This window comes from Trachypithecus francoisi, unplaced genomic scaffold (genome assembly GCF_009764315.1).
Source record: "Trachypithecus francoisi isolate TF-2019V2 unplaced genomic scaffold, Tfra_2.0 Lachesis_group3, whole genome shotgun sequence".
Taxonomy (NCBI): domain Eukaryota; kingdom Metazoa; phylum Chordata; class Mammalia; order Primates; family Cercopithecidae; genus Trachypithecus; species Trachypithecus francoisi.
The window spans coordinates 131,293,974-131,582,331 of record NW_022681468.1 but is presented as its reverse complement, the minus strand read 5'-3'; the positions used below and the strand labels follow the sequence as shown (position 1 = coordinate 131,582,331).

The 288,358-nt window shown below is 43.6% G+C and overlaps 1 protein-coding gene and 1 long non-coding RNA gene across 4 annotated transcripts; one reads left to right on the top strand and one right to left on the bottom strand.

Annotated features, from left to right (window-relative positions):
* The first annotated feature begins 125,878 nt into the window (after positions 1-125,878).
* LIPC (lipase C, hepatic type) lies at positions 125,879-288,110 on the top strand. 3 transcript variants are annotated; one of them, XM_033189969.1, is made up of 11 exons: positions 125,879-126,156; positions 138,637-138,893; positions 147,011-147,138; positions 257,177-257,361; positions 260,915-261,097; positions 261,664-261,781; positions 264,846-265,079; positions 267,432-267,674; positions 280,167-280,284; positions 282,822-283,040; positions 287,952-288,110. In XM_033189969.1, exons 3-11 carry the CDS (start codon positions 147,051-147,053, stop codon positions 288,061-288,063), a joined length of 1,500 nt encoding a protein of 499 aa, XP_033045860.1. In that variant the 5' UTR covers positions 125,879-126,156; positions 138,637-138,893; positions 147,011-147,050; the 3' UTR covers positions 288,064-288,110. The 3 variants fall into 3 exon arrangements, with proteins under 3 accessions (XP_033045860.1, XP_033045859.1, XP_033045861.1); XM_033189968.1 differs by lacking the exon at positions 138,637-138,893; XM_033189970.1 differs by lacking the exons at positions 125,879-126,156; positions 138,637-138,893 and adding an exon at positions 146,835-146,853.
* LOC117070591 lies at positions 192,969-194,285 on the bottom strand. The gene is made up of 2 exons (XR_004431974.1): positions 194,169-194,285; positions 192,969-193,496 (listed from the first exon to the last, which is right to left on the bottom strand). It is a non-coding gene; the product is annotated as an uncharacterized LOC117070591 (long non-coding RNA).
* Positions 288,111-288,358: the final 248 nt, after the last annotated feature.

The following is a 288,358-nucleotide window of genomic DNA, read 5'->3' as shown; positions in this document are numbered from 1 at the left end:
GATTCAACTTCTTCCTGGTTTAGTCTTGGGAGAGTGTAAGTGTCCAGGAAATTATCCATTTCTTCTAGATTTTCTAGTTGATTTGCGTAGAGGTGTTTATAGTATTCTCTGATGGTAGTTTGTATTTCTGTGGGGTCGGTGGTGATATCCCCTTTATCATTTTTTATTGCGTCTATTTGATTCCTCTCTCTTTTCTTCTTTATTAGTCTTGCTAGCGGTCTGTCAATTTTGTTGATCTTTTCAAAAAACCAACTCCTGGATTCATTGATTTTTTGGAGGGTTTTTTGTGTCTCTATCTCCTTCAGTTCTGCTCTGATCTTAGTTATTTCTTGCCTTCTGCTAGCTTTTGAATGTGTTTGCTCTTGCCTCTCTAGTTCTTTTAATTGTGATGTTAGAGTGTCAATTTTAGATCTCTCCTGCTTTCTCTTGTGGGCATTTAGTGCTATAAATTTCCCTCTACACACTGCTTTAAATGTGTCCCAGAGATTCTGGTATGTTGTATCTTTGTTCTCATTGGTTTCAAAGAACATCTTTATTTCTGCTTTCATTTCGTTATGTACCCAGTAGTCATTCAGGAGCAGGTTGTTCAGTTTCCATGTAGTTGAGCGGTTTGGATTGAGTTTCTTAGTCCTGAGTTCTAGTTTGATTGCACTGTGGTCTGAGAGACAGTTTGTTATAATTTCTGTTCTTGTACATTTGCTGAGGAGTGCTTTACTTCCAATTATGTGGTCAATTTTGGAATAAGTGCGATGTGGTGCTGAGAAGAATGTATATTCTGTTGATTTGGGGTGGAGTTCTATAGATGTCTATTAGGTCCGCTTGGTGCAGAGATGAGTTCAATTCCTGGATATCCTTGTTAACTTTCTGTCTCGTTGATCTGTCTAATGTTGACAGTGGAGTGTTGAAGTCTCCCATTATTATTGTATGGGAGTCTAAGTCTCTTTGTAGGTCTCTAAGGACTTGCTTTATGAATCTGGGTGCTCCTGTATTGGGTGCATATATATTTAGGAGAGTTAGCTCTTCCTGTTGAATTGATCCCTTTACCATGATGTAATGGCCTTCTTTGTCTCTTTTGATCTTTGATGGTTTAAAGTCTGTTTTATCAGAGACTAGGATTGCAACCCCTGCTTTTTTTTGTTCTCCATTTGCTTGGTAGATCTTCCTCCATCCCTTTATTTTGAGCCTATGTATGTCTCTGCATGTGAGATGGGTCTCCTGAATACAGCAGACTGATGGGTCTTGACTCTTGATCCAGTTTGCCAGTCTGTGTCTTTTAATTGGAGCATTTAGTCCATTGACATTTAAGGTTAATATTGTTATGTGTGAACTTGATCCTGTCATTATGATATTAACTGGTTATTTTGCTCGTTAGTTGATGCAGTTTCTTCCTAGCCTCGATGGTCTTTACATTTTGGCATGTTTTTGCAATGGCTGGTACCGGTGTTCCTTTCCATGTTTAGGGCTTCCTTCAGGGTCTCTTGTAAGGCAGGCCTGGTGGTGACAAAATCTCTAAGCATTTGCTTATCTGTAAAGGATTTTATTTCTCCTTCACTGATGAAGCTTAGTTTGGCTGGATATGAAATTCTGGGTTGAAAATTCTTTTCTTTAAGAACGTTGAATATTGGCCCCCACTCTCTTCTGGCTTGTAGAGTTTCTGCCGAGAGGTCTGCTGTTATTCTGATGGGCTTCCCTTTGTGGGTAACCCGACCTTTCTCTCTGGCTGCCCTTAAGATTTTTTCCTTCATTTCAACTTTGGTGAATCTGGCAATTATGTGTCTTGGAGTTGCTCTTCTGGAGGAGTATCTTTGTGGCGTTCTCTGTATTTCCTGAATTTGAATGTTGGCCTGCCCTACTAGGTTGGGGAAGTTCTCCTGGATGATATCCTGAAGAGTGTTTTCCAACTTGGTTCCATTTTCCCCCTCACTTTCAGGCACCCCAATCAGACGTAGATTTGGTCTTTTTACATAATCCCATACTTCTTGCAGGCTTTGTTCATTTCTTTTTCTTCTTTTTTCTTTTGGTTTCTCTTCTCGCTTCATTTCATTCATTTGATCCTCAATCGCTGATACTCTTTCTTCCAGTTGATCGAGTCGGTTACTGAAGCTTGTGCATTTGTCACGTATTTCTCGTGTCATGGTTTTCATCTCTGTCATTTCGTTTATGATCTTCTCTGCATTAATTAATCTAGCTGTCAATTCTTCCACTTTTTTTTCAAGATTTTTAGTTTCTTTGCGCTGGGTACGTAATTCCTCCTTTAGCTCTGAGAGGTTTGATGGACTGAAGCCTTCTTCTCTCATCTCGTCAAAGTCATTCTCTGACCAGCTTTGATCCGTTGCTGGCGATGGGCTGCGCTCCTTTGCAGGGGGAGATGCGCTCTTATTTTTTGAATTTCCAGCTTTTCTGCCCTGCTTCTTCCCCATCTTTGTGGTTTTATCTGTCTCTGGACTTTGATGATGGTGACGTACTGATGGGGTTTTGGTATAGGTGTCCTTCCTGTTTGATAGTTTTCCGTCTGACAGTCAGAAGGACTGTCTGTTGGTCTGTTGGAGATTGCTTGAGGTCCACTCCAGACCCTGTTTGCCTGGGTATCAGCAGCAGAGGTTGCCGAAGATAGAATATTGCTGAACAGCGAGTGTACCTGTCTGATTCTTTCTTTGGAAGTTTCCTCTCAGGGGTGACGCCACCCTGTGAGGTGTGGGGTGTCAGACTGCCCCTAGTGGGGGATGTCTCCCAGCTAGGCTACTCAGGGGTCAGAGACCCACCTGAGCAGGCAGTCTGTCCGTTCTCGGATCTCAACCTCCGCGTTAGGAGATCCACGGCTCTCCCCAAAGCTGTCAGACAGAGTCGTTCGCGTCTGCACCGCCCCCGCTCTTTCCCCTAATGGGCTGCAGCTGTGCGCTGTCCGCAGAGGTAGAGTCTACAGAGACAGGCAGGCTTCCTTGAGCTGCTGTGAGCTCCACCCAGTTCGAGTTTCCCAGCGGCTTTGTTTACCTACTTAAGCCTCAGCAATGGCGGGCGCCCCTCCCCCAGCCTCGCTGCTGCCTTGCGGATAGATCGCCGCAGACGGCTGTGTTAGCAGTGAGGGAGGCTCCGTGGGCGTGGGACCCTCCCGGCCAGGTGTGGGATATATTCTCCTGCTGTGCCTGTTTCCTTAAAGCGCAGTATTGGGGTGGAGTTACCTGATTTTCCAGGTGTTGTGTCTCAGTTCCCCTGGCTAGGAAAAGGGATTCCTTTCCCCCTTGCGCTTCCAGGTGAGGCGATGCCTCGCCCTGCTTCAGCTCACGCTGGTCAGGCTGCAGCAGCTGATCAGCACCGATTGTCCGGCACTCCCTAGCGAGAAGACCCCAGTACCTCAGTTGAAAACGCAGAAATCACCGGTCTTCTGTGTCGCTCGCGCTGGGAGTTGGAGACTGGAGCTGCTCCTATTCGGCCATCTTGCTCTGCCCCAACTAAGTACATGATATCAAGGATAAGGAAATATAAAAAGCTTCCATAATGTTGAGGTGGGGGGCAGAGTAACTACCTACAAGACAAGAAACGTGCTGACACCAGACTTCTCATAAGCAACACAGGATATCAGTAGAAACAGGTGGGAAAATAATTTCTTGAAGATGGAACTGTATACCCAAACAAGCTGTCAATCAAATGTTATTGGCCTAAATTAAGACATATTTGGATAAACAAGCCCTCAAAAAACCACTTCTGACTTTCTTAACAAATTACTTTGGGATCTACTCCATCAAAAATGGATGAGAACAACCCAAAAAGAGAAGACCGGGATCCGAGAAACAGTTGGTTCAACCTAGGAAATATGTACAGAAAAATCCCAGAAGAACAGCTATACAGGAGAGAGCAACATGTCCATCTCAGGTAGGAGAACTTGAGAACTCAGGTAGGAAAAAGATGGGGACTCTGTAATTGTTGGTAGGCTTGAAAGGCTTGGTAAACTTGAGGTTGTGATCAAGCCACATTCTCCCCTGACCTTTTTTTTTGTCAGAAAGGAAAGAAAGAAGGAAGAAGAGAAAGAAGGAAAAAAGATATGATAGATGTCAGGAAGACCAAATCCTGAACGAGAAAGTAGTAATCCAAATACATGGCAAAGTAAAATGTGACATGATTTTAAGCAACTGATAGAAAGAAAAGAAAAACCATTTGACCATGAAGTTATTGTGCCTCCTCTCTTTCAAGTTACCCACAGGTCCTGACATCAGACCTGTAAAGAGAAACATGGAATTCTAGCATATTTTCCCTCCCTGTAGAGGGCAATGATTAATTGATTAGAATAATATAAATACCTTTTTTATGGGTTACAACTTTTTAAATCACTTTTTGAAACAAAAAGTGATTTAACTATGAAACATAAGAAAGAGAACAGGTAGGAGATTGCAAGGCCGTGTGACCTAAATTCCCTTCCATTGTAACAAAAAGTCCATGGAATGTTCTAAAGCTGATGAAATTAGGAAACAGGGATACAAGCATATTATTCTGGAATATGAAATAAGCCGTGGAAGAATGAAAAAGAGAAACTTCCAATGGAAGTTTCCTTAGGGGAATGGAACTAGGGCTTGGAAGAGTTAGGCCAACAGAGTCATGCTTTTCATTATAAGCTCGCTAACACTAGTTCACTTTTTTAAAGTGAATCAGTTGTGTCCATAGTATCTTTAGGTATGTGTGTGTGAGAGAGAGTGCGCGTATGTACGTGTGTTTTCCTTATAGAAAGAACCATATCTCATCTAGCATTGTTTTCCTAGGTCTATCCTAGTAATTGGTACAATAACAATAAAATAACAACAATAATAAAGTGCTTCACATACATTACTATCACTCTTTCCACAACTTTGCAAGGCCAACATTATCTTCATTTTTCTGATGAGGAAATGAATGTAAAAGGAGTTTAAAAACAGAAATTGTCCAAGGATATACAACTGATTAAGAAAGGATTTCAACCTAGGTCTGACTGTTTCTAAGAACTTGGGCTTAAAAATAAAAAAACTAAACCAGCATTTCAATAAATGATTGTGAAGCCATGAATGCATACAAAACTGAAAATGAATGTCAGATATTGTTCCATGCCTCAAAAAATACCATTCTATCTTGCTATAAATATCACCATCTAGATCCAAAATGCTTTTTAGACTCTTAAACTTACTATGCCTGAAATAACTTGAAGAGGGTATTGTGAAGTACTAAATAAGGTCGAGTGGGAACCAGAGGGAAAATTTAGATTCTCAGAAGTGGAGAGATCTTGTCCAGTAATGGAACAAATTGAAACAATCCACGCTGAAGGAACACTGGCTAGTAAATATATATTGAATCAATCTCAACATTTTCAGCTTTCTGGACTAAAATATTATTTTCATGCAGATTTAAATGGCACAGGCATTAGGGCTTAATGCAAAATTAGTTTGCCTAAGTGGCTGTGTCTTTGAGTCCAAAGAAGGTTGTACAGATGCAAGAGTGTGTCCTGTCTCAATAACACGGCATGGGTGCTCAGGCTTTACCCTATCAATAAAAATGGTGGTGCACCCCGCTTTCTGTATGTGTTTGTAAATCATATCCTCATCTATTGGATCAAGATATGCATTTCAGCACATGCACGAAAATAGAAAGGATGAAATAAATACACTATAAAAACAGAAGTTCTACTTTTCCCTTTTACCCTTCAATGGGTCTTATGCAACCCCAGCTGTACCCCACTTTGAGAACACTGGTCTGTGGAGTGACTTATCACACACTGAGCAAGAAGCCGTGGAAAACAAGTTGTGTTTAAAAGAAAAAACTATTATAATCAGAGCCAACACCTATTAACACTTTGCCTTTTGCCAAGCACTATTCTAAGCAGTTCAAACATTAACTCATTTAATCCTTACAACAACCCTATGGGCAGTTTTACTATTGACCCCTCATTTTACAAAACACAAGATTGAGGCACTGAAAGATTAAATAACTCATCTGAGGTTACACAGCTGGTAAGTGTTGGATCCAGAATGCCTTTATTTTTTAAAATAAACATTTGTTTCGGAATAATTTTTTTATTTATGGAAAAGCTGCAAAGATGGTACAGAGAGTTCCCATATATCCATCACACAGCTCCCACATTTGTTAATATCTTACATAACCATGGTACATTTGGCAAAATGAAGAAACCAACATTAACCAAAATGCCAGACTTTGAGTTTCATCAGCTTTTCTACTAATACCCTCTTCCTGTTCCAGAGTCCCAGGGTATCACAGTACATTTAATTGTGTTGTTGCCTCAGTTTCTTCTGGTCTGTGACAGTTTCTCAGGCTTGCCTTGTTTTTTGTGACCTTAACATTTGTGAGAATGACTAGTCAGATATTTTGTAGGAATGTTCCTCAATATGAGTTTGCGTGATGTTTTGCTCATGATTGGACTACAGTTATGAGATTTTGGAAGGAAGACTACGGACGTGAAGTGCCCTTCTCATCACGTCATATCAGGGGCACATGATATCAGCATGATGTGACCATTGACGGCGATCCTTCATCACTCAATTAAGGTGATGTTAGCCGGGTTTCTCCACTATGTTACTATGTTTCACATCTATAATCTTTGGAAACAAATTTCTAAGTCTATCCATTCTGGAAAAGGGGCAGAGAATTCACTTCACTTTCTGAAGTGAGGGGTATCCACATATATTACTAGAATTCTTCTGTAAAGAAAATGTGTCTCTACTCCACCATTTTATTAAATCAGTTATTTATAGCAATAAGGACCCACATATATTTATTCTTACATGGTGTTACAGTCCAACACCATGTTATTTATTGTTGCTCAAATTATCCAACTTTGGCCATTGGGTGCTTTCAGGTTGACTCCTGTGTCCCTTTGGTACACTGCCATCAGTGTGGTTGGGATTTTCTTGTTTCTTTCCAATATTTTCTCATTTTCTGGTACCACAAGACACTCCAGGCTCATTTTGTATACCTCCTGTTTACAGTCTTAGATTGAGCCATTTCTCCGTGTAGCCCTGGTTCCTTTTGTTGAAGGACAGCATTGGAAACCAAGACCTGGATGCTACATGGGCTCAATGCTACTGCAGTTTCATTGCTTTGGGGCCCTCTCCATGAACAGAGCAAGGAAATATACATATGTATACTAACCCATGTATACATACATCTCTCTACCTGGTTCTGTGCCTGTATATATTAAGCTAAACATGACTGCATATTGACAGTCCTTAATCCAGGAGCACAGGGTTCATTTTAGCCTTTCTGGGCTGCTTATCTGTAACTTCCCTCTCTGACAGTGAGAAACCTAGTTCCCATCATCTACCATCCATTTACTTATTTTTCAACCCCACCTACAGATAAAGAGTTTCAGAATCATTAATCTGTAAGAAATAAACTTACCAAGCAAAAAGTACAATATTTTTGTCTATTTCCTTTAGCCTTTAGCCTCACAGTTTCTAGCTAAAATAACTTTTTCCAAAGTCACTTAGGTCAGCTCCTCTTTTCCCCCCAACCCTTCTCAATGCTGTTATATCATACACTGTGCACCAGTCGAGATTCTGCCAGAGAAACAGAACCACAGAACCAGTAGGATATGGAGATATACACACACACATGGTTTCTTGGCTTATAGGTGGCCATCTTATTCCTGTGTCTTCATATCATCTTCCTTCTATGCAGGTTTGTGTCCAAATTTTCTCCCTTTTATAAAAAAAGGTTATAGCCTATTGGATCAGGGCCCCCACCCTAATTACCTCTTCTTAACTTGATCATCTGTGAAACTCCAATTTCCAAATAAAGTCACATTCACAGATACTGGGAGTGAGGGCTTCAACATCTTTTGGGGGTATGCAGTTCAACTCCTTATAATAGACAAACATGAAGTTCACAGGACCCAAAGTCACCTAAGTCAGGAAGTACAGGCTGGAAAGTCTTAGGCAGGAGCTGAAGCTGCTGTCCCCAGGCAGAATTTCTTCTTTAGAAAAGACTCAGTTCTGCTCTTAAGGCTTTTCATCTGATTGAATTATGACCCCTCCCTCAAATTATCTAATATAACCTTTCTTATTTAAAGTCAACTGATTAGGGACTTGAATCACATCTACCAAATACCTTCACAGCAACATCTAGATAAGTTTTAATTGAATAACAGGAGACTGTAGCCCAGCCAAGCTGACACATAAAACTGACCATCTCACATTGTAATACATTTAGATTCATTTTCCTTAGTCTGCATTCCACAGGATGCCTTCTGAGGTCAGAGAATATACAAAGGAAGTCCAGAAGCTTCTGTGACTATGAGCATCAACAGTGAAATCTTAGGCATCTACTTAATGCCAGACTTGTTCCACATGCTTTATCTCAATCTTCGGAGGAGCTCTGTGAGTTAGGTTATCAGCCATATCCAGTGAAGGAGAGGAAGAGAGACCTGCAGTGGCAGAAGCAGGACTGAAACTGAGGCAGGTCTGTCTGGCGCCAAACCTTTGGGGTTCAAAACCTTAACCACAGTGCTGCAGAACTGTCTCTCTGATCCCCAGTGGGTCTTTTTAAACATACACAAGAAAAACTCCAGGGGAATGTTTAAGCATCTTAAGGTCATGTGATTTGCATCACCAAAAATAATTTCACATATTAAATGTAGTGCATCAGATATTTTTACATGAGGATAAATTTCATGCATAACATGCAACTGACTATCTGAATCTTTTTTTTTTTTTTTTTTTTTTTGAGACGGAGTCTCACTTTGTCTTCCAGGTTGGAGTGCAGTGGCACGATCTCGGCTCACTGCAACCTCCACCTCCCTGGTTCAAGCAATTCCCCTGCCTCAGCCTCCCAAGTAGCGGGGGTTACAGGTGCACAACACCACGCCCGGCTACTTTTTTTGTATCTTTAGTAGAGGCAGGGTTTCACCATGTTGGCCAGACTGGTCTCAAACTCCTGACCTTAGGCAATTCCCCCACCTCAACCTCCCAAAATGCTGGGATTACAGGGCTGGGCCATTGCGCCCAGACCTGAACCATTTTTAAGTTTACAGTTTTCCTTTTGTCTTTTGAGGTTAAACAGGCATAGGTCTTCTACAAAAAACAAATGTCCCTCTAAAGTTGGTTAGTTTATTATTAAGGCTGTGATGAAACCTTCCCTGGCTAATAGCAAGAGGGAGAACCTGGAATAAGAAGAATGCATTAGGCTTTGCAAGGTGGAGGGCAACGGGCTTTGCAGGGCATGTGCTATAGGAGGACCAGCTTCCCCCAGGCATTACACCTGCAATGTGGGCATGTTGGTGGCAGCTCTTGGCCAGGTGGCAGAGATCAAGTATCCACCAGGGCCCTAACAAACCTCTACAATGTTCTGTCAAGACACAATGTGAAGTACCGTACAATGTTCTCTTCATACCTTCTTGATCTTTGAATTATTGTCAAGTTCTCAAGCGAGGATCTTGATAATCGACAAAAGAAAAGCAGAAACAGCCCTTAGGTGAGTACGGATCACCAGGACAGCAGTTAAGGAAAGCAATCCCCACCAACCTCCTCCCTGCTGGCAACAAAGGATCACAGTTCTGAAGCTTAGTGATTAACTAGCCTGGTGATCCCAACAGTGTCCAAATCCTAGGTGGGGTTACCTTTTACACTTCTCAATATCCTACATATGTTTGAACAGAAAGGGACCATTTTTTACAAAGGGTTACATGACAATTTCCTTAAAATAGCTACAAAAACAGGGAGCGGAGTCTTAGGGCAGTGGAAGGAGCCTCCAAATGCACACCTTCTCACCTGCTGCTGTCCCCTGCTGGCCTGAAACAGTCACCTGCTCACCTGCTGTTTTCACCTGTTCACCTGAAACTCTCACCTGCTCACCTGACACTCTCACCTGTTCACCTGAAACTCTCACCTGCTCAGCTGCAGCTCTCACCTGCTCACTTGCTGCTCTCATCTGTTCATCTGCAGCTCTGCTCCACAGGTCAGACACTAATATCAATCAGCAAGTGAAATTGTCAGGATGGAACAAGCAATTTCACAATGCTGGAAATCTGTTCATCCTACTCCAAGTCACCCACACTACCTAACCTCCACAAATAAGACCTCATTCTTTGCCCTCCATGGTATCCACGGTTACTGCTCAAAGACCACTGGGAATAATAGTGACCCAACTCTATCTCAGATACCCTTGGGCATCTTCAGGAAATCCTCTTTTGCTTTCCAGCCAGAATCTCAGATCTGTTTAAGAAGAGCAGAATGAAATTATCCCTTCTCTGCTGAAGGAGGTAGCCTGGAGTCAAGGGTGTTACAATGTGAGGCTAATTACTGTAGCCTTTTAATATTCTCTTCTCTGAGGCCCTCCCGGGAAGGATAAAATAAAACACTGCATAATAATAGGTGAAATGAACGGTGGACTGGGAACCTTCACTTGCTGTGTGACCTTGGACAAAGTAGTTGACCCAGACTTGCAATCTCATTAACACAAAGGGAAAGAGAGAGAAAAAGGCCCCTTTCTTTTTTTTTTTTTTTTTTTTACCAGAGCATAGGGCATCAGGGAGGAGCCAGCATGGGTCAGAGAGGACCCTCCTACTAAAGAGACCTGGGGAGGCGGTACAGCCTTATTGGAGACACAATGCTTGGCTGTATAGCTTTGGATTCTCCGTTATGGAACCCTTTACCTTTTCCCGAGAATTTTTGTTCAGTTGAAAGTCTCAGTTTTATTTTCCCTACAGACATTTCATTTTCATTGCAAGCCATATCATACATACAGAAGTGTAAAGAAAGCTTATGTACAGTTTAGCAACTAAAAATAAAATGAACACCAGTGTATTTACCTTTCAGGACAGAAAAAAAAAAATCTTAAAATTCCTTGGAATTCTTACATGCCTCATCTGGTCACTGTTCCCTCCTTCTTCCAAGGCCTAACTGCTAGCCTGATTTTTGTGTTAACTGTTCTCTCTTGACTTTTCTTATCACCTGCGAATATATCTCTAAAAATATATTGATAAATTGTTTGATATTTAGATCAATATAATCATGATGTTATGAATTCATCTATTACCTGCTTCTTGTGATTAATTTTATGGTTTTAAGATATCTTCATGTTTTTTAGGGCAGCTATGTATAGTTCACTCATTGCCACTGCTGTATCATATTCCTTCATACACTGATTTGAATACATCACAATGTATTTATTCATTCTATCACTAATGGGCATTGGGTTGTTTCCAGTTTGGAGCCATTAATAGTGATGCAGTCATGAATTTCTCTCGCATGTACCTCCTGGAACATGTCTGTAAGATTGTCTCCAGCTAGGGGTAGAATTGCTGTGTCATAGAGTATGTGAATGTTCAACTTTGCTAGGAATTCTAAGTAGTACTACTCTTTTTCATAGTGGCTTACCAATTTATACGAGCAGTTAATAAGAGTTCCCACGGCTTTAAACCCTCCAAAGCACTCTAAATTGTCAACTCTGTTGTGGTTTTTACCAATTTGGTGATAGAAGATGGTTTCTCATTGTAGTTTTCATTGGTAATTCCCTGGTTAATGCTAAGATTGAGCATCTTTTTATATGACTCTGATTCATATGCATGTTCCTTTTCTGTAAAATGCCTATTCATGTCTTTTGCTCACTATTCTACAGAGTCATTTTTTTTTTTTTTTTGCTTCATAAGAATTATTTTATAATCAGGAAGTCCTTTGTGATAATATGTTGCAAATATCTTCTCTCCATTTGTATCATCTTTCTGCTCATTAATCCTTTTTGTATCTCAGATATTTCCTCCTGGACCATTCCCTCCTGCCTGAAGTATATTGTGCACAATTTTCTTTAGTGGGAAACTTCTGGTTTCATTTGTTGAAATAGTGTTTCATTTGTTTGTTTTATTTGAAATATCTTGATTTTGCCCTCATTTTTAAAAATTGTTTGGCTAGGTATAGAATTTTTGTTAGGAATCCTTTTTCAGTGGAGACATTATTCCACTTCCCTCTGGCTTCCATTATTGTGGGTGGGAAGTCATCAGTAATATTAATTGCCATTCTTTTGTAAAGGGTACATCTTTTCTCTCCAGCTGCTTTTAGGGTCATTTCTTTTTATTTATTCTGTACTGAGTAGATATATCTAAGTATGACATATCTAGGTATATTTTTATTTTATTTATCCTCCTTCAGATTTGTTGAACATTAGTGTCTTTCAAGAGTTCCGGAAAATTCTCAGCCATTACCACTGAGAATAAAATCCCTTCCCCACATGTAGCTAAAGCATCTCATTTTTCTTCTCTCTTTTTCCACTTTTTCTCATATTTTTAACTAACTTTTCAAATTTATAACCATAATAATTTCATTGCATCCATCTTCACTATTTCTTTCTAACTGTATCTAATTTTCAGGTTACTCCACCCATTGATGTTTTAATTTCAATTATTATATTTTCATTTTTAGAAATTATGTTTCGCTCTTTTACAAACCTGCTTCCTCCCTACTCAAATTTTCAAGATCCCTGTTTACATCTTCAAACATATTTTGCAGTTATTTTACTTTTGCTACTCAATAAATCCAGTATTTGAAGCTCTTGCTGACTGATCTATTTTTACCTCCTGGGTGTTTTTTTTCCTACTGATTCTCTCATTCATATGTGTTTTGTAATGGTTGGCTTTAAGCTTCTCGTTTTCCTTGGGCATTTATCTGTGGAAATTCTGAAAGACAGCAAGATTCCTCCAGAATATATTCATATTTATTCAGTTGGTCATGTGAGGTAGTACCAAACTGAGGAACACTTTAAATTTTTAGAGTTAAATATTTAGGAGTAAATGTGTGGTATGAATTTGAACTGCAAATACAAAGTAGTCTATTTGTGCCAGCGAAATTATTATCTGACCTGAGACAGACTTTTCTTGGACCTCTTTCTTTTTTCACCAAAAACTTGTATTCCTTTGGGATCCCAGCTTTATTTAAGATTCTACTATGAGATACTCTACTCTGGTTAAGCTCTGGAGTTCAACTCTGTCTCCTATCCCCATACAATCTCCAAAACAGAAGCCCAAGGCTCTGGCACTGGGTGGAAATTTCCAGGCTAAAAACAAGACTTGGTATTCATTTACTTCCCAGGGTTCTTTGTTTCAGTTTGTTTGGCACTCAGAGGACTTCTTATTTCTATATAAGCTCACAAAGCATTTTTAAATTTTTTAAAAATTTACTTTATTCAGCATTTGAGTTGTTTCGGAAGGGAAAATGTTCTGGCTATCTAATTCACTGTATCACTGAAAACAGAAATAGTCAAGCTGGTTTATTTTTAGCCAAAGCTAATTTCCAGATTGCTCTGCACCTGTGAACCTGAACCAATTTGCATGAATGTGCCTTCCTGTTCTAGCTAAAAAGAATTTCCAAAGAGGAAAATTAAGATAGTTCTGCTAGAGAAAAACCAGTAGCATGCCAGTCTACCTGTCCTAGTGACTCCAGAATGATGATTCTAACCTACGTTTGAAACTGTCATGGCAAATGCATGATAATAATAGCTAATGCTCCCAGGCAAGGCTTATTGTCATTTACCAAATACTAAGAGCATTATACATATTACCTCAATTTTCACAATAACCCTCTGACATAGGCATTATTATTAGCTCCATTTTACAGATGAGGAAACTGAAGGGAAAAATGGTTGAATAATTTTCCCAAAGAATGTGTTGGAAGTGGGAGGCAGGTGCTGCCCTGAACAGCTTACTCTCTTTCTCTCAGTTCATGTTGGAACACTTTGTCTGGTTTCACCTTCCCAGAAAAATGGATGTTGGGAAACAAACAGTTGTCATCTCACTAGTCACGTCTGAATGTCCTTGGGCAATTCACCTCCCTGAAATCAAGCCCCAGTTTCCTCCTGTATAAAATGTGAATTTGTTTTAGTGTTAAGATTTAAGACTCGAGTTTGTAATTGGTCATTGAATAAATCCAATCTCTTTTGATTTAGGACTCTGTAGTAGCAGGTCGGGGCTGGGAGGAGTTGCCACTCTGGCTTGAATTAGGCATGAGGACTATTTGTGGATTTTATATATCCATCATTCCATATGCATGAATATGTGGAAGCAAGAGTCACCACAGAATGCTGTCACCTAAGTGATCCTGAATGGCCTCCAACACAGAGGATGCTCACTGAAAACTTCAAGATCTCTCCTCCCCAGCAAGAAGTACAGTTTAATTGAGGAAGAGTTTTGAAGGGACAGAGTCCTGAAGAAGGGGAAGCCCAGATTGAGAATGCTGCCCACTTCCACATGCATGCACATGCGCACGCGCACACACACACATCCACTTTTTCCAAGGGTGCTAAAGTCATCCAGGCAGAAATAAGCTGCTTGTAAGAAATTTGGCTTTGGTGGGTCTGTGCATAAGAAATTCCAGCACAGATGTTTGTCAGGCACAGACACTCTGGGCCAACACAGCAGCAGCTCTCCCTCCCTGGTTGGTTCTGGCTCCTGGTTTGCATCATCAACTTAGTCCTTCCATTCAGTGTCTCTGGCCAGAGCCTTCCTAACTGCACTGGATCCCTCCCAATAAGCAATCACATAATCCCCGCCAGGGCTCAGACCAGACCTCCTGCTTGGTGCTCACAGCCACGGGCTCTGAAGGACTTTGTGGGTCTGCACTGTTTGCTCGTGGTATTCCCCAGCCCTCACAGGTCAGGGGCAGAAGTTGCTCCACAAGCAGTTAGAAACGTACCAGAAGAATGTGGTGAGTTTTCCAAGAGCTGCTGAGCAGCTGTGGGCCCTGATTCACAGCTCAGTTTCACCCACTTTAGGACTCCCTGGGAGGCGACTTCCCCCTAGTTCACCTCTACTTCTCTCTGGATCACTGATTAAGCCTGGCTCTGCCTTCTTCATATCCTGGGCCTCTAGAGGTGACCTCTGTGAAGCCCAGGCAGGGCCAAAGACAGGCCATCAGCTCTGAAGGAGAGGAGTGAGGTCTGTTTCCCTCACCCAGTGGTTTTTAAACCACAGAAGTTGCTTAGAAAGGCCTCTGGGAACTCTCTGGGGGAAGAGTGCAGGCGATGGAGGTCACAAGGACCTGGTTCTATATCTGTATTAGTGTGTTTTCACACTGCTATAAAGATACTACCCTATACTACCCAAGACTGGGTAATTTGTAAAGGAAAGAGGCTTAATTGACTCACAGGTCTGCATGGCTGGGGAGAGCTCAGGAAACTTACAATCATGGCAGAAGGCAAGAGAGAAGCAAAGGCATGTCCTACATGGCAACAGGCAAGAGATCGCAAACTGGTAAAGAGGGAAGAGTCCCTTATAAAGCCATCAGAACTCATGAGAACTCACTCACTTTCACAAGAATAGCATGGCAGAAACCACCCCCATGATCCAATCACCTCCCACCAGGGCCCATTCTCGACATGTGGGGACTATAGGGATTATAATTTTAGATGAGATTTGGGTGGGGACACAGGGCCAACCCATATCAGTGTCAAATCAGCTAATGTGCTGAGTGCATTTCCCAACACCTAACAAGGGTCCATACACCTCAGCTGTTACACACTGTTAGCAGCAGGGAGGACCTTCCAGACACCAAGAGAAGAACTTTACATACATTCTCCATGAACTCCTACTAAGGTTTCTGCAGGATAGGTATTACACTATCACAGTTTTATAGATGAAACTTGGATACATTAAGTGGCTTGTCCAGTGCCACACAGCAGCAGTGTGTGGCAGAATCTGGTTTTATATACGAATGACTCTGACTCTAAAATGTGGACTCTTCCCCTGGTCCAGGCTGCCTTATTTTCCCTTAGAAAAATTTGCAAGCTTCTCAATGCATGTGTTTCTTAAAATGACTAATGAAATAAAAAATTTTTTAAAGGTAAACAAAAGCTGTGAGGACAAAACCCAAAATGCCAGTCATTATAATCAGTGCGGGTATTGTAATTGAGCATAAAACTCTGATCTGGCCTCCTGAAAGGCCAAAGAGGGATATAAAATAAAATCAGTAAAATTTGTCTTCCTGAGCCCCATCCTCTGGTGGCTCTTCCTCCTACACCCCAGTATCTACCTCTATCCTTCTACCAGAAGTATTCTGGTGTCTGCTGCTTGATTGCCACCCAGGGTAGCATCCCGTGCCATGGCCCTGTCTCTCCTCCTTCAGCTTGCCAGCCTGCCATTGGTAATCATTTTTTCCTGCATTCTGTGCAGGCATACAAATCAAAGAACAAGCCATACGCAAAAGAGAACTGGTCTGGGCAGTACAGGCAATTACAGACCAAGGCAGAGTACAATGAAGGACTGTTTGAGGGTTAGACAGGAGGGGCAGAAAGCTTATTCCCAGTGGAGGAAGCCTCTTCCATAGGTGGTGAGCATAAGGGAGAATTCAGAACTGGAGTGTCTCTGGACATCTTACATATTGTATCACATAGTCTCCTGCCTACTTCACCCTGGTTTTGGCTGCTCATTCTCTTCACAAGTCAGTGCAAGGTCAAACAAATTTTACCAAACAATCCTGGAAGAACAGGATTATCTCCCTGAACATTGCATCTCCTTCCTACTCTGCTGGTGTGTAGGGCAAATGCAACTAATTAAATCCAGTACTCAAGGCAGAGTATGTCAACCTGTGGTTCCCAGTTCCTGAGGGCTAAGAAAGCATATGTGGGCCAAGCATTTACTGTAGACCGAATATACCTCCTATTATTATGAACCACCATTTCACACATGTATGAGATACTATTGAGGCCAAGAAGTTTCAGCTCAAAGAGAATGCTGAACACAGCAGGCCCCATGACAGATAATCCATTCCTTGCTTATATACCTGCAACATACTCTTCTTTCTTCACAGCTTTCAGTACATCCTATTCATTGTAATGAGTATTACATAGCTATACACTACTCACTTGCTCCCAGCAAGAAGGCAACCAAAGACGTGTATTCTGCAGGTACTATGTGCAATGGCTAAGTCATGTGGACCTTTGAAAAGTGGATTTTCTGCAGCAAGACCATGATCTTCTGATAATACTCACTCCTCCAATGTTCTTTCTGCAACCCTTTCTAAAGATTGGTCCTCTCTATTCTGCAAACTTGGGGCAAATGGTGAATGTAGACACAACCCACACACCTGATAAATATGGTGTGAGGTGAACAGAGAAGTTTTAAGCTGGCAATAATGAAAATAATAACATCTATTTTGTTTTTTTAAAAAATGAAAGAAGGAATGGAGTAGTGTTATTCAATTGTCAGATACTTTAGCAGAGAGGGGAAAATTCACCTGGAAAAGAGGGAGGGACAGTCCCCTTATTTCTACAACTGATCCTAAGGCTGTAGCTACCATTTATAACTCTTCTTCACCTCTTCCATGTTCCTTTTGTTTTTTGCCCAAGAAAGTAACTCTAATTTTTGCTATCAGAACGTCTTTTGGCTGCAAATAATAGAAAACCCAAGAGTGATTGGATCCAACTGCAAATACTAGAAAAGCTATCAGTGGCGTAAATAGAGATTTGTTTTTCTCATATAGCAGGAAGTAGAAAGCAATTTCTGGTGTTGGTTTAGCAGTAATGCAGGTCACACCTCTGTTCTGCTCTCAGCTTTGCCTTCTGATCACAAGCTAGCCATCATAGGTGTCCAAGCCATGTTCAAGGCAAGAAGACTGAAGAGACATTGACACCAGCTGCATCCAGACTTTTTATCAGTAAAAGCAAAGCTTTCCTAGGAGCTTCCAGCAACCTTCTCCTTCCATCCATGTTCCTGCCAAAACTGAGTCACACCACCACTTCCGGCTATATTTAAGGCTGTGAAATCAAACATCCAGCAAAAAGAGAGGGAATGTCATACTGGCTTAAACCTAATCTGATTCTTTAACCGGCTCACGTTGAATAACCTTCCCCTAAACAAAATGAGCAAGAAAGAGGTGAGGAAGTAACTGGCTAGATGGCACACTTGCCTATATTGTACAGTCACAGTTTTCTACTAACATTTATAGTCCCTTCCATCATATTTTATAATAAGACCTTCCCTGGATAATCAACAACAAATTCCTTTGCTAATACCCTGTCGACTCAGCATTGGTCAAATTGCTTATGGCAGTTTCTTGTTCTGAAGGATTTTTATCATGTTCATTAGTGAAAGTATCTCTCTACTGGGTAATGAGACTTCCAGACCAGCAGAGTTCAGCTGCAGTGGTGAGACTGCATCATCAGGCATAAACATGAGGGTCATGCTTACGGTCACGCCATGGTGAGACTGCAGCCAACATCAGGCATAAACACAAAGGTGATGCTTACAGTCATGCCATGGTGAGACTGCAACATCAGGCATAAACATAAGGGTCATCCCCACCTCCACCCAGATATTCCTGGGTCTTTTCTCCTCATTATGGGAGGAGACAGCACCATATAAGAGAACCTAAAACTATTAATGTATTTACCATTGTTTTTGTTCTCATTATATCTTTGCTCAACCAATCATCCCAAAACAGGAGTTATGTAAGTGTCTGTGAAATAATGTTGACTTCAAAAAGGGTTCCTCACACTCCAAGGAGGTTGGATCCTTGCTGGTCCAGTGGGAGGAGCTCCAGGAGTTCGGAGACTTTTGTGCTAAACCTGGTTCTGCAGCTAGGTAACCAGCTATGTGACCATGGAGAAACCATATCCTCTCTCTGGATCTCAGTTATGTGCCCTGTAAGATCGGCATGTTGGGCCAGATAATTGCGAAGGCTCCTTCCAGCTTGCAACATTTTCTGCTGATTTATTAGGATCGTGCAACTCTAAAATCCTCCGGTCCTATTACTTTCAGGGTTTAAACTTCTTGTTCTTCTTAGTTTGTCTTCATTTCAGACACTAAAAATGGACGTCTCATTTCCACTAAAGAGAATGAGCTTTCACATTAGATTAATTATCTAGAATGTTGTAGTAGTATGTAAAAAGACTCCCAGTGGTCGTCATGCTATATTATTTACAACGTCTATTTTCAAACGCTTAAAAAAGGAAGGAAAAGGAACTCAGTTCAAAAAGTCTTAAATCCCCCCAAAGTAAAATAAAACAAATTGAAATTATCTGGATATTATTGATATCTTTCACCTTCTAAGCTAATTGGCCATGCATCAAAAGTTTCATAAAGTTCTAACAGAATTCATTAATGCCAAAGTTCACTTATTCACACGTGATGCAAAAATGATGGTGTACCATGGTGAAATAAATCTTCATTTAACAAATAAATGTCAAGAATGTTTGAAGATTTTTTAAAATTACATGTTTGGTTTTTCATGCCTCTCTTTCTTGCCCACAAATGATTACAGGATGAGCTACAGAAAACACTGAGCTGGGAATTACTTACTAAAACTGTCAGCTGCACTAACTGTGTGATCTTAACCAAGTCCTTCTACATTCCTTGGCTTTCAAATGGAGAGGACAGTAATGAACACTCATGGCTTTGGTGAGAATAAAATCACACCAGAAGTAACAGGATAATCTATGCCAACATTTTAATAAATTATAAAATACAATTAAAATTCAAAACTTATGGACTAAAATGGAAGTGATAAAAAAGAATCATTTGTGAAATATGTGATTTGTGATTAATAATTTTGCTGGAAGTTCAAAAAATCCTGTACATCTGATATATTTACCAAAATCCAAAGCAGCTGAATACCTACTGATACACATACACTCACAAAAGTACTCTCCTTTAATAGGATTTTTAAAATTTGTTTTCATTTCTTTGGAAAAATTAATTATTTATATCACTTTATTGTTTTGCAGGAATACATATGCCAAAACTTATCAAATTGCACACTTAAAATGTGCCTAGTTTATTCTATGTCAGTTATCCTGAAATAGAGCTGTAAAAAATATTAATTCTAAGTGGTTACTTGATATTGAGGATTATATCCTGGTTAACTCACTCTTCCAGCTTTCTTCTCTTGCATGTCCCTTTGTGAAAGTGGCAGAACGTTTATCCAAATGGTGATATTTCAGAATGGCAGAGTTCAGGATATGCTACCTCGAAATATGGCACCTTGGCATACTGAATATTATAAGCTAAAGGAATTTGAGAAACAGCATATGCAGAAAGGATCCTCTGACCTTCCCCTGAAGCAGATCATTAGACACTCATGTGAGAGGTGACCTCCTTATACACAGAAGAAAGGAACATCCTTACCTCTGAAGACAAAGGGACCCAGGAACCTGAACGACTGGGCCTTGCTAAGTTTCTCCCAGTTTATCACACTTAGTTCATGCTCCCCTTTGTCCTGCCATGTTTCTCCACAACTCTCTGCTCTTCATCAAACGTGGGATAAAAACACGCAGGTTTAATCACTTTCTTGGGTCTTCATTTCCTTATGAAGGCTCTCACATCACGTGACACTTATATTAAATACGTTTGTATGCTTTTCTCTTATTAATCTGTCTTTTAGCACAGAAGCCCCTGCCAATGAACATAAGATGGATAGAAGGAAAAGACATGTTTCCTCCCCTACAAGAACAAGAGGCAAAGGAACATAAAGAATTCCAATGAGAAAAAAACAAGGAAAATAATTAGTGAGCACCTACTGTACGTCAGACACTGCACATATTCATTTGATTTTCCCAAAAAGCTGATGAGCTGGGTATTTGCTGTCCACTTGTTACTGAGAAGGAAGCTGGCACTCAAAAGACAAAATGACTGAATGTTATAGAGCAGAGTTCTCAATCTGTATGCACAGTGGAGTCACCTAGGGAGCTTCAACAATACTGGGTCCCACCCCAGAGATTGTTAGTCTGGGCTTTGGCATTCGAAAAAGATCCTCCAGGGATTCTGTTGTGGAAAGGGTTAAGGAACCACCATCCAAAAGTAGTTGGTGGAGATGTTAATTGCCCCAGTTCTTCCTTATTCTCTGAGTGGACAGTCTGCTGAGACACATCCACAAGGCCACACCACTTGTGTAGATTTTGAACAAGCTTCATATTAGTTGGCGTACAGCTGTTGATTCAAGTCCCTGCTGTCTCCAACTTCACTTCCTTTCTCCAGTTCCCCAGTCTCTCCTCAAAACCCCTCAACCCAGCAACTAAAGAGTTGGAAGACTCTGACTGGCACTACATGCTAAAAAGGTTGTTAAATACCTTGAAGAAAATCATCTCTAGCAGTTTCAATGCTCATTCCCTTTTCATAATACTTTAGTGCACATGGACAGAGTCTGAAAGATGATTTTGGGCAAAGAGCTTCCTGAGCATAAGTCACACGAAGCTGAAAATCCCTACCCCACCTGTCCATCATGCTGATACTAACTGGTAATGCCAACAGCAAATTGAGACCTCTGCTCAGTTTTTGCAAGAGACCACTTGGGACTGTGAGATCAAAACGTGTTTTGTTCTCAAATATACCAAGTCCACAGTCAGGTGAACGCCATGAGTTGTCCAAAAAAAAAAAAAGAGAGACACTAAGAAAATAAAGGGAAAAGAAAGACCCAGGAAATGATCTCACATTTCCCAGCCAACTCCTTCTTCCTGTAATACAAAGAACAGGCCCAACAAGTATGAGGTTTGAGCAAAGCATTTCTGTCCTCTCCGGGGCAAAGAGGAAAGGACTATAGCTTTCCATCATTAGCCAGACTAAACCACATTAAATAGAACAATCAAGCAACATGCAGGGACCAACTAGAAGCATGTGGCCTCTGTAAATCTGGTCAGAGATGGTAAATACAGGAAACTGAGACAATATGCTACACTATTACGTCATTCTCTTTCGTAATTAACGGTAGATAAATGTAAGCAGTGATACAAATCTTTATCTTACCCAAAGCATCTTATCCCTCTGAGTCCCCAGCTTTATTGTCTGCAGAAGTGAGTCCTTTTTAACTCATTCAACAGACATCAGTTGAGCAACTACTATTTGCCAAAAACTCTGCTAGGAGCTAGTGTGGAATGCAAGCCTAAGTAAGACATGATGTTGGTTCCTGGGAGCCCAGGAGACAGACATGCAAACAAATAATTATAATGCACTCTGGGAAAAGCTGTAACAGACTCTATGCAAAGTGCATGGGAGCTCAGAGCAAGGAGTAATTAGTTTGGCTGCTGAGTTAGGAGAGACCTCAAGGAGAGGCAGTATCTGAAATAACACCACAGATGGATGGGTCCAGATAATCCCTGTGGTTTATTTCAACTCTGTCTTCAGACTCTGTTAAAAAAAAGAAAGAGAGAGAGAGAAAGAGTACAATAGAGACACACGCTGGGAGTAGTTCTGAATAGACATGCATGTTCCTTAAAGGGTCAGATCCTCTCTTTATGCATCACTGAGCACCCAAGAGAGTGGCCTGTTGATATTTGCTAGATCTTGAAAGGTATCAGACTAAGGTATGATTTGGAGATTATGTCATGACATTAAAGAATCAGCCTTCAGTGAGAAAACAGTAGATCCCTTCACTATGAATCATGCATTTCTCAGAAGCCTCTGATTCACTGAAATTTCCCGTGGAAAATTCCCAAATGCACGAATGAACTCTTCCAAATGGCACAGTTTTTGATAATGTCAGCCTCAGCATTCCAGTAAGGAAAACTGCGTGTCCCAGTAAGACTTTCAATGGGAACATCTTTCCCATCGAAGATGTGGTTGGGTTTCATTTTTTCACCTTTTCTCCCACTGTTTCTTTTTATGGGTTGGTTCAGAGTGATAATTTATTGTTCTAAAAAAGAGTAAACCTATGATATTTCTAAATAGAGACGTTGGAAAAAACGTGCCAACTCTGGGAATATATGTGGAGTTAATTAAAAGTTTTCCCTAAAGAATGGCCCCCTTTCAAGGCCTGCTGTCTGGGAGCCGAATGGAGGGGAGGGCAGGGCAGGAGAGAGGAAAAGGCATCCAAAAGCAAACTCAAGAGTAGACTCTGGTAGAGGAGACAAGAAATTAATTCATCAATTCTGACCCCTCCCCTTCCCACCCAATCATCATGGCAGGTAGGAACTTCTCCCATACATTTATTGGTGCGTTTGTCTAACTATGTTCTTACTGAGCATCTATACCACCCGGAACTGGAAGAGAGGAATCAGATACAAAGGCGAACGACAAGGCTCTCAAAGGAGCTTACGATATACACACAGGTATGGACAGTCCCCAACTTGTGATGGTTCTGCTTACAATTTTTCAGCTTTACTATGGCAAGAGGCATTCAGTAGAAATCACTCTTCAAGTACCATACAACCATCCTGTTTGTGACTTTTGGTATAGTATTCAATACATTACTTGAGATTTTCAACATTTTGTTATAAAATAGGCTTTGTGTTAGATGATTTTGCCCAACTGTAGTCTAATGTCAGTGTTCTGAGCCCATTTAAGGTGCGCTAGGCTAAGCTTGATGTTCAGTAAGTTCCGTATATTAAATGCATTTTTCTGATGATATTTTCAACTTACAATGGGTTTATCAGGATGAAACCCCATTATAAGTCAAGGAGCCTCTGTACATGGATTATTTTTAATCATAAACAAAGCACAGGAGGCAGTGCTGACTGTGGAAAGTAGTCTTGGCCTCTTGGTCTCTCGACTGAAAGCTGCCACTAGGTGTGCAAGGACCACAATAAATTCTACGCCTGGATATAGACATGTTTGGGAATCCTCCCACTTCTGGGGCAAGCAGAGTCCATTGCAGAGCAGGGTGTTTGGGAGATTCCTCTCTGACCAGCTCCTGGAGCCTGCCCTCCTCCTCTGGGACGTGTGCGTCCATGGCTTCAAAGCAGCGCTTGTTGTGGGAGGGGCATGAAGGCATGTGCTCCATTATGCTGAGGACAGTGAGTCTGAGGGAAGATGAAGTGCTGGCTGAAGAGCTCGGCATGGTAAAAGCACTCAACATAAGGTCAGGACACCTGAGATTTTGTCCCAGCTCTGTCACTCACAGGGTTATCACCCTGTCACCAAAAGTAGACAACTCACTCAGTCTCTTGCCTCCGTTTCCTTACCTGTAATGCTGGGGGTGGATGATATCATCTCTGTTTCCTCCTCAGGCTCCCTCAGAACCTGGGTGAACTGTCCTCCATCTTGGCCCCCGCCTGAGGCTCTCAGTCAGCATGACCAGTGTGTCTTCCCAGGAGGCCACCCCCAGAGAAGGTAATAAATGCCATGGCTGGGAGAAAAGAGCTGTCCTGTTCCTAAAAGGGATGTCTCCATTGTGAATCAGTAAGCTGGGAGTCTTCCTTACCACCTTTATCCGTCTTTTTGAGCCCTGCCAGTTCCGGGTCATGACAAGGCTGAGGGACTATCGCTGGGGTAAGACCACCCCAGGCCCTCTACAGGTGTCACCTGACAAGACCTTATTCAGTTCCCTTCCTTCTCTTTGTTACCGAACACACTTGTCCAGCACTTACTGAGACTCTCTTGACCCAGGAGCTTACAGTCTAGTTGGGGACAAAGATGTTGCTATGGTTGAACTGTATTTTCCCCAAATTTTTATGTGAAGTCTAACCCCCAGTACCTCAGCATGTGACCTTGTCTGGAAATAGGGTCACTGCAGATGGAATCAGTTAAGATGAGGTTGTGATCCAATATGACTGGTGTCCTATACAAAGGGGTAATTTCAATGCCAACACACACTCAGGGACTCTATGTGAAGAGACAGAGAAGACAGCCACCCGCGCGCCAGGCAGAGAGGCCTGGCGTGGATCCTTCCCTCAGAGCCCTTAGAAGGAAGCAGCCCTGCTGGCACCTTGTTCTCAGACTTCTAGCCTCCAGAACTGTGAGACAGTAGACGCCTATTGTGAAAACCACCCACTTTATAGCACTTCGTTTCAGCAGCCCTAGGGAACCAGCAAAGATGTGTACCTGGCAACTGCCAAGCTCAAGGCAAGGCCAAGCTTGACAGAGGATTCAGCTGGTAAAGAAACAGCTAAGCCTATTCAGACTCCATTGACCATTTGTGCAGAGTGAGAGGAGGAGGAGCCAAAGGTACAAGGTCCCTGTGGCCCTTGGGCAGGGTGACACCAGAGTAAAAGGGGCCACGTGTCTGAAGCACCAATGACGGGATGCCTATTGTAGAGGAGCCAAAGCCCTCTGCAGCTAAGTAGCCTTATGGCCTGCAGCAGCGTCTTAAGGGTGAGACAGAAGGCCTCATACCTCATCAGAACCCGAGGGGATGAGCAGCCGTCTCAGGACGGCCCCTTTGGTATATGTAAGGAAACGAGTGAGAAATGCCCTTGTAGCAGCTCTTTGCAACTGTCTCGTGCTCTTGTGTTCGAGAAGAGCCACAGGCAGGCATTCTGCCAAGACTCAGATCTGCTGTGGGTCCAGTCTCCGCGCATGCAGATATGGGCAGGGTTTCCAGGGTGCCACAGCACAGCCGCTTCCCCCAACAACCGCACTTGCAAGAAGACCGTGTGTGCCGGGATTAGGAGCCCAGCCTTCCAGCGCACAGACGCTCGGCACAGTGGGACGGTGGGGCAGAGGGCTTGAAGGAGGCAGCTTCAAAGGAGTGATCATAGATTAGTTGTGGGCTGTCCAAGAATGAGCTTCCTGTTTTTAGGCAATAACCCTTTTAAAAATTCTTGGCCGGGCGCAGTGGCTCACGCGTGTAATCCCAGAACTTTGGGAAGCCAAGGTGGGCCGATCACCTGAAGTCCAGGAGTTCAAGGCCAGCCTGGCCAACATAGTGAAACTCTGTCTCTACTAAAAATATGAAAATTAGCTGGGCGTGGCTGCGGGCGCCTGTAGTCCCAGCTACTTGGGAGGCTAAGACAGGAGAGTCACTTGAACCCAGGAGGTGGAGGTTGCAGTGAGCCGAGATCACGCCACTGCATACCAGCCAGGGCGACAGAGCAAAACTCCATCTGAAAAAGAAAGGAAGGTCGGGTGCGGTGGCTCACGCCTGTCATCCCAGCACTTTGGGAGGCCGAGGCAGGCGGATCATGAGGTCAGGAGATTGAGACTATCCTGGCTAACACGGTGAAACCCCAACTCTACTTAAAAACACACACACAAAAAAATTAGCCAGGTGTGGTGGCGAGCGCCTGTAGTCCCAGCTACTCGGGAGGCTGAGGCAGGAGAATGGCAAAAAATAATATAAAAAATTAGCTGGGCGTGGTGGTGGGCACCTGTAGTCCCAGCTACTCGGGAGGCTGACGCAGGAGAATGGTGTGAACGCAGGAGGTGGAGGTTGCAGTGAGCTGAGATCACGCCACTGTATTCCAGCCTGGGCAACAGAGAGAGAATCCGTCTCAAAAAAAAAAAAGAAAGAAAAAAAGAAAAAAAAATTATTGGTGTTGGGCAGGTACAACATGAAAAATTTGGAAATAATGCTGAGCTAAAGAAGTCATACACACAAAGCATACATACTTAATGAGTCCATTGCTATGAGGTTCTAGAACAAGCACACTCATCTAAGGAAAAAAAATGAAAATAGAGGTTTCCCCTTGCAGGGAGGGTGGGGATTGGAACAGGTCACAGGGAACTTTCGGGCAGATGGAGATGTTCTGTATCATGATAGGGACATAAGATACATGGGTGTATTCATTTGTCAAAATTGTACAGTTAAGGTGTGCACATTTTGATATGTACATTTTACTTTAAAAATGTATAAAGAAGATAATAACCACCACCTAAAGTTACACCAACCAAAGATAACCTACCAACACTTTTTAATTACCAGATAGCCATCTTTTCTTGCAACGTTTATGAAGTTGAGATCATATTGAATATATAATCTTGCTTTTTTAAATTAACTTTATATAGAAGTTTTTCCCATATCATTAAACATCTTAACATCATTTTTAAGTAGCTTCCTGGTTTTCCATTGTTTGGGTAATCTGTAAATCATATACCATCTCTTCGGTACTGGGCATGCAGGCTGCTTTGGCAATAAGAAATAACACTCTGATTAACATCTGTGCTCACATGTCTTTGTCTACATTTCTGATTATTCCTCTAGAAGATTCCTGGAAGAGGAATTACTGGGTAAAGTGTATGAATATTTTAAGGCTTTCCGGAATGTACTCCCATCAACAGCGTGGGCTCTGCTTTTCTCCCTGCACCCTCACCAGCCTTGAGTAGTGTCCTAGTCTTAATTTTGCATGATGCAGTAGGGGAAATAGTATTTTATTGTCATTATTTGCCTTTCTGTGATCACTGATAAAGCTGATCATTTACCCACATGTTGTGAGCCATTTTTATTCCCTTATTCGTGAACTGTCTATTCATGTCCCTACCCACTTTCCTATGTTGATATTTTCGTGTTTTTCTTGTCAAAGTAGAAACTCTTTAAAGACTGAGACTACTAACTCCTTCTCTACCACATTTGTGATTCCCATTCCCAGCTGGCTTTTACTTTTGTGGTTTTTTAAAAAACTTGCATTTACCATTCATCCATCTAGTTGGAATTGTTTCCTTTGCTTTTGTTGTTAATGCTCCCATGACTTGTAGCTCAGGGTGGGATATTATAGGTGCGATCAGCCATGTGAGCCTGGAATCTGGAAAGAGATGATAAGGTCAAGAGAGAGGGGCTGAGGGCACAGGCTTCCACTGGGAAGGAGGAAGGAGACCTGGTGAGATGTGTGAGGCGGGGACTGAATCAGCGGAACTCTTCCTACAGGTGGGGAACAGGCACTGTGTGGTGGATGGGTGGGTAAGGCACAGAGTCTCTCGAGCTCAGCTATTCATTGCATCACCATTGACCACTTGAAATGTACCTAGCCTCAGCTGAGATGTGCTGTGGGTAGGAAGCACATCCAGATCTCAAAGATTTAATATGGAAAAAAATATCTAATACTTTTTATATCTAATACTTTTAATAGTATAAATAATATCTAATACTTTTTATATTGATTGCATGCTGAGATGACATGTTGGCTATATTGAGTTAAATGGAATATATTTCTAAAGTTAATTTCACCTGTTTTATTTTCCTTTTATTTATTTATTTTTACAGAACAGCATGAACATAACTCTTTTACTTTTTTAACATGGCTACTCGAAAATTTTAAATTCCATGTGTGACTCACATTTTTTTTCTTTTAGCAACTGTGCAATAAAGTCAGAGGGCAGCCTTCCAGGGCAGCCCCTGCTGTTGACCAGCTGAGGACCCTGATGGTGGGTTGTCTACACTCTGGCAGACACTGCGCTAGGTGCTTGGGTCTGCATGTCTTCATGAGATAACTCGCGATAACCCTGTGAGTCAGGTCACATGACACCCATTTTAGAGATGAGGGAACTAAGGGTAAGATCTTAAATCATGTGAACAAAACCACATTGCCAGTGAGTAGCAGGACCAGGACTTCTGATTTGGGTCTTGTGCTGTTTCTAGCCCATGATGGGGAAGTCACTTAATCTCTCTGAACCTCAGTTTCTGCATCTTTGAAATGTGGGTGTCACAGGTTGGGTCCTCTAGGAAGCAGACACTGGGATAGAGATTAGCATGTGGGAAGTGTATTAGGGCATGCCCTACAGAGCAGCACTGCGGGGGCAAGACAAGGAAGCAGGTCTGGGCAGAGGGAGAAGCTGGACTGCCAGGCAGGCAACAAGGACTCCAGCTGACCTCACGGGGAGCTCTGGAGCTAGGATGACCCTTCAGAGTGGCCCAGATTGGGGTGAGAAGGCCAGGCCTTATGGACCCACATCAACCAGTCATTGGATGTTGCTTCCCTGGGGGAGAGGCATGACCTGGAGTGAGATGTCTCACTTCAGCCAAGAAAGGAAAATGCACTGAGAGATGTCAGGAAACAATCTTCCCAGTAGCTGGGGATAAAATCAAGCAGTCTTGAAGGAGAATGTAGGCAGCAGGGCACAACATCCATGACAGTGGCTAACAATAATAAATAACTGTATTACAGGGATCAAATGAGGATATATATTAAGGAAATACATAATGCAGAATATATATCATACATAGTACATCCTTTTATATATATGAGGCTCTCTATATATCTTCTCGATACAAGGATCGAATGAAGATATAAAATGAGGAAGTCACTTACCAAAATATTACTATCATTATCTTGTGTATAACAGTGAGCTACCAGTTGTTTGTAAGAAAGGTGACATTATGAGGAGATTAATGTTCCAAGAAAGAACAAGCTGGCACTGGTATGAGATGGTTTCTAAATTATACATAGAAAGTAAAGAGACCTCATCGTTGGCAGGTGTGGTTCGGAGGTGATAAAAACCTGGGCCTAAGTCATGGCCTAGGAAATGAATGAGGAGAGAGGATGTAGAAGCTGTTTTAAGGATAGAATTAACAAAAATCGATGACTAGTTATATAGAGGAAACTAGTTTGAAGCCTGAGGTTTCAAATTTGGGTGGCAGGAAGTTAGAGGTGCCATGATGAAGGCAGGAAACGTGCAAGAAGGAAAAGGCTTTCAAAAGGGTAACAAATTATATTGTTGTGAACAGCTTTAAAAAGTCTCACTGTTGACTCTGAGAATGTGAGTGGAAGCAGTTGACAAAAGGAAGCACGTCCTCCAGAGGAAAAGTACTCTCTTACCAAATTTACCGCTAAAAAGCACCACTTAAAACAGCCAGAAAATACTCTTCTAAGAGTAATTTTACTCAATTACAATTAGCCCTTCAATAACACAGGTTTGAACTGCATGGCTCCACTTAGACAAAGATTTTCTTCTGCCTCTGCCAACCCTGAGACAGCAAGACCAAACTCCCCTCGTTGTCTTCCTCCTCAGCCTAGTCAGTGTGAAAACTACAAAGATGGAGAACTTTATGGTGATTCATTACTATTAATGAATAGTAAATATTCATTTACTATTCATTTAATATTCTTGCAATACTATTCATTTAATATTTATTTACATTAATTTATATGAATAGTAAATATATTTTCTCTTATGATTTTAATTTCCAACGTTCATTTTAAGTTCAGGGGTATATGTGCGGGATGTGTGGGTCTGCTACAGAGGTAAACATGTGCCACGATGGTTTGCTGCACAGGTCACCCATCATCCAGGTATTAAACCCAGCTGGTGGTTTTGATTTGCATTTCTCTAATAATCAGTGATGTTGAGCATTTTTTCATGTATTTCTTGGCCACAAGTATGCCTTTTTTGAGAAGTGTCTGTTCATGTTCTTTGCACACTTTTAATGGGGTTGTTTCTTTCTTGTAAATTTGTTTAAATTCCTTAAAGATGCTAGATAATAGAACTTTGTCAGATGCATAGATTGCAAAAATTTTCTCCCACTCTGTAAGTTGTCTGCTTACTCTCTTGATAGTTTCTTTTGCTGTGGAGAAGCTCTTTAATTAGATCCCATTTGTCAATTTTTGCTTTGTTGCAATTGCTTTTGGCATCTTCATCATGAAAACTTTGCCCATGCCTATGTCCTGAATGGTGTTGCCAAGATTTTCGTCTAGGGTTTTTATAGTTTGAGGTTTTACATTTAAGTATTTAATCCATCTTGAGTTGATTTTTGTATATGGTGTAAGGATGGGGTCCAATGTTAATTTTCTGTATATGGCTAGCCAATTCTCCCAGCACCATTTATTAAATAGGGAATCCTTTCCCCATTGCTTGCTTTTGTCAGGTTTGTTGAAGCTCAAATAGTTGTAGGTGTGCAGTCTTATTTCTAGGTTCTCTGTTCTACTCCATTGGTCTTTGTATCTGTTCTTGTACCAGTACCATGCTGTTTTGGTTACTGTATCCCTAAAGTATAGTTTGAAGTCAGATAACATGATGCCTTCAGCTTTATTCTTTTTGCTTAGGATTGCCTTGTCTATTCAGGCTTTTCCATATGGATTTTATAATAGTTTTTTCTAATTCTGTGAAGAATGTCAATGGTAGTTTAATGGTAAAAGCACTGAATCTATAAATTGCCTTGGGCAGTATGGCCATTTTCGTGAGGTTGATTCTTCCCATCCATAAGCATGGGATGTTTTTCCATTTGTATCATCTCAGATTTCTTTGAGCAGTTTGTAGTTCTCTTTGAAGAGATCCTTCACTTCCCTCATTAGCTATATTCCTAGGTATTTTATTCTTTTTGTGGCAGTTGTGAATGGGACTTTATTCATGATTTGGCTCTCAGCTGGTTTGTTGTTGAATGTATAAGAATGCTAGCAATTTTTTCACATTGATTTTGTATCCTGAGACTTTGCTGAAGTTGGTTACCAGCTTAAGAATTGGACTGAGACAATAGGGCTTTCTAGGTATAGGATCATGTCATATGCAAACAAAGATAGTTTGACTTCCTTTCTTCCTAGTTGAATACCCTTTATTTCTTTCTGTTGCCTGATTACCCTGGCCAGAACTTCCAATACTATGTTGAATAGAAGTGGTAAGAGGACAACTGTGTCTTGTGCCAGTTTTCAGGGGGAATGCTTCCAGATTTTGCCCATTCAGTATGATATTGGCTGTGGGTTTATCAGAAATGGCTCTTAATATTTTGAGATATGTTCCTTCAATACCTAGTTTATTGAGAGTTTTTAACATGAAGGGGTGTTGAATTTTATCAAAGGCCTTTACTCTGTTTATTGAGATAATCATGTGGTTTTGTCTTTGTTTTTTTATGTGATGAATCACATTTATTGATTTGCATATGTTGAACCAGCATTGCATCCAGAAATGAAGCCTACTTGATCATGGTGGATAAGCTTTTTGATGTGCTGCTGGATTTGGTTTGCCAGTATTTTGTTGAGGATTTTTACATTGATGTTCATAAAGGATATTGGACTGAAGTTTTCTTTTTCTTTTTCTTTTTTTTTTTTTTTTTTGGTGTATCTCTGCCAGGTTTTTGTATCAGGATGATGCTGGCCTCATAGAATGAGTTAGGAAGGCAGTCCTCTTTTCAATTTTTCAGAATAGTTTTGGTAGGAATGGTACTAACTCTTCCTTATACCTCTAGTAGAGTTCAGCTATAAATCCATCTGGTTGCAGGTTGTTCTTGGTTTGTAGGCCATTACTGTCTTAATGTCAGAACTCATTGTTGATCTATTCAGGGATTCAATTTCTTCCTGGTTCGGTCTTGGGAGGGTGTATGTGTCCAGGAATTTATCCATTTCTTCTAGATTTTCTAGTTTATGTGTACAGAGGTGTTTACAGTATTCTCTGTTTGCTTGTATGATTTTCTTAACAACATTGTCTTTTCTCTAGCTTACTATAAGTTTACAAGATATAATATATATTACCTACAAAATATGTGTTAATTGACTATGTTATCAGCAAAGTTTCTGGTCAACAGTAGGCTATTTGTAGTTAAGTTTTTGGAGAGTCAAAAGTTTTACGTGGATTTTTGACTGTACGGGGGGGCAGTACCCTCATCTTCACATTGTTCAAGGGTCAACTGTAATTTATATCTTACCTTTTTTCAGAAAGAATTTAGGTTGACTCACAAACACAGGTAAAATATACCAAAAGAACATAAATCAATAGTAGGCAAGAAAGACGATACAAAGGGAAAATGAGATGGAAACATAAACAGAGCCAGAAATGAGGCCTTTACAAAAAATGCATGTCAAGAAGTTCTGTGCCCTTGCTAAGGGTTAACTCTAAACTTTTCGGCACCCAAAAATGAAAAGATGTTTTAAAAAAGTGTTAAGTCAGAGAAAGGCCATGGGAAGGAGTTGGGATAAGTGTGGAAGGAGCCAGAGAACACAGAGAAAGGAGGTATAGATTCGTGATAGGGTTTTACTAACGCCAAATCACCTTCAGATGAGGGTGCTACGATATTGTGATCTCAGCATATGAGAAATGAAAACTTTACCACGCGTAGAGAGGGATGTATTAAGTTGGCTAAAAGTGTTAAGATTAATAATAGCTGACATTTATACAGAGTCTGCAGGACAGATTGCACAATGAAATGCACTTCTGCAAACAGCACGAAGCTCTCCAGGCACCAAGATGCCAAGACTGCCAGGGTGGGAGGCCAGAAAATCACTGTGGCCTACACATATGGGCTCAAGATGGACAGGAAGCTATTGATTCAAATGCAGATTGGTTGTACAATGAGACTAAGCTCCCTGTCTTCACTGCAGAGAACATCATGTGTATTTTCAGACTGGCACAATATGTAATTTAGACCAACCTCCCAGCAAAGATAATTTAAAGAAGGACAACACAATCACCTTTAATGTGGAGGACAAAACAATTGTCCACATTGAAAATCAACAATGGAATCTACAAATGCTACTAGACCTAATAAGTGAGGTTTGCAAGATTGTAGGATAAAAGATCAATGTGCAAAACTAATTGTATCTCTATATGCAAGCTATAATCAAAACTTAGAATTTAAAAACTATCATTTACAACAGCATCAAAAATCAAAATACTTAGAGATAAATTTGAAACATTATGTGAAATACCTATATACCAGAAGATATAAAATATTGCTGAGAGAAATTAAAGAACTAAGTAAATGGAGAGATATATCATGTTCATGGGTCAAAAGGCATCATATTTTTAAGATGTCAATTCTCCTCAAAACGATGTAGATCCAAAGCAGTCCCAGTCAAAATCCCACGTGGCTTTTTTGAAGAAATTACAAGCTGATTCTCAAGAATCTAGAATAAAACAAATCTGAAAAAGAACATAGTTAAAGGAGCAACCTGACTTCAAAGAAAATTTTAGGGTGTGATGGATATATTCATTATCTTCATGGTTTCAGGGGCATGTACATATATCAAAACTTACCAAGGTGTACACTTTAAATATGTGCAGTTTATTGCATGACAATTACACCTGAATCAAGCTGTGTTTTAAAAATGTTAAGATAGTGAAAGAAAAAAAAAAAGAGGGAGAAAACATTGCCTGGGTATCAGACCTTCCCGGAGTCTGCAGGCTCTGTTTTTAAAGAACCATAGATAATAAGGCTGAATTCAGGTATTAAAGCTACCTTGGTTAAAGCTAGGTCTTGGCTCTCTGTAGATCGCTTTCTAAAATCTTTCAAAACCAACAGAACAGAGCACCCTTGGGCAAAGACAGAAAGAAATTCAGTGTCCTCTGCCTCGTATATCTAAGAGCTGTGGTATTATTTCAAAGAATCAGTGTTAAGTAGATTCTATACACTTACTGCAGATCCCTCCTTTTTGCCATTCTCATTCCTCTGTTCGTTTGATGCATGTTAGTTGAGTGTCTAGTGCCTGTGAGGCCTTATAATAGTCCAAATGGGGACATAGGCAAGAACAATACAGGCATAATCAAGGTTGCATTTTAACTTATGTGGGTCCTAAGCCCTTTTGCCTGTTTAGGTTCCTTCCTTTATTTAAAAAAACAAATAAATGTATATTTTACAACTGTGTTGGCATAAAGACAAATATAATCCAAGCTGGATTTATTCTCTATTATTATTATATTCTTTTTGTAACTGATTTTTTTAACAATTAAAATAAAACATTTTTGTGAACCCCGAAAAGAATGATGGCCCAAGGCACTGTGCCTACTCTGCTAATGAGTAAGCTGGCCCCAGGCAGCGTTCCTGCCTCACAGAGTCTGCTGTCTAGTAGAAGAGGCAATCCTTGATCAGATACTCATGATCATGGTAATAACCAATAAATTACAGATGCTCTAGGCAAAGGACCAAACAAACAGAAGAGGAAAAGAGCTTAAAAGGCCAGTGGTTGCAGCCCAACAATCAAAAGGGTGCTCCATGAGACTAGAGATATAAACTAAAGTTGAATTACGAAGGATTGGGGTCTTTTATCTTAGGACTGGTACGAAGCCACCAAAGTCCATCAACGGACACAATCATCAGAGTGAAAAGGCAAACCACACGATAGGAAAAATTATTTGCAAATTATGTATCTGATAAGGAGTTAATATCTAAAATAGCTAAGGAACTCCTACAACTCAACAACAATAATGATTTTAAAATTGACAAAGAACCTAGATGGACATTTCTCCAAAAATATACAAGTATCCAATAAACAAATGTAAAGATGTTCAACATTACCAATCACGAGGGAAACAGAAATCAAAATCACAATGAGATACCACTTTACAGCACAATCACCTTTAATGTGGAGGACAAAACGATTGTCTATGTTGAAAACCAACAGTGGAATCTACAAATGCTGCAACCCATAAGGATGGCTACTATCAAAACAAACAGAAAATAACAAATGTTGGCAAGGGTGTGGAGAAACTGGAATTTTTGTGCACTGTTGGTGAGAATGTCGAACAGTACAACTGATATATAAAACAATATGGTGGTTCTCCAGAAGAGTAAAAATAGAATTGCCACATAATCCTGCAATTCCATTTCTGGGTATATATGAAATAGAATTGAAAGGGGGGTTCTCAAAGAGTTACTTGTATACCATGTTTATAGTAGCATTGTTCACAACAGCCAAAAGGTAGAAGCAACCCAAGTATTCATCTACAGATGAGTGGATAAAATGTATTTTATGCATACAGTGGAATATTATGCAGCCTTTAAAAGGAAGGAAATTCTGACACATGCTACAACATGGATGACCTTGAGGACATAATGGTAAGTGAACTAACACGGTCATAAAAGACAAATACTGTATGATTCTACTTATATGAGATACTCAGAGCAGTCAAATTCATAGAGAGAGAAAGTAGAATGGTGGTTGCCAGGAGCTGGAGGGAGAGAGAATGGGGAGTTTTTGTTAAATGAGTAAAGAGTTTCAGTTTTGCAAGATGAGAAAGGTCTGGAGATTGGTTGCACAAAAATGTGAATATACTTACTACTACTAAACTGTGTACTTAAAAATGGTTGGGATAGTAAATTTTATGTTATATAAAATAAACATGGCCATTAAAGTTGAGCCATGAGGATGGTATAACACAATAAGGATTTTTTTTTTTAAGATTGCTCTGACTTTTGTGAAAAGAATGAATGAGAGCATGCAAGAGTGAATCAGGTGAAGTCTCCTGGGAAGATGTTGCAGACCTCCAAGTGGGAGGAGAAGAAGACTTGACTAGACTTGAGTAGACATCAAGTGTCTTTAAAAGGCAGAGGAGATGGAAAGAAATGAGCAATATTTAGGAGTTAGGATTCACTGAACTTGGCAATTGATGAAGTCTAGAAGTTGAGGGAAGGAAAGACATCAATGGTAACTCACCGATTTTGACATGAACAACTGAGTGGCTGGGGTACCATTTACTGATCCAGGGAACTCTAAAGAAGGAGCTTTTGGGAGGAAGAGAGGATAAAATTCCATTTGGTACATACTGAATTTGAAGCACCTGAGAGATCCAAAGGTGAAAGCTGGGTTGGCAACTGAAAATATAGATCTCAGCAGGTGTGTCTAATCTTATGACTTCCCTGGGGGCCACACAGGAAGAAGGGGAATTGTCTTGGGCCACACATAAAATACACTCACACTAACCATAGCTGACCAGCTAAAAAAAAAAAAATCACACAAAAAAATCTCATAATGTTTTAAGTAAGTTTATAAATTTGTGTTGGGCCACATTCAAAGCCGTCCTGGGCCACATGTGACCTGTGGGCCACAGGTTAGACAAGTCTGGTCTAGAGCTAATAAGAATCTTTCAAACTGGAGTTACATCAAAGTTCAGATGTTTTTAGGTAACAGATGTGAATACAAAGATGGGAGGATTGTTTTGGGAGGAGTAGAGAACCCAGAACTGAGCCCTGAGGAATTGCTGGAGAGTTGAGGTCAAAAACAGAAAGAGCTGGCACTACTATCCCACTTTATAAATGAGGAGTTTTTTTTGCTATTGAGTTCCTTGTATGTTCTGAATATGAATCCCTGGTTGGATGAATAGTTTGCAATTATTTCTTCCCATCCTACACGTTGTCTCTTTACTCTGTCGATTGCTTCCTGTGGTGTGCAGATGCTTTTTAGTTTAATATAATCCCATTTGTCTATTTTTGCTTTTTTCAGTTCTTATTTTTTATATAAGCCATGTGAAAGTTATTTTCAAAACAATCGTAGGTGAGTATTTCTAATTTTTTAATCTTTTTCAGCTTTTATCTTAGATTCAGAGGCTACATGTGCAGGTTTGTTACCTAGGTATATGGCATGATGCTGAGGTTTGGGATACAAATGATCTTGCCACCCAGGTACTGCACATAGTAGCCAACAGTTAGTTATTCAACCCTTGCCCCTCTTCCTCCCTTCCACCTCTAGTGGTCCCCAGTGTCTATTGTTGCCATTTTTATGTCCATGAGTACCCAATGTTTAGCTCCCACGTACAAGTGAGGACATACTGTATTTGGCTTTCTGTTCCTGTATTAAATTGCTTAGGATAATGGCTTCCAGTTGCATCCATGTTTCTGCAAAGGACATAATTTCATTTTTTATGACTGCATAATACTCCAAACCATATTTATTTTCTTTACCCAATCCACTGTTGATGGGCACCTGAGCTAATTTCATGATGTTGCAACTGTAAATAGTGGTGCAATAAGCGTGCGAGTACATGTGTCTTTTTGGTAGAATAATTTGTTTTCTTTTGGATATATACCCAGTAAGGGGATTGCTGGGTCAAACTGTAGTTTTGTTTTAAGTTCGAGAAATCTCCAAACTGCTTTCCACAGTGGCTGAACTAATTTACATTCCCACCAACAGTGTATAGGAGTTCCCTTTTCTCCACAGCTTTGCTAACATCTGGAGTTTTTTGACTTTTTAATAATAACCATTCTGACTGGTGTGAGATGGTATCTCATTGTGGTTTTGATTTGCATTTCTCTGATAATTAGTGATGTGAAGCATTTTTTATATGCTTTTTGGCCACTTGTATGCCTTCTTTTGAGAAGTGTTTGTTTACATCTTTGGCTCATTTTTAATAGGGTTGTTTTTTGCTTGTTCACTTGTTTAAGTTCCTTTTCGATTCTAGATATTAGACCTTTGTCAGATGCATAGTTTGTGAGGACTTTCTCCCATTCTGTAGGTTGTCTGTTTACTCTGTTAGTTTCTTTTGCTGTGCAGAAGCTCTTTAGTTTAATTACTTTCCATTTGTCAGTTTTTGGTTTTGTTGCAATTGCTTTTGAGGACTTAGTCATATATTCTTTCCCAAGACCCATGTCCAAAATATTTCGTAGGTTTTCTTCTAGGATTCTTATAGCTTAAAGTCTTACACTTAAATCTTTAATCCATCTTGAATTAAATTTTATATATCATGAAAAGTAGGGGTCCAGTTTTCATTCTCTGTATACGGCTAGCCAGTTATTCCAGCACCATTTGTAGAACAGGGAGTCATCCCTATTGCTTATTTTTTGTCAACTTTGTTGAAGTTTAGATGGCTACAGGTGTATGGTTTTATTTCTGGGTTCTCTATTCTGCTCCATTAGTCTGTGTCTTTTTTTGTACTGGTATCACGCTGTTTTGGTTACTGTAGCCTTAGACTATAGTTTGAACCTCTGGCTTTATTCTTTTTGCTTAGGATTGCTTTAGATATTCAGGCTCTTTTTAGTCCAATTCTCTGAAAAGTGACATTGATAGTTTGATAGGAATAGCATTGAATCTGTAGATAGCTTTGGGCAGTATGATCATTTTCATGATATTGATTCTTCCAATTCATGAACATAGAATGTTTTTCCATTTGTTTATGTCACCTGTGATTTCTTTCAGCAGTGTTTTGTAGTTCTTGAAGAGATGTTTCTACCTAGGAACACATTTGTAGAAAAAAAATAAGATGCCTAAGGAATACATCTGTATTCCAGGGTATACAGATGTATCCCTTAGGCATCTTATTTTTTGTGGTTATTGTAAATGGGACTATGTTCTTGGTGTGCCTCTCAGCCTGAATACTATTGGTATATAGAATATTATTGGTGTATATTAGCTACTAATTTTTATACATTGATTTTGTATTCTTAAACTTTGCTAAAGTTGTTTATTATTAGTTCCAGGAGCCTTTTGGTGAAGTCTTCAAGGTTTTCAAGGTATAGAATCATATTGTCCATGAAAAGAGGTAGTTTGACTTCTTCCTTTCCTATTTGGATGCCTTTTATTTCTTTCTCTTTCCTGATTGCTCTAGCTAGCACTTCCAGTACTATGTTGAATAGGAGTGGTAAGAGTGAGCATACTTGTCTTGTTCCAGTTCTCAAGGGAAATGCTTCCAGTTTTTGCCTGTTCGGTATGATGTTGGCTGTGGGTTTGTCATGGATGGCTCTTATTATTTGGAGGTATGTTCCTTCAGTGCCTAGTCTCTCGAGGGTTTTAATCATGAGAGATATTGTATTTTACCAAAAGCTTTTTCCACATCTATTGAGATGATCATATGGTTTTGGTTTTTAATTCTGCTTATGTGGTGAATCACAGTTATTAATTTGCCTATGTTGAACCAACCTTGCATCCCAGGAATGAAGCCTACTTGATCATGGTGAATTAACTTTTTGATGTGATACTGGATATGGTTTGCTAGCATTTTGTTGAGGATATTTGTGTCTATGTTCATCAGGGATATTGGCCTGTTGTTTTCTTTTTTTGTTGTGTCTTTGCTCAGTCTTAGTATCAGGGTGATGCTGGCTTTGTAGAATGAGTTAGAGAGAATTCCCTCCCCTCAATTTTTTTGAAATGATTTCAGTAGAATTGTTACCAGCTCTTTTTTGTAGGTCTGGTGGAATTTGGCTATGACTCTATCTGATCCAGGCTTATTTTAGCTTGTAGGTTTTTTATTACTCATTCAATTTTGGAAATTGATGTTGATCTGTTCAGGGTTTCAATTTCTTTCTGATTCAATCTTGGGACATTGTGTATTTCCATGAATTTATCCATTTCTTCTAGATTTGTGTCATACAGATGTTCATAATAATCTCTGAGAATCTTTTGTATTTCTGTGGGATTAGTTATAATGTCACTTTTTTGTATCTGATTGTGCTTATTTGGATATCTCTTTTTTTTTCTTTGTTAATCTAGCTAGTGGTCTATTAATCCTGTTTATCATTTCAAAAAACTAACTTTTGGTTTCATTGATACTTTGTATGGATTTTGGAGTCTTAATTCCATTCAGTTCTGCTCTGATTTTAGTTATTTCTTTTCTTCTACTAGCTTTGGGGTTGGTTGGTTCTTGTTTTTCTAGTTGCTGTAGATGTGATGTTAGATTGTTAATTTGAGATCTAACTCTTTGAGGTAGGCATTTAGCACTATAAACTTTCCTCTTAACATTACTTTTGCTGCATTCCAGTGATTTTGGTATGCTGTGTCTCCGTTTTCATTTGCTTCAGATAATTTTTTTATTTCTGCCTTGATTTCATTGTTTACCCCAAAAGTCATTCAGGAGCAAGTTGTTTAATTTCCATGTAGTTATGTAATTTTGAGAGACCTTCTTGATGTTTATTTCTGTTTTTATTCCACCGTGGCCCAAGAGTATGACTGGTATGATTTTGGCTTTTTAAAATTTATTGAGACTTGCTTTATGGCTGAGTGTGTGGTCAATCTTGGAGTATATTCCTTGGACAGATTAAAAGAATGTATATTATGTGTTTAATAGGTGGAGATGTCTATTAGGTCCAAGTGGTCTGATGTCAAGTTTAAGTCCAGAGATTTTTTTGTCAGTTTTCTGCCTCAATGATCTGTCTAATGCTGCCAATGGGGTGCTGAAGTCCCCCACTGTTGTTGTGTACCTGTCTAAGTCTTTTCATAGGTCTAGAAGTGCTTGTTTCATGATTCTAGGTGCTCCTATGCTGTGTGCATATATATATTTAGGATAGTTAAGTCTTCTAATCAAATGAACCTTTATCATTATGTAATATCTTTCTTTGTCCTTTTTTACTGTTGTTGGCTTAAAGTTGATTGTATCTGATATAAGAATAGTGACCCTTGCATTGTTTGTTTGTTTTCCATTTGTGTGGCAGAACTTTCTTCAACCCTTTACTTCTAGCTTCTGGGTATCATTATGTGTGAGAGGGGACTCTTGAAAACACCTGATGGATGGGTCTTGCTTTTTTATCCAACTTGCTACTCTGTGCCTTTTAAATGAAGAATTTAGACCATTTACATTCAAGGTTAACATTGATATGTGAGGTTTTGGTGCTATTATGATATTGTTAGCTATTTGCTTTGTGGTTTCTATTGTTTTTGCTTTTATAGGGTCTGTAGGATATGTACTTAAGTGTATTTTTGTGGTAGCAGGTATTGTTCTTTTGTTTCTATGTTTAGAACTTCCTTAAGGATCTCTTGTAATACTGGTCTAGTGGTAATGAATTCTCTCAATGCTGGTTTGTCTGGTAAAGATTTTATTTCTTCATTTGTTAAGCTTAGTTTGATGGGATATGAAATCCCTGGTGGAAATTTCTTTAAGAATGCTAAAAATAGTACCCCAGTCTCTCCTAGTTTATAAGGTTTCTGCTGAGAAGTCCAATGTTAGCCTAATGGAATTCCCTTAGTACATCTGACTTTTTTTCTAGCTGCTTTTAAGGCTTCTGTCTTTAGCACTGACCTTGGAGATTCCTGTGACTATATGTCTTGGTGATATTCATTTGGTTTAGTATCTCATGGGTATTCTTTGGATTTCTCATATCTGGATGTCTACCTTGCTAGCAAGATTAAGAAGTTTTCTTGAATTATTCCCTCAAATACATTTTCCAAATTGTTTGATTTTTCTCCTCTCTCAGGAATGCCAATAATTTACAGGTTTGGTTGCTTTACATAATCCCATATTTCTCAAAGATTTTGCTCATTTTTTAAATTCTTTGTTTCTTTTTTTTCTTTTTAGATTGGGTTAATTCAAAAGACTGGTCTTCAAGCTCTGAAGTTCTTTCTTTATTGGTTTTGTTATTGTTGTTGTCAGTGGTGGTATACAGAAACCTTTGGGTTTAATATAATCCCCTTTGTCTATTTTTACTTTTTTTTTGAGACAAGGTCCCACTCTGTCACCCAGGCCAGAGCACAGTGGTGTGATCATAGCACACTGCAGCCTCAAATTCCTGGGCTCAAGTGATCCTCCCACCTCAGCCTCCCAAGTAGCTGAGAATATTGGCACATGCCTCTAGGCCCAGCTAATTTTTTTGTTTTTGTAGAGATAGAGTGTCACTATGCTGTCCAGTCTTATTTTTGCTTTTGTTTCCTATACTTTCTAAGTCTTACTCATAAAATCTTTGCCCAAAACAATGTCAATAAGGTTTCCTCCTATGTTTTATCCTAGTAGTTTTATAGTTTCAGATCTTACATTTAAGTTTTTAATTCATTTTTTATTTAATTATTGCATATGATGAGAAATAAGGGTCTAGTTTGATTCTTCTCCATATGTATAAGCAGTTTTCCCAGCACCACTTATTGAAGAGGCTATGCTTTCCTCAATATATGTTCTTGGCACCTTTTTCAAAAATTGGTTGACTGTAAATATGTGGATTTATTTCTGGATTATCTATTCTGTTCCATTGGTCTATAGTCTGCTTTTATACCAGTACCATGCTGTTTTGGTTATTATAGCTTTGTAGTATAGTTTGAGGTCAAGTAATGTGATGTCTCCAACTTTGTTCTTTTTGCTCAGGATTGCTTTAGCTATTTAGGGCCTTTTGTGGTTTCATTCAAATTTTATGATTACTTTTTCTATTATTTGAAGAATGTCACTGGTATTTTGATAATGATTACATTAAATCTGTAGATTGCTTTGGGGAGTGTGTTCATTTTCAAAATATTAATTCTTCCAATTATAAATATTGGATATATTTCCATTTTTCTACATCCTTTCCATTCTTTCATCAGTGTTTTATAATTTCCATTGTAGAGATCTTTCCTTTGTTAAATGTATTTTTAGGTGTTTTATTTATTTACTTATTTGTAACTGTTTTAAATGGGATTGCTTTTTTAGCCAGTTTATTACTGGTGTATAGAGATGCTATTTTTTTTTTTTTTTTTTTGTATAATGATTTTTTATCCTGCAACTTTACTGAATTTATCTATCAGTTCTAAGAGTCTTTTGGTGGAGTATCTAGATTTTTCTATATATAAGATCCTGTCATCTAAGGATCTGAATACACATTTATCAAAAGAAGACATATATATGATTAAAAAGTATATGAAAAAATGCTCAGTATCACTAATTATCAGAGAAATACAAATCAAAATCACAATGAGACATCATCTCACCCCAGTTAGAATGGCTACTATGAAAAAGACAAAAAATAACAAATGTTGGTGACATTGCAGAGAAAAGGGAAGTCTTGCACACTATTGGTGGGAATGTAAATTAGTGCAACAATTATGGAAACCAGTACAAAAGTGCCTCAAAAAACTAAAAACAGAAATGCTGTATGATTCGGGAATCCTACTGCTGGATTTTTACCCAAAGAAAAGAAAATCTGTATATCAAAGAGATATCTGCACCTTCTTTTTTATTTGCAGCACTATTCACAGTGGCCAGTATATGGAATCAGCTTGTGTTCATCAACAGATAAATAGGTAAGTAAAACATATTACATATATATTATATTATATTATGTATTATATGTAATATGTTTTTATGTTTATATGTTTTATATATAATTATATATAAATTATATAGAATTATTATATATAAATATTATATAGAATTATATATATATATATATATAGAATTATTATATATATTATATAGAATTATATATAATATTATATAGAATTATATATATATTATATAGAATTATTATATATAAATATTATATAGAATTATATATAAATTATATAGAATTATTATATAAATATTATATAGATTATTATATATAAATATTATATAGAATATTATATATAAATATATATAGAATTATTATATAAATATTATATAGAATTATTATATATTATATAGAATTATATATAAATATTATATAGAATTATATATAATATTATATAGAATTATTATATATTATATAGAATTATATATAAATATTATATAGAATTATTATATATAAATATTATATAGAATTATATATATAAATATTACATAGAATTATTATATAAATATTATATAGAATTATTATATATAAATATTATATATAATATACACACACACACACACACAAAATGGGATATTATTCAGCCATAAAGAAGGATGAAATCTCGTCATTCACAGGAACATGGATAAGCTGGGAGGACATTATGTTAGGAAAAATAAGTCAGGCACAGAAGGATAAATATTACATGTTCTCACTCATATATGGGAGCCAAAAACATTGAGCTCATGAAAGTAGAAAGTAGAACTGTAGTTCTCCGAGGGTAGGAAGAGTAGGAGGAAGGGGAGAATAGGGAAAGTTTGGTTAATGGACACAAAATTACAGATAGAAGAATAAGTTCTGGTGTTCTATAGCATTGTAGGGTGACTGTACTTAATAAAAATCTATGGTACATTTTCAAATAGCTAGAAGAGAGAATTTTGAATGTTCCTAACACAAAGAAATGATAAATCTTTGAGGTGATGGATATGCTAATTACTCTGATTTGATCATTACACATCGTATATATGTGTGAAATATTCCTGTGTCCCCAATAAATATGTACAATTATTAGATGTCAATTTTATGTTTAATTAACTAATTCATTAATTAACTTTAAAAAGGAGGAAATGGAAGCTCTGAGAGAGTAAGCAACTTGCCCAAGATCACACAAGTTGGGAAGGGGCAGGACCTAAAATCTACCTTCAACTACTATCCTCCTTTTGCCAAAAAAAAAACCCAAAAAGACAGGAGAGGCCCCAGGGAACTGCAGCCTGAGCCTGCCCCTGAATGCGCATCCTGGCTCCTGGCCCACAGCTGCCTTCTCAGGCAAGTTTCCCTCTCTGACTGTGACCCAGTTTCTTAATCTGCAAAACAGAGAAAATGTGACATCCCCTTCCTAGTGCACAAGGTTGTGATGAGGACCAGATCAATCACAGACATAGACATCTGTCAGCTATAAAATATTGTCTGATGGGGCTATAGTCTATGCACTTGTGTCTGAATGAGAAGAAGATACTCCCTGTGGTTGGCCCGTGATGATATCAAAGGCAAAGGTCACAATCTTCCAGTCAATCTAGCCCAACAACCCAGTTAATCAATTCCACCTCAGACGTACTTCCTTGTGTTTACCTTTCTCTGGGAACATCAGTCCAGCCTAGTTCCCAACCTCTGCCAGACCTGTTCTCCCCCAGCTGAGGCCACCAGATCAGTGCCTGCAGGCCAGCTCCCTCTCTGCTGGGCTAGCCCTAACCGAATGCCCAGTGTGGGAAATTGAATCCTTATCCCGTTCCACCACTATGGAACTAGAAACTGCCTTGTTCTTGGCAGAACTCTGCCTCATTGCAGGGACTGGGATCTGGCCAGAGGCAGGAGCCTGAAACCTGATGCTGCTCCCCAGCTTGGATTTCTGAAAATCATCCAGCCCCGAGAATTTCTGGCCACCGAATCCTGTCCACTGCCCTATCTGTAGCCTCAGGCTGACCACCTGCTTAGACAGTCCCCTTTTCTTAAAAGCACAAACCTGCCTGCTCCTGTGTGCTACTCCCCAGGCTACCCATCCTCCAGCAGCCTCAGCTGGGCTCCCCCACCCTCTGTGTAACACCTGGATATCCACCAGTGCCTACCCCCTCCACAGCCTTTTTTTTTTTTTCTACATCCTTCTTCCATATGTACACATTTCCCAAGATTTCACACTGATGCAAATTCTCTTTTCTGGATATTCTGTCCTTTGGCAATCTCACCCACTTCTGGGGTTTCAAGTAGAAGCCTAGGAGGAAGAGGCCCACGGATATCAGGGTCATTTTCAAGTTAAAATCATCAGAGCCCAAGACTAATGGGCAGGAGAGGGAGGAGGGAAGGTGGGAATTGAGAAAAAGGTTGAGCCTGGAGGAAGCTGGCCCCTCCCCACAGCTGCTGAGGGACAGGCCCAGGCTCAGTCATCTCTGAATCCTCCCAGCCCTGGGTGCACTGCCAGGTATAGATGGGTACAGAGTCTTTGCTGGATTAATGAGTGAATAAATGAATGGCTGAATAAACAGGTTGCTGCCTCCCTCTCTGGATCCTAGCGCGTTTTCTGAAGCTGTCCTCCCTCCTGATATGGGGCATACACGAGGCCAGGAGAAGGGGCTAGTTAAAGCCAACCGAGTCCAGGGAGAAATCCCTGGATTTCCTGCAAGATTTGCACAGGAACGTGTTGCAAGGTGTTTCCTCCAAGAATTCACTGAGTCCCTTCAGGAGACCAAGAGAGAACAGAATGGGCCCCCAGACTTTGAAACTGCACCCCGTTCCTACTGTCTTCCTAGGAGACCTTGGGTCCCTTTTGATTTTCTATTCAGCAACACTATCGCCTAGGTTTACGGACAGGACTGTGTTGAGCAAGAGTTGACCTTTACTGTCTTAATTTAATCCTCCCAAAGACCTTCTGAGATAGGTACTATTATTTTCTCCATTTTACAGATAAGGAAATTGATGTTTAAGTATGATCCCACAGCTAATAAACGTGACAGAACTGGGTTTTTTTCTTCCTACTGAAATGGTATTATTTCATCAGAATTTGCCCACATGCTCAGCACTGCTGGAATGTGTTATTTTCAAATCCAACAATGAACTACAGAATGGTAAAAGTGGAAGAGGCTTTGAGACAAATTAGTCTAGCCCAGAGTAGGGAAGGAAAAGAGAGGGAGGCTCAGCCTGCTGGCTGCAAACCCTCCCCTCCCCGTTTATTCTGCTCCTAAAATAAAACAGAACAAAAGACAGGAAAGTCACTAGATTAGAGAATTCAGCATCTCCCTCCTAATTCCCTGTGATGTTACAATTCTAAGATCCATTTCCTGGAGCAAGAAGCCCAGATCCCTCAGCTGGCTGATGTGGTTTTGAAAGTGGAAGAGGGCAGGAAGTGTTGTGGTCACTCCCACCCAGCTGTGGGCCTCTTCCCTCAGCCCTCCTCGCCAGATGCTGCAAGCTCAGACTGCAAATCCAGGAGCCTGAAACCTTCCTGGGATTGGCTCGCTGTGAAGATAACCCTGTCCTTCAACAAACCCTCGCTTCCTATTTGCATTCCTAATTGGCATCTTCTATTGCTTTTCCTGGTGACTTCATTTTTCACTCTTGGCTAAAAATGGTCTCTGATGATTTATTCTATCCTGGGTGTTGACAAGCTGAAGAAGTTGTGTGGGGCCTGCCGCCAGGAACCTCGGGTGATGAAGCGTGACTCACCACTCTGGGGTCAGTGGGGGGATGGAAGGCAGGGGAGTCAGCTGACAATATCTGCTGCTTCGTCACCAGGCCTTCTGCCCTCTTCCATGAGGCACCTACATTCTAGGAAATGTGAGACGCCCCAGAGCCCTATAAAGGAGACAGGACAGGCAGCCCACAGGTCTGTCACATCCCAAGGCTGATTCTCTGTTTTGTTTCCCACCCCCGGTGCCAAATGCTAAGCTGCGTTTCAGAAAGAGCTCTAAAAGGGAACAAGTATCCAGCCTTCCTTGAATCCCCCAATCATATTTTCACATACACACAAAGGAGCCTCACAGATCATTTAACTCAACCTTCTCATTTTCTGGAAAAGAATTTGAGGCCCAGAGAGGTCAAGCAACATGACCAGGGTCATAAAGTGAATTAGAGGTGGAGCTGGGAATAGAACCTGGGTCTTCTGTCTCCCAGTCCTCTGCTCAGTCTACTCACCACATTATCAGGAGAATTAGACTTGTGCTCCTGAGTGAATGGGGCCACCTCTCTCCACCATGAATGGGGGCAAGAAGGGCCACCTTTAAGGAGAGATGACTGCTGGAATTTCAGCTCTGCCCTTGGATCTTCTCTCAGATGGGTTCTGTGTTTGGCAGACTGTGTCTCCTCTACCTGCGGGGATCCCTGGAGTCCTGGGGGATTGGGGTTAAGATTTCTCTCTCCCAGAAAACATAGATCACTCTGAAGGCAGTTACAAACTGAAGATGATCCACAGATTATTTCTTGGCTAAGACGAGAGCGAGTTGTCTTAAATAAACAAGTATGAGAGTTTACTGCGTTCCATCTGGGTGCTCGATGACCCCACGTCCCTTTTTCTCTCTGTTGACTTTCTAAGCAAACAATTTGTTAGCTCAGAGGAGACTCAAATTCATAGCATCAGTAAATGAGAAAGGACTACAAAGTTCCCCTAGTCTGAACCCCCTATATTCAACCAGAAACCACCTCTACAACATTTCTAGATGGACACGACCCTCAACTTGAATGCTGAGAAGGACGAACAACGCTTCCTCCCTGAGTGATAGCCCCTTTTTTGCTGGATAGACCTAAGCAATGGGCATCAGCCATTCTGTGGTGCCAGTTTTGCCCTTTAGGTGAAAACAAAGCAAATATTTTCTCTTCTTTGCACCACAACTTGTGTCTTTGCTCACGACTTATAGGACAATCTAAAACAGACAGAACCATTCTTGACCCTCAAAGTCTGAGTGTTCCATTGATGGGCTAGACAGGGCTCTTACTCAGTTTTGTGTTACCACATGATTACCACGAGTGTTTACAAAACCCTTGCCCACCTCCCCTAGAGAAACTGAGTAAGGAAAAATGATGAGTGCCAAACCTGTCCATTTGCTTCTTGCCAGCAATTCCGGTGAAAGGTCTGACTAAGGAAGTGGCAGGACCCATCTGAGGTATTCTATAATTAGCATCTTTCTTGCTCTCCCGCTTACCATTAAGGTAGACCAGGATATTCATGAAAAATTTCTCATGTGCTATTTCATTCCTTTTGAAAACCACATGTGAATTTCATTCAGCTAAAAAAGTCAATTCCTTACTAGAGACCAGGTAGCATTCTAAAGGATATAATAGTGAATGAAACAGATGAAGTCCTACCCTCATGAAGCTTATGTTTTAGTAAGGAAGGCAACCATCACTAATAGGTAAACGTTATAACATCGAGAACTGATATGCACTATGACGGAAAACAAAGCAAGGTGAGGACAAAAGGTGATGGAGCTGCTATCGGCGAAGGCAGGCCTAGAAGGAGACACTGATTGAACAGAGACTGGAGTGGAGTAAAGGATTCCTCCTTGGAAATGTCTGCAGCAAGTGCTGTAAGAGGAAATAACTGCAAGAAAGCCCTGATCGATGTGCAAACGGGATCAACTAGAATGAGTTTCAGGCAACTTTTCATAGGTAGATATGATTTTCAAGCCAGATTTTGCTGATAGCTGAGAAAATTCAACATGACATTATCTGCCTTTGAAATTCTTTGGCATTCCAGAAATCAGGTGGGACCATTAGGATATGAACAAAGTGGTCAAACAATCTTACCTTTGTGAAACACTCTCTCACGTCTTATCCTTTTTAATAATCACAACAACCTCACGAGGTGGATATCATTATCCATAACAATGTTACAGGTGAGGAAACTAAGGCTGAAGTAAGTAAAGCATCTAGAGAGTGGCAGAGCCGAGACTAATAGAATCTAGTGGTGTGACTCTGGTCAGTACATTGGTTTACATAAGTACACAGTTTCTTCACCAAATCACTTAGTGTGGAGAAAAACACAAGGACATGTGGACTTGTAAATTTAACCTCAAATCTGAAACCATATCTAATATTGGAGATCAGTATTTCTCTGGTGGTGTGGCAGTGCACCATTTAGCTCTCTTGCAAGAGGAACTGCCAAAGGGGGCAGAGTTGACTGCCAGCCCCAGTTAGCATCCTTGGGGCCTGCCTCCCTACTGGTATCAAGCCACAAGTGGCTGAGCATTGCGGTGGGAACAAGTGCTAGCCCCTTCCTGCTGGACAGACGCTGCCTCCAACAAGCAGCCTTTGCATTCAGGGACTCCTGTAGACCTGGTCAAGATCCTCTGAGAAATGTGCTACAGTCTGAGGAGCTTTGCCCAGTTCTTCCTTCCCTCTTTCCTTTCACAGGTGGCGGGTTGGCATACATGGTCTGAAAGCTGTCTGCCACCTCCTGTTTCCACCCCCTTTTTATCCTTCACAGTCTTTTCTCCCAACACTTCTCTAGCAAAACCAATCTTGTCTTGGCATCTGCTTCTCAGAGGACCCAAACTGGCATAATTGCTAATCTAAGTGGTTTTGTTTTTATAAAAGGGTTAGACTATTAGTTCCTTTTATCTTTGTCTTTCTGGACTTGAAATCCCAAAAGAAAAAGAAAAAAAAAAAATGCTGCTTCTCAGTTATCAGTGTCAGACTTTTGGCTTCATTAATTGTTGATTTTAGCAAACACATAAAGGAAATTTCTGAGATTTTGCTAGTGTGAATCGGGGTGAAGTCTTGGCCTGGGTTCCGGTTTTTATTTTAGCAGTTGCGGATCTGCTTTCATGGGTCCTTATGTAAAGCAAACTCCTTAACTGTTTCGTTACCTGGCTATGAATTCTAAGCTTAGAGCTAATCCGAGGTGTCAATGCATATTCAGAAGTATCTAAGTAGTCATAGAAGATTGCTGGGAAGAACTGCTAAAGCCAGTTGCAGGGATCTGGACCACCACTGCCCAGCAGAAACATAATGTGAGCCACAGAACTAAATGCAGGCACACCTCACTCTATTGTGCATTGCCTTATTGTGCTTTGCAGACACTGGTTTTTTTTTTTTACAAAGTAAAGATTTATGGCAGTCCTGCTCAAGTCCATTGGTACCATTTTGCCAACACCATGTCCTCACTTTGTGCCTCTATGTCACATTTGAGTAATTCTCACAATATTTCAAACTTCTTTATTATTATTATATCTGTTTTGGTGATCCATGATCACAATACATTACTATTGTAATTGTTTTGGGGTGCTACGAACTGCAACCATAGAATACAGTGAACTTCATCAATACATGTTGTGTGCGTTTTGACTGCTCCACTGACCAGCCATTCCCTGTCTTTCTCCATCTCCTCAGGCCTCCCTATATCCTAAGGCACAACAATATTGAAATTAGGCCATTTAATAACCCTACAGTAGCCTCTAAGCATTCAATTGAAAGGAAGAGTCGTACATACATCTCTCACTTTAAGTCAAAAGCTAAAAACAATTAAGCTTCGTGAGGAAGGCATATCGAAAGCAGAGAAAGACTGAAAACTAGGCCTCTTACACCAGTCAATTATGAATACAAAGGAAAAGTTATTGAAAGAAATTTAAAGTCCTACTCCAATAAACACATGAATGATAAAAAAGCCTTACTGCTGAGGTAGAGAAAGTTTTAGTGGTCTGGATAGAAGATCAAACCAACCACAACATTCCTGTAAGTCAAAGCCTAATCCAGAGCAAGGCCCTCAGCATCAAGACAAGACCCTCCAGCAGCAAGAAGATCACAGCTCGCTGAAGGCTCAGATGATCATTAGCATTTTTCAGCAATAAAGTATTTTTAAGTTAAAATATATATATTGTTGTTATTTTAGACATAATGCTATTACACACTTAACACACTAGAGTATAGTGTGAACATAACTTTTATGTGCACAAGGAAACCAAAAATCCACATCACTCACTTTATTGCAATATTTGCTTTATCGCAATGGCCTGGAACTGAACTCACAATATCTCTGAGGTGTGCCTGAGTAGCCACATGTGAAAATGGAAGAAGGCGGCCAGGCATAGTGGTTCACTCCTGTAACCCCAACACTTTCGGAGCCTGAGGAAGGAAGACTGCTTGAGCCCAGGTGTTTGAGATCAGCCTAGACAATATAGCGAGATCTTGTCTCTAATTTAAAAAATAAAATAAAATAAATTAAAATTTAAAAAATGGAAAACAAAACAGATAAACTTCATTTTAATAATCTAATTATTACAACTGTAATAATTAATTTTCATGATGATTTAACCCAGTACTTCAAAAATATTATCATTTCAACATGTAACCATATTTAAGCATTATTGGTGACATATCTTACTTTTTTTTTTTTTTACACTAAGTCTATAGACAAGCTATGTTTCTTTCAATACTCAATAGTCACATGTGGCTAGTGGCTATCATGTTCAACAGTGCAGATCTAGGTACTCCTGGGTTTGAGAAATAATATTTGCATATGGAGCAGCTGACAAGCTATTTCCTGGTGTTCCCATGAACTGGTTACAGCGCTACACCTACCCACACTGGAAAATTTGTCAAATCATTACCCGAGGGGGTTTTTATTCAGGACTTTTTTCCCCATTTGCTAGGAAATATAAAATATTCATTTTGAAATAAAATATTCCTTGGAGTTTTTAGGCACATTTCAGATATTAGCTCCCATCACTATTTTAAATAAGTCTCTATAGCTAGATAATCAAGTGTACAAAACTATAAGGCTATTTTCTTTTCGCAAACACATCTGATTCTAGAGCTCTGGCAGTTCTCTGTTACGTGACTCTGATTTCCTCTGTCCCCTTCTCCAAAGTGGCAAGTGCCCACCCTCTCCTGGCCATGTACACCCTCAGCAGAAACCACCACTCTTGGCCTTGACTACTGTAAGAAAGTACTATGAAATTCTGATTCTTTTAACTGGAATTATACATTTAAAACCTACTTCACATGAGGCAAGTATTGGGTAAGTATTTGCCTATGCATTTTCTCACTTAATTTTCAGCCTTACGTTATTATCTCTATTTTATAGTTTAAAGAAATTGAGTTTCTGAAAGCTAAGTAACTTGGCCAGTGTCACATTGCTAATCACTCTACATTCCTTTAAAAGTTGGCATTGGGAGACCGATAGTCTGAACCAATTTACAATGTTGATGGCATTGTAAATTGATTCAATCTTTTCTGAGATTAACGTGGCAATGTTTAACAGCAATAAAATGGTCCATGCCCTTTTATACAATTATTTTGGAATTTATTCTGAGAAAATAATATACACACGTCCTCCTGTATACTTTAAGCCATTGCCAGATTACTTTTAATACACTCACACATCAACTTGTGCAAAGATGTTTATGACAGAGAATTATCCATGATTGCCAAAAAAATTAAATACCCCAAACTTTTTCACTCATTTAACAAATATTTATTGAATACCTGCTATGTGCTAAGCAAGGATTCAGCAGTAGACAAAAAAATTAAAGAACAAAGATGATCACTGCTTTTATGAAGAAGTTTCATGTACAATTAAGAGTGCAACGGAAGAGTGAATAATGAAAGCCACATACATAATGTTGAATTGTCTAGTAGTCTAGTAGCTACATTAAAAAGGTAAGAAGAAGAAAGAAAAATTACTTTAAATAATATATTTTATTTAACCCAATATATTCAAACTATTATTTCAACATAAAATCAAACATAAGAAATCAATTAATAATATAGCTTACATTCTTTCTTTCATATTAAGCCTTAAAAATCTGGTGGCTATTTTACATTTAAAGGACATCGCAACTTGAACACCAAATTTTCATCAGAAATACTAAATTTGTATTTAGATTTTATAAAATATACTGTTAAAAAATAGATTCACATAACCCAAGTGTTCTAAACATATTTAAAAATTTCCAAATAAGTCAATCAAATATCAAAAATACTTTTTTTCTTTTTATTTTTTTGAGACAGAGTCTTACTCTCTCGCCCAGGCTGGAGTGCAGTAGCATGATGTCTGCTGGCTGCAACCTCCACCTCACTGGTTCAAGTGATTCTCCTGCCTCAGCCTCCTGAGTAGCTGAAATTACAGGCATGCACTACTCCCTGCTAATTTTTTTTGTATTTTTAGTAGAGAAGAGGTTTCACCATGTTGGCCAAGCTGGTCTCGAACTCCTGATCTCAGTTGATCCATCTGCCTTGACCTCCCAAAGTGCTGGGATTACAGATGTCAGCCACCATGCCTGGACCCAATTTTCTTTTAATATTTGCATCTACATTGGCCAAAATAGCTCATCTTTTTCTAGAAGAAAAAGTGTATCCATTTTAAATAAACTTTTGTCCAAGTTAGGTAAATTCACTAAGTCTTAGGTCAGCTCGGTCTCACTGGCATGAATTCAAAGGAATAATATATAAATAAATGGTAAAACAATTCTAAATTTATCAATATGAACAAAATGTCTTTCTAGTTTTTCCTGTTTTTGTAATCAATTTGCATAGTACTCCGGACCCCCCAGAGGACATGAAAATCTATGGCTGCTCAAGTCCCTGATATAAAATGAAGTAGTATTTGCATACAACCTACGCACCATCCTCCTGTATACTTTAAGCAAGTTCTACATCACTTTTAATACCTAAGGCAATGAAAATGCTTGCAAATGGTTGTTTTACATTGTATTGTTTTTAAATTTGTATTACTTTTTATTGTTGTATTATGATTTTTATTCTTTCCCAAATATTTTCTATTTATTGTCCATTGAATCTGCAGATGACACTGTAAGCTGGTTCAACCTGAGAATATAGGCCAACTGTACTTCCTTTTTTGGTTTTTAAACTTTGTTTTATGTGGCAAGAACACTTACCATGAGATCTACTGTCTTATGTTTGTTTTTTGTAGAGGGAGACAGAGTCTGGCTTTGTCATCCAGGCTGGAGTATGGTGATATAATCACAGCTCACTGCAGTCTTGAACTCTTGGAACTAAGTGTTCTTCCCGCCTCAGCTTCCTGAGTAGCTAGAGCTATGGATATGCACCATTACACCTGGCTAGTTTGTTGTGTGGTTTTGGTATTTTGGTAGGGTTTGTTTTTGGTTTTTCTTTTTTTTGTTTTTGTTTTTGTTTTGTTGTAGAGACAAAGTCTTACTATGTTGCCCAGGTTGGTCTCAAGCAATCCTCCTATATCAGCCTCCCAAAGTTCGAGATTATAAGCATGAGGCACGCGCCTAGCCCCTGTACTTCCAGTTACAATTTAAATCTTCTACAATTGATTTATGATAGAAAAAAGATGTAAAATTGCTACCATTGGTTTGAATTATGAAAGTCTTCAATTTCAATGTAAATTTTTGTGCCTGTCTAATTAGGTCACAAATAAGCTTTTCCTTTACTTGAAACTTCAAATTTAGCTTGTTCATATGCAGTGTAACACTGATGACAAAACATAAATCACATTGCCATTTTGTGTCTTTGATTGTTGACTATTTGGCAAGTATTCCTTTTGTTTCGAGAAAATCTTGAATTGGACCTAACAGTACAGCAAATCTTTGTAAAACCCTTCCACGACTCAATCAACCAGTATTGGCAAAGAACATAGGATCATTAAATTCATCATCTTCTATTTCTTTCAGTGGTTCCACAAACTGGTGATGATTCATAGCTTTTGCACATATACTGAACAATCTTAGCAATTGCATCCATAAAGCTTTCATAGTCTCCTTCAGAAAACTGAGCACATGTAGTTTTGGTAATATGTATTACATCATGGAATTAAGAATGAAGGGAAACATCCATCTCTTATTCCAAAATTCTAATAAATCTAAATTTTTAAACTGATGTAACCAGATCACAGTTAATTATAATAAAAACTAATTTTTTCATATCTAGATGAATTTCCTTGATAGATATGAGAGATTCACACAAGGACAGAAAACCAAACACTGCATGTTCTCACTCATAGGTGGGAATGGAACAATGAGAACTCTTGGACACAGGGTGGGGAACATCACACACCGGGGCCTGTTGGGGGGTCAGGGGCTGGGGGAGGGATAGCATTAGGAGAAATACCTAATGTAAATGATGAATTAATAGGTGCAGTGAACCACATGGCACATGTATACATAGGTAACAAACCTGCACGTTGTACACATGTACCCTAGAACTTAAAGTATAATAATAATTTTTTAAAAAAAGAAGGAAGTAAATATTAGAAAGGCAAAGCAAAAAAAAAAAAAGAGAGAGAGAGAGAAAGAGATTCAAAGATATTCATGCCTGAGTTCAACTTTTTAGGGCACCACAAATTGACATTTCTTTGTAAATTTGGAAGTCGTTTGAGAAAAAAAACTTGTCTAAGTGCTAACTGGACAGTGTCTTTTACATCACTGAGGTCATCTAAATCTAAAGAAAAGTACTTGCAGTTTTTCAAATTTGAATGAATTTATCTTTGATATTATTAAACGGTCTTATATTCTACTAACAACTGTTTGGTGGCTTGATTGAAGATCTTTGACTTTTTATAAAATGGTATTTTTAGTCTTTTCCTTTATCATTTCCAACAAATTTTCATAACTGAGATAATTTATTTTACTCTTTGTCCACCTAAAAATGATACTGCTTTTTGTTCAAGAATCCAAGTCATTTTAAAGATAACCAAAGTCACACACTCAGATAATGCCGAACTTTTTTTTTTTGGACATTTACTTCTTATTTCAAGTTCACTGATTCTTTTTTGGCTGTTCAGAGGAAAGTTCTTAGTAAATTCACTATGCATTTGCTACAAATTTCTCTTAATATTACTCTTTATTATTTTTAAATGTTTTATACAATAATAGCTTTTTTTTTTTTTTTTGCTCTGCCATAGCAAACTGAAACTGCCCTGAAATCCAAAATTTGCTCCAATCTTTTTTTCACTGTTCCAGTCAATACTAGCTTTTGCATCTCCACTAGATTCTGTGACAGTAGTATGTCTTCATTTTAAATTTAAATTTTTATCTATACTTAACTAGAAAACCAACTTAATGATATTACAATTAAATGCAATAATGTTAGCAAGTTTAACAAAAGTTATTACTAATTACAATTTACACTGTAACTCACGTTGCCTGCATGAAATATTCAAAAAACACAAGTTAAATCAGATACAAAGAAAGAAATCATTCAAACTGAATTAATTGCCCGACACCCACTAGATCAATGAGGTGTTTGTGTTGACTACAAGTTCTTAGGCAATGTAATGAAATGTCCTACCAAAATAATAAAGTTGTATTTAACAGAAAAATATTTGATACTGCTTCACCTTTTAACTTAGATTAATTTAAATAAAATTAATAATTCTGTTCCTCAGTCACCCCAGCCGCATATCAAATACCCGGTAGCTACTGTGACTAGTATTAGATGGCCCAGCTCTGGTGGGAGGCAGGGAGAAGTGTCCAAGCCAGTAGGCGAGGCCTTGCGTTTCCTTGAGGTTCCGGGAGATCGTAGGGGAGAAAAAGCATTTTGAACGAGGCTTTGGCAGCCCCCTTCACTTCAGTCATGGTTGGCTCCACTTTTATGTTTTACTTGTTGGACGCCCCTGTAAGATTTAGTTGGAAGAAAGTGTTTCACTGTTTTTCTTTAAGAATTTGAAAGCAAACATGGGTTCTCTATTTCCTCGCTCCTCTGACAGGGAGAACCTCAGCATGGTTTGGAAAGGCAGGTCTCAGGCCCTGCTCTAGGTGATTCATGTGTGCATTAAAGTTTAGAAAATATTGGACTACACGGTTTTTCTCAGCCCCGTGATCTCCTTTCCCTATGATTCTTAAACATACACACAGTGTGGTTTACCGAGGAATTAGCCCATGATGATACCATAGTCAAACTCTGGCATTTTAGAAGCAATCACGAATCAGGGACTACAGCCCTTAGTACTTCCTTCAGCAGCTGGGAACCATGCAGAGCTCCAGGCCCCTGAATTACAGCCCCAGAACTTCCCTCATACTCCTGAAGTTGCTGTGCCTGATGGAGCCCCAGAAGCACTGTTCTTATGGTAGACTCTTCATCGACTTTACAGAGGGAGTGTGGTGAATGTTTAAAAGAATGAACCCTGGAGCCAAATGGAGCACCTTGAAATCCCAGCTCTACCATTCTAACTCTGTGGCCTTGTTAATGCTTTGTTTGTCTCATCTATAAAATGAGAATAAGAATAAAATGTGCATAAAGGGCTGATAAAATAATAGGGGTAAAGCATTTAGAATAGTGCTTGGTGCGTAGTAAACACTATGTACACCATATAAACATCAATCAGCCTCTGCCTATTTTTCACAATTTTTAATACAAGGAAAATGAAATTATTTACAGCATTTTCCTTAAATAATTTCCTATCTCTGGGCAAAGGAAAGATTTACCTGCTATAAATGGCCCATCAGAAGTGTTTTAAACGCTTGTTGAATAAATGAGTGTGTGCATACACAAATAGTGGATTGGAATGGGATGATGATTTGATGTCCACACAAGCTTAGAATTCCAGCACTGTCTTCCAATCTTGAGTCCTTCCTGTGAACCTAACTTTGTTTTATCTGGTTTTTTTCCTCCTGGCTGTTAACCCCTGAGCTTTCCAAGAATCATTTGAGTGGAACTTCAATGAATGTTTTCCATAATTGAAAAGATTCCAAGCCTAGAGTCAGCAAAGCTCCCAGCACATGCAGGAACAAAGCTAGGGTTTTTTTATTTATAAAAGGTCAGAACATTGGAATGCAAAGTGAGGCAAAAGTACAGCATAAAAAATGTTGAGAAGAAAAAGCTGGAGAGACTCGCTGGAACTTTAATGTCACCTTATTAAAATAACATTCATTATTCCTTCTCATTATTCTTTCCTAAGTGGCTATAGTGTAATTCAGCTTTTGATTTCCTCTGATGGGTTCATGATGGCCAAAATGAGAGGAATCCCTCTTCCGTGTAATGTGTCCAGGTCTCTGAAAGCGTGGAGCTTGGATTCCAGTTTGAAGAATCCAACGTCAGGTGTGATGTGGGGTAGGTGGGAGGGAAGATTAGGGAGGATTCTCTTTCATGTACACACCTATTCTAAACCATCTCCTGGGGAAGATTCCTCAAAGAAAGAAATTGGAGGTCCCTGGCTCCTCTCTCCAAATTTCCTGAGAAAATTGCAAAGTAGATTGTCTCTGGAAAATAAGGTAAGAACATGAGAAAGAAGGCTTGTTGCTGAGAACAAAAAAAACTGAAGAGGAGAATGGGGTTAGGCTGGAATGCTTTAATTCTATCTGCTGGCAGCATGAATGCTTCCTGGAGCTAGAACTGAGAATAAGCACCAGGTAACTGGAATGGCCATGGTCAAAGAGCTTGGCTTACCAAGAGTCTCAAAGCTCCCACAAGGATGAAACAGGGGACATGCTAACCCTGAAGCTAGGAAGATTTCCTAATCACTCTTTTTTTATTGTGTCCTACTAGGCTGTAAGCAATTCAAGGGCAGGGACACATGTCTTTGTCATCTGTATATCCTTTGTCATCTGTATATCCTCTGGTACTGAACACATAGGACATACTCTGAATGCTTTTGAGTAAATGTGAGAAACAAACACACCCATCCAAACCCAAAGAATAGACTCAGAGACCCGGAGAACAGCAGAAGCAAGACTTTTTAATGATGGTCTTGCAAGATCCGGTGTCTGGTGGGCAGACACACCTAGCACACTTACAACAAGCAATTTATGCCCTAGTATGCAGGTCCCTCCCCGAGTTCCTCATCGACTGAGTACTATGGAGGTCACAATCTTCCCAGACATCATCTATTGATTGTTGAGTAAGAGGCTTTAGGTGTTTTCTTTAGGGCTATCTTGCTGCATTTTGTCTTAGCCCACAATGCGCTGGAATCTTAGTTAGCTCAGGGGCTTTTCAAGTATTTGAGTTATGACCTAGGTAGCTGGACAGGCTGATAAGAACAGGCAAAGTGAGCTATTTTGCAGGTTAGTAAACTCTCATTTTAGTCTGAACTTCTTTGGTTCAGGTTAGGGCAACTAAGCAAGTGGGGCCCGACAAGTAGGCATTGGCTATCCAAGCAGAGGCCTAGTATATCCTGTTTCTTCTGTAGTTTGCTGACCTAAGCTGACTCAAGTCACTTTGTCTTGGAAATGGACCACTGGAAGGAAATGGACATTATTTCCTTCCATAAATAAATGACTTAATGTAGATACTCAAGTAGGGTTACAGGCAGTTAGGCATGAGTGGGGCAGGAGCAAGCTCTACCCCTGTCCATTAGAAATGTCAGGTGATGGTTTGGCAATGATCACATTACCTCTCTAATAGTGATAAACTGGCAGCCAGCTGGGGAGACGACATTTTCTGATGATCCATACCTCTTAACATTAAAGTGCTCATTAAAGACAGACCCCAGGGAGAAGAAACTTCCTGGACATTCACGTTAGAGACAAAAATGGCCAAGTATGATCTTCCGGCTACACTCCACCCGAGAAAAGAAGAAAGCCTCAGATGAACATGCATAAAACTTCCTAAAACACTGGGTGTGCTCACTTCCCAAGGGTAAGGAGGGCTCTGCACATGCGGAATGCCCACCCTAAGGAAAGAATCGTGGGAAAGAGGCGAGCCTATACAAGTCCTAGGATCACAGCTAAAAGGGGCACTTAAGCTTCTTTTTCCGTCTTTGAGCTTCAAGTGCTCACTTGGATCTCTTCCAAGTGTTCTTTCCTTTCTTTCCTGTAGTAAAGCCTTTTTAATAAAATTCCACTCCTACTCGAGAACTTGTCTTGGTCTCTTTTGCTGCTTTATGCCCCTCAGTTGAATTCTTTCTTCTGAGGAAGCAAGAATTGAAGTTGCTGCAGACGTGTAAGGATTCCCTGCTGGTAACTCAGGGTAACTCAGACCTCTTCCACCGCTAACAGTAGGGCATCAAGCACTATGAAGGACTGGAACCCTCAGATCAAGTCCTGGGTCTCAAGAGCCAAAGCTGAGCATTGGTGAGGATGGGCTGATCCTCAGAGTGGGATTTATGGGAGGAAAACCTGGAAGCTGTGCTCTCTGCAAAGAGTTAATGAGTTGAACAACACAGAGGAAAGCAGGGAGAATTAGGGGTCTGTATCAGTCGGGATTCTCCAGAGAGACAGAGCCAACAGGCATATATATAAATATGGAGAGAGAGAGAGAAAGAGAGAGAGAGAGGTAAGAAGGAAGGTATTGGGGAATTAGCTCATGCAATTATGGAGGCTGACTATAATACGGAGGACTGAGATGGTATAACCATCAATCTGAGGCCTACGAACCCAGGGAATGCTGGTGTAAGTCCCAGAGTCCAAAGGCCAGAGAACCTGGAGCTCTGATGTCCAAGGGCAGGAGAGCGGAAGATTTCCTAACCCCAGCTCCGAGAAAAAGTGAGAGAGACAATTTGCCTTTCCTCTGCCTTTTTGATCTCTCTGGACCCTCAGCAAATAGGATGGTGCCCACCCATGTTGAGTGGGGCTGAATCTCCCTTAGTCAGTGCACTGACACAAATGCCAGTCTCTTCCAGAAACACCCTCACAGACATGCCCCAAAATAATGCTTTGCCAGCTATCTGGGTATCACTTAACCCAGTCAAGCTGATGCCTTAAATTAACCATCAAAGAGGTCCCAAGCTGCAGATAACCACAGGCCATTGTGTGAGGAGGGAGCCTTTCCTGCAGTGTGTGCAGGCAAGTAGAGGGCAGGGAGGAGCTACAAGGTGTGTGGGCTGGACCCCAAGGGCCTGCAGAGTGGCTGGGGCTGCCTGTGTTTCCCAGGAATTCAGTGCTACGGCAGGGGAGGGCTAGGCTCCTTGCAGGTATCCTGTTGAGATGGCACCCAAAGCAATTGAGTAATCAGGATCCCTCATGCCCATGGGGAACGTTTCCAGGGTTGCATTCTTAAAATTCCTACATCTGCATTGCAAGGTTCAATCCAGGCCTTCTATACTCTCCAGATTAAATTTTGTGCCTCAACTTCTCACTCTTTGGTATTTCACATTGTCTGCTGCTACCTACTCAATACCCACTGTGTTGCCGCCTTCCCCCATTCTCTGAGCTATTTCTACAGTGGAAAAATGAAACCAGAGAAGAGTCAGTAAACACTTTGCACCTGACCCTCCCTCCCTGCCACGACCACTGCTTTGTCCTATGCTGAGAAGCTCTCTGTCTCTGGCCTTCATCTGTTGATAGCAGAAAACAGGGATAATGCAAAGTATTCCTGAGAAAAAGAACTAGAACGACTGCTGTTTCCTATGTTATACTCTCTATAATAAACTTTGTGCTCAAAAGTGGTGAACATGGCCAAGAGAAGACCAGAATTCTTGAAGCAATGACAGGTGCAGCCTCTACAGGGGACCTCCATAGTGCTGGCGAGAATATTCAGCACGGACAGGGATTCAGTCCCTATTGAATCCATGGCAATCAAGCTCTGTGTTATATATTCCTTCAATCAAGCCAGGGCCTTACGTCTTTTGAGACTCTAAACACAAGTGAGATGGGGGACACAAGGATGAGGCAAGAAGAGGCTGGCTGGGTTGTTTGCAAAAAAGATCAAATTTGCTATATGATACAGGATAAAGTAGCAGGTGCTAAACAGGAAGTAACTGAGATCATTGAAGGGGAATACAATGCCAGACATTTTCTTTTTTTCAAATTTTTTTCAATTTGATTCTGTGTAAAATATAACCATAGTCAACAATATCTTTCCAATGTTGACAAACTGTGATTTGGGAAGGGAAGAGAACTTTCTCATCAAAGGTGAGGAGAAGCCAAAGCCACAGAAGAGCGGCTCCAGCCCCTGGCTGCCCCAGGCTCAGGCGTCCAGCCATGGAAATTCACTCATGGCTAAATGCTGCAGATTTCCTGGAAACTCCAGAGCCCAATTTGGGTTGATGAATCCCTTTGTTTTGATGGAGGGAAAAATGTGTTTTCATTTTTCCCTTTAAAATTTTTCTTTTTTTTTTTTTTTTTTTTTTTTTTTTTTAGATAGACTCTCACTCTGTTGCCCAGGCTGGAGTGCAATGGCACAATCTTGGCTCACTGCAACCTCCGCCTCCTGGGTTCAAGTGATTCTCCTGCCTCAGCCTCATGAGTGACTGGGACTACAGGCACACACCAACATGCTTGGCTAATTTTTGTATTTCTGTAGAGACGGGGTTTCATCATGTTGGCCAGGCTGGTCTTGATCTCCTGACCTCATGATCCACCCACTTTGGCCTCCCAAAGTGCTGGGATTATAGCAGTGAGCCACGTGCCCAGCCTTAAATTTTTCCTTTTTTTTTTTTTTTTTTTTTTTTTTTGAGACAGGGTCTCACTCTGTCTCCCAGGCTGGAGTGCAATGGCGCAATCTCAGCTCACTGCAACCTCCACCTCCCGGGTTCAAGCTATTATCCTGCCTCAGCCTCCCAAGTAGTTGGGATTACAGGCGCCCACCACCATACCAGGCTTTTTTTTTTTTCAGTAGAGATGGGGCTTCACCATGTTGGTCAACCTGGTATTGAACTCCTGACCTCAGGTGGTCCACCTGCCTCAGCCTCCCAAAGTTCTGGGATTACAGGCATTGAGCCACCACGCCCAGTCTTAAATTTTTCTTATCAATTTTTAATCAGTAAAGTAACTCATGCTTGTGGCAACTGAAACAAATGTTGATATTTATCTTTCCTTAAATGTATATAGTTTTATTTTCTTTAAAACAGGGTTATCTACACATATGACTTTAAATCCTACTTTTTCCATTTAACTCCTCCAAGTCAATGCACATAGATCAAACTCTTTTTAAGTAGCTACATCCCAGTGTGTAGTGTGAACTTGATACTTTATTCCATTCTTTCCAATTTAATGAATACTCCAATTATTTTCTGGGGTGTTGTGGTTTATTTGATTTATGTCTTGGCTACCACACACATTACTGGATTAAGCATCTTTATAGATACATTCTTACACAAGGGACCTTTCTTTTCTGAAGAAAACGTGCAAAAATGGAATTGCTTGGAAATGGAGATGTGTTCTTTTTAAAATAGCTATTACCAAATTACTTTCTGAAATTAGAAATCCACCCCGCCAAAAGCAAAATATGAACATGTCAGTCTTCCCACACCTTCATCAGTACTCCCCTTTTATTATGACTTTGGCTGTTTTCTAAAGAATTTGCACCCAGGGAAAAATAAGAAAGTGGGTTACCTCTCTACCTCAGCCTGCAGTGCATCAGCTTCACCAGCTTCTTTACACACAAATGTCACCCAAGGTCCACCATCTTTCCAGAAGTTCGAAAAGCCATTCACGGTGTAATCCCAGCACTTTGGAATTTCGAGGTGGGAGGATTGCTTGGGCCCAGGAGTTCAAGACCAGCCTGGACAACATGGCAAAAACTCATCTTTACAAAAAATACAAAAATTAGCCAGATGTGGCAGCACACACCTGTAGTCCCAGCTACTTGGGGGGCTGAGGTGGGAGGATCACTTGAGCCCAGGAGGTTGAGGCTACAGTGAGCTGTGACTGCATCCCTGCACTCCAGCCTGGATAACAGAGCAAGATCCTGCCTCCAAAAAAAGAAAAAAAAAAAAAAGAAAAGCCATTCAAGTGCATATTTTGTAGTGGACCCTATGATGCAGCCCCAGATCCTTTTTTCAGGAATGAAAGACCTTGTCCCCCAGCTTCTGAAAGTAACATGGAGACCAGCCCCAGCAGTCAGCCCCAGCAGTCAGCCATGGGAAGATGTCTCAGCTGCATGAAAAGTCCCCTCCTCAAGGTCAAGTCATATCCCTGCTTGATACAAGGGTATAAATGCCAGGTTCTCTGGTTTCAACTCAGGACAGTTCTGCAGGGTCACCCCATCTTTAGACCTGCCCACAGGGTGCATGCTATAGCTTGCCTGAGACTACCATGGTTGGACAGTCCCTAATAAACTTCCCACATGCTAGTCTCTGTCTCAGAGTCTGCTTCTCACACAACCCAGAAATGAGATGACATTTTAAAAGAAAGGAAGTCCCGCACAGTACTCATTCAGAGTATCCAACTTAGAGAATTCATGACATAAAGTTATTTTGATTTTGGTGGGCTGATTCTCCCATTTGATGCCTCTGACAAATGAAGACCCCACATAGGTACACCTCTGTATTTACTAGATTATGCCTTCCCAGAATAGTCGTGTTCATCATTATTGTAAAAGAAACTTGACAGTCATAGGTAATTCACCAGAACTCTTTTTCATTTTTGCCAATCATTAGGTGAAAAATTGGTTTTCACAGTGTTCTTTTAATTGGCATTTCCCCAACGGCTATGGGATGAGAATGTTTTTAAGTGTTTATTTTATTACCTGTTCATGTACTTTTGCCCATTTTTCCTTTTGCTTCACCTGTAACTTTTCTTATTAATTGGTAACAGATGTTTGGATAATATGTTGCTTTCTTTACTTTTTAAATGGTGACTTTCATCCCTTTTAACACATTATGTGTTAGTTTTCCAAGAATTACTTTAGTTTTAGTTTTAAAAATCCATATATACAGAAGCATATAAAGAAGAAAGTAATAACAAAATTTTTCCACTTTGAAGTTCTTAATTTTTCCTTGCAATTCTTCCATCCTCAGTTTTCATAATTCAGATAATCTTTTATCAAGCTTTACATATGGTTTTGAATTCTTGGTTTTTCACATAATATCCTATCGTAAGTATTTCCCTGGGCCATTAAAAGCCTTAATAAACATATTTTAAATGTTATCAAATGAAAAACTATTATTTAATTTAATCCCTTCAGAAGTGTCAAACATGTGGGTCATTTCCAGTTTCTACCTATTATAAATAATATTATTATGAGCTTCATGTGCATAAATATGTTTACATTCCTAGTTGTTTCCTTACATTCTCAAGAATTAAACTGAGTTAAACATATTAAGGAAGTAAAGGAATAAAGAATGATTACTCCACAGGCAAAGCAGTGGCACAGACCGCTGTCACTCATTTTTATGGTTATTTCTCGACTTTACACAAAACAAGGGGTGGATTATTCATGAGTTTTTCTGGGAAAGGGGTGGGCAATTCCTGGAACTAAGGGTTCCTCCCTATTTTAGACCGTATAGGGTAACTTTCCGACATTGCCATGGCATTTGTAAATGGTCATGGTGCTGGTGGGAGTGTCTTTCAGCATGCTAATACATTATAATTAGCATATAATGAGCTGTGAGGATGACCAGAGGTCACTCTCATCACCATCTTGGTGTTGGTGGGTTTTGGCTGGCTTCTTTACTGTAAACTGTTTCATCAATAAGGTCTTTAAGACCTTTATCTTGTGCTAACCTCCTATCTCATCCTGTGACTTAGAATGCCCAGCCTCCTGGGAATGCAGCTTTTATCCACCCTCTATATGAGATGGAGTCACTCTGGTTCCAAAGCCTCTGACATTTCCCCCTTCCCTTTTATAAGAAAACCCTTAATCCTAAGGGTTGTAGAGGGACAAAGATCCATCTTCCATAATTTCTTCAGGTTGAATAAGCGGCGATCATATTCCTGCCTAACTATTAGGGTCTACCTTGTATTCAGGGTAGAGAAGAGCTCAGTCAGAAAGCATTGGTATGCCAAGGGCCACTCATAACTTGAGTTCTGACAAAAGGTGATATCCAAAGTTGGCCAGTCATTGCTTCAGTCTATTTCCTTTGGGTTGGGGGTCTCGGTATCATTCTTTCATGGTTCGCCAGAAAGATGTTATCAGAAAGGGGTCGCAGAATCAGACCCCAAGAGAGGTTCGTGGATCTCACACAAGAAAAAATGTGAGGCGAATCCATAGAGTAAAGTGAAAGCAAGTTTATTAAGAAAGAAGGAATAAAGAATGGCTACTCCATAGACAGAGCAGCCAAAACATAGAAACATTTAAAGGCTTTTATTATATATCTCAGCTCATTTTGAGGACTCATTTGTAAACCAATGTTTTACGTCTGAAAAGAAAGAGTGCAGTGAAAGCATCACACTCAAGCTTGTCCAAGCTTTGGTGGTTGTGGTAGTAGTGGCTTGGGTTATTCAATATAAACATATATTACATTTACTGTCTACAAGAGACTATTTTAGGCATGAGAGGGATGTGAATAAGGGTGACAGGATCCTGGCCTCAAAGAGCAAAGGATCTGGGAGAAAGATGAACAATCATTGATCCGATATGACACACACAAAAAATTGAAACAAATCCTCAACAAAATTTTAAGTCAGTGTGTGGAGGGGGAACTGTGGTAAAACAAGGCAATTGGAAAGATAACATTTTACTATTGTGGTCTCAAAAACATCCTAAAGGGCACCGGGGCCTTTTTTTTTTTTTTAAAATAATCAATACTAGCAGTACTGTACATTTATACCAAGTCTAGGATTTGGAAAGTGGTTTGAGGATTTTCCATCATTTCCTAGGTTTATGGGTTTTGCAGCTTTGCTTTTATGAACTCCTGTTGGCCACCACTTGGTTTCCTTGTCACCAAGTCACCGGCACACAGCCTCCATATTTTTCTGGTAGTTTCATTTTACAGCAGCCCATTCTGCACCAGGGGCTTGAGGACTGCACTGTGTCTTCAAGGCGGGGGCTGCTTACATTCGTTGCTGGTTTAGGCTGTTTGCTACTTGCCCCCGGAGGAGGCTCTAGGATGGAGAGAGACCTGCCTTGCTGGCTTCCAGCAGCACATGCTTTCTCCCCTACTCAAAAGCTGAAGGGACCTTCAACACCACAATCAAACTTGAACAACTTAAAGAGAGTGCTGTGTGACGGCCCTAGAGTCAGAAGTTCTGAATTTGACCTTTGGTTTCCCCACTTAGCAGCCGTCTGACCTGGACAACCTGCTTACACCTCTCACCTTTCTTTCCTCAACTATTACACAGAGCCAAGAAGGATCGCGAAAAGACAAAAATACAATGGATAGGAAAACACTTAAAAAGAGGAAATTGTCTTTGAAATATCAACATTTATTATGTTTTAAGAAATCTAAATGAAAGAGTTTGTAGTCCCTCCTCTCTGAACAAATTTTGATGTCCACAGTGGAGGCAGTGGGGGACAATGATGTATTCTTTGTCAATTTAAAAATGTGTGGTTTAAAGTGACGTGACAGAAGAACCATTTTTCGAGCTTCATTCTGTCCCTGGAGAGGCAGACTTTGGCTAGCTAAAAACACATTTGAGTGTGTGGCTAAGGTTTTAAAAGTGAAGAGGAAATAGGCCAGGGCACAGTGGCTCATGTGTGCAATCCCAGCACTTTGGGAAGCCAAGTGGGCAGATCACCTGAAGTCAGGAGTTCGAGACCAGTATGGCTAACACGGCGAAATCCCGTCTCTACTAAAAATACAAAAAATTAGCCAGGCATGGTGGCATGCGCCTGTAGTCCCAGCTACTTGGGAGGCTGAGACCAAAGAATCACCTGAACCCAAGAATCATGCCATTGCACTCCAGCCTGGGCAACAGAGTGAGACTCCATCTCAATCAATCAATCAATCAATAAGTTAAGGGGAAACTTGGAAGGAAGGCTAAATGGGAAAGTTTCTTTAGGGTTTACAATTTGATACCAGGCTCCTCTCCTTAACCATGCAGACTTCCAAGCCATCGGCAATTACCATCCACTCCTTGTTCTATAAAAGGGGCTTTCAGGGAGCAGATGTTGACATGGTTGGCGGGGCATTAGATACTCAGCCAGGCCTCTGGACAAATGCAAAGGATGTGCCAGCAGAGATTCTCAAACAAGAGCTTCTACTTTGTGAGCCTGAGAAGAAACCCGCAGACTTGTTGTTTTATCCCACTTCCATTGGATAGAAAAAACACATATAAAACATACACTTCCTAGACACCAAGTGAAGGAAATATTACCCCCAAGTGATTTAGTTAGGCACACCTGGAAGCCAACTCAAAGAGACTACACTTTCATCCAGAGAAGCTCAGGGAAGAGAGAAAAGGGACTAGAACATGCTCCCCAATCCATCTCTCCACCCTGTCACCACCCAGTCATGTCATCTATTCCACCACAGCCCCCGAGAGCAAGACTGAGACCTCCATCCCCACCCCTCCCTCTCCATCCTCAGACCCATGCCCTGGGCCAGGCTAAGGAGGTGCTGCAAGGATCAGCCTCCCTGGATGTTCACCCCACTCCACTCCCCATCTGCCTTCAAGGATCCTCTCCTAAGCTTAGCAACCTCTGGAGACCCCTACCTGTTCAAGAGTGAAGCCCAAGACTCCACATCTGATGTCTTCCAAGCATTCCCACCCGCCACTAGGTAGTGCCCAGCCCCCAGCTTTTCTCTCCCCAGGGGCTTCCTCTCACAGCTTTTTCCTACAGATCCTCTTTCTACCTGCAGCCCTGAGATCCCCACGCCTGCCTGCACTTGAAAGACGGTCCAGGCAATTCCCAGGACGCCCTATATATAACTCAGCTCCTGCTCTGTGGATTCACAGCACTGGTCAGAAGCATGCAGAGCCCTGCCTGCTCCCCGCCCAAAAGAAGTGGTATTTGTAGAGGGACTGCAGAGTGAAAAAGGTCAGCACAAGCTGCAGTGGCAAATCCATTGAGTAAAAACACTTAAGCAGGAAATAATAACGATGAGAGTTCATGCTTTCAAAGGAGCCTTCCTATTTGCATGTGCTTTCACATCCATAATCCCTCTGACTCAACATCATTCAGTGGGAAAAGGAAGCAGGTGTTCGCTCCATTTTACAGATAAGAAATGTAAAGCTGGAGGAAGTTAAGCACCTGTGGCAGAACTCAAAACTTGGAGGTTGTTAGTGCTCAAGGCCTCTTCAGCTTCTGGCAATGAAGAACAAGCACTGGCTTGAGCTCACCCACTGGCCTCCGTCCAGGTTCCAGGCCACCCTGCCCAGTACAGCCAGCCAACAACGACAGCCGAGACAGCAGAAGACTCACCCCTCAGCAAACTGGAGTGTGTTGTAAAACAGAATGTCCCAGAGAACAATGTGGAGGTTGGCATCCTGATTAGAGACTCGTATGGAGTAAGGCCTAGCTACCACTAACAAACCATAAAGGCCGAGCCGCAAGAGTTATGACCGTCCATCCTCCAGGAAAGCAATAAAACCACACTCCACATCCTCTGGACTGGGCACAAATGGACGGCCGGTGTTGATTATATGACAAAATAAATCAGCCACATACCTTCCCTGCAGCATTTCCCTCCGCCTCCCCCACACCCTAAGAGGCGGGTTTTGCCATGTGTAGTTGGCTCTTCTTTCTTCCATCAAGTGGGAAGAACCTGGTCTGGAAGGTGGTTCCTGCCAAGAACAGAGCCAGCACATGGACCTGCGGATGGGGGTTCTGAGCAGCTGTCCATGGTGAGGGGCTTGCACCAGATAAAAATGCTAGGGCTGCCCTCTTTGGCAGAAGGAAGGGAGCTAGAGTCCGATCATGGTGGTCCACACCTGTAATCCCAGCACTTGGGGAGGCCAAGGCAGGCAGACCACTTAAGGCCAGGATTTCGAGACCAGCCTGGCCAACGTGATAAAACCTCATCTCTACTACAAATACAGAAATTAGCCAGGTGTGGTGGCACACACCAGTAATCCCAGCTACTTGGGATGCTGAGGCAGGAGAATTACTTGAACCCGGGAGGTGGAGGTTGCAATGAGCAGAGATTGGGCCACTGCACTCCAGCCTGGGTGACAGAGCAAGACTGTCTCATAGAAAAAAAATAATAATAAAAGGAAGGAGGGGAGCTAGGGAGGACCACTCCTCCAGCTCTTCGCCTTAGGTGCAGCACCCCTCTCCCGCAGGCTGCACCCTCTCCGGCAGATAGAAGTGGAGGTCAGGGGCTCTGACGCTGCCCCAACCTCACAGGAGCAAGAAAGGGATTTCCTCTGCATCCCATATGAGCCAGAATGTGGGGGCCCACTTTTCAGGGCCATCTTACTGTTTTCTCCTATTTCTAGCTCCAAAGCTTTGCTGTCTTCTTAAGAACTCACTTCTCCTCCTAGGAAGAAAAGGGTGGGCAACTCTTACGGAGTATTCATCAAAGGAAAAGGGCCGTGAGATAGGAAGGAGACTCTGATATTACAGTATTCCTGCAAACACTGACTCATCTGCTCCTGAGGTAGCCCTAAGGAGCAAATGGAAAAACTAGGATTAGGATTAGGATTAGGATGACGATTGCTATGGGCATTTGCAGTGGAACTGGTATTGGCATTGGTATTTGGACTCATATTAGTATTTGCATCCACATTGGTACTGGTATGAGTCTTAGTATTTTATGAGGACAAATGGTGGGAGTCACTAACAGCTAGAAAGTCCAGTGCTGCCCCTCCTTGTCCTCTATTCTCAATACAGACCAGAGGTTGTCTCTGGCAGTAAGCACGAGCATAAAGGCTCTTGAGTTCTGTTTAACCTGGGGCCAGCATGGGATGGCAGTGCACCCTCCTGGGGCTCCAAGAGGAGAATGGTACAAGTCAGGTCTTAAGCACAGCTCCCAAAACTTGCATCAGCTCAGGGTTACAGCAAGACAGTGGGAAATAAAGCCAGATATGAGGACAGGAGGCCAGAGTCAATTCTGAATGACATCATTTCCTACAAAAATGGATCACCATTCAGGTCCTGGAAGCCCTCTCAAGTCCCGGGATCCAGGGCCAGGAACCTTTCTGTTGCCCCTACCATACCAGCACTCATCTGCATGCACACATACACACAACCACACACACTCCGCAATGAGCCTCACTGACGTCACTCTATGGCTTTGAGAACATTCGCAGAGCAAAGGAGGGTTCCATGGTGTAATGGTTAGCACTCTGAACTCTGAGAACATTCGCAGAGCAGAAAGTCAAGCTTAATTTAGCCAGGGTGGAGCTTGAGGCTTGTTCCACAGGCGTCTGTCCCAGGCTGGCTGGTGATACCTCATTCACGGAGACTCTACATCACCTCAGCACTGCTTTGTGACAAGAAACCAAAGCCTTCAGGCTTCCCAAAGCATCAACAGGCCTGCTCTTCATGGGGCCCTTTAACCTGTGGTCGGCCCCAAAGTCCAGAGGTCTTTTGTGGGTAACAAGGTCCAACGTGCCTTAGTCATCTTCAGTATCAGATGTCCTTCCAGGAAGGGCCGGCACCTCCCATTCAATCTTACTCTCACCTCACATCATGCATGGGAGGCCTTAGTATGAGACTTCACATCTCTGGGACTTTCCACCACAGGAGGCCAATACAAAGCCAAGGGTTTCCTTCTTACATGTTATTTCATGACATAAAAGCAATCACCCACCTAGGGAGCTAGCCTCTGAAAAATCTGCATGTTCCCCTACATTAGCATCCCTTTAATCTGTAAGGATGCAGAGGGAGGCATACTGCACTAGACTGTGGTGGCAGCTTCATCCTTTCCAGTTCATTGCCTCATTCCTGCTTTGAGGGAATAGATTCTCACACATACCTGGAAACCAGGTAAGCATCTGGACCAGTGAAATATATGACTTCTGGAAGCCCGTTAGCAATCAAGCTCTGGCATTAGAGCTAAACCTTTGATATCACAAACAAAGCTGCTTGTGCTTATATTTCACAGCACTGGAAAGAGTTCTAGAATTTTCCAATTGAGTTATATCTGAAAGCATCATTTTACCGGTGAGAAAATGTAGAGATTCATTTCTCAAAGTATAATCCTCTGGCCAGTGGCATCAGTACCACCTGTGGGCAGATTCTTTAGGTTCCTCCACCCCAGGTTAGCTGAAGCTGGATTCGCAGTGGAAAGGCCTAGGAATTTGCATTTTAAACACACTCCACCCCCACCTAGGCAATTTGTGTACCTGACAATAGTCTAGAAGTATAGCTGGCTCATACAGTTCTGAGATCATAACAATAATAATAACCACCATAATATTGAGGAGACATCAATCTGGATAGTCCCAGAGGCCCTTTTCCTCTCCACTTCAAAGCTTAGCAAGGAGCTGGAACAGCAGGTCTGTGCTAACCAAGGAAGACTCTCTGTTCCTAGTCACAGAGCCTCAGAGCCACTTCCTCAACCAGGGAGCTCCACTGATCCATAGACGTCTCCTGCCCTTTAGTCCCCATCACAGGCAATGAACATTGTGCTACTGGAGCTCTTTAAATGGTGCATAGTCCTGCAAGGTCCAGCCCAAACATGCCTCTCATTTTATTCCTTCAACAAACACATATTGAAGGAGCTCTGTGCCAGGCATTGTGGTAGGTACCAGCAATATGATGAAAAAATGGAATGGCATCCAAAAGTGGGGCTCAGTGTAGAAGAGCCTGAGAATTGCTCCTCTAGCCCATGGGTCAGATATTAGGTTGGAAAAGTCTTCAAAATTGGGAACCTCCCAGACAGGAGGTGAAAAAGGAAAGAGCTCCTTTCAGGGTAGCCCTGAAAGGAATATCAGGGAACACAGCCTTAAAAGGCTCCTAAAACTGTGTCTCATGACCCTCTGTATGGCCTCAGTCTCAGGAAATTGCATGGGAGAACGGTGGCCAATTTGGAAGTGCAATCATGTTCACATTCCTGCTGTCTTGCCAGTCACACAGAAGCCATTTAAGACACAGAATTTCTTCTTGCAGCACATCTTCCCTAAAGTGTGAGTCAGCCTCACCCACATCTATACAGCTGCATCAAGCCTCCTGGTAACACACACACACACACACACACACACACACACATACACACACACACCTCCAAGTAATCTGGAGCCCGCTGCTGCTGCTGTGACCAGGGGCTTCTGCACAGACCTCCATTCCTCCTCCTCCCCAAGTCTCATGCCCATCCTCATGCTCCCATTCGGGGAGTTAGATTTCTGCCTAACATGACTGCTCTGTCCCTGTACCTCTCTCGGGGCCAGAGATCTATCCCCAAGCTACTAGTTGAGGTCTGCTCCAAGGGGACTCTAGCACCAGCTGTGTGCCTGGTTCCCTTTGCTGTCCTGGCTAATGATGAAAGCAAGGGCTTGAGACTCAGACAGGCCTGAGCTATAACCCCAAGTCCACCACTTACTAGCTGTGTTACCTTGGGCAATTTTCCTAATCTCTAAACCTCAGTTTCCACTCTGTGACATAAGAAAAATGAGATCTACCGTGCAGGTTACATGGTGGATTACAGATGACCTTCATAACACTAAGTATCACAGTTACACAGCAGGTGCTGAATACATGATGGCTATTGGTCTGTGTCCTCTGGGTCAAATAACCTCTCTACATCTCCCCAAAGGACCCAAGCATTGAGCTAAATACTCGTTAAGCCCCTACTCTGTGCCAGGCACTTTTCCAGGCACTGGAAATATGCCACAAACAACACATACTTCCTGTCTTCATGAAACTTAGATCCATAATGGAAGAGATAAAGTGCTTGTACTCATTTGCTAGGACTGCCATGACCAAACACCATAAATTAGGTGGCCATAATGACAGAAATTTATTGTCCCACAGTTACGGAAACTAGAAATCTGAGAACAATATGCCAGCAGGGTTGGTTTCCTCTGAGGGCTGTGAGGGAGAACCTGTTCCCTGCCTCTCCCCTGGTTTCTGTAATGACTGGCATTCTTTGCCTTATAGATGCACCGTCCCGTCTCTGCCTCCATCTTCACGTGGTGTTTTCTCTGCGTACAGGTCTGTTTCTGTGCCCAAATTTCCCCTTGTGGAAGGACACCAGTCATATTGGATTAGGGTCCATCCTAATAATCTCATTTTAACTTGATTACTTCCATGAAGATTCTATTTCCTCATAAAGTAACATTCTGAGTTACTGGTGTTTCTATTTCAACATCTCCTTCCAGGAGGAAAAAATTCAATCAATAATGGTGCCCCTTTCTGTCCATTTAGTCTCATTTGATTTGTGAGTTGAGTTGATTCCACACAGGAATCCTTCTAATCCACCTTAATCTCCTAGAGAACCATCTCTGTCTCTGTCATCTGCTCTCAAGAAAGTAAAAGACCCCAACATGGACCTTTCCCTGTCTCAAAAGAGGGACCACATGAACTCCCACCGGGGCTCAGGTCATAGCCCAAGCTCCTCTTCCAGGGTATCCAGCTCAAGCCACCTGCCCACCACACATGGGGCCTGATGCATGTACCCTTGTCCCAGGCTCTAGATAAAGGGTTTCACTCCCCGCACCCCATATTTCTTCTTACTCAGTCATCTTACATAAATGGAAAAAGCATCTCTTTGTGAAACTGACTATCTCCTGCAGCTTAAGTTGGAAGAATGTTTACATATTTGGCCCCAGGGAATCATAAACATCTTGCAGTGTATGTTAACAGTTACTACATGACACCATTCATTTTTTAGGATCTAAAATTACAAAGTGTTCCCACCAGGATTCTCCTCCAGTGGTTAAAAGACTGATGGGCTCAGTTTTCCTCATCAGGCTTCAGAGAAATAATGTGATTGGTTCTGGCTTGTCCCCTTCAAAAAAACACAACATCTCATAATGGGAAAAAGCAGAGGAACCAGCCACCAGGAGCAAGTCTTGTTGCAAAATGTCCAGAAACGCCCAAATAGAGGAAGAGTCAGTTAGCAAAACTGATCAATGGTTGCCAGGGGTAGCAAGAAAGAAGAGATGAATCCACCACGCACACAGAGGCATTTGGGGCAGTGAAGCTACCCTGTATGATCACTGTAGTGGTGGGTAAGTGTTATTATACATTTGGCAAAACCCACGGAATGTACAACATCAAGAATGAACCCTAACGTAAACTATAGTCTTTGAGTGATACAGATGTGTCAATGTAGATTCATCAGTTCTGACAAATGTACACTCTAGTATGGTTCAATAGTAAGGGAGGCTGTGCATGTGTCGGGGCTGGCAATACATGGAAAGTATCCTCTCAATTTTGTTGTAAACCTAAACTGCTCTAAAATATAAAGTGTATTTTTAAAAAGTCAATTACTATAAAAGAATGGCCATCATGAGATTTGATTTAAAACAATGGTTTCTAAATACCAGTGAGTAAACCTGAGATGGATTTAAAATACAGATACCTGAAGCCTACCTACTGTCTCAGTCTGTTTGTGCTTCTCTAACAAAACACCTCAGACGGTGTAGTACTTTAGAAATAATAGAAATTTCTTTTACAGTTCTGGAGGCTAGGCCAGCAGGTTTGGTGTCTGGAGAGGGCCCCAACTCTGCTTCCAGGATAGCACCTTGTTGCTGCATCTTCCAGTGGGGAGGGACACTGTCCTCAGATGGGAGAAGATGGAAGGGAAAGAAGATGCTCCCTTCAACCTCCAGCTCTTTTATAAAGGCACTAATTCCACTCGTGAAGGCAGAGTCCTCATGACTTAATCACCTCCTGAAGGCCACACTTCTTAATACTGTTGCACTGGGGACTAAGTTACCACAAAAATTTTGGAAAAGACACCATCATTTAAACCACAGCACCTGATGAAAATCAGAATCTTACAGTAAAAGGAGAGAATCTATATTTTAAAAGAATTCAGGGAGACAGGCTGGCAACATGGCCGAATAGGAAGAGCTCCAATCTGCAGCTCCCAGCGAGATCAATGCGGAAGGCGGGTGATTTCGGCATTTCTAACAGAGGTACCCGGCTCATCTCACTGAGACTGGTTAGACAGTGGGTGAGGCCCACAGAGAGTGAGCCAAAGCAGGGTGGGGCGTCACCTCACCCAGGAGGCACAAGGGCTTGGGAAACTCCCTCCCCTACCCAAGGGAAGCCATGAGGGACAGTGCCATGAGAAATGGTGTATTCCGGCCCAGATACTACGCTTTTCCCATGGTCTTCACAACCCACAGACCAGGAGATTCCCTCAGGTGCCTACATCACCAGGGCTGTGGGTTTCAAGCACAAAACTGGGTGGCTGTTTGGGCAGGCACCAACCTCACTGCAGGAGATTTTCTTTTTCATGCCCCAGTGGTGCCTGGAATTCCAGCAAGACAGAACTATTCACTCCCCTAGAAAGGGGGCTGAAGCCAGGGAACCTAGTGGTCTAGCTCAGTGGATCCCACCCCCCACAGAGCTCAGCAAGCCAAGATCCACTGGCTTGAAATTCTCGCTGCCAGAACAGCAGTCTGAAGTCGACATGGGACACTGGAGCTTGGTGGGGGGAGGGGCATCCAACATTACTGAGGCTTGAGTAGGTGGTTTTCCCCTCACAGTGTAAACAAGGCCGACAGGAAGTTTGAACTTGGCGGAGCCCACTGCAGCTCGGCAAAGCCGCTGTAGCCAGACTGCCTCTCTAGATTCCTCCTCTCTGGCAGGGCATCTCTGAAAGAAAGGCAGCAGCCCTAGTCAGGGCCTTATAGATAAAACTCCCATCTCCCTGGGACAAAGCACCTGGGGGAAGGGGAGGCTGTGGGCACAGCTTCAGCAGACTTAAACATCCCTACCTGATGGCTCTGAAGAGAGCAGCGGATCTCCTAGCACAGTGTTCAAGCTCTGCTAAGGGAGAAGCTGTATCCTCAAGTGGGTCCCTGACCCCTGTGTCTCCTGATGGGGAGACAGGTCCCAGCAAGGGTCGACAGATACCTAATACAGGAGAGCTCTGGGTGGCATCTAGCAGGTGCCCCTCTGAGATGAAGCTTCCAGAGGAAGGAACAGAAACCAATATTTGCTGTTCTGCAGCCTCCGCTGGTGATACCCAGGCAAACACGATCTGGAGTGGACCTCCAGCAAACTCCAGCAGACCAGCAGCAGAAGGACCTGACTGTTAGAAGGAAAACTAACAAACAGAAAGGAATAGTGTAAACATCAACAAAAAGGACATCCACAAAGAAACCCCTTCTGAAGGTTACCAACATCAAAGACCAAATGTAGATACATCCAACAAGATGAGGAAAAACCAGCACAGAAAGGCTGAAAATTCCAAAAACCAGACACCTCTTCTCCTCCAACACATCACAACTTCTTGCCAACAAGAGAACAAAACTGGACAGAGAATGAGTTTGAGAAATTGACAGAAGTAGGGTTCAGAAAGTGGATAGTAACAAACTCCTCCAAGCTAAAGGAGCATGTTCTAACCCAATGCAAGGAAGCCAAGAACCTTGAAGAAAGGTTAGAGGAATTGCTAACTAGAATAACCACTTTAGAGAAGAACATAAATGACCTGATGGAACTGAAAAACACAACACAAGAACTTCGTGAAGCATACACAAGTGTCAACAGCTGAATTGATCAAGTAGAAGAAAGGATATCAGAAATTAAAGATCAACTTAATGAAATAAAGCATGAAGACAAGAGTAGAGAAAAAAGAATGAAAACGAACAAACAAAGCCTCCAAGAAATATGGGACTATGTGAAAAGACTCAACCCATGCTTGATTGGTGTACCTGAAAGTGACAGAGAGAATGGAACCAAGTTGGAAAACACTCTTCAGGATTTTATCCAGAACTTCCCCAACCTAGCAAGACAGGCCAACATTCAAACTCAGGAAATACAAAGAACACCACAGACATACTCCTTGGGAAGAGCAACCACAATACACATAATTGTCAGATTCACCAAGGTTGAAACAAAGGAAAAAACGTTAAGGGCAGTCACAGAAAAAGGTCGGGTTACCCACAAAGGGAAGCCCATAAAACTAACAGCAGATCTCTCTGCAGAAACGCTGCAAACCAGAAGAGAGTAGGGGCCAATATTCAACATCCTTAAAGAATTTTCAACCCAGAATTTCTTTTTTTTTTTTATTATTATTATTTTTTTTTATTATACTTTAAGTTCTAGGGTACATGTGCATGACGTTTATATCATGTATAACTCCCCAAAGCAATCCCTCCCTCCTCCCCCCTCCCCATGATAGGCCCCAGTGTGTGATGTTCCCCTTCCCGAGTCCAAGTGATCTCAGAATTTCATATTCAGTGAAACTAAGCCTCATAAGCAAAGGAGAAATAAAATCCTTTACAGACAAGCAAATGCTGAGAGATTTTGTCACCACCAGGCCTGCCTAATAAGAGCTCCTGAAGGAAACACTAAATATGGAAAGGAAAAACTGGTACCAACCACTACAAAAATATACCAAATTGTAAAGATCATTGACACTATGAAGAAACTGCATCAATCGATGGCCAAAATAACCAGCTAGTGTCATAACGACAGGATCAAATTCACACATAACAATATTAACCTTAAATGTAAATGGGCTAAATGTCCCAGTTAAAAGACACAGACTGGCAAAGTGGATAAAGAGTCAAGACCCATCGGTGTACTGTATTCAGGGAACCCATCTCACATGCAAAGACACACATAGGATCAAAATAAAGGGATGGAGGAAGATTACCAAGCAAATGGAAAGCAAAAAAAACACAGGGGTTGCAATCCTAGTCTCAGATAAAACAAACTTTAAACCAACGAAGATAAAAAAAGACAAAGAAGGACATTACATAATGGTAAAGGGATCAATGCAACAAGAAAAGCTAACTATCCTAAATGTATATGCAACCAATACAGGAGCACCCAGCTTCATAAAGCAAGCTGTTAGAGACCTACAAAGAGACTCAGACTCCCACACAATAACAGTCGGAGACTTTAATACCCCACTGTCAATATTACACAGATCAACAAGACAGAAAATTAACAAGGATATTAGGACTTGAACTCAGCTCTCTGGACCAAGCAGACCTAATAGACATATACGGAACTCTCCACCAAAAATCAACAGAATATACATTCTTCTCAGCACCACATCACTTATCCTAAAATTGACCACATAATTGGAAGTAAAACACTCCTCAGCAAATGCAAAAGAATGGATATCATAACAAACAGTCTCTCAGACCACAGTGCAATTAAATTAGAACTCAGGATTAAGAAACTCACTTAAAACCATACAACTACATGGAAACTGAACAACCTTCTCCTGAATGACTACCAGGGAAACAACAAAATTAAGGCAGAAGTAAATAAGTTCTTTGAAACCAATGAGAACAAAGGCACAACGTACCAGAATCTCTGGGACACAGCTACAGTGTTTAGAGGGAAATTTATAACACTAAATGCCCACAGGGAGAAAGCAGGAAAGATCTAACATTGACACCCTAACATCACAATTAAAAGAACTAGAGAAGCAAGAGCAAATAAATTCAAAAGCTAGCAGAAAACAAGAAATAACTATGATTAGAGCAGAACTGAAGGAGATAGAGACACGAAAAACCCTTCAAAATAATCAAACAATCCAGGAGCCAGTTTTTTGAAAAAATCAACAAAACAGAGTGCTAGTCAGACTAATGAAGAAGAAAAAAGAGAAGAATCAAATAGACACAATAAAAAATGTTAAAGGGGTTATCACCACTGATCCCACAGAAATACGAACTACCATCAGAGAATACTATAAGCACCTCTACAGAAATAAGCTAGAAAATCTAGAAGAAATGGATAAATTCCTGGACACATACACTCTCCCAAGACCAAACCAAGAAGAAGTCAAATCCCTGAATAGACCAATAACAAGTTCTGAAATTGAGGCAGTAATTAATAGCCTTCCAACCAACAAAAAAGGACAGGACCAGATGGGTTCACAGCTGAATTCTACTAGAGGTACAAAGAGGAGCTGGTACCATTCCTTCTGAAACTATTCCAAACAACAGAAAAAACGGGACTCCTCCCTAACTCATTTTATAAGGCCAGCCTTATCCTGATACCAAAACCTGGCAAAGACACAACAAAAAAAGAGAATTTCAGGCCAATATCCCTGATGAATGTCAGTGCAAAAATCCTGGCAAACCAAATACAGCAGCACATCAAAGAGCTTATCCACACATGATCAAGTCAACTTCATCCCTGGGATGCAAGGCTGGTTCAACATATACAAATCAACAAATGTAATCCAATCACCATAAACAGAAGCAATGACAAAAACAACATGATTATCTCAATAGATGCAGAAAAGGCCTTCGATAAAATTCAACACCCCTTTGTCCCAAAAACTCTCAATTGACTAGGTATTGATGGAACATATCTTAAAATAATAAGAGCTATTTATGACAAACCCACAGCCAATATCATACTGAATGGGCAAAAGTTGGAAGCATTCCCTTTGAAAACCGGCACAAGATAAGGATGCCCTCTCTCACTACTCCTATTCAACACAGTATTGGAAGTTCTGGCCAGGGCAATCAGGCAAGAGAAAGAAATAAAGGTATTCAAATAGGAAAAGAGGAAGTCAAATTGTCTCTGTTCGCAGATGACATGATTGTATATTTAGAAAACCCCATCATCTCAGCCCAAAATCTCCTTAAGCTGATAAGCGACTTCAGCAAAGTCTCAGGATACAAAATCAACGTCCAAAAATCACAAGCATTCCTACACACCAATAATAGACAGAGAGCCAAATCATGAGTGAACTCCCATTCACAATTGCTGTGAAGAGAATAAAATACCTAGGAATACAACTTACAAGGGATGTGAAGGACCTCTTCAAGAAGAACTACAAACCACTGCTCAACGAAATATGAGACGATACAAACAAATTGAGAAATATTCTATGCTCATATCACAATATTGATAGGAATAATCAATATCGTGTAAATGGCCATACTGCCTAAAGTAATTTATAGATTCAATGCTGTCCCCATCAAGCTACCAATGACTTTCTTTACAGAATTAGAAAAAAAACTACTTTAAATTTCATATGGAACCAAAAATGAGCCCATATAGCCAAGACAATCCTAAGCAAAAAGAACAAAGTTGGAGGCATCACACTATCTGACTTCAAACTATGCTACAAGGCTACAGTAACCAAAACAGCATGGTACTGGTACCAAAACAGACACATAGAACAATGGAACAGAGCAGAGGCCTCAGAAATAATGCCACACATCTACAACCATCTGATCTTTGACAAACCTGAGAAAAACAAGAAATGGGGAAAGAATTCCCTATTTAATAAATGGTGTTGCGAAAAATGGCTAGCCATAAGTAGAAAACTGAAACTGGACCCCTTCCTTACACCTTATACAAAAATTAACTCAAGATGGATTAAAGACTTAAACATAAGATCTAAAACCATAAAAACTCTAGAAGAAAACTCAGGTAATACAATTTAGGACACAGGTATGGGCAAAGACTTCAAAGCACAAAAAGCAATGGCAACAAAAGCCTAAATTGACAAATGGGATCTAATTAAACTAAAGAGCTTCTGCACAGCAAAAGAAACTATCATTAGAGTGAACAGGCAACCTAAAGAATGGGAGAAAGTTTTTGCAATCTATCCATCTGACATAGGGCTACCATCCAGAATCTACACAGAACTCAAACAAATGTAAAAGAAAATGACAACCCCATAAAAAAGTGGGCAAAGGATATGAACAGAAACTTCTCAAAAGACATTTATGTAGCCAACAAACATGAAAAAAAGCTCATCATCATGCCTGGTCATTAGAGAAGTGCAAATCAAAACCACAATGAGATATCACCTCATACCAGTTAGAATGGTAATCATTAAAAAGTCAGAAAACAACAGATGCTGGAGAGGATGTGGAGAAATAGGAACACTTTTACACTTTTGTTGGGGGCGTAAATTAGTTCAACCATTGTGGAAGACAGTGTGGCAATTCCTCGAGGATCTAGAACCAGAAATACCATTTGATCCAGCGATCCCATTACTGGGTATATACCCAAAGGATTATAAATCATTCTACTCTAAAGACACATGCACATGTATGTCTACTGCAGCACTATTCACAATAGCAAAGACTTGGAACCAACCCAAATGACCATCAATGATGGAATGATAAAGAAAATGTGGTACATATACACCATGGAATACTGTGCAGCCTTAAAAAAGGAGGAGTTCATGTCCTTTGCAGGGACATGGATGAAGCTGGAAACCATCATTCTCAGCAAACTAACACAGGAACAGAAAATCTAACACCACATGTTCTCACTCATGAGTGGGAGTTGAACAATGAGAACACATGGACACAGAGAGGGGAACATCACACACTGGGGCCTGTTGGAGGGCTAGGGGAGGGATAACATTAGGAGAAATACCTAATGTAGATGACAGGTTGACGGGTGCAACAAACCACCATGGTACATGTATACTTATGTAACAAACCTGCACATTGTGCACATGTATCCCAGAACTTAAAGTATTTTTTAAAAAAGAAAAAAAGAATGCTAAGGATACAGTGAAGTACAACAGGTTTGGAAAGACGCTGTGAGAGTCTCAAGGCAAATTCTCCCATATCCCACGTGTCTCTGAAGTCCCTGTGTCCCCAGCCCCCAAGCCCACTTCTCTCCAGGCCTCTTTCCAGCTCACTTGTACCTTCACGGTGCCCTTCCTACAGATCTACCTGCCACCTTTCTCTCCCTCTGTCTCTCTCTCTCTCTCTCTCTCTCGTGTGTGTGTGTGTGTGTGTGTGTGTGTGTGTGTGTGTGTATCTCTTAGCACTGATCTGGAGTTGTTACTAGCAGCTGTCTTATACCGCTGTAAACTGGTATTTTTCTATTTGTATCCCCTCCCACCCCAAATGTCTGGGACCATGCTTGATATCCTACAGATACTTGTAGATGGCTTGGTTGATAGAGACACAGGGTTGTACAGAGGAAATAACAGGAATACAGAAGACCTGGGTTCAAGTTTCAGCTTCACACTTAGAGACTAGATTTGCTGCATAATCCAGAGATTATTCCTTGACAACTATGATTCTAGACCTCTTTATTCGTAACTAGGGGTTTACTATTCTTCCTGGGATGCAGGTAGGTTAGATAGAGTAGAGGAACAGTCTTAAACCTCTGATGTTCCCTGTATCTGCAGGTGAAGATGTACCCTGGTTAGAATGAAGTTCAACCACAGTGATACTGTTCCATAGAACAGTGTAGTCATCCACAGATCCCAGAGCAAAGGGGAAGGAAGGGACGGGAAAGCAAGAGGCAGAGCTTATCACATCAGCAGTAGTCCAACCACAGGGCCTTAAATCAAAACCTGGTCACCCTCAGGTGGGGAATCTTGGTCACGCCAAGGTATTGCCATTGTAAATCAAAAAGCGGCTGGAGCTGATCTCAATCAATTTGAAGTTTATTTTGCCAACGTTGAGGATGCACTCAGGAAAAAGAAACACAAGTAGGATCTGTAACCTGTATTTTTTCCAAAGAGGATTTTGGGAATTTCAATGTTTAAATGCAAAAGAGCAAGCAAGAGGGGAGGAGAGGGAAAAAAAGGGAGGGTAAGGAATGGGGCAAGTGGTTACATTCTTGTAAGGCTTTGATTAGCACTCAGTGAAAAGAAGGGAATGGGAGAAACAGTCAATTATACATTCACCTCACGCTCAGTAAATCTCCATTTTATGTAAGATAAAGTAAGCATGTGAAATTACAGCTATCCATTTAGGAATAAAAGGAAGGCAGTTTTTTGCGTGACTCCAAAAAAGTTCCCAACCTTAACTTTCCCTTTGACATAGTGAGTTTGGGATCACAAGATTTTATTTTTCTTTCACATTCCCCTCCTGTTCTCCAAAATCTTTTGGAGAAAGCATTGCAGAAGAAAATGAGTCTCTGGTCACAGGTTCAGTCATATCCCTCAGCACTAGAATGGTTTACTCCTAGAAGATGAGGTCTCATATGGCTAAGACGGCTTATTCCTAAGAGGACGTGAAGTCTCCTGTCCCACAGAGATAAACAGGAGGAAGAAAGAAAGAGAAAAGTGCAGGGAAAAGAGGAGGACAAAAAGGCTAGATTATAGAAACAAAGGGAAAGCAATCCTGAAAACACAATTCAGGCTATATTGCCAAGAAGGCCAAGAAGTTCATACATCTGTAGGCAGCCAGGAAGGTGATATAAATAAATGCACACACACACATATATAGGTTATACGTACATGTATGTGTATAGAGAAAGTGTGTGTGTACATGTGTATGTATATACATGTGTGTGCATGTGTGTGCATATACATATGTATATATACACACACACATATAGCTATTATTTCTCCCAAAGTCTAAGTTGCCTAACTTCGGTGTGTAGGGCTTTAAGAAAAGCACAGTCATAATTTCTAGTGATTCCAAGGAGTTAGAAAAACGGGAGAAAAAAAAAATTTGAAAATGTTAGTTTGAAGACTTATAGTCAGGAAAGACTTCAAGGTACAGTCCAGATAAATTGTAGGCAAATAATAAAAATTGAGAAACAACAGACAAGGCTAGAATCTAATAACAAGTTTACTATAGTTTCTTTTGAAACATTATTTTTCTCTCTCTAGTCCCCCATTTTTACCAAAGATAAATTAGAGTAGGACCAGTTTATTTGCAAAATAAGTTTTAGTCTTATTATACTTAGCCTGATTATTTGCATGAAGTGCAGCAAGAATAATTATTGGTCAATAGGCTTTTTTTGCATTGGCTTTGCTGGAGCTTTTTCATAAAGAATCTCAGATTAGATTTTTAAAGGCCTCTCAAGCCCAGCTGAGAATTTATCTGTACCTGTATGAATTGGGTGAATTCCTCTCTTCTCAAGACTCCAAAATAACTTGAGTTTCCTGGGCCTGTCAGAAAGTGAGGCAGGGAGAATCACTTGAACCCAGGAGGCGGAGGTTATAGTGAACCAAGATCACGCCACTGCACTCCAGCCTGGGTGAGAGAGCGAGACTCTGTCTCAAAATAAAAGAAAAAAAAGAAAGTGACATTCTTTACTTATCACAGGTCAGGAACCCTGTGAAGTAACGACATAGACAAAATATGAGGCCAGTAGTTCCAAGGGGCTTTTATCAGCTCCATAAAGTCAATTTTAATTCCTCAAAGCAGTCTGTTCATATCTGAAAATATGCCATTCCATTCAAAGTCTTGGTAAAATAACCAGTGTCTCCAATTTTATCTTATTACAAAGAAAAGACTCTTATTGAACATATGCAAATAAATATATTGCCAAAAATTAAGAATACTCACAAATAGTTTCCAAATTCTAGAGAAATCAGGTAGAGAAAAAGAAACATGTTTCAATTTTGCTCACAAGAGTATACTTTACTCAATTGTTAAAAACTAAATGGCTCACAAGAAAAAAAAAGCTTTCTTGACTCTGAGAAACAAAACAAAAAGAATCAACAATGTTTCAGACAAAGAAAAAAGGTCATAAAAATTATTTCAGTCCTCTGTTAGTCTAGTCACATGCAGTTAACTCGTTCCATTTGATATTCAGGTTAGTAAACCTCATGACCACATTAGTTCTTCAAGGAGAGTTCTGGAAACTTTTTGTTTTCCTCTAGTTCAATGGCACAATCGCCAAGGTTATCAGAAACCTGCATTTAAGAGCACCCAACAGAATCCTTTCTGTGGACTCCCCTAAAGAAGCACGTTTTGGGCAACAGTTGATTATTACCACTTTTTGAGAAGGATCAAAGTAAAACAATTGTGGATGATAAAAGTCTTAGGATGGCCATGATCAAAGACACAATTGACAAGGAAATCAGGAAATGTCTATGGCATACAATAATTTAGCATAATAATCATAATTACTATTGATGTCATATACTAAGACATATCAGAATTATAGAAATCTCATAAAATTTCAGAATACATATTAACAATACCTTTACATAAACAAAATCCAAAGAAAGTTAAATACCATATAATATTTGTCAATGATTCCTGTATGATTTACTATATAAGTGAGCTGATATATCTCTTTTGGACTTCAGGGGACCCACTATCTAAAAAGAAGTTAATGAAGTCAAAACACTAAATTTAGAACTTGAAATTTTGATTTTGGAAGATTTGTCAAATATCAAAGGTTTAAAACATTTGACATGCAAATTTGGATCACAGGTCACTGTAAAATAAGTCATTCATGTAGCCAAAATGATAATCCAAAAGATTTTTAAAGCAAAATCTTTTTACTTTTTGGCAGAGAAGAGACTCAGTTTCCTCAACAATAAGATCCAATAAAGGCAGCTGACTGAATCTGACTCTTTTCTCTCCTCTTTTTTTTTTCAGTTTACTCAAAAGGTAAATAAAAATCTTTTACTATCTCTTAAAATTACATGAAAATCTTGTTCAAAAGAGAAAAACAGATTTTACCTTTGCATAGTGTATTATTAATGCTAAAGCTATTTTTTAAATGAAATCTTATAAACAAATCCATCCAATCTCAGTGTGACTATAAGATTTCGATAAAACTTTTATAACATTTTATCATCTGTTTCTATTTTCTTTTTTTCAACTTTCTATGTCCATTCAGTTTTATCCATCATTTGTTTATTCCTCCAATTTAAAAAAAATTTAAAAACCTCTGGTCTAGACAAAATTACTTTCCCTTTAACAAAAATTACATGTTCGTGTCTTTTTATAATACTTTTACTAAAAGCACATCCTACTTTTCTTCTATATTTTGCATACAGAATTATGTCTAGTGCTTTAAAAATATATATTGATTTCAGGCCGGGCACAGTGGCTCACGCCTGTAATCCCAGGACTTGGGGAGACTGAGGCGGGTGGATCACGAGGTCAAGATCGAGACCATCCTGGCTAACACGGTGAAACCCCGGCTCTACTAAAAATACAAAAAATTAGCTGGGCGCGGTGGTGGGTGCCTGTAGTCCCAGCTACTCAGGAGGCTGAGGCAGGAGAATGGTGTGAACCTGGGAGGTGGAGCTTACAGTGAGCCAAGATCACACCACTGCACTCCAGCCTGGGCGACACAGCAAAACTCCATCTTAAAATATATATAGATAGATAGATAGATTTCAATGTTAACTATTAGTAACTTATTTTTAGTGAAAAGCCTAGAAAGCAATTTTAATCATGTATCATTTGTAGGGCCCAGTATAAAGGATACTGCCTGAAGCTAGGCTTCATCATGGCCCCTCAAGTTTCAAATCTAAAGACCCTAAGTTTGTGGACAAATCCAGAGACGCTAAGGATCTGTGACTTGTGCTTTTTTCAAAAAGGGTTTGGGGAACTTCAATATTCGAAGCGGAAAGGGCAAAAAGGAGGGTAAAAGGGAAATAAAAAAGGAGGGAAGGTGGGCAGTGAGGCAAGTGGTTACATTCTCCTGAGGCTTTAATTAGTGCTCAGTGAATCTACATTTTACATGTGAAAAGAGGGGAGTGGGGGAAAAGCCAATTATGCATTCATCTCACACTCAAGTAAATCTGCATTCTACATAAGATAATGTAAGCATGTAAAATTATAGCTATCTGTTTGGAAACAAAAGGAAGGTAGTTTTTTGTGTAATTGGACTCAGTTCCCAAGCTTAACTTTCCCTTTGGCATAGTGAGTTTGGGGTTCCAAGATTTTATTTTTCTTTCACATCATCACCAAACCTATGACCCCATTGGCCCTTCTGTCCAGCAGAATGTTGGCTGGGTCAGCCGTGACATACTTCAGTAGCCAGGACCTAAATTTACTGCACATCTGCTTGAGCCAATAGACTGCAAGAAAAGAAGCCTGCCACCAGCCCTCACAGTCCAGTGGATGTTGGGATCTTCTGTGATTCTAGGCCCACATCATGCATAGTAGGAAGGTATCAACTGCTTCCAGGAGAGGGGGTTGCTGGCTGAGCTGGCTCAGGGGAAATCATTGGCTAAAAGATACTTGGAAATTAACTAACCCTACCCAAATTGCTGAAGGGGGTGATAGTCTTTTCTTAGAACCAAGACTGTCTAAAGGAAGCTCACCCTACAGTGCCCATACTAAGACCTTGTAAGGATTCCCAGGAGGATACCCTTATTCTACCAGGACAGAACAGGTGAATACACTGGGACTTTGCAAAACACTCATTCCCCGCAGCCCCTCTCTGGACATGAGTGGTATTAATTGCTACTGCTGCTTGCTGTCCTTATTATTTTGCTCCCTAAGCTAACCTTTGTGTGGACCACTGGAGAGAAGCTAACACCAGAGTTTACAGAGTGATGGCTGCCTATTTGCTGTGACTTTATTCAATTGTCCAGCAAACACCAATGTCTTAGGCTGTGGCAGCCTCCATGTCTGGAAGGCTCCCTGACTCTTAACCTATCAAGTGAATTTGTGAATTTCACAATTCCAAGAGATCCTTTGTTATTGTCAGGGCCAAGGGAAACTTTTTCCTTCGCCTTCTGAAGATCCACTGAAAACCACTGACATGAGGCAAATTAATAGTAGAAAAAGAACAGAAATTTATTTGATCAGAGTTTTACATGACACGGGGCCCTTCAGAATGAAGACCCAAAGATGGAGGTGAAATTGTTATTATGCTTAGGTTCAACAAAGTATGGACAGTGTAGAAAAATGATTGGACCAAAAGGCTATGATCTAATGCTAACAGAATGAGTGGGGAAACCCAGCGAGACCTCTCTGTCTGGATTCTTCTTAACCCCTCTGAGCATGCACTCCTTCCTTCTGGGTATGGATAGAAGCCTCTCTGGAATGAGTGTCTTATCACCTACAGCCAAAAAAGCTAGGTCAGATAATTTCTTTGTACCCAGTTTTTACACAGAAAGGTGGGGAGAGAGAGTTATAGTAATATTTTTAGTTTTCCTGGCTGCCTTTGGGGAACAGGGGTTCTGGTTTCTATGACCCGCCTTGGGAAAGAGACTAGTTTCCATGAGTAGCCTTTGGGGGAAATGGGACTGAGAGGCAAGAAGACAGGAGATCATGGAAAAACTTTTGCTTCTGAGAATTTCATTTTTGGATATTGTTTTCTGAGCCCCAACATTACAATGTCAATATTCTAACTCTGGAAGATAAGGAACTGGAGGTCTCTACTAATCACTTACACCCCAGTTAATTTATCTGCTCTTTTTCAGAGTCAGCTTTTCTTTGGGGGCGAGGAAAGGGAACAAAAAGAAAACTGTTCCTAACTTTTCAAGGAATAATTCAAGCATGTCCTTGACAGAGGTTAGCTTTCTCCTGGAATGAAAATAGCACCTTAAATTTTCATAGCTTGCTTTTATTGTCAAAGCACAATTTTTTGTGTTGTCTTCAGAAAATTCTTATAAGTTAACCATGGATAGCAATGATCACACCCTTACTCAACAATCTAAAAAACAAAAACTATGAAGGGTCACGTTTAAGAAAATCTGACGTTTTACTGTGATTTTCAGCTGAAAAGTATAGGAGAATTTTAAGTTTATAAATAGTTGTGGTATTGTTAAGGGAACTTGATTTACTATAATTACATGTTTAGTGGATACAAGAGTAATTTATAATTTAAATGTTTAAGAGGGTTTTGCTTATTAATATTGTAAGTTTACCCTGCCAGGCATGTGAATGTTTAAAAAGCAAACATATTAATTTATAAATGTTGGTGAAGATGTTTAAGGGAATGTAATTAGGTAAGTTTGTAGATGGGACTAATTTTAATCTGTGCCTGTGAGTTAATTGAAAGTCAAGGAACAAGTGAAAGTGTTTGTTTTTTTTATTTTTTTATTTTACAAGAATCATGAGATGTATTAATTTTAAAAATCTGAACGTTGACTTTAAATACATAAAGAAAGCTAGCCATTCGCATTGAACCTAGGTGTCTAACTAGTCGTCTTTCATATTTCCAAAGGGAAGCTCCTCATCTCGCCATGGTCTCCCCATCTCAGTGCGTGTCGACTCCATTCTTCCAGTTCCACAGGACAAAAACAAACTTAGTCACTCTTGACTCCTCTCTTTCACTCACACCAATTCAAGAGAAAATCCTAATTACTTTTCTAAAACTTTCAAAGTCCAACCATGCCTTAGGCCTCCCCGACTGCCTCCCTGGCCAAAGCCATCATCCTCTCTCTCCTGGATTATTGCAGTCACCTCCCAACTGGTCTCCTGCTGCCATCCTCAGCCTTCTCTAATCTACGCTCCACTCAGCAGCCAAGGAGGTCCTGTGAACACACAGTAAGATTCACGTGGTTCCTCCGCTCAAAACTCTCAGAGTAAAAGCCGGAGTCCATGTGGTGGCCTGCAGGCTGTGCAAACAGGCTCCCCCTGTCCCGTGCTCTTCTCACTCAGCCAGCTCTAGCCTCAGTTGCCTCCCTGTTATTCCTCCAATGGACATGCCTCCACGCTGGGCCTTTGCTCCAGCTGTTTTTCTTCCCTAGATGTCCCCGTGGCTCCCTCTGTGGTCGGCAGAGTAATGGCCCCCCAAAGATATTTTTGTCCTAATCACTGGAACCAGTAAATACGTTAGGTTATGTGTCAAAGGGGAAGTAAATTAGCAGAACTTAATTCCTAATGGAATTGAGGTTATGCGATGAGCTGAATTGTGTCCCTTCTCTCAAAATTCATATGCTGGAGTCGTAACCCCCAGTACCTTGGAATGTGACTGGATTTGGAGATAGGGTCTTTTAAGAGGTAAAATGGGGTCATTAGGGTAGGGCATCATCCAATATGACTGGGGTCCTTACAGGAAGAGAAGAGGAGAACACAAGCACACATATACAGAAAACCTTGTAAAGACAGGAAGAAGGAAGCCATCTACAAGCCATGGAGAGAGACCGCCAAAGAAACCAGCCCTGCCAACCCATTGTCCTTAGACTTTAAACCTCCAGAATTATAAGCAAATGTCTGTTGTTTAAGCTCTCTAGTCTATAGTACTCTGTTACAGCAGCCCCAACAAACTGATACAGTCATAATTAGCTAAACTTGAGATGAGATTATCCTTATAGGGAAAGAAAAATAATTTCCCTCTACCTTTTCTGAGTTTTTATTGGCATGAACCCTTGTAACAAAAGACAGATTAAGAAGAGACAAACAGAAGTTTATTAACAGGTATACTTTATATATACAAGAAAGATACCCAGAGAAAAGTGAGTAAATCTCCAAGAAGTGGCTTTTAGTTCAGGTCAAATATCATCTTCAGTAGAAAGAAAGACAGAAAGGGTGGGAGGAGGCCTGCTTTGGGGAGGTCAGGAAAAGTACTGCAATAACAACAAGGTTTTTCCTGTGGATTAACTCAGTGCCTTCTCCACAGAGAAAAGTCTAGTGATTTGGAGCATTTCTTCTCTTCCTGGTACAGAGAAGGCACCTTACAAATGGGAATTTCCTTTAGAAAATACATTTCTCTTACAAAAGGGTAACTTCTACTCTTTGTTTTTAGAGTTACTCTGGTGTCTAGAGTTACTCTGGTATCTACAGTTTCTTAAAATAATTAGCTCTAAATAATCCTTATGCTAAAGAGGTATATTTTGGAGTAGCATATTCTGGCCTCCTACATTCATATTTTGGAGTGGCATAGTTTTGGTCTTCCACATCCTGGAAGATCTAAGGGGGCCCAATGAAATCACAAGCGTCCTTATAAATGGAAGAAGGAGGCAAAGGAACAAGAACCAAAAAAATGACAGTGTGAGAAAGAGTTGGCCTGATAATGCTGGCTTTGAATATGGACGAAGAGGCCACAAGCCAAGGAATGTAGCCTAGAGACGCTGGAAAAGGCATGAAAATGAATTCTCTCCTACAGCCTCAGAAAGAAACACAGCCCTGCCAACACCTTAATTTTAGCCCCAGGAGCCCAATTTGGGAATTCTCACTTCCAGGATTCTAAGAGAATAAATTTGTGTTGTTTTAAGCCATTAAGTTTGTGGTCATTTGTCACAGCAACAATAGGAAGCTAATATACTTTTCTACAGGTCATTTTTCTAATACAGTTCTCAATGTAGCCCTTTAGGACTACCTTATTTAAAATTGAACCCCTCCCCCACTCCCCTTTCCTGCTTTATTTTTCTCTAACATACAATACAGTTAGACTTATTTATCATGCTTATTGTCTCTATCCCCTGCTTAAAACATACACACATGGCTGGCAGGGTGGCTCATGCCTGTAATCCCAGCACTTTGGGAGGCCGAGGCGGGCAGATCAAGATCACTTGAGGTCAGGAGTTTGAGACCAGACTGGCCAACATGGCGAAACCCTGTCTCTACTAAAAATACAAAAATTAGCTGAGTGTGGTGGCGGGCACCTGTAATCCCAGCTACTCAGGAGGCTGAGGCAGGAAACTCACTTGAACCCGGGAGGCAGAGATTGCAGTAAGCTGAGATCACACCACTGCACCCCAGCCTGGACAACAGAGCAAGGCTCTATCTCAAAAAATAATAATAATAATTTAAAAATAAAAATAAAACATACACACACAAGGGCAGAAATCATTGCTTCTTTGGAATAGCCCCAGCACATAGTAGGTACTCCATAAAAATTCAGTGAATTAATAATTTAACTTGAATGGAGTGTTAAGACTAATCCTTTATCTACATAACAGCCTCCGTCTACCAAAACAGCAATTTTGTGGTGGTTATGTCTTTATATTTTTCTCATATGATTTTAGAATCAAACAGAGCCTGCTCCACCCAGAATGAAAGTCAAGGAGGAAAGTACATTGGAAATGCGGAATAATTAAAACAATTGTATTAGGCAGGGCTCTCCAGTGAAATAGAACCAATAGGAGAGATAGATAGATAGATAGATAGATATAGGGAGATATAGTCATGCATCGCTTAACTACAGCACTGTGTTCTGAAAAATGAGACACATAGGCAGTTTTGTCATTGTGGGAATGTAACCAAGTGCTCCCATTCGTCTAAGAAAAAAGAGAATGATTTTTTTATTTTCTTTACTCTTTTCTCCTTTTACCCTGTTCTTCGCTTCCTACTTGGACCTCCCCATCACCAGACATTCCCTACAGGTCAAGCTCATCTAACGATATGCTTAGAGGCTCCAAAGTGGAACTCTCTCCCACCAGAAGATTGCCTCGAGAGGCAACAGTCGATTTACCAGCCTAAGTATGCTCACTTCAAAATTCTCTCCCACCTGGAGAGTTCCAGGAACTTTTAAAACCCAGTTCTGCCCATGAAGGCACCAGCTCAATGGCCCAGTAGATAAGGCACTGAAGCGAGTTATGTGGACTTCCATCCAATTACTTCCTTCCCTGCATACTATTCATGCCAAGCCCCCTTTTAAAATAATTTCTTTTAAAATAATTCCTACTTTCTGCACAGGCTACCGTTAAGGCAAGAAGCCTGTGCTTCTTCCCATAAGCTAGCTTTGAAATATATCACTTTTTTTTTTTAGAACTAGTAAACAAATTTATTAACATTACAGGATAGAAAATAAAGATGCAAAAATCAATGGTGATTTTATACACCAACAACAATCTCATTTATATTAGCAACAAAAAGAAACCACTTAGTAATTAACTTAACCAAAGAGATGAAAGATTTGTACACTGAAAATTATAAAAGATTGATAGAGAAAATTTAAAAGACACAAATAAATGAAAAGACATATCATGTTCATAGATTGGAAGAATTTTAACTTTTAGTTTAAGTTCAGGGGTACATGCGCAGGTTTGTTATATAGGTAAATTGTGTCATGGGAGTTTTTTGTACAGATTATTTTATCACCCCAGTATTAAGCCCAGCATTCATTAGTTATTCTTTCTGATCTTCTCCCTCCTCCTACCCCCACTCTCCAATAAGCACCAATGTGTGTTGTTCCGCTTTGTGCCCATGTGTTCTCATCATTTAGCTTCCACTTATAAGTGAGAACATGCAGTATTTGATTTTTTTTTTTCCTGCATTAGTTTGTGAAGGATAATGGCCTCTAGTTCTATCCATGTCCCTGCAAAGGGCATGTTCTCATTCATTTTTATGGCTGTATAGTATTCCCTGGTGTATATGCACCACATTTTCTTTAGCCAATCTACCACTGATGGGCATTTAGGCTTATTCCATGTCTTTGCTATTGTGAATAGTGCTGCAATGAACATAAATGTGCGTATGTCTTTATAATAGAACATAAAGCAGTTTCTTTAGACCAGACCTCACTCTTGTCCATTGGACTGTGTAAGTGGTGTGTGACTGGATCTGCATTTCAGCTACAGGAACAACATAAAGTGTACTTACACAAATTTACATGATATAGTCAAATATACAACTAGGCTACATGACAGAGCCTATCAGTCCTAGGCCAAAAACTCTGTACTGCATGTTACTGTGCTGAATACTGAAAGCAACTGTGACACAATGGTAAGTATTTGTGTATCTAAACACATCTAAACATAGAAAAGCTAAAGTATTATAATCTTGTGGGGCCCACCATTGTATGTGCGATCTATCATTGACCTAAATGGCATCATGCAGAGCATGACCGTATACATATATAAAATAAGGAATTGCTTCACAAGATTTTGGGGGCTGAGAAGTCCCAAGATCTGCAGTCAGGCAGCTGGACACTCGGGAGAGTCAAAGTGTAGTTCTGGTTCGAGTCTGAAGGCCTGAGAATCAAGAGAGTAGATGGTGTAAGTTCCAGTCCAAAAGCCAGCGGGCTTGAGACCCAAAAAGAGCCAATGTTTTAGTCTGAGCCAAAAGGCAGAAAAGACCGGTGTCCCAGCTCAAGCAGTCAGGCAGGAGGAACTTCTCTTACTTGGCCTTTTTTTTCTATTCGGGTCTTCAACTGATTGGATGAGGCCCAGCCTCATCAGGGAGAGCAATCTGTTTTACTCAGTCTATCTATCAATTTAAATGTTAGTCCCATCAAAAAACAGCCTCTCAGACATACCAGAATAACGTTTAGCCAAAAATCTAGACACCCAGGGCCCCGTCAGGTTGACACATAAAGTTAGCCATCACGACAACCAATTTGCAACAATAACATTGGACAAAATGGTTTAGGACATCTAACAAGTGAAATAGAGGAGTCGCTCTGCCCCAACCAAGCCTGAGCCTTGGCTCCACCCCAGCTGGCTCCTATGCTTGGAGAATAGGAAATCTTTGGAAATATTAGTCAGTTCCCTAGAACATGCAGGAATCCTTGTCCTAGAATCAGCCATTTCTCCGTAAATACTCCATAAGTTCTCACCTGGATTCCAGACTATATCCACACAGACCATGTATGGGTGAATTCAATAAATTCTTTACAAAATAAGTGTCTGATGATTGGGTGCCATGGCTCATGCCTGCAACCCCAGCACTTTGGGAGGCCAAGGCGGGCAGATCACTTGAGGTCAGGAGTTTGAGACCAGCCTGGCCAACATGGTGAAACCCTGTCTCTCCTAAAAAATACAAAAATTAGCTGAGGATAATGGTGTGTGCCTGTAGTCCCAGCTACTCAGGAGGTGGAGGCAGGAGAATCGCTTGAACCTGAGAGGTGGAGGTTACAGTGAGCCGAGACCGAGCCACTGCATTCCAGCCTGGGTGACAAAGTGAGACTCTGTCTCAAAAGGAAAGAAAAAAAAAAAGTGTCTGATGATTGGGATTACTTATTTCATTTTTAAAACAAATATTCTGGGCTGATCCGTCTTTGACCCAAACTTTCCAGGAACATCAGCTTTTTACTTGTAGCAAAACTATTTACTTTTTTTTGTAGACTAAATTATTCCCTTAACATAGGTAACGCAGGCCTGGTCTTGACCCTAGGGAATTTGAACATTTTCCTGAATTATTTCTGTGTTCTTATTGATATAATCATTGCAACTTCCTTCTTTTCTTTCTTCTTCAGGAATTTATTGAGCACCTATTATGTGCTAGTCTCAGCGATTAAAAACACAGTATTTCTGCCCTCAAGCAGCTCAGTCAAATGAAAGGAAGGGATGTAAATAAACAATAATAAAATGTTATAAGTGCTGTCACAGAGATGCACAGGTTCAGAATAGTATACTCCTGACGAGGCATGGGCTCAGGATCTGAACTAATCAGATTCAAATGCTGCCTCCATCACCATCTAGACACACAACCTCACATATGTTTAGGCAGCTTGTCTCATTTCCTCAACTGTAATGGAAATAAGGAAAGTGCAGACTTCGTAAGGCTCTTGTGAGGATCGATGAGACAATGCTTGCAAGGTGTCTAGACAGCTCTCAGCCTATGGAGAGAGCTCAGTAAGTATTCAGGGATCTCTGTTATTATGCAATGGAAAGACAAAGAAGGAAATGACTAAAAGCGGCTAACTCCACCCAGAGGGGTCTGGGAAGGCTTCTCAAGGAGGTGACAAAAGATGAATCCTCTTCCAGGAAGGAAGGAGGGCAGGGGCACTCCAGGGAGGAGCGGATAACCGAAAATCCTGAGGGCGATGGGGAGCCCAGGAAAGTTTGGGAACAAGAAAGTGACACAAATAGATGTGTGTTTTAGAAGAATTTCTTGGCAAAAATAGCAATAGCAAAAGATGGGTCTGTCTTATTCAGCTCAGAATAAGAAACTTGCAGGGTTTCTTTCCCAAGGCTGGCCGGGATCTCACTGAACAGCCATCAGCCCCTTAGCTGGTGAAGCTGTAGGATTATACCCTAAGTGGAGGGACCTCTGGAGCTGATGGTCAGATTCACAAGGTCTCTGAAATAGAGTCTTGGAGCAAGAGGGAAAACAAAGCCTGCCCCAGACTCGGGGGAAGCTAAAGGAAGGGTCTGGGAAAACAAAGACAGCATCTGCATGTCCAAGATCTCAGGCCCCTGGGTCTTTCTCTGGATACTTGGTCATGGTTGGTGAGCATTTGTCAGACGTGAATGAAACTCAGTGCCGAGCCCAAAAGAAGAGAGCAACTAGTAAATTGTAAAAAAAAAAAAAGACATCCTCCATCCCTACCCCTTGGTACTTGCTCTTAATTCCCCAGCAAACAGGATGGAAGGCCAAATAATCAGGGTATTTGGAGCTAGGGGCTTTATTCACCATTGTTTCTTCCTAGCCCATCTCATTCCCCTCCCTCTAAGACTCCAGGAGAACTTCCCTGGTAGCTTACAAAGATCCATCACTCAATAGCAACATGCACAACAGGGCTGGTTGGGGGTTTTGTGTTTTTGCCTTGTACGTCTGTGTAACAACAATACACGAACTATTAAACATTAAACCTTTAGATCTATATGTCCCTGTTGTCACGGCTGCTGCTGTTTGTAAGTGCCAAATATACAAATCTCCAAACATCTGAACACTGTGCCTCCAAGTATAACTACTCTTCAGAATTTAAATGAGGTTTCCATCTAGAATTTTCTTTTGTTCTTGTGATGCTGAGTCTGAGAGTTCTGAAACCAACTGAAATAAAGGTATTGAGTTTTCTGCAAAGACTGTGGCTGTCCAGCCACTGTACAGAATCTGGATATGGCCGAAGTGGTTGCTCCCATCTGCCTCAGCTGGCGTCTACCACCCAGGAAAGAGGGGACCCTGGCTGCCCTGGGGAATCAACTGCTCCAATATTTCCTGATGCAAATCTCAGCAACTGATTTTTACTCAAATGTACCCTGCTCAGGCCTTGCCTTCTGGATTAGCTCCTGAGTCTCCTCCTTCCTATGAATAGTTTTTAAGACAAACAAAAATCCCTAGAGATGGACACAATTCAAAGGGCAGACAGGAACATCTGATTTCCCCCGTCCCAAGCTGAGGTCTGGTATCCAGTTAGTCCACCTCATCATTGTTTCTCCCTGCCATTTGGTGTTACTATTGAACATTGTCCTCAGAACTTGGAGAGGAGCCTGCACTCCTACGGAGCTAAGATCAGCCACTGAGGCTGCTTAGGCTTCCAGGTCACAGCTCCCAATGCTTAGAGATTCCAGCCCCATGCCATGCCTATGTGCCAAGGAACTAGTTACCCTATCCCTCTGTGTCAGAGACTCACACTGATCTCCTCGCCTTCCCTTTCTGCCTTTCCATCCTCAAAGAATCACACTTCTTTTCAATCCCTGAAACTCAAAGGGTCTCATCACAAAGGGCCTCTTTCTTCAAACAATGGAACCACCAGCCAAACTCTTATGGATGGGTTCTAGCAATAGCAAAAGATGGGTCTGTCTTATTCAGCTCAGGCTATGATAGAGTTTGGATGTTTGTCCCCTCCAAATCTCATGTTGAAATGTGATCCCCAACGTTGGAGGTGGGGCCTGCTGGGAGATGTTTGGGTCACAGGGGTGGATCCCTCACAAATGGCTTGGTACCCTCCCAGTGGTAATGAGTTCCTGTGTGATCTGGTTGTTAAAAAAGAGACTAGCCCTCCCTCTCTCTTGTTTTCTTTCTCATCATGTGACACACCTGTTCCCCCTCTACTTTCTGCCATGAGTAAAAGTTTCCTGAGGCCTCACCAGAAGCTGAGCAGATGCTGCCATGCTTGTACAGCCTGCAGAACCATGAGCCAAATGAGCCTCTTTTCTTTATAAATTGCCCAGTCTCAGGTATTCCTTTATAGCAATGCAAAACGGACTAGCACAGGCTGCTATAACAAAGTATCATAAACCAGGTGGTTTACACAACAGATATTTATTTCTCATAGTTCCAGAGGCTGGGAAGTCTGAGATCAAGGTTCCAGTAGATTCAATTACAGGGCTCTTTTCCTGGCTTGCAGATGGCCACCTTCTCACTGTATCCTCACATGATAGAAAGAGAACTCTGCTCTCCCTTCCTCTTCTTATAAGGGCATTAATCTCATCATGGGGCCTCAACCCTGATGATCTTATCTACACCTAGTCACATCCAAAGGTCCCATCTCCTAATACCATCACATTAGTGTTAGGATTTTGACATATGAATTTAGGGAGACACAGACATTCAGTCCATAACCAAGTCTGAAACCTAATTGTCTCTTTCCCCTTGAGGAAGGAGCCTCTTTGCAGCTAAAGGAGACTGGTTTTCCTCCAAAGCTGACATGTAACTTGCAGAAACTTCCCTCTGTAGAACAAATAAATGGGAACACATACGTATCACAAGTTAAATCTTCAGCCAGGTGAATTGCTGCACATGTTGATAAGCTATGGAGTGATAAGGCCCATGGACCTTGCTTTTCCCATTATATACACAGAAGATTCTCTCCATTCAATGTGGAGCATATGTTGCGAAGATTTCCATGAGGAGCGGAATGCATGCAAATTCTACTCATGTTTTCATAGAAGTGGAATCTCAGTGTTGAAAGGGATTTTGATATCACTAACTCCTACTCAAGGCTTTAATCCCCTCTTTATATCTGCCAGTGATTATTCAGCTTATTTTTAAATGCCCAGTGACAGAAAACCCATCCACTGCTTTCTAAGTTCTCACTTGCTTATTTGCTTACTCACTTGTGAAAACACACACATATACACACACAGGCATTTTTGGAAAATTGTTAAGTACAGTGTAAGAGAGAAAGCTGTGTTGAATGGACCTAAAATCCCAGCTCTGTCACTATCCAGATTTTAAGGAAATGTTCTAACATTTTTGAGCCCTAATGTCATCACCTGATAAAAAGAGAAAGAAGAAGAATACATACTTCCTGGATTGTTTTGTGAATGTATTAGATAATGAAGTGCCCAGCATAGGTGTAGTTTCTCTCCCATTCCTTCATCACCCTTCCCTTTTAGCCTTTTGTTCATTTCCTGCTTTGTGGATATCTTGACTGATGATTTGGGTTAATATCAAAATACTTTAGCCAATAGGCTATGGATGAAAACATCACAAAAAGCCATAAAAAAGTCATTATGTTGACAAGGGAGACCCTTGCTTGGCAAGTAGATTCATAAATCCAAGACAATAATTAATGTCCTCACTTCATTTCGAATTCTTCAAGGACATGGATCTTGTCTTATATCCCCCATGGAATCTACCATAGGTCTTTGTGCATAGTAGAAACTCAGTAAATGCTTCAAAATTGAAATATGCTTTCTGTTATAAATTTAATTTCAGGAATGTATATAGATCATGGCAAAAATACAAATAGTATTTTGATGTCTGTTACTTTTGGGTTATCAGTTCCTACATGAGGGTATAGAGGTTTCTGCACTTAAGCTATCAAAAAGAAAGTTTACAATCTCCAAGACTGCTATAACCTTGAGGGCTATTGCATTTGCAACTAGGCAGTAAGTACAAATCAAACCTCTCTAAATGTGTGATTGAATTACATTTCTCCCTTTAGGAGACTAGAGTATTTGAATTTTTTTTTTTTTTTTCTTTCACCAGTAGAGAGAAAGTTTCACCATGTTGGCCAAGCTGGTCTCAAACTCCTGACCTCAAGTGATCTGCCCACCTTGGCCTTCCAAAGTGCTGATGTAAGCTACCATGCCTGGCCAGAGACTAGACTATTTGAAAAGTTAATTCTCAGTTCCCTGTATCCCTAATGCCTGGCACAGTGACTGGCAGACTGGCAACATTTCATGGGTGGATACACCGATAGATTGATCTATGGGTTCCAGAGTTTCCACTTCATTTGAGTGTCATTTGCTAAAAAGTATAAAGAAAGTAGAATTTACGACTGAACTTAAAGATCTAGTATATGCATTACTTACTTTAATGTAATTTAAAATGTTCACATTATCACTTACATTTTAATATTGAATTCTGTTTCACTGGATTATTATATAAGGTAATATCAAAACATAAATGACTCCAAAATTATCAAAATAAGTCACTCTCTGTGAATGAACTTGGTACAAATCGACATAGAATAATGAGCTTAACCTTGTAGAAATAACTCTTCCTGAGAGCTAGTTTGTAAATAGGTTGCTGTTAAAAATGTAGAAATCAGCTAAATCCAATCAAGATAATTAAAATGTGACTTTAGAGAGTTATTAGAAAGAAAAAAATGCTAGTAGAAAGAGATGGCCAGCAAGCAGCAAGTAGGAAGCAGTCTTCTTCTCCAGCACATTGTAATTATCTTCTTAATATCTCTGCAACTCCCACTCCCATCCCCATTAAACTATAAGCTCTGAGAGAGCAGGGAGCTTTCTTTTTTTCACTTTGGCATCCCCAGATCCTAGCATACCACTTGACATACCACGCATGTTGGGGTTTCTGGAAGAGCCTAGATGTTCTCCTCTTATCCCTTCTAGATTCTAAACTAGTTGGGAATCAAAACATCAGCTTTCTTAATAATACAGTGGAAAGCAAAAACAGTTTTTACTATTTCCTTCCTCAGTGAGATCTTGAAGTAGGGAGAATTTGGTCTCTAGGACAGATCCCACTCAGCTAGCTTGCTTTGCATGGAGGGGACGGTGAAGCTGGGAGTATAGAACAAATATTGTCACCTGCAGGGAATCAAGGCCTCTTGCTGTCAACAATTGTGAAGGGTCTGAGATTGTAGCCTACTTGCAAGCTAACAAGGAGCTTGTAACTGTTTTGTGGGTGCTAGCAGAAGACATAAGACTCCTGAGTCAGAGACAAATGACTGTCTTACAGCAAACGCAGTAGCCAAAGTATTAGTTTGATGGTCACACTGGTTTCCCATTTTCTCTCACTATGTACCATAGGGACAATATACGTGGTCCTGGATGAACCCTGAAGATGTAGAGAGTTGTGTTACAAGAGAGAAAGTCTCTACTTGGGTGGTTCACTGCTTTTATAGCAGATGGAGGCAAAGCCTGCTCTGTGTCCAGAGAGAGATGTTACCTTCTCTCTCAAGGTTGCTACTGAAAATGCAAACTTGGGAAAGAACACTCACAGTCTTCCATTCATGGCATACACAGAAGAACATGTAGAGATGCTCAGGGCCAATAGTAGATAGCCTCTTCCAACACCAGTCAGATCTGGACCCCTTTCCCATGGAAAAGGAAGGACAGGTTGAAGAGAATGGGGAGGAGTTACTCCAACACCTCTCTCCTGGAAAATAGAGCAGCAATCCCCTTATAGGGGAACTTCCCAGCTTTTTACTCACTTAACCCTTTGGGTTTAACAAGCAGGTCAACTAGGCAATGGCTGCTTCTCTTTGGGAAGAGAACAGAAGTTTATCAGGGTAATCCTGCTCCCACATTTACTAGGATATATCAAGATCCACTATTGCACCTTGTATGGTCCTCTAGAGATGAGTTGTGGGCAGTTCTAATTTTGCCCACTGTGATGGTTAGTTTTATGCACCAACTTGGCTAGGCTATTATGTCCAGCTATTTGATGAAGCACTAATGTCAGTGTTGCTATGAAGGTATTTTGTAGATATGGTTAACATCTACAATCCGTTGACTTTAAGTGAAGGAGATTACCCTTGATAATATAGTTGGGTATATAGTTGGGAGATTACCCTCATCCAGTCGGTTGAAAGGTATTAACAGTAAAACACTTTCCCTGAGGAAGAAAACATTCTCCCTCAAGACTACAACATTCACTGCTGCCTGAGACTTTCCAGCCAGCCAGCTTACCTTACAAGTTTCAGACTTACCAACCTCCACAACTATAGGAGGGAATTCCTTGAAATACAACCTACTGCTCTATTTCTCTACAGAATCCAGAAAGATAAATCTATGTACCAGAAATAGACCAGAACAAGATGTTAAATAAATCAGCCGATAGCTGTACTGCGTCCTTGCTCACCACACAGCCTTGTAATGGCTTATTCAGGGTCTCAAGTCTCTGGATACCTGAGAAAAAACAGACATCAGTAGTCCAGCTGCTGGGAGGTTACAAATCGTCATCTTTGCTGTGCTATTCATATTTTCTAAACCAAAATACGAGAGCACATGGTCAAACAGATATGAGTGTACTTTTAGGGAAAATTAGAGAGAATATTTGAAGACTGTTTGTTCCAAAAAGTCTGGGACATACCATCATTTTGTTTATATAGCATATGGTCTTACTTCACCCTATTTCTCCCCACCAGCCAGATACTCTAAATATACCTCACAATGTTCAATTTCTGGACACTGCAAGATCAAGGATCTCCCAATTACTCAACAAATCTCCACTGAGTACCTCAGAAAGGCCAGGCACCATCTTGGCATTTTGGATTAAAGGAAGAAGATGCCATTTCTGCTCACTGAAGGTGCACAGCCTGATGGGGGTGGGCAGAGGGCAAGTGGAAGGACAGTCACAGAACAGGAATACCCATATCCCGACAAAGCCCAGTCCCTGGTACCCCCCACCTCGGAGGCCACATGAGAGGGGCCTTCCTTCTGTGCCATTTCATCCCTTCCTAAAATCAACAAAGGCTCTCTGTAGTGTTCAGAGTAACTAAACTCATTTCTCTGCAGGATCACCTCAGCTGCCCACATCCATGACTCTCAGTTCACCCAGTGAGAAATCACAGGAACAAGGCTCACCCCAGTGACAGCATCCTTGGTCAGCCTGGCCCTTTGCCCTGCTCAGACAGGCCTCAAAGTCACCAGAGCTTGTCCCAGCCCCTGGGTCCAGGGCTCCCTTCCTTACATGCTGCTGTTTTTTATTTGTTGTTGTTTTGTTTTTTGAGACTGATTCTCACTCTGTCACCCAGGCTGGAATGCAGTGGCGCTATCTCGGCTCACTGCAAGCTCCGCCTCCAGGGTTCAAGTGATTCTCCTGCCTCAGCTTCCCGAGTAGCTGGGACTACAGGCACCCACCATCACGCCTGGCTACTTTTTTGTATTTTTAGTAAAGACAGGGTTTCACCACGTTAGCCAGGATGGTCTCGATCTCCCGACCTTGGAACCGCCCGCCTCGGCCTCCCAAAGTGCTGGACATGCTCTTCTGAGAAAGACTGAAGCTGACAAACAGGACCTGCTGCATTCCTCTCTCCTGGATTTGCCTCCCACACTGGCCTATTCGCTCTGGAATGCAGGAAGCTGCTTTCCCAGACCCTCGGCCCAGGCCTGATCTGGCTGAAGTATTCAGTGCCCTTGTGTTGAGGGAAGGAGGAAAGAAGGCAGAGAAACAGTGAAAGCGGCTTTACAATGAGAAACCCCAGTGGCAAAGTCAAAAGAGCATGAGGAGGAATCCTGGGATTGAATGCTGTAAGCTCTTAATTTAGTGTGACTTTGGGCAAGTGACTAAAATTTCTGATCCTCAGTTTCCTCATTGTTAACAATGGGCTCATAATAGTTCCTACTTCCTAGGGATAAAGTGAGATGATGTCTGTACTGCACTCAGTGGAGTATCTAGCAAACAATAACACTCTGTGTATGTTAATTTTATCATTAGAATCATTATATCATCACTCTTGACCTGCAATTCCTTGCCCACAAAATAAGGAGTTCAGCTGTGTAACTCCCAACTCCCTTCCAGTTTAACAGCTCTGTAACTTGGTAAGGCAGAAATAAACTTTTAATTTACATCAGCCCCACTTTACAAATGACAATGGACACTAGGAGAGTGGAGGTGCCGAAGCCCAACTTTGAGTTCTGAAAGCTCCAGCATCCAGTTTTGGATGACACTGTTGCTAAATCCAGTTGAAAGACTTCCATCCCTAAATTGACTTGTGTCCTGCCTCTTGTTGCAGCGCTAAGCTAATATTAAATCTTTCATTCAGCACACATTCGATTGCTATTGATTGTCACATTGTGTCTCAGATTAGCTTTATTGCATTATATATTCAGCCACGTACAGCTCGCTGAAACTAGCATCCAGAGTCACCTCTCAGCTCTCCGCAGGCTTTAGAATGTTTTGGGGATTGTGAATTTCTTACAGAATGGTATAAAATTTTCATTGAACAACTGGCAACTTTCATTGGACCATTCACACTGAACAACTAAGGAAAAGAACCTCAAAAGCGCTGTCTGGGCCGGGCGCGGTGGCTCAAGCCTGTAATCCCAGTACTTTGGGAGGCCGAGATGGGCGGATCACGAGGTCAGGAGATCGAGACCATCCTGGCTAACATGGTGAAACCCCATCTCTACTAAAAATACAAAAAAAAAACTAGCCGGGCGAGGTGGCGGGCGCCTGTAGTCCCAGCTACTCGGGAGGCTGAGGCAGGAGAATGGCGTGAACCCGGGAGGCGGAGCTTGCAGTGAGCAGAGATTGCGCCACTGCACTCCAGTCTGGGTGACAGAGCGAAACTCCGCCTCAAAAAAAAAAAAAAAAAAAAAAAAGCGCTGTCTGCCAGGAATACAAATCACTACTGATCAATTTCAATGACTTCCAGTGCATGAATCATTTTAGTAATAAAACTGTTTTGGAAAAGACTGAAGCGTTGTGTCTCTTAATCTTACACACCCAGAATCTGCTATTAAATATGTCCCGGGCAACAGTGCATTATGGATTCACTTGAAGAACCATTTAATTCCTCAAAATGATCAGGACTCAAGTAGAATTTATAAATGGAATTAAACAGAAGATTTGTTGCTCACTAGAGTTAGTCAGTAGAGCTGAGATATATGGGTGATTTTTCTCCCATTAACGAACCTCTCAATATGCAAAAAGTAATAACTTCTTAAGAATTGCACTGATCCAGGACAAACCGGATAGAACTACAATTCTTCTTCCTTCAATATTCCACATGCTTCTCCTTCTCCAATGAAAGCGATCTTCTTTTTCTAATAGGGTTTGCTTCCATTTCTCTCTACCCCTCCCCTCAAAAAAGAAAATTACAAGTTTAGCTAAAAATTAGATTGCAGTATATTTCACAAATTAGTACTTAACTGACCACATATTGATTCATGACTGTTAATGTTGACTCCTAAGTGCACTATGAGACCCTTAGCAGAAGAAACACCATCAGGAGTTTTCCCTGTGTTCTCCCACACATTCAGAATAGTGTTTCTCAATCAGGGCAACTTTGCCCTTGGGGGACATGTGGCAATGTCCAGACACATTTTGATGGTCGTGACTGGGTCATGGTAGATGTTACTAGAATCAACTGGGAAGCGGTCAGGATGCTGTTAAATATCTTACAATGCTTGGGACAGCCCCTGCAACATAGGATTATCCTACCCAAATTGTCAGTAGTGCTGAGGTGGAGAAATTCTGATCTGGAATCATTCTGGGCACATAATAAATGCTCAAAATGTTTGTTGATGGAATACAACTGGCTCGTGTTCACAGGAAGACAACTGACAGCTCAGAGGGGTGTGGGGTAGTTAGGAGGTTCATGGAGGAGTTGGGCTTAGTAGACACTTGTTTTTTTTGTTTGTTTGTTTTTTTTTTGAGACAGAGTCTCGCTCTGTTGCCCAGGCTGGAGGGCAGTGGCTCGATCTCCATTCACTGCAAGCTCCACCTCCCGAGTTCACGCCATTCTCCTGCCTCAGCCTCCCAAGTAGCTGGGACTACAGGCGCCCGCCATCTCGCCCGGCTAGTTTTTTGTATTTTTTAAGTAGAGACGGGGTTTCACCGTGTTCGCCAGGATGGTCTCGATCTCCTGACCTCGTGATCCGCCCGTCTCGGCCTCCCAAAGTGCTGGGATTACAGGCTTGAGCCACCGCGCCCGGCAGTAGACACTTGTAAGTATGGGCAGAACTCAGGTGGGCAGGGAGGAGGAGAACAGCAGACATTTCAGAAAGGGAAAAGCTACAGAAGTGTGGCACTCACGAGAGGTCCGAGAAGACTGATCTCATTGGTAAAACCTAAAGAAACACTTCAGACCAAGGAGATCTTAGTAGAACAGAACTCAGTATCAAATTTGACTGAATAATGTAGTTTGGTTTCAAAAACAACCGACTATATGTTTTGGGGAAGGGGAGTAGGAAAAAATTGTATTTAGCACCATTTATATTTATAAAAATAGCACCACTGATTTATATTAGCACCATTATACAGATAAAGGAAATGAGACATGGAGACATTAACCATAAACTTTAACCATAAACTTGGGAATACTTTCACTTAATACTTTCGCTTAAATCTGCTTACTTATACCTTTTGACATGAGCTGGGTGTTATTATAGACAATACCGCCAATGCATGGTATCCCATGGTGTTTACAGCATGGGCTCTGGTTGAGAAACACTGTTCTGGGTGTGTGGGAGAACTCAGGGAAAGCTTCTGACGGTGTTTCTACCACTAAGCATCTCAGAGTCTACTATGCGCTCACACTGAGTCCACCACTCTGTATTCATGACCTTGGACAAGGGGCTGGACTTGTGAATATTAAATTGGCTCGTAAGGGTAAAGCAGACAGGACAGAACGAGGCACACAGAATATGCTCAGTCATGTTGGCTGTTTTTATTATCGTCATCCTTTTTAGTGAAGGTTCCTTAACCCTAGCCTACAAGTTTCTGCTGGATTCATCACCCAAATAAATAGCATCAACTCATCTGGGGGTGGAAAAATGAAAGGGGAATTAGTATAGGGGCCCCAGGGAAAACTTTCCCTTTGCCCTCTGAAGGTTTCCTGAGAAATCAACTCACAAAAGGCAGACTCACTGAATGGCATATAAAATTTATTTGATCACAGTTTTATACGACATGGGAGCCTTCAGAATGAAGACCCAAAGATACAGGGGGAAATGTCTGTTTTTATGCTTGGGTTCAACAAAGTAAGGACAGTGTGTAGAAATATGATCGGATAAAAAGGCTATGATATAATGCTAATAGACTGAGTGGGGAAACCTAGCAAGGCCCGTCTGGATTCTTCTTAGCCTCTCTGAGCACGCATGCTTCCTTCTGGGTTTGGGGCATGGCCTTCTCTGGAATTGGGGTCTTATGACCTACAGTCAAACAAGGTAGCTCAGATCATTTCTTTGTGGCCAGCTTTTATGCAGAAAGATGGGGAGAGGGGAAGCGGGGGTTAGAGTAGTATTTTTAGGTCATAGGGCTGCCTTTGGGGAAAGGGGGTTCTGGTTGATAGGACCTGCCTTGGGGAAGAAGCTAGTTCCTGTATCTGGCCGCCTTGGTGGAGAATGAGACTAAGAGACAGGAGCGCAGAAGAAGATCAAAGGAAAACTTTTGCTTCTGAGCTCTCCGTGGTGGAGAATGAGACTAAGAGACAGGAGAGCAGAAGAAGATCAAAGGAAAACTTTTGCTTCTGAGCTCTCCATTGTGGGGTATCACCAACATTAGCAAGCCCCTTTCAGGACTTTCCCAACTCTTTCAATAGCCTCTTTTCACAGATCTCTCAAAACTCAAGGATTTCAATGTCACTGTTCAAGCAGAAAACACTTTCCCCTGCAGCCTCCTTGTTAAATCTGTAGTTTGGACAAGGAAGCAATAAAGCAAGCATGTGGAGGCTGCTGCTCTGAGTAGCCAGCTGAGAAATGATTCCCACTAGGGTGGGTGTGGGGGTGTGTGTGTGTGTTGTAGGGAGAGAGAAAAAACGCAACGTACATAGCAGGATGACCCACAGATTCTGAGAACACAGTGACAGGCTGCAAAAGGCAGGGACTTTTACACTTTTGAGCAATCAGCATCTTTATGTGCAATTTATTTCCAGTTTTAAAAAAATGAGGTGGGTGGTTCCTCCATCACAGTTACCTCCCTGACTTGTAATGGCTCATTAAACAGGAAAGGATCCAGAGGATCCTTAATGGTGAATGGGGCTGGAGGCTCTGCCACTGAAAAGGACTGGGTAGACTGAACCTAGAAAGGAGAAGCTAATAGGGCCCAGAGTGGCTGCCTTCAAATATCTGCAGGGCTGACAGTGTGGACAGGAGTTAAATATGTTATGTGTAGGAGCAAGTTGCAGAGAGCAGGTTTCAGTGCAACATACCAAATGTTTTTCTGCTGCTTAGAATCGTCTAAAAATATAATCCACTGTCAAGGAGTAGTGAGTTTCCCATCGTTAGAGTTATGCAAGCAGAGGCTTCATGACCATTTTGCAGGGATGTAGTCATTATTTCAAACATTAAAGCCATTTCCAATTATATAGTTCCCAGATTTAAAACATATATTGCCTATTTGCATATGAGGGGTAGATTCTGCTTCTTTTCTTTGCCTTCCCCAGGCTTGACTCCTTACCAGTGATAGAAAGAGTTTCCATCTCCAAGGCCAGCTCCTGCTGATTGTTACTGGATGACCGGACCACTATGTGGAGGTTTACGAGGCCGTGTAATGTGATCAATGAGTAATGCTAAGGACAAAAGGAGACAGCAAAGGAGGCCCACTTTTCATTTCTATTGTATATGCAGCAGCTATATATAGTTAAGGATAAGATTTCTAAAACATTTTAAATCTAATTTCCCTTCTCAATAAGCAAAATTCTTTCCTTTCCACCATTATGGTTAGGGCATGAGACTTATTGCCTCAGGGAAGGGGCAGCTGGATCTCCCTAGAACAAAGAGACTATGGGGTAAGAGAGAAGAAAGATACAATATAGGGCAATTCCAGCAAACAAAAGGGAAAGTAGCAGCCCTTCTTCAGAGGAAGCAAAGAGGTCTGGAGGGGGCGAACTGTGAAGAAGGAGCTTCCTGAGCCTCCCTGCCCTGCCTCCCAGCCTCACTCAGGGCAGGGAGTAAGGACAGATGGAAACCTGGGGTAGGATGAAGCGAAAGACAAACACCAAGGCGGATCCATGACGCTTCCTGTTTGGAATTCCAGAGGGAAGACATCTCGTGCTGCCCTGCGCCAACAACACAAAGCAGCCACAGCAGGTCAGAATGACAGGGTGGCGTGTGTGGGAGGAGAGGGCCACAGTCGGGGTCCTGAACATCTCTGTTCACAGGTGGTGTGGAAGTGTCTGGAGTTCTCAAATGCACTAGCGAGGGATACAGAGTTGAGAGCAAGGGGCCAGCCTTGAGTGGCCATTGTGAGTCGTCAAGTGACACAGTTGATTGCCAGAGGTTCTATAAGGCCATTGAGGTCCGAGATGGACATCACATCAACAAGGAAGCCACTAAGCCTGGAAGATGCTAAGAGAGCACACCCAGGGGACCCCACCATGAATGTGTCAGTAGCAGGTACACAACGACAGAGGCCGTGGCCGGAAAGAGTCCCACTGGAGCTCAGAGGAAGCTGGCACACACAGCACTCTCACCAGAAACCTCTCCCTGAAGCAGAAAGGATGCAGAAGCTTCTCTTGTTTGAAGGCACTGAGGAATATCGGAGGGAGGGAGACCCTCTGAAAGCACCCGCAGGGAGCCTGAACTTCAAACTGACTAATTGCTACAAAGGCCATTTTAACCCAGAAAAGACTGAGTTACTTTTATTTTATTTTATTTATTTTTTTTTTTTTTTGAGGCAGAGTCTCGCTCTGTCGCCCAGACTGGAGTGCAGTGGCGCAATCTCGGCCACTGCAAGCTCCGCCTCCCGGGTTCACGCCATTCTCCTGCCTCAGCCTCCCGAGTAGCTGGGACTACAGGCGCCCGCCACCTCGCCCGGCTAGTTTTTGTATTTTTAGTAGAGACGGGGTTTCACCACGTTAGCCAGGATGGTCTCGATCTCCTGACCTCGTGATCCACCCGTCTCGGCCTCCCAAAGTGCTGGGATTACAGGCGTGAGCCACCGCGCCCGGCCAAGACTGAGTTACTTTTAATTCACAAGTATAAGTCATAGTGTGTGGCATGATGGAAATGGAACTGGCCTTTCCAAATCTGAGTGTGGGCATTGCGGCATCTCCATCGTCTCTCTCACACATACATGCTGTAAGTTCATGTGCAGTCAATCATGAGTGCCTGTCAAGGTGTAGCTAGAGCAGAAAGATCTGGAAGACTTCTTGAAAGCAGAAGGAAAGAAGGAAGATGATTAGGTGGGCAAGAGCACTGGTGGTGTGGTAGGAAAGAATGAGAGCAATCCACCTGAAGGGTAACAATAACTAACACTCTGGAATGTTTCTCACATAGCAGGCACTTTGCACCCTCATTACTCCAAGTGTGGCCTGGAGACCAGCAGACATCACTCAGAGCTTATTAGAAATCCAGAATATCAGGTTACTCCTTAGACCTACTGAGTAAGAACCTGCATTTTAATGTGATCCCAGGTGAATTGTGTGCTCGTAAGAGTTTGAGAGGTGCTACATTACATGATTTAACATAATCAGTTTAACTCGACAATTCCATCCATTCAAGACAATTCTCTCATTTTGCAGATGAGGAAGCTGAGATCCAGCCAAGTTCACATATCTAGTAAGTGATAGAACCGAGATACCAACCCAAGCATCCTGACTCCAGAGCCCTCTTCCCTGTACCAAAGGCTTAGGTCACTCCACTCATTTGTTTCTGGTCAAACGTGTGTTGACAATTGTGTGGATGCACACCTAGGATGTTTTGGAATGATCTGTGAAAATATGGCAGTGACAAGATTTCCTTTTCCAATATGTTTTCCAAAGTAAAACACCAGACATTCATGATTCAACCCACGTCTGGGATTCTGCATGATCAAGTACCCCCAGTATTTTAAGCTTTTGGATAATTCATGGCTATCATGTCTAAATTGTTCTGCTTGTTCTAAATTTGCCCTGCATGTGTACCTTTCAAGATAAGTTCTTTCAGCTGATAAACTCCCGTTTTTAAATGCAAATGTGTTTTGAAATGTATCTGCTCCATCATTTTTCCCTCAAAATCATACTACAGCTGAGTTACTCAAAAGGAATTCTAGTGAAGCACAGAACATTTTCAAGCATAAGCCTGTGGTGCTTTTCATCTAAAAAGGTGACTAACAGCTTGCATAAGCTTATAACCAGACTTAAAGCTTAAAATCCCTGTGGAGTTTGCAAAGGGCATTGCGAAAGCCAGCCAAACCTGGGAGACATAAATGTCTTTGCATGCTGACTTATCTACCAGTCACGAAACCAGTCTGGTTTAAAATTGCTGTTATTCATTTCAGCTCCATAACCTTTATTTTCATGACAGTGAGTTGAAAAAGCACTCTTACCCCTGTTAAGAAAACTAAGAAATGACTTCTATCTAACAAATGTTAATTAGGGCACACAAGGTGGTGGAAAGAGTCATGAAGTGAGATGAAACCCGTGCACCAATATCTGGCATCGGGTGGGTAATTATAAACATACATTTGAAAAAAAATGAATGACATGGAGTCCCAGGTCCAGAATTAACCAGTTTTGTGGCCTTGGGGAAAGGCACTCTCCTCTCTAAGTTCATTTTCCTTGGACTCAGTGATTTCCTAAGATTCCTTCTCACTTCGCAGTCTCAAATTTAAAATCAGATCTTAATTATGTACTAAGTAAATATAGCATACTTAATTTGAAGGATGGCATACTGATAAAGATAGTTAAGAAGATGACAAGGCAGCATGGAAATTAGTCATTACATAATACGGAACACAAAATGGTTGTTTATGATCTCTAAAACTATGTAAGACGCTGCCTGCACTTGAACAAAAGCTGAAAGGAAAGAGCGGGCAAAGAAAACAGTGAGATCACAGGTGGGTCACCTTTCCTTATATTTTGATTGCCACTATTTGCTTTTTGTTTTATGTTTAAAAGCGATACTTTTAGGGAAGCATTTCTTCATGTTTTATGGAGGAACTGTTTGCCTGGCAGTTTGCTGTCATTTATTTTCTCAGCTTCCAAAATAGTGTTAGCCAGGTTGATCTCATTGCTATTAATGGACTGTGTCACCTTCCAGAGCTCAATCTTGCTTCCAAAGTTGTCACAGCAAGGCAGCCCCCATCCTCTCAGTCCAAACCTGCAACCACAGCCACAGGCTCTACCCTTGCTTTTCCCTACACTGCTGATGGGGAGAGGACAAATACTGAACAGAAAGGTCAAACTGGAGCACCTCAGGTGGGAAGGGACCCCAGAGTCTGTGCCATCCTTCCTCTGAGGTAGCCCATGTCCTATCTACCTGGTTCATGAAGAAGCCCAGCTCTGCCTACTTTGATCCACCCCGAGGGCCTCCACAGCCATTCTGGGCAATGTGTCTCTGCTCCCTACCGTGGCAGCATTGGATTGAACCAGTGCCGAGCCCCTGACCCAGGATGGCCAGTCGGAGCCTCTTTCCTGGACATTTGAAATTGGGACTAAGAAAGAGCCTCTCTCAAGACGGTAAAATTGAAAACATGTCAGCACGTCAGCTTGGGTGCTATGGGATAGGCTATTGCCATGTGGACTGGAAAAGCAGAGAAAGTTCTCATGAGGGGCAGCATGCCAGTAAGGAGAAAAAGTATCTGGATAGCTTTTTGCACCCCGTTCCAGCCTCTTCCTGAGGGACTGTGGCAGCCTGTCCTTGGGTTCTGTGAAACAGACTGAATCGCTATAATAAAGTATTTTTTTCAGCTTAAGCTAAGGCAAGTCGGTTTATTTTACTTGCCATCAAAAGCGTTCTAATACAGCTTCCCTCCCTCCCTCAGTTCACTGAGGGACCCTCCATCCCGCATGCCACTGGAGGCCCTGTGTGACCCTGATGCCCTGCCTGGTCTCCCACTCCACATTTCAGCCACGCTGGACTCCATGTGGCTGTGCCACAGACCTCCTTGCCTCATGTCTCTGGGCTCTGCTAGCTGCTTTGCTTGAAATGCTCAGCAGCCCACTAATCTCCCTCTCCAGCCTCCCCAGGCAGGTAAAAAAATAAAACCTAGCTGCAGGAGCTGCTTACCTCCCTTGACTTTCAGCCTTGCATGTGATTAAAACTCTAGACAGAGGGCTGCCTGGGATGCTGGGAACCAGTCCTTCTAATCCATGCTAACCAGAACAGGCTTTGAGTTCACAGAGAGCAGGTCCTTCCAGGGAAGCTGAGGGAGACGAACCTCCTTGCTGCAGCCTGAGATGATGTTGTTCTCATTAGGTTTGGCTGCATTCTTTTTTTATAAGGATTTCCTGTGCACCCAGGTGAAAGGCAGGCAGTGCCCAGCAGCCCTGTGCTTTACTGAGGAATCAACCATCGTGCAAAAGTAGATGTGGGGACTTTTTACCTTCTAGGGCACAAGTGAAAGGAGAGGTTCTCTGGATATGCCTGGATAAAGGAAGACCTCACCCCAAAAGATTTTCTGAAGAGCAGAAAATGTGCACATTTTAATCCTTGACTGAGTTGAAAGGAATGGCAAATAATAACATTACACAGTGCCTACATGCAGAGCATACGCAGGCTTGACAAAAGACTTCTAACATAGGTGGTAGTATTATCCCTGACTTAAAGGAAGTGAGGTACAGAGGTTAAGCAACTCGTTGAGGCTACAGAGGGACAAAGTGGGACTCTAGCTGCAAAGCTAGTCTGCCTGGCTCCAGTGATTGCCTCTAAGCCAGTGGCTCTCAAAGTGTGTTCCCTGGACCAGCAGCATCAGCATTACTGAGAAGGTACTTGTTAAATGCAAATTCTTGGGCCCCAATCTAGACCTAAATAAATCAGACACTCTGTTCTCAGAGCCCAGCAGTCTGGGTTTTAACAAGCCCTCTGGGGGATGCTGAGGCACACTCTGCACCCTCATTACTCAATGTGGGACTCCATCCAGTGGCATCGGCATTGCCAGGGAGCTGATTAGAAATGCAGACTCTCAGGCTCCACCCCAGACCTCACAAACTGGAATCTGCATTCTACCATCTTCAGGTGATTTGTATGCACATTAAAGTTTAAGAATTAGGCCGGGCGCGGTGGCTCACGCCTGTAATCCCAGCACTTTGGGAGGCTGAGGTGGGCAGATCACAAGGTCAGGAGTTTAAGACCAGCCTGCCCAACATAGTGAAACCCCATCTCTACTAAAAATACAAAAACTTAGCCAGGCATGGTGGCAGGTGCCTGTAATCCCAGCTACTTGGGAGGCTGAGGCAGGAGAATCGCTTGAACCCAGAAGGTGGAGGTTGCAGTGAGCCAAGATCACACCACTGCAGTCCAGCCTGGGCGACAGTGTGAGACTCTATCTCAAAAAAACAAACAAACAAACAAACAAAAAAAACGAATTAAAAGGCACTTCTCTGCATTGTGAGGAGCAAACAGCTGGCATTTAATACAGTATAATTTTAATCCTGTTTAAAGTCCAGAAGAGGAGGAGGGGAGAGTGGAGAAATGCACTGTGAATTAAATTGGCAAAATACAGGCCTCCTTGCCTCATGTCTCTGGGCTCTGCTAGCTGTATATTTTTTCATCCTACATGCATGGGGGCTTCACTGAAGAGAAGTGAAAAACCCAAAGAAGCAGTTACGCCCAGGGTCTTGTCTTGTATATCATTCTAACAAAAGGTGGTAAATTGTGGAGAAGTGACTAGACAAAGAAAAGAGGGCTGATACAATTTGGGAAATAGGAGTAATAAATTGTGGGAAAGTGAGGAGGAAATACATGGGGGAAACTAATGAAAGATCAGGGTTATTTTAATAAGGTCTGTTTATGCAGACTCATCCTGGTGCCAGATCTTCATTTCCAGTGATGAGAGTTGCACACCTTATCCTGATACAGAAGAGGGGAGGAAATTTATGCTCTGCTTTTAGGCAGATAACATGAAAGTAGAGAACTTTTCCTTTATCTGTTGATTCACAATGGCTCAAAATAATCTTTATGCCAAAGTGGCAATATTTTGGGGTGGCACATTCTAGACTCCTTCACAAACAAGAGGCAAGTAACCAGCATGCCTCACAAAGGCAAAAAGGCCCAGCTTTGCAACTTTCAGTAATACTACCACAGCAGTGAAATTGTCTAGTGGTGATTAGAATAGAAGTCATCATGCCCTATTGGCTTATAATAATCACAGATTTATTTTCCAAATATTTCTGTGCAATATATACTTTCATAAATAATCACTTAATTACCACAGCCCCTTGGATGACTATCCATATTATGAAACACAAACAACATAACCTCTAAAATGATGCTGAGGGGGTTTACTTACTAACACGAAAAGTTTCTTGTTTGTGTATTAAGTGGGGGTAAACTCAACTTACTTCTTACATACTTCTTACAACTAGTTATAGATAGGTATGCAGGCAGATGACAGATTCATCAATGGTATAAATATACAAATATATATAAAGAGAGAACAAGAAAGCCAATAAGATGCTAATACTGGTTATATTTATGAAGTAAGGGTTATAGCCATGTTTTATTTTCTTCTCTTGGCTTACATTTTCTAAATATTCTTCAATAAACCTACCTTATTTTATGAAAATGAAAAAAGGTCTTTGTAAAAATCTTATGTACTATTTTAATTCACTCTACTCCTGGTTACATGATTTTTCTCAAAGAACTGTTTCATTCCTTTGTGTCTAATCTTTCTATTTTAACCATTTGGAGAGGACATCTCTATAATGTCTAACAGAGTCCCTGCTCCTGAAATGGTCTCTACTGATCATAATGAACAGTGCTGGTGTCACAGGTTTGGAACTCCAAGACTCCATTATTGTACTGTGGTGTCCTCAGGTGATACTGAAGAGCTACAGCACACTTAGCCTGTCACTCAGTGACTGCAGTTTGCTGTGCTCTTAGCTCTTGGATCTCACATCTGCTCAGTTTTAGCATCTTCAGGCAGTCCACACTATCTGTCAAAGCGTATGCTGTTACATGCTCCCTACTCTCTTCTAATCTGTGGCTTTCGATATACTGAATCCTTAGAAATTAGAGGACCTCTATGACTATCACTGAATGTAAATAAGAGTAAGTATTTTCCAAGTCAAAGCTCAAGGAAGTTTCCCAAGAGGAAGACATGTACATGAGCTTCCCTCCGGTCTCAGCTGCACACAGCCTTTTCCGGTTTGTCTTCCTGTTCCTGAGTCTGTTCTAAATTGGTGGAGTTGCTGGAGAGCAGAGTTCTGCATACGTGAAGTGGCAGTGTTTCTCATGGCAAATAGCTGCTTGATAAAGAAATCGCATGGCTCAGATGCTCTGGACATCTCCCTCCAAGGGAAAGAGGCCACAGATGGCAAGAACAGAACCAACTGGGGTCCCCTCTACCCCCACCCCATCAAAGTGAGGTTATTTAGGGTTACCACCTGGCTACTAGATTTGCCAGATGGCAAGCCTGAGTAACTGCTCAGAAAGGGAGGAACTGCCCAATCCATTACCCTCGCACAGTAGACACTGTTAATTTAACATGTGGTGCACATCGTAGTACACAACACGGGGAATGAGGTGGCATAGAGCTGTCATAAAGGCAGCCATCCGGGCTCATGTTGGACAGCCCTGCTCACAGTGGCCCTGGGAACAACCCAACTGAATTTTGTAGGGGCAGGGATGAGGGCAAGGCATCGGCAATGGGGGATGGGGTGGAGAGGTGGGTGGTGGAGGCGGGGCATGTGCCCACCTGTGCCACTGGCCTCAGTACTGAAATGGTTTTGGCTGCAGGAAAGCCAGTTGCTTCCATCTCTGAGACATCACTGTCGCCTGCCCACCCTCATCTTATTCTGAGTTTTTCTTCATTATTTTCAATTTTGATGAAAAAGTCATATTTTTCCACCAATTTGGGAAAAACAAACATATGACTAAAGGTCATTTTGAATACTTTGATGGTACTAGTCCAACTCGGATAGTGACAAAAATGGTTTTCTCTTAGGAAATGGCATGTATGTCTGGTGGGGTGAGGTCAGGGCAGGGAGACTTCATGCACTTTGGCTCTCTTCTCGAATCAGCTTGTGACAGAAAAGCTTCAATAGGTCCCAGCAGGGCTGTCAGTTGTGGGGCTGATAGACACAGGACCTTGGCACCACAAAGAGTGACACCCACAAAGAAAAGCAAGTGAACCGGACCGTGCCCCGTGTCGGGCATGGTAAGATACATGGGGACAGGAAGCTTCTTGTCATCGTTCAGATCCCTTTATATTGCCTCTCATTCCCCACAGTGCCCAGCTGCCCACGCTGGGCCATGAAGAGGGAGATGGAAGCAGCTGGCTTTCCAGCAGCCAAAACGATCTCAGTTCTGAGGCCAGTGGTACACGTGGACACACGCCCTGCTTCCTGCCTCCCCCACCCAACTCTCCACATCCTGACGCTGCCAAGGTCAAGCAGTCTGTTTTATGTCTGTGGTAGTAAATTCATGTAGGCATCAAGTATTTACTCGATTAAGACCAGCTTAATTCTGTGTCTTTAACCCTGCTCTTCAGACACTGAGTACTTTGCATGACTTAACTTCTGAAACATTAGTTAGGGTGGGGGACGCTCCTGTGACCCACTATAAGGAGATGTCACCATTCCCGCTGCTCTCTAAGGAAAGTCCTCAGCCAAGAACTGTTTTATGTCCTCCTCAAGGCCGTGCCCATTACTGCCATTACTGTCACAGGGAAGGAGAGACAGCAGCTTAGGAGTGAAAATGCAGGAAACTCCTCACCCGTATTTTAGAACAAATATAAAGAAATAAACCAAAAACACCAGGGAGAATTCCACATACATTACATTTTTATCATGCTTTTCTATTGCCATGTACATTTGCAGCTTGTCTACAATGCAGAATAACCCTGGGAGCCCAGAACCTGGCGTGGCCCTTGGCATATGAGGAGACCAGGGTACAAAGGTTCCTGGATCACAGAAAGAGTGGGAGACAGAGCAGGCCTCAAATTCCCGCTTCTGACTGGAGTGCCTGTTCTCTCCACACCAAACCCCACTGCTTGCACCCATGTATTGCCTTCTATCAAAATGTTCTTTGCTGCTCCTCATCTAGGCTGTGCCCTCTTCGTCGACCCCATACTCTCATTTTATTTTCATCAGTGTTATACCATCTGTGTCTCAACTCTTAAACACTGTGTTCATCACTCATTAAATCAGAGAGAGCACCATCCTGGCTAACACGGTGAAACCCTGTCTCTACTAAAAAAATACAAAAAACTAGCCAGGCGAGGTGGCGGGCGCCTGTAGTCCCAGCTACTCAGGAGGCTAAGGCAGGAGAATGGCGTGAACGCAGGAGGCGGAGCTTGCAGTGAGCTGAGATCCGGCCACTGCACTCCAGCCTGGGCGACACAACGAGACTCCATCTCAAAAAAAAAAAAAAAAAAATCAGAGAGAGCAATCGTGTCTCCGTCTCACAGTCTGATGTTTTCTAGCTCCTGGGCAGCTGGTCTTGCTCCAAAATAATCCCCTTTGGGGAGGAACCTACAACGAGTCTTTCTCAGATGCCAAGGTGCCCACTTCTAGTGGTGTCTTAGTGTCACACATCCAGTGTGGCATGGAGCAAAGCGAGACAAAAACCGGGGAGAGCTTAGTGTCAGACACCCGGCAGCAAGCGGCAGTCCCGTGAGTCTAACTGGGAGAGGTCAAAAGTTGACAAGACCTGGGAGTGGATACCATAAAATGTGAGTCACAGATGAAGAGATGGGAAAGTAGATGATATTACAGGGGGCACGCCTGAAAGAAGCAAGCCATTTCTTGGTTTATTTGGCACAAGGAACCCTTTAAAGGGTCCAGGTATGACTGTCTCCTTTTGCTCCCCAGTGTCTCAAAGGCACCACCTGTCACCTGGCAGATGACTGACTCGGCAGCCTGAGAGTTCACAGGAGGCCAGCCTGCCTTGGACACAGCCTTGTTGAGTGAAGCCAAGGCATCTCACACAACAGTAAAAACAGGTTAAAGCCAACAGATGTCTTCACACCCTACATCATAGAGAAAGTCGGGATGAGAGAGGAATAATTGACAGTGTCCCTGATCAAAACAGACATCTTGTCACAGCATATTTAGCGGAAAATACATAGGAAACAAATGCTCAATTCTCCATCCAGGCTGTAGTACCTAATATACCACTGCCAAGAAGAAAGCATTTAATAAAATCCTTTAAGTTTTATCTAGAGTAGGTGGTATATGGAGCAATTAGTCAGACAGCAAGCTCAGGGTGCAGTGCAAACAAAGCTGATATAAACAAATAGGCACAGCACAGTAATCCAACAAATATGTAATGAGCACACCTACTATGTGCCAGGCACCAAGCTAGGTTCTGACATCACACCAAAGCTGTTCTTTAAAGCTTCCAAAGCAAGTTCACATACACAGGCAAATCTGATCTTCACAAAACCAAGTGACATAAGGAGTTACTGTCCTATCCCCACTCTGCAGATGAGTAAACTGATACTCACTGGGGTCAGAGGAATGATCCAAGGTCATAAGACTAAAGCTTAGTATAGCATCAGTCTGTGAACACCTGTACTCTTCCGTATTGGGCAAGAATCTCAGAAAACAGAAAACGGAGAGTCACAGAACATCTTGAGATGGGAGTCTCCCAATGTGTGTCAATTTCACTTGCTTTTAATAGTTCTAGATGTCATGCAAGGGCTACTTGTCTTCATGCCCCTGAATACCTATGTAATTTTTCTTACTTATGCCAAAAGCCTGATCCTCAACTCTGTACTGGCTCTACCTCAGATGTCTCTGCATTTTGCCTTCTATACTTTTTGTTGGGAAGGGTAATGTATTAGTAAGGACATGTTCAGCTTCAAGCAACAGAAAACCCAACTAACATAATTAAAGACATTTAATTATCTTACATAACAAAAGATATGAACGCAGGCAATTCCAGAGTTGGCACCTTAGCTCAAAATTGTCATGAAACAAACCAGACCATCCTTTCTTTCCACTCTACCATCCTTACACTTGTTGCCTCGTGGCTATAAAATGGCTGCTACAGCTCTAATCTAGTGTTCTCAGAGGTTTGTGGCCAAAGGTATATCCCAGTCACATGACCACTCCAGCAGCAAGGGTGGCTAGGAAAGCAAGAATCCAGTATTTGTGACCTTCATAGTGGGTGTGTGGTGGTGTGCATAAGGAAAAAAGTCAACAGGGTTATTAGATAACTCATCCACAGTTTCTTTCTGATTCCTGGTCAGAGTCAGAGCTGAAAACGAGTTCCTCTTGCTCAGAAATATGGATTGGATTTCTTGACACTATCTACATGTTGCTCTACTCATTTTCTATTGCTGCAAAATAAATAACCACAGACTTAGCAGCTTAAGACAATGCCCACTGATTTTCTCACAGTTCTATGTAGGTCAGAAGTCCAGGAAGACTTGAGTAGGTTCTTTGCTCATGTACTTACAAGGCTAGAATCAAAGTGTTAGTGGGGCCAACCTCTCATCTAGAGACTTGGGAATAATTCACTTCCACGCCCAATCAGGTTGTGAGCAAAATTTAGCTCCTTGCAACTGTAGGACTGAGGTCTCCATGGCCTTGCTGGCTGTCAACCAGGGACCAGCCTCAATGCCAAAGGCCACTCTCAGTCCCGGCACCTGCCACCCTCCATCTTCAAAGCCAGCAATGATGCATTGAATCCTTTTCATACTTTGAATCTCTCTGACTTCCCCACTTCTGCCACCAGCCAAAGAGGGCTCATGTGCTTAGACAGTAATATAGATAATAAGTCTTTTGCCATACTCATGGATGTAACACTAGAGGGTAAAGATCATAAGACCATCTTAAAATTTTACCTACCATAGTTACCACTAAAAAATATGTAATTAGGACTTATTCCTGGAGTTCAGAATAGGGTAAGGTTCCCTGAATCATGACAGGCACAGGAGGACTGCCAATCAAAACTAGGACTCTGCAAGTGAAAAGTTAAAGGAGAGAATGACTGTTGTGTGGGCAACAAAGAGTGTCTGATTTAATTTTTTTCTGTGAAATTGAGTTATTAACCTGTCAACATAAATTCACAGAGCTATAATATTGGAGAGGAGAGGTTTGTTTTTTATAAAGGGTTGCAGCCTGCAGGCTGGAAATCCCATAGACTTGGAAGCACAGCCTCCAGAAGAAACCAAAAGCAGGCACTTTGAGGGAGGAAAGAGTAGAATAGTAATTGTGCTGAATGGGTTAGCTAAGTACACATATTCAACAGGTTATAGGAAGAGCAATGAATATTCCCGAAGGGAGGTGCATACATGCCTAGTAAACAAATATGCATGTTACATGTGTCCTATGTTCACTTTGGAGTACAGACTTAACATTTAAATTCCTTGCAATTAGGTCCTATATTTCAAATGGTGAAGCAGAGGACAGAAGGCACTCGGTGCAAGCCTCTGTAAACTGGCCAGAACCAGTCTATGGTCAGTGGACTCTTACCAGGAGAAAGTTACCGAAATCAGTCTCTTATCCAATCAAAGTAGTAGTTATGGCTTGCAGAAAAGGGATAGGGAGATGGATCAGTTAGTGTCTGGTGGTTGGTGAGCTGCAATTATTTCAACATTGCTTCTCTGGAGGCCAGTGCTTATTTAGCTGCTAGAGAAAAAGAAAATCCTTGCAGCTGTTAGAACCTAGTTTATTCTTTAAGTGTTGAGATGTGTGACTTAACCCTACCCTGGCATGGCCTTGGGTCTTGTTTATAATTTAGTATCTTTTTGCCACAAAGAGTCCATTCCATCATTCTTATGATCTCTATTTTAACACCCCTAATTTAGTTAAACAACAGAACATCATCTAGCTGGTGAAAATTATTTTTTATAAGAACATAGTATATAAAAACTACTAGTCAAGGCAAGGATCCCTGCTTCTTTTAACTTTCCCTTCCTCTCCCTCCAGCCTCACTATCCCCACCCCATCTCCTCAGCCTGCACCACGCTCCCCGATGGACTATGAAGAATGCAGACTCACAGGGAGTTTGATAGTGTTTTCTTGCAAAAGAACTGAGTGTAGCCAGATTTCTCATGCGGATTTTTCACTGGTTTGTTTCTATTAGGCAATACGGAAGGACAAGCGTTGATGGAGAAAGGAGGCATATGTCATACAGCTTCCTCACAGCAGGTCCTAACACTGTGCATGGTGTTTAGAATGAGCCTTTATGTGGCTTTCCATGGGTTTCTAGCGAAAAATCACATCCCTCTCTGAGACGCAGACACCCCATCACCTGCTCTTTCATGGCATTATTTTCTGTTTCACTGCCTCACACCAGACTCAGACCTCCAGTGCTCTTTATTTCCATTAGTTTTACCTGTTTCATGACCTCTATTTGGGTTTAACTTTTGGTTCCTCCACCAAAAAGTCTGAAATTCCAGGTCAGAGTTCTCCAAGGAGTTTATATGAGTTTGCACAAATGTGTGGAAATCCTTAGGAACTACAAATTATCAACCACTCAGAGCTCAGTGCCTCGGTATTTTTTGCTTTTGTGGAGGCTTGTGTTTACCTTTTATTTTAAGCGCTTTCCAGCCTATCCTCTTGAAGCACCTCGCCTTACCGGGAGCCTTGTTCATTTGTTCTTGCTGCCTCCTTCATTCAGAAGATCCATCAATCAGTGTCTGAAACAAGGACCTTCTGTGTAGAATCAAAAGCCACCACATCACAGCTAAAGGCAACAGAATGCAGTGGGCATTGTTGTTTGTACACAGGCCTTCATCTCTTTCAGAAGTGTCTCTGTTTGAAATGAATGAGGCAGACAAGAGTGTGGCTTCAAAAGCAACTCTCCTCCTCTGGGCTTTGCTTATTGAAAGTCCTGTGAGCACTGTTACTAGAAAGTAAAGAGAATAAAAGGCAAACCTGAGGCAGTCTACAGGTTCCTATGCAAGGCACTCACACCCAGCCTCAGCCAGGCAGTACCGCCGGTCATTGGCCTTCACTTTGTCTGTTTGAGTTTGCAAGGTTAACACGAAAGAGGCTGTTTATTTTCTCCCAACGATTATGCTTAAAAATTACATGAACTTCCCTCACCTAGACTCTTGCCCAGATGTATAATAGGCTTCTCTCTCTGCCGGTACCTCTTAAGGGTGTCATTGCTGATGGAAATAGAGCTGCCTTCACTACTGTTGCCATGGTTACAGTTTCTGGACCAGAAGATTGGCTGATCCTTAGCCCAGCTCTTCCACCTGGCTATCATCTCCTCTACAGCAAGAGGCCTCCTTATTCCCTGATCTATTTTGTGTTTGGCTGGAAGATTGGAGAGCACATCATTTTCTATGGCACTTATGACCCTTCTGTAGACTCTTAATGACCCTAATGTTGATTAGGACCCAAAGTCTTGGGCCAGTGGAAAAGTTAAAACAAAGTTCAAGACTCATATAGATGATGATCCCAATAATCATCTATATGGCTTGGGAATCATCACCTCCATCTTTTGTCTGCAGAGGGTTTGCAATGAGTGCTAGAGAGTTCAGAGCCAAATATCTGGCCCATCACTGGGAAGTATAAAAGACTGTACAACATGTATCTGAAGTGTAATTTCGTTTATCAATTCACTATATTTTTCCCATGCTTTTTTTCTACCTAAATTTTCCTCTTAATGTCTTGCATTGTTTGTATCTTTTAAAAGTGCTTTAAATTCTTTTGAAGCAAAACTAAGTATAAAGAAAACATACATATAATCATCAAAAATCCATTGGATTCTTGCTATTATGAGGGGAGGAGGAAAAGTACAAAGGTTTTTGTGTCCAAAAAGAGACAAGTTTACACAATGCAAAGTACCTAGAACATATTCTGTGTAAAATCAAATTGAATAATTTTATATATATTTTCTATTGGAAAAAAAATGTACACATGATTAGATTCAAGAAAAATTGAATTTCTGGTACAAAGGTGGAATAGGGACATGGCTTTCCTAATCTAAGAAGCTCACAAATAACTAAAAGCCTGCTAGATAGAGTTGTTCACACAAGAAAGTTGGGTAGTACTTTCAAAAACCTGAGATAGGTGGGATGCAGTGGCTCATGCCTGTAATCTCAGCACTTTGGGAGGCTGAGGCGGGCACATCACTTGAGATCAGGAGTTCGAGACCAGCCTGACAAACATGGTGAAACCAAAAACACAAAAACTACCAAAAACACAAAACTTAGCTGGGCATCATGGTGCATGCCTGTAGTCCCAGCTACCTGGGATCCTGAGGCAGGAGAACTGCTTGAACCTGGGAGATGGAGGTTGCAGTGAGCCAAGATCCCACTACTGCACACTAGCCTGGGAGACAGAGCGAGACTCTGTCTCAAAAAACAAAAACAAAAACACAACCTGAGATGGACCGTGTGAGCAGGTGATACCATCAGGGAGTGCTCAGTGGGTTCTAAAAATCCCAGCGTCCTGCACACAGCAAAAGCTTCACAAATGTATAACAAATAAACAGGGAAAATAAGTAAAAAAACATTATGGCTGTGAGCTAAATAAATTCACAGATAATCTTCAAATTAACCTGGGTAGAAACGAGTTAGCAATACTGAGAAAACTGGATGCTATCAAGGGTGTTAGAGTTATTTTAATCCTCTTGACAACACTTTGAGATAGATGTTTTTGTCTCCAGTTGTTTTTCAGATGAGGTTGAGGAAGGTTAAGTAATTTGTGCAAGACAAATGAGCAAGTGAAAGACCCAGGACTTGAGCCCAAGACTCTCTAATTCTTTTTTTTTTTTTTTTTGAGACGGAGTCTCGCTCTGTCGCCCAGGCTGGAGTGCAGTGGCGCGATCTCGGCTCACTGCAAGCTCCGCCTCCCGGGTTTACGACATTCTCCTGCCTCCGCCTCCCAAGTAGCAGGGACTACAGGCGCCCGCCTCGTCGCCCAGCTAGTTTTTTGTATTCTTTAGTAGAGACGGGGTTTCACCGTGTTAGCCAGGATGGTCTCGAACTCCTGACCTTGTGATCCGCCCGTCTCGGCCTCCCAAAGTGCTGGGATTACAGGCTTGAGCCACCGCGCCCGGCCAAGGCTCTCTAATTCTAAAAGTAGAATCTATTCCCTCAGTCTACTCCATTGTTGCCCAAGCTAAGGTTAAGAACACAAATCTGGCTGGGCACGGTGGTTCATGCTTGCAATCTCAGCACTTTGGGATGCCGAGGCGGGTGGATCACTTGAGGTGAGGAGTTTGAGGTAAGCCTGGCCAACATGGTAGAACATGTCTCTACTAAAAACACATCTCTACTAAAAATACAAAACTTAGCTGGGTGTGGTGGTGTGTGCCTGTAGTCCCAGCTACACAGGAGGCTGAGGCAGGAAAATCACTTGAACCTGGGAGGTAGAGGTTGCAGTAAGCTAAGATCGCACCTCCGCACTCCAGCCTGGATGACACAGTGAGACTCTGTCTCAAACAAACAAACAAGAGACCACAAATCTGAAGCCCCATCCCAGACCCACTGAATCAGAATCTCTAGGGAGGCACTTGGAAACATTTGTGTAACAAGACACCAGATTATGATTATTCTCAGAGAAGTTTAAAAAAAAAAAAAAAAAAAAAAAAGACGCCTCTATTGCATCAGATGGGAAATGGACCTACAGCTTCCTCTGAGTGATCAAACAGAAGCCATCAGAGATTTGAAGTTCATACAACTAAAACTAAATCAGGTCAGTCTGGAGCATATCAGATTATGATATTATAGACTATTCTTCAGTTTGGTAATATAGAATTGTCTGCTTTAAGGTTTTCTGGATCCTAAAATACTAAGAACATTTGAAAAGTTAAAAATGGGTTCCAGTTTAAACCTGAGACTTTTTTTAGCTTTCCTCACTGCCTCTGATCCTGAGGAGCAGAAGTGAATGTGAATGCCCTTTGAATTCCTAGCAGCTTTCACTGATGCAGAGGTTCCAGTGGTATAGGGGCTGGAGGACTGCTGAGGAGAACCACAAGCTGAGAATCAGTCCTCATCTCTGGTTGCCCCCCCACCCCACCCTCATTGCCTTTCATTGGATGAGCAAGTCACACAATCCAGGAAGTAGAAAATCTATCATTGCTTGCTTGGTTTTTCTTAGTTTCAGTTTTTCCACGCCTGATGAGAATTGCCGAGGCACAGCAAAGCCTGCAGCTTCCATACCCGTCATGAGAGCAAATAACTTATTCGTAAACCTAAGCACTTAATTAACTAAATGGAAAGCAAGGCAGTGAGTGATTCCTGACATGGCTGAATTTAAGTCAAGCTGTGAAGCTCCAGGTACAGCCAGAAATGGAGATGGACAACTTGAACTGAACCCTGAGAGCTTCTAAAGGGCTTTGGACCACTGCTTCTCAGCAGTTTTTCTTGTAAGTTATTCCCATTATCTCAAAGAAAAATTTAAAATGTGGTTAGAGAAAAGTATAGAACTGATTATCCCCATTTTGAGCAATAGATCATCGTTTAACCAATTTGCTTTATAATTGCCAAGAAACTTGCTTTGAATGGTATTTCCAGACGTAATATCTACAATAGCAAATATTGACAATTGCATTTTACAAATAATCAGTTTAATATGCTTTAATATGCTTCTATTTGTGAGTGCTCTTGATCTCATTTAGTCTTCGAAGCAACTCTCTCACGTTGGTATGCTTATTAACATGATTTTACAGATAAAGATGCCTGTAAGTAGCTTCCTCACAGGGTATTTAAGGAACTTGCAGAAGGCCCACAGCTAGTAGCTGGGAGCCCATCTCATATCAATACACTGGCTTCACCCCAAAGAACTTTATACATTTAGGCCATTGATTTCTAAAAAGACAAATTCTCATGCTAGATTAAAACATAAGACCCAACAATATGTATGTTTTTTAAAAATAGGAATCTGTTACCAAAAAAATGCAGAAATGCTAAAATAAAAAGGTTTTATGAGGAAACTCATACAACAAAAAGAAAACAGTTGGTAAAGTTGATAGCATATAAAAGAGATTTTGAAGCCAAAAACATACGGAGAGGATACAAAGAAGCTCCTGATTATGATAAAATATATAAAATCAACTATGAAGACAGAGATTACTAAAGTTAGAAATGCAAAGAGAAATAGATTAAAAAACAAGCAATTGTAATGGGAGGGTTTAATTGATTTCAAGGCTAAGAAAAAAATAGACAATATTAAAAAATAAAGACAAATTTAAATAGACAAAAATTTGGAAGACATTGAAGATGTGACAAAAATAGACAATAGAGGTTATGTTATACAATTGATAAGTTAGAACGAATACACATACATTGAACTCAATACCAACATAGATTATACATTTTTTCCATATGTGGGCATTGGTACATATATACTAACTCTCAAATTAGGCCCCAAAAATTGAATCAAGAGGAAAAAATATACATATTTTCTCACCACATGCAATAAAACTAAATGTGAATAAGTAAAAGCAATGAAGGAGCCTCAGACAAAAAAATCTCTAACCAAGAGCCTTTGCAGCAAACAGTTCAGGGTTTAGATTATAAACTCCATTCCTTACTGCAGTGTGACCTGGGCAGTTTACTGAACCTCTCTGAACCTTGGATTCCTCATCTAAAAATGTGGCTCTACTTTGCAAAGTTGTTACGAAGATTACCTATGAAGTATGTCAAATAAACTAAGACTTAAAAGGGAGTTAAAACCACAGCCATACAATATAACTCCATTTTTAATGTACTTATATTTAACTAGAAAAAATGTCTAGAATTTTTGTTGATTGAAAGCTAAAGTCTATAAAATATTCATCTAAATACTAACAGTGGTTATCTCTACGCACTCTATGCATATCTCTACATTTCTGCCGATTTTTGTTATATTGCTTTATCTTTTCTACTATGAATCTATAGTATATGAATAATAAAAAATAGTAAAGATGAAAATAAACATGAACTTCTGAAAAACGGGGTACAAGAAGAAAATAAGTATTTATGCTTGGGTGGCCTACAGATAGTGGTTGCTATAGGCATGCAGCCATCTCAGTTGCTTGCCTGTCATTATAAATTCTAAAATACCCTCAATTTCTGTCTTTCTACATATATACGTATATACATGTATACACACACATATATAAAACACACATATATTTTATATTTATATATGCTATATATATGTTTTTATATATATATAAAAACACAATATTGGAATAACTGACAATTTAAATGTGGATGGTGGGATTAATCATATGGTATCATTATGAAATTTCCTGATTTTACTGTTAAATTTCTAATTTTACAAACGAAAATATTTGTGTCAGGAAATATATATTGAAGTATTTAGGTATATATGTATGTATGCAGCTTACTCTCAAATTGTTCTGAAAAACATTCACATATACATAGAGACAGAGTGAATGATAACTAGGGAAAAATACAAACCAACAGTGCACCTAGGTAAAAGGTGTATAGGAGTTCATACTAGTCTTTTAACATTTCTATTAGTTTAAAATTATATTAAAATATTAATAAAAATTTACAGCAGCAACAAATTAATAGGTATCAATGTCTAACAACCACAAAAACTTTCCTAAACTACAAGTTCAAGTAGAACAGGGGTCTCCAACCCCCAGTACCAGCCTGTGGCCTGTTAGGAACCCAGCCACACAGCAGGAGGTGAACAGCGGAGCTATATCTGTATTTACAGTTGCTCCTTGTCAGTCACATTCCCGCCTAAACTCCGCCTCCTGTCGAATCAGCAGTGGCATTAGATTCTCATAGCACCGCAAATCCTATTGTGAACTGTGTATGTGAGGAATCTAGATTGCATGGTCCTTATGAGAATCTAATGCCTGATGATGTGTCACCGTCTCCCATCACCCCCAAATAGGACCGCCTAGTTTCAGGCAAACAATCTCAGGTCTCCTACTGATTCCACATTATGGTGAGTAGATTATGGTTATATAATTATTTCATTATATATTAACAATGTAATAATAATGGAAATAAAGTGTGCAATAAATGCAATATGCTCAAATCATTCTGAAACCATCGCCCATCTACCCTCATTCATGGAAAAATTGTCTCCCGCAAAACTGGCCCCTGGTGCCAAAAACATTAAGGATCACTGAAGTAGAAAATTAAGAACATGATAATAACTTTTGAGATGTTTATAAAACTGAAAACACCCCATATCAAAATGGAGGGGGCTTTGTATAAATCAGGGCCCAGAAGTTAAGGCATAAATCTATGTGCTTTTATTTTAGAAATATGAAATAAGCATTTGACTTAAAATCTTATGAAGACGGTCATTATGAAGGAAAACAGAGAGATAATAATAAAGAATAAGGACAGAAATGAACTAGAAAAGCGGAAATCAGTGGAAATAATAAATAGATGCTCATTCTGTGAGAAGATTATAAGATAGATCAACCCCTTGGAAATATAATAAACAAAAGAAAAGGTATAAATTAACAAAATTAAAACCAAAGCCAATGATTTAACAACTGATATAAAGGATTTTAAAATATAAATGATTGCAATGCACAATTTATGACAATCAACTTGAAATGCTTAGCCAAATGGACAACACAAAATAGAAACTGGCAAGAGAAGATGTAGGTAACATGAAAATAATGACGAAGGCAAAGGAAACTGAAAAGTTGTTATTTTAAAAAATCTCATCTATCACAAGAAATATTATGACCTCAACAAATTTACTGAACAATATTACTACATACTCAAACAGATTTTTCTGTATTATGCAATCAGTTCCAAATCACAGAAAAACAAGATCTGATACCCAATTCATTCTAAGAGATGAGTATTATCCCCATCCACAAACCTGTAAGAAATACCACACAGGCGCGCACACACATAAACACACAGTCTTAGGATGGCAAATGTGCACAAGTGCCAATTCCAATAAAACTGGCTCGAAATGATTAGAACCAGGCTCAAGGACATTAGCAGATTTTCCCACAACAGCTGTTGAGTAACTGAATATGTGAATACACAAATGAAGAAAATAATGCAGGCAATTAGCAACATCTACCTGAAAGGCGGGAATGACTTGTGCATACTGTCTATTTGCTAAATTTTATTGATCAGCAAATTTTATCGATCCATGGGTTCCTCAAGGAGCATAGGCAGAAAAATCATTTTTAACGGAGCTTATAAAATGCAACTATAAATTAAAACAACAGCATGTAGTCATTAATTAAGGTAAATTCTACTGATGCCAGAAGATTATAACAAATCACAGAGTATCTTTTGTAAAAGAATTACTATTTGGGCTGGATGCAGTAGCTCACGCCTGTAATCCCAGCACTTTGGGAGGTTGAGGCAGGCAGATCACGAGGTCAGGAGCTCGAGATCAGCCTGACCAACATGGTGAAACCCCGTCTCTACTGAAAAATATATATATATAAAAGAGTTGGGTGTGATGGTGTGTGCCTGTAATCCCAGCTGCTCAGGAGGCTGTGGCAAGAGAATCACTTGAACCCGGGAAGCAGAGGTTGCAGTCAGCAGAGATCACACCACTGCACACCAGCATGGGCAACAGAGCGAGACTCCGTCTCAAAAAAAAAAAAAGGAAAATTGAAGAAATGAAGACATTAAGGATATTCCTGAAGGGAAAGACTGTATAAATCTCATTAAACAAAAATGTAAACTCTGTGAAACACGACATTACAGGCGATATGAAAGACAAGACGCAAACTGGGAGGATATTTGCAATGAACTAATAGAAATACAGGCAAAATATATGAATAAGCTATTCTCAGCAACAGAAATTTGAACGAACAATCACGCACATAAGAAAATGTTCGACCTCACCAGTAATCAGAAAGCTTAAAATTAAAACAATGAGATACCATTTTACATCCACCAAACTGGTGAAAATTAAATAATCTGACACTATCAAGTGTTGGTGATGAGGTAGAAAAATTAAAGGAACACTCACATTTTGCCAATGAGACGTTCACAGGAGTAACCGTTTTGAAGAATAAATTGTCAACATCTTACTAACTCTGATGGGACGTATATCTTACAATCCAACAATTTCACTTCTAGGAGTAAATTCTAGAAGCTTTCACTTGTGGATGATGTAATGTCTACTGCAATATTATAACAGTAAAATGAAAAAACTAAACAACACAAGTATCCACCAACCCAACGAACAAATTCTGATACAGTCATACAATGGGACCATTTGTAGCTGTTTTATCAACAGAGATAAATCTCGAAAATACACTGCTGAATGACAAAACAAGTTTCAGATAGATGTACAGAGCATAAAAGTTTGAAAACATGCAAAATAATGGTACAGTCAGTCCTCTATATCCATGGGATTCCACATCCATGGATTCAATCAACCGAGGATGCAAAATATTTGGGGGAGAAATTATACAAAGTTCCAAAAGGCAAAACTTGAATTCGTCACATCCTGAGTACCATGTTAAAACCAGGCAAACAAAGCAATGTACAGGCTTTGTATTAAGTATTATAAGTAATCTAGAGGTGATTTACAGCATGTGAGAGAATGTGCATAGGTTATGTGCAAACACTACACCATTTTGTATCAGGGACTTGAGCATCCGTGAGTGATCCTGGAACCACTCCCCCACAGATACTGAGGAACTACCATATATATTTCATAGCTACATACATATGCTGCAAACACATACACACAGAGATGAGAATGATACACACCAAACTCACGGTGACGTTGCCTCTGAGACAGGAAAAATAAGATCAGGCTTGAGAAGAGACACACAGTTATACTGGTACAGCACTCTACTTTTTAGCAAAAATAGGAAGCAAATATGGCAAAATGCTAGGATGTGATGGAGCTGGGAAGTAGGTGGCATTCGAAACTATGCATTGTACACATGTGTGTGTTTAAACTCATTATAATTTCTTAAGTGAGAACCCCAATTTTGAAAATATATAAAAAATACACAAACCTATAAAGTACATAAAATATATAAATATCATGAACAGATAAATCATAAAGAAAGAAAAAGGCAATAAAAATGGAAGTGGTGATAAATTCAACTTCAACCCACTGGTTTTAAAGAAACATTAAAAAATGCACATACCATTTTAGCTTATCAATTTAGCATAAAATTACAAAAATGTTAATAGCTAATGTTAACAAGGGTGGAGGATAGGACAGAAGAGGAGTACACTCACTGTTAATGAGTACTTAAAATGACAGAAATTTACTTAAAGTAGCAGTATATATGTAAAGGCAAAATATATAGATAGATATACATACCTAGATATAAACCCTTTGCCTTAGCAATTCTACTTTAAGAAATTTATACAAAGGAAAATGTGGTACATATATGATGTGTAGTATTATTTTTTAAGGAGTACTATGCAGCCATGAAAAAGAACAAAATCACATCCTTTGCAGCAACATGGCTACAGCTGAAGGTCATTATCCTAAGCAAATTAACACAACAACAGATAAACACTGCATGTTCTCACTTACAAGTGGGAGCTAAACATTGAGTACACGTGGACATAAAGATGGAAATAATAGACAGTGGCATTCCAAAAAGGATGAGAAAGAGAGGGGAACAAAGGTTGAAAAAAACCTATTGGGTACAATATTCACTACTTGGGCAATGGAACCATTAGAAGCTCAAACCTCAGCATCACACAATATACCCATGTGACAAACCTACACATGTACCCTCAGAATCTAAAATTTTTTTAAGTTACTAAAAAAGTAATTTATACAAAGAAAATAATCATACATGTGGACCAAGATTTATGCCTATGTTTATAGTGGCATTGTTCATAATAGTGATATCTTAAATAAAGTTAATGAAAAAACAATAGGGAATTAAGCCAATTATGGTACATCTATAGAGTGTAACAGTACTCTGTAACTATTTAAAATAATGTTTTCAAAGAATATTTAATGCCCCTGAAATATGCCATTAATGTGTTGTTAATACACAGGTATTTAAACAGTTTGTACAGTGTGTTTACAGTTGTATTTTTGTAAATAAATGTATACATAGAAAAAATGACTTGGGGATATCCACATCAAAATGTCAACAGTGCTTATCTCTAAATGTGAAATCACAGATCTATTTATGTTTTTCTTTTTGTTCTTATTTTCCTATTTTACAATAATAAACATTTATTGATTTTTTAATAGAAAAGTTATTAAAATAAAACATGCAACAAAATAAGCTCTGGTTGATTAAAGATTTAAATATAAAATCTAATTATGATAGAACTTGCAGACAATTGGAAAGAGAGTTTATCAGCTCTCTGGGGGAATTTTAACTTTCTCAGCTTTGAAGCAATTGAAATGATTGCACTATAAAAATTAGCATTACTAAAGATTTTTTAAGAAGGAAAATATTTCTATCAAACATTACAAAGAATTAAGATCTATCATAAATAACTAATTCAAATTTGTAAAATAAATGTCAAGATTCCAAAAGATAAATGGGTCAAAGACAGGACAATTCCCACAAGGAACTTGCAATTAGTAGATAAACATCATGGGGAAATGTTAATTCTTGCCAGAAATCAAAGAAATATAAAGGGAAGCAGTCTGGAGATGCCAGTTTACATATTCTAATGGAACAACAAGAAAAAAATGTCAAATGCTGATATCCATTGATGGTGGAGCTGCCTGGAAATTTATCCATACATTCATTTATAACCATATTGCTCATGTCCTTTTACCAGAAAGGTTACCACTAAGAACTGATTCTTTTTTTTCTTTTTTTTTTTTTTCCTTTTTTTGAGATGGAGTTTCACGCTCTTGCTGCCCAAGCTGGAGTGCAATGGCGCGATCTCTGCCTCACTGCAACCTCCGCCTCCCAGGTTCAAGCCATTCTCCTGCCTCAGCCTTCCGAGTAGCTGGGACTACAGGCGCCCGCCCCCACACCTGGCTAATTTTTTTGTATTTTTAGTAGAGACAGGGTTTCTCCATGTTGGTCAGGCTGGTGTTGAACTCCCAACGTCAGGTGATCCGCCCACCTCAGCCTCCCAAAGTGCTGGGATTACAGGTGTAAGCCACCGCGCCCGGCCAAATATCAATTCTGAAGAAGTAATTTGGCTAAAGCAGAAAGGTTCCTCCTCATCTCCTTGACTTCTAAATGTTGGAACACCCAGGGCTCAGTCTCTTGACACCTTCTCTTTTCCACCCACAGGCGGTGTTTGGAGAATCTCACCTACTTATGCAAGTGAGAGGAGCCACAGGCTCTCTCGGCATGGGCTGCAGGGAGAAAGCAGGCCAGAGCAGAGGTTTTCCTGGGAGTGGGGTAGGGGTACCTTGAGGGTCATTCAAGGACTCTGACCTCAATCAGACAAGGCAATGAAGGAAAGAGAGACCAGCAAAGACAATCAGAGAGATATGCCTAAGGTGAACTTGGTCATAATATTAACCCCTATGCAATAACAAAACATCCAGGCTTGATCCTCCAGGGCTTACCAATGAGGTCCCCAGGAATTGCCTAATTGCAGTAGCCCTCAGGTCACTTGCAGGCCACCAGAGCCCAGCTAGCCCTGACCATCATCTCCAAAGCCTGAAGGAATTACCGCGAGACAGCCCACTGAAGGTGGGTATGTCAGAGAGCCCTGCCCTGCCAGGAGCCAGAGCTGCCCCTCTGTTGCTGGTCACCCCGGGAATCCGGGACAAGAAGGTGTACTCTGGTCTGATGCCAGAAAGGAGAACTTCCTGGGTCCCCAAGTCTCAAGATCTCGTTGCTCCACCAATGTACCCATCCACTCATCCCAGCCTGGGCCTTCTGCTTCACCTGGGTCTTTTCATTGCTTAAGGATGTTTGGGCATCTATCATCTCTTCTTCTATTACTTTTTTTTTTTTTTTTTTTTTTTGAGACAGGGTCTCTCTCTGTTCCCGGGGCTGGAGTGCAGTGGCCCAATCTCGGCTCACTGCAACCTCCACCTCCCTGGTTCAAGTGATTCTCCTGCCTCAGCCTCCCGAGTAGCTGGGATTACAGGCCTACGCCACTACACCCAGCTTATTTTTGTATTTTTAGTAGAGACAGGGTTTCACCATGTTGGCCAGGCTGGTCTCGAACTCCTGACCTCAAGTAATCCACCAGCATCAGCCTCCCAGAGTGCTGGGATTATAGGCATGAGCCACTGCACCTAGCGTCATCTCTTATCCTTATGACCTTGTGAGGTAGGCATCCCAGGTTTCATTATCCCTGTCGTATAAGGGTTATGACTTACCTAAAGCAGTGCTGGACTCCAACCCAGATCTTCTGCCCTCAATTCCATGTCCTTCTCTGTGACCCCAGGTTTGGCCAAGTGTGAATCTTGCTACATATGAACAACCTGCCATTTCCTTCCTGTGTATGCATTGCTTGTGGAAAATGGACAAGGGAAGTTCATTTTCATCAAGAGCTAAAACAAGCAATTTTGCTTTAGAGATGATACGTAGCAAAAAGAAATAGTCCTGGAGGCAGGGAGCCCTGTATGCATCTGCCTGTGTTCCCCTCCTGGCTGACCCCTGAGATCGGATCATGCTGTTTGCTAATGTGTGAAAAGCATGTTTTGCTCTCTAGGAGTCCTCCCCAGAGCCTGACAGATTTGGTGATAGGAATGGAACTGTGGAGTGAAGATGGCTATCTCCAGGCGTCACTCCAGTTGCCATACATGTAAAGAAAGCCTAGACAGCACTATAGCTCTGTCCTCCTATCCCTGAACTTGGCCCAGAGGTGAAGTTTCTTCCCCAATCCTTGCTCAAATGCTTTCTTTTTCCTCGAAGAATCCAGGCTGCTGAGCAAAGGGGGAGATCCTGGGAGCTTCACCCGAATCATCTGGAAGTTTCTTGGGGTGCCAGAATTGCAAGTGGAGCTGATGGGGTCAATCCATCAGGCACCCTGACCCTAGACGTCCAGGCATTCCCCTCTGAGGTTGAAGCACTCCCCCTCCATCAGACCCAAAAGAGAAACACAAACTTTGCAAAGGCACGTTTGTACCAACTCCTCTGGGCAGGGCTGAGTGGAGTTTTCTCTGGTGCTAGGCTCATGCTGCTCACATACTCTTTGGCCAGTAGACATGGCCCCTGGGGTCTGAGAATGCAGATGGGGGAGAGGCTCACTGAGGAGCTCTGGACAATGTGGCTCCAGTATGTTACCTCCTGGCCTTGGTCTCCTATCCCCAGCTGGGCTGAGAAGACCCCAAAGAGGGCCTTTCCCACTCTCTCAGCCATTTTCTCTGGCAATTAATTATATAACCTGAGAAAATGAATCACGTGTTTAAATTCAGGGTTAGCTGGGCTAAGATAGGTGATAAGAATTACTCAAAAACAAGAAAGCAAATATTGGGGGTAAAGGTGCTTTTTATTTTTCTTTTCTTTAGTTTTGTTTTGTTTTTAGATAGAGACAGGATCTTATTCTATAAAGCTAGAGTGCAGTGGCATGATCATGGCTTACTGCACTCTTGACCTTCTGGACTCAAGCCATCCTCCCACTTCAGCCCCCCAAGTAGCTGGGACTACAGCTATGCACGGCCACACTGGTTTTTTTTTTTTTTTTTTTTTTTTTTAAGCTTTTATAGAAACAGGGTCTCACTATGCTGCCCAGGCAGGTCTCAAACTCCTGAGCCACCACACCCAGCTTGCTTTCTTTTTTAAATAGAAAGGAACACATAACAACTTAGGCAGTTAGTTTTAAAATCAAGAACAGGAAGCATAGACTCTAGCTATACTTTAAAACATTGTAAATAAGTCTCCTATTCTTTACTATTTCAGTTAAATGGGCAGGAAACAAGAAAGGGAAGGAGCAGGTGAGGGACGGGAGAAATAAAAAGCATGCCGAAAAGCTGCAGTCATAAATAAAAACACTCATAGCTGATACGTATTTTTTGCACACGATGGTATGCACAATTCATGTTTTTCTCATTTAATCTCCCTGCAAGCCCTGTGAGGCAAATAATTTTACTACTCCTATTTTAAAATGAGGAAACTGAGGTGCCAGCTATTAAATAATCTGCCTGCTTACTGGGACTAAAAACGGAGAAACCAAGCTTGGAAATCCAGTTCTCAGTGATCCGAGTCTTCACTCAGGAGGTAAAAATGCAGCAACAGACAGCTTTTTCCTCCAGAAAGAACCTTATCCTGTTATCATCAGAATTCTGTCGCTAAATACTTCATCATTTTGTAACAATACTAAATAAAGGGGAAATTTTGTATTTCCATGGAAAAGGATGCATTGTCTACACACAGCGCAGCCTCCCTGAGTTATCTGATTCTAGCTTTCATTGCCCTTGAAGTATTTTGCAACTCTGTAAATTGTAGACAATAGCAATGCAAAATGCAAATTCTGTCCTATCCTGTAGAAGTTCCACCAGCTTCACTCCCACACTGCAGAAAAAGCTACTTTTGTTTCCATTTGCCATTTGTACGTTCATTGCAACATTTCTTTACTCATATAAATTTGTGTGTGCGTTTTGGCTTCTCCTTTGAACTGGTTACAACACCCTTATCAGTTTCCTCATTAATTAGTTAAGTAAAATATTTACCATGTATTCATTTTTATATTTGAGAGTCATGATTTTACCTTCATTTTTAAAGAATTATCTCTTCATGGAATTATGAAAGCATATCAAAAGAATCTTGCTTGTTACTTTCTGAAGGACCCCAGGCATGATCTAACTCTAATGAATGGCTTCAGGAGTAATTGGATAACTGATAGTGGTCTCAGTTGGGTCTTGGGCAGCACAGCCTTGTCCTGACAACTTCCTTTCAAACACTCTGCTCTGTCCAGGACAAAGCATCATGGCCAAAGACCCCGGTCCCCTCTTCCTGGCTGGTCCCCTTTACTGTTGATTGAGGAAAAGTAATTGCCATATAAATTATATGATTCTATCCGATTACAATGTCTCCATTATTTCTAACTTCTGCTATGTCTCATAGTTTATCTCAGAGCTATCTCCATTAAATAGCTGAGAAAAGGTTTGAGAACATTTGTTTTAAAAATAATAATCAACATGTGATGTGATGGTTAATATTAAGTGTCAACTTGATTGGATTGAAGGATGCAAAATAGTTTTCTTGAGTGTGTCTGTGATGGTGTTGCCAAAGGAGGTATTAGTAACATTTGAGTCAGTGGACTGGGAGAGGCAGACCCACCCTCAATCTGGGTGGGCACCATCTAATAATCTAAGCTGCCAGTTTGGCTAGAATAAAGCAGGCAGAAGACATGAAGGACTTGACTTGCTGAGTCTTCCGGTCTGCATCATTCTCCCATGCTGGATGCTTCCTGCCCTCAAACATCAAACTCCAAGTTCTTCAGCTTTTGGACTCTTGGACTTACACCAGTGGCTTGCCAGGAGCTCTTGGCCTTTGTCCACAGAGTGAAGGTTTCACTGTCGGCTTCCCTACTTTTGAGGTTAGGGAACTCGGGCTGATCCACCACTGGCTTCCTTGCTCCTCAACTTGCAGACAACAAATCATGGGACTTCACCTTGTGATCGTATGAGTCAATACTCCTTAATAAACTCCCTTTCATATGTAAATGAAATACACATGATATATGTCTATATGCAGAGCAAGAGCATGACACAATTCCTTCTTTTTAAGCAACTGATACACAAAGATCTCACAGCCAATCCCTACCGTACTTGGCAAAACTGCTTTTTGTTGTATGGACTTTGAAGTCAAACATAATTCAAGTCCCATTCCACCACTTACTACAGTATGGATGTGGGCAATTCAGTAGCCTCCCTGAGCCGCAGCTTCCCCTCTATTCAAAGGGAAAAATCATGCCCACATCATAGGATTCTTCCTGAAGTGTGAATGAGATCACATGGCGATTCTGGCACTGTGCAGGCACTTTGGAGGCTGGCTCCTGAATTGTTAACTCCTGACTTTCAGGCCTGCCTAGGAATCAGTGATGAACCATGGCAGCAAGCTACCGTCTTCAGAAAAATGATGACTCATTGGCAGCTCTTCAGAACCCGAAACACATCACTGGGAATGAAGAGAGTGGAATTAGTTCCTGGTTTCCTGCAGCCGTGGATTCCGTGTGCTACACTCAGCAAATCTTTGTGAGATGAGGATGTGGCATCCTACTGCAGGGAGGCTTGGGCCAGTGCGATCTGACCAGTGCCCAGCCCTGCCTGATACCCAGGGTGAGGACTGTGCCCCTCGACACCCCATGGTTGGAAGCACTAGGACCCAGAGAGAGCCAGTGTGCTGGTGCCCCCTTCCCCACACTGTGTCCTTGCTTGTTGCAAGCAGCTAGTTCAGTTCATGGCTTGGGGGGAGTCTCCCTCGGGAGCCAGCATGGTCACCGCTCACCAAGCAGGACCAGCATCCCAGCAGCTGGAGGAAGCAGGCACAGACTAGACACGTCATGAATCCTAGTCTATACTCCGCATCTTCCCTACAAAGGCGAAAACCCTGGGCAAACTTTACGGAGCCAACAATATTCACTATCTACCTGGTGTTCAAAGCCAACTTAAATCTTTATGTCCTTTTGCTTCAAAGCATAATACAAAGAGAGAAAATAGGTTTTCCATTCTACTGGAATTTCTAAGATCATAAAATGCATTATTGGTTCCACAGTATCTAGTCATAAAAAAGACTGCTCTGGTTCTAGGGGCGTGTTGTTGTTATGATGATTTTCCCAATTGTTCTACAATCTGGCAGCTGAAATCCTGATAAGGAGTGTCCGTGGGCCAACACAGACCAGGAAACATAAAAACAAGAAGAAAGGAGATCTCGATTCTTTGCTCCCTAGCTGCATAACTTGAGACTTAGGGAATCAGAATATTAGGTCTTCCAGGGACCTAGCGTCCTTCTATGCAATCTATATTGATTAGGTATGTGACCTTGCATGAGGAATCTCTGAGCCTCAGTTTTCTCACCTGTAAATGGGGAAAATAATTCCTACCTCATTTGTTAAGAAAATCAAATGAGGCTTGACTATGCAGAGAGTTTTTATAAGTATTTTCATGTGATACTTATTTAACCTTCATCATCCCATTTGACAGGCAGAGATAGGTTACAGAATTTGCCCAAGGTCACACAACTAGTTGGAGGCAGAGCTGATGCAAAGACACCCCTGGTCACCAGGCATGAAAATCTTGGATGAATAAACACCTATTTGAAATGCTTGAAACACCTAATCCTTCCAAATAGTCTAAAATGTCCTCTGCAATCTTGTTTTCACCCTTCGTTTGTTTATTAGGTCCTTTTTTTTTTTCTAACGCAGATAAGGAAAAGGCTAAACTCCAGTCCAACCACTTTCCAAATGAGGGCATGTTCCAGGCCAACTCAAATTAACAAGGTTTACCTACTTGTTTTGCCATATTCCCACATGGTGCAAGAATGTCCACACAGATCAGTTAGTGACGCAATAAAAACTTGATCATTCTCCTCATGGCAGCCTGGCCCCAAGCAGGAGTAAAAGAGGATAGAGTCATTTTCCTATAACATGATCCAAGGAAATTCATTTCATCTTGGAGGTGGACTAGGCTGATGTGCAGAGAAGCCTGATTCAGTCCCAGAGAAAGCCAGATATACAGGGATTAAGGATTTGTGGTTGTTAAGATCCCCTGACTTCTCCTCTCTCTGCCTTTTACTGGTGAGATGCAGTTTGGTACCTGTTCCTAACCTCTTAAATCTCAACTGCAAAATTAGGGAAATAATAGTGTCAAATTTTATTGTTTCAAGAATTATTTTATTAGAACACCAACAAAAGCCTGCCTTTCTCAGGTAAGGTATCCCAGTTCCTGAAGACAAAAAGAAGAAAACCTGATTCTGGGTATAAAATTCTGTTTCTGTCATCAGTGAACTTCACCTTGATCCCCTGGCCTCTTCCTCTTGGGATCTGCTTGCTTTATCCTTGTAAAATGTCTGTTTCTTCTCTCCTAATTAACTTTCTTATCACCATGACACTAAAGAAAAAGGTCATTCTCAGGTCATCAAATGCCAGTCTCTTGAAATCTTTATTTATTCAAGAAGCTCTGCAAATTAAAAGAGAGCAAGAACTGGGCAATGTTTAAAAACCTAATTATAAAACCATTATTACTTTAGATCGAGGATTGCAGACCAGAGTGCAGTGTCACCCAAAATAGAAAGTCTTTAAAGAATTGCAAAGGGAAGAGGCCTGGCATGGTGGCTCATGCCTGTAATCCCAGCACTTTGGGAGGCCGAGGCAGGCAGATCACTTGAGGTCAGGAGTTCTAGACCAGCCTGGCCAACATGGTGAAACCCCATCTCTACTAAAAATACAAAAAAAAATAGCCGAGTGTGGTGGCACACGCCTCTAATTCCAGCTACTAGGGAGGCTGAGGCATGAGAATCGCTTGAACCCAGGAAGCAGAGGTTGCAGTGAGCCGGAATCATGCCTTTGCACTCCAGCCTGGGTGACACAGTGAGACTCCATCTCAGAAAAAAAAAAAAGAATTGCAAAGGAAGAAGCCACAGGGCTCTACTAACATGCACCATGCTGATCGCTCCATTGGAGGCTCCAAACCCTCAGAGGCTCAGGCTTGCCTCCTCTTCAGTTAATAGGAAATGAAGAGGCCTCAAGAAACTGCTGGGCTTCCTTGGGCATGAAAATGACCAAAGATGCTATGAATGGATCTACTGACTGTTCAGATGCGTGGCTGGAGTCAAGCACATGACAGTCAGGTCTTGCAGCCGTGGGAGCCATTCTGTCTCTCTAAGGCAGAGGCTTCACCCATTTTTTGACAACACATCTTTATAAGTATTTTTTTAAATCTGAGTCTAAATAATATAGCGCTAGTATACTCCATAGTACCATGTGCATATTACATAGTACTTATATACTATAAACATTATACATGCACAAACGTGAACTTCTAAGGAAATACAAAGAAAAGGCCGGGCGCGGTGGCTCAAGCCTGTAATCCCAGCACTTTGGGAGGCCGAGACGGGCGGATCACGAGGTCAGGAGATCGAGACCATCCTGGCGAACACGGTGAAACCCCGTCTCTACTAAAAAAATACAAAAAATTAGCCGGGCGAGATGGCGGGCGCCTGTAGTCCCAGCTACTCGGGAGGCTGAGGCAGGAGAATGGCGTGAACCCGGGAGGCGGAGCTTGCAGTGAGCTGAGATCCAGCCACTGCACTCCAGCCTGGGCGACAGAGCGAGACTCCGTCTCAAAAAAAAAAAAAAAGAAATACAAAGAAAAATCTGAAAGGTCTGTATTATTTTCTTGTTGTGCCCCAATAGATCTCTCAAGCACCATTCTGAGGCAATGGTTCTCAAACTTTGCGTGACCAAGAATTAGCTGGAGAACTTTTTGAAATGAAGGTTCTCCAGGCCTTGACCCTGGTGTTGATTCCATTACTCAGTGTTCCTGGGATGGGCCAGTAAGTTGTCCTTTGTCTGAGCTCCCCAGCTGACTCTTATTCTGATGCTCAATTGGATTTTGGAGCCACTGATCCAGACCTTTGTGTTTTCCTACCCCTACATTTTTTGCTACAATTGTATCACTGTGGTCTTATTCTTATCCACCTCCTGGACACCCTCATGATCCCCTCAGTGAATTTAAACATTAAAAAAAAGTAATATCAGCTACCATTAATTATTTCCTGTGGCCTAGGATTGCTGAGGGCTTCACATGCATTGCCTCACTTAATCAGACTAGGGAGGCATTATTAGTCCCATTATACAGATGAAGACAACTAAAGCTCAGTCACAATGTCTTATCCAAGTTCCTCAGCTAGTAAGTACAAGAGATAGAGCAGGAATTTGAGCCTGTATCTGTCGGATTCCCAAGGCTGGACTCTTTTTTTTTTTTTTCTTTTAGAGATAGAGTCTCACTCTGTCACCCGGGCTGAAATGCAGTGGTGTGATCACAGCTCACTGCAGCCTCCACCTCCTGGGTTCAAGCAATCTCCCTGCCTCAGCCTCCCAAGTACCCAGGACTACAGGTGTGTGCCACCACACAAGGCTAATTTTTTGGTTTTTATGTTTATGTAGATGGGGTCTTGCTATGTTAGCCAGGCTAGTCTCAAACTCCCGGCCTCAAGTGATCCTCCTGCCTCAGCCTCCCAAAGCATTGGGATTTCAGGTGTTAGCCACTGCCCACTGCACCCAGCCTCAAATCATGGACTCTTGACTGCTAAGTATATTGCCCACAAAACAGGTCATTATAATTTATTGATCCTCTGCTATGAACCAGGCACTTGGATGGATACCTTACACACACATCTCTAATATTCATAGCATACTTCTGTTTGTAGAGGTATTAATTTCAGTCCACAGATTCTGATGTGCAATAAATTTCTCTATTCTCTGCAACCCATCTAAATTCCTCACTCCCAACCCCTATTTTCAGGCCTTCTGGATTTCTTCTTCCCACCCCACCCCCAACCCCAGTAGTTATGCCACAGTTCTGGACCAACACAATAGCCAGGCATGGGGTGAGGGGAGTGTGACCTAGTCCTCCATCATCGGTCCACATTGGTGGCCACTGAGGGGCCCATCCTCCCATCAACATGACCTGCTGGCCCCAGACACTCACTGCTCTACCGCCCTACATCAAGCCAAGTTTATCTTTTGCCCATCTGCCAACACAGCCATTTCCTCTCTAGGTTCCTCTCTTCCAGCAGGATTTCTGGGAAGCAAGGGACTGTCCCCTCTGCTCTCAGACCCATAGACAAACCTTCCCCTTCCACACCACCTGCAAAGCCCAAAAGACTGTCTTTCTAGTGATAGGAAGGTGAGGGGTTCCTTCTTCCTTCATATACTTTCAAGATATTTTAGCCTTTTGCTTTTCTTTGTTGGCTAGAATTCACCTGCCCACACTTCGGGAGGTCAAGGCAGGAGGATCACTTGAGCCCAGGAGTTTATGATCAGCCTGGGCAACACAGGAAGACCCTGTCTCCAAAAATAAAATAAAATAAATAAAATTCACTTGCCCTAAGTTCCTATATTTTTGGAAGAAAAAAGATTTGTAGCCTTCTCTCTACTTTGCCCCTCTTAAGTGGAAGGGAGACAGTTTGGGAGAAAAATAAGTTGATGTCTCAAATTATTATCACAGACACATGTTGTCCCCATTTTATAGGTGAGGAGATTGAACTCATTAAGGTTATATAATATTATACACAGCAAGTAGATAGGCCCCCAGCTCAGGAAACCTCATACTCTGAAGTCCTCCCCTCTTCCCTCCCAGGAGCCTCCATGGTCAGCTTCAAGAAAACACAACAGAGCTTGTGCATTAAAACCACCACTGGAAGTTTGGATCTGGTGATGGGGCAGGCTGGAAGAGCTTAGGTAGAGGTGAAAGCAGACACCACCCCGAAAGGAGACAAGTACCCACTCCTCCTTGTCATTTTCCAGGAGAGCCTCATAGAATTTGAGTTGGCATGAGATGATGTTAGGGGAATGTTGGGTGGTGCAAGTAAAGGAACTACAAGAGCTAGAAACAATGTTGAAGGCTTCTTCCCATGTAGAAAGTGTTCTTACCATGTAGAAAGTGGTAAGAAAGTGTACTCTGCAGAAATTTGGGGGGCAGGTGGGGGCACAGGGTTGGTATTTCAGAGGCACTTGGATTCAATGGTGTCTTTTGAAGAGTTTGTGTCCAGAATAAAATGGGGAGTTGGAGTGGTTACTGTCAGTACCCAGAGGAGAGGAGATGAGGGTGGGCACAGGGGAGAGGAGCCCGAGATGGGTAGCCAGTTGGTTTTACGTGCCAGCTTTATAGGAAAAAAAGTGGAACTTTCAGATTCTGCTTAACTGTGCAGGAGCCAGCCAAGTACCCAGGGTAGAAGTCCTTGCTCAGAAATTCTATATCTAATGGGCGCGGTGGCTCACACCTGTAATCCCAGCACTTTAGGAGGTCGAGGCGGGTAGATCACAAGGTCAGGAGCTAGAGGCCAGCCTGACCAACATGGTAAAACCCCGTCTCTACTAAAAAAACAAAAAGTAGCCAGGTGTGGTGGTACATATCAGCAGTCCCACCTACTCTAAAGTCTAAGGCACTAGAATCGCTTGAACCTGGGAGGCGGAGGTTGCAGTCAGCCGAGATTGCGCCACTGCACTCCAGCCTGGGTGACAGAGCAAGATTCCGTCTGAAAGAAAGAAAGAAAGAAAGAAAGAAAGAAAGAAAGAAAGAAAAGAAAGAAAAGAAAAGAAAAGAAAAGAAAAAGAAATTGTTTATCTGATGGCATGGTCCGCAAGCTGCAGGGCTTGGGAGGAAGGTACAGTCATAGGACAGAACACAGCTTTAGACTGGGTCAAGATCGTCCAAGTCTGCTGGTGGCTTCAGAAGACCCTTTGAATGAGGCTCGTCCAGGCAATAATTACCATGTTATCTAATTTCGCCCACTTAACATTTCCACTTGGATATCTAAGAGCCATCTCAAAGCCCCACGTGGCCAAGGCTGAATCTCTAATCTTCCCCCACCAGACCTGCTTCACTCATAGTTTTCCCTTCTTAGCTGACAGCAACCCCATTAATCTATTTGTTCAAGCTGAAAACCTGGAAGTCATCCTCAACTCCTCTCTGTCTCCCACATCTTGTATCTCAGCAGTCAGAAAATCCTGTGGGCTCTACCTTCAAAATATATCCAGCACCCATCCACCACTCCCCAGTTGCCCTGTTACCATGCTGGGCCAAGCCACCATCACCTCTCACTGCGTCACTGTAATAGCCTCCTAACAGATCTCCCCACTGCACCCTGGCTCAAACCAGAGTGATCTTTTAAAACTATAATACAAATCATATCACCCTTCTGCTCAGAGTCGCCCCCGCCATGTGTCACTGTATAAAAGTCAAAGTCCTTACCATGTCTCCCCATTCATTGGCCTCCTTACTATTCCTGGAGCACGCCAGGCATACTCCTACCTCAGGACCTTCGCACGGACTGCCCATAGCTCTCCTCCCCAAGATGTCCACAGGGGCAAATCCCTCACTTCCTTCAAACCTTTGCTCAAAGTTTAACTTCCCAATGCAATTCCCTCTAATCACTCTGCTTAAAATCCCCACCTTCTTCTCCCCAACCCCATGCTTTTCTTGTGGTGGTTCTCATTGCATTCTACCAGTCTACATAAATCTTTTTTTTTTTTTTTTTTTTTTTTTTTTTTGAGACAGAGTCTCTCTCTGTCGCCCAGGCTGGAGTGCAGTGGCGCGATCTCCACTCACTGCAAGCTCCACCTCCTGGGTTCAAGCGATTCTCCTGCCTCAGCTTCCTGAGTAGCTGGGATTACAGGCACATACCTCCATGCCCAGCTAATTTTTGTATTTTTAGTAGAGATGGGGTGTCACCATGTTGGTCAGGCTGGTCTCGAACTCCTGACTTCGTGATCCGACCACCTTGGCCTCCCAAAGTGCTGAGATTACAGGAGTGAGCCACTGCACCAGGCCCTAAATCTCTTCTTTATGATGTCCGTTATCCAACTCCTCCCACCTCCACTGATACATAAGGACTTGTATATCCCACATGCCTACAACAGGGCTTGGCACATAGTAGTCATGCCCAAATAAAAAAGTGTTGAACAAATGAAGAAAGTTAAAATAAAACTAGAGGCCCAAAAATATCACAAAAGCCATCTATGGTAGCCTTTTCCCTACCTGATTTTGCTGAGTGACCTTACTTTTCGTCCTCTACACAGCTGGAACATTAATGAACACAGAGGCGGAAGAAATGTGTTTACTCTAGGATCACCTCTCAATGAGTCACTTGGCAAGGGCATCTTTGCTTCCCCATCAACTCCTTTTGACATGAGGGTGAAGGGTTTTCTGTCCCTTTCAGCTGTAGAGATGTTGCCCCACCACACTTTGACCACAAGCATCATCAATTTCACTGAACCCAACAGAAATTTGGACCCCCTGGGGGCCCTCTGCATGGCAGGGCCCTTTTCTTTTCCTTCGGGCTTAGCCTGCCATTTGAAACACCATTTTCCTGAGCCAGCATCCCCCTTGCAGCACTGTCACAGGGAGGCTTAGGAAGCCACGTGAACGCCACCTACCCCGACCTTTGGCAGAATTTCCAAACACAACACAGTAGCTTTCAATTGATTAATTTGGAACTCTGACCTTGGCCTCAAAAGGTAAGAATACATAACAAGGTATTTTATTCTCAAAATGTGTCCGGATAAGAAGCACTTCTGTAAATCGACCTTTTTAAAATAGATATAATTAGATTTGCAGTTGGGGGCAGTAAGGAAAGTGTCTGAACAGTTGATAACATGTTGAGAGGTTAATTATTAATGGGCAGTCTTCCCTAACAAAGTATCTAATAGGCATTCTGATCTCTTTGGCTTCAGAAATTAGCAAGAAAGCCTGGACCCCGGGTGAAACGGAGAAATGGACATAAGTCCCCAGTGTTTCTCCATTCTCTTGGTTTTATGCATCTTTATCCAATCAAGTGCCCATGGACAAAGCCTGAAACCAGGTAAGAGCCTGTCTCCAGAGATGGGCGTGAACTTTTCTTTTTAAAATGTGTGTCACAAAGAATCCAGGGGTTTCTGACTGTATGGGACAGAGCTTGCATTCAGAGCATGCCAGGTGGTTCTATACATGACCTCACAGGTCCACAGGGACACGTAGCCATTTGTAAGCAGAAATGAAATTTTAGAAAAGCATTCTGGGATTAAAAGTCTTCTAAGAGCGCCTGCAGCTAGCAGTGAAGTCTCTTGCATATCTGATAGAAACAGTCATGCTAAAAGTTATTCAGTGGCGAATGATCTGAGAGCGATTCAGTCCTTCCTGAGAGTTAATGTGGCATCTAATTTGCAGCCAGGGAGCCAGGCTTGCAATGAAATGCTCTGTTGTGTTGGGGTTGTCTAATTGCCTGGCTCTCTCAGAAGAGAGGGGAGTTTATGAGAGTTCTATTTCCAGTCAGGTCTAAAGTAGAGATATCATTGCACAATTTCTAGACTTTGTTTTTCTGCCAAAGTTTTAGTCTGAGACTGAAGAATCCAACAACAGACCTGCCTGTTTTGTTTGTAAATTCACAAACTAAATTGACGGCCAAAGACAGATCAAATGCCTGATCAGGCAGGTAGAGTGGAACCCAGCTTCCAGGCTAATCAGTGGACCAATAAATGATGGATCAGTTAATTGAACCATTTGGCCAAACTAGACAGGTGTTTGGGACTTCGTTTTGGTACTGGTTACTGGTCAGGAGCTAGTAACGCTAAGGTAGAGTCTTAGATTTTTCTTTTCTCTGAGTCTAGGCTTGGAGAGAGCTCCAACAACTTTGAGAATTAGAAATTCACTGACAGGGGATGTATCTAAAAATTTCAGAAACTTTTTACCCTTTAAGGAAAATGTTCCTTTGTACTTGACCATAATTTTATTTCATAGGTCAGTTAATAACTGAGTGGTAGTATTAATTGTTGCCATTCACTAAGTATTTTCTGTGCCAAGCACTATACTATTTTTGATACATCATCTCATTCCTAAAGCCACATCCAAAAATGACCCTTACATAATAATTTAGAGCCATGCAGGTAAAATTGCTGGTAATCTTTATTCCCTTGGTTCACAACGATTTTGCTCAACGGCCTTTCCTGCCCTTTGCCCCAGAATGTTTTATTTGTTTATTTTTTATTGAAGTTTATAACACACTTCTAGAAAAGGGCCTGTAACATAAATCCTCCATGAATTCTCACAAACTGAACCAGTATCCCCAAAGCCTTCCTTGTGTGCCCCTTGAGACTTAACATATATGATTTTTCCTTTGGGGAGATTTTTCACTAATAGAAACACGTCAGTTGCTCTTTTGCGCCCGGCTTCTTTCGTTCAACATTACGTTTGTGAAAGTCAACCATGCAGTTTCGTGGAGTTGAGGTTCATTCATTCTCACTGTTGTAGCATTCCACTGTGGGACCACACCACACTTCACTTATTCATTCTACTATCGATTGGTCAGGGCTGTTTTTGCAATGGAGCCATGGGAATTGGAAGCTGTCGGTGCTGAGGTTGAGGTTGAAGCCTGTGTCCCCCAGGCTTCTGGGTATTGTCCAGATTTTCCTTGACCAATCTCATTGTCCTGGTCAGTCTGCTTCTTTCCCCAGGGCCTGGTTTGTGCAAATGCTGAGGGAAGTGAGCACTATTAGCAAGAGGGTTCCTCAGGAAAGAGGATGCAAGTCAGGAGGCCTCTTGTTCTCTTGGAAGCAGAATCTCTTGGCAGAATTCTTTCTGCAATGAGTGAACCCAATCTGTGTGCATGTGGCTGGTGTGATGTCTTTCTGGGGAAACTGCAGGGAAGCCAGTGTCCTGTGGTGGAGCCCTTGTCAGGCGCGTTTCTACACCAATGGTTCTCAACAGGGGCAATTTTGCCCTCCAGGGGACACTTGGCAATGTCTGGAGACATTTTTGGTTGTTACGACCAGGGAGACAGTGCTTCCCTCCCAGCATCTAGTGGGTAGAGGCCAGGGATGCTGCTTCACATCCTGCAATGCACAGGACAGCCCTCACAACAGTGAATTATCCGGCCCAAAATGTTATTAGTGCAGAGGCTGAGAAACCATGATCTACGCCAAGCTTCAGCCGTCACTCATCAAACACCAGGAAGTACTCCCTCAAGGACGCTTGCTCTTTAGCCCCTCCTCCCAGCCTACTTCTTTTGAGTATTTATTATTAATGACATCTTACTAATGGAGTCACTAATGTGCTGTGCACCCAGCATGTGCCAGGCACTCCACGGACATTTTATCTCATCCTCACCATATGGTTGAGTAAGCTGGCAGTTAAGTGCCTCGCCGGCGGTCGCATAGCTGGTCAGAGCAGAGCAGGGAGAGGTACCCGCAGCCTCAATCTGTCTACTGAGGCCGCAGTGCTCTCTGTTGAGCCCACACCCAGTGATTTGACAGCCAGAGGTTTCTAGAAAAGCATTCTGCTCCGTTCCTCTCACAGAGAGGCAGATTCAGACAGTTGTTCCTTCCCTTCAGCACTAAGGGGGACTGGACAGAGTGAGCTGCTTGAAGCCCCCCACGGCACATCACACTTATGCCCAGCCCCCGCTGCCTGAGACCCAGGTTCCCCAGCCACTGTTGCCATGAGAGCCAACGCTGCTCCAAAGAGCAACTGCTGCTCCTAGACCCTGGCAAACCCCACCTTCAGGTACTTGGCCCACTATCAACAGGCGCCTTCTCCCTCCCCTCCACCCCAGCCTCAGCTTCCAAATCCTAGGAGCAGCTGAAAGCCATCAATTTAGTCAGTCCCTCATGAATGTCACAAGCATACATGAGCGCCTGCCATACGTAAGGCAGAGCCTGAGTACAACTCACACACTCTGTTCACACACCTTTCCTCTCTTAGAAAGCACTGAGGACCCCAAACAGTGTTTATTATGTGAGACATCAATATTTATTTCATTAGAAATGAAAACTGAGAAATCTTTAAAATCTGTTAACGCTTTTTAAAATAATAGTAAACCCTTGCATGTTAACACATAAAATGTAATTTTATGAAAAATAACTTGTATTTTCCAAATAATTTTAAGTGGGGCAGAAGAGTGACACTGTTTTACAAAGAAATGTTGCAAATTTCTCTAATATCTGGCTTCACAAGACAGCTGGATTCCCTTACCTGTTTCTGTACTCAGTCTGTTGTGATGTGTTGCTTTGTTTGAAATGTAGGAAGAAAATCTGGCCTCCCATAGAGGAAAAGGGAGGACATCCTAAGGCGATCTCCCTGGGGCCTTGGCCTGCAAATTGCTGTGTTTGTGCAGTGGGCACGGTACAGCAGGGGGCTGCACAGCCAACCCCGCCTTGCAGGAATTTACGGCCAAATGGGATAGGAGTGGGGTGGGGAGGGAATAGGGGTCCATGGGACTGGGTGGAGGGAGGATGTGCCAACAATAAAAGAGCAACTGTCCGCGGAGAATTTAAATACAAATATAACCAAAAGCTGATCTGCCTGTCATTATCACAATTCTAAAGAATGTTGGCCGGGTGCCGTGGTTCATGCCTGTAATCCCTGCACTTTGGGAGGCCGAGGTGGGTGGATCACCTGAGGTTAGGAGCTTGAAACCAGCCTGGCCAACATGGTAAAACACCATCTCTACTAAAAATACAAAACATTAGCCAGGCATGGTGGTGGGCGCCTGTAATCCCAGCTACTTGGTAGCCTGAGGGAGAATTGCTTGAACCCGGGAGGCAGAGGTTGCAGTAAACCGAGATTGCGCCATTGCACTACAGCCCGGGCAACAAAGCGAAACTCCGTCCCAAAAAAAAAAGAATATCAGCGATAAAGGCAAAGCTCTTTCCAGAAAAAAAATGGTTTTATGGCCTAAGTTCTAAACAATCTCTGTGGTTTCTGTTGGGTTTTATGCAATAAGTATATGTAAGCTTCAAATTCATCACATTTTTATTATTTATCCTTTCATAAATATTGTGTTCTACATTGACATTAATTTGGAGAACTCCCAGTTATGCACTTGGCCCCAACATGCACAAATTCAGGGGCATGTTCTTGTTGCAAGGGTAAGCGTGCAATGGTTCAGATCCTTTGACGTCCTTATGTCTCCAACCTCAGTGGCACTTATTACTTGCTCCTGCATGTAAACAGTAGATTCGAAATAAAAAGTGACAGCGTAGTGGTTGTACAAACAAAAACCCAGAACTTGAATTACTTCAATTTTGTCATCCTAGGTGACCCCTTTAAGCTTCTCATATGTATTTAAAATTTAAAGCCATAAAACAGATTGCGAACAATGAGGTGTAACATCTTGTTGGGTAAGTAAAAATTTAGACTCATACACAAAATATTTTTACTGTATTTGAATATCTTAAAGTTAAAATATATTTGTCTTTTTAAAAATTGTTCACTGCTTTATAACTGAAGAACAAATCGAGAAAGTCGTGATGATTGCTGATTTTTACATAAATATTACTGAAAATGCTTTTGTCTTACAGAGCAGAGGGTCATTAAAATGATCTGTTCTATGTGTCAAGTACATGAGGTATACCACTGAGTAATGTATGTAAATGTTATCAGCTAGAACACGGCATGTGATGAGGACCCTGAGAGAGGAATGAGTAGAGAGGCAGAGTTTACTTCCAAGTGGAGGGAAGAAGTCTTCTAGGAGTAGGGTGTTGAAGGATGATAGTATCCGGACAGAAGAGAATGAGGCTTTCCTTGTACAATAGCAGAGTTACACAGCTGATAAAGTACATGTGCTTTTCAAGCCCAAAAATACCTTTCAAAAAATAGACCATCTAGGAAGGAAAAGAAAAAATAATCCCATAGAACGGTGTTGATAGCAACACTGGTTAAACTGCAACAGACTGGAAACAAGTTGAATGCCCAAGCGCAAACCATTGAAGTCGGGGACTCCAGCTATTGCTAAGTCCAACTTCAAACAGGCATTGCTTTGAATACCTACTACTAAAAGGCACAGAAACTTTTGGGGGCAATAACGATGAAGTTCAGAAATAAAAGCTTATTGCTGGCCCCCAGGCACTCACGGTTTAACACCAGCGATCCTAGCACAGGGGATGGTTTCCAAGAGTCCTCAGCCTCCTGAGATGGCGCCCAAGGCTGTGCTTATGTGCATTTTGAGTGGGGGCAGGGGTCGTAACTTTCAGCAAATTATCAAAGGGATCTGTGACCTCTGAAAAAGTTCAGTAACAACTGGTCTTGTAGCTTTGAAAAACAAGGATAAGCAAATTGTATATGCAATAATGTAGGGAAAAATAACAGGACTAAAGAATCTACATGTTGAATCATAATTAGGAAAAAACTGCAGACATGTGCTGTATATTGCCAGAGATTCTAAGTGTATTTAAAGATATATAAAGGGTTTTAAGGCTTTGGAGGATTTTAAGTACTTAAATGTACAAGAAAAATAAAATAAAAAGGCCCTCATCAGCTACAGTTAGATTGGTCATCCCAAGACGAACCCGGGGAAAGGAATTTTCCATTATCCTTCCGACCTGCCACCTGCACCCAACTTTGCAGGTTCAGCCACACTCATAATCACTACCCCGGCAGGGTCTGTCAGATTTCTGACAGGCCTCCACAATTACACAGAATGTCACCCATGACTAATATTTGAGATATAGTCCAGAGATGAAAGTCATTCTTCCAAGAGTGCACATAGTTCTGGAATCAGCAGAGGGCCAGCCCCCAGCATTCTCGGGAAATTCTATCTTTTCCGCGCAAGAGACCCTCCCATCCACGGCCAGCCTTCCTAGCCCCACAGCTGAGCATGTCTGTGATCCTGCTGAAAGGCCCACCTTGGAGAGGCGGGGGACAGCAGCCTGTCCTCCACTCTGCTTGCCTCTCACAGGGACCCAGGACTGGAACCCATATTCTTTCATTCTGAGCTGGAGAGGAAACTACAGGGCTGACGGTTGAATGCATGGGGTCTGTAAGCTGACCCGAAAACATGAATCACCAAATAAGTGCGCAGCCAAAAGCCAAGATAATCCAGTACCTGGCTTTCCACAATGGCCCTCCCCCTGCCCTCCTCTCCACATCAGCTGCCACAGTGCTGTGGGCATGCTGGGTCATTGCAGGTGGCACAGCAGGGAGAGAGGCAGAGAGAGGTTGGGCCCCGAGACAGGGCAGAACAGTCCCCATTTCATCATGAGGGGAATGTCACCACCTGGGCCTCAGCTTGGGTGTCCCTGACAGCCACGGGCTCCACGCAGAACAGAGGTCACAGCAATTCTCACATCCAGGAAGGTGATGTGCGCTGGCCCCCAGGAGGGTGACCAGTTTTGAGCCGGGTGCTCTCACCCGGGAATTGGGGCCCAGCCCACCAGGGAAAAGGACTGACTAGGGGCCAATAGGACCCTCCAGATCCCTGCCCGGCAGGCTGGACTTCAGCCCCAAGGTGATACCTAGAACAAGGGGGCCGAGCCTAGTCTGTCCCGCAGCAGGTGGAGGAGCTACGGTAAGAAAGGCAGTCGGGTCTTACATTCAGTTACCTACTTGGGGTGAGAGACCAAGTCCAGTCACTCCAGCCTTGGAGGAGTCAGGGCGCCCACCTGGCTTTCCCGCAGAAGGTGCTATTCCTAAACATGGTCACAAAGTAGCGCAGTGACATCTCAGCTGCTTCCGGTTCCAGGAAAGGGTTTCTGGCTCAGGAGAATGGAGCTTCTGGGTGACTGGAAGATTGGGGCTGTGGGCTAACTTCCCTTTCCTCCCCACTTAGGGCTCTATTTCCAGCATTCCTCATTTCATTTTTTCCCCAGTGGGGCTTGGCTAGGGGTGGAGAGGCCTGGGGAAAAAGTGAAGAGAATGAAATGCATGGAATGGAAGTGGAAGCCTGTTTATCTACAGCATTTCCACCTCCACATGTGCAGGTTCATATTCAGGGCCTGGTGAAGTCAGTTCTGGCATGGCTCTCCAGTGAACTGTCAGTGGCCCGTAAAAATAGTTCTTAGGAAGATGTGTAGGTGGCGACGCTGAGTAGTGTTTATGTTCCAACACGAAAAGCAGGCCTCATTGGGTGTGTCCTGTGATTATAGCTGTGTGAAAATACAGGTGTTTGAGAAAAAATGCTGGAAGAAAATGCATGAAAATGTTTATACGTCCATTGAGTTTGTATCTAAACTTTTATATCTTCCCCTCTTTATGTAATGTTATAGTATGTATATGGTATATTGACTTTCATGATTTAAATAATCAGAAAATAAAGTTACTACGAAATGATAAAATAAAGGGGTTTGACTAGATCAGTGGTCCTGGAACTGTAGTGGGCATCAAAGCACCTAAAAGGCTGTTTTTCTATTTGTTTGCTTTTCCTGAGACAGAGTCTTGCTCTATCGCCCAGGCTGGAGTACAGTGGCGTGATCTCAGCTCGCTGCAACCTCCGCATCCCAGGTTCAAGCAATTCTCCTGCCTCAGCCTCCAAAGTAGCCGGGATTATAGGTGCACGCCACCATACCTGGCTATTTTTTGTATTTTTTGTAGAGACAGGGTTTCACCGTGTTGGCCAGCTGGTCTCGAACCCTTGACCTCGTGATCTGCCCTCCTCAGCCTCCCAAAGTACTGGGATTACAGGCATGAGCCACTGCCCCAGGCCAGGGCTTATTAAAATAAGATTCTGGGGCCCTAACTACAGAGTTGGTAATTCAGTGAGCCTGGGGTAGACTTGGATATTTGCGTTTCTCATCAGTTCCCAAATGCTGCTGCTGGTGTGGGGACCACAGACAAACACTAGAAAAAAACCAGAAAAACCAAGACTTGAACCTAGGTTACTGACTTCCAGGCTAGGGTGCTTCCTACAGAAACAACATGAGGCTACCGGGCAAACTTCACTTCATTTCTAACTCTCGAGGGGTGAAGGGGTGAGAATCAACATCTATTGCTCCCAGATACTGACCTCTTCCCCAGTAGCTACAACCCCAATAATATTTAAAACCCCAAGATATTTGTGAAAATGTATTCATCCAAAATAAAATATCTACATGCTAAAAAGAAAGCAGTCCTTGAAATGAAGAAAAATTCCCAAGCCGAGCATTACTTGTAATTGGTAGAAAAATAATCACTGCAAAAGCTAATTAACCATCCACCCTGAGCCGCTCCTTGGCAGGCCTGAAAATACGATCAAGAAAATTCTTTTCCTATGAGTGGGGCGTTATCAAAGCTAGGCAGAGCCTATGGGTTATCCATTGACTAGGAATGGCCTTTCCATGACTGCCAAAAACTTTCCAGTGACAAATGTTCCAGCTTTCTTGTCCCAAGAGAAGCCAAAGTGGTAAGAAAATAAACTGCTTTATACTGAAACATAACACGATCAACAGCAGCTGTGACAGCATTTATTAAACTGTCCGCTGTGTACCAGGCCCCATCGTCAGGAAAGTGTATCCCTGAGGATACAAAAATGAAAAAGTGTGCATCCATTCACCAAGGACTTCCCACTGTGCCAGGGTCTCTAGCCCCTTATGGGATTGTGTGGGGCAGGGAGGTTGGAGGTTGGGAGGGGGGCATAATTTCAACACAATGCAATTAGTTTGTAAATACCATTGCATACAAAATGCTACAAGAGCCCTGAGGCAGAAGAGGTTAGCTGAGAAGCCTTTACAGAGGAGGTGATATCTGAGTTGAATCTTGAAGTTTCCTTCAAGAAGTGGAAGGACCCTGTAAGCAGAGGGAAAAAGCGTGAACCAGCCTTGCTTGACTCGGAGACTGGAAAAGGGAGAGGGAAGTTGGGAATTCTTGAGATTTGGGGGAGGCCCTGGATGGGCTACATAAAAAGAAGTGGCCAGAGGGAAGGACCTCAAGAGCCATCCTCAGAAATGTTGTCCTCCTCCTGGAGGCAGGGCAGACCACTGATGAGGGCGGTGTTTTAAAAAGGCTGCCTTTCCCAGCCGGGTTGATAGCCTTATCTCAGGCTGGCTAAAATCCTGACCACTCCCTGATAGAGAGCAAGGTTCCCAGCAGACAAGGGCAGGGGTGGGGCCCAGCAGGGACCAGTTTTGCAAACTCACCTGGCCCTGCACCCACATAGACTCAGCTCTTCCTCCAAGACAGGCCTCAACCTCGGGCAAGTCTCTTTGAAGTTTTCTTATGAATTGCTATACTTAACACTAAATCATGGAAAAGATTAACACCCATGAAAACTGACGCAGGAGCACATAACCGAAGCTTAATATGAATCTTCCATCTTAAAAATACCTTATTCTATGTCTGAAAAGAGAGCCATTTGGAAATTCCACGTCATACTCTCTTACAGACTTACAGCAATTTCAACTTTAAAAATTCATTCCCACCTGCATTATATCACTTGATTCTTGCAATAGCCCTGTAAAGAATATTGGGTAGGAATTCTTATTCCCATTTTAGAGACTTAAACATTCACTGTCAGCGGACCATGAGGAACACAGCTGACATCAATTGCAAGTTAGTTTCTGTGGTTTACTGCAGCAAGGGAGAGCTCACTCCAGACTTGGGCTTGTGCTGGATGAGTCTAAGGAAGGGTTGGAAAGCAAGGGGAATTCTGGATTGGATTCTGTCAAAAAGGAGGCCAATTCAATGATTTGGCATCATAATAATCTCATAGTTAATTATCACTAATTATTATTTAATGTAATCAATAAATGATCTAGCAGATGGGAAGATGAAAACAGGGCTGAGCTGGCCTTGATACAGGAGCGCAAGTCACTCCTGTTAGTCAGAAGAGGGAAATGTTTAGTGATGCTTTTGGATTTTGGAGTGGCCTCCTCCCTGTCTTGATGCAAACACAGATGTGGAGGGTCTGTGCTGCACATGTTTCTATTCTGTGGGCATTGTCTCCATTCACTTGTGAGTATTATGGTCTGGCTGATGGCAGATCTGGTTTTTGTTGTTGTGCTGTGTTTTTGTGTTGTCTCTCCCAAAGGAACTTGGGGAATGCCTTTAAGGTCTAATACCTATGCCCTAGCTGCACAGCTTTGGGTGACGCCTTTTACCTCCTTACCTCTGATTTCAGGAGTAATAGCGTCCCTTCCACACTGACATTCTGGTTGTGAATGGGACTGATTATAACGGTCATCGTGGTGCCAGGAGATCTGCAGTGGTGACCTCCCCTGGTATCAGCTATTTAAATGTTATCAGGAAAGAGAAATGTGGAAACAAAATTCTATCCATTTTAAGCATGTGACCTTTTACCCTAACTGAACCTTGACTCATTTGCCTCAAGCAACGCAAAGTTTCCCAGACACCAGAAGAACAAAGACGGGATTCTGTAAGAACAGCTCAAGCAATCAATTGCCCAGTTCTTGCCATTTCTTGCCCAGTACTGTCTTATTCAGCACCAGACATGCAGCAGTGTTTGATCGAGTGCTGACAATGAAAAGGGATATCTGATGGCTGTTTGGAAGAAAATGCTTACATTTCTTGAATTGAGCTAAGATGTATAGATTGAGCTAAGATGTATAGAAAAATAGAAACCACTACTTTTAAGAATGTGCCAAGTTCTTTGCTATTTTCTATTGCCTATTTATGTCAATTAATCCACGAAAACACCCTGTGAGATAGGTATTACCCCACTTTACAGATGGGGAAATTGTGGCTAAGAGGGTTGAAGAAACTCTCCTTAGACCACTCAGCTAATAATCTCTCTGGTGTCGCTGAAATGTGGGCTTGCCTGAAGGGCAAAGAGGAAGAAGCAGCCTCCCAAGGTCCTGTGATTCTCCCTGATGCTTACTTCTAGACGTTCTGGAGTCCCTCTCAGAGCCCACATGGGTATCTTAGCCTTCAAAGAGATCTCATTTTGGTTTTGGGGATTGTTTTTGGCTTTTCTGAGTCTCGCTCTGTTGCCCAGGCTGGAGTGCAGTGGTGTGATCACAGCTTACAGCAATTCCCGCTTCCAGGGTTCAAGCAATTCTCCTGCCTCAGCTTCCCAAGTAGCTGGGATTACAGGCGTGCACTGCCACGTCCAGCTAATTTTTGTGTTTTTGATATAGTCGGGGTTTCTCCATGTTGGCCAGGCTGGTCTTGAACTCCTGCCTCAAGTGATCCGCCTGCCTTGGCCTCCCAAATTGCTGGGATTACAGGCATGAGCCACTGTGCCTTGCCAAGGTATCCCATTTGAATAGGGGAGCCTGGGACATATTCTGAACCTCTGGGTCTGGCCACTTTTTATCATAAGTTTCTGCTCACCTTACACAACTGGGAGTGATGGGCAGGAGCAGCCTCAGTGGCCCAAGGGGAAAAACCTCTGGACAAAGCCCTGGACCCCTCACATCTCAGCCTCCGTCACTGCCCCTGGCTACCCAAAGTCAAGCCCAGAAACACAGATGTGAGCACAAACCCAGGCAGCCCAGAGAAAGGCACAACCCTGTGATGTCAAGCCTGAAAATTCTGGGCTACTTTTAAGGTCACCAGGGATATTTCGAAAGAGCTGAAGCTTTTTCCTCTATCCAAGAATCCTCTAGCTTCCAGGTCGTTTTTATGAGCTGAAGAGGACCCTCCATGGCTCCTCGGTGGCTTGGTAGTATCAAGACAACACCTGAGAAAGCTCCTTTCACGCAAATCTCTGTCTCACGCGTCCGGGAAGACACCACCAAGCAGGCTTTGTGTGAGCAACATGGCTGTTTATTTCACCTGGGTGCAGGCGGACTGAGTCCAAAAAATGAGTCAGCAAAGGGTGGTGGATTATCATTAGTTCTTATAGGTTTTGGGATAGGCGGGGGAGTTAGGAGTAATGTTTTGCAGGCAGTGGGTGGATCTCACAAAGTACATTCTCAAGGGTAGGGAGAATTACAAAGAACCTTCTTAAGGGTAGGGGAGATTACAAAGTACATGGATCAGTTAGGGTGGGGCAGAAACAAATTGCAATGGTGGAATGTCATCAGTTAAGGCTATTTTCACTTCTTTTGTGGATCTTCGTTTGCTTCAGGACATCTGGATATATATGTGCAGGTCACAGGGGATATGATGGCTTAGCTTGGGCTCAGAGGCCTGACAATCTCCTTCCTGCCTGCGACACAGGTCTAGGAATTATTCCGCAGTTGGGCACTCTTGGTGTATTATTGTGCATGCCCCGGCCCCCACATTTGTGCCACATACAGGGACTCCCCTTCCTGAGGTTAATGATCGGAAAGGTGTTAAAGCAGGAAGAAGTGCAAGATGCACTCAGGAGTGAGCCTATCCACTCATTCCTGGGAGATAACCAAACCACCAATTGTCATTTGGCTCTCCATACTCAGAGGGTGGTTTCTGGATGTCAGAGATTTTGCCACACACCAGCTCTGTGCTAGGCCTTGTGCTGGGACCCCAACATGGTCACTCAACATTCACACAGTCTAGCAGTCTGCCAGGACTGCCAGGACGAAGGACCACAGACTGGGGGTCCTCAACAGAAATGTATTTTCTCACAGTTCTGGAAGCGAGAAGTCCGAGGTCAAGGGGTCAGCAGGGTGGGTTTCTTCTGAGGTCTGTCTCCTTGTCTTCTGATGGCTGCGTCTCTTCCGTCTGCACACAGTCTTCTATGTTTCTGTGTCCAATCTCTTCTTTTTATAAAGACCCCCGTCATATTGGATTAAGGCCCACCCCTGTGACCTGATTTCACCTGAATCACCTCTTTGAAGACTCTGGCTCCAAAAGCAGTCATGTTCTGAGTTACCGAGGGTTACAACTTCAATGTATGAATCTGAGGTAACACAAAATTCAGCCCATAACACCCAGCAAACACTTTTCTAGGCCCTGCTGTGACCCGGGTCCTGGGCTTGGCACTGGGAATACAGGAGACACTGCAAATCTCTTTGTTCTATTTGACCTTCCACAACTCTCCGGGAGGCTTCCGAGTTAGAAAAGAGATTTACAAATACACAGGAGATTGGAAAGTGAGTAGTAAGTCCCCACCAGGCCCAAACAGGGGTTGTGTGCTGAGAGGGTACAGGAAGCAGCAGCCCTGCTGAGACACACAGGAGCCTGCTGGCCAGCTGCTAGCGGAGTGGGAGAGGGAGTGGGGGCTCAGGGAGCCTGGGCTGGGGAGGGGCATCTGCCCTCTTCAACAGAGTGACTGGGACTTTCTGGCAGCATAAGCAATAACTGGCAGGAGACCAAGAAGTCGCCGTTTAGCTGGCTCATGTGCGAGTGAGTGACAAAACTCACCTTCCGGCTCGGCACATCAACTCTGAGTGGATGTGCTCAGTGTGGACCCCAAACCTGCTCCCTCTGACTTTGAGAGGTGTTTCTCCCATACAGGCTGGCTTTAGCCAGGGGGTTGCCTAGACTCGCCCAGACCTCAGAAGAGGGGAAAGGGTCAAGGCCAGCGGCCACTTTCTCATCATGTGCCTGCCTCCCTTCCTTCACCCCATCAAGCCCAAATAGAAGGGTGGGATGATGGTTGGTGCCTGAGGACAGAGCTGGGGCTGGGAGGATAAACTCCTGGGCTCCTGTTCGTGACTGGGCTACAAGATCCTGGCATAAACAGAGGCTCCTGGAACAGGGGAAATAAACCACGGGTCCCTGAGACTCTGGGTGGGAAAAGAGACCCAGATTTGGAGTCGAAAGGCCTGGGCCTGAGTCCCAGCTCCATCACTTCCCAGCACGTGGCCTTGAACAAATCACTCAAGGCCTGCAGACCTGAGTCAGTCATTAGTAAAGAGAAGAGTACTATTATAGAGACCCCACTGGGCTGTTTTGAGAGTGAAATGAGACCACGTAAGTGAATGCACTTTGAAACTATCCGTTGCTGGTCACGAAACTAACATGTATAGGCATCTATTTACTAGTCATATAATACTCACCAGATTCATGTACTACTCCCAGTGTTTTTCTCTACTTTTTATTACAGAAGTGTTCAACTACAGAAAGAAGTCTAAAGGATGATACAATGAATTTCCATATTCCCTCCAGATAGACTCAATAACTGCATTTTGGTATATTTGCTTTATCTCTACGTGCATGTTTATATGGGTGTGACGTGTAAAATCAGTTGAGACAAGACGGGGAAGGAAGAGAGAAAGATACACACATATATATCCCATATGAAAGTTGTGGACATCATGATACTTCAATTCTAAATATTTATATGCTAATATTTCTTTTTTTTTTTTTTTTTTTTTGAGATGGAGTCTCACTCTGTCACCCATGCTGGAGTACAGTGCCATGATCTGGCTCACTGAAACCTCCACCTCCAGGGTTCAAGCGACTGTCATGCCTCAGCCTCCTGAGTAGCTGGAATTAATGCCTCTTACTAAGGACATTCTCCTACATAGCCCCAGTAAACACCACACCTCAGAAAATTAAAAATAATTTTATACTATCCAATATCCACACCTTACTCCAGTTTCCCCAATTGTCCCAAGATAGTTGTTTATAGAGTTTTTCAGACAGAGATCCACTCAAGATCTTCCTGTTGCCCTGTTTGTTGGGCCTCTGCCATGTCTCCCCAGTGTCTGAGGCTATGAGCATCTCAGTTGCTTGGTGTCAATGCTCACAGTCATCTGTGCTGCCCACTGTCCCGTGGCCCCTTGCAGACCTCTCTCCCATGGCGCTGGCTCCTTGCACTCAGCTATCTGCTTACACACCTCTCTCCCTGCTGGAGGATAAGCACCCCAAGGGCAGCGGCCAGTCTTAGCTCAGCTACTGTTGTTTCCCCAGAACCCACACACGCCTGGCATGGAGCAGGCACGTGGCAAATGACAGTTGCTTGTTTGAATCTTCATCAGAGGGTTAAGCAACATACATCTTTAAAAAGTGAGTTTTGGCCAGGTGCAGTGGCTTATGCCTGTAATCCCAGCACTTTGGGAGCCAGAAGCACGCAGATAACTTGACGTTAGGAGTTCAAGACCAGCCTGGCCAATATGGTGAAACCCCTTCTCTACTAAATAGACAAAAATTAGCCAGGTGTGGTGGTGCGTGCCGGTACTCCCAGCTACTCGGGAGGCTGAGGCAGGAGAATCGCTCGAACCTAGGAGGTGGAGGTTGCAGTGAGCTGAGACTGTGCCACTACACCCAGCCTGGGCAACAGAGCAAGACTCCATCTCAAAAAAAAAAAAAAGTAAATGAGTTTTAAGTAATTTCATCTGACAAATTCTGTACCCCTGTCAGAGCTAATGGAAAGCATCCCAGAGACCCAGGAGATCTAGCTCAGGCCCTGCCCTACTTCCCCATCTAGAAGTGACCACTTGGGCTCTGAAATCGCTTGGGCCCTTGACTAGTCTGCGCTCAACATCTGTGAGAGGACCATCGACAGAGGGAGAGCTGCCCTCCAGACCACAAGTCTCCTCTGGAAAACACACACGTACATGAGAAGCTGGCTCTGTTCCCATTATAGGTCTTACAGAAGTGATTCCAAGTCTTTTGAGTTTCTGTGGAACCAGAAAACCACTTCCAGACCAGCAGGAGTGAGAAGAGGGGCATGCATATCATGTTTGCGTCACTTTCTTGCACGTATCACTTCACCACAATGCTCAGGACCTCAGTGAGAGTTTTCAGTTCTCCCAGCTTCAAATGGTGCTTTCCAGAGCAGAGCTTCTCAAAATTTCAAGTGCCTATAAATCATCTGGGGAGCTTGATACAATCAATGGTTTTTTAAAAGTAGATTTCGGATGGGCTCCGAGATCCTGAATTTCTAACAAGTGGTCTGGGTGACACCAGTGCCACTGGTCCCTGAATTACACTTTGGGAAGCGAAGTTCTAAAGGTCACAAAAATAACTTCTCATTTCTTCAGTGAACTTGTAATTAGCACCTATGGCTAAATATAAGGCAGTGTTCTAGCATCAGAGGAACAAGGAAATGGGAAGAAATACAAAGAAGAATAAGACACAGGCCTTTGACTCAAATCCAACTGGATGGCCCTTTATACTTCATCTAGCGTTTTGCTTAAGTTGGTTGAATTCTTACAATAACCTATAATCTATAAAGTATACATTGTTATTCTCACTTTACATATGAGGAAACTGGAACCGATACAGCCTAATTGTCATGTTCCCCACTAGTAAAAGAATGCAATGAGGTTTGAAATGAGGCCAGTGTTGTTCTGCATGCACCTAACACTTAATCTGAAGCACTTCCTGTCAAGTCCCCAGACCTGATGGAGAAAGGGCGGGGGAGAGAATGACCTAGCTCAGGCCTGGCCCTTGAAGCAGAACTGGCAGTGACCATGGGGAAAAGGTGGGAGTGGTGGCAAGCCGGAGGCTTCTAGTAACTACCAGAAAGGAGAAGGGGTACCTAAAAAGTTACTCCTAGCTGCCTCCCCTGGGGTCTTCTGGCTATTTCTAGTCATGTATATTCCTGCTGATGCTTAAGCCCTTTGTAACAAGTTCCTAACATGGTATTGAATACTGCCCATGCTAGCAAACTTCAGCCATAAATTAGGGCCCAAATGTTGTCACCAAAAGACTTTTTGACTTTGGATAAATCACTCTCCTCTCACCTGGACTAGGGTTGGAAGCTCTTCAAGTCCCTTCCTGTCTGCCAAAAGGTTTCTAAGCAGTTTCCAAGCCATTGCTTGCAGTTTTCCCATCAAACCAGGTGAAGGCATGTGTTATGTCCTCATCAGGGTCCCCCAGACCCCTCTTCTTAGCTCAGGACTGGGGCTTTCTGGGGCTCACCTCCAGTCTTCCTCCTTTCCTTCCTAACTTCACACGCATTTATCAAGCACATACATACTCTGCATCAAACCTGTGCTCAGGGCTAGGGAGGCAAAGGTAAATAAGATGCATTCCCTCCCTGGGGAGGAAACCTAAAACTGACCACAGGTGCCCTGCAGCGTGGCTGGCTCAGGCTCTCAGGGTGTGAAGGAGAGCACCCCACTCAGCACTGGCAGAGGCCAGCAGGCCTAAGTGGGCTTTTACCATATGCCAGGCCTGGCTCGGAGCTTCCCTGGAAGATTCCACTTAACCCCCAGCAACCCTCAAAGGAAAATGCTAGTATTGTCTCTCCATTTTAAAAATGGGAAAACAGGCTTAAAAAGGTCAGATGACTGGCTCAACATCACACAGCTAATATGGACTCAGTGAAATATATGCAAAAATACTCAGCAGAGTGGCAAGTAGTAACTAACGGTGACTAAAATACCTTTTCAAATGACAGAACAGAGAGTGGGGGCCAGTAATCTGCACTCTCAGACACAAAACTGACAAGTGGGAGAAAGGTTTATCTCCCCTAAAGGACAAAAACCAGGCTTGGGACTGGCCACACATGATGAGAAAACCGCTGAGAAGAGAAGCAGGAGAGACTTTGGAAGAGGGCTTGGCAGGCCGGAAAGTGCTGGGTGCACACAAGGGACAGTGGGGGCTCAAGTAGAGATGGGAGCCCAGGGGAGGAGGGAGCGATTAGTCATGCCCGGGGAGGCTCCAAGGGCCCTTTGTCCTTCCTAGATGGCTGCTCAGATTCCTGTCTGCGAGCACCCCAGGCTCAGCTGCTCCGTGCTTCAGCCGCCACACACCCCATCTGGGTAATGGAGTGTTATGAAGCATGTTGGCGGCCATTGATTAGGGCTAAACTCTACACTCCTTGGGTTGTATTTTCAAGGATGCTCTGCTAAGATTCACAGCAGAGATGCATCTCTCTCCTTATTCGATGGCTTGGAATTAAAATGCCACCCAACATTCTCTGCCAAAGAAATGAAGATTTATGGGTCACTGTCAATATCAATACATGTTGGCCATTATTTGAGTCTCCTTGCTGCTTGGGACTGATTGCTATTTACTTTGAAAGATAAATGTGGCTTTATAATCCATGTGGGTTGCTGGGAGGAATGGGTTTTAAATGCATTTGTTCTCTTCTTTTTTTTTTTTTTTAAAGACAGAGTCTCACTCTGTCACCCAGGCTAGAGTGTAGTAGCATGATCCTGGCTCACTGCAATCTCCGCCTCTAGGTTCGAGCGATTCTCCTGTCTCAGCCTCCCTAGTAGCTGGGATTACAGGCATGTGCCACCGCACCCTGCTAATTTTTATATTTTTAGTAGAGACAGGGTTTCGCCATGTTGACCAGGCTGGTCTTGAACTCCTGACTTCAAGTGATCCCCATGCCTCCGTCTCCCAAAGTGTTGGGATTACAGGCGTGAGCCATCATGCCCGGCCTTGGGTTTTAAATGCATTTGTTTCTTCCCTTGGAGACCTTTCTATTCCACTTCATTCTGCTTTGTCTGGTGGTGTGGGCCCTACCCTGTCCCCACCATCAGATATTCTAATGTCCTCCAAGGCTCTGGAACAAAGACCAGAGGGACCAGCCTGTCCTCTGTCCAGAATCATCAGTGTGACAGTATGAAGAGACCCTTAGCACCTTAGCAGAAAAATTGCCTGTCTTATGGGCTGACACCACTCATATATGATCTGGGGCAAGGATCACCACCCCCCAAGGAGCTTGCTTCAGGAGCAACAGGTAGTCCCCTCTTTGCCTCTTTGGGTCTTTTGTGTTTCTGCGTGTGGTGTGTAAAGTGAGTCAGGAGCTAAATCAATTAGGTCACTGGTTCTCAAATTTGAGTGTGCATCAGAATCCACTGAAGAGCTTTATAAAACACAGATTGTGGCCCCCACTCTAGAGTTCCTGATTCAATAGGCCTACAGTGGGGCCCAGGAATGTGCATGTTTTTTGCCCTCCACATTTTTAAATTATACTTTGCGTTCTAGGGTATGTGTGCACAACATGCAGGTTTGTTACATACGTATACACGTGCCATGTTGGTGTGCTGCACCCATTAATTCATCATTTACATTAGGTGTATCTCCTACTGCTATCCCTCCCCCCTCCCCCCTCCCCACAACAGGCCCCGGTGTGTGATATTTCCCTTCCTGCGTCCAAGTGTTCTCATTGTTCAATTCCCACCTATGAGTGAGAACATGAGGTGTTTGGTTTTCTGTTCTTGGGACAGTTTGCTGAGAATGATGGTTTCCAGCTTCATCCATGTCCCTACAAAGGACATGAACTCGTCCTTTTTTATGGCTGCATAGTATGCCGTGGTGTATATATGCCTCATTTTCTTAATCCAGTCTGTCACAGATGGACATTTGGGTTGATTCCAAGTCTTTGCTATTGTGAATAGTGCCACAATAAACATACGTGTGCATGTGTCTTTATAGCAGCATGATTTATAATCCTTTGGGTATATATCCAGTAATGGAATGGCTGGGTCAAGTGGTATTTCTAGTTCTAGATCCTTGAGGAATCACCACACTGTCTTTCACAATGGTTGAACTAGTTTAGAGTCCCACCAACAGTGTAAAAGTGTTCCTATTTCTCCACATCCTCTCCAGCACCTGTTGTTTCCTGACTTTTTAATGATTGCCATTCTAACTGGTGTGAGATGGTATCTCATTGTGGTTTTGATTTGCATTTCTCTGATGGCTAGTGATGATGAGCATTTTTTCACGTGTCTGTTGGCTGTATGAATGTCTTCTTTGGAGAAGTATCTGTTCATATCCTTTGCCCACTTTTTGATGGGGTTGTTTTTTTCTTGTAAATTTGTTTGAATTCTTTGTATATTCTGGATATCAGCCCTTTGTCAGATGAGTAGATTGCAAAAATTTTCTCCCATTCTGTAGGTTGCCTGTTCACTCTGATGGTAGTTTCTTTTGCTGTGCAGAAGCTCTTTAGTTTAATTAGATCCCAGTTGTCAATTTTGGCTTTTGTTGCCGTTGCTTTTGGTGTTTTAGACATGAAGTCCTTGCCCATGCCTATGTCCTGAATGGTATTACCTAGGTTTTCTTCTAGGGTTTTTGTGGTTTTAGGTCTAACATTTAAGTGTCTAATCCATCTTGAATTAATTTTTGTATAAGGTGTAAGGAAGGGATCCAGTTTCAGCTTTCTACTTATGGCTAGCCAGTTTTCCCAGCACCATTTATTAAATAGGGAATCCTTTCCCCATTTCTTGTTTTTGTCAGGTAGGAATGCACATTTCTAATAATGTCCCAGGTGATGCTAATTCTGATGCTGGTCCTGCATCCCACCTGAAGAACTGCCTCAGAATAAGAGAGAGAAGTATTAGAGGCCAATCATGGGAGGGATGAGGCTGCCAGCAGTGTGTGGCACTTGGGAAAAAGAACAGCACTGTCTAAAGGAGAATTTTATTAAGTTTCACTGAACAACATACAATTTAAATCCTTTTCTATGAAATCTTCAGTTAAAGGTCAATTTCCATAAATATGTGGATCTATGTATTTTGGAAATGCATTGAAATGCTACATGGGCCTGGGACCACCCAAGCTACCCACTGGTGGTCAGTTAGACCTAGGTGCTAGGAAGGTCAATGTACTGAGCAGGTCACAGTCCTGCCACCGGGATGTTTTGCTTATTGAGTGAAAATGGTAAGAAATGCCTGGTATTGATAACACAGCCCACTGTGCTAGTTTATACCAATAATCCCTACGCAATTTTCCCCGCAGCAGTCAGGGTTTACAGGTAGAACGGGGCCTAGGGCAATAAAGGGGTACAGTCTAAAGACTCTGGGAGTTTCCTGATGAACACTAGAGGTCTGTGGACGCCAGACAACAACTTTTTCTTTGCCGCGGGACTTCACGTTATAAGTCACGATGAGGCTGTGATTGCGATTTATCAGTGCTGCCTTCCTCCCCCAGGAAACGTACTAGGAAGAATCATGGTTTACTGAAGCCAGGCTACCCTCCCCATCAAAGTCTAGTGGACTGGGCAAGCAGTCAGTTGGGATTCATTACTTGGAGGCATGTATCTCCAGAGCAATCAAAGGCCCTGACCCGCACAGGATTGGGAGGCTGTTACTGAGACCCAGGCCTGGAGTGACAGGTAGAGCAGTGGGGTGGAGGAAAGTCAACATATTTGGAGATATGAAAAAGGCAGGTAAGGCCGGGCGCGGTGGCTCAAGCCTGTAATCCCAGCACTTTGGGAGGCCGAGACGGGCAGATCACGAGGTCAGGAGATCGAGACCATCCCGGCTAACACAGTGAAACCCCGTCTCTACTAAAAATACAAAAACTAGCCGGGCGAGGTGGCCGGCGCCTGTAGTCCCAGCTACTCGGGAGGCTGAGGCAGGAGAATGGCGTAAACCCGGGAGGCGGAGCTTGCAGTGAGCTGAGATCTGGCCACTGCACTCCAGTCCGGGCGACAGAGCGAGACTCTGCCTCAAAAAAAAAAAAAAAAAAAAAAAAAAAAAAAAAGAAAAAGGCAGGTAAGTAAGTATATTCATTGAGACTTTGGGTCACAAGAATAATAATCCAACCCAAATTAACCTGTGGGGAATTTATCTACTCATGTAACAGAGATGTCCAAATTATAAGCTTCAGGGGCAGCTAGATCTATGACCTTAATAAAGTCACCATGTATCTTCATTTGCTCCCCACCCCCTCCCTTCATAACACCTCAGAGTGCCAGATTCCTCAGTCCTTAGAACTCAAACTTCTAGATAAACCATACTTTATCACATATCTATAGCAATGTTCCAGAAATTATTCTAGCCAGGTGCCCACCCCTGAATACATGGCCACAGGCAGGAAAATGGGATCTCTGATTGGCCTGATTTGGGAACCATCCCATCCACCCCTTGGATAGGATCAGCTTTACCCAAACAGGACTGATCAGGATCCACACGGGAGGGTCACTCCATGGGCGGAGGAAATGCCCACAGACCATGGAGGACTGGCTGTGAGGCACAAGGATGAGCCGGAAGGAAGGGCGGCTCCTGCTTCCACAGGGGCAAGCAGGAGGATGTTTCTGCCCTGCTCACACAGCCCTGGCTGTGCACCTTGGGCCCTGCTCAAAGGTGTGCTGTTGTAGCTAATCTTCCTGAGAAGAGCAGACCATGTGAGTGTGGGGAAAATCCTGGGCGGCGTAACAGCCTCATTTGTAGGGCAAAGGGATTTTCAGTTAGTTCTGTAACACACTGGAGGACCAACACAACGCTCAAGCATCGTTCCTCCCAGAGGAAGCAGATGGATGAGATAAATAAAACCAGCACTTTCATTGGCAACCTAGGATGCTCGGGGGCCTATTTTCAAGGCTATGTTAAATACACATTTCAGTGATGCTTTAGTCTATTCCACAGTGATTCTCAAATTGTGGTCCCCAGGCCAGCAGCATCTCCATCCCCTGGGAATTTGTTTAACAAACAAATTCTCCATCCCACCCGAGACCTACTGAATCAGAAACTCTGGGTATGGGGCCTGGCAGTCTGTGTTTTAATGCACCCTCTGGGTGATTCTGATACAGGCACCAAAGTTTGAGAATGTCTGCCTATAAATATATTTGATCCATTCCATCAAGTTCAAAGGGACCACCTACTACAAAAACTAAGGTTTCTGTTCAGGGTTCATTGAGCAGTCTGAATTTAGAAGAACGTAAACGTCAAACAGTTTTCTATTTCTCCCATCCCTGCCTTCAGCCACGCACTATCAAGTTATATGCTTCCATCCCTTTATAGCATCTTGGACAGATTCCTTTAACTTTTGGTCAGTTCAATTATTAAAAGTTATTTTATTTCATTCTAAAGCCCCGGTCTCACATCTGATTTGACATTCTTCCCTTCATCTCGTCAGCCAGACTCGGAGAGGATGGAATCTGCAGTGGGAAGGGGATAGGATAGTTCTGCTCTTTCTTTCCTCTTTTCTCTGGAAAACCATGGGGTGGCGGTGGCGGGGGGTGAGGCCTGGAACTGCTGCCCCTCATTTTTCAGAGCCAGCCCCTATGGGGCTGGGAGCTGGTAGTGAGGGAACAGCTGGGGGACACAAAGGTCCTCACCTCTTGTGAGTGGTCTGCTCTTGCTCTGGTTCACTGTGGTCTCATCTGCTGCTGGTGGCCTTGGCCTGTGAAGATGGTAGATGTGGTTTTCTGAGGGTCCTATTGGTGTAAGCCCAGCCCATTTGTCACTGAGAAGCACAGCTGTGGCCCCTTTTGGCTTCTCCAAAGGTCCATGCCCCTCCTACTCTGTCCTCTTGTACAAAGTCTCAGAAATGACTTGGGTCTTCTTCCCTACCTCTGAGGACTGATGGGAGCTGAGGTGTGGGGATCTATCCCCTCAGGCACACTACCTCATAGTATTTCTTCTCCCAGCTTGGCTGAGCCTCCTCTCTTCAGATGGCTAAAGCAGGCACAATCCCCACATTCCCACACAGCCCCATAAACTCCTATGGATACAGGTCAGTCTCTCTCCAAAACTTCGTCCTCATATCCCCAGCACCAGATGGGACCTAGAATAGCAACATCTCAGCCAGCATCCAGCCTGGCACAATATGAGCATTTCTGCCTCCTGCGGGGACCCTCATCCTGCATTCTTGATAAGTGATTCTAATCGATCCCCCAACTTGAACTCAAGAGACTCACAATGGGAAGAACAGAACTGCATTATTCACCCAGCAATTCCTACACTCCCTCTCCCACTTGCCTATCTACATAGGCTGGGGGAAGGCGGTGATGGGAATAAAGACTGCTTCTTTGAGAGCCCTGGAGTTGGAAGAATGTGACCCCAATTGCTGGCAACTCTCATTACAGAATGTGGGTTCCGTACATTGGCGCAGTGGCTCATGCCTGTAATCCCAGCACTCTGGGAGGCCAAGGCAGGTGGATCACTTGACCCCAGGAGGTCAAGACAAGCCTGGGCAATATGGTGAAATCCCAACTCTACTAAAAGTAAAAAGAAATCAGCCAGGCCTGATGTAGTCCTAGCTACTGGGGAGGCTGAGGTGGGAGAATTGCTTGAGCCTCGGAGAGTGAGGCTGCAGTGAGCCATGATCATGCAGAGCAAGACCCTGTCTCAAAAAAAAAAAAAAGAGAAGAAAAGAAAAGAAAGAAAAAAATGGATAGAATGTGGGTTCCTTCGCACGTGGTGGTTTAGCAGAGGTCCTTGGGCCAGTAAGTCCTATTCACTGCCCTCTCACATTTGCTATTTGCAACATGTCTTCACATATATTATCTCAGTTGACCCCACAGTGATTCTGTAAGGTGTTTAACCTACAAGGAAATAGGCTCAAAGAGGTTAAGTGACAAGCCCGGGGTCACACACACAGTGGTGATGGCGAGATGGGAACCCAGCCCAGTGGCTCCTGAGCACCTGTTCTCTCCCTGCTGTTTCATGCAGGTGTCTCAGCCACACTTGTCTTCCAGCTCTGGGTCAACTTGGAGCAAATAACCAGAGAAATAGCTTGTTTCCAAGGCCACAGAACAGCTGGCAGGGGAGGGTTTGGGGCATGGGATTTCCTTAGGGAAAACACCAACTTGTTCTGGTCAGTCATGCCCAGTCACATGGGTCCCAGCCATCATCTTCCCAGGCCAAGGTCTTATGTTCCCCTGGAACCCCACTGGCTTTACTTACTTCCTCGGCTGGAGGAAAGGGTGGGGATGTAAGTTGGTACTTCCAAAGCAGAAAGCTGGGGTTTGGCGCTGACAGAGCCGACCTTGAGCTTGAGCTTCGTGGAGCACCCAGCCCAGGTCAAATGGGGTCAGGGAGCCATCTGTGCCTTCTGGATGGCTCTGTCTGAATGATTCAGTTCTGCCTGTGGTGGGTGGAAGTTCATGGTTTTACTCCCACATGGTGACTACAGTGCATGGCAATTTTCTAGTCAACAGATAGGGTTGGAGCCTCTGCTACACACAAGAGGCTTTTTCCTTCAACTTTAAGACTTCTGATGCTCACAAGATCCTCCCGTGCCCTTACCATGTGCAGCGATCACCCCCAGGGCCTGGGGTTTGGAGAGATGTATCACCCACCCGGGCTGGAATATTTTCCCCAGTGAAGATGAAAGCCCTCACACTCTCACAAAGCCAATTGTTAAATTTTCAAGAATTTTGCAAGTTGATTTTTAAACATAGCCATTATTTTAAAATTACATTGTAAAACTTACGATGAAACAAATGTTTAAAATCACAGTAATAAATACTCAAATGTTCTCATTTTACTATTGTCTCTGTCTGTAAGGTTATTTCCATCTGTTGTACTGTGTGGTGGAAATACTATTGAATGCTGCACCAAAGTGAATCTCTTTCCAACTCCATTATCAGTAACATCACAATGGGAGCTTAACAGCAGCCATGATGGTTGTATTTATACATGGAAATTGACAAACATTATAGATTAGGGTTTGATGTATTGTTTTGTTGACTGTGTAAAGCAAGGTTCAGCAAACTTTTCTCCATAAAGGGCCAGGCAGTAAATATTTTTCCTTTTGTAGGCCATAGGTCTCTGTTAAAACTACTCAGTTCTGTTATCGCAGCACAAAAGCAGCCACAGACAGTAGATACACGAATGGACCTGGCTGTGTTCCAATAAAACTTTATTCACGAAAACATGTGGTGCGCCAGATTTGTCAGGCCATAGATTGCTAGCCCCTCATCTAAACTTGAGAGCTACAGAAAAAAATGTTAGTAATGAAGATTAAACTTAGAACTGTCCCAATTGTAACTAGCACAAAACATTAAGGAAATATTCTTCTAATGCTCAAAAACAATGATTTGATTGAGCAAAGAATTCATGTCACTGTTAAATGACTGAAGTTCCAACATGTCTTTCATTTTTGTCTTCTTCATTAATGTAAATAAACCTCTCAGCCAACCTACACTTCTCATTTGCCACCATAGGTTGACTAGTGAGACAAGGGTCCAACAAAAATCAGCAAAAGTATTCCGTAAAAATCAATTGCTATTTGGAGTTTATAATAAATACTGTATATTTGATTATTATTTATAAATTGTATAATACTCATCTTGAGAGCAATAAAATGCACAATATATGCATGTATGCGTGTATATATATGAATACATTTTCTTCCAGAGAGCCAGTTGCTGAGTATCTACCAATGCACCACTGCCTGAGGGGTATCTACATAAAAAGAGACCTAACAGCCCAGAGCAGCACTTGTTTAGGACCCAAGGCATGGTCCAGACCCCAAGGAAGGGAAGGGGGTCAGGGATGGATAGACAATCAGGAGAGTTCTCCAAAGTGGTCTGAGAAGGCTTCGTGGGGGAGAGAGAACCATAAAGCATGGCAGGACTAAATGACAAATGGAGAATGGCTGCACTTCGGACAGGCACACAGCATGAGCTCAGGAGGGGAGACTGAAGTCAGGGACACCAAGAGAAGAGGGTGAGCATAGGGAAGCAGAATGGAATGAAGTGGGGTCAAATATATGTAATGGCATGGAAACATGCTATGAGGTTAAGCCAAAAGAAAAGAAAAAGCAGAATGCAAAATTTTACATTTGCATGAAGGAAAAAATATGTTAGAAGAAAATGTACTTAAATAAAATGCTCTGGGTGATAGGATGATAGCTGATTATGTATTCATCCTCAACGCTTTCCTGTACCTTCCTGTTGTTCTGAAGTTGTATTACTTTGATATTCATGGGGAAAAATAAGCTTTTCCAGTATGCAGGGCAAAAAGCACTGAGCCAAACCTGAAGCCATAGCTAAGGACAGGGCACATCTCCCCTGATGCAGCCCAGAGGCCCCTGGAGGGAGGCACTGGGGAGGTGAGTAGAGACTAGAAGTGTCAGTCCTTCCTGGGAGGATTGCAGGAGCACATAGGTAGCCACTGCTAAGGCCTCCTGCCCCCATGGGCCTGAGTAGCCCTGTCCATACTGGGGACCTGCTCCCTACCCCACAGCCTTGGGCAGATGGCTGTTCTCTTTGCAAAGGTCCGCTGCAACCCATCACATTCATAAAGGCAACACATTGGGGGAAACGAGAGGTCCTCTGTCTTTTTAGGGCTTCACCATTGCCGTTTTCCCAAGTGAAGAAATATATACATATGTTTAGGTATACTTTACCATGCATAGAATGGGAAAAATGAAAGTTATTCTAGAGAACATCTCGCTCAACTCGTTTAGTTTACTAATAAAAAAATAGAAACTAAGGAGGTCAAGTGGCATACTCAGGAACACAGAGCTAAGTGAGAACTAGGTTTCAGCAGAGATGACGCCCAGGGCCGGGCACCTCCTTTGCCAGCATGCAGGTATCATCAGACAAGCCCAAAACTCAGCACTGGGCGATGTGGGCTAAGCAGCCCTTGGCGTCGAAGACATGATTTTTTAATTTTATTTTTTGAGACGGAGTTTCACTCTTGTTGCCCAGAATGGAGTGCAAAGGGGAGATCTTGCCTCATCACAACCGCCGCCTCCCGGGTTCAAGCATTTCTCCTGCCTCAGCCTCCCGAGTAGCTGGGATTACAGGCACGCACCACCACACCTGGCTAATTTTTGTATTTTTAATAGAGACAGGGTTTCTCCACTTTAGTCAGGCTGGTCTCAAACTCCCGACCTCAGGTGATCCGCCCACCTCGGCCTCCCAAAGTGTTGGGATTACAGGTGTGAGCCATCGTGTCCGGCAGACACGAAGTATTCTAAGCGCTTCTCAAATTTACCTGTGGACAACAAGAAGCCTACAAGGCACCCAGTTTATGATATGCCACTTGGCTTCTTCAGGGCAGAGCTGCGGCAGCAGTACTTTTTTCTCTGTGCACCACAACCCCTCAGCATACAAGACTACTTCTGCCCCACCCATTGCTGAATGGGACCTTCAGATGCTATCTTCTCCATAAAGCCTTTCTATGACTCAGGCCGTGTCATTTTGTGGTCAATTACTTTCACTATCATTGTGTTTATTCCCCCTAAACCAGCCAGGCAATCCCATTTGGTAATCGAAAGAGCCAGTAGCTCTGGCTTGGTCATTTCCTCCTCATAAACCTGACTGAACTGGATTTATGGTGAGGATTTCCATCTTGTACATAAACACTTTTCTGCCTTCCGTGATTCACACAATTCCCTTTCCACTCTATCCTGGACCCCATGTCTCCATCCTGCCCCCGATACTGGCTCTGCAGGCATTTTCTGCATGGCTTTCTGTGTATATGCCGCATAGTTAGTCTTCAATCACGCGCCCCCAGAGTGCAGAGGACATACCAGTTTATACTTTTTCTAATCAGGAATATATGTCGCTAGAGGATTAAGAAATACATTTTCATGAACTAGACAATAACAAAAATTAAATGGCAAAAGTCCTTGCTGTCCTCAGTAGCTAGAGAGCTTTAAAAATAAATACATAAGCACCTGTTTCCATTTTTTACTCCTACAGAGGCAGGGAAATTGCTGGAGAGAAAAAAAAAATGTAAGCCCATATATTCTGTACTGTGTCCCTTGGAAGAATAAAATTTTAAATGGGGTCATCAGGAAGTGCTTCCTAAATGTGAAGTTCACAAACTGAACTTTGAAGTTTAGCAATGGACTTCCCCTGAGCAAGGTCGGCTTAGGCTATTGTTAGACCAGCAGCTGAGCCTCACCCACCACGTCCTTCTACCTCTCGCAATTAAAGCACAGCCCAGGCAGGTTTTTCTTAAATGGGATTTTTCTTTATGCTGGTGCATATGTTGTTGTTATAATAGCAGGGACATTGTCCTCATTCCTGGCTCTTTCCTCCAAGTCAAAACATTTAGAATGACACCACCCAAAGAATAAGTCTTATTTGAGGTTTTGCCACCTCTAACCCTTGCCACCTCTAACCTTTTCCCATCTTTATCCCCGTCATCTTGGGTGCTTTCGGTTTTTAGAGACCAGCTTTCCACCAGGGTTAAATAACACTCCATGGTTTCTTTCCCCATCAGAGACCAAAGAACTCCCTGTTTCTCAGCCGTTGCCAGCAGAATCTGGTCACCCCTCCGCCCCTCAAAATTACACATCTTATATAACTAGCCCCTGTCCCTGCACCATTCCTGTCCCTTGTCCTTAATCCTGGTTTCCCAGTAGAATAGGAAAAAGGTTTTGCAAAGGGCCTTTTGCCAACATCTCTTTGTTCTTCAGGAGATGATTAAGTTGTGCGTTAAGTGGGAAAAAAGTACATTAGGTCAACCCCAAAATCTGCCATCGATAACATCAGAGTATGTCCATAGCTTTATTATCTTTCTAGTGAATATTTAAGAGAAAAAGGTGCTAGGTCATAGGATGTTGAGAAGGCTGTATATCTCCCCTTGGCTATAGGTGCAATACATTCTGAGAGTTAGAGATGGTAGCCATGCCTCCTATTTTTTTTAGGTAAGGTATGTTTTTTCTAGTTCTGCTGGGACAAAAACAGCTTTTCAGTCATTGAAAGCCAAAGGCCCAGTGGACATCACTGCAAGAGGACCTCTGGGAGGTCTAGTCAAAGCCTAGTGAACCTTTGGCTTTTCCCAGCAAGCAGGAAGTGACATAGACACTGTCTTTTATAGAGATCTTACTTTGGAGAATGCTTAATGAGGGGCAAATATTCGCTGGTGAGGTTGAATTTTTTTCCTTTGCTAAGCTTGAGTGAAAATCTTTTGGAAAATCGATTTTTTTTTTTTTTTTTTTTGAGGTCCCCTAGAGAGCTCACAATAAATATATAAATCAAAACAAAGCTACAAGTACACAAAAAGTCTCAGGCTTGGTCCAGATTTTCAGGAAACCAGCAGTTGCTGGAGGAAGTCCCACCCGCTCCTGAAAACAGAAAAAATAAACAAGAGACAGTCCACCAGCAAACACATATTTAGTCTTCTCTGGAGTCGTATGAAGCAATTTTTACGTTTATGGAAAAGCAAACACCCCCCTCACATAGGGCGTGGCCCACACTGGGATGGAAAACCAGCCTTGTGCTCTCTGCACCGTGTTCTGGTGGCTTCCGCAGCTGTCACAGGAAGGAATCCACACCCGTCCCCAAGGACGCCTGCGCGGGAACAGATGCCCGCTTCATTACCCCTTGGGGGACGGACAGAGGTATCTGAGGGATTCCCAGCCCTGGGCACTCCTCGCAGCTTCCGCCTTCACAGGCGGGGCCCTGGGAGGCCCTGAGTGGGGCCACTGGGTTCCTAAGAGATCAGAATGGCAGCCAGTTGGTGGGTGCAGCAGGCTCACACCCAGCAAGAACGGACCTCTCCCTTTTTCCTAAGAAGGGAGAACAACTGGAGGCCCACGGGGAAGGCTGTGTGGGTCCCGTCCTGCAGCTTCCGATCTCACGGTGGACATGTCTGAGCACCCCGTAGGGCTCTGCTCTCAAAGTCCTTTCAGCTCCCAGTGAGCACTGCTCCAGCCGATGAACACACCCAAAACCCTTCCACTCTCGGGGCCTCGGCCCCACCCACCACCTGGCGTCTGTCTTTAAGGATGTTTATAACAGAGTTCTGAAATAAAGTTTTGGCTTTTTCCTGGAGTTCTAACTCTGCAGGAGAGGCAGTGAGGGAGGAATTCAGGAAGTAGAGAACAGCTCATGGTGAGAGGAAGGGCTGGGGTGACTTGGAATGTGGATGTGCAACAGGAAAGGTGAAGGCTGGATGGGAGGCAGCGTGGGCACAGTTAAGGTGGGCCCCGGGCCGGGAATGGCCCCCTGACCAGAGAGTAGGCTTGAAAATCTCAGCCTCATACTGTGTGTCAGACACTCTCCCAAGTCCTTCACTTAGGTAATAATCACATCTCCCACCCTCACTCTCACCCTGTAAAGGAGCTCTTAGCGTGACACTGCTCTCCACGGCTGGGAAACCCAGGCTCCGATGAGTGACATCACTTGTTCAGGGTCACTCAGCCAGTAAGGGCCAGGCTGGGCTGCAAACTCAATGGCCCACCGCAGAACTGACACAGGTCCATTTCCTACTCGCCATGATGTTTTCCAGGGAGAGTTTAGAGAAGCTCTGGAGCTGGGGAAAGAGGGCAGCTGTCGGAGAGGAAAGAGCGAGAATGAGGAGTCGGGAGACCGAAAGCTCAGGAACAGACTTCCTTGGCGTGTGGACTAGTCCAATGGCCTCTTTAGCCCTCAGTTTTCTCATCTGCAAGAGGACAATGGGCCAGATTGGTGCCTTTTTGAGAGAAAGTACTAGTGGTTTAGACCAAAGGAGTTACCCAAACATGGCATGTAAGAAGGCTTTGTTTGGGGTTGGTCCACAGGATGGTTACAGAGGAAGGAAGAAAGCCACCAAGACCAATTAGAAGATGTGCAGAAACCCAGAAGTGAGGTGAGGAGGGCAATTCTCAGGTGCAGAGCTTAGAGTGGTCACTGCTGGGAGGGAGAGGTCATAATAAGACCCAAGAAACACTTCAAAGGAAAAACTAACAGCATTTAAAGATTGGCTGCAATAGTGACAATGACAAAAGCTAACATTTACTGAAGGCTATGCCAGTTATCCCACCAAGTACTGAACTACCAATCCTCACAGCAGCCTGCTGCAGGAATGATCATCATCATTGATCCCACTTTTTAGATAAGGAAACTGAAGCTTATAGAGGCAGAGAAACTTGCCAAAGCTGGCAGCCCCCGGAGCCAGGATTTGAACACAGTCTCGGTACAGGGCCTATGGTTTCTTTGTTTTTGAGACAAAGTCTCACTCTGTCACCCAGGCTGGAGTGCAGTGGCTCCATCTTGGCTCACTGCAACCTCCGCTTCCCTAGTTCAAGTGATTCTCCTGCCTCAGCCTTCCGATTAACTGGGATTCCAGGTACGCACCACCATGCCAGGCTAATTTTTTATTTTTTGTGTTTTTAGTAGAGAAGGAGTTTCACCACGTTGGCCAGGCTGGTCTCAAACTCCTGACCTCAAGTGATCTGCCTGCCTCGGCCTCCCAGAGTGCTGGGATTACAGGGGTGAGCCACTGCGCCCAGCCACCTATGTTCTTAATCCCTGTGCAACTCTGCCTCCTACCTGTGTGCAGAAGAAAGGGAAAACACTCCCCTCCAGGCCTCTGCCTTTCGCACCCATTGGCCTTCTTGGATGCCCTTGTCTCCCCCTGGTTCCGATTCCCTTCAAATTCCAGCTCCTCCTTTAAATTTTCACACCTTCCTCTGTGCACCCCTCCACACCTGCCTCGTGCTGTCCCCCCGCCCCCACCTCCCACCCCATCCCACCCCCACAGTTCAAACCTGCTCCTGAAAGTCCTGGAACGTTTTGCCCTCGTCCTCAGTCCCACTCATCACGCAGTCCGCACTGCATCATCCAGGTTACATACCAAATGTCTGCACCCCTCTGTGTCTGAGTGAGGCCCACCTTCCTCTTTGCTTCTGTCATCTATTTTCCTATTTCTCGCATGTATTACACTGTGTTCATTATGTCTATTGTTGTCTGCTTGTTCATATTTCCACCTTCCCTGTAGGATCGTGTGAGCTTTGAAGGCAAAGAGAGGCTGGGCTGTAGTCTAATCTATGTGCAACAGATGGCATATAGTGGATGCTGGAGAAATGCTGATGACTGCATTGACATGATTGATTGATTGGATTAAATGAATGACCACAAGAATAAATGAACATTGGGATCCAGGAAAGGTGTCCTTCTGGCACCAACCCTATTCTGTCCCCCTAAACAGTATTACATTTAGTGTTTATGATACAGGCTTTCAGCACCTTTTTGAAGAGTTGATACCGCTGGTCCACTTTCTGCCCTGCCCTTAATCCATCCCAGTGGTTTAGACACTCACACATACATTCTCTCTTTCTCTCTCCTTCCCTGACTGGACCCCAGACCAAAGCCAAAGAAATACATGTCCCTTTCTCCTGCTCTGTTCCCGCTTCGACAAATTAATCCTCAGCATGAGAGGAACCAAAGCCAGCACCTTAGAAGTCAGGCTGTCAGCTTGGTTTGCTCACACCTGCACACAGCCCTTGACTTCCTCCCCCTGTGTGGGAGGAGCACAGTCCTGAGTCAGAGGCCACTCCAGGCAATCCTCTCCTCCCCAGCAATCCTCAAGGGAACCCATTGGCTGAGCTCTGGCCTCTGGGCAGAGGGAGCAGGCCTGAGGAACCCTTTCCAAGACCAGCTGAGCTCTGCTGGTCCACTGGGCCCTGCCTGCAGAGATAGGTTGGTGGAGTTATTCTCGGTGCTCATTAGTACTGCACAGGCTTTTGGAGTATTCCTTTATCGTTACATGGCCCCCAGAACACTGCAGATTCATCCCTGCTTTTGAAGTCGTAAGAGACTCCAAGAAGTTGATTCCAATCTCTTCTCTCCCAGCATGGACTTCCCCTGGAGCAGCACTGGGGGTGTCTGGCTGCTAGAGTGACAGCCAAGGGCCAGCTCCCCTGTAAAAGACGATATTATGCTTCTACTGCACACCTGCAAACTGGGATGGTGTTTGCTTCCCAGCCTGACTGCTCTGTTCTCATCTTCCATGGAGGTGGGAGGTGGGAGGGGAACTTATGTGTCATTCACTGCAGGGTCCTGACAGCCACTTGCTCAGAGCACAGGATGTTGGTAGGGCCTGCAGTCTAGGTTCCAGCCTCAGTGAGCTCTGAGACCTCAGGAAAGGGGCTTGACCCCTCAGAACATCTGCAGAAGTCTGTGACCCAGACCACACCAAGCTTTCAGAACCTGTTGTGCTCTTCTACTCTCTCCCACTCCTCTCCACCCTCTCATGCTGTGCTATATCCACAATGCACCAGCCCAGGCTGACTCAACTTCCCGCCCACTGCTCCCCTTTAAGCTACGACACCCACCCTTTTGCCCCAAACTCCTCTATCCTATCTGAGCCCCTGCAGCCAGCCTGGGTCAGCCATGCCCTTCCTCTAACCAGGAAAGAAAGAAAAGAATCCATCAGGTCTGTTCTGTGTCCTGAGATTGCGCAGGTATTCATCCACTCCACTCCTATCTCCCTGACTCCTTTCTTGCTCTGTTTCTCAGGGACCTAGGCATTGGGTCCTGGTGAGTTTTCTACTTTTCCATCACTCCCTTAGGACCCCTCAAGCTGTCTGCTCATCAAAAAAGTCCAATAAAGGGATTTATATCTTTGATACTTAATTTTATAGTACCTCTTGCATAACTCTCAAGTTTGAGATCAATACAAGTAAAATCATTTAAATTGTCTGATATTAAACACTTCTGACCCGAAAAGCAAAAAGCCTTTTAACGGATAGTTACATTGATACAAGAGTCACAATGAGAGGTTTCAAAGATGAAAGCAATGGATCAGAAAATAGAACAGTAGAGATAACACAGATGAAAGGCAAATAACCCCATTTGAAAAATCCAAAGCTTTCATTCAAAAAATAAAATTGCCCAAAGCACTGTATTCTGTGTTTAAAAAAAAAAAAAAAAACATGATGAAAGGAGCATGTACCTGTCACCCTCCCATTCTCCTCTATACTTATCCCTTTCTATCTTTAAGTGCTGTGGTCTTTGTGGTGACTTTATTGGCTCAAGTTTCCTAGGCTAGTGCTCCCACAGCCTAGTTTGTGTCTTCTTAGAAGCAGTATTCATAACGCAGGTGCGATGGACACCTGTAGGTGGATAGTGCCACCTGTGTGAACCAACTTGGCTCCAAAGAGCCTAACTTCCTATCTGTATGGTTAATCCAGTTAAAGCCCAGCCTGCTTTCCCATACAACTAGAGTTCAACAGAGCTTTTCATTAAAGCAACACATCATAACAAATACTTAACTAGTACAAATAAAGCATTTTATTTAAAGCAAGTTTTAAAGACATATAAACATGAAGCACCAGAGCTCTGTTCTTTAGTTGCTATTCATCACAGCCTATGCCAGTCCTTGAGTTCTGTCAAACTTGGGTAGAAGCCAGTTTTCTAACTCACCTTCAACCTTCTTGGGATGAGTCCTTCCCGGGTTCCTTGTTTTTCTAGAAATTTCAGTGGCTTGATCACCCATCAAAACATATAGGGTAGCCAGCCGTGGTGGCTCACACTTTTAATCCCAGCACTTTGGGAAGCCAAGGCAGGCGGATCACCTGAGGTCAAGGGTTCAAAACCAGCTTGGGCAACATGGTGAAACCCTGTCTCTACTAAAAGTAGAAAAGTTAGCTGGGTGTGGTGGTGTGCACCTGTAGTCCCAGCTACTCGGGAGGCTGAGGCAGAAGAATCGCTTGAACCTGGGAGGTGGAGGTTACAGTGAGCCAAGATTGTGCCACTGCACTCCAGCCTGGGCAACAGAGTAAGACTCTGTCTCAAAATGGAAAAAAAGAAAAAAAGGAACACAACAAAACATATAGGCCTTCCCATCTAAAGCCCAAATAAAAGAATACTATGACTGGTTGGCACTGGAGGAAAGAAAAGCCCTATCACTGCTCCCTTACTTTTCTGATGTTTTGGGTTTCTATGTCTTATCCCTTCAGGAACCAGAGGAAAAAGAAGATTCTTGTCACGTGCACCCTACATTTGCCCATGTCACCTCCCTTCTTCCAATCAGAACCAGTCATTTCCCCCACTTGATTGCTTCCCTATTCTTTGAACTTTGAAGCAGGATGTGTTTATCGATTGATGGATATTTACTTATAATTGGTACCTCTTATGAAAGCCAAGTTTTTATATGTGGCTTTTAACACAGACCGTGCTCTTCAATAGTCTTAATGCAGATTGAAGGTTTTTCACATTCACATTTTTAGAAAAGAGTTCCATTAAATTCCACATGAACAATGGAAAAAGTTTTAAATGGGACATTATAGTCATCAATTAAACACAGATTGTAGGAAATGACTGACATGTAGGGCTGGGCTGGGAGGAAGAGACAAAGACCAAATGTTCAACCAAGGGCAGAGGTGGGGTGTAAATTACAGATCAGAACCATAACGGATGGAGTCCCAAGTGGATCCAGGAAGTTGGAAGGAGCAGGTAAAGTACTAGGGTCAGGGATTCACAGGCCTAGGAACTCAGCTAGAGCAGGAAGGCTCAAACAAGGTAAGGGGGCCAAGAAGGTTGGACCCGTCCTGGGAAGATCGAGTCCAAGAGGGCAGTCATCCCCAGTCCCACAGTAAAAGCATCAAAACTCTCTAATCGCTATTGTCTCTACTCTGTGGTAAGTTGTCAAGGTAGAAATAGGTATGCAGGAAACTAGGGAGACAATCATAGTCCTCGATGTCTATCGTTTCTAATTAACACGGGGCAGAGGAGTTTGATCTTTTGGTGGAGATCTAAAATTCCTCTGAAGTTCTATCAAGCCCCATCTCCTGATGATTCAACGTTAGTTCTAAAATAGGAAGACTTACTTCCAAAACCAACAGATGTTTGGGCTGTCATTATCCCTGCACTAAATTCACTTGTGATTTTACTGCGAAGTCCTGTCTGTGTAATTTATTAGGAATCATTTACATAAGATTACGTGGAAAATGTTACTAGTCATGAGGTATCTATCTGTCCATCTCAATGATTTGACTTTTACAGCCATGCAATAGAACATGCTCAGGGACCATTTGGTCAACTTTTCACCTAATGGTGGTGCGATTAGAACTCCTAGCGGGTGACTCAGAGAGTGGTTAGAAATAAAAAGGTTCTGGAAATTCCCTCATACTCTTTAAGGCAGCCTTTGTCAAGTATCTTAGTTTCATGAAAGGTGGACTGATGTTTTCCATCTGGTATACAAAACATTTTCTAAGTAGTTATAGGACATTGAACAAGCCATTCAGCTCTCTGGACCTGTTTTCTCATCTATAAAATAAAAGCCATCAACAGATCACATGATCTCTATGGTTCCTTAATTCTAAGGACGTATAGTTATTTTAAAGTCTTGGTTAGCCATCTCGACCAAACTAGCATCGCAGGTAAGAAACAAGCTGCGAACACCAAAATTCTTCTCTGGTTTATACCCTTTAGGTTAGAGGAAACCACTTTATAGGTTGTTTGTGGTAATTTTCCCTAAACACATAATGGCTTTGCCTGTATCAAAGGTCATCTTCTCTTTTCCTGCCCATTCATATGACCCCATAAGACCTTCCAGCATCTCAGTCAGCTGAGCATTTTACCTCCTGGAAAGCACATGGTTTCCTTCTTCTCTTTGCAGGTCATATGAAATGCTCATACAGTACGTATTGTAATCACTTAGTAAAGTTGCTTTTCACATATCTTCATCCAGAAAATTATCCCAACTGTTATATATACCTTTATTCTAATAATTCCAGTTTTCAAAACAGTTTTCAGACATCCATTGTTTTGTCTGAATCCTCATGACTACCTCATTTTTTATAGATTATTACACAGCATTCCTACTTATATTTAATAGTTATAACTTTTTATTCCTAGTAAACTTTGGCATGATGTTTCATCAGATTCTGATAGTTTCTTTTTTCATTCATTGTATTCCTATCCAAATGTTTACTGACCCTGGGAAATAAATCTGGTAGACCAATGAAGCATGAATCTAACTCAGAGGGTGATTAGAACTAAATACTGAAATGGGCTTCAGTGATCACCTGTCCCACTCATTCCTGACCATAGGATCTTGTTCACAGTGACCAAAAGGTACACATCTCTCAGGGGTTTCCTGCTTGCACAGCAGAACCTTTGCTTAGGGGCTCCTTGTGTCTGTGAGCTCCTTGGAACTGCTCTTGAGCTCACAATGCCTGATTTGCACATATTGGGTTCCACTCCATGGCTTCTTCTGGTCCCCTCATAGAAGCAATGTTTTCCTTTCTTCAAATCCATCCTTTCCCAGAGAGCTTTGCAGCCACTTTTACTGGATTAATGAGTCAGCTGCAGAGTTTATGATCTGGTACTAGGCCTTCTAGGAAGCAGCTTTCCTGGGCTTATGTCAGGCTGTTCAAGAGCCTCCTGGCCTTCCTGCAACATTTGCTAGGCTACTTTTTCCTCCTAATTAATGCCTCTACCTTATCAGAGTGGCCCATTCTCAAATGCGGTAAATGAGTCTTTGATGTGCTATGTTTTCTTCTGGAAACTTCCCACGCTGCTCAGACCTGAAGTGGGATTTGCTCACTGTTGCACAGTGGTTTGCCCACCAGGTGTCCCTTACATCAAATCCTACCCGCGCTTAGAAAAACCACAGCTAGAAGTTGTTTGGCAAGTGTGGGTGTGCACAGGGTTTTCCCACTGAGGGTCAGGGATCGCACAACGGTTGAGACCTTGAACCCTGGGGTCAGCTGGAACTGCCTCTAACACAAGGACTGCTCTTAACAAGAACTGAGGCTTCCTAAACTTCAGTTTCTGGGTCTGTAAAATAGGGCCCAGTTCCTATAAATGTTGAGAAGATTAATGGGAATAACGCATGTAAAATGCATAGTACATGATAAAAGCCCAATGATTACTCATTATCCCACTCAATGCCTGGGGAAAGGCAAAGCAGCAAATATTACCCCAGATTATAAGTAAGAATACTGGGTTCAAAAGAGGTCACACGGCTTACCCTTGTCTATACTGCACCTGCATGAACCATGGACCCAAACCTAAGTCCTAACCACCTCCCAGATCCTTGCTTTCTCTGCTTCCCCAGCAGTGCCTCTCAGAGCCGAGACCTGTGTCCATGACAGTGATTCCCGAAGTGTGGTCCCCAAACCAGCAGCATCAGCATCACCTGGGAACTTGTTAGACATGTTAGGGTCTCACCCCAGACCTAATGAATCAGAAACTCTGAGAATGAGGCCCCACAGTCTGGGTTTTATCACGACCTCCAGAGGATTCTGATGCACAGCCAAGGTTGAGAACCAAGGCTCCATGGAATACTAATTTGCCTTTGGATCAAGCCCTGCCACTCGCTCCTGAGATGGATGGTTCACAAATTTCAATGTGATTCCTAACATGAGTTAAGCTGTCCAACCCTGTGGCGTTATCAGGGGATTTGTGATTAATACATATTGAGACCGTTTAACTGTGGCAGTGGTTCTCACCCTTGGAAGCTCATTAGAATCATCTAGGGAACTTATAAAATAACACAAAGGCCCACCCCAGACCAGTTCAGATCTAAAGACAGCCTGGACTGACAACCACAAAACTATAGAACTGCCACCCAGACTCCATGAGAACTCTGCTAGGCTAGTAATATTTTTACTTAAGGTTTATGTGTTTCATAATCCAGTTCCAGTAAATTGGCTCCTTTCCTCCCTGTGAACCTTGGACTCTCTGGCTGGCCAAGCCTCCACCTCATGCCCACTTGTTTGTACAGCTACTAACGGTCATGAAGTATTTACTTAATGTACCTAAGCTCCACTGCCCAGAGCTATCCCACTTGATCTGAAAACATCATGATGAGGTATGGTAAGCATTAAACATTAGTCCACCACAGTTCTGTTTTTCTTCTAATGATTTAAAGGGCTTCAGGGAACAGTTTGTGTGTGTGTGTGCACGCGCCTTGAGAGACTGGATCTCACTCTGTTGCCTGCGCTGGAGTGCAGTGGCGTGATCCTAGTTTAATGTAACATTGAACTCCTGGCCCGAGTAATCTTCCTGCCTCAGCCTCCCAAAGCACTGGGATCACAGGCATGAGCCACCATACCCACCCTAAGGAATATAGTTTTATGAGCATGTTGGCGTATTCAGAATTCTCAGCTCAGCTCTTGGCCCACTTGGGTCTCAACCATTTAGAGTACTGATTGTCAAAGGAAGAGCACAGTGTCAGTTTTTCTCCTTTTCCTCACCATGGGAGAGGGGATTTGGCTTGGGCTCAAAGCCAGAGTGATGCTTTCTGCTCCCCCTTCTTTAAATTGAAGATCACCAACTTCCCAAAAAGAGGCCACCCTCATTTTCCAACTTGGCTCAGGCAGGGAGGCTGAGAAGCTTGGGGCTGCCCATTCACCCAGTCATCAGGCAGATGGACAGATGAGAGAACTGGGACCTTAAGGACTGCCCAGGAGGCCTGGCACCAGGCTTTACAGCCCAGAGCAGAGAAAGACTGGCTGTTGCAAAACTCCTTGAGTGAAGTGACCCTGCCTTCTACTAAAAACATGGCCCAGTGGATTCCAGTTATTAACAAAGCTCATTGAGAAGAAGCAAGAAAGGGATAGAGCAATGGCTAAGGCCTCCCTGCGGTAACACTTCCCCCAAGAGAACAGAGGAGTTGATGGGCATGGCACATTTTTCTCAATGTTGGATGACATTCCATCACCTTCCTCTTCTTCATGGAATCCTTTTTTTTTTTCTTTTTTCTGAGACAAGGTGTCCCTTTATCACCCAAACTGGAGTGCAGTGGTGCAATCATACCTCACTGCAGTCTCAACCTCCCAGTCTCAAGGGGTCTTCCCACCTCAGACTCCTGAGTAGCTGGGACTACAGGCACACACCACCACACCTGGATAATTTTTATAATTTTTGCAGAGATAAGGTTTCACCATGTTGCCCAAGCTGGTCTCAAATTCATGGCCTCAAACAACGCTCCCGGTTCATCCTCTCAAAGTGCTGAGATTACAGGCATGAGTCACCGCAGCCAGCTGGAATGCATTCTTTGAATTTTAAAAGACTATAAATGAGAGATTTGTTCAGAGAAGAGGGTGTTTCCTATGTACAAACCCAAAGACCAGCTTTTATTTTTTATTAGGTATTATAGTCACAAAGGTATGAAAGGGTATATAATATTAAGTCTAAGAAATTTTTATGAAATTTTTGAAGTAAAATGCATTTTCATAAAATTTTGAATAAAAATTTTAACAAAATTACTCAATTTTTAAATGTAACAAAATTATATTTTTATAAAATTACTCAATTTTTATAAAATACATTTTTCCTACTTTGAAAAGTAGTACATGCTTAATACAGAATTGGAAAAGACAAAAATACAGAAAGAATTGCATTTAACTCTATCATTTTAAGTCAAAACTTCAGATTTTGCCAAACACCTTGAAAGTATGAGTAGATAGAGAAAGACTCAGTCCTTTCGTCTGCCTCCTTTTCATCTTCCTAATACCTAACACCTCTCTAATCTTTCTAGTAATGGGTAAGAAAAGCTTCCATAAAGAAAGGTGGAGAGAATTGAAGCATGGTAGTATTTTTGCAGGAGAAATTATAAGGTTTGAAGGCCTCAGGACATACCCAGTGATCTAAGGTCTAGGCCAGAGATGGTAAGTAGGTTTTTTTTGTTTTTGTTTTTCTATTTATTTATTTGTTTGTTTGTTTATTTTTTTGAGACAGAGTCTTGCTCTGTCACCCAGGCTGGAGTACAGTGTGCAATCTTGGTTCACTGCAACCTCTGCCTCCCAGGTTCAAGCAACTCTCCTACCTCAGCTTCCTGAGTAGCTGGGATTACAGGCACTCGCCACCATGCCCAGCTAATATTTTGTATTTTTAGTAGAGATGTGGTATCACCATCCATGTTGGCCAAGCTGGTCTCGAACTCTTGACCTCAAATGATCCACCAGCCTCGGCCTCCCAAAGTGCTGGGGTTACAGGCGTGAGCCATGGCGCCCAGCTGATAAATAGTAGCTTTAAACACAAGTGAGGATTCTACTCCATCAGGAATGGCTGCTTTATGCAAAAGGACTTTAAGATGACATCAGGCTAAGGGCAACAGAATACTGTAATCCATTAGCCATATCTGTTATGGTCATAGGAGCAGCAAGAGGCAGTCTGAGTGCTACACACTTCACAGTGGTCTAGGGGTGAGCTGAATAGTAAATGGAGATTTGCCTAGAAGAACCTTCTGGAGTTAGTGCTCCAAAAATCAGAATCAACCAAATGAATGAATTGAGACAAATAGAAATGCATGACTCTTCAGTTTTTATTAGGTAGAGAGGCTTAGAAAGGGCAGGCACCTGCAGTTCCTCCACCCTCCTCACCCAATCACAACCACCCTTACTGCCCTGCCAGTCCAGCCACATGACCTTTCCGTACCTCTCAATGACCCTTCTCAATGACCCTTGGGCTCCCCACTGAAGTTCCCTGAGGGCAGGGAATCCAGCTCTTTGGGGCCATAAAGGCATTAGTTCACCCTTCTCAGCCCCTTACACATTTACTGGGTATTTAGATCAGGCCGAGTGTGGTGGCTCATGCCTGTAATCCCAGCACTTTGGGAGGCCAAGGTGAGTGGATCACCTGAGGTCAGGAGGTCCAGACCAGCCTGGCCAACATGGTGAAACCCCATCTCTACTAAAAATTCAAAAAAGCAGTCGGGCATGGTGGCATATGGCTGTAATCCCAGCTACTTGGGAGGCTGAGGCAAGAGAATCACTTGAACTCGGGTGGCAGAGGTTACAGTGAGCAAAGATTGTGCCATCACACTCCAGCCTGGGTGACAGAACAAGATTTGGTCTCAAAAAAAAAAAAAAAAAAAAGATGATGATCTTGGCAGGATTACATCTGTAATGCCCGCACTTTGGGAGGCTGAGGCAGGTGGATCACACGAGGCCAGGTGGTCAAGACCAGCCTGACCAACATGGTGAAACTCAGTCTCCACCAAAACATACAGAAGTTAACCAGGTGTTGTGGCATGTGCCTGTAATCCAACTACTCGGGAGGCTGAGGCATGAGAATCACTTGATCCTGGGAGATGGAGGTTGCAGTGAGCCAAGATCCTGTCACTGCACTCCAGCCTGGGCAACAGAGTGACACTCTGTCTCAAAAAAAAAAAAAAAAAAAATTTGCCCCTCCCTCCAGGGACTCACAGCCTATGGGAGAGGGAAAAGAAACATAATTAAATTTAAAGAATTATAACACAATTTTTATAAATTTAAAATTATAATTAAATCATTGTAATTATTTAGATCAGAAAAAATAAAAACAAGTAAGTGCCAGGCATGGGGCTAAGCATTATACTCACCCATTGTATTCCATGTCATCTTTACGATGGCCTCGTGAGGTTTACTGATATAGCCCCCATTTTACAAATGAAGAAACTGAGGCTTAGAGCATTCAAGCTAGCCAAGGGCTAAGCCATGACTCAAACCCAGGTGTGTCTGACTATGGCTGTTACTAAGAGGGGAAGGGAATCATCTGAACTTGGGCTTGACTCCGAAAGGGGCACGGTTTTGGTAACTTTGATAACACTACCACCCTACCCTCTAACACTGACAGAGGTGAGCTGGACAGCTGGGGAGGGGCAGGACAGCAGCCAGAAGCAACAGCCTCTGCTGTTGCAGCAGCTGGGACCTCATGCCTCAACTAAGGATTGCCCAGCCCAGGTCCTGGCCCCCAGCACTGGGTATGGGCTCAGAGCAGTGAAGACTGCTGGGGACCCTGTGGTTTCTGCATTTCCTGTGCTTATGCTGCCAGGGAGGGTTTTATGTGACCAGAGAGAAGCAGGGAAAATTGCTGAGAAGTCAGAGATCTGCCAGGGAATTGGTGATGAGCCCCAGGAAATGCTTTTTGTCTAAAAATATGCCATTTCTGAAAGGAAAACAGTCATTAGAGGGTGTGAGAAGCCCCCGTGGTGAGGAAAGCAAAACAGTAAGACTCACTGGGAGGCCAGTGGAACAACAGAGAAGCCCATTACCCACCCACTTCCTGTACGATTAACAAGACGTTTGGAGGATGAAAGGCAAGCAGACAAAATGACAACCCACAGACAGAACTCCAGGGGAAATGTCTGGGGACAGCATGGGAAGATGTAGCAGGGAGGCAGGAGGATAAGAAACTGCTCCAGTTGATATCTTTCTGCCATCAGCTGGTTCAGCTATAGATTTGGCTAAAATTACCTGTGTACTTACTATATGCCAGGCAGCTAGGGGGCTTTGCTTAAATCACTCTCCCGCATTCTTTACACAGCACTTGATGAAGGAGGAAAGTGAGTCTTGGAGGTTAAGTGACTTGTCCAAGGTTACACAGCTGGGAAGGGAGAAAGACGTGGTTCCATCCCAGGTTCCCCGATCCCAAATCTCCCACTCATTCCAGTGTACCAACCTGCCTCCAATAAGGTCAAGAGTCTTTTTTTGTGTGTGTGGAGACGGAGTCTTGCTCTGTCGCCCAGGCTGGAGTGCAGTGACGCTATCTTAGCTCACTGCAAACTACACCTCCCAGGTTCCAGCAATTCTCCTGCCTCAGCTTCCCGAGTAGCTGGAACTACAGGTCCTGACCACACAGGCTAATTTTTGTATTTTTAGTAGAGACGGGGTTTCCCCATGTTGGTCAGGCTGGTCTCAAACTCCCAACCTTAGATGATCCGCCCGCCTCAGCCTCCCAAAGTGCCGGGATTATAGGCGTGAGCGACCGCGTCTGGCTTAAGATCAAGAGTCTTGACCACCCCCAACCTAGGTGTACTCAGTCCAGTTTTCCCAGCAGACTATTGCCATTTTGCATTCCTTATTTTATCTTGTGTTGCAGCAAACAGGGCTAAGGAAACTCCCTACCTTTTTTATTAATGACTCATTTTCAGCTAAAACACATTGCAGCCACATCAGATACATGTGCTCACCCAGCAAAGATGTACTGTGGGAAGGTAACATCTAAGTTACTTGATCCAAAGCCCTTCTACATCAATCATCAAGCAACCAAACCTACTTTGCTGAAATTTCCAGGGGACTGGGCCCTTGGGTGGTGGAAGAGGGGACAGTTTCTTCAGGGGCATCTCACCACTGCAAAGCGCATCCTCTCTGCTGGGGGCAGTAAAAAGGCTTTACATGGGCCAGCTGTGGCTCATGCCTGTAATCCCAACACTTTAGGAGGCCCAAGCAGGAGGATTCACTTGAGCCCAGAAGTTTGAGACCAGCCTGGGCAACATAAAGAGACCCCATCTCCACAAAAAATACAAAATTTAGCTGGGCTTGATGGCTACACACCTGTGGTCCCACTTACTAGGGAGGCTGAGGCAGGAGGATCAGAAGGTCAAGGCTGCAGTGACCCATGATTGCACCTCTGCACTCAAGCCTAGGCAACAGAGAGAGACCCTGTCTCAGAAAAAAAAAGAGAGGCTTTTCATGAATTTCACATTCCACCCTCCACTGTCTTTGATATAGGTAATTTATCAGCATTTTGTAGAGGAGGAAACAAGGTCTCCCCTACGTTGAGCCCAAATCCAGTTTGACCTTGGCAACACAGTAAGCGTCCCTGCGTGGAGGTATGCAGGATCGCTGAGGGTGACAACCTTCGTGGTCCCTCCCTGGCCTCTCTGCCCAGGTTGAACATCCTCAGAGACCTCAGCTCTCCTCTCAGCACACAATTCTGCTCCACTCATGACCCTCCCAGCCACCCCTGGCTTCTCAAAGCTACTCCTGCATAGAAGCAGGTACAACTAGCCAGTGAGCCTCCTGACCTGCCCCATCCCACTGAGGAACTCCTTCTAGGTCCCTGCGGATTCTGGTCCTCTGTCCAGTGGCGAAAGGAGAGGACACATCTCCAGCTACCATCCCTCCACCTATTTTCTAAGGAAACCAGTGAGTTATCAAACGCCACCTCTGGTGGCCTCTTCTCAGCCCTCACTGTGAGAGGCCAAGTCAGAATTTCCCACAGGGGAAGTCACTGTGGGCTTCTCTCTCCTTCTCCTACCTCATGTGGTCAGGAAGTCCACCTGGCCTTTTCTCCTGTGTGTCTCTCAAATGTGTCCCCTGGCTCCCCTCCATTGCCACTGTCCTCTTCAGTGTCTGGCCTGTGCTCCCACCCTAGGCCTGAAGCTGGCTGCCCTCTCCCCTCCATCCTCCATACCACAATCCTGGTGATCCTTCTAAGAGGCAAAGGTAATCAAGCTTCTTCCCTGCTCAAGATCTATGAAAATATTCCGAGGCCTCCAGAGAAAAGCTAGACAACCTGGCCACCCAGGCCCTTCACTATCTGCCTCTAGACCATCTCCAATGTCCTACAGTGTCCTGAATATGCCCTTTCCCTGCCTCTGCCCAACACACTCCCATTCTTTCAACACCCAACTCAACTATTACCTTCTCTCCATCAGCTCTTCCCTGAACCATCCCGTCAAAACAAAGGCGATTGTCCCCTCTGGTTCCCCACGGCGACCCTTCTGCTCACCCCTGCTCAGGCACTCCTGGAGCACTGCATTGCAACCACTGGCTCACACATCTGTCTCCACCAGCAAACTACTAAACCATGAAGAAGTGGCTTGCTGAGCCAGGCCTTGTGCAATGAATGGATTTGCAACAAAGGGAGCCACTGAGAGATTACATGACCCAAGTCATGGCAATTAGTCCCCATGGAAGCAGCAGCTCAGGGCAGGGCCCAGACTTAGGCAGGCTTAACTGTGCAGGACATTCCATTAACAATAGGCACCGCTCTGAGCATTTCCTATGTGCCAGGAACTACGTGAAGATCTCTACCTGGATTCTGTCATTAAAAAGGATTGAGTGAATTAATGGAAAGCGAGTAGCGCAGTGCCTGACACAGTATAAGTACTGAACACACATTAGCAAGAAAAGTGAACCATCATTTATGGGACAGTTCTTACACCAGGCAACGTGCCTAGCACAGTCCACGCACTGTCTCACTCTTCACAACAGCCTTGGGGAGAGGGCAGTCCTTTTTGTCCCCATTTTACAGAAAAAGATACCGAGTCTTGGCTAAGCCAAGCGATCTGCTCAAAGTCTTCAGTTCGGAAGTAGTGGATTTGGTCCTCCATCCCCGATCCATCTGCTCTGGCACCCAGGTTCTTGGTCTCTGGTACAGCAGGGTGCCAAAGTCCAGTTGAGAAGAAAGCGGGCCAGGTTTTTCAGACACAGCCTGATGCAATATCCAGGGGAAACACATGGGACTAGCAGGCTTCCTTTTCTGTCCCATTTAGTCTAATATCACATTTAACATACCATCCTCCAAGGGACAGAATTCACAGGAAGCCATGCAGTCTGGTTCCTCCCGATTTCTCCTGTGTGCCATAGTTATGCCTTCCTTCTGGGAAGGTGTGAGTTGGAGTCAGTCCCCTCCTCATGCAGCTGGGGAAACTGAAGCTGAAAGCGGTTTAGTTACTCACATGGAGCTAAGACCATCACACCAAGCTCAGGCATGGGGTCAGTCCACTAGCAGTGTGGACCTCACCCTGCTGGCTGCGTTCCAAATGACAGTGGCATGGTTCCACAGAAAAAACATGAGGTGTGCAGCTGGACCCCCAGAAGCCCTGACTCTGCCAGGTGCTAGCTCTGGGACATCCTGGGCAAGCCATTGGCCTCTGAGTCTGTTTCCCCGCCTGCGAAACAAGCCAGAGAGCTCATTCCTCACAGGGCCTCTGTGCTCGATAAGCTGTCAAACGTTCCTCAGTTGCTGCCCTTAGTAGCGAGCTCAGAGGAAAGCTAGTTTCGCCTGTTTCTGTTGGACTGCACTGTACCCAGGGCACGCCTTGCCCTCTGACGACAATCAGGGTCATTCTAACTCAAATCAAACAACCTGGTCTCAGAACCGGTCTTGCACCACCATGGCGTTAAGCTGCCTTCCCATTTCATCCGTGTTTGCTTAGCTGGGTGGGATCTTTCCCCTACAAGCTTCTATAGGCGGTCACATTTTTCTTTTAAAGATATTTTCCCTTCGACTATAGTCCACAGGCATTGGAGGATGAAGCTAGCAGGTTGTCTGTATATAGATTTTCTTCCAGGGAAGAAAGCGGCTTTGCTATCTCCTACCTTTTTAAACAAAATCTGCCTTGATTTTCTCTGCCAAGATATATCTTTGGATGGGGTAAAACGCTTCTGAGGGAAGCTACGTGAGCTGTGTTGTAGCTGAAGAGAGAATTGAAAGAGGAAGCCGAGCTGAGACCGGCAGTTCCGGGGCTGGAGCCCAGCTTTGCAGAATGCCTGCATAGCAGTTTGACCCCAACAGATCAGGCTCTTAGGGACAGAAATGAAAAACACTGAGAGATGGGAAGTGTGGGTGGAGCTTATGGACATTCTATGAGCCAAAGCAATTTTGGAGTCTAATCATTTAGGGGAAAATATTTGCCATGTCATTTTAAAGGGTACAAAACAGAGGAAAATGAAAGGGTTAGAAAATAATTGGTAGCGCTTCTCCTTTTACCCTTGTAGAAGATAGCTCTCTGGTTTTCAGCTCCACTCATCTGTCCTCCACTGGAAGCTCCCACAGAGTCTTAGAGATGGATGATGTAAAAGTTAGAAAATGCCTGTGTTTCCTGCTTGCCTTAATTTAAGAAATTGCTTGACTGAAAAGTGACTGAATTTCATTTATAGGATAAAAGACTTGATCTCCAGAGCAGCCAGGCCTCAATACACTGATTTTTACCATGTCACTTCCCCCTGCACCTGTGACAACTGGCCTCATTATTGGGGAAAATTTGAGTCACATGGCAGTCTGCAGGTGCCCACAAGTCCCTCTGTGATGAGTACCTGTCTTCCCAGTGTCATCTCACCTCCCTCCTCTCCAGCCAGGGGGACTTGCACCCTATACCCATCCCATGCACACCTGTCCCAGGCTCTGGCTTTCAGATCCTACCCCAACAAGGCCCCACCTCCCCCCATAGCTCAGGGTACCCAAGCTTGGCCCATCCTGAGGCCATCTCTGATAACCCTACCACCACCTATCTTGGTCCAAGCTGGAAGTGATGAGCAAACTCTCAGAATAAACAATAGCTCACATTTCCTGAGATAAGAGCCAGGCACTTTACAAACTCACTCTCGTGTGTGTGTGTGTGTGTGTATGTGTGTGTGTGTTTTTGAGACAGTCTCACTCCATCACCCAGGCTGGAATGCAGTGGCATGATCTCACCTCACTGCAACCTCCTCACCTGGGTTCAAGCTATTCTCCTGCCTCAGTCTCCCGAGTACCTGGGACCACAGGCACATACCACCACATCTGGCTAATTTTTTATTTTTAGTAGATATAGGGTTTCACCATGTTGGCCAGGCTGGTCTTGAACTCAAGTGATCCACCCATCTTGGCCTCCCCAAAGTGCTGGGATTACAAGTGTGAGTCACTGCGCCCGGCCAGCTCACTCTCAATCCTCCAACAACAATACAGATATTACTATGATTTATCCCCATTTCATAGAGGAGATAATTGGGACTTAGGGAGGTTATGCAAGTTGCCCAAGGTCATATAGTTGGTAAGTATCAGAGCCAAGAGTTGAACTCATACCACCTTTCCCAACAGCATCTTGAGCTACTAAAACTACTGTGCACTTGTTTTGTAACATTTACAGAACTATAGTTCAGTGGGCAAAGTCCATGCATGATTCTTCATAACTCCCACAACACTGAGCCACCAGGAATCAATGCATGAATAGATGAATGAATGAGAAAATACCCACAGACTAGAGAGTTAAGGCAACTTTTATAAACATTAAAAGGATGCCATGTCAACAAAAACGTACTAAGCACCAACCATGTGGCCCACATTCTGATGGACTCTAGGCCCCAGAGTTGAAGCCAGGGTCCACTGGACTTTCAGATGTTCAGTGAATTTCCACTTTCCAGCCTAGAACACAGTCTTCTATTGAGGACTGCTTTTCAATCTACTAGCTGCTTCTCTGTTCATTATTGCTTAGCAAACAGTGTGATTTATGCATGAGACACACACATTAAGATGCAATGTAGTTATTCCAACTGTCATAACTACTAAATTGAATTGAATGGCAATCTACTGATAGTTCAACCTCTGCAGGAAAGAGTAATCAGCCTGAAAATAATCAGTGCAATAGCACTGTAGTGACATTATCAAAAACTGTACAAACAATAGGAAAGGTAATGTTATGACTGTCATTTATTAATGCACAGAGTTCTGGTGTTGCTAAGATGAAGACCACTGAAATGTGAAGTTAATTTGTCCAAATAGAATTTCTAATCAATACCTTTGATTGTTCCTTTGTCTCTATATTTTACTAAAGTCAGGCAATTAGCAGTGTTTACAACATTACAGGCAAATGAAATTGGGTCTCTGCCTGGTCCGCCTACAAAGGACTTCTATTGCAATAAAAATAATCAATGGATTCTTCATTTTCTGCTGGGTCCATCTGATTTCCTTAATAATGTCAATGCAGATTGTAATTTGTAGGAAAAAAATAAATACTGGTTGCATGAGGCATGAAATTTCAGACCACAGAAATGTCATCTTTTCTTACAGAATTGTTTTGTTATAAGGGTATGTGGCTTGGACACTTAGAAGAGACCTTGGGTCTGGTGCCCAATTCATCTTTCATAGACCTATATTTTGTCTTCCAGACGTGCCTTGTACGTTTCTCCTTCTGTACCTTTGCTCTCCAGTTGTTGGAGAGGAAAAGGACAAAAATTAGAGTCAGAAAATCACCATTAACCCCCCAGCTTGACCACTCACTAGCTAGTCATTTAACCTCCGTGGGGCTCAGTTTGCTTCTCTATAAAACAAGGCAGAAAACTATGAAAGTGCCTCCAATCTAAGTTTCCCAGGCTCCTAAGACAATGCCTGGCCCATAGAAGGCACACAGTACACGTTGCTTGAGCAAATGAGTGAATTTCTTGCATGGTATCTGGCATGTGATCAGCACAACTAATGGTTCCTTAGAAATTAAGAGTCTGTTCCCCACCGGTGACATTCATCTTCCTCTTGGCCTGGTAAAATCCTACCCATTGTTCAAAGCTAACATCAAATTCTGCTTTGTCTGAGAAACCTTCCCAATACCACATCAACTAGAAGTGATCTGTCTCCCTAAACTCCTAAGACATGTATTATCCATAAGCTTCATTCATTCATTCATTCATTCATTCATTTTACTTATTTTTGAAACAGAGTCTCGCTTTGTCACCCAAGCTGGAGTGCAGTGGCGCAATCTCAGCTCACTGCAACCTCTGCTTCCTGGGTTCAAGCGATTCTCCTGCCTCAGCCTCTCAAGTAGCTGGGATTACAGGCACCCGCCACCACACCTGGCTAATTTTTGTATTTTTAGTAGAGATGAGGTTTCACCATGTTGGCCAGGTTGGTCCCAAATCCCCAACCTCAAGTGATCCGCCCCCACCTTGGCCTCCCCAAAGTGCTGGGATTACAGGTGTGAGCCACTGTGCCCAGCCTGTAAGTGTCATTTAGAACAAGCTTGTCCGGCCTTCAGCCCAGGACGGCCTTGGTCCAGGACAGTTTTGAATGCGGCCCAACACAAATTCATAAACTTTCTTGAAACGTTACGAGATTTTTTTGTGATTTTCTTTTTGTAGCTCATCAGCTACCATTAGTGTTAGTGTATTTTATGTGTGGCCCAAGACAATTCTTCCAGTGTGGCCCAGAGAAGCCAAAAGATTGGACAGTCCCTATTTAGAACTTGAGGACTCATGGCCTTGTACTCTTGGTTCTCTTCTCAAAGGATTTCTTAGCTGCCCAGTTATATCACAAGCATCTGAGGGCCAGGTCCAGAGACTTTGGTTCCTGGTGATCTCCACAGCCCTCCACAGCCCTTAGTAAAGAGTATGACACACAATAGAGGTTCATTAGCATCCACAGATTGACTGGGGAAATGTCCAATTCCCATGGAGATGGTCAGATACTCTGGAGAGGCCACAGTGATTACAGGCCCTACAGCCCTCCATGGGATACACCGGGCCTCTAAAGACTTTTCTTCTATAGAAAGTTTGCTCCATTTTGCTAAATCTCTTCCCATTTGTAAGGAAACAGATATCCTCATGACTTGTGGTGGGAAGGAAACTGTACAACCTCTTCAGGGGACAGAGTGACAATGACTCTCAAAGTTTAAACAGCACATACGATAATATGGCCCTGAGGTAAGAACCAGATGTCCATTAGATGCCAAGATTTTTAAAAACACAAATGTCCTTTGACACAGTAATTGCACTTATAAATGTTTATCTCCCAGACTGACCTACACATGTATGAGAAAAGTCATTGAGAAAACTCACTTTTGGGTTATCTGTAGTAGGAAAAGACTGGAAACATAAATGTCCATCAACAGGTAACTGGATAAATAAATTAGGCTATATCCATGCAGAAGAACACTATGCAGCCTTTTAAAAGAATGAAGTTGGCCGGGCACGATAACTCACGCCTGTAATCCCAGCACTTTGTGAGACTGAGGCAGGCAGATCACCTGAGGTCAGGAGTTCAAGACCAGCAAGGCCAACATGGCAAAACCCCGTCTCTTCTAAAAATATAAAAATTAGCCAGGTGTGGTGGTGGGCAACAGTAACCCCAGCTACTCAGGAGGCTGAGGCAGGGAGAATTGCTTGAACCTGGGAGACAGGTTGCACTGAGCCAAGATCAGGCCACTGCACTCCAACCCGGCTGGCAGAGCGAGACTCCATCTCTAAATAGATAGAGTAAAGTAGAACTGTATGTACTCATGTAAAATATTCTCCAACATGTAAGTCAAAAGGCAAGGTGCCAACCAGTATGCATGGCTTCATCCAGCTTATGTAAAAAGGGAGATGTACACATGTATGCTTTGATGTGCCTGTAATGTCTCCAGAACAATAGCAACAGCTGACTTGGGGCAGCAGGGAAAGAGAGCCTGGGGTCAGAAGCAGGAGGAAACTAGTCACTATATTCTGTATTCTCATTCATATGGACTAAATTTTTTAGCAAGTGCGTGCATTATCTTTCTTTTAAATTTTAACTTTATTTTTAATCAGCTGATGAAGTCACATGTACAAAATCATGAAACTTACAAAATGGTATATGGTAAAAAGTCTTCCCCCAAGCCCTGTCCCCAGTCACCCAGTTTCCAGCCTAGAGACACCTAATAGGAGCCCTTTCTTCTGCCGTTTTTAGAGACAGTCCATGTATTGCAGATATTTTCTTTTAAAATAATCACAATAAAGTGAACTGGAAGAAACGTTCCACTGACCTCACCACCCTCTCCAGCTCATGCTGTGTTCTCCAGAGCCAAGCTTTCAGACAGGGTTGTCTACATGTATGGAGTGGTAAAAACAGTTCTTTGGGCTATGGGGTCAGACAAACCTGAGTCTTCAATAATTGACCCAATCTCTCTAGGTCTTATGGCGTCACCCATCAAATGGACAATTCATACCTGGCTCTTAGGTTGTTATAAGGGTAAGAAACAGTCCATGAAAAGCACATGGGTCACTTAGCCACAGCCACTCTAAAGCTCCGGGCACCAGCGCCCTCCATGGCTGGGACCCCTCCTCGCTGAGCAGTGTTCCTGGAGGCAGCCAGAGACCACAAGACCGCTGGATGTCCTCCTAATCCCCTGAGAAGTACATCCTGTATTTCTGAGGTAATGTTTTACAGTAAACTTCTACAGCAAGCAAAAAAGCTTGAGGAGCTCATGATCAAGACCAGTCCTTCCTGGGTTTGGGGGCTTTTGAAAAGGCCCAGGGTTAGACATCAGGAAACCTGTATTTGAGGCCTCGCTCTGCCATTAATTGAGCCTCCTGGAGTGATTCACTTCTCATCCCAAGCCTTGCACAGACTGGGTGGTGATTCCTGAGGCCCAGAACCTGGCCAGCCTCATAGCCTCAGTCAGGATGTGTTAGCAGAGCCCTTTGCTCAGCAAAAGCATAGCTGGGTGAGTCTCTAGACAGTGTGTTTTTCAGGCTAAAGTATCTCCCTACCATGGACATAAAATGACATGGGTACAGAATGCACTAAATTCTTCAAGGTTACAGATTTAAATTCTTCAAGAAGGGAGTGACTACTTAAGTTAGCAATTGGCACACTGACTCTGCAATTTACAAAGTGATTCCTAAGATCCTGAGGGTAGAAGAAGATTTTGCTCCTGGCAGAGGTTTTGTGATGTGAGTGGGGTTGGAGGGGAGGCTGCTGTGAGGGTAGAAGGGGGTAACCTCTGTCCCTTCACCATGTTTCTCTTGCCATATCACCATCCAGCATTCACACTCCATTCCCCAAAATAAACCACAGATACAAAGTAGAAAGATACTTCTCCATGTATTTTTTAAGTAAATCTAGGAAGTTAAAGATCACAGCTGTCTCCAAGAATACCATGCTCATTGAGTAAAAACATCTCTTAGCAAGTTGTCCTAAATCAATTTTTTTTAATGAGAACTCTTTTTTCCTACTTAGTATTGATAATTTCACAGCTCTGTAAAAAGTGCTTCCGAAACAAGAAAACTGAGTATTTTCTAATTTATTCTCTGGGAGATTTGTCTGCTAATCAAATACCTTAATTCCCTCCATACTTAAAGGGGGCATTTTAAAGTGACTTTCCCAGTCGTTCCAAATTACTTCTTGAGGTTTATTATCTATTTTTAAATTTATGCCCAACATGGGCTCTCTTCTTGAGGACTGAACTGTTTCAGAAAATGATGGAAATCTGGGGTGAATCTACCAATACTGTTGAGTCTCTCCAAAAACACAGTTCATTAAAACCTGAAAGGTTGGACCCTCTGGGTCTATCTTTTTGACCTAACGTCCTAACACAGGTGTGGACAGGGTCAAGCATGCAGGCCTGTCTCTGATATCTGGTTATAGCAAGGCTGTCCTTGGCATTTCACATCTTCTGCATCATGCATTATTTTCACCTCATTATTCCATTCCTACTCCATTTGGTGATAATCCACTGTGTGGTAGGCAGCTTTCTGGGCACCACCATACAGAAAAATGCCTTAGCATTCGTCCCTGCCCTCAAAAGGGCCTTAGGATCAAGAAGTGGTGGACACAAGCACATCTGACTAAATGCGACATGATGGAGGGTGCATCTGGGATGTGAGCAAAGTGCGCGGAGACAACTCCTTTTATTTATGTCAGAAATGCTTCCAAGGCATCTACCATGGGCCAGGCATCGTCTAATAAGGGCTTTACCAATATTAATTCATTTAATCCTCACTGAAACCCACTGAGATGGATACTATTCTTATCCTTTTGTACTGGTGGGGAAACTAAGGCACAGAGCAGGGAAACAACTTGCCCAAGGTCACACAGCCAGTCAGCTCCAGGTAGGGCTCCTGGGGCATGGGCCCTGGAGCCCACACACTCTGACTCCAGGGCCCACGCTCCTACCACCAGGCCACACTGCTTCGCAACACACTTTCTCACCAAATTCAAAGACACTAACTAAAACCACTTACAAATAGAGTATGCTGACTGAGAATGCTCCAGAACACATTGAGGAAGTGACATTTACACTAAAACCTGAATGATAAACAGGAGTTAACTGGGCTAACAGGGGAGGAAGTGGGTTTATAGCCGTGGTTCTGGGTGGGGAAGGAGTGCGATATGTTCCAGGAACTCAGCAAGGCCACCAGAAGAGGAGGGTGGAAAAGAAGGAAGAAAACAGCTCAAGAAGAGGTTAAAACATGAGCAGCAACCATAGCATTCAACACCCTCGCTACAGGCCAAGGGTCATTCTGTGGTTGGGTTTCGCAAGAATGATAGGAATGTAACAGCTTCGGCAGGGGTAATAGCATCAGTTCTCATCGTCCACTGATCACTTGGGCTAATGTGTAGAATGCACTGGAAGAGGACGGTAGTCGGGGAGGGGGTATAAACAGGGAAACCCTGGGGGAGGTAGCAGCCAGGAGAGTGTTGATACTCCCATGGATGGGCTGGAGATGATTTAAAGTGTATTCAAGCGAGTTTTAGGAGACAGTATCAACAGGTCATGCTGCATGTTTGATTATGTTGGGTGAGGAGAAGGAGTCAGTGGTGGCTCTGAAGATTCTACGTATTCACAGGGTCAGGAAGCACTTGTTTGTCACAGGTGTGTTGGGTGCCGGAGGGGAAGAAAGTCCTGTGCAACAGCCACACGCAATGTTCATCGCTCCCCTCGCTCTCAGGATGCTTCTGGGCTCCAGACTCTCGCGTGTGCTGATCCTGGGCTAAGGGCCATTTCCTTCCTTCAGCTGAAGACCTTTCACACCATAAGATTCAGCTTGAAAGTCTCTCCCTCCATATACATCACACACTGACACTGGACCAGGCACTCATTTGGATCTCACAACATCTCTGCAAAGAAGATATTGCCATCCCTGTTTTACAGATTACTGAGAAACAGAGAAGTTCCAAAGCTGGCCTGTCATTTGTGGCATAAACGAGAGAGCCCACTGACATCCCAGCGCTGCCTTCCCAGCCACACTGAGGTAGACGTGGGCTTGGCCTTGGGGCCCCTTCTTCTCAAAGGCATTGAGGTTACTTTTCATGTAGATTAGAGTTGAGAACTTGAGGAACAATGAGAACTTCTGGAGCACATGCTGTGCTAAGATGGCTAGAACTACAGCAGGTGCGCACCACAGAACATGCCCCTCTTTCATCTCTAAAATTCATCTAGTAAAGCACCTCCCCAGCCTCAGGTATCCAGGGTGTCCCTGTTCTTCCTAGAAGTAGGTTCCAGTGAACAGACATCCCACAGCATAACTAAGAACAAGCTTCGTGCCTCTACCACGCTGGTGAGTCCATGCTGCTCCCCCTGTCCTGCCAGTCCTTGACATGGACCCTCTATTCTAACCATGCCACTCTCTCGTGTCACTGTCCCTCTGCCTGGTTCCTCCTTCCTCTGTCTTATCTGCCTGGAGAGTCCCACTCCTTGGATGAGTCCCACCCAGAGCATCCCTCCCCCATCTCCTCAGGCTGGGTGTAGGGTGACCAGCTGTCCTGGTATGCCTGGGCCTAAGGGATCTTCTGGTTTGTGGGACTTTGGGTGCTCAATCAGGGCAATTCCACGCAAACCAGGATGGTTGGTCACCCAAGTTAGGCATGTGGATTGCCCCTGCTTACAGCAAGCCCAGCAAGTATCCAAGCTGTCTTGTACTCATTGGTTCTCTCTTCTGCCCCTTCCCCAAAAGTAGATATGACTCTTTGAGATGAAGCCTTGTGCCTTGTTCATCACTATATTCTCAACATCTAGGCCTGGTACAGACCAGGTGTGTGGTCGATGTTTGTGCAATGAATGTATGAGCCCAGACTCAGTGAGTGTGTTAGGAGATGGCTCCCACCACCCAGCAGATAGAGACGGAAGGCAACGCAGGCGGAGGACATCCTACCAAAGCAGCACATGAGGAAGACACGGGGCCTGAGAACAACTGAAACCTGGCCCGCAGATGCCAAAGAACTGGTTTGCTTGTTAGTTTCATTTGCCAGTCAGAAGCTTGGGGGATAATTGAGTGGAATCCCTTCACAGATAGGTTTAATGTGAAATAATTCGACTATAGGTGCTTGGCAAACAATCAAATAGTGAACAGGCCCAAGAGAGAGGGAAATCATTTAGATACCAGATGGCATCTAAATTCGACTATAAATTCGACTATAGGTGCTTGGCAAACAATCAAATAGTGAACAGGCCCAAGAGAGAGGGAAATCATTTAGATGCCAGATGGTTCCACTAGAACCATCCGTGGTGAGCACGGGCCCAGAGTGGGTGTGAGGTGGGACAACGGGGGCACACTTCCCTCCTGTGTCTATGCCTCACACTGTGCTAGGATGATTATGGTTCTGGCATACAAAGACACTTATTTTTCACACAACCTGGCCCCTAAACTTAAGGAAATCTATCTGGTAATCAACTGGGAAAAATATTAGTTGAACCCCATACTTTATAAGTGCTGATGAGATTTTCAAAGGTGGATCTTACATACTAACTTTAGAGTCCCCAGACAGTGAGTCCCAGCTGTGCTACTTAGTAACTAAATGATCTTAAGTAGGTCATGACTTAACCTTGTAGAGCTTCCATTCTCCTCATGGGCAAATGAGGGATAGTATCTGTCCCTCACAGGCTCACGGTAAGGATTAAATGAAGGGAATGCATGCATAACACTTAGCAGACTGCTTGGTACAAAGTAAGTACTCAATAAACCAAAGCTATTATTTTTAGTGGTGGTAATAGCACTGCTTTTATTTGGCATTTAAAGCTGTGTAGCTAATCTGGGTATTCTACCAGGTTGCTGAAGCAAAAGGCAGCCCCTTAATAAACAGCTTCCAGACAGCTTATCATTTAAAACTGACTGCATTTTTACTTCTCAGTCATTGGACATATTATTTCCTACCTGATGGTCTGGCTCTGGCCCAAGCTGACTAATTATTGCCAATTCCAGAGCACATACCATCATCCAGAAACAGCTTTCTCTAGAATGGGGACTGAAATTAACAGGCAATTAGCAAGTTTAACAGGATTTCCTTTCCCCAACCTCACCCCTGGCACCTCTAACAAATTAAAGCTCATCACAACAGTTATTTTAAGGAAATTCAGTGGAGGTACTTGTGGGGCATGAGGTCTTGTGTTGGCCATGAATAGATCATGAAATCCTGTTGCCAAGGAGTATGGTGGGAGCGTGGCAGGGAGGCTCAAGTCAGGAAAGCTACCTCAGCCACTAAGTAGCCATATGGCCTGGGGCAAGTCACTATTGAACTCTGAGCTTCAGTTTCTTCATCAGTAAGTAAGGGAAGTGGCCAGGTGCAGTAGCTCACACCTGTAATCTCAGAACTTTGGGAGGCCAAGGCGAGTGGATCACTTGAGGTCAGGAGGTCAAGACCAGTCTGGCCAACATAGCAAAACCCCATTTCTACTAAATCTACAAAAATTAGCCTGGCATGGTGGCAAACACTTGTAATCCCAGCTACTCAGGAGGCTGAGGCCTGAGGATGGCTTGAATCCAAGAGGCAGAGGTTGCAGTGAGCCAAGATCACACCTCTGCTTCTGAACCTGGACAATAGAGACTCCATCTCAATAAATAAAGTTAGGAAGTTAGGCTGCTCAATTCCTGAAACTCCTTCCAACCCAGAACTCTGGTGTCCACACAGGGGCTGGCCACTGAACTACACGAAGGCACATGCCTCAGTTTCCTTATCTATACCCTTCATCCGACAGCTATGTATTAATCCCTGTTAGGCACTAGGCACTGTGCTAGGTGTTTGGAAGAGTCATTCTCAGGCCTATCCTATCTCAGCAACCTGTAGGAAGGTCCCCACCTCCAGAGTTAGCCTCCTTGGGAGGAAAATATTTAGTCCCACATTCATTTCTTTCCTACCTGTACCTGGAATCATGGGTGGCAGCCTCTCTGAACTGCTCCATTTTCTGAAAAGTGTCAGAAGTGGAGCCCAGGCATGGGGCCTTCAGCACAAAGGGCCCAAGTCTTGAAAGGGAGAAGTTTAGGAATGAAGAAATCCTGGCCTTACTCTCCAGTCTTATGGTGAAAAGAATTGTATGGATAACCATGTTTCTTCTCCTTGGTATTTATTTCCCTTTGGCTTGACCAAAAGACCACTCCCATAAAAGACCATACCCTAGTGTTTTCTGACAGTCTAGGGATGAATTCCCTATTAGATCTCAGGATGGGAGAAAAACAGGATTTGAGAGTTCTGGCTTAATCACTAAATGAACTTAATCTTGACTTCTAGTTTTGTCATCTGCAAAAGGCAGATGGTCTTGATGGCTACTTGAAAAAGCTGTTTGTGGGCCAAATGAGAATGTGCATCTGAAAGTGCATTGTAAACTGCAAAAATAATTGTGGTTCTCTCTGGGCCTTCTTCACAACAATACTGTGCTGACATTACAAATAAGCTGAACAGATGGTTGCCTCCATGGTAGTATTTGAATAGCACCAGAAAGTTTCACCTCTCCAAAGTATCATTCCCCTGGCCTGAAATTCAACCATTAGTGATTCATTTTGTGGAGGGGCTTACAAGCTTCCCAGGGTTCGGGAGCACTCTATTAAATAACTGTTCCAGCTGTTGTAATTACCCAACAGGTTCTTCCTACTCACTGCATAGACAAAACCAGTTCACCAAGACCATGCTATTGCAGTAAAGTAAGAGTTTAATTAACACAAGGCCAGCTATGTACAAGACAGAGTTATTACCCCAGTCAGTCTCCCTGAAGGCTCAGAAGTTAGGGTTTTTCAAGGATAGTTTGATGTGCAGGGGATTAGGGAATGGGTGCTGCTGATTGCTTGGGGATGAAATCATAGGGGTGTGGAAAATGGTCCTCATGCACTCAGTCTGCCTCTGGGTGGGGGCCCCAAGACTGGCTGAGTCATGAGTCTCAAGTCTTGAGTCATGAGTCTCTAGTGCGGATGGAGTCTGTCTAAAAAATGTCTCCAAACACCCATCTTAGGCTCTACGACGATACTGATGTTATCTATACAAGCAATTGAGGAAGTCACATATCTTGTGACCTCTGGCCACATGACCCCGAGCAGTAAGGGATGATAGAAAATTTGCCTGTATCTTAGCAGAATTCATGCCTTTTCATAATCCTAACCTTCTGGCCTTTCATTGGTTTTGCAAACGTGGTTTAGCTTGGGGAGTGGCTATTATCCTTGCTGTAAGGTTAAGCTACAAACTAAATTTCTTCCAAAGTTAGCTTGGCCTACGCCTAGCAATTACCAAGGACAGCTTGGAGGTTAAAAGCAAGATAGAGTCAACTATGTCAGATTTCTCTAACTGTCATAATTTCACAAAGGCAGTTTCACTGTGACCTGCTAATATTGTGAAGAAAAATAGCACTCATTGGGCCTTAGGCATATTCTAGGTTCTTTGCAATAGTTAATTCTTTTTTAATCTCAAACCAGTTTGAGACAGGATTTACTATTCAGTACATTTTTAAAACTGAGTCTCAAGAAGTTTAGGAAACTGCCTAAAAGGTCATATGAGTGATGGAGTTAGGACTTAAACATGGGTGGGGTCAGGAAGGTGGCAGGCACAGGGTATCAGGCCAGGGGAGATGCCCTAGAGCCAGCGACACTCAGCCTACTTAACTTTCTTTTAGCCTGGCACCTAAATGACGTGGTCACCTCCATAAGGACAACCAGATCTTCTGCCAGGAAAGAAAGAATGTTGATGCCATTCATTTTCTGAAAGAGCGTATCTCCACTGGCTAATCTGAACATATTTCTTACAGGGCTTTTGAATGCCCCTTTGTGGCTGAGTGGGTGAAATGGCATCACGAACATTTGGCCCCGCTGCTCCACTGAGAGCCGGCGCCATTCACTGGATCATTATCCTGTTGTCTTCTTACCCGGGAGAGAATGCAAGGCGCCCTCCTTCAAAATCTGGCCCATCACGCCAGCTACACTTTTATTTTTAGAAGCTGTTTTCCCCTCATAGTTTTACAACCTCTAATCTGCCACTCTCCCGTGAATATAAATTAAAACACAACAATGAAATATGGAGAAATGTTTTCTCCCATCATCTCCAGCTCTCTGAACCCAGGGCTGGGAGTGGGTGGAGCCCCTGATTTGTCTCCCAGGGGACAGGGAAAGGGAGGCAGCAAGAAGGGCTACCTGGTCGCTTTCGGCTCTCATGAACCGCTGCCAACCAGTTATTAGGGAGGAGGGCAGCACCTGCAAAAATTTCAGGTCTCTGAGAGCCCAGAGCCTGAGAAGTGTGGAGGATTCTAATTACACCCAGGTGGAAGCCTGGCCACAGCTCACCTCCTAAGGAAAGAGCGAGCCCAGTAAATAGCCAGGAAGGAATGGAGTTCACAGGGGATTAGATTTCTAGATTATAGCCTCAGAGTCATTCTCAAATTTATCTCCTAAAATCTGGAGGTCAAGGAACTAAAGCACCCTTGAAGAACAGGTAAAGGGAGCCTGGTCTGAATTCTTAGCTCCCGACAGCCAGGTCACAAGAGGACAGACATCCCATGCACACATGCCCGCCCCATCGCCAAAGAAAGCTCCAGAGCTAGACACTTAGACTGGCCTTTCATGAGATAACAGCACCTACCAAACACAAGAGAGAAATAGTCTTAGCTCAGCCAGGCGGTGCCATAGAGTGGTCGGAGCCTGGGAATTTCAACCAGACAGCGGCAGGCTTTAATCCTCACTCTACTCTCCCCAAATGTGTCATCAAGGCAAGTCACTCAGCTTCTCTGAGCCTCAGTTTCCTGGCCTGTAGAGTGGGAATAATTATACTACTATCTTGGTTGTCAGGTTTAAAAGACCAAATGAACGTCAATTGCCTGGCAGACTACTTAAAACAATAAGAGGTGCTAAAGTTAGTTTAAAGGATCCCTCTCTACCCTCTCCTTCCCCACCTCAGTCTCCTACCCCGGAGACCAAATTCCTGATGGATTCCTAAATGATATCTCTGCCAACTACTGGTGCCTGATACGGGGCAAGGCAGTTTTGTAACCAGCTGTCAGGCAGCAACAACTTCACAATCCTGCTTTTATTCAGTGTGTGGTAAAATTTGTAGGACAAGAGCCAGAGTCATAGGGCTTTAGTGGGAACCTGCCATTGCCTGACCAGAGGTACACAGCACTGTCCCTTCCCTCACCTCCGGCCTGACCTAAGAGGGCTGGGGCATCACAGGACTGTTGACCCCACTGAGAGCTCAGGGTGCCAGAAACACCGCCTGCCACATGATGCCTATCGGTCCTTCCAGGGATGTCAACAGGCCTGGAGGCTGGAGGTCTCTCTGCCCACACTTTCACACATGACCTGGAGCAGGGGGTCCCTGCTCCGTGGCTGCATTTCTGACACAGTCGGATACCTTGACATGGTCCCAACAAGCAGAGGCGCTGTCCCTGCCAAGCACAGAGATGCCACCCAGATTCTGGCAGCAGGGGAGGCTCCCCAACCATTCTACCCAGAAGAACAAGTACCCTCCCCTGATGGCCTGCGGCCCACCCTGCCCTCAGTTCCTGCCAGATCCTCAAGTTGGCCTGCTTTGGCATTTGTGAAGGGCAGGTAGGAAAGGTCAGGCAAGCAGAAGAAACCTAAACCATGCTCTATGGCCATGGAAGCTTCCTAGGTATTATTACATAGCTGTAATATATTAATATTACTGCAATTAATTGATATTATTGTAATGTAACTATAATATATAGCCATAATATAAACATATTAAAAAGCTGTAATAGCTAATCTTCATTCTATGTGTAAGTCTATACTAAGCATTATCCCACTCTAAACCCCCCACAAATGCATTAGGTATGAACTATCATTGAATTTCATTTTACAGACAAGGACAATTCAAAGAGGCTAAGTTACTTGCTCAAGGCCACACAGTCCACAAGAGCCCAAGTTCCCATTTAGGCCTGTTCTCTTAGCCATTGTGCCACCCAGCTCTGCAAATGTGGCCACCCAAACCCACAAGCCAATCAAGCCAGTGGAAGAGTTTTAAAACTAAATCTAGAGCTCTGCCCCACAGTTCTCCACCTGGGTGCCTGGAATTCCTCTGTTTTTTGTTTGTTTTAAAGCTTTACCCCCTCCTTAAACACAAATATTCCTGGGACAGGATGGAAATCCATGAACAGGTGCCCGAGTAAGACATCACTCACAAAGCCTTTTCCTCCAGACAGCTGGCCAAGAGCAGGAGAGGGGACCTGGGCAAATCTGCAGGATCACATCAAAGTTTATTTTCCCCCGCATCCCCGTTTTCTACATGTTATTCCATTTCTGATGGATTCCTAAATGTTATCTCTGCTAAATCCTGGTGCCACGGCTCTTCCATTCTCCCAGTGATCCAGAACTTTCTTGCTATCATGAAGAAAACTGACTTAATAAGTAAACTCGGCCGGGCGCGGTGGCTCAAGCCTGTAATCCCAGCACTTTGGGAGGCCGAGACGGGCGGATCACGAGGTCAGGAGATCGAGACCATCCTGGGTAACACGGTGAAACCTTGTCTCTACTAAAAATACAAAAAACTAGCCGGGCCAGGTGGCGGGCGCCTGTAGTCCCAGCTACTCGGGAGGCTGAGGCAGGAGAATGGCGTGAACCCGGGAGGCGGAGCTTGCAGTGAGCTGAGATCTGGCCACTGTACTCCAGCCTGGGCGACAGAGCCAGACTCCGTCTCAAAAAAATAAAAAATAAAAAATAAGTAAACTCATACTTAGGAAGCTTCGCATCTGCCCTGGCCCCCCATATCTCACATCATCATCAGACCAAAAGAACCCATATCCTCATCAGTGATGACTCAGCAAAATCGACTTCACATGATTAGGAAGCTCACATGACTAGCAAGCAAGGAGGTTCTCTCTGCTGGCCACCTCCTCTCCCCAGCACTCCACCACAGCCTGCCTACTGTCTGCTCATTTGGACTAGCAGCTGGTGCTGTGGAATCTTTAACTCCACTGAAATTATGTCACAAAATTGGGGCATCATAGGGAATCTAGGAAAACAGACAAGCAATAAAGACTCCATATGCGCCTGGCCCATACCCGAGTTTGGCTCAGTATGCACACATCAGATCCTGCCACTCACAATTTTAAAAATATATCTTTTATTTATTTTGTGTATACAAAGACACACACAGAGGAAATAAAAATATATATTTATTTTGCATACAAAATAAAATTTATACAAAATTGTGTATATATTTTTATGTGTGAAATATTTTATATATTATATCTATATATTTAAAATATAAGTATATATTAGAGTCATACACTTATGACATAAGTATATAAATAAAATTTATACAAAATTTTGTGTATATGTGTATATGTGAAATTTTTATATATTAATATATTTATATATTTAAATATGTAAGTGTATATATATATATTAGAGTCATATACTTATGACAAGTATATATATAGAGAGAGAGCATCAGGGTCGTCGGGCTTTAGTGGGAAACTGCCATTGCCTGACCAGAGGTACACAGCACTGTCCCTTCCCTCATCCCTGGCCTGACCTAAAAGGGCTGTCATGAATTTTTATATATATATAAATATATATAAATATTTTATAAATATATATTTAAATATATAAATATATAAGTATATTATATATATTATAACATAATATATAATATATACTTGTATTTATATATAAATATATAAGTATTATACATATTATAAAATATACTTGTAATAAATATCTAAGTATTTTTATTTATTTATATGACTCACTATAAGAGAAACTGAAACCCTCCTTAAGCATGGACATCTCCGGGTGTGTATTCATGAGACGCACAGGAAGATGGCAACGGGTAACTGAAAGGAATGAATTGCTTGTGGGGGAACTTCATTCACTAGAACAACCCAGGTAGGAGGACAGGTTATAAGACATGTGAGTAGGGGTTCTGGAGGAGGTCACCTTGCCTCCTAGTACACAGGTAAGACTGCACCGAGGCTGGAAAATAATGCTCATGAGGAGATTGGCAGGCCCCAGATCCTCTCAGCTGCTGGAGCAGAGACCTCAGTTCCTTGCCATGGTGGTCTCTCCATAAAACTGCTCACAACATGGCGGTTGGCTTCTCCCACAGAGAGAGAGACAGAGAGAGAGAGAATCCCTAGAGAGAGAGAGAGAGAGAGGCTCCACAATGGAAGGCCTAGTCTTTCACAATCCAATCCCAGCAGTGACATACCCATCACTTCTGCTATGTTATTGGTCACACAGACCAGCCCTGGTGCAATGTGGGAGAGGACCACACAAGGTACAAGTCCTAGGAGGCGGGGGCCCTTGGGCCATTTGAAGGGTCGTTACTCCAGCAGGTACAAAGCATGGTGAGCCCACATTTGGAAGTGCCCACATTGCAGCCATAGATCCTTGGCAGGTCATCTCATCTAACCTCACTTACGCTGTTTGCAGAGAGTAATACACTCCCCAGGGCTTGGCGATGCCTATGAAAGTGTATTGAACAAAGGAAAGTGTGCTGTAGATATAAGGCAACATGGTTTTGAGTGTAATTACTCGTACCAGTAGCACACAGTTGTGAGGACTCCGATTCTGTTGAGCTAACAGGCCTGGCCCACCTTTATCAATCAGTGCCATGTATATTTCACATTGCCAACACCCAGTGTCAGATAATGAAGTGTTGTAAACACAGCTTGGGTGGGATCCCTTTAATGACCTGGTAAAGCTGATTTATAATTAGCTTTTTACCTGAATGCACATAAGCAATCTGGAGTTCTTGCTCGTTCTTGCTTGGAAATGATCTGCTTCTTCATCTGAACGTCCTCCCTTCATCTGATTTCCTTAGCAACCCTGGTTTTTCTGTTTTGATTGACAATACAAAATTAAATATTGGTCCAGTCCTTCTCTGGGATATCACAGGTTCCAAAACACTCAGCCCTCATGTCATTGACCCCAATCTCAACCTTCCAACTGTTCCTTCCCTCCCCTGCCCCCTTACCCTACCCTAAGGGCTCTCAAGACAGACCTGTTTAACTCTAGGCATTTAGAACACAGAGGACTTTCTCACCAGGGAATACCTCTTTCTAAAATCCCCACAGTGCTGGTCAGGCAACAAGAGCACTAGACTAGGAATCAAGATCTGGGGTGCTGACCCTGACTCTCATCCTTAACTGCAGTGTGGCCGGGGTAGGTCACTTCACTGCTCTAAGCGATTTAGTTCTGGTTATGAAAGACTGGATAATTCTCCCCGTTATTTACTGAGCACCTCTGGACCTTGTATTACGGCCTCCTCCCTTGCCTGCCCTGCAGCTCCCCACCAAAAACAAAGCCTATACAACCTTTGTAGATACTCCTCATAGATCTGTTTCTCTACCTGTGGGCTTTTTCCTTCTGAGCACTGGCAAGACTTAACCGTATGTTCCAGGCATTGGGTGTGAAACCAACACGGCTTTGTGCTGCAAATTTAGCCTCATCTTCCCAACCACCAAAGCTAACCCTTGTCAAGTACTTGCTCCGTGCACCAGGTACTGTTCTACCTCGTTAAAACTTCACAGCAGCCCTGAAGTGGCTATTATTATCATCTCCATTTTACAGATGAGGAAACTGAGGCTCAGATAGGGTAAGTGACTTATTCAAAGTCAGCCAGCTCACATGAGGCAGAGCCAGGATTCATGCCTAGGCAGTCCGGAACTCAAGCAGGCTGACTTGGGACTGGATTTTCCCCCACGAAGAATGTAAATTTCTTAATCACAGGCCCTATTTATTTTACACACAGTCAGCATCTACAAGTATTTGTTAACTGATTACAGGTTTCTGTCCTAGGCATGTTAAGATAGGGTCAAGCATAAACTCTGTCCCTACCTTTCCAGAACATATGATCTGATATATTATAGCAGACAAATGCAAAATTTCCAAGACTCACGGGATTTAGAAGGGATTTTTCTCAACTCTTGTTTTCCAAATAAGAAAAGGGAAGCTTGAGGAGATTAAGTTGCTTCTGACCACACAGTTCCCTGCTGCAGAACCAGGACAGAAACCCAGGCCTTCCCGTCCCTATCAGGAGTTGGATCTAGGACAGTGGTTCTCAGTGGTTCTCAACTGGGATGATTTTGCTACCTCACCCCCTGGGACATTTGGCTATATCTGGGGGCATCTTTGCTTGGCACAGCTGGAGAAAAGGATGTTACTGGCATCTACCGAGAGAAGCCGGGGTGCTGTTAAACATCCTACAATGCACCAGACAGCCTTCACAGCACAATTGTGTGTCCCAGATTTCAATAGTTCTGAAGTTGAGAGATCCATTCTGTGGGATTTACCGGTTCCTCTAAGGCTCTTTGCTTCTGTATCTTTAAAAGTACAGTTGGACACCTTGTCTTATTCATCCCTGGCTCCAGTGCTCAGCGAAGTGCCTGGCATGTAATAAAAGCTCATTGAACAAGGGAGGGAAGGAGAGAGGGAGAAAAGGAAGAGAAAGAATGACAGAAAAAGATGTCAGGCTTTCCTGGCAGGCAAAGAAAGACCAACAGTATAAATCAAGACCTCTGTTCATAAAACAGAAGACGTCCAACTGTTTGAAATCAATTCCCGTATATCACTCCAGGGAGAAGACTAACTCTGAACACCTTAATTATGCTTTAGAACAATTTAGGCAAATACTCACAAAATGAATTAAACAGAGAACCCAAGCCCTGCTACAGAAGTTTCTTCCCCCTCTTAAATTTTTTTTTTTTTTTTTTTTAAAGATGGAGTCTCGCTCCATCACCCAGGCTGGAGAACAGTGGCTCAATCTCTCTAGGGATTACAGGCGTGTGCCACCGCACCTGGCTAATTTTTGTATTTTTATTAGAGACAGGGTTTCACTATGTTAGCCAGGCTGGTCCCCAACCCCTGACCTCAAGTAATCCACCTGCCTTATCCTCCCAAAGTGCTGGGATTACAGGCATGAGCCACCGCGCCTGGCCCTCTTAAAGTAAATCTTGATTGATGGACATGATGAAATCAGTGAGGTACAAATGCACTGTCTTTTACAAAAGTAACTGGTTCCCTGGTGGTGTCCACTGGGAAAACTGCAGTTGTTAGAGCTGCCACTGAGGAAGACATAATAGACAGCTCTCATTCCAAGGCAGCTGAGCCACGGAGGAAGGCTGGCCTGAGTGGTCAGTATGCACTAAATCCAAATCTCTAAATGCAGTTCATGCTTCACACCCAGCCGAATGACAAATGGCTCCCCCGTCAGAGCAAGCTGGCAGGTGATGCACCCCCCCTCCCCTCCCCTGCCACCCATGGTGGGACAATCTGTCAGCAGTCACTAATTCTCAGGAATGGATGGGGAAGCAGGGGAAGTCAGGCTGTGTTTATTGGGCAAGGAGAAGGGGTTTGTGAGCCCAAAGACCTTCTTGGGAAATGCAGCTCCTGCCCTTCGCAGCAAATAATGCTCAATGACCAGTCAGGGAGAACTTGTCTGTGCTCTCATCAAGCCATGGGGAGCATCTAGAAAATGCCTTGAAACCGTCAGATGGAAACATCCTCTCATCTTCCTCCATCCTGTAAGTAATATGCTCCGCAGTTCTCCCAAACCCTTCCTGTCTCCACTGGTACACCTCTCCAAAGCCCTCAGGATGCCTCCCATGGTAAGCCTTTCCCAGGCTCCAGGTCGGCACGATGCCCTCCCCACTCTATTCCCCAACTGCACACCTGTCTCCATCACAGACACCTTCACATGCCTGGCTGGCAGGAGCTCAGACCTGCCCACCTGCCTGTCTTTGTTCTGTGACCACCTTCAGGGTCCTCCATTGGGCTCAGCAGTGAGCTGACTTGCCGTGGAGCCAATGGCACTTAGGTGTCAATATCCTTCACTTGCACAAGCCCCTTTCAACCTCCCCTCCCCCAACACACACCTAATTATGTATTCATGATTTTTTTTTTTTTCCCATAAAGAGGACCTCCAAATTATATCTAAGATTCAGGCTCTGTAGAACCTGGCTCTTTCCTGCCAAAATATGATCTTTATAGAGCCCAACATGCCTCGCACATACTAGATGTTTAGTAAGAGCTGAAGGATCAAAAAGAATGGATCCTGACCATGATTACAATTAGGAATGAGTGATTAACAAGAAAGGGAAGATCTGTGTTTCTCTCAGGCGGGCTTTAATAATTCTTCTTCTACCATCAAACTGAAAAGAGCCAATAGCCTCCCCTATCTCAAATCCAGGATCCTCTGGAGGGCTTGTTAAGTCACAGCCAGCCGGACTCCACCTCCCAAGGATATAGTTCAGTAGGTCTAGAGCAGGACTCACAATCTGCATTTCTAACAAATTCCCAGTGATGTTGCCGCTGCTGGTCAAGGCCCTCACTCTGAGAATCACTTTGAGCCCACGAGTTATCAATGGGGGCCATATTGCCCCAGAGGGTGAAATTGGATCTTGGGGTGGGCGATGAAAAAACAGTATTTTTATTATAAAGCAGATTTACACACACACACACATATATATATACACACAGAGTACACAAAGAGGTGTACAGTATATCCCTGGTGTTAAAATGTCATGGGTAGACAATTACGGGAGAAAAATGTCTAGAAAGACTGTTTAGGGGGCAATCATGATAAAATATTGAGAAACACTGACCTGCTCCAAGTGCCTACTTGGTGCTCAGTCCGCAGCAGCTGAGCCAGAATCCCTCACCTGCAGTGACCTGGAGCCCACACCATCTGATATTGTGGAAGCAGCATTAGATTTGGAGTCACAAAACTCAGGTTCAAATCCTTGCTCTGCAGTAACTTCAGGCCTCCCACCCACACCCACCTGAGCTTCTAGTGCTGAAATAAAGAAAGTTACGACAACCAAAACTGCCAGCGAGAGAATGCTGTGTGTGCTTGGAAGAGATACATTAAGGGGTGGTTTATACAAATAGGAGTGAGCAAGACTCCACAGGGCATGGTTGAGCAGCAAGAGCAGCACATTAAACCATCTCCCAAGGAGGCTGGGTCTGTCAATGGCCTTGCTTTGCTGAGCGTGGAAATGCACGTGTCAGGCAGAGCAGGATTACTCTGCACAAGAGCGGCCAGACTGGGGTGGGAAGGATGGAGAGACAGTGCTGCCAGTGACAGGCTGGGGCAGGGCAAGAATACCAGGCAACGTGCACACTGATCCTGATTTGGGCAAGTGTTCTCAGTGGCAGCTCTATAAACTCTTTCACCACCCCTAAGAATTCTGTACTTTGTCACCTGCCTCCAAACAATGCCTCTGGGGACAGCACATTCTTTGGGGGTAGAGCCGAGAGAGGCTAAGTCTACTTTAACTTTATGCTGGCTCGAAAACAGACTCACACATAATAGGGACCGCCAGACTCCTGGGTTACACGTCTTGTCTCTGTTAACTATGTGTCCAATCTCCCAGGCCCTAAATGAGAATTCTTTAGGAATGAGTGTGTAACAGGAAAGGGAAGATCTGTTTCCCTGAAGCAGACTTTAGTAATTCTTCTACCATCAACCTGAAAAGAACCAATCTCTATCTCTAATCCAGAATCCCATTTCTTCCTCAGAAACTCTATGTCCAGTCAGCCACTGAACCCTATAGGTTGATCCCAGTGGATCAGCTCTTCTGCTCCAGTTTCTCTGAGCACCTAGGAACTGGTCCCTGTGTCTCTCCTGGGGGGGATCCATTTCTTATCCAGTCCCCCAGCTCTGCCTGTCCAGCTCAGGAGCCACCCCAAATGCTAAATCTGTCTTCTTGCTAAACAAGTTGGATTGTCGTAACTGTATAGCCCTGGTCTAAGTGCGGTTGGATAACAGAAGTGGTCTAGGTCAACTGTGTCCTGGGGGGGAGGTTAAGTGATAAATAGGATGTGGTCACAGTGTCCTAGGCAGCAGCCCCTCGCGATGCCGGTGGACATCAGGATCACAAATCAGGGAGGTCTAATTCGGTACAAGACGTGAGCTGGGGAGGTCTGATTTGGTACAAGAGATCCAGAACTTGTGTCCAGCTGGAGTAGGGACAGTAGGGCATAGCAGAGACAGGACAAAGTAAATTGGACCTCAGAGACAGAGTATGGGGCACGGAGCAGGGTCTGATTCCAACTGAAACTTAAGGATCCCCACATCCCTCAACAGTCCCTCAGATGGTGAGGTTTAAGACCCAGTAAGGAGGGGTGGAGAGAGCATGGGTTTAAGGTATCTGTTTTCCCTCATGCAAACCATGGAACCAGGAGCAGTGACGTTACAGTGATGTCATCCCGAGGTTCGGTTTCCTTGTAGGTAAGACGGGAATGGGAATGTCTGCTGCATAGACTGTGAGATGATTTCATGAGATATAAGCGCCTAACAGATGGTAGTGATGACGATGTTGGGATTGAGTGACTCTAGCCCCTTCACTGTCACGCCTGCTCTCGTCTGAACACGCTCCCATGTCTCCATGTTGCTTGTGTCCACAAGCAAATGCAATAATCCATTGCCACTTAACCAACACAGAACTGAATGAGACTGTCACCTTCCTTCTCTAAAACACATGCTTCAGACAGCACAGCCTACAGTCACATGAGGTCTGGGAGAAGATTTACTCCTGTTGAAAATTATAATCAATACGTCCCTGAGTGTTTTCATATGTGCTGCTACTAAGCCACCAATCCCTTACCTTGAGCAGATGGATTGGGGATCCACGTGTAGCCCTGTTCAATTTTATCTTTTCGAATTCAGTCTCTCTCCCTCTTCCCCCGTCACCCCCCTTCTCATCCTTTGTGACACTTTTAGATTGTTTCTGATATCTCTTCTAGCTTCTTGACATCAGAAATGTGGTGAACTCATACTCTGTATTATTATCCAAATCAGTGACAAAATTCTTTTTTTTTTTTTTTTTTTTTTTTTTTTTGAGACGGAGTCTTGCTCTGTCGCCGGGGCTGGAGTGCAGTGGCCGGATCTCAGCTCACTACAAGCTCCGCCTCCCGGGTTCACGCCATTCTCCTGCCTCAGCCTCCCGAGTAGCTGGACTACAGACGCCCGCCACCTCGCCCGGCTAGTTTTTTGTATTTTTTAGTAGAGACGGGGTTTCACAGTGTTCGCCAGGATGGTCTCGATCTCCTGACCTCGTGATCCAGTGACAAAATTCTTGACTGAGACAAAGCCACGTCAAACCACAGGAACTCCCACCCCCTTGGAAGACACACCAGGCCATTCATTGATACTCTGGGTGCATTGCTCCCATTAGTGACACAGCCTTACCATTCTCACAGCCAGTCCATATTTCTCCCATCTTTCCTCATGGGCATCACTGAAAAACCTTAGCAAATCTGCTGCCCAGACCCTTCTGTTCTCCTTTCACCCCCTCATTTGATGAGCCTCTGGGTCCTGCTGGCTCCACCTTAAAATGCCTCCTGTGCACCCTTTCCTCTGCCTCTCTACAGCCGCATGCTTCACAGGGATTTGTCATCTCCTCCCAGACCATTGCAGTGATTTCCTAACAGGCCCTCTCGCCTATATGCCTAGACTCTTTCCGGGAGGGATTTAAGGTGGCTCAGCCTATGTATATTCAAATGTCTCTACCTAGTCCCAATGTTATCATTACCTAGAGGCCTCTCATACTATTTTTTTTAATGCCTTAAGTTCTTTTGTTTATTCCTTTTTGTTTTCTGATTCTACACCCCAGTATTTCTTTGGTGATGACAGATCTTCTCCTAAAATGACAAAGAATTTAGAAACATTTTCCATGTATTTTTAACATCTGCGTCAGTGAACAAAGAAATCATGGTTGATGACAGGGTGGGAAGGGAGAAGAGGGAAACTTAATTAGCTTTAGCTTTTATAAGAACTTCCATCAGCGCTGGATGAACTGGAATATGACATCTGATTGGGCCTAATCACAAGGAAGAGTACATTAACTTGCCATGAATATATTTACCAGTTTTTTACAATACCGTTTTTAAAACTCTACAGAAGCCAATTTTCTGAAAATTACCCTACCAAGATTGTTTTTACAATAAGCAAACCCACATTTCTTTCTTACCCTAACCCAGTTCATCCGGCTCTGACACTGTGGCCTGAGGACAGACACTGATGCTATCTTGGAGCCTCTGCCTCTCCACCCTTCAGGAATGTTCTGCACCCTGAAGGAGGTAGGAAAACTTGAAGATGCAAAGAAAACCAGACATCTGTTATGTCTCTTGATGTTAGGGAGTAGGAGTGAAATCCCAGCTCACCCACACTCCTGGGGAGGCTAGAATTTAATGGGATGCTTGAGATGCATGGGCCGAGGGTGAGGCTGTAGCCAAAGACACTTGAGGCTGGACCTGAAGGTGATTTAGTGACCAGAGGGCAAGGCCAGGGAGAGAGAGCCTTGCACAGGCTTAGTGACACTACAGCTCCCAGAGTGTGGCAAGAAGAAGCAGGCACACCATGACATCGTCTCATGTTCTTTCCTTCTCTGCCATTCCCCAGATGCCCCTCACTAATTCATCGGCCCTTTCTTTCCTTCCACACAAGCTGCTCAGCACTTTGGCTCTGCTCTGGAAGCATTTCCATTCCTGTGCTGCTACAGAACCCACCATCCCCACCAGATTGGATGCACCTGGACAGCAGGATTGTTACTTAGCTGCCATCCCGAGTTTTACCTGGCACGTGTGGGTGCTAGGTAGATATTCCTTCAAAACAAGGAAAGGGTGGTGTTGCATCCCTACTTAGCTCCCATCCTTGGGTTACTTTGCACATTTTGCATTGAATTCCATGTAATTTTCTCTTGTTTTTTTGTTTGTTTTTGTGAAAACGTATCATTTAACTTGCCATAGCTCTTGCTTTGAAGTCACAGATGTCACAGTGGTTAACTCCAAGTCATCTCCAAGAACACCATTCCTATTGGGTTAAGGCCCCACCCTTTTGAGTTCTCATTACCTCCTTAATGTGTGAGAACTGGGGGAATATGTTCCCAAATTAGAAGTAAGTTCTCTACAACTAAGGTTTCCGATGCCGAAGAGAAGGTACAAAATGAGTAAGGCATATTCACTCACTCACTTATACAGTCAAAGAGCAATTTTTAGGGCCCTCCCATATGCCAGACAGCCTGTCAGGCTTTGGGGAGGCACAAGGATGAAGAGGACATGGTTATCAGCACCCCCAAGCAACTCTCAGCCTGTAGAGCTTTCCTAATCATTCAACAGGCATTTGATGAGCCCATGAGGTGCTGAAACATTGCACCTGGGCTTTTTTTTTTTTTTTAATACACACTTCTATCAGATGTGCCATGCATCATTGAGAATAGTATATACATATTATAAATAATATGTATAGGTGCTTTAAAAATATTAACTCATTTTATCTCCATAACAACTGAGCGATGGACAATTCATGATTATTATTATGGACAATCTCAACCCTCACAATTCAGACAGTGTTGCTAATCCCATGTCAAAAGGGGGGAAACTGAGGTGCAGAAAAGTTAACTTTCCCAGAGTCACACAGCCTCTGAAGTGGTAGAACCAAGATTTTATTTGTTTTCCTGGTGTACGAGAACTTGGTGGGTTCCTTAAACCCTGGTCAGAATCTGTCACTGGATTTTCCTGTCGTGCATTCGGAGGCTGGAGAAGGAGTGGCGGGGGCAGAGTCCACGGTAGGGTACTAGGAGTCAGGGAGAAGTGATTTGTGAAAGGCCTTAGGGGCAGCACCAGCCCCTGGATCACAGGGACCCTGGGGGTACCAAGGCATCATTGGCAGGACTCTGGGAGGTAAGGACTTGGTCTGCATGGGGCAACACCTCGCATCTGATACTGGCACACATCAGCACCCTACTGGACACATGCAAACAGGCAGCACCCTCCGTGTCGCAGGACCCTCTGAGTGTCTCAGCACCAGCACGTCAACCTTCCAATTCACCAGCTCACTCCAGGGAATGTGAGGAGCAGGGTTCCACTGGGCCTCACCACCCAGCCCCTGGGTGGCCCCAAAAGCAGAGGGAATGTGAGTGCTGTCTCTGTGAGCCTAAGTAGGCCCTGCACCTGCTAGAGACAGAGCACAGAGCAAGCGTCTGAGGGCAAGTCACCTGGACACAGCAGTGGTAGAAACCAAGGAGAAGTAGGCGTGCCAGGCAGGTCTCCAGCAGCCTGTGAGTTTCCAGGCACAGGGCCCACACCAGGGTGGACTTTTATATGTACACACACCCCCACACACACACACCCCCATACACACACCCCCACCCACTCACACCCCACACACCCCTAAACACACACACTGCACCAGTCCCATTTCCTCAGATGGACATTTTCAGAAGAAAGCCGATGACAATATCAAGCCCATGACACATTTCAAGATATGACAGGACATCATTTTCCAAGTGGAAAGAAAAATTCTCAGAAAGCCCTGTATACCACAGAAATCCATATACCAGTTTCAAGTCTCATGCCACAGGCCTGCACTCATCCTGGCTGGGGTGAACAAGCTCCCTCCAGACCCCCTCAAGACTCTAGACCCACCAGCATAAAAGTCCTCTTGACCATGGGGTCATTCCAGCCCCATCTGGGGTTGTAACCTCTTAGAGCAGAGGAAAATCAACATGCTGTTGTCAAGCAGCCCAGGGCAGAAGTGATGACACCTGCTCATTCTAAAGTTCTCTTTTTTTATACATTATGGCCACCTGTGGACCATTCAGAAAAGAGATGTTTTCTGAGTCTCAAGCAAGTGACTCTTGAAGCCAAATTACAAAGAAATGTCCATTTTGGCCAGTTCTGTTTCTGGATATCAACACACCCCTCTCTGTATGAATAAGGGGTCTTCCAGAAGGCGAGGAACAGCACCCAACAGGCCAAAAGAAAGCAGAGGGTGGCTTGAGAACCACACTGCTATGTTCAGCCTGAGGCCTAGCATCGACCTGGCCTTCTCCCGCTTCCAACAACTCATTTTGTAGCTTTTCAGTTAAAAACAAATTTGGATTTCTTTTTCTCCTCCCAGCAATCTCGAAAGTATCAGAAGACAGGAAATTTCTACCCTTATTGTCAGAAACAAGACAAATAAAAGGCCATCCTCATAAACTAGTGTTCTCTTCACCAGACAGCAGCACGTGGAGAGTAGCAGATCTCTAAACACGACCCAGTGTGTGTAAATCCAAATGGCCCCATTATACTACCTCGAGGACAGCTGTGCACACTGTACCCCGTTTTACACGGCCTGCCGTGCTTCTGGTAGCAAAGTAGGAATCTCCCGGTTATGTAGCACTGGGGAGGCCAAAAACAGCCAGAGAAAGAATAGAACTCATGAGGCCAAATATTTTCAGTCAAACCAAGCTGCAAAAACCACAATCATGCAGAAGCTGGAGGAACCGTGAAGGCAAAGACAATGGAAATTCCCTTATGCTAGACAGCACAGGTCCCCAATTTTCTGGGGCATCTGAAACTTGATGTGATAGCACTGGGTTCGGAATTGTGAGTGGAGTGACAGGGAAGGGAGAAGGAATAGGCATCTGAAACTTGATGTGATAGACTGTGAGGCCAACAGCCCACGAATAGGCCAGAACCTAAGGGGAAAGGCTACCACTCTACAGCCAGCCATCGGGTCGCTGGGATACAGCAGGGCTGGCGGGAGCAGACGGAGGCCACATGCTGACTCCAGCCTCTGCTACATGTGGTCCCAGCTCCCCCACTCACTAGCCATGTGGCCTCAGGCAAATGAGATAATCCCCATGTCTCAGTTTCCTCATCTTTAAAAAGTGGGATAATAAAAGATTCATGTAGTTTATAGGGTTGTTGTGAGGATCAAATGATTTAATATACAAAAAAAAGTTGAGAACAGGGCTCAACACATAGAATCTGCTCAACAGCTGCTGTTGGTATTGTTGGGGCTGGTGAATGGTCTGCTGGCTTGGTAGGGATGCCTGTGAGGTGGAACAAACATTTCATGAGTATGAAGATAGACTGTTCAGATAATACTCATCTACTGCCATTGGCATGCTCCTCCCTTTATTGTACCAAGATCTGTTTCCTTCATGTTTCACCCAACCTCAACCAGCCCTTCCCTTCTTTGGACTAAGTCTCCCTTTAACACATCCTCAAATGTCATGGTTTCCAGTTCCGTCACTCTTAGTCACCCTTCTTGGAACAAGCTTGAGTTGGTAAATGACTATCTCTAAAGCCAGTTCCCACCCAAGCCAACATTCCAAGACCAAACCCATCACCTCTATCATGAGTTGAGTATCCTGCTTTCATTAGGGGACTGCAGATTGCATTGACGGGGCTGCACGCTGCTGGTCAGCCTTGGGGAGCCAGCACCACACAGCCCTGTGAGCTCCCTCCTTATAGGAGGCGGCTGTTGCCTCCTTGTGCCAGAGCTCCTGGGCCTTGCATAGAGGAATTCCACTGTTTGGGTCTCATCCTTACTGACCAACTTGGAGGAACTTCCTTAGAGCAGATGGCAGCCACCCCTCCCCACTTTGTCTCTATGGTGTGAGCCCCACCTGGGCTGTGCTTGGGTACTTTTAGTACCTCTTCCTGTTCTTGTCTCAAACACACATCTGTGGGGCTCCTTTCCCATCACTGTGCTTCACAACAGGGCTCTCCTTAGCCCAAGAGGGGAGAGGCTGTCCAGAAAGGAGACTGCCATGGCATGCTTGCGGCAAGGGTGTTGTTTTGCTCCTTCCATAGATCTCAAAAGCCACAGCTATGCTGGAGGACAGAAATAGAAGCCAGACACACCCAACCTTCTTTGCATGGGCACACTGAATGGGCTCAGTTCTCCTGCCACGACTGAAAGGGCACCCTCCCACAGAAGGCACTTGGCCACTGTTCCAGGACAGTCCAGATTAGAAGAGAGGCCTTTGAGCAGGGCAAAGCAGGTGCTGACGAGAAGGCACAGTGAAGGCGGCCCAGGCCACTCTGCCTATTCCCTCTCCCTCCCCTGTCAACTCCACTCACAATTCCAAACCCAGAGCCTAGCTTCTGAAATATCCATGCAGGCGACAAGATTCTTTCTCCACGATACAGACTGCTGAGAGGTTCCCCTAATAAAGCACCAGTATTCTCCCTGAAGACACAGGCTCAAATTGCGCTCTATTGAAAGCTGGCTGTGTTCCTAACTCCTAAGCCCTGCTGGCTTCCTCTGCCCCCCACCCTGAGGTGGGGGAAGATGCTACAGGAGTGAGGGTGTATTAGTCCATTCTAACAGTGCTAATAAAGACATACTCGAGAAACACCCGAGACTGGGTAATTTAGAAAGGAAAGAGGCTTAATTGACTCACAACTCAGCATGGCTGTGGAGGCCTCAGGAAACTTACAATCATGGCAGAAGAGGAAGCAAACATATCCTCCTCCACACGGTGGTAACCAGGAGCCGTGCCCAGTGAAGGGGTGGGGGAAGCCCCTTATAAAACCATCAGATCTCGTGAGAACTCACTATCACAAGAACAGGCTGGGGAAACCACCCCCATGATTCAATTATCTTCACCTGGTCCCTCCCAGGACATGTGGGGATTATAGGAACTACAATTCAATATGAGATTTAGGTGGAGACACAGGCAAATCATGAGTGGGGAAACCAGGAAGTACATTTACCAGTCTGGATCAGCTCAAGAAATAAAATTGGTTTTCACAATGGCTAAACTTTCCCTGTCCTCTTGATAGTATTTCTAACCAAAAGAGAAATATACTTTTCTTTTTGTTTTTTCTTAAAAAAGAAGGAAAGAAGGAAGGAGGAAAAAACGGAGGGCGAGAAGGAAGGAAGGAAGGAAGGAAGATAAGTCAAACTGACTTGATTTAGCTCATTATTAAACATACAAGTGGGATAATTCCCGTTCTTAGAATGTGATCAGTCATGTGCATAAGGTCTTGTGATATATCTATGATTGAATTATTTCTTTGAGGATTCAAATCATTCAAGGATTCCCCCGGCCACACACAAATCAGTACTTGCCTTACTTTGGAAAACCAAAATAGCTCACTAAAGTGGTCCCTCTTATAATAAGGGGAGAGTGGCCTCTAGGACAAATTTCAGCTTCTACAATTCTGGAATACAGAAAGGGAAGCTGGCTAGCGACTTTAAAATCCATACTCCACCAGGCACTGTGTACGGGCTAAGGGAAAGCTTCGCCTTTGCCCTCTGAAAGTTCACTGAAAATTGACTCAGAGAAGACAGATTAGTAGAAAAAAAGGCATACGAATTTATTTTAACATGTGTAGCACTGGAGGATCCATAGAGAACAATTACCCATTAACCCTTCTTCATAGGGGAAGGGGTGCTGGGGGAAATGTGGCAATTTGAGGGATGGTAAATGATTTTTAGGGGGAGATGACTGGACTTGGGGAACTTACAATGGCCATGGACAAAGTCTGTTGGGACTGTAGAGCAGACAATGACTGGTAAATACTGAATGGGAACCAAAATAGAAAATGATGGTTTGTGACAAAATGCGGTCCAGGTGTGTTGACAAACTTGAGTCTTTCTTTCAGTTGATGAAAACTCAGGAAGGAGACTAGAGATAATTGTTTTCTTCCTTGGTAGGTCCAGACTTTAGGCAGATAAGGGATGAAGAGAACAACTTCATCCAGAGCTTTGGGAGAGATGAAGAATTGAGAGATGGGGTGGGGCCAAGGGTGGGGGTTGGGGGTTAAGATCAGAGAGACCCTGAGGCTCTTCTTATTTTAGCATGTCAAAGCACCATATTTTGGGGTAACAGTTGCTGAGCCCCAACAACTGCCACCCCATAATCAAATTAAGCTGATCATCCCCAAAGCAATATTAGTCCAGTCCAATTCCTCTTATGACAAGTAACCTGAACACAGGATTCAGCGAGTCTTACTCACTGTGGTCACTTTGGAGGTAGGGAGATCATTAACTCACATACTTTGGTAAAATATGAAATGCCTTTCCTAGCTAGCTCTTTTCCTCTCCTATAGGCCGACCCCCCATTCCTTTATTAGTATTGAACTGAACAAATTAGTTAATATGGGAACATTTGGATTTATCAACTTTGCTCTGAAACAAAAATGTATTCATCCCCAAACTCAGTGCTGAGGGCTGAGGGAGAGTGCCTTAAGGCTGACATAGTTCCCAACAAGGTTCTCATTGGTCCCAGTTTTTTTGACACCTTTTCCTCCCCATTCACATCCTTCTGCCCTCTCCAGCCTGGACAGGAAGAACCAACCAACCTGACCTTGGTGAAAGGGCTGTGGGTTTTTCAACCCTTCATTCCTGCTACTTTTTTTTTTTTTTTTTTTTTTTAGTATTCTTCTCTGTATCCTCCTTTCTTCTGTCCTAGGCTTCTCACCCAGCCTCTCTGCTGAGTACCACTTGTACATAGAACTCCCTCATTCACAACATCCCAATGTATTTGTCCTGTATCAAAGCAAACCTTATACAGTAGCTCTTTTAACAACTGCTGAAAGAATGAAGGAACAAAACTGAGCCAAATAAAGCAAATATGAAGAGGATATGTATGCAGGGAATGATGGGGAACATATCATCAGAATCCTCTCTTGTCATTGTACCCAAATCCACACATTCTCTTCAGTGTTGTCTGGGAAATACATCAATCCACTGTGAATGGTTTAGATAGAACAGAATCCATCAAGTTCACCAACTTGACTCCTCCTCAGATGATGAGCCACCTTCTCCATTTCAATTCCAGGGCCGGCCCCAGTCTTCCTAAATGTTCATTAACTCCTATTAGATATTGTGAAACGCTCAGGTTTTCTGAGTCAGCATAGAATGGTTGGAAAAGCAATCGCTGTAGAATCGAGAAGACTCAGATTGGAATCCTGGAGCAACTACCTACTAGCTACAGGCAGGTTACTCTCTCTCAGTCTCAGGTTCCCCATTTGCAAAATGAAGCAATGCTATCTACTCCAAGGATTGCTGTGAGGATTAAATGACCATGTGCTAAACAAATAGGTGTTCAGTAAATAAATATATTTTTCTATTTTTCCCTGCAAAATTCACTTCCCATACACAATCTTTTTTTTTTTTAAGTCTTTTTAACATATAATAGCCATACTATGGCTTACCAACTCCCCAGTAAGCCAGGACCCTCTGTATACTCAATGTTTTGCCACATCATTTACAAGGATGAAATTGTTTCCTATACTCCCAAATTTACCCTGCTTGGTGACCAAGAATCACTTCCATCCCTATTACTAGCAATATCGTGTCTGCGTTTGGAAACAGACAAGTGTTATACAAAATTATATAATATGATAGGAATGTTGTCAATGGATATCTATTATTATATTTACCAGTCAAAATTTTAGTTCTTATAACTGGTATCACCAACTATTTGATACCACAGTAGGGTGACTACGATCAATAATAATTTAACTGTACATTTTTAAATTTTTAAAAATTTTATAAGAAAGAGGTTTTTATACCATTGGATCTGTTGGATCATTAAAACAGTTTAGAAAAAGAAGAAGATATTTATATACTATTTTATTCCATAAGACTTTAACCAGTTCCGCTGTTAATAAAATGTACATGTGCAGAATTGTATTGTTTTCTCCATTACTCAACACATATTTGTTGAGTACCTTCTGAATGCCAACATTGTGCTAGGTGCTGGGCATAGGGTGGAAGACATGACTGACAAGGACTCAATTCCCTGGTATAGGAAACAGATACTTTATTTCTTCAGTTGTAAGGTTCACTGTTGTTTCTATTTAATATCTTTGAATTTGGAATATATCTGACAAATGCTGTGGGCTAGGGCATGGTTGTGACACTGATAAAAAGGGCTCTTACTGCCATCACTGCAGTTGACTTGCACGCATTGTTGAGTAGTATTGCATGGCTTGAGCTTAATTGCCACTTAGAAGGTTTTTGACAAGATTAACTCATTATTTGCACACAAAAAGGCACAGAGACAGAGGTGAGGCATAAATTTGATATTCATCATTAGAGTAACCATCATCCTATGTTTTCTTACAAAGTAACAAACAAGTGTTTTATGAAACGTAACCGCAATATATGAAGCTGTACTTTACTGGTGCACATGCAAAAGGATTGCCCATCAGGCTGCAAGCAAAGCAACCAACAGTAGGAGAAACTGCCCAACCCTAAAACATAGGAGAGAAATCTCCAAACAACAAGAGGCACCGTGACCAATCCACACAAGACTATCACTAAGACTTCAGGTTTTAATTTGTAACTTGCTTTTTTCCTTTTTAGTGGTATGTTAAACAATGGTATATCATACTATTTGTGTATATTAGATTCAATGAAATACTATAATAAACAAGTAAGCAAAACATAAGACCATTACACGTCCTGAAAGGACCTCTCAGCAAGAGTGACACATTGCTAACTAATGCACATTTTTCCACGTGGAGTTGGTGAGGATAACAGCACTTCCTTCTGGAAATACTTTAGTTTACAAAATGCTGACATGTGGTGACATCTCATTTCAGCATCTCAACAACCACACCTGGAAGTCGTTATTATTGTGTATATTTACAGATGAAGAGCCTGGGGCTCGAATAGCTTAAGAGACTTCCCCAACATCACTCAGCTAATGCCTGGAAGACCCAAAACTAGAATCCAGGACTTCTGACTCTACATCTTTTGTTTTTCTCATCTACATGAAATGGTACAAAATGCAAATTAAATGATTATCCACAGTCTTGTGTAATTCTGGCATGTTTCCAGCTAAGACTTCTCAGCTGTTCATTCAACTCAAAGGCATCCTTCAGTCCTCTTCCCCATTCTTCTCAGTCTAGGGGATCTGGGGAGGGAATGTGGTGAAAGGAGAGTAATTGAATCCTTACTAACTGCAAGTCCCAAACTCAAGGAGATGCAGGCAATAACTCATTCCACTGCATTTGCCATTGCATTTACCCATACCTGGAGCTCCCCAGGGATGGCATCAGATGCTGCAGGAACATGAATGATAAATACCATATCCCAAGGATTAGGGCCCAGGCAAGTTCTCAGGGGAGAGCTCTACATAAGACTAGTAGGACTCACTGTGTCCAGAAGACAAGGGCACCCTGCTGGTTTGCATGAGCAAAGCTAAATTGGCACGGACAACTGGCAACAGGTATTGAGAGTCTTTTAAAAGTTGATGTCACTTAATCTAATAATCCCATTTCTAGGAGTTCATTCAAAGAGAATTAATCTGGGAGGTAGAGAAAGGTCTATGAATAGGATTGCATCACAGTATGGTTTACATTTGGAAAAAACAGTGATTGTAATTTAAGTTACAACAGTAGAGTGTTGGTCAAATATTATAATTCTGGTACAACCATACGTTAGGATTCTCTCTTGCCAATTATTGATGTCATGCGGAAGTGTTCAAGACAAAACATTGAGTTATAAAATCAGGATTCTAAATTATATGTATATACACACACACACACACACACAATTAAACTCAAACATATACATGGAGACACACATTGCATTTTAAAACCTAGAAGGAAATCATAACCATAATATAATAGTTATCTCTGATTATGGGAATACAGGTAATTTTGATTATTTTGGTGATTTTCTCTAAGTTTTCTTTTTTTTTTTGAGATGCATTCTCAATCTGTTGCCCCAGGCTGGAGCGCAATGGCATGATCTCAGCTCACTGCAACGTCTGTCTCCCAGGTTCAAGCGATTCTCCTGCCTCAGCCTCCCCAGTAGCTGGGACTACAGGCATGAGCCACCAAACCTAACTAATTTTTGTATTTTTAGTAGAGATGGGTTTTACCATGTTTGCCAGGCTGGTCTCGAACTCCTGACTCCAGGTAATCCACCCGCCTTGGCCTATCGAAGTGTTGGGATTACAGGCATGAACCCTTGCACCTGGCCGTTTTTCTCTAAGTTTTCTACAATGTTTTATTTCGCTTTTTGTTTGTTTTTTGCTTTTTAAGAGAGAAAGTTCACCCAAATCAGAGGCAGGAATAGATGTGAAACATGGGGATGGGACCTTTGAATCACGAGCAATATGAGAAAGTGAGAAGGATGGCTTGGGCCGGCTGGGTCTGCGAGACTACTGGGAAAAGCCACGGGAATCACAGCCCACAGGGTGACATCTCCAGATCCAGCAGTCTTTTAGGAAGGCAGACGGAGTCTCAGACCCACCCCCCATCTTAAAGTGGCCTGGTCACTGGGTCAGAGCTTCAGCAGACGAAGGCACCCTGGGATGAGTTGCCAAATATGGGTTGAGCAACAGCGGCACTGGAACGAGGTAGGAGGCGGGGAAAGGGGATGAAAGGTAAAACCCTGCCCCTGTCCTCAAGGTACTTACAGTCAATGTGAGGAAGGCTGACAGCCATAAAATGATGCCCCATGATGACGGTCGTTCCACCCACATCCTCCAGACCCCGGTACAAAACCTCCGCCTTTCATCTCCGTTATATTGGGCAAAACACAAAGCATCAACAAAAACAAAAACAAAAACAAACAAGTAAAACTACATAGAAAAGGAGACACAGAGGAATACAGAAAAGCAAAATCCTCCTCCAAACTGATGGATGTTTCATCCCAAAGGACGCTCGACCTTTCTCAGGTATCCTGCCACTGAAGAAGTCAATTATTCACAGCCCACGGTTCCTAGATTCCGCTCAGCACAGTCTGGAATCAAGGAGTTCATTTAATGGAAGCTTAACAGATTCAGATTTCTCTAAAATTCCACATCCCCTTCTGCCAAGAAGCTGCTTTGAAAGATGACACTCCCTTGATGTGAATTTGCAGCCTGCCCCATTAACAAGGCTTCAGTCAGAAAACATTTTTAAATCAACCCTGTTCCAGACACTTGCTCCCCAGGACAAACTAGAAGAAACTCTGCACCAGCTCAAACCTTCCAAGCACTTTGATGATCAGAAATGAGGGGAAATATTAGAACAAATCTTATTAATCCAAATATTCTCAACAATCTTCAAAGCAAACCATTGCTCTGGGCTGCAGAAAGCAGAGCTCATGCAGAGCCGGCCCTTTAGGTCCTGACTCCTGTTAGCCAAGCCAGTCCCCTAAAAACAGACCTCAGAACAACACAGAGAAACATTCAGCATCCAACGTGATGGGAGGAAAAAGGAAGAGGAAACAGGTAAATGAAAGAAGGAGGATGAGGACTGGAGAGCTGACTACTTAAACTTTTAGCAGTTCCCTCAAATAAAAGGATAAGGTGTTGCATGCCACACTGCCTCACAGCAACCCCCTCAGTTCACTGTTGTGCAGCTGAGAATTCTGGAGAAACCCCACAGCAGCTGGCGTCTACGTCCTGGCTCTACTCACAAGAGACTGAGAACCCCAGAACTCCTCACCATGCACATTTCTCTTGGGTGTGGTGGGAGGGGCCTTTCTATTTCCAAACCTTGGGGCCATTTGCTCTTAGATACACAAACATCTCCTCAGCCTTTGCCAACTTCACCCAGCCAGAAAGCCATAATGCAGAATTAGTAGCATTTCAATCATTTCCGTGACGACTTGGTGACAGGCTGGAATATGATGAGTGAAGCAATCAGATGTTGTTAAAGGAAAAAGGCATGAGGAGAGAATGACAACAGAATGGTACAGTAATAAGCATCATCATAAAAGCCCCCATTGGCATCAAGTTTATCATCACCAGCATAACTAAAGGAGCCAGAACACCTGTTTGTAATGGGGATTCCAGCTCCTCCACTTTCTAGCTGTGTGGCTGAGCACGCTTCTCTCCCTTTCTAAGTCTTGGTTTAGCATCTGTGGAAGATGGATAGCAATCGCTACTTCATAAGATTGTTTAGCGATTACAGTCAAACAATGTCTATAAGGCATTTGCAAAGCGTTAGCAGTACCAGTAGTACCAGTAGTAGTAGTAGTAGAAGTAGTAGTAGTAGTAGTAGTAGTAGTAGTAGTAGTACTGCTATTATAAGGAGTATTTTATATTATTTCAACTAGGATTATGCACTATTTCATTACACCCTTACCTCATAGAGAAGATATTTTTAATGCTATTTGATTGAAAGTAGACCAGAGACTCAGAAAAGTTAAACATCTTTCCTAGTAAGCATAAAAAGTTAATGCAGGCCGAATGCAGTGGCTCATGTCTGTAATCCCAACACTTTGGGAGGCCAAGGCAGGAGGATCACCTGAGGTCAGGGGTTAGAGACCCCAGCCTGGCAAACACGGTGAAACCCCATCTCTACTAAAAACACAAAAATTAGCCAGGCGTGGTGGCGCACACTTGTAATCCCAGCTACTTGGGAGGCTGAGGCAGGGGAACAGCTTGAACCCAGGAGGCAGAGTTTGCAGTGAGCCAAGATCGTGCCACAGCACTCCAGCCTGGATGACAGAGTGACACTCCATCTCAAAAACAGTTAATGCAGAAATAAGGCTATATATTGGTTTCCTATGCTTCTGTTAACAAATTACTACAAATTTAATTAGTTAAATTGACACTATCTTACCGTTCTGCAGTCAAAAGTCCTAAAATTAAGGTGTCAACAGAACTGTGTTTCTTCTGGACAGTCTGAGGACAAAATCCATTTCCTCACCTTTTTCAGCTTCTAGAGGCCACCTATATTCCTTGGCTTCCTATATCTTTAAAGCCAGCAGCATAGCATCTTCCAATTTCTCTCTCTCATTCTAACCCTCTTGCCTCTTTCTTATAAGAACCCTTGGGATTACATTGGGTCCATTCAAAGAAACCAGGATAATCTCCCCAACTCAGGATCCTTACCTTAATCACATCTGCAAAGTCCTTTTGGTAACATATTCTAAGTTCTGGGGGTTACGATGTGGACAAATTTGGAGGTGGTCGTTATTCAGCCTACCACAAACTGGATCCTGTTCTCCAGAATATAGCTATTTGGAGCAGGAATGGGGGTTTTGTTTGTTTGCTTTGCTTTAAACTCTCATTTCTTTACTCAGCAAATACCATAGAGCAGCTACTACATACCATAGAGCAGATATCTATATATGTAAAGACCCCTTTTGCATCACACTAATGAAGCTTGATTGTGATGTGGTTATATCCAGAGAGGAGGTTATAAGTTATATATATATATATATACATATCACCGAAACCCATACTTTAAGAAACAAAAAGGGCCTTTGGAGATCATCAGCCAATCTCCTTATTCTATAAAGGGGCAAACTCAGACCCACAGGGGTAATACAACTTTCCCAGCGTCAAATAAGGAGTTTGTGAGACGTAATGAGGGCCTGAATTAGATCTGGAGGAAAAAAATAAATGGAGGCATTTTTGAGAAAAATCAATGAGCTGACCGGCAATGGGGTAGGAGAAATACTGGGGTCAAGGGTGCCTAAAGTTCACGGCTTGGGGATGTCACTCATAGAGCTGGAGACAGACAGTAGAGGAAAGACACTTTCGAGGGAAAATATGTACTCAGTGTGTTCTAGAACTCAGATCTCTTCTTAGTGTCACTGTGAAATTTTCCATTACTTCATCTCGCTTCCTATTCTCTCACAAGCACGAACACGGGGTTGTGATCATTGTGTGACCACCACGTGTCAGTGCTCTGTGTTTCTTGCTGACACCTGGCTAGGCTTTGAGGATGAGATTTTTGTCCCAACATCTACCAACCTACAAGGAGCCCAAGGCCATGGGATTTGCTGCACATCTCTGCTTGAACTTTAAAAGTGCTGTCCCATTGTCTTCTGGTAGGCCTTGTTTCTGGGGAGATGTCTGTTGAATTCTTACCTTTGTTGCTGTGTATGCAGTGTGGCTTTTTACCTCTGCCTTCTTTTAAGATTTTTTTTTTTTTTTTTAATCACTGGTTTTCAGCAATTTGATTATTCTGTGCCTTGGTATAGTTTCCCTCATGTTTGTGTGTGTGTGTGTGTGTGTGTTTGTGTTTCGAGATCATTGATCATCTTGGATGTATGTATTTAGTGCTTTCATCAAATTTAGACATTTTTCCGCCATTATTATTTCTTTAAGCATTTTTTTCTGTCCCCTTTCTTATCTCCTTTGGAATCTTCAGTTACACATATACCAGGCCTCTTAAAATTGCCCGACAGCTCCCTGATGTTCTGTTAATTTATTTTCAGTCTTTTTTCTCTGTGTTTCATATGGTTGGTTTCTGCTGCTGTGACTTCAAGTCCACTAATCTCTTCTTCTGCTGTGTGTAATCTGTTATTCATCCCACCCAATGTATTTCATATCTCAGACATTGATTTTTCAATCTCTAGAAGTTCAGTTTAGACTTCTTAGAGCTTCCATATTTCTTCTTAGCATGCTTACATTTTCTTCTACCATCTTGAATAAATGAAATATACTCATAAGAACTGTTTTAATGTTCTCGATGACTAATTTTACCATCTATAACAATTCTAGGTTAGTTTCGATTGATTGATTTTTCTCTTCATTGTGGGTTGTATTTTCCTGCTTCTTTGCATGCCTGGTAATTTTTGACTAAATACCAGACATTGTGAATGTTACCTAATTGGTGCTGAGCATTCCTACAATATTTTAAATGTTCTTTAGTTTTGTCTTGGGGTGCAGTTAAATTACCTGCGAATAGCTCGACCCTTTTGAGACTTGCTTTAAAACTTTGTTAGATGGGACGAGAACAGTCTTTAGTCTAAAGCAAATTTGCCCCTTGATTCCAAACACTGTTTATGTTGTTAATGATTACAATATGATGACAAAATATCCATGTCCCACACTATTCCTTACTAAGTCTCCCTTCAACAACTATATTTGAGTAGAACCGTTGACTGCCTCACCTCAATCTCCTGTGTATTCACAAGGCAAAGTTCCCCAAGGTTTTAACAAATACCCAATGTTACTTTGGTGCCAGCTTGCACAGCACCAGGGCTCTTGCCTCTCATAGAGAATTGTGCCCCTCTCTCCACTATGTGGCACAGCATATTGAGTTCAACAATGTTCTATCAGACTGACGCTGCCGTAACACTGCACATCTTCACCCAGGAGGGGCGACAGTCCTAAGCCTCTAAATGGCAAAATAAAATCCAAGTTTCAGTGCTAAAAAGGCCCTGCTTTTCTGGAGTGAACCCCTTCAGAGGTCTCACAAGAATTTAAAAGAGAATTTCTAGACCACAAGTTTCAGTGTGGAGAGCTGCAGGCTTAGAGAATTGCAGGGATGTTTGAAGCCCTGCCCACAGTTCCAGGAAACACCCTTTGTATACGAGCTCCTTTCCCACACAAATGTGAGAAGGAGGCTATGACCCTGGAAATTGAACACAGGGAAACAGAAACTCTGCCAAAACTATTCTTGCATTGACATTAGACACAAAAACACCCATATAAGCTTGATTTGCTGTCACAGTCAAATAAAATAATAGCATGTAAGCATTTCAAAGAGATTCCACTGACATTCTCACTTGTGATTCTGACAACAAGCCTGTAAGTAAGTAAGAAAGGCAGGCGTCACAGCTCCTAAGTGACAGACAAGGAAATCAGCCTTGCGGAGGTTAAGTGATCTGAACAAGGTCAGACAGCTAGTTGGTGCAAAGTGGGGCCCTGAACCCAGATCTTCTGACTCTTGGTCAAGAGCTCTTTTCATTCCGCCCTGCCTCCTCTGTTACTGTATCAGAAAAAAGAACAGCCACCAACTTCCTGTGCTGACCCTAGACCAGGGCTTCTTGATCGCAGCACACTTGACATTTGGGGCTGGGTAATTCTTTATTATGAGAGGCTGTCCAGTGCATTGAAGGGTGTTTGACAGGATCACTGGCTTCTACCCAGTAGAACTCCCTTTGCCCCCTGTTTTGACAACCAAAACTATTTCCAGGTGTTGCCATGTTGCCAAATGCCCCAAGGTAGGGGGAGGTAACAGCAGAGCAAACTCACCCCTCAGTTGAAATCCACTGCCCTAAATGATGCCTGAGAATGCTGTCCACGTGTTTGAGAAAGCAGCAGTGATTACATTAGTTCTGTAAAAGGAGAAACAAAATCGAAAGAGGAACTTGTGCTGATACCAGTGAGTCTGGGACCACGAAAGTTGGCCGTGAGAGACAGAATTGTGCAGCACCAGGGAGTTATCTAAGAAGTTCTCTTCTGGGCCACCCTCTGAACTTAACCTTTTGTGTTCTCACTCCACTCCTTCAGGCTCAGTCAACTCCGCAAAACACAACCCACTTTCCAAGGAAAGATTTCTGGAAGGTAACATGGAATTAGTTAATGTGCTGAGAGGCAGAATAGAGGAGTTAAGATGCAGGTTCTGCACATATAACAATGTGAATGAACCTCATTTAGTGTTGGGTGAGAAGAGCCAGGCCCAAAGGAGCACCTACTGTATGAATCTACTGACTCAAAGTTCAAGAGCAGGCAAAACTAATCTCCGGTGATGGAAGTCAGAACAGTTACATCTGGTTGTGGTGTTACCTGGAGACACGTTTCAGAGAATAGAAATGGTCTCTGCCTTGATCTTGGTGGTGGCTACACTAGTTGTAAACATAATAGATACAACACTCACAGAGCTATACACAGGATTCATCACCTAGAAAGAAGGGAAAGAAAGAAGAAAGAAAGAAAGAAAGAAAGAAAGAAAGAAAGAAAGAAAGAAAGAAAGAAAGAAAGAAAAGAAAGGAAGGAAGGAAGGAAGGAAGGAAGGGAGAGAAAGGAGAGAGAGAAAGAAAGAGAAAAGAAAGAAAGAGAGAGAGAGAGAGAGAGAAAGAAGGAAAGAAAGAAAGAAAAGAAAGAGAGAGAGAAAGAAAGAAAGAAAGAGAAAAGAAAGAAAGAGAGAGAAAGAAAGAAAAAGAAAAGAAAGAGAAAGGAAGGAAGGAGGGAAGGAAGGAAGGAAGGAAGGAAAGAAAGAGAGAAAGAGAGGAAAGAAAGAAAGAAAGAAAGAAAGAGAGAAAGAAAACAAAGGAATGTTGATTCTAGAACCGAATTGTCTGGGTTTAAATTTCATCCCTGAAGATGACTCTGGTTACCTTAGAGCATTTTGTGGGAAGTTAATAAACTACACAGGGCATACAGGAAGTGCTCAATAAGTATTTTCACCATTATAATTAAAAGAACTATACTTCAGCTGGGTACGGTGGCTCACACCTGTAATCCCAGCACTTCGGGAGGTGGAGGTGGGCAGATCACTAGGTCAGAAGATTGAGACCATCCTGACTAACACAGTGAAACCCCGTCTCTACTAAAAATACCAAAAAGTTAGCCGGGCGTGGTGGTAGGTGCCTGTAGTCCCAGCTACTCGGGAGGCTGAGGCAGGAGAATGGTGTGAACCCGGGAGGCAGAGCTTGCAGTGAGTACAGATTGTGCCATTGTACTCCAGCCTGGGCGACAGAGTGAGACTCCTTCTCAAAAAAAAAAAAAAAAAAGAACTACACTTCTAGCCAGCCAGGCAAAGTGAAGGATTAAGAGAGCTACTCTGATTTCTCTGCTGCCCCCTCCGCCTCACCTCCCATGCACTGAACACAGAGTGTATATGTAAGTCCTCCCACCACAACCATCAAGACATCTGCCCTTTTTCTCTGTCTTCTTCAGTTCCTTCCAGGTTCTCTCTGGAGGCTTGCTTAGGAGCTGCCCCTGTTTGCAGAGCTCTTCATCAATAGACTGAGTATTTACAGAATAGCGCAGTTTTGATTAAACAGTTCATTTCACTGGAGACTGGGGTGGTGTATTGTGTCTCTGGAGTTATTCTTGTCATCAGCAGCCCTTGCTCTTAGCATCCGTTTCTTTACATTTTAAGGTGGAGCATAAGAAGAACTGCAGTGGAACAGATCGGATGGGGGCAGGTGGGATTTCCTTTTACCTTTCCCCCGCTGTTTCTCAGTGGATTTATCCCATTATCTTTGCTGCTATTTGCTCCTTGCTATCTTTTATTCTTCTCTTTTGAAACTGGCTGAGTCAGAAGGAAATAAACAAATGCAACAGTGTGTGGAAAGAGCATTAGATGGCACGTCCAGAAAGTCGAACTCTACATCCAGCATCTAGTTATGTGATTGATTGATGTGTGTTTTAGCTTTTTGGCACCTCAGGTTTTGGGCTGTTTTTTGTTTTTGTTTTTAATCTGTTAAATGAAGTGATTGGTCTAGATTTTTGGTCTCTGAATGTGTGTCAGCCATGGAAACCTTCCTACAAACAGACTCTTCAAGCAGAAAATGATAAAACCTAAAATCAACTTTGGGATGAAACCAGGTGGGCGGGCAGTCAGGAACCCACCCTTTCATCCTCTGTGTCCTCTCCCATCTCCCATAGCAGCCCCCAAAGTAGTTCCACAAGATCCTTGGCCTTCGGATCCTAGAGCACAATGTCTAAACCATTAGATGTGCCTATTTAGAAACTCCTTTCCTGCTCTTAAAGTGCTCAGCCCTCTCCCCTACACATAAAGCCTTGCCTCCATGAGAGCAGTGAGGACTAGACTTTGAAACCCCAGCACACAGGGGTGAGTGTGAGCCCAGCTCGACAGTGTACAAGCCCATTGGAAAGCTGCCCCAGACAGAATTTCTTCAGTTGTGTCCTATGGACCATCAGTGCCAGAAATGCTTGGCCAAAAAAGGAAATACGGACGGTGAGGGCGGCTTGCTTCAAAGTAACTGAGGTTGAGAGCCACTGCATATCATCTGCCCCTACTAGAGATTAAATTCACAGTAGCTTCTTTTCTCGGAGCAGCAGGAAGCCTGATTAATGTTGCTTAATACAACATTTCCCAAATTTATTTGGCCACAAAGCTCCTTTTTCCCCATAACTCCTATTAATATCACAAGAAACAGTCTGAGATCAGAAAAGGCGATTTTTAAAGACTGAGTTATAAGGCTCGAAATAAATGAGGAATTCTAGAAAAGGAAGGGAAGAGGGACAAGGACCCTGGTTTGGGGTCTGGATGAGGGTGAAACAAGGACCATCCATGATTCCAAAGAAGATCCAGATCTTGCTTGTTGTCTGTTGGTGCCTTTCTATCAGCTCATTCCTAGAGGGCAGACAGAGGCGGGAGGTGCTGTGTTGGTGGCCAGTGGCTCCTGACCATATAGGAAGGGGATTGTGGGTGTAAGAAGTGAAGCAGGGCAGGTCCCTGCCTCTGTTCTCCCCTTCCTTCTGGCATTGGCTCACTGTGACAAATCCTTCCCTAGGAAGGGCAGAAAATGAATTATCTGTTAAATCAATTCAACAGATAACCCACCTCTGTGCAGGCCTTGTTGCTGGGACCACGAAGATGCGTAAGACATGTACACCTTCGAGCCTGGTCACGAAATGGGAAAGTAAACAGCCCCACCCTCGAGGTCTGAACAGGAGACAGGGGAGCACAGAGAGGGGCCCCTCCCCTGACCAGCTGTCAGGAGAACTGTCCACACATTCTGATTCCTCCAAGGTTAAGGGCTAAGGTGTAGGAAGAGGAGAGAGGTTCCAAGCAGAAGGAATTGCAGGAGCAAAGGCCCAGAGGCACCCCGGGCCTGTGAGCAGCTATGGTCGGAGCCGCGTGTCGCGGGATGGAGAGCGTGTGAACAGGGGGGACTGGAAGCGGATCCTCCCAGGAAGCAGTTGCAGGCGTTCATGCTACAGTGAGTTGCTGATAGTAGGAGGGGAAGAAAGAGGAAGGGGGCGTGGAAGATGACTCAGTTGGGGTGAGCCAGCGCCTGGAAGAGAGGAATGTGTGAGCAGAATGAGGAAGTTAGAAAAGCTGGTTGGAGGTAGGAGGTGGAAAGACAAGTTCAGCCCTCAACAAGTTAAGCAGGTTATGTAAGAAGTCCAGGCATGGATGACGATGATCATAATCATGATGGGGACGATGACAAAGATGACTAGGAACTCTCGGTCATCTCTCTCTCTCTCTCTGTCTCTCTCTCTCTCTCTCCTTCCTGGTTGCAGGAGTTTGCAGGGAGGCGGGAGGTTGTGAAGAACAATAATCAGAAGAGAGTTTGTGTCTTCATCAAAAAACACCTGGGGCAGGTAGAGTTGGTGCTAGCTTCTCCATCCATCCCTGACACCCCAGCCCCATTCATCATTAAGCAGAAGACAGGCTGGGCTGGCCCAACTTGGTCCTGTACCCCTACCACCCCAGAACCCCGCTGGTCCATAGTGAGGATCCCTTCTCCTTGACCCTCCTCCTTCCCTGTGACTCGCCTAAGCCTGATCCTACACCTCCTATCCCAGCCACTGCCTCAGCCTCCTCCACCCCCAGCTTGGGATGAGCCACCTTCCTGGCTGGGTAGCATGGGATGAGCCATCTCCCTGCAGAGGCAGAGAACCAGTGACAGTACACACAAACCAAGGCCATGTTGCAAACAGAACACCGAGGCGCCCTCCTCTTAGGATGCATTATATTCGGGGTAGATGTTGAATTCTAGTAACACATTCCCTGGGGTGTTTTCAAATCCAGACACACTGGAGCCTTGTTCCAGCCTCACTGTGGGCGAAGGCCCCTGGGCTCACCTCCAGCCTCAGGCTGGCTCTGACTGCTGCCCTGGTTCCATCCTGGCGAGCAGAACTGAACAGGCCCGACTCCACAGCCCCCAGTGCTGCCGGTTGCAAGCTCTGCTGACTCCAGCCTCAGGCCCCTGCTTGCCTGCTTCTAAATCCACATGCTCCTGCTCTTTCCTGCCCCTGCTGGCCTCTCAGAATGCCACTTCTTTCTGCCAAGACCTCAGGCATTGCTACGGCCCAACCCCATCTTTATTGATTTCACGGCTCTGTCCCCTTGCAGAGCCTGTCTCATTGCCACCCACATCTGGGACAGCAAAAGACTCCTCAGTTTCCTCCAGAGTTCAGTTTCTTCCAAAAAGCTTGGCACATCTCAGCTGCCAGTGTGAACTGTGAGCTCCCAGAGATGCCCGTGGCACTTTCCAACATTCGTCAGTTTTGACACATCTAAAATATCCTAGCTCCCAGAGCTGCGTGAGCACCAGCCCAGATGGACTGGCTGCTGGGGAAGCATCAGTCTCTCCAGGCCCTCTGAGAAGCCTTGGGGCAGGAGGGGGATGTCTGACAAAGCTTCCTAACTAAGGAACCCCACTTCCTCTCGCTTTGGGCACCCCTGCCAAATGAGCGGGCACCTTCATGTTCCAGCAGCCCTTGCTGCCCGGCTTCCAAGCTCCAAGCCAACTTCCTTCCACAGAATTCTCTGCACCTTGGTTCCCGGTGACTCCAAGTACTTTGCCATCTGCCGAGTCAGTTCTGCCAGAGAGGAAGCAGCCGATGTGGGGAGTTCTCTGTGGGCGCCATCTTTCCTCTCTCAGGTCACCTTTACTCTCAGAAGGAAACTGACCCCCTGACCTATTAAATAGCTGAAATGAAGGGCTACTAGGGCCCAGGTAGGTGAAGGTGCAGCTAAAGGCATGAAGGTCAGCATCTAGCTAGGCAGTCAGGTCAGCCAAGAAGACAGGTGAGGTGCGTGGACCCTTTAGCCCCACAGTCAGACAGTGAGAGAGCTACTCCCAGAGTTCTCTGGGGCATGAAGGGGCTGCAGGGGTAGGTGAACGGCATCCAGAGAAACAGATATCATGGAAAGTGCAAGCAGGAAACAAGCTGGGATCTTTTTTTTTATTTAAAATTATTTTTCAGGCCAGGCACAGAGGTTCATGCCTATGATCCCAACATTTTGGGAGCCCAAGACAGGAGGATCACTTGAAGCCAGGAGTTTGAGACCAACCTGAGCAACACAATGAGGCCCTGTCTCTATGGAAAAAAAAAAAAAAAATTAACTAGCTAGTGGAGGGGGCTAGTGGTATATGCCTGGGATCCCAGCTAGTTGAGAAGCTGAGGTGGGAGGATCGCATGAGTCCAGACATTCAAGGCTGCAGTGAGCTATGATCACTGCGCTCCAGCCCAGGCAACAGAGCCAGACCTTGTCTCTAAAAATATAAAGAAATAAAAGAAAATAAATTATTTTAAGGAAGTAAATACTCGCATGGCTCATAAATTAAAAGAATATAAAATAGAATAGATTTGGAACATCTTACCCCCATCCCACGACATCCATATCCATTCCCTCCTCCCCCTCTCCCACCACGGGTAACCACTTATATTCATCTCATCTGTATCTTTCCAACATTTCTTTACGCAACTGAAAGCCAATATGGAGTTATTTACTTATGTCCCCACCCTTCCACAAAAGGTATCACACTTTAGATACCGTTCTGCACCTTACTTTGGTCACTCAGCAGTACGTTCTAGAAATCTTTTCAAATCAGTACAGTGTTTCTTTACTCAAGCTGCACAAGTATTTCATTGAGGGATATGTCCCATTTCAGCTATCTAGACTCTAGATGGACACTTGGGATGTTTCCAGTATTTTACAATTACAGATAATCCTGCAATGAATGACCTTGTATTAATTTCATTTCATATGTGTGCAGATACAGCCACAGGGTACATTCCCATGCAGGAAATGCTGAGTAAAGAGAAAATGCATTTGTAACTTTCATAGCTGTTGCCAAATCTCTCTCCGTTGGAGTTGCACCATTTTGCATTCCTACCAGTGTCTCCATCAAGGTGTGTGGTCACATTTTTTAATGTTCACCAATCTGAGGGGTGAGACTTGTGTTTCAGTATAGTTTTAATTTGTATTTTTCCTCTTAGGAGTAAGGTTGAGGATGTTCTCTTATGTTAAAGGGCTATTCATATTCCTTTTTCTGTGAAATGGCTCCTCGTGTCCTCGGTTGGCCCATTGTTCTGTGGGTTGCTGGTCTTGCTCTCCTTGATTTCTAGGTATTCTATAGATATCAAGGAGATTCACCTTTTGTGTTATGAGTTGCAATTATTTTTTCTCGCTCTATTGTTCATTTTCTGCCTCTACTTGTGGTTGTTTTTGTTTTTTGGTTTTTGTTTTTTTTTGAGACGGAGTCTTGCTTTGTCTCCCAGGCTGGAGTGCAGTGGCACGATCTCAGCTCACTGTAAGCTCCATCCCCCGGGTTCACGCCATTCTCCTGCTTCAGCCTTCCGAGTAGCTGGGACTACAGGCTCCCGCCACCATACCCGGCTAATTTTTTGTATTTTTCGTAGAGACGAGGTTTCACCATGTTAGCCAGGATAGTCTCGATCTCCTGACCTCATGATCCGCCCGCCTCCGCCTCCCAAAGAGGTGGGATTACAAGTGTGAGCCACTGTACCCGGCCTTTATTTTTTAATTTAGTTGGTCATACAGAAGATTTTTGTTTGCTTTAATGTAATCTAATTTAACAACCTTTTACAGCTTCTGAATTTTGAATCGCAGAGGGAGGTTCTTATTCAAAAGGTTATGAAGGAATTCACCCATATTTTTTTCTGGTAATTTTATGATTCCTATTATTTCACTTAAAAATTGGATTCCTTTGGAGTTTTTCCTGATGTATGATGAGAGGGACGGACCCAACTTACATCTTTTCATCTTTTTCCAGATCTCCCAATACTGTTTTTAAAGTCCATCTTTACTCTATCCTAGCACTTTGAGAAATTAGATTTCCACTGCCCAGAACAACCTGGCCAATAAGTCACTTCTATCAAACACTGAATTCAAATGTATGCATTTCGGTGTTCTGGGCTTCTATTCTGCTTCTTTATCCATGTTCCTATATACACAGCTTGAATCACTGAATCTTTATGGCACATTTTAGTATCAAATAGGACACACCTTCCCCCATAGTCCTTTTTAGTTCAGAGCTCCCCTGGCCGTTTACTGGCAAGCTGAGCTCTGTCACTGGGGCTCTCCTTGCTCACTGTCATGTTTTATTCTCTTCTCTCCTACAAGGAAGCCAACATATGCCTGTAGGCATCCAACCAGGGAAAGAGGCAAGCACAGCCTGCTCCCCAAACAAGGCAGAGGCAGGGGTGCAAGGCCTTCTGGGAGAGTTCCAGTAGGCCACATCTATGTACCCCTTTGAGGCCAGTGTTCTGGGGAAAGGCCAAATAGGAGATCTATGTCTTCCTGGAGGTTTGGACTTTGGCCTGAAGATTCTCAGCACTGACCTTCTGGTCCATCCAATCTGTTTAAATGAAGGTGATCCCAGATAACCTCAACATAAAGAGTTATCCTGTCTGATATTCTGTCTCCTCATGATTTGTTACTGATCAGGGGCAGAAGAACCCTTCAAGGAGGAAGATGTTATAACAGCAACATCAACCCCTACTTCTACTACCACCAATGCCACCATGGCCACCTTTATTCATTGAGAACCTGCTATATACCAGGCACTGTGGGAGGTACTTTATACGTTTATCTCATTTACTTACAACCCCACGAGGAAACCATCTGTAAACTTGCCCAGAATTGCGGCTCATTAGTGGCAGAGCCAAGTTTTAGATCCCAGCCTGGTTCCAAAACTCATATTCTTCACCACTGGGCAACTTCTTCTCAGAATGATCCGCCACCCTGTGTTGATGCAAATTCCCAGGCCTCCCAGACCTACTGAATCAATCAGCTGCTCTGGGAATGGCGCCCAGGAGTCTGCATCTCCAGCACATGAATACCTGAGAGCCACTGCTCACAAATGTAGAAAGTTAGGTAATATATCAGGCTGTGAGGATGAGTATTTCCTTAGCAGTGGTGTAAGGGCAGAACCCTGACTGCTGTGTTTTGCAGTCAGATTTTGATTTCCTCATTAGCAGAGAGTGTTAACCGGTAGCCTAGTTTGGCTCCTCGAGGTGCCTGATTCAGACACAGCACCCCACAGCTGGAGCACCCTAGCTGGTGGAGGCAGGGACTCAGCCAAGTAGGCTCCAGAGCTGCTGCCTAAGCCCAGTAGATTTCTCCTGCCCAGAACAACCCGGCCAAATGGAAGAGGGGAGGCTGAAATCCTCACTCTAAAGAAGGACCTCCTTTTCTTGGCACAAAGGCACCGCGCCAAACCACACAGTTAAGTCTGTGTGCTACCTAAAGCAGGTGCACAGAATTCACAGAGAGGTATCAAATAGGCTGGCAAAGATTTGGTGGATAAGTACCAACAAATATCTGGAAAGAACTACGTTGGGTTGAGACATGAGAAGGAAGAGATCGTAGGCAAGTTTGGAAAGGGAAACAACGCATCGAACGCCAAGCCCTGGACTAGACATTTCAACTTTCATTCATCCTCACTACCACCCACACGAGACAGTCTTCCTATTTCCAATTTAGAAGAAGGAAGTTGAGGCTCTTACCGGTTAAGCAAGCTTCCCAAGGCCACACAGCTAATAAGTATTAAACAAACAAACACAGAGCCAACTGACTCCAAAACCCAGTGCCCCCTGCCGCCACTCCACTACCCTGCCTCTGCCATTGCTCCCTATGGCACCCTGGAAACTGATGGGGTACCTGCCCGTGGTCTGAAGTGGGCCGGCAGCAGTCAACTGGGCCTCCAGATATGGGTAGTGAAGGGAGGATACAGGTCCCAAAGAATATCTTAGGGGAAGTAGTGCACATGCCCAGGAAAGTTTTATAGTCTCAGAACATAGATGTATGGAGAAGTCGAATTCTGGAACTGGTTTGCTTTTTCAGCCAGTTGTGGGCCTTGGCAGTCACTGAACCCTTCCTTATTTCTTCATGAGGAAATTAACATCTCCTAGGATAGGAACAGCTGTGCTGCAGATCTCAGGGCAAGCAAGTCTCAAAGAAGATGAGAGACACCAAGGGCCTCAGGAAAGCTGAAGGGCTCAGGGTGCATGCTGCAGCCATGACCTCAACCTCTGTGGGTCTAGAGGTGACCATACTGGCCACACCTAAGCTCATCTTCCCCCTGCATTTCATAGTCCTTCCCTCCCATCAGGTCCAGCCTTTGATTAAAATTCCCAAGATTATCTGGGGAGCTGATGGCACCACCCACCAATGGAGTTCATCTGGCTGCCTTTACACCAGTCACCTTATGGCTGGGTGGGCGCTTTCCTATTCTTCGGCCAACACACACTTTCCAAACTGTGTGACAGTTTGTGTACTTGCCTCTACCGTAAGACCATGAGCTTTTTGAAAGCATGGTCTGTCTTATTCACTGTTAGGTATCACAATGTTAGGCACAGTCCCTGACACATAATAGGTGCTTAATAAATGTTTAGTGGAACAAATGAATGGATGAATGAATGAATAAAAGAATGAACGGGATCAGGGTGGGCCTTCAGTCTCTAAAAGCATACCCAAGAGCCAGCCCTCTCAGTCCCAGGCCCCCACATGGGGAAGCCCTAGGGAGGTTCAGGGACTAGATCAGGCCCATTTCCTCATTAGGAAGCCCCCAAACCTCTGCCCCAAAGAGCACATCCAACATGCTTCAGCCCACACTCCCCACCCACAGTTTACTGCCTGTAATCCCAGCTACTCAGGAGGCTGAGGCAGGAGAATCACTTGAACTCAGGAGGCAAAGGTTGTGGTGAGCCGAGACCACGCCATTGCACTCCAGCCTGAGCAACAAGGGCAAAACTCCATCTCCAAAAAACAAAAAAAAAGAATAACCTTGGGCTGTTTGGCCAAGTTAATGCTTAATGCTTTCCTCACGCTGCAAGTGTTTATCTTTGCCCAGATTCCAGCTCCAGGGAGGGGAACACTCCTGTAGAACAGCCAGGCGTTCTCAGGTCACCTCTCCTCTCGCTCTCACTTTTCTTTTTGCCTGATTAAGTCTGGCCTAAAAACACGTCTCAGGGGCACATATCTGTCACTCACAATAATCCTATAAGGTAGGTACTACTGTAGTCTTATTATATAGTTAAGACACAGAGAGGTTAAGTAACTAGCCCAAGGTCACAAGCTAATAAGTAGCAGAGCTGGGATTTAAGGCAGACATCTGGCTCCAGAGCTCAGGTGCCTCTTTTTTTTTTTTTCTAAGACATTGTTTGGCTCTGTCACCTCAGCTGCAGTGTAGTGGCACAATCACTGCTCACTGCAGCCTTGACCTCCCAGGCTCAGGTGATCCTCCCACCTCAACCTCTCAAGTAGCTGGGACTACAGGCACACACCACCATACCCGGCTAGAGCCCAGGCTCCTAACTGCTTCACAGCACTGTGTCTTGCTATGCAGTAACAAGCCATGCTCAGGGTATGGGCCCATGTTGAGTCTCTTCCATCCATGGGTTCCGACTGGAAAGGAAGCAGCAATCTTCTCTTCTTTTCACACTGAGTATAAGGCACCCAATTCATCTTCTGGCAGGTGACCTGGAGGAAGGAGTGGCCCTCGTTTCCTTTTACAGGTACAATCACTGCCAATACTAAAGCAGTGCCTGTCCCCACCTGCCAGGGCACCCAGGATCCTTGTCTCCAGCACTAACTTCATGAGGTACGTGGCTCTGGGCTGAGATAGGACATCCATATTCCTAGATTCCCTGACTGTGATGTCAAAGGTCCTCTGCCCCCACCCCTCCTTCTACTCCTTGTAAGCATCACTTGGCAATTGTGTAGCTATGGCTGATACAGGAATGAAGGAGAAGGTCAAATGAAGTTCAAAGCCAGGAGCTAGATACTCATGATACATCAAATAAAGTTTTGGAACAAGAACACAATGGGATTAATTTGCCAATCAAAACAGCACTTGGCAACTTGACTATAAGCCACGATCTCTCATGGCAACAGCAGTTGAAGGGCCTGTGATTGTCCAGCTCCTGGGGAGCCTCCCTGGCCTAACTGTGGTCAGATGCCAGCATCACAGCCCCCTTAGCTAGGTAAGGATTCTCCTAGAGTTACCTCTGGAAGGGAAAGAAAAAAAGTCTAGTCTGAGAATGAGACCAGCAGACAGCAGCTCTGCCAGGTGTTTGAAGGGTGAAGGTCATGGGACTCTTTGTTTTTATTACCCTGGTCACCCCAATTGTTTGGAGGTACTTCCCATAGACAAGAGGATGCCCCAGTCAACTGTCTTCTGTGATTCAAGACCTGTTTACTCTTGTGCCAACCAGGGGCCTTACTTGGAGGCATCGGCCTTTATGAGGCATGGAATGTAAGCCCTCTGAGCTTTAGCAGAGATAGGAAGAGTCCTAGAATATGGCAGGGAAGAGGGTCGGAACCTCTGTCCTCCAGCACAGTAGAAAGATGCCGGCTTGAATGTCAGGAAAATCCAGTGTTTCTGCTTCAGCTGCTACCTAGATGCATGGTTTGGGGCATGTCAGCTGGCCTTTCTGGGTCCCAGCTTCTTCATCTGTGACATAATGAAGGCAGACTAGACCATCACTACCAATAAAAGGTTCCTGATCCTTGGGGAGCAGTGGTTGGAGTGGCAGAAGGGCATCACCCAGCTATTTTCCAACACATTGTAAAAGATGATATCGCACAGGACAACTGAATGTTGACTTGGTTTGCTTCCCTGTGGAATTCTCTCCACTTGGTGTGGTAAAATGGATTCTCTCCAGAGAACTGGAAGTGTAGATGGGTGGGGTTATCTATATGCTTGTTTGATAAGTGAAGGAAAATGAATTGTTCCTCAATAAGTACAGGTTGTTTGAAATGCAGGCTGGGTGCAGTGATGCTGCATGATCTCCAGGCCCCTTGTGTTTCTAACCCTCTTGCTGGACAACTTGGCCTCCACAGGGTAGTCCCCAAGGAACCCTTGGCCATCCCCAGCCTGAAGGAACCAGGAAGGACCTTCGGGACCTGCCAAGTCTCCCTGAGACCCTGCTCCACCAGGGCTGGCTCCCTCCCTGATCCGGTCTTTTGGTTCAAAGTCAGTCCTGGAGCTCTCTCTGCCAATTGACCCCAACCTCCAGAAAACTCAGAAACAGCCTATCCTCTCAGGCCTGCAAACCAGGAGCAGCTAGGCCCAGCCCTGACTTGTACAAGTAACTACCACAGAAGGCCTGCTGTGCAGCCTATGCTGCTCATCCTGGATCCAGGGCAATGTGGAGAAACCACATTATTGCTTGACTATAGTGCATTATTCCAACAATCATTTTAAATGTGCACTTGTGTAACCATGATCATCATCAAGATGTAGGATATTTCCAACTCTCTTTAGAGATTCCCTTTTGCCCTTTCCTAGTTAATCCCCACCCCATTCCCTGGGCTCAGGAAATCACTGATCTGTTCTCAATCACAATAGTTTTGCTTTTCCAGAATGTCCTATAAATGGAATCACACAATTTGTAACCTTTTAAATCTAGCTTCCTTCACTTAGCTTTATGCATTTTAGATGCATCCACGTTCTTGCATGTGTCAGCAATTCGTTCCTTTTTCCTGCTGAGTAGTATTCCATTGGATGGACATGCCACAATTTGTTTATCCATTTATCAGTTGATAGATATTTGGGTTGTTTCAGGTTTGGGGTTATGATGAATAAAACTGCCATGAACATTTGAATCTTTATGTGGACATATGTTTCCATTTCTCTTGAGTAAACACTTAAGCTTGGAGTTTACTGGGTCCTATAGTAAGTGTACATTTGCCTTTAAAGAACTTGTCAAACTGTTTTCCAAAGTAAGTATTTTTTGTTCTCACCAGCAATCTATGAGGAGTTCTACCGGATTTTGTCAGTCTTTTTAATTTTAGCCATTCTAGAGGGAGAGAAGTGATATTCTGTTGCATTTTAAATTTGCATTTTCCCCATGACTAATGATGTTAAGCACCTTTTCTTGTACATATGTGCCCTTTGTGTATCTTCTTTTAAGGATATCTGTTCAATTCTCTCACCCTACCTTGAACCTACACAGGGTGGAATGTGCCCATGACCTCGGAAGGACTTTAGGGAAGTAAGCCCCATTTTCCCCAGAGAGGATTCCAGCACAAATGGAAAGTTTTTCTGAATGGCATACTCTTTCATAACCAGATTTCTTAAAAGAAAAAAATCATTCTGATTCTAGCCAGAAGTGCAGTAGAATTTAAGAGAATTTAAGAGAAAAGTTTAGAAGAAAAAAACTTTTTGGCAAGAAAAAAGACTCTAGTTACTTTGTTCCCTGGGATCCACAAAAGAAGAAATTGTGGCCTCAGGCTACAGTAGCATGGTGCCAAAATGGACTTAAAAAAAAAAAAACAGAATAAATCAGGCATGAAAATAGCTTTCCTTCCATCCCATATCTCATTTTCTTATTTGACAACAAAAATGGTAAAGAGCAACTATAATGACAAAGAACAGGTAAAACAAGAATGCAAAAAATGGTGGGAAGATAGCAACCTCCAAAAGGTAATAAATTAATTTCGGCAGCCTTAGAACCTAAAGCTATTTGTAAAGAATAGCTAGAAAAGAAACCCACTTGAGACAAACTTAGGAATTTCTTCAGAGTTCAAAACAATATCTTAATAACCTGAAAAATTACCATGGCTTTACAAAGCACCTCATTCACTCCTTAGGAGTGATTTATACCTTGGGCAATTGAGGTTCAATATTATAGTGAAGTGATGTTAGGGTGTCATAAGAGGTGAAGGAAAATACAGATTAGTAACTATTGTGCACATTCAGAAATTGAGACCCAGAATTATTTTCAACAAAATAAGTAAATGGGAGGGTAGGGTGTCCAGGTCAGGGCAAAATTCCAGATGGCGGGAGTGGGAGAATCATTCCTCACCATGGCCTTGGGCAGAATCTGCTTATCTCCAAACAAAGCTCAGCAACAGCTAGGAGCTGAATCCGTAAGGTCCAGCAGTGACTAAATTCCCACACGAACGTTTCCATCTTTCCATCATGCAAGAAATTCTGAAGTCGACTTTGCCCAGCTACAAATCAGTGGCCTGACCACAGCAGGAAGGGACAGAGCTGTGGCTACATTTATCACAGGATTGTTCCATCCTGAGCAGAGTACATGGCCTAGAGAGTTTTCAGGGCAATTATGAAATTTTGGTCTTCCAGAGGACCCTTGCCAGGTCTGGGAATATTTTCAGCAGTGGATGTTTACAAAGCAAAAGCCCACACACACATTAGCAAATTAAATAATGTATGTTGTATGAAAAAACTTGTGAGGGGCATAGCAATACCTGAGGCTTCTTTCTTATGCACTTGTGTGCCCAGCACCAGCCAATACATGGAAAGGGCTCAACAAACACTGAGCTGAGCAACAGCCTCTAGCCCAGGCATCATGGGCGGGAGGCAGATCCTGACTCCCATCAGGCCTCCTATGGTAGAATCCCTGGTTCTCTCCCATGGAAGGTGGCCCACCTCGGTTGCCTGCAGTCACCCATCTGTTGATGTCCTTACCCAAAAGAAAATGAAGTAATTTCTTCTTGTATGAAATATCGGGAACCCTCAAACCTAGGAGTTGACTAGGAATAGAAAAATCACTTGCTGCAAGAAATAATATTAGAAATGTAATGGCTGGACCCAGCTTCTCCTTCTGACTAATTTTAAGGATTGTTTTGCTGATCTAGGAACTTACTGTCATACAGAGGACAACCCCAAGCCTCCCTAGTCCATCAACCCCTTTTCCTGGATATGGGGGCTGAATCCCTTGGTGGATTTGATCGCTTACCTCAATTTAATATTCCCCCTCCTAAAACCACAGTATTATCCCCAGATTCTTATCATTGGCATGACTTCATCTCTTCTGAAGACATGAGAAAAGTTCCACTTCAGAAGATATGCTTGGAGAATGTGCTGCTTCTAGCTTATCCAATATGGAACCAATTTCTTCACTCATAACTAAAGCATATCCTTTCCTCACAGCTTATCTTAGAGTTGCCAGGTTTAAATGAGTCAATACAAATAAGACTTTTGGAAAAGTGCCTGGCACAGAGAAAGCATTCAATATATATTAGCTTTTTAAAATGCTGAAGATCAATTTGAATATATATGTATATATAAAGAGATATAAATAGGATTATACGTAAGGAACTGATTCTACTTCTAGGAAACTATTCTAAGAAAATACTAATAGAGGCCGGGCGCCGTGGCTCACGCCTGTAATCCCAGCACTTTGGGAGGCCGAGACGGGTGGATCACGAGGTCAGGAGATCGAGACCATCCTGGCTAACACGGTGAAACTCCGTCTCTACTAAAAATACAAAAAAAAAAAAAAAAAATTGGCCGGGCGTGGTGGCGGGCGCCTGTAGTCCCAGCTACACCGCAGGCTGAGGCAGGAGAATGGCGTGAACCCGGGGGGCGGAGCTTGCGGTGAGCCGAGATCGCGCCACTGCACTCCAGCCTGGGCGACAGAGCGAGACTCCGTCTCAAAAAAAAAAAAGAAAATACTAATAGATTCAGACAAATATTTATAAATAAAGATTATCATCAGATAATTGTTTGTAATAGGGCAAAGAAAACCTTGAAACGGCATAAATTTTCAACAATAGTGGAACAAGCAAATACATTATGGCACTTTTTCCAAGTATGTTTTGAAGAATTTTGATGCTATGGGAAATTGATAATGGTAAGTGAAGAAGGATTTAAAACCATTTATGTAACATGATCTCAATTATACACACTGCAAATAAATATCTATGGAACAAATATCTCCATAAGAAAATATTGTGAAGACATACTCCAAATGTTACGTATGGTTTTTTTCTAAATAATAATATTCTGTATTTTTTCAGCATTTTTCAAATTATACTGAAATATATTTTCAGCATATATACAATGAGCATCCCTTAATTCTACAAAAAGCAAAATAAAATATGAAACAGTTAAAAGTCTATGGCAACACTATACTTTGAAGGGGAAAAAAGGCTAAGGACCTAGACTAGGCCACTGGGCAGAGAAAGAAGATAATTCTGAGGCTGAGTCCTCAGTATTTGGTGACCTAATAGAGAGGCAAGAGAGGGCATGAACTCTAAGCTTTCTAGCTTGGGCACAGAGATGAATGATGATGTTATGAACCACAATAAGAAACACAGGAAGAAAGGAAGAAGAATGGGTTGGGAGGAAGGAAAATACATTTAGCTTGGCCTTGCTGAGTCTGTAGTGCCCAAAGAGTACCCAGGCAAAGATGCCCAGTTAAAAGCTGGTGAAGTGCAAAGCTAAAGCTGTGGGAAGAAACTGCAGTAAAGGTATGAGGATGGGCACAGCAGTGAGTCCTTGAAGACACGGGCTTCCCTTAGGATGCCCAAGCGTTTGAAGTGTTCTAGCATTAAGCAACAGACTCTGCTCTCATGGAGGCTCAGACCCTTGGGCTTCAGGGCTCTATTCCTTCCACCCCTAAATGTGACCTGAAGTGGCCCCTGCCTCCCCCAGTCAGAGGAACTGCTGCTCAATTATAGTGAGGAATCTCTCATAGGCTTGCTGTGACTTAAATGCTATTGGTGCTGTGGCTACTGTTTCACTGAAGATTACAGGGCTCTCAGAGTTAACCACATAAAACCTACTGCTATATATTTGGTAACCTCCTTTTTCCATAACACATAGGGAAACCATCTTGGGTTTCAGGACCAAGAAAGTGTGAGTACCTGGCCACCAGGAATGCTATAACTGACCCTGCTTCCCTCTTTGATGCGGTCAACAGGAAGCTCAGAAAAAAATCTGTGGCCCATCTTCAGCAGCCTTATAATATCACATAGTGTACATGTTTGGGTGTTAATACTAACATTTCTATCTTTATTGTTTTACTGCCTTTATTTTCTCTTTGTCCTAAGTTCTTCAACTATGAATTTTTGCCAACTACTTCAAGTTAAAAATGTTCTTCCATGTCATGCCCACCCATTGATTTTGTTTGTTTCTAACTCTTGGAAGTTGCATAAAATAATTCTAGTCTACCTTCTCCACAACAGCCCTTCAACTCTCACGTCATCCACCCAATCTTATTTTTATAGGAACCAGAGCCCCACTTTCTTTAACAATTGCTCATGGATATGAGCTCTTAAAGAATCTTTCATCCATCTAGACCTGACTGATGCTTTATCTTCTCTTGACCTCTTCCCTAAAGCCCCTACTCAGGGCCTTCCTCCACTGCAACACAGCAACCACTTTTAATAGTTGGTTTTCATGCTTGCACCCCCTTCCTCCATGGGGCTGCGGACTCCTGAAAGACAGGAGCCACATGCTGTCTTTGCCTCCAACCAGTACCCAGCCAGAGCCTGGGGCATAATACATGCTTAATAAGTGTTTGTCGAGGAAGTAAATAAATGAATGAACACACACCTGTCTACAGTCTGCATAACTTCCTCGCTCATACACATGTTAAAGAGAGCTAAAGCCCCCAGGAAGGGAGAAAAGAGAGGGCCCTGTTCAGTCCAGTTGTTTGCAGGGCTTTCCATGTGACAACTCTTTTCCATGGTGTCTCCTGAACAGCCTCGAAGCCTCAGCCACCTGGGCTGGAGCTTATCTCACAGCTAAATCCAGAGTAAATATACACAAGACAGAATTGGTCCTAAGAGGACAACTGGGGTGAATTTCCACAGAAAGAAAGGATTTCACTGATCAGAAACGCAAGATGCTAGATGCTCCAATTGGTACTTATTCTAACAACACTCTCTTCTCTAGGTGCTAATTACTTGCCAGGCATTGTTCTGAGCTCTTTACAAATATCTTATTTAATCCTCATAACAACCTCATAAGATAGGCACTATTTTTATCCCCATTTTATTTTCATATGATCCTCTTAACATTTAAGGCAGCTAAATCGAAGAAAAGTGTAGAGTATCCTAAAATGAAGAAAGGTGTAGTGTTTCAGTCTCTTAATAAAAGAAAATGAGCTACGTTAAGTCCAATGTATAAATGGCTGAAGATTGAGTGCCAGCCTTTGATCTGAGATCTGGATCTGGCAGAACACCTCACCGCTCACTAACATTTATTGAGCACCCACCATTGTGCCCAGTGCTACCCTCCATGAGTTCACTGACAGGTGGAGGAAGAACACACCTGGATAAATAAATCACCCAGCTGCAGGGCAAGTGCATTAGGATCAGGGAGGCAGTACGGTGCTGAGAGCAAGAAGGAGTAATCATCTCTGACTAGATGAGAAGGCTTCCTGGAGGCTGTGAAGTCTCAGTTCCATTTTAACGAATGGAGCAGCAGAAACAGAGCAGGAGGTGAAGTGCAAAGATACTGGCATCCAAAACGGCATTTGGGAACTGCTGATAGCAGGAGAACGAAAAGAGAGGAGGAGGTGGGGGATGAGGGATCATCATTCAGGTGGTGGCCTTGGCTGCAATACCGTGAAGCTGAAAGTCACTAACAGGTGTAGTCATTTCTGTTCTAGACTCTTTGAGCCACTGTGTGCAGGAGGACGGAGAGACCAAACAGAGAGAGACCAGTTAGGAGGCTGCTGCAATAAACCAAGCAAGATACAGTGTGCACAGAAACTAAGGCACAGGATTCTAGGGATATTTAGGAAGCCTGAAGCTTTGGACTGATGGAGAGGCTGGCATAGCGGTGCAAGGTGACACCCCGGCTTCTGACTTAGACAATCAGGAGGGCACCCAGTGAAACCAGGAGACTAGGTTGGAAGCAGGCTTCCAGGAGCGAGGGCAAGCTGAGACCCTCTATAAGCTCAGAAAAGCCAAACAGGGAGGAAGAAATTTTCATTATCTCAGAAAACTTACTCAAATTCTTGCTCACATCTCCTTTTAATAAAATATGATGCATTTCATTCTGTCATCATAGTGAAAAATCATTGCCCTTTGCTGAGAATTAATAACCTTTTGAGTTAATACCCTTCGGGTAGGAAAATTGGTTTCATTAACACCTCCCCTTGCACTTTGTAGGTTCATCATCTCTTGGTCCTGCTGTCCCCTGAAACCAAAAGCCCAAGACATATTATTCGAGAAGCCTGAATGATTTTATGCTCAGAAAGAATGATCAGGGTCCTTAGTAATTGGGCTGAATTGAGTTCACTGACCAAAAAGGTCAGAATGGCCTTCTGTCTGCCCCTCAGCCACAGAGGAGCCCACCTTCTACCAGAAGGAAGGGATGAGAGCTTCCTCTCCCAGCTCTTGGCCTGGTTCCTAATCTTGGCAGAAAAGATGCGCTCATCTTGACATGCCACGCCATGGAAACATGCCACCTCCTCAGGCTCTACCAGGCCTCTTCGCAGAGGTGTCCTTCTCTGGTCCACCACAGAGAGAGGACAGTTGTCAGGGCGCCTAGCAGAGTTGGATGGCCACCCAACCCCACTCCAAAGTGGCTCATGGTCATGGTGAGGCTTCCCCAGAAGAGAGGCTGGAAGGCCCTTCAGTCAAACAACAGAAGGTGAGATCCTAAAAACAATCTTCCTCTCCTTTTCCACCTTCCACGGCCTTGGAAAGCCTTCGAATGGATATTCCTCTACTCTTTTCTGCTGCAAACTCTTTAGCAGCAGCCTGGCATCTGGAGCGTGAAGCCCAGACTCTTCAGCATCCCAGGGCCCTCCATGCTCTGGCCTGCCTGGCCTTGTCTCCTGCCTCTTTCTGCATGCAAGATTGCATGCCTCCGAGCCTTGATTCGTGTTGCTCCCTCAGCCACCCCCGACCCCTGTAACAAAACACACACATACACTCAATCATCCTGCAAGGCCAGGGTCAACATCACATTCCCTCAAAATTCCTCCCTGAATGCCGCACCCTCCCTCAAGCAGCTTCCACTACTCCCTCTGCAATTCCCCTAACCCCGCCCCACCCTCACCCCTGTACCTTGTCCCTGCAAGGCTTACCTGATATAATGTGTCTGCACGTGAGGACAAGTTGAGCCACAGGAGCTAATACATAGTGTCACCCAACTAAGATGCTCTATTCACTGTCTCCCTAGGTAGGGATGTAGGGATGAAATTGGAGACCATGATACCTAGGTTCAAATCCCATCTCTATCAGTTTTTGGCAGTGTGATTTGGGGTGAGGTGCTTATCCACCGAGCCTCCAAAACTGCCTTGCCTATATTCCTCATGACTTGGAGGGTAACTCTAGTGCCCGATTGGCTGGTCACTGGGATGCAGGATAGAGGATCTGGTGATCTCAATCTCTGTGTTGGGTCCTCCTAGGCCACCCTCCATCACTTGGCCATTCCACTGGAAACAGTCTCTGGGGCTCCCCAAAGTTGTGGCTCATTCTGATCTCCAGCATCTCCCAGTAACCTCTTTGGCTTGTGCTTGTAGAAGCAGCCTTTGAGAAGACGGAGGGCTGCAGATGGAGCAGATGCCAGGCTAAGCACCATCCCCAATCTTATATTTCAGAGCCATTTGGAAGAAGAGCTCAAGCTGTTGAAACAAACAAAACGCTGCATGAGACGAAGACCAGGTTCCTGCTCTTTGGAGAAACCAGTCAGGGCTGTCAGATTCGAATCCATCATCTGGACACATTACAGGAGTGCGGCTTCAACTCCTCGCTGCCTCTGGTGATGATAATCCACGGGTGGTCGGTAGGAAATGCTGACATGCCTTTTTTCTCTCCAATTTCACATTTTCTTTTTTTCTTTCTAGTGCATTCAATGTTCATAAAAAGATAGGGAGCTGGTGATAACAACTCCATGCATAATGTTTATAAAGCATGTTCTAATTTTCCAGGTGCTTCCCCACACATTAGCTCATTGATTATCTCAATTCCATGAGTAAGCAGGGTGAGAAAATATAATTATCTCCATGTTTCAGATAGAATGTGGCTCAAAGAGGTCACACAGCCCATTGGGGCCCACAAAGGATTACAGCCCATGCAGGGGGAAGCCTCCATCTTGAATCTGCATGTTACACGGGGAGACATAGGAAGCCAGAAGAATGGACTCCCAGTGAAATTTTGTATCAGCAAGGTTTAAGTTCAGCTGCAAATAACAGAGACTCAAATTAGCAGTGGTTCAAAGAAAACAGACATTTGTTTTCATTTCACAAAATATTCCAAAGATATATGTAACCCAAAAACCAGCTAGACAGCTTTGGTCAATGAAGTCCTCCAGGCCCCAGCTCCTTCCAGCTCAGTGCTCTGCCATCTTGGGGTGTGACCCTCATCCTCATAGTCCAAGATGGCAGCTAGAGCACTAGCCATCACATCTTTATTCCAGGAAGCACAATGTAGTAAAAGACGTATGCAAAGGGGTCAAAAGCAAGGTTTTTACAAGAGCTTTAGTGAGATATAATTTACAAAGCATACAATTTATCCATTTAAAGTGTACACAATTCAATGGCTTTTGGTATAAAAGACTGTTTTTTAGGTGTCCCAGAGCCTCTGTGAAATTCTCCCAGTTACATCCATTGACCATATCAAAGTGGAAAGATGGCTGAAAAATATAGGCTCTTAAAGAAAGTGTAGCTTTTAGTGATGCTAAAAATTCTATTACTATGGAAGAAGGAGAGAAAGGATATTGTTGGCAATAGGTGAAGTCAAACCGTCTGAGGACTTGTTGCCAAGAGGAAATCCTGCCTCCCCAGTGTCTAGCCCACCCATGATTTCAAGCATAGTTCACAATTTGAACCCTCCAGAGATTTTGGTGTCAGTTTCATGAGTTAGAAACCTTTCCCTGCCATCCAGTTGAAAAGTACTCAAAACCCCCATCTGTCCTATCCTGGAAGGCAAAATGAACCCTTCCATCACCTGCCTCCCCTCATCTCTCCCTGCGTCCCACATGACATTACAACAGCTTCCAACTCCTTGTATTAATAGCTTCCTCCACAGCTCATGTGCCTGCCTTCTCTCTTCTTGGTCTTGGCTCAGTCTGTGCCCTCTGCCTAGAGCATTCTTTCTCCTCCTCTTTTCCTGTAAGACACAGTCCCAAACAGGTCCTCCTGCAAGCCATTGCTGCCTTCATCCCAGCACTCCCGCAGGGGCGTTCAGTGTCACTGGGTCTTCCCGTGCGGCCTTGAGCACTCTCCAGCACTGCTCTGCAGCTCGGCTTTCTAATTGTCTGTGTTTCTCTGCTCTGCTAGCTGTAAGCTTCTTCCTGGGAAGGATTCTGTCCTATTCTCATCTAATTGACTACTGTGGGTCAGTATCCATTATGTAATCAGTGCTCCAAAATGTTTGTTAACTGAATTAAAGATCAAATGAATGAGTCTTGTTTATAAAGGCAACATGAAGACCACAGGAGACTCTTACCAGGATCCTTTTACCAACATGCACTCTTCCTTATCAAAATTCTGTCCAACCTAGTATATGTCTCCTCCTCCTATTACTACTGATATTAATAACAACAACAACTGCAGGAACGAACATTTGTTGAGTCCTTACTATGCTCCAGACACTGCTCTAAGTGCTTTAGATCTATTAACGCATTTCTCCTTCATAACAATCCTGGAAGGAGAGCATTATTAACTCCATTTTCCAGGTGAGGAAACTGAGTCACAGAGAAGTTAAATAACTTGCCCAAGGTTACTCAGCTAGTAACTGGGAGAGCCTGGATTTGAACCCAAGATGTTCCATGCACATAGAAGGCACTTGGTAAACATCTAGTAAAGGAATGCGTCTTACCCTGGAACGGCGTGACAGGCCCTCAGTGGAGCTCTCCAGCTTCACCCCCTATTGTCTATCCTTCACCTCACCAACTTTCCTCCTCTCCCCTGACAAACCACACTGCCCTTTCACAATTCTGTGCCTCTGCACGCACTGTTCCTTCTGCCTGGAATACCCTAGACCTCACCACTGCCACATTCGCCTGCCCACCGGTATTCTTTTTGTTTCTTTGCTTTGTTTCGTTGAGAAAGGGTCTCACTCTATCACCCGGGCTTGAGCGCAGTGTGATCTCAGCTCACTGCAGACTCAACCTCCTAGGTTCAAGCCATCCTCCCACCTCAGACTCTGGAGTAGCTGGGACTACAGTCATGCACCATCACACCTGGCTAACTTTTGTATTTTTTTGTAGAGGTGGGTTTCACCATGTTCCCCAGGCTGGTCTCAAACTCCTAGGCTCAAGCAATCCCCTTGCCTTCGCCTCCCAAAGTGCTAGGATTACAAACATGAGCCACGTCGCCCAGCCCCCACCCATGTTCTTCTTTTTTTTTTTTTTTTTTTTTTTTTTTTTTTTTTTGAGACGGAGTCTCGCTCTGTCGCCCAGGCTGGAGTGCAGTGGCCGGATCTCAGCTCACTGCAAGCTCCGCCTCCCGGGTTCACGCCATTCTCCTGCCTCAGCCTCCCGAGTAGCTGGGACTACAGGCGCCCGCCACCTCACCCGGCTAGTTTTTTGTATTTTTTAGTAGAGACGGGGTTTCACAGTGTTAGCCAGGATGGTCTCGATCTCCTGACCTCGTGATCCGCCCGCCTCGGCCTCCCAAAGTGCTGGGATTACAGGCTTGAGCCACCGCGCCCGGCCCCATGTTCTTCTTACTGGACTCCTATGGATCCTTTAAGGCCCAGCACAAGTGTCTTTGCTCTGTGAATCCATTAGGAGTGCCCTGCAAATTGGTTCTCAAACAAGGCACACACACAGAACAATTATCTGTAAACATTTTTTAGCTCCTACTCTGTCAAGCTTACAGTGCCTATCCTGCTAAGTCTAGCACAATGTAGTCTGCAGGGCACAGCCAGCACTGTGGGTTTAGGGGTGAGGTGGGGCAGCCTCATGCAGAAGGAAGTGTACCAATGGCCCTAAGGGACAGGTCAGCTTCCAGGACCTGATTTACACATATTTCTCCACTGTTTCAAGGTTTAGAAAGTCCCAAGGTAGAAAAGCATGAAGATAATCATTTACGGAGGGGGGAACGTTGAGAAAAATCTGGAGACATTTTTGGTTTTCAAAACCTGGGACAGTGGGTGGGTGTTGCTGGCATCTAGTTAGTAAAGGCCAGGAATGCTGCTAAACATCGTACAATGCACAGGACAGCCCCCACAACAAGAAATTCTCTGGCCCAAAATGTCAACTATGCATGCCTGAGAAACCTCGTAGCAAGCCCTTCCTCTTGCGGGGAAGGATCCAGCATTATCCAAGAGCTGGAGAAGGGTGAGCGGGGAGAAAGGAAACGAGTGTGACCCTCCCTCTGTACCCTCCTCAGGTGGACGGCTTACTAGAAAACTGGATCTGGCAGATGGTGGCCGCGCTGAAGTCTCAGCCAGCCCAGCCAGTGAATGTGGGGCTAGTGGACTGGATCACCCTGGCCCACCACCACTACACCATCGCCGTCCGCAATACCCGCCTCGTGGGCAAGGAGGTAGCGGCTCTTCTCCGGTGGCTGGAGGTACCAACCTGCCCCATCCTTCCTTCACCTCCCTTCTCTCCTTTCCCTTCTTCTGTGAGTGAATGAATTAAGCTGGTCTCCAACAGCAGTCCAAACAGGAGAAGCACTAATGCTCAGCTCACAGGAATGAGAAGGCACAGGACTGACACCAGACCCCAGGTCTCTCTCAGATGCCTCCGTTGAACCCCTATTTCGCAGAACCATCTTCTCCCCTCTCCTCATTCACTGTTCCTCTTATGCTCACCCCCTTGGATAGGCTAAGGGATACAAACACACCCTGTAAGCTATCAGGCCCCCACACAAATGAGTGGGATCACTTCTGTAGGGCATTAGTGTTCAGGGGAAGACAGGCAGGCAGGAGGCCGCAGCTACCAGGCGAGGTCACAGGTACCTAAGTCCCAGGAGAGTCAGCCAGGTGAGACACTAGTTTCAGTTTGGAGTGTGAATAAGGCACCTCATTTCTGAGCAGCCACGAAGAACAGGGTGGGTGCCACAACACACTGGACCGCAAAGGGCTTTCATCCAGGCAGCTCTTCTCCTGCCCCCATCCCGCTGCTGTCTTCCAGGAATCTGTTCAATTCTCTCGAAGCCATGTTCACCTAATTGGGTACAGCCTGGGTGCACACGTGTCAGGATTTGCCGGCAGTTCCATCGGTGGAACGCACAAGATTGGGAGAATCACAGGTAACCCTGCCTAATAACTCACACACTGATTCCACTGCATGGGGGCGTCCAACAAGGACCTGCTTTTCCAACAGGCTCATCATTAAAACACCCCAACTCTTATTGCGAGGGATCAGAGCTCATGAGAGGATTTGTAACATTCTCTCAAACATGACCAATGTCATAGATTGCTGTGCCAGAGAATTCAGAGCAAATTACAGCCTCGATTCCTATTGCCTGTCCTCAAAGGAATGCCTCATGTAGGTGTGCCAAATGGGACTAAAAGATGGACTTTTCTAGCAAGAAGGAGTCTTATTTTTTAATCTATAATTTACAAAGTCCAATTTGGGCGAGTTAAGGAGTGAAGAATCACAGCCTTAATTTGCTGTAATTCATCAGCCACATTAGTGCCTCCGGTTCCACATTTCTGAAACGTGTGTGTTTTATTCTGGGACCCATTTGGGTTGAGGGAGGGAGCTCTGCATCAAAAACTTCACCCCAAACTCCATACCCACTCAGAAATGGCCCAAGATATCCAGGAAGGTCTGCAGATGTGCAAGGAAGGCCTTCCTCCCAGACTTCCGTGACACCAACCCCACTCTTCACACTGCCAGGGATTAGGATCCAAAACCACACACCTGGTCAAACTGTTCCCCAGTCCAAGTCTGAGGCCCACTGTTACCACAGGTATAAAAACCCAGGAGGCACAGGCAATGTGGAAGCCCCAGAGCACCCCAGCCTCTCATCCTGCTTATCCCTTCCCATAGCTCTAGGCTTCAACGACACAAGTTTTTTCTCCACTTCACGAACACACCATGGCCTCTTGTGCCTCTGGGCCTTTGCATGCACTGTTTGCTTTGCCCACCGCCCACCCACCCAAACTCCTACTCATCCTTCAAGATCCAGCAGGCTCAAACAATATTTCACAGGCCAAAACAAAGAGCATTTTAGATGAATAACAGAGGTGTTGCAATTTTATATTTTATCAAGTGAGGACCTTTTTTTTTTTTTTTTTTTTTGAGACAGAGTTTCGTTCTTGTTGACCAGGCTGGAGTACAATGGCGCGATCTTGGCTCACCACAACCTCTGCCTCCCGGGTTCAAGCGGTCCTCCTGCCTTAATCTCCCAAGTAGCTAAGCCACACCTGGCTAATTTTTTTGTATTTTTAGTAGAGACAGGGTTTCACCATGTTGGTCAGGCTGGTCTCGAACTCCCAACCTCAGGTGATCCACCGTCTCGGCCTCCCAAAGTGCTGAGATTTCAGGTGTGAGCCACCACAGCCGGCCATGAGGACGTTTTTACAAACTACTATCTACTATCATCATTCCTTTATAAAAGAATTTCTTTTAATACGAGAAAGAATGGAGATAATGACAGACATTTAAACGGAATACTTTTGTAATTATAAGAGCTCATTTCTTCATGCTTTTTTGTTCATCTTGCTGGTGACTGGGGAAGCCTGGTCACAGACCGGCGTGTGGCCCCTATGGATTTAACCCACAGTAGCCAGGGGAGGAGCAGCCCTCCCACCGAAGAAGCAGGGCCAGAGGGCAGAGTCCACACCCAGCGAGGCAGCCTCAGGCCCAAGGCCCAGAACCCTCTCCATCCGACTGGTGCTAGGCATATCAGCAAGTCCCACCCACCTCAGAGACAGCAGGAAGGCTCAACACCCTCTGGCCATCTTGTCATCAGCCTGATGAAGAAAGGAATAGAAATCATATCAGGACATTTTTCTTTTCCTTTTTTTTTTTTTTTTTTTAAGACAGAGTCTGGTTCTGTCTGATTCTGTTGCCCAGGCTACAGTGCAGTGGCATGATCTTGACTTACTGCAGCCTCCACTTCCCAGGTTCAAGTGATGCTCCTACCTCAGTTTCCCAAGTAGCTGGGACTACAGATGCCCACCCCCACACCCAGCTAATTTTCGTATTTTTAGTAGAAACGGGGTTTTGCTATGCTGGCCAGGTTGGTCTCCAACTCCTGACCTCAGGTGATCTGCCAGACTCAGCTTCGTGCTGGGATGACCAGGCATGAGCCACTGCACCCGGCCAAGGACATTTTTCATTTGTCACTGTGGGTAGAGCTGGAGAACGGGTGATCTCATAGCCTACTCTAAATTCCTTTGCCCCCGAGTAGGGAAGGAAGCCAAGGCTAGGGTGGGACACCAGAAGGTCCTCCAGAGAAGGAAGAGGAAGAAAGACAGGCAAAAACTTTGAGTGCACAAATACTCCCCAGCCACAGTCAGCCAGGAGCTGCCACCTTACTTCATGCATAGACATCTGTCATTTGAGGCCCAGAGCTTTGAGCTACCCTACTTGCATACAACATTTTCACCCCATACAGTGGTGTCCCGTGGCTGTTCTGGACGTTCTAATGAAATGACACTGTAGGAGAAAAATCAGCTTGTTTAGGGAAATTATTGACAACATACAGGCAAATAAATTTCATTCTTTGATAGGTAGGTTGGAACTACTTATAATGAGCATATTGGCTTTTTTTGTATGCAAACAGATGGTCTTGAAAGTAGCTTGAGAGGTACTCAAAATTGATTTGCTTAAGTAAATCAAGCATTCCCTCATAACCTTATTCCTTTTGTTTTCTTTTTGAGATGGGATCTCCCTCTGTTGCCAAGACTGGGTCACAGTGGTGTAACCACGGTTCACTGCAGCCTCAAACTCCTGAGCTCGAGCGATCCTCCTGCCACAGCCTTCTGGGTAGCTGAAATGACAGGCACATGCCACCACACCCAGCTGATTTTTGTATTCTTTTTTTTTTAGAGATGGGGTTTCACGATGTTGTCCAGGCCTCCTGGCCTCAGGCATCACAACCTTGTGTCTACCACTGGATAGTTTCTGCAAACCTCTTTCCCCCTCTAGCTAATGCCCAGCCTGTGTGTCATTGTTAGCACCATGAATTACTGTGCTTTTACTGAGAAAAGGTTATGGCAAGGTTTTCCACAGAAGGATTATGCCCGAGGTGTTTCTTCTTCCTGCTAGTTCATTAATGTATAATAATATCCAAAAGCTAAAGAGCACATTTGTCTTCTCTCCTTGCTCCCACCTAACCCTTACCCCTGCTTTCCAATTAGGGTTGGATGCCGCGGGCCCTTTGTTTGAGGGAAGCTCCCCCAGCAATCGTCTTTCTCCAGATGACGCCAATTTTGTGGATGCCATTCACACCTTTACCCGGGAACACATGGGCCTGAGCGTGGGCATCAAACAGCCCATAGGGCACTATGACTTCTATCCCAACGGGGGCTCCTTCCAGCCTGGCTGCCACTTCCTAGAGCTCTACAGACATATTGCCAAGCACGGCCTCAATGGTGAGAGTGAAGTCATGGGCCGGGAGCACCGGCCTACATTTCAGTGGGGCCTCTGGAATTCAGCAGAATCTGCCAACATGTGGGACTCGGGGAAGAGTTCAGCAAGGATAGGGCCCAGGGTGTATGGCCACCAAGCTCACCCAGAGAGAAGGAATATGGGAGTGGGCAAGGGTGCCCATCCCCCGGCAGGCCACTCCTGGCAACAGGCCAAGGCCACGCCCTGAGGATGAGCAGAGGGCACCAACAAGAACCTCCACTTCTCACCCCGGCCCTATGTGCCCAGGCAAAGCCTCTCCCGGGGTACCAGCTCTTCCAAGAGTTGAGTCCGGATGCCTGTGGTTATTCTTCCTTCCCTGGACGTTTCCTCATTCCAGGGACTGCCTCTATTCTGAACCACATGAGGATCCACTTAATAGGCTGTGGCTTCTTGATGAAGGTCTCACTCTTCATCCCACCCCATCAGTTTAATTGGGGAAATTACTCAGATTCTCCCAATGGGAAATTCAGCTTCAAATACGTCCTTGTTACGCCCTTTACCTCAGGGCAGACACAGAATGTGCTGTTATCTGGGTTGTGATCCCACTTCTCTCTCAAGTCCTAAAACTGAAATATTAACATGCACATTGACAATATGCACAGGATTAAAGAACAAAAATGTCAGCAGAAGCAGCACATTCCACGGGCATTCCAAATTTCTTGCTATTATAAAATATCATCCTGATTAAAACACGCCAATCACTCCAAGCCAACTAGAGCCCTCCACCCCCGCAAGCCACCTCACCCTGATCATCTGACACTCAGCTGAGAACACACTCTCTTGTGATGACACCATCCTCACCTCTCCAATATCAGAATGACCTTCACATTCCACATCATCTCATTTTGGCTGGACTCCCAGCCTTCCACCGCACAGGCCTGAGAGAGCCTTCCGGGAACTTGCCCTTATCACTGCTTATATCCCTCCCACCTCCCCCACCCCATCACCTCCCCTCCAGCCACCAGCAGTTCCCAGCTGACCATCCAGCCCTCATCCCAAACTTCATCCCCACAAAGCTCGGTGCAGACCACCAGCATGGTGTATGGGCTTTATTTGCCTGGTAAACACATTCCTGACCAATCATTACCATTGCTCTTTCGTGCTGAACTTCAAAGTGATGGAACCAAATGTAGGTATTCAGCTTGCCCAAGCTTGGGGTGGTTTTCCTCAGTTGTCTTCACCTCTGTGTTTGAAAGGGTTCCTGGGGTAGTTCTTCCAGCCACAACTGCACAGGGGCTCACTGGATAACTACGGTTTCACCCTCACCACCTCCTGGGCGGATGAGCTTGGGTGAGTTAGTGGATGTCTTGGAAGCTCAGTTTTCTCCTTGGTAACAGCTGCCTCGAGGAGCTGCAGTGAAGATGCAGGCAGTAGAGGAGCAGAGGGCACGCAGCATACACAGTCTCCTAGTAGGTGCCCCAGGAATGCAGCTGCTAGCGTCCACGGACTGCGATAACTAATCTTGGCATTTAACCTCCAGACACCCGGGGAACTAGGTTTTGGCAAAGTCACCTGTGCTGTCCCTTTACAGCAAATGTTTCACATATCTTGTGGTGGTTCCTCAACATCCCTTGAGAATTATTTACTACAGATTAGATTAAAGTTTGGAGAGTCAAAAAAAAAAAAAAAAAACAAGGGGCAAATTCTTGGTAGATCAACCTCATAAGCTTGTTTTGGGGGTGAGGCCTGTCCAGACCTGGTTACTGGGAAGTGTCCTTCCAAATCCAATTGTTGTGCTGGTTTCACAGGCCTGTTACCTAAGGGATGCAATGGCTGCCTTGGGACACAAGGTAGACATTGTCGAGAGGCCTCAGCATTCTCCAGACCATCAGAGTGCCACGAGATTGTCTCGTGGATCTAGTTATATTAAGAGAAAAGGTGTCCCACGCAAGTCTGTTCCAGAAAACCCACCCTCCAGGCATCAGCACCTGGGCATTTTCAATTATCTCATTTAAGATAGAAATATTTCTATAATAAATTACACTAACCTGCTCTCTTAATGAATTTGATCTTTCCTTAGTGACTTGGGTGCCTATTAAAACACCTACTGTAACACACTGTCATAGAGGAGTGCTCTCAGGATCCCGGCAATGCCTGGGATTTTGCCTGACACTACATGACTCAAAGGGTCTACTTTCCTTAGTTTCGGTCAGTTGTCACATCCCGCTGTTGTCAGGGGGTCTGCCCTGACAAGCCCACCCCTGCCTGTTCTGTGTGCTACTTCTAACCTCCTGTGGGCTGAGAAAAAAGGTGAGCCTATGAGTTGAGGCTGCTTTGGGTTAAGGTGATAACATCCTTCTTGCCCTGTGTTCCAGCCATCACCCAGACCATAAAATGCTCCCACGAGCGATCAGTGCACCTTTTCATCGACTCCTTGCTGCACGCCGGCACGCAGAGCGTGGCCTACCTGTGCAGCGACATGGACAGCTTCAGCCAGGGCCTGTGCCTGAGCTGCAAGAAGGGCCGCTGCAACACGCTGGGCTACCACGTCCGCCAGGAGCCGCGGAGCAAGAGCAAGAGGCTCTTCCTCGTGACGCGAGCCCAGTCCCCCTTCAAAGGTGAGTGTGGAGCCGGGGAGCCTTCAGAAGGGCAGGATGCAGTTCCCTGCCCACAGGGCTCATTCCCTTGGGCCCTTGGCTCCCTTGGTTCCCTTGGGCCAATGAAGTTTCCTTGGTTCTTTTCCTGGAGGTGCTTCAGCTCTGCTGTTGCAGTGTTTCTGAAACTGTGCAGGCTCCAGACAGCGATGCTGACACAGCCTTTCTCCTGTCCCAAGAGTGTGGCCACCTTGCGGCCAAGGGCTAAGAGGAGAAACCTTGATAATTTCTGAAACGATCCTTGGGTTGGCCTCTCTATCCATTTTCATGCTCCCCTAGAATGTTAGATCTGCACGGCCACACGCAGTTTACCTGGGCCACCCAGATCTCACTGTACAGGGACTTGAGGCGTCTCCAAACACACCCTAGAACCCAGTTCTTTCATCTCTCTTCGGGGCCCCCGTGAAAAAAACTGGATTCTAGACTGCATTGCATTCCTTCTAAGATTTGAATCAGTTGATCTGATAGGATATGATATTCACCCTGAGGCGCTCCCAAGACAAGATTCAGCTTCCAGTGTTTCCCAGCCAGATTTTTAACCTCCGGCCAGAAAGTGGGCCCGGCACCTCTCTGGGTTGAATGGAAGATCGTAGAAAGCGTTGTGGCCACGTCTTAGGCTGAGGCCAGCAGAGAACTACTCCACTGAAACCTAAATCCTCCTGGAGGGAACAAGCCAACATCTGTTGCCATTAACATTTCTGCCTAATCCTTTAAACAGCTCGGGAGTGATTTAGCATCTTACTGTTTCATCGCACAGCCTCTCCAGCGCTGGGAGAGGCAATCTGATGTGCTGTTTGACTATTACCATGCAGATATTTGTATCTGGAGAAAGTGAACGTGCTGTCGCCACCACTTTGCTTTCAGAAAGCATTTTACACAAAACATTCGATGCAGCCACCGACTCCTTGTGGTTCTCACAACAGCCAGGCGAGGATGGCAGAGTGGATTATTATCCCATTCTAAAGAGGAGGAAAGCAAAACTCGCGTGGGGCGTCCACAGCTGTGTGGCTGTAAGGAGACCTGGAACAGGGCCGCCTGACTCTCAGCAGTGAGTTCAAACTCCCAGGCAGCTTAGTTTTGAGGCACAGGATTTCTCTGTGTATCTGAACTTCTCCTCTCCACCCAGGTTTCCCTCCTGTGAGCCAAGCAGGTCTAGGAATGACAGAAATTTCTTGTGGGTGCTCATAGCATCTGAAGAGTAGTCTGTGTGAGGGCAGGATCTTTTGGGCCAAGGGTCCCTCCGCTGGCGGTCCCTTCGGGCTGGAGGAGATGGCAGCACGCAGGTGAGGGAATTTGTAAGTCCTCCTGCTTCGGGGAGCTCCTCCGCTGCAGGCTGACAATTAGAGACTCATTTGGGTTAACCAGCTCCTCTTTTAAATGGCAATGCCTCCTGGAGTGATTAAGCCTCTTAGATAATCACATTACATTGGATCTATTTTAATCATGGAATGTTCGCATCATGAGGAGCGGTTCAACCCTGCCGTTTTTCAGATGGGGAAACCAAGGCCTAGATGGGGAAAATCATTTGTCCAGACACAAAAAGCTCTTGGCAGACCTGGCATTTAGACCTGGGGCCTCCAAACAGTGAGCGAAGTGATTTTTACCTGCTCTGTAACCTGCCGCTGGTCTGCGTGTGGGGGTGAGAAGGGGTATGGAAGAGAAGGGTGGGGAGATTGCTTTCTCCTTGAAATCAGCTGGGAAGAAAAGAGGTCATTTTTCATCTTTCAGGGCCAAACTGGGCACTTCATTTGAAATGAGAGACTTGGCCCAGCCCTAGGACATCTACTGGGGGCTAGGAGATGGGGAAGGGAAGCCGCAAAAGAAGGAAGAAGGGGAAACAAGAGCAGTAGGCATGAGCCAGGCCGAGCGTCTCCCATTCGCCAACGGCCCCAGAGCCCGACACCATCCCCTGCTGCTGTGAACTCACAGGGATCCCTTTCTTATGAAGGAAGACCAAAGAATTGCATTAGGGCATGATTATCTCACCCACCAGCTACCAACACCAATGTACTCATCCATCTGTGCATTCTTCAAACACAGTCCTACCTTCAGGGTGCTTGGTGGAGACTAACCTGAGATGAGCCTCTTGGAGACCACATTTGTGTCTCTTTATTACCGACTACTTATCTTGCTCCTGGGAACATCCAGTGAGGAGGAGGCTAAAGGTAGGAGGACTGCCTGAAACTGATCAGGAACCAAAAGCCCCAGCCCGGATGGAGGTTCCAGTGATGAGCTGTGGCTTGCGCCACACCCTCTCCTTTTCTTTCTTACTTTTTATTTTGAGACTGAGTCTCACTCTGTTGCCCAGGCTGGAGGGCAGTGGCGTGATCTTGGCTCACTGCAACCTCCACCTCCAGGGTTCAAGTGATTCTCCTGCCTCAGCCTCCTAAGTAGCTGGGATTACTGGCGTGCACCACCACGCCCAGCTAATTTTTGTATTTTTAGTAGAGGCAGGGTTTCACCGTGTTGGCCAGGCTGGTCTCTAACTCCTGACCTCAGGTGATCCACCTGCCTGGGCCTCCCAAAGTGCTGGAATTACAGGTGTGAGTCACCGCGCCCAGCCCACACCCTCTCCTTTTCTGCTCCCCTACAAATGCTCCCCAGTTCTGCTTCAGCTCCTCCAGTGAGCAAACTCCTCACCCGCTCAACCCAGTTTCACTTGCTAGTGGAGAGTAACGTCTCTGTGGTCACATCAAGCCGCCCTGGGCATGGCTGGAAAGTGCACCCATGCGAGATTCGCCTGTTTGAAGCAGCTGCTCATGGGATACTGCTATCTGTATAATGCTATGTTGTCCAATATGGTAGCCACAACCCATATGTGGCTATTTAAATCCAAATCTAAGTTACTTTAAATTAAATGGAACCAAAAATTTAGTTTGTCAGTCACACAAGCCACCTTTCAAGTGCTCGAAGACGTGGCTGCTGCATCAGAGAGCACAGAAATAAAACATTTCCATCGCTGTGGAGAGGTCTGTTGGTGGTGCTAGGATGATGATTTTAATCTAGGCCACCACAGCTACACCACTCCCCGCCCATCACAACCATGCTCATAACCGACCTGGGCCCCCAAAGTCTATTTCACCAGCCACCTCCAGCATTTTGATGAGTACATATTACACTCTTAAGAGAGCGGACTTGACCAACCCGGGCCTACAGAGAAACCACAAGGCCTATTTTTCAAAAACATCTAATGTACTATGTATTTTAGTGCAGGGTCTGGTTGGGCAAGATAAACATCGCCTCCTGATTGTAGTTTCACAAAGGATGACTAACTTGGCCTGAATTCCTCTGGCTCCCAAGATATTTCGACAAAACCATCAAAGGATCTATTTTCTACAACCGTACGCCAGAACTCGGGTAAACACTGCGAGAGTACAGCAGTAGCCAGAGAGAAGTGGGAAACAGTCGCTGAGTGAAACGAGGCAATGTATCGCCCACTTCCATTCTCACTCTCTCACAAGGAACCTTTACCAGTTTGGAATCCTGTTTTTAAGGGAGGGGGAGGGAAACGGATCTGTACGGAGTAAACGCTGTTTCGCCAGCACCTCCTCTCATTTCATCCTCAGAGCAGTCAGATGAGGTCACCGGGTGGAGGGGAGGGAAGGGGCCCTCGGGGGGCACTCTGCCTGGGCACTGGGCTGGATGTGTTGTACACATTAGTTCATTTCCCACTGGAGCCTCACAGCAACCCCGAGACACACACACACACACACACACATACACACACAGACACACACAGACACGGTCAGGGCAAAGTCACACAATTTGTGAGCAGGAAGCACCACACTGAATCCCAGCCTTTGCGCCTTTCACTGACCTTGGCCTCGGGCATAGGACCAAGGCCCCTCCACTGAGTGCCTCTCCCTCCTGCGGCATTCCAGCTGCGTGTCCCGCCTCCTCGTCTCTGCCCTCCTTCCACACTCCCTCTTCTGTATCTTCTCCCCTCTTCTCCTGTCCTCCCCATGCTGCCCTTTCCCCCTGTACTCCAGACTCCCTGGGTGGGGGGTGAGGGACACTTGCTTCTGTTGCTCACAGCAGCCATGAGAGCACCCTTTCCTGCTGGTCGGCAAGATGACGAGCCAAACTGTGACTCGGGCAGTCTGTTTTTGGCTTTTCTCAGCTTCTTCTTTGGAAGGTTTCCACTGACTTCAGGGAGAATTCCAGAAGAAGCGGGGAGGGGGAGGGGCAGATGTCGTAGACAGCACAGGCTTGGGGTTGGGATAAGGAGTGTCAAGAATCTTGGCCTTGCTGCCAACCACTTTTATGACCTTGACATAATGACAAAACCTATGTGGGTACCAAGGAAGAGGTGAGAACAGACATGGGGATGAACCACTAGCCTGGGACCTGCAGGTGGGTCTGAAAACCTGCCCCAGTCAGTTCAGTGTGAAGGAAGGAAGTAGGTAACACCCGATTAACACCTTCTGGAATACAGGCATTTTTTCATCGCCATCTTATCACACTCTTACAGCGACACTACAAGAGAGTTTTTAATCCGCATTCACAGATGAGGAAATGGAGCCCCCGATAGGCTATGTGGTCTCAAGATCACAAGGTAGCAGGCGACAGAGAGGACTCAAACCCCCTGGGCTCTGTCTATCCTTTGAGGACCCTTATTCCACCCACAGCACAAAGAGCTGGCAACAGGACGCCAGTCAGCACAACAGTCCTGGCCACACACAGACACTCCCCGATCTCCACCACTCACAGACAGCAACAGACCCCCCACAGAAGGGGCAGGTGTTGGCCAGGCATGGTGGCTCATGCCTGAAGTCCCAACACTGTGGGAGGCCAAGGTGGGAGGATCACTTGAGCCCAGGCGTTCAAGACAAGCTTGGGCAACAAAACAAGACCCCATCTCTACAAAAGAATTAAAAATTAGCTAGATAGAGTGGCGCATGTCTGTAGTCCCAGCTACTTGGGAGGCTGCAGGAAGACTGCTTAAGCCCAGAAGGTCAAGGCTGCAGTGAGCCATGATGGTGCCACTGCACTCTAGCCTGGGTGACAGAGTGAGATCCTGTTTCAAAAAAATTCAATTTAATTTAAAAAAGAAAGGGGCAAGCATCCAGTCTCATGACATCAGGGCATCACATAAATGGGACTGTACAGTTAAAACCCAAATGTGGCCACGAAAATACATACACATACAGCTATTATAAACAAAGGTTTACAAAATCACTTTCCCTTTTTCTTCTTCACTTGCACCTGCTCTGACTTAATTCACTTTCATTCAGCCTTGCTGGCACTGGCTGCCTTCTTTGCGCAGCAACACCCTGGACAACACCATCCTGGGTCCCTCAGTCCTGTGACCTTCAGCTTCCCTCTGAGTTAGAGGCATTTCGGGTCTAGGAACAAGCCTTCTGAGCTTGGAGAAAACACAAGAAGTCTCATTCCTACCATCTCCATGAGAGAAATCCATACACTGCGGCGGGGTGGGTGGGGGGAGCCCTCTTTGATGTTTGCAGAGAGTCATAATATCTCCCAGAGCCCACATCTAATGATTCAGAATCATTGTTTCTGGGAGGCAAAAAATAGAGAGAAATATATTCTCTTTTCATAAATTCAATAACCTGATCTTGTGAAAAGAAATATAAGTTTTTCCGCTGGGCGCAGTGGCTCAAGCCTGTAATCCCAGCACTTTGGGAGGCCGAGGCGGGTGGATCACGAGGTCAGGAGATCGAGACCCTCCTGGCTAACACGGTGAAATCCCGTCTCTACTAAAAATACAAAAAACTAGCCGGGTGTGGTGGCGGGCGCCTGTAGTCCCAGCTACTCGGAGGCTGAGGCGGGAGAATGGCAGGAACCCGGGAGGCGGAGCTTGCAGTGAGCCGAGATCGCACCACTGCACTCCAGCCTGGGCGACACAGCGAGACTCCGTCTCAAAAAAAAAAAAAAAAAATATATATATATATGTTTTCCTTTTTTAAATGGCACCAGCAGGGTCCACACAGGGTTACAATCCAGGATTTTTCCTAGTGAGGAGACTCTCCAGAGGCCTCAGATTTCTGCTCTAGATGGAGTTTCCCTGGTCACATTCGAGGTCAATGAACTATTTCATGCCTTTCATCTTTAAGACCTGAAATAATTTCTCCTGCCAGAACTTGGGAGTATGTTGTACTGGTCTCTTTGCAGTCACAGGATCAAAAGCATTTTCCCCAAATCATTTTTTAATGTCCATATTAAACATGTCATAAGGTAAAGTGAGCAAAATCACTCAACTTTTTTCCTTAATCTTTGTAATAGCATCACTGTGTTGGGGGTGGCAGGGTAGAATGACAGGCAAATTGTCTTTTCTTTTCTAAAGAAAAACACTTACAAAAATCCAAATAAGAGTAAATGATTAGGACCGGGTGTGGTGGCTCACACCTGTAATCCCAACACTTTGGGAGGCCAAGACAGGAGGATAGTGTGAGCCTAGGATTTTGAGACCAGCCTGAGCAACATAGGGAGACCTCATCTCTACAAAAGAGGAAGAGGAAGAAGGAGAAGGAAGAGGAGCAGGAGGAGGAGGAGGAGGAACTAGTTCTCAGCATGAAAGACTCATTTATATTTAAAGTTAATTTCATTTAAAGATTTCTCTAAAAATGTGCAGTCACACAAGATTCCCTGTGCAGACATGGACTTTCTCAGGAGTGCTCCTGCAAACTCAAGGGTGCCTCAGCCATCAGTGCAGGTTCTGTCCACAGCCCATTCCCTCAGGAGCCTCAGAAAGCACGCTGGCTTGGCTCCTCACAGCCCACACACCTTGGCAGGTTCCACCCTCCTGAAGAGGTGCTACTCTAGGGACACATGTTGTGGAGACAGGCAATTCTCATTCATAGGATGTGCAAGCTAAAGGGGACTTTGGATCCTCTAAAGCTGACTCCTGAGTTTTACACAAGCACCTTCTCCCAAAATCGTGGAATCATAGCATCTTAAATGCAGAAATCAATCTCCTCCTACTCACAATTTAAGGAAAAGGGAAGAAAAAGTATATCGCCAAGACAAGGACATGAAACATTTTCCCCGGCTCGGGGGCCAGACGTTTAGGGGACAGGAGAGCATCCTCTGTGGCAGCAATAGCCCAGGATGGATGTCAAGGGCTCAGAGCTGGCAGGCACTTGGTCTTAGTAGCTTCATTGGAAGCAGGTGTTCAACCACAACTTTTCTTCAGGGGCTGTTGGCCATTTGCTTTCAAGGGACAGACTCAGCTTGCAGAACCAAAACAGCAGGCGGTATAGAAAGGGTCTTTTGGAATTAGACGCACCTGGCTTTTAATCCTGCTCCACTGAACTATCTGGATAACTATAGGTCTCCAACCCTCCACTTCCTTATTTATATTCACCAGGATAATTAACATTGTGTCAGTCTAGGTCTCAGCAGAAAACAGGACTCCACTGGCCTAGATCAGTTGAAGAAAGCAAGTGGGACTCTTTACAGAGGGGTGGACAGTGTTAAGGAAACCAACAAGGACTGAGGTTGCTCCCTGCTTCTAACAGCAGGATGGATGGAGCCAGGGAAGGGACTGGCCGTGGGAGAACCGAAGCCATGGAGGAGGGGCTACTGCTAATCGTGGGAGGGCAGTGACTGCGCAGTCAGGCTCCAGAGCACGGGGGAGCAGAGGGAAAACGCCCCTGCCTCTCTTCTCCGCCCTGATCTCCTGCTAGTGCCTCTCCCTCCAGTGGTCACACCCAACCAGAAACCAATCGATGAGGGAGCCTGGCAGATGCAGCCTAAGGGATCTGATCCTGAGGCTCAGAGCTGAGCAGTGGAGGGCAGAGTGGATGAGGACAGCAGGGGTAGAGGGAGCAGATGGACACTACCCAGCAGGGCACCATTATTTAGCTTGTTATGAGGACAAAAATGATGTATGTAAAACACTTAGTGTGTAGCTTGACGCATAGTAGGATCTCAAAAACCGGAAGCTATTTTCTCATTCTTGGTGTCTTTAATGCAGTTATATATCCATGGCGTTCTTCACTCAGAGACCTGTTAAGTACTCCTTGGACGCCTGGTGTGTGCTGTGCCCTTGTGGAGATACAAGCAATAGTGTGGTTCTGAGACTGCCTTTGGGGAGATAAGACATGGACACAGATGCCCACGAGACAAGGCAGAGGCCACAAAGGGCTGCAGCTTCTAGTTCTTTTTTTCTTCTTTTTCAATACTTGTAAAAGCTCTTTCTTTTTCCAATAGGATTCCAATTAGAATACATGTTTACTGCAAAAAAACATGAAACTTGCAGAAGAACATAAAGAAGAGAATAAAAATGACCACTCTGCCCTCTCCAGCGATAAGCACTGTTAATATTTTTTGTGAATTCCCCTACTTCTACACATTCCGTTTTGCAGAGTTGGTCTCACACTAGACAATTTCATAGCCTGTGTTTTTTTGTTTTTGTTTTCTTCTTCACTTCTTTCATAAGCATTGAAATCACTCCAAAAATAGTTTTTAATGGCTTCATAAGAGTAAATCACATGTTTGGGACGATGAACTGAGAATCAGCAGACTAACTTCTAATTGCAGCTTCATCAGTTATTAGCCACGTGACAACGACAAGCTACTTAACTTTTTCTGAGCCTCAGCTTCTTCCTTTGTAAAATGATGTGGGAGGGAAGACAAAGTAGGCATCTTATAAAGTTGTTGTAAAGAGAAATGAGATAATTATGTGAAACTATTAGCTCAATGTCTGGGACATGGTGAAGAGCTAAGTGGTAGTTATCATAATTGCTATTATTAGTTCATAGCCATCCTCTATTACTGAATATTTCAGGTGTTTTCAGTTTATTTTTAAACAAATGTTATGACATTTTTTAACTTAAATCTCTTTCCACAATTCAGCTTTTTCCTTAGAGTATATAAAGCTAGTGGTCCTGGGTATAAACATGTAGAAGTTTAAGTTCTGGAGTCAGGTTGTGAGAGCTGATGCCCCAGCCATATACAACTTACCAGCTGTGTGATCCCAGAAAAGTCACTTAACTTCTCTGCGCTTCAGTCTCCTCTTCTCTAAAATGAGATAATAATAGTTTCATTTGTTTGAGGGTTAAGTGAGATGACAGATGCAAAGCACCTGACAAAAGCCAAAATAGATATTAGCCAATGTTATTACCACGCATACTGCCATTATATGCTTTTACTTGCATTTAACACTGGGCTGAACACACAGTTGACTTCCAATTACTACATATCATATGAAACTGAATTGAAGATTGGTTACTGTGAGTGTTCCTTGAGTTCTCTGGAAGATGTCCTGACTACTTATAAGGAGGTTAACCCAAGGCCAGTCCTCCCACATCTTACCCCCTCCCCCACTTTGGAAAGTTCTTTCTTTGGAAACTGTGTTTGGAAAGAACTGTCCTTTTTGTCTCAGTTTGACTTTATAAGACTGTTCCCTTGTTACAGAGTGTCCTTGACAACCCCCAAATAGTGTAAGACGTCTCCAGAGGCTTCTGGGGTGATGGGCTAAGTCCCTCTCTCCAGTGGTGCCACCCAAGAGTTTAGGGACCTTTCCCAGGACTTGCACCTGTAGCTCTTTTCTTTTCTTTTTTTTTTTTTTGAAACAGAGTCTCGCTCTGTCATCCAGGTTGGAGTGCAGTGGTGCAATCTTGGCTCATTGCAACCTCCGCCTCCCAGGTTCAAGCAATTCTCCTACCGCAGCCTAACGACTAGCTGGGACTACAGGCACCTGCCACCACGCCTGGCTAATTTGTGTATTTTTAGTAGAGACGAGGTTTCACCATGTTGGCCAGGATGGTCCCAATCTCTTGACCTCATGATCTACCTACCTCAGCCTCCCAAAGTGCTAGGATTACAGGTGTGAGGCACCGTGCCTAGCCAGCTCTTTTCTTACTTCTCACCCACAGCCTCTTTTGCCATCTTGAGGGCATCAAATTACTTCATTCCAGGCTTGGGATTTGAGCATCTATTGTATTATAGCAGGATTTGAGCATCTATTGTATTACAGTAGGGGTCCTGAACCCCCGAGCCACGGACTGTGAGCCATCAGGATCTGGGCCTCACAGCCAGAGGTGAGCGGCGGGTGATCAAGCATTACCACCTGAGCTCTGCCTCCTGTCAGAGCAGTGGCAGCATAAGATTCTCACAGGAGCACAAACCCTATTGTAAACTTCACATGCTAGGGATCTAGGTTGTGCACTCCTTATGAGAATCTAATGCCTGATGATCTGAGGTGGAACAGTTTCATCTCAAAGCCATCCTCCCTGCCCCCACACCAGTCCATGGAAAAACTGTCTTCCATGAAACCCATCCCTGGTGCCCAAAAGGCCAGGGACCACTGGTGTATAGGGTACTGTAGTAGGTATCAGATACTACCTGAGCTAGCTCTTAGGGACCACTGGTGTATAGGGTACTGTAGTAGGTATCAGATACTACCTGAGCTAGCTCTTACCTAAAGCAGAAAACTCTTGGCCAACGAATCAACTCTTAGTATTTGCCTCTTGTTGTGAACCTAAATAAACATTTGGTGCTTCAGAGATAACCCCTTTGGTAAACCCAAGAGATATCCCCACTCACATGAGCAAATTAAACACAAAATCCAAATGGGAAGATTAGTTTATGCCAAGGATAGGACTGTGTAATCTGGAAACTCAGCAATACCGGCATACCAGGACACTGGAGCTGATGTGTTAGCAACACAGCATTGGCAATACCCTCTGCTGGGCTTGCTGTATAGCTACCAACCTCCAGCAGAAATGGTACCACTTAAGAGTTAGTAGATTGATCGATGAAGAGATGAATTTCCACATGCTGGGTACAAAGAATGGATGGTCAAGTGCCTAGTTACCATGATCTAATTTTTTAAAATTCTCCTACCACAAAGCTTGAAACTCAGGTCTTGAATCCTCACGGGTGATTTCCATCTTGTTAGATGTTAATGTGCATTGTGATACGTCACCCCCCAAGCAAACCATCAGTTCATTCATCCCACAAAAGTTTATTAAACACCTACTGTGTGCAAGGCACTGTTAGGATTCATGGATTAACCACTGTCTAAACAGGAAAGAAAAATACACAGCAAGCATTCCATAAATCCCTTATCTTTTGCCCAAGCCAGACACTCATCTTGCCACAAGCCTGAACATGGCCTCAGAATCCATCTCAACACAGGGCTCTAGGCAGTTAATATCAATCAAATGGAATTAACATTCCATATTAAGCCTGTTTGCAATCATGGAGCTAGAACACTGTAGATACTTAGAGAATATGGAGACAAGAGAGCTCAGGAGGTCAAGGCTGCAGTGAGCCGAGGTGGCACTGCACCCCAGCCTGAGTGACAGAAAGAGACCCTGTCTCCAAAAAAAAAAAAAAAAAAACCCAGAACAAAACAAAAGCCAATCCTGGTCTGGAAGCTGGACCCTGTATCCAACCCTGGGGAATCCACTGGGGAGAATATGGAGACAAGAGAAAGAAGTCCAAGCAGTAATCAGCCATTTTGGAATGAGGTAGGATAATTTTCAAAACAGCTCCATAGCTGTGCCACCATGCAAGCTAAGCCAACACTATCTAGGGTGAGGGAGGCTAAGAGCACAGATGCTGCTATTTGACCTTGAGCAAGTCACTTTCATCTACCTGAGCTCCAGTTTTCTTATTTATAAAACAGGGGTGATAATAACAATGCCTACATCATAGGGTTGTGATAAGGAAATGAGATGTTGCAATGTATTCAACAATGCAAAAATGTATTTAATATTTAATGATGCAATGTATTTAACAACGCCTGTCTAATAGTAAGCCATTTGCTTTCAGTAACTAAATGTAGACTGTATTCGGTAAAGAAGAATAAAATAAATTATCCTCTTCCAACCAATTCGTCAGTAGGAGGACATTCTGATTCTGGACATTTGATAAAACAGAAAGCTTCTAGGCCCAAGTTCTAGAACTAGAGTTATGTTATTTCTATTAGGAAATACACTCATTGAACCTCACAGAGCTTGTTTCCAGGAACTGCCCCAGAATATAAATATTTGGTCACTAGGGCATATATTTCCTAGCTGGAGCTCTGCCCCACCCTGAAACACACCCCATCAGACAGCAGCAATAGTGTAAAATGGCAATGTGTTCCCTCTTGCCTTGTCAAATGCCTAAAAGGCATATATTCTTTGATTTACAGAAGGAGACCCTCGCCAAACACATGAAATATTACAACAGAACTTGCATCTAGAAATCAATGAGAATGCCAGATATCCTATACTCCTATTCTGCCACTTTTTTTGGTGAATATTTATCATTATTACATTACAAACACAATAGAAGTCCTGTGTAGACATTTAGGAAATACAGAGAAGGAAAAACAAGAAGATAAACCACCATTCAGGAGCAAAAAAAAAAATGTTGTTAACATTTTGATATCTGTCTATCCAAACTTTTCCCTCTACATGTTTAAATTTTAAGAAATAAGAGATTTTTAAATTGAAAAGTCCTGCTTAAATTCTCTCTCTCTTTCTCTCTCCCTCTCTCTAGTTTATCATTACCAGTTCAAGATCCAGTTCATCAACCAAACTGAGACACCAATACAAACAACTTTTACCATGTCACTACTCGGAACAAAAGAGAAAATGCAGAAAATTCCCATCACTCTGTGAGTAGGAGGTGTAGCCCCCTAGCGCGGTGACACGCTTATTTTTCTTGCAAGAGTATAAATGGACTCTGTAATTTCCAAGAGTCAGGCCAGATACAACGACTTTATTCCAGATGTAAACCAAAAAGTATCTGAGACACGTCTCAATCAGTTTAGAAGTTTATTTTGCCAAGGTTAAAGACACGCCCATGACACAGCCTCAGGAGGTCCTGGTGACCTGTATCCAAGGTGGTCAGGCTACAGCTTGGTTTTATACATTACAGGAAGATATAAGACATCAATCAGTACTTGTAAGATGTACACTGGTTTGGTCCAGGAAGGCAGGACAACTCAAAGGGGTTTGGGGTTGGGGGTGCAGGGGAACTTCCAGGTCACGGGTGCATCCAAAGATTTTCTGATTGGCATTGGTTGAATGAGTTTATCTAAAGATCTATAATCAATAGAAGGGAGTGTCTGGATTAAGATAAGGGGTTGTGGAGACCAAGGTTCTTATTATGCAGATGAATCCTCCAGGTAGCAGGCTTCAGAGAGAATTGATTGTAAATGTTTCTTATCAGACTTAAAAAGGTGCCAGACTTAGTTAATTCTCTCCCGGATCAGTGAAAAGACCTGGAAAGGGAAGGGAATTCTCTACAGAATGTGGATTTTCCCCCCAAGAGACAGTTGTTCAGGGCCCTTTCAAAATACGTCAAAGAAATATATTTTAGGGTAAAATCGTTTAATTTCTTTCAGGGCCTGCTGTCTGTCATGTGATGCTATACTAGACTCTGGCTGGAATTTGGTGTCTTATTGCTACAAAAAGTCTGCTTCATCAGTCTTAAAATCTGGGTTTTAATGTTAATGCTTGTCAGTTGTGCCTGGATTCCAAAGGGAGGAGAGTACAATGAGGCATGCCCCAACTCCCCTTCCCACCATGGCCTTGAACTTGTTTTTCAGATTAACTTTGGAATGCCCTTGGCTGAGAGGAGGGGTCCATTCAGATGGTTGGGGGGCTTAGAATTTTATTTTTAGCTTACACAGGCTTGAGCATTTGAGCACCAATCACCGTACAGGGCACTGGGGTAGGTGCCAGATACTACCTGAGCTAGCTCTTACCTAAGCAGAAAACTCTTGGTCCACAAATCGACTCTTAGTGTTTGTTTCTTTTTGCGAACATAAATAAATATTTGGTGCTTCAGAAACAACCCCTTTAGTAAACACAGCCCATCCCACATAGCCATCCTGGTCAGACAGGACATTCACCCAAGCCCAGACCCTCAAGTCCCTCCTCAGCCTCTCCAGGTCCCACCACCTGCTCAGTGTTATACACTGTGGGCTGAACAGACAGGGAAACCAGAGATGGCCCCACCAGGGCCTGCAGTGCAGAGGCGAGTGGTGAGGGGCAGAGCAGGTGTTCCCAAGAAGGTCCCAAGAGCCTTTCCAGTGAGTTCATAACCCAGAAATTAAAGTGGTATCTTTTGACTTGGCACAGATTTCCAATTTCAATCAGCCTGCTCTGCCAGCCTCCCCATCTGTCCTTCACCCTGTTACCCACCTGCTCGCTCTGAGGCTCCCCAGCCTCTCTGGCCTCTCCGCCCTCAGTGTGGATTCTCCCTGGGAAGTAACACTAGCCTCTTACCCACTCCAGGGATGGTCCTGAGCTTCCCGAAAATTGCCCCCAGCTTTGGACCTCTGATCATCACACTGATTCAGTCATTCAGCAAGCATTTGTTGGTGCTCTGTCCAACACCTACCTAAGGATACAGAGGACCCCAGCCTCTGGATGCTCACAACCTGGCAGGGCAAGGGGATTCCCAAACAATTCTTAAGAGCATACTCAGGAAGAGCTATGCCAAGCCACACAAGGGACCCCTCCATCCATCTGCCTCGCCCTAAATCCAGCGCTGCCTCTGCACAGCCAAAAATCTCTCCCAGGGGATAGTTCTCAAGAGCAGAAAGGGCATCTCGCTGTTCTGTCAACGTTGGGATATGTTAATGTCTTGGAGATTAGTGACTAAAGCTGATAACGATACCTCAGAGTCTGCATTTAAATCTTGCTCTAAATGGGTGCATCCTTTTTATGTGTAGTTTTTCTACTACTGTTATGCCTCACTGTTTTAACAGAGGTTTCTATTTATATGGGGGGAGGAGCATTACGTGGGAGAGAGTGCATGGTGTAGGCATACTATGTTAAACCTACAGAAAGCTGAACCGTCCGGATGCCATTGCCAAAGCCCCTCTGTCTCCAAGGAAGCTTCTTCCTAGAAGCTAAGCCAGAGAAAGTTAACTAGGTTTGTTATAGCGGGACTTCTCAGAGCCCTTTTGATGTGTTAACACAGAAAATAGTATAGTTTTCCCAATTTTATTATCTGGAAATCTCTTTTTTATCCTGGCACACCTACTGCTAGCTCTATCAATAGTCTGTTGAACGCTAGTTTGGGAAATGCAGCAAAAATCCCAAGTCATTCAGGGAAACATAACACATCCTGAATGTGTGTGACTGTCACTTTCCTGTTACAACTAAACTGATTGTGTCTGATTTTCTTTGTGTGTTCAAGGGGCAAAGGAATTGCTAGTAATAAAACATATTCCTTTCTTATCACGCTGGATGTGGATATCGGTGAGCTGATCATGATCAAGTTCAAGTGGGAAAGCAGTGCAGTGTGGGCCAATGTCTGGAACACGGTCCAGACCATCATCCCATGGAGCACAGGGCCCCGCCACCCAGGCCTCGTTCTGAAGACGATCAGAGTCAAAGCAGGAGAAACCCAGCAAAGGTGACTGCTGATTCAATCTCCTACTAACGTCTATTAAGCACCCACTTGTGCCAGGCAGTTTCACAATTTAATACTCACGTTCATCAGGTGCAGTGAATATTATTAGGCCCTAGTGATGGAGTATAGAAGCTCAGAAAGGTGAAGTGACTATCCCAACTTTACACAGCCGTAGGTGCCAGGACAAGGATTCGCACCCAGGTCTTTGAATCCCACACCAGCGTCTCCCCACTGCCCGTGGCTAACGCTGCCTGCCCCTGGAACCTGAGAACTGCCACATTGGCCCGAGGCTTCTCAAGCTTCAGTGCAGGTGAATCACCGGGTGATGTCAGTGCTGCCGCTCCAAGGTGCTGTGCTAGATGCAACATCTCTTTTTTGTTGTTTGCCCAAAGACACACTTTCAACAGATCACAATCTCAAAAATCTCAATATGTCTCCCTCTCTGTGGTGGTATCTTTCAAATGTCAGGTGCCAAAGAATGACTGGGAAGTCAAACACACTTGCAGAATTCCTCGACCTACCTGCAGATTCATGGTGGGCTTGGGAAGGGGTCTAGGCTGTTATGTTGAATAACAGCCCTAAGAAATTCCAATGTGGAACAATGGGTCACCCTTAAGAAATGCTGCTGTGTTTGATTTAACATCTCCCGTGGCCCCAAAGTCTCCAGGGATATGAAGGAGTTGGGTTGGGGAGCAAAGAAAAGGAAGGACAGGGCTGGGCGTGGTGGCTCACACCTGTAATCCCAGCACTTTGGGGGGCCTAGGTGGGTGGATCGCCTGAGGTCAGGAGTTCAAGGCCAGCCTGGTCAACATGGTAAAACCTGTCTATACAAAAATACAAAAATTAGCTGGGCGTGGTGGCACACGCTGGTAGTCCCAGCTACTCAGGGGACTGAGGCAGGGGAATTGGTTGAACCCAGGAGATGGCGGTTGCAGTGAGCCGAGATTGCGGCACTGCACGGAGAGAGACTCCATCTCAAAAAAAAAAAAAAAAAGAAAAGGAAGGACGCTCCAGCGCCCCTGAAGTCCTCGCAGCAGAGCAAAGGGCTGCCCACCAGCACACCTTGCCATAGCGACTGTGCTTTTCTGTCATCTGTGGTTCTCCATGGCAGAACTCCAGGCGTCTCTGGGCCCTCTCCTCTCTCCGCCCTTCTCTATTCAGGACACGGTCTCTCCTCTCCCACCTTCCTTGTCGCGAAGGTCACGTTTCTCTTTGGCTTGTCTTCATAGAGGCGGAAAACAGCAGGCTTCTAACCTCTGAACTACCCTCTTCCCTCACCTCCTGGGTTTCAGTGCCAGGAGCAGGCCTGTGGCAGATGTCTGCCCCCGAGTCCCTTACACAACCACACTCTGAGATTTTATCTCCCTAGGGTGCAAAATCCTGGCAGTTACTAAGAGCATACTCCGCCGTCTGCCAACGGATCTCCCAACGTGATCAATCTGGGAAGATTAAACTGCTCGTTCTTCTTCTGCACTGAGCTCTTCTCACATGACTCTTTGGCCCATTGGAGCAGTGCTTCTTCTGAGCTCTGACCCTGCCCATGTGCTCTTAGCTGGAGAGTAATTCCTCAGTTTTGGTGGCTGCTCACCCTGACAATCCCATGTGGCTTGACCTGAAAGGTTGTCTAAAGCACAACACTACCCTGTCCACTGGGGCACACCCATGTGGTACGGAAGAAGAAATGAGGAGAGGGAGGGGCCTGGCGCTTCCAGAGCTCCCACACATGGTGGGCATTGAATCAGGTGCTCCATGGCATTGATCTCACGTGATCTTTGCTGTGACCCTGAAATGGGTAGCATTGGCTGTGCAGGTTAGGAACCTGAGGTTCACAGAAGTTACACAGCTTGAGGACATTGCTCAAAATTGTCCCAGTCCAGATTTGACTGGGATTTGTTCAATTTATTACCCATTTGTTGAGGGTGTGCTGTTTCCAACAGTTCTTTCTTCCATCAGTTTTGGTTCCATTAATCTGAATTTTCTCAGTCTAATCTAGCAGAGTTGCAGTGCTGGACATTAACATATATATGCATCAAACCTATCCTTAGGGCTATAGGAGTTACTGCTAAAAAAGCGTCGGGGCATGGGGGTCATGGCAGCTATAATTTTTTTTAGGTTGTAAATACTGAGTGCCTCCTCTGTGTATACACAGTACCAGGTACTATTGGAGAACACACACACACACAAAAATCTGAGTTGTGGCTCTTGGTAGAAATAAACTCCAGGACCTAACCGGGAAAATAAGATGAATTAATTTTACTAACGGTGTGGTCCATCCCAGGGCTTCTCAAACTTTCACGAGCATACAAAGCATCTGGGAACCCTGTTAAAATGCAGGTTCTGCTTTAGTGAGTCTGGGGTGAGCCTGATGTTCTGCATTTCTAACAAGCGGCCAGGCAATGCTGTTGCTGCGGGTCCACAGACCACACTTTGAATAGTGAGAGTCCAGCATTACACAACCCAGGAAGTGTAAGAAGAAAGTTCAGACCGGTACACTCGGGGCAGTGCTGCAGCACGCTTTGAGGAGGCCAAGAGGTGTTCCCAGGGAGACAGGCAGCCGGCAAAGCAATATGGCTGGCAGGATCAGATGGACTCCAGTGTCAGCCAGTCCTAAACTCCCATTTTAACTTCAATGCTCACAATCTGTGTAGCCTCACACAATAACTTCACTTCAAGACTCAGTTGTTTAGTGATAAATGAGAATCATAATATACATTTCATGACACTAATAACAACTACCAATTTTTTAGTGCCTTTTGCAGACCCAAATCCCAGAATCGGGATGGAAAGATTAGACTCTACACTCTTAAAATCGCTGCTAAGTGCAAGGGGGAAAAGAAGTAGGTTAGGTAATTTGCTCTGTGCCTCCGTGGAAGAAATTCAGTGGAAGGTGGTTTTCTTGCCCCAAAGGCACAAAGCCAGGGATGAGTAGGGTTGTGGAGATGGTGAAGAGGAAGAAGAAACTATTGGTCCCACAGCAAGACCAAGTATAATAACTGGCTAAAACTAATGAGAAGACATTCAATTTCCACAGTACTCATATAAATGCAAAATAAAAATCAATGAAGTTATCACTGGTTACTCATTCGTTTGGCAGGAATTCAAAAATAGACAACATCCAGCGTTAGTAAAGATGTGGAGAAACGGGCATTCTCATACACTATTAGTGAGAGTGTAAATTACAGGCATTTTGTAGGGGAATTTCATTCAACAACTAATGTTCAGTGAGTACCTACCTTATGCCAGACGCTGTTGTGGACACCAGATGTATAATAGTGAACAGACAGGCCGGGCACGGTGGCTCACGCTTGTAATCCCAGCACTTTGGGAGCCCAAGGCAGATGGATCACGAGGTCAGGAGATCAAGACCATCTTGGCCAACATGGTGAAACCCCATCTACTAAAATACAAAAAATTAGCCGGGCGTGGTGGCGCATGCCTATAATCCCAGCTGCTTGGGAGGCTGAGGCAGAGGAATCACTTGAATCCGGAGGCAGAGATTGCGGTGAGCTGAGATCTTGCCACTGCACTCCAGCCTGGTGACAGAGCAAGACTCCGTCTCAAAAAAAAAAAAATAGTGAACAGACAGAGTCCTTGGTCTCACGAAGTGTACATTATCACAATTTTAAATATGCATACTACTTTGAGCCAGAATTTTATTTCTAGGTATCTTATGGTCTTTCTGGATTATCTGTGCACATAATCAAAATATGCACAAAGGCTATATATGAATACATATGTACAGAATGTTTGTTGCAGTACTATTAAATAAATAGTATACATAATAAGCAAACAGTAAATTATTGAGAAAATCTTAATGTCTAACAGTAGGAAAATGCACTGTGGTACATCCTTAAAATGGAATGTCATGCAGCAGATGAAAAATAGTGAAATAGACTTCTACATACTGATATGAGCAAGTTTCTGAGTGCCATTTTCTGGTACCAAGGAAAAACTGCAGGAAAACATATACAATATGATACCACTCAATATATGTGTAAATGCATAGGAACAAGTCTGGAAATGCATCAACCAAACCATAAATGTAGAGAGGGGAGTGATGTTAGTGAAGACCGATGGTGAAAAGGTTCTTTACTATTTGACTTCATTTATTCCTTTACCATTTGAATTTTTAAGAATGCATTCACAAATTACTCACAGTATTTTTAAATTTTAAGAGTCCAGTTTAGTAAAGGCTTGACCTTAGATGCAATTCAAAGAAGAAAGAAATAATAAACTAGAATTTTTCTACAGGTATGCCTATAGATATATATTTAACAGATGCAATTGGAATTAGTAACACAAAATGATTATCTCGGGCCAGGCCAATGGCCGAAGCAGTCTAGTTGTTGTTTCCAAAACACATGGTGGTGTCCTCTTTAGTGGACAATGTCAGCTCCAATAACAGGAAGGGGCAGGGCTTACAGGGCTGAGCCAGGCAGAAACCCATGACAGTGACCTCATGCCATGGACCTTTAAGAACAGCATTGACAAGCTGGAGCTTGCCCACAGAGGGAAGGCTGGGGAGGTAAGCCTGCCTTAGGAGGAAGGGTTGAAGAACTAGAAATGTTTGCCCTGAAGTCAAGGCAAATATGGTCAAGGAAGCAATAGTCACCCTCAAATCTTAGGTGAGCTGTCATACAGGAGAACAAAGGAGGGCTGCCCCAGGACTTTCCTTCTTACAGAACCGAAATCATCCCAGTGTAGAACCCCAGGAAGTCTTACTCTGATTGCTTTCACTGACTTGGGTTTTGTTTTTCTCTGAAGTTACAAAAATATTTGCGAACATAAGAATCTCATTTTTAAAAAGACATCACATGCCTTACACAAATTGAGTGGAATTTGCTAAAGGATGAAACACTTCAATAAGCTCCACCTAAAACATAATGCTGTGTTTGCTTTCTGTTTTCTATTCAGAATGACATTTTGCTCAGAAAACACAGATGATCTACAACTTCGCCCAACCCAGGAAAAAATCTTCGTGAAATGTGACATAAAGTCTAAAACATCAAAGCGAAAGATCAGATGAGATTTATTGAAGACCCTGTGGAAACAATAAATGAATCTTACTCCTTATCTGGAATGGTTGCCTTATTTAGAAGCCAAAATTACATAAAGAATCTCACATAAAGCTTGAATAAAGTTTACATTTAAGGGGGGTATGTTTCACTCTGGTAAACTGAGGTTTTCAAAATGATATAACTATTTTCCAGTATTAGTACAACCAAAAAGTTCCCAATTTTATCTATGGTTAAATGTTAATATATGCAAATAAGTACAAATGCAAGAGCCGGTTTAGATCTGTTGTTCTAATTTACAATGTC

Coding starts and splice junctions, on each gene's coding strand:
- LIPC (XM_033189968.1), top strand. CDS start 147,051: ATGGACATAAGTCCCCAGTGTTTCTCCATTCTCTTGGTTTTATGCATC. Junction 147,139..257,176: donor TGGACAAAGCCTGAAACCAG/GTAAGAGCCTGT, acceptor CTTATATTTCAG/AGCCATTTGGAAGAAGAGCT. Junction 267,675..280,166: donor AGCCCAGTCCCCCTTCAAAG/GTGAGTGTGGAG, acceptor CCCTCTCTCTAG/TTTATCATTACCAGTTCAAG.